This window comes from Chelonia mydas, chromosome 3 (genome assembly GCF_015237465.2).
Source record: "Chelonia mydas isolate rCheMyd1 chromosome 3, rCheMyd1.pri.v2, whole genome shotgun sequence".
In the NCBI taxonomy this organism is placed as follows: Eukaryota; Metazoa; Chordata; order Testudines; family Cheloniidae; genus Chelonia; species Chelonia mydas.
In genome coordinates, this window is record NC_057851.1 from 144,038,662 (window position 1) to 144,271,432 (window position 232,771).

General features: G+C 54.9%; 6 protein-coding genes and 1 long non-coding RNA gene across 31 annotated transcripts; 4 read left to right on the forward strand and 3 right to left on the reverse strand.

The window, feature by feature from the left end:
* The first annotated feature begins 1,123 nt into the window (after positions 1-1,123).
* CAPN11 (calpain 11) lies at positions 1,124-31,034 on the forward strand. 2 transcript variants are annotated; one of them, XM_027833835.3, is made up of 22 exons: positions 1,124-1,716; positions 11,534-11,825; positions 12,556-12,625; positions 16,579-16,697; positions 16,935-17,068; positions 17,268-17,436; positions 18,475-18,558; positions 18,642-18,727; positions 18,978-19,052; positions 19,991-20,151; positions 21,003-21,172; positions 21,407-21,418; positions 22,418-22,629; positions 23,161-23,200; positions 23,590-23,655; positions 24,505-24,562; positions 24,671-24,735; positions 25,865-25,933; positions 26,048-26,126; positions 26,705-26,821; positions 28,186-28,244; positions 28,847-31,034. In XM_027833835.3, exons 2-22 carry the CDS (start codon positions 11,580-11,582, stop codon positions 28,871-28,873), a joined length of 2,118 nt encoding a protein of 705 aa, XP_027689636.2. In that variant the 5' UTR covers positions 1,124-1,716; positions 11,534-11,579; the 3' UTR covers positions 28,874-31,034. The 2 variants fall into 2 exon arrangements, with proteins under 2 accessions (XP_027689636.2, XP_027689637.2); XM_027833836.3 differs by having other exon boundaries at positions 1,520-1,895.
* Positions 31,035-46,932: 15,898 nt separating this feature from the next.
* Positions 46,933-93,912, forward strand: LOC114022359 (spectrin beta chain, non-erythrocytic 5). Of its 7 annotated transcripts, XM_037895498.2 has the most exons (35): positions 46,941-47,089; positions 47,683-47,751; positions 49,301-50,698; positions 54,633-54,740; positions 60,231-60,392; positions 61,435-61,566; positions 61,807-61,998; positions 62,620-62,703; positions 63,868-63,986; positions 64,156-64,270; positions 65,197-65,283; positions 65,773-65,888; positions 66,853-67,000; positions 67,726-67,835; positions 68,231-68,321; positions 68,469-68,618; positions 68,990-69,127; positions 69,784-70,040; positions 70,459-70,582; positions 70,939-71,133; positions 72,068-72,223; positions 73,686-73,906; positions 74,874-75,051; positions 75,568-75,726; positions 76,445-76,837; positions 77,347-77,466; positions 79,679-81,541; positions 83,103-83,183; positions 84,162-84,248; positions 85,463-85,554; positions 85,925-86,010; positions 89,544-89,610; positions 90,089-90,261; positions 91,344-91,487; positions 93,220-93,912. In XM_037895498.2, exons 3-35 carry the CDS (start codon positions 50,279-50,281, stop codon positions 93,435-93,437), a joined length of 6,786 nt encoding a protein of 2,261 aa, XP_037751426.1. In that variant the 5' UTR covers positions 46,941-47,089; positions 47,683-47,751; positions 49,301-50,278; the 3' UTR covers positions 93,438-93,912. The 7 variants fall into 7 exon arrangements, with proteins under 7 accessions (XP_043399408.1, XP_037751426.1, XP_043399409.1 ...); XM_043543473.1 differs by lacking the exon at positions 77,347-77,466 and having other exon boundaries at positions 46,933-47,089; XM_043543474.1 differs by lacking the exons at positions 54,633-54,740; positions 77,347-77,466.
* A 2,676-nt stretch (positions 93,913-96,588) lies between these two features.
* SLC29A1 (solute carrier family 29 member 1 (Augustine blood group)) lies at positions 96,589-156,361 on the forward strand. Of its 13 annotated transcripts, none has more exons than XM_043543479.1 (14): positions 136,757-136,920; positions 137,211-137,309; positions 143,213-143,300; positions 145,867-145,948; positions 146,077-146,267; positions 146,540-146,679; positions 147,028-147,162; positions 147,611-147,708; positions 147,975-148,071; positions 148,357-148,448; positions 148,595-148,703; positions 149,164-149,249; positions 153,037-153,257; positions 155,128-156,361. In XM_043543479.1, the coding sequence occupies exons 3-14, from the start codon at positions 143,272-143,274 to the stop codon at positions 155,237-155,239; spliced, it is 1,392 nt and encodes a 463-aa protein (XP_043399414.1). In that variant the 5' UTR covers positions 136,757-136,920; positions 137,211-137,309; positions 143,213-143,271; the 3' UTR covers positions 155,240-156,361. The 13 variants fall into 13 exon arrangements, with proteins under 13 accessions (XP_043399419.1, XP_043399417.1, XP_043399418.1 ...); XM_043543478.1 differs by lacking the exon at positions 137,211-137,309 and adding an exon at positions 137,926-137,997; XM_043543484.1 differs by lacking the exons at positions 136,757-136,920; positions 137,211-137,309 and adding an exon at positions 96,589-96,843 and having other exon boundaries at positions 153,058-153,257.
* On the reverse strand, positions 135,705-138,147 carry LOC119565821. Its single transcript, XR_005224818.1, has 2 exons — positions 137,979-138,147; positions 135,705-135,844 (listed from the first exon to the last, which is right to left on the reverse strand). It is a non-coding gene; the product is annotated as an uncharacterized LOC119565821 (long non-coding RNA).
* An 8,058-nt stretch (positions 156,362-164,419) lies between the features above and the next one.
* On the forward strand, positions 164,420-173,818 carry HSP90AB1 (heat shock protein 90 alpha family class B member 1). Its single transcript, XM_037895508.2, has 12 exons — positions 164,420-164,588; positions 165,026-165,172; positions 165,964-166,170; positions 166,538-166,697; positions 167,267-167,400; positions 168,078-168,395; positions 169,081-169,246; positions 169,550-169,740; positions 170,142-170,289; positions 170,854-171,122; positions 171,726-172,059; positions 173,235-173,818. Exons 2-12 carry the CDS (start codon positions 165,026-165,028, stop codon positions 173,342-173,344), a joined length of 2,184 nt encoding a protein of 727 aa, XP_037751436.1. The 5' UTR covers positions 164,420-164,588; the 3' UTR covers positions 173,345-173,818.
* Positions 173,819-177,873: 4,055 nt separating this feature from the next.
* On the reverse strand, positions 177,874-188,208 carry SLC35B2 (solute carrier family 35 member B2). Of its 6 annotated transcripts, none has more exons than XM_037895509.2 (4): positions 188,060-188,208; positions 182,347-182,540; positions 181,615-181,775; positions 177,874-180,085 (listed from the first exon to the last, which is right to left on the reverse strand). In XM_037895509.2, the coding sequence occupies exons 1-4, from the start codon at positions 188,119-188,121 to the stop codon at positions 179,147-179,149; spliced, it is 1,356 nt and encodes a 451-aa protein (XP_037751437.1). In that variant the 5' UTR covers positions 188,122-188,208; the 3' UTR covers positions 177,874-179,146. The 6 variants fall into 6 exon arrangements, with proteins under 6 accessions (XP_037751437.1, XP_037751439.1, XP_043399421.1 ...); XM_037895511.2 differs by having other exon boundaries at positions 182,347-183,318; positions 188,060-188,168; XM_043543486.1 differs by lacking the exon at positions 188,060-188,208 and adding an exon at positions 187,645-187,958.
* Positions 188,209-191,519: 3,311 nt separating this feature from the next.
* On the reverse strand, positions 191,520-209,950 carry NFKBIE (NFKB inhibitor epsilon). The gene is made up of 6 exons (XM_007071673.4): positions 209,072-209,950; positions 196,181-196,283; positions 195,365-195,587; positions 195,047-195,135; positions 194,393-194,641; positions 191,520-194,026 (listed from the first exon to the last, which is right to left on the reverse strand). Exons 1-6 carry the CDS (start codon positions 209,413-209,415, stop codon positions 193,961-193,963), a joined length of 1,074 nt encoding a protein of 357 aa, XP_007071735.1. The 5' UTR covers positions 209,416-209,950; the 3' UTR covers positions 191,520-193,960.
* Positions 209,951-232,771: the final 22,821 nt, after the last annotated feature.

Consider the following 232,771-nt stretch of genomic DNA (forward strand, 5'->3'; position numbering starts at 1 on the left):
CCCTGTACGTAACAAGGTACAACCCCTTTAGGTAGCCAGGTGCCGCCTCTCTCCTTGTACATGTTGGTTTGAACAAAACAACTCTATCCATCATATTAGCCTTTTGCCCATCTTTGGGATGGGTCAGCCTGTTGCTTGTTATGTGTGTGGAATGTGCAAGTACCGGAGAGTTCTGATAGCTAGTGGTCCAGTACCTTTTAGATATAGATATATATATTTTTTGGCAACATCAGTCCTTTCCTTGCCAGCTTCTGTGAGCAGGGCCTGCCTCTTGCTCACAGCTTCACTTTGCTTTATGTTAGCAAAGTCTTGACCATTACTTTAGTTCAGGCCTTAGGCCTCATACCGGACCTCTGATATAAGGATTTATGTTTCAGGGCCTCATCTTACTACAAAGGCTATCAGGTATTTCATTCCAGTGCATTAACTCCTAGTCTGCCCTGCAGGGGATCTGGTCCCATTGAGGGGCATTAAGCGCTGTGAGTGGGCTGCTATCTGAGGTAGGGGATCCCCTGGCCCTGGAGACATGGGCAATGCCCTTCCCAGTGCTCCAAGGAGGGGATGCTGGCTGGATCACTGTCCTTCATGAAGCAGGTCCAGGGCAGTTCTCAGAAAAGTGCCTGGAGCTGCTGGAGTTGTCCTGTGAACAGCTGGGAAGGATCCGGTTGGCTCTTGGTGTTGGGGAAGCAAGGTCCAGCCCCGGGACGTCCCAGGCTGTGTGAGAGGAGTGGCCTGCCATTGGAGAATGAGCGAAACACACAGCCTGGCTGCAAGAGGCATAAGTGATGGTGGTGAGAGAGACCTCTTCATCGGGAAGGAAAGTTCCAATGGCCTGCACATGTGAGTGGGAGCCAGGAAGGCTAGGCTTATATTTCTGATGCTACTATGGATGTTTGTCACCTGCCTCAGTTTCCCCATCTGGAACATGGGAGGATGATCCTGAGCGCTCTAATGTGGGGAGGATATGAGGTTAATTAATGTCTATAAAGTGTGTGTGGTTGGCATGCAGGCTACAAAGGCTGGGCAGTGTTTTGTATGCCCTCTTCTGGATGGACTCAGAACTACTCAAGTGTGTGTCATAGACTCTGTACTATTAATGGAGGTTCTCCTTCACTCAGGGGTTAGATCCTCTGCTTTTGGATCCAGGAAGGTCGGAGCCTCTGCTTCAGCCCATGGTGGGAGCCAGGCTCGGAGTCTTCTGCTGACCCCAGGGCCAGCCCCTCTGGATCCATCACTGGTGCAGGCGCCTTGCTTTTGGAGTGAGGATCCCTTTGGCAGGCGTCTCGGAGAGCTGAAGCTTTTAGTGCAGCCTCCTCACCCCTTGTAACATGCCCTGACGCAGCTGAAGGGCGGTGCAGGATCTGCAGCCTGGCACACAGGGCTGGGCAAACACCAGTCAGGGGGGAAATCCTGAAGTGGGGCGGGGAAGGGGAGGCCTGGGCTTCTCCAGGGAGCAGCTCCAGGGCAGGGAGTCAGACAGCAGCTGCTGTGCCTTTAATTTCTCTGCCCATACCGCCCCCCCTCCTCACACTCAATCTAAGCTGCATGCTCCGCACATCCTGCCACCAGGCCAAACCCCACCTTTCCTCTGTGCAGAGCCAGCAGCCGAGCTAGCGCCTCTGCTGCAGCGAGCCGGGGCGAGGGAGGCTCCCAACACCCGCGCGGGGCCAGGGAAGGAGAAGAGAGGGCAGGGCCCCCCCGGGAGCAGCCCACACAGTAAGTCTCTCTGCTCTTCTCAGCCCCTCCGGCCACGCTGGGAGCCGATTAACAGCTCAGCTTCTAGAGGCTGCTAATTTCAGGGCCTGCCTGGGAGGGAGGGGCTGGTGGCAGGGACCCTCCCTGGCTTGGGCACTCGCTCCTCTTGGCTGTGGCAGCTGCTTCAGGGAAATGATCGGGTGAGTCAGGGCGGTGGCACCGGCCTATGGCACAGGTCTCTCCCCCTAGAGCTCTGAAGATGGGGAGGGGCTCGCAGGGTTCTGGCTAGAAGTCTGTGCTCCAGGCCTGGGGGTCCCCTCCCTCAGCACGAGTGGGGGGAAGGGGACCCCCCCCTTTTGCACCTGGGAGGGCAGCAGTGGCATTTTCTCTTTGCCCCCCACCCTGCGAGTGTCTATGGCATGTGCAAGGGGAAGCTGCTCTGGGCTGAAGCCAGCTGCTGTGTTGCACCCAGTGTCTGTGAGCCAGGCAGGGACTGCAGAGGATATGGGTGTTCAGCCTCAGACCTGCCTTGGGTCCTGGGCTGGGGGTGGCTTGTTAACCGGATTGTTGTTCCAGCTCTGGAGTTGCCCCCTCCCCCGCCCCCCAGCCTTCCCCAGTGCTGCTCAGCGATGCCCTGGGAGCGCCCGCCCTGTGCATTGCAGGGCTGCCCTGCTGAGAGTGCCAGCCTAGGGGAAATCCTAGGGAGCTCTTTCTTCCACCCCTCACCCACGCTTCCTAACTGGCAGTACTGCAGTTCCCCAATGCACCCTGTCTGGAGAGTAGCCTCTCGGTGGGGGCTGGACAGGCCGGCCTGGGGAGGATCCTGCCATTCTGAAGGGAGAGGTTGCTGAGAAATGAGCTCCCTGGCTCTGGCTGCAGATGTGTTGCAGCAGTGGGGGCCCTGTGAGTGCCTCGATAGAGAAGACTGCAGCCCACGGTCCCTGTGGAGCTTGGGGTCTACAGTTGATCGGGGTGGGGGCTATGTGAGAGCTGGGGGAGGCTATGCGTGAGGGAGGCTATTGCGGTCTGGCTGCTTCTTGGCTCCCATTCCCAGCTGTTTGCAGGAAATAGCTTTCCTGCTCCAAGGCTCTGTACTGGGCCCAGCACCCTTTGGAACAATCTCCCGCAGCTCAAGCACCTCTCAAGACAGCGTCTTTCCATTTGCTCAGCTGAGGTGTAAGACTGGCCCTGGCGGCTTTGTGGTTACAAAAGATCCCAGGGCGTGTTTCCATGGAACTGATGTGAACTCCCTTGGCCTGGCCAGATCCCAGCCTGGGTAACTGCACTGTGCCTTCCATTAGTCCTGTTGTTTCACGTGGGTGCCTGCCTTGAGCTCTTGTGCGTAGTGTTGCTGTCTGGTGTGTTCCACCCCAGAAGTGGCTGCACTTTGGTGCTGGGTGACCAAGTGTGTATTATATGTAGTTTGGGATTGGGGTGTGGCATTCCTTGGGCTGGTTGGAGAGAAAGTGCCATGCAAGCCTTGGTAACTCTTTTTATGTTTTGCTGGGTGTGGTGGCCAGGTGCGTCCAGGCCTGGTTTGAATTAGACACAGTTCCTGGGCTCTTCTGTGCTGTCTGAGCAGCCATCCCTGGGTGCTGGATTCCTCATGGAGTGAGGAGGGCTCGGCCACGCACAGCAGTAAATCCAGCCCTGGGGCTGCTTGTCCTGTTTCCTTTAACTTTCTAGTCCCTGGAGTTACCCCCTTCTCCACTGGATGTCATTACTGCAGAGACTTGGTGCCCTCCCAGCTCAGGCAGGGATGGTAAGCAGGGTGCTTGTTGTGTTGCAGCAGGTCCTTGATGCAAATCTCGCGGGTTGACATGGAGGCAGGCCTGTCCTAGATACTCACTACATGCTCTACTGCATCAAGGGCTACCCACCTCCAGCCAGCCGTGGGAGGCTGTTGCAGGAAATGAGGCCTGCATCCACTCCGCACCTGGTGGGCAGCACCCTCCAAGTCCAACGGCTTCAGTTCTGGCTGACCTGGTCAGCTCCGCAAGGAGCCTCCCTCAAATGCCTGGGGACCAGCAGTGGTGGGAACAGCTGGACTCTCAACTGTGTATATAGGGGCGCTCCTGTGATCACAGGCTGAAAACAAAGGGACCTGGACTTCCCCCCAGAACGGTCACCTGGGTTCTGTACGGAGCTGAACTCCTCCTGTGCACTTGAATAAGGGTCTGCCTGCTGGGTCACCCTGCTGTTGGGTGTCAGCATCACACTGGGGATCCCAGTGCACTGTTCTGCAAAGCTTTGAGTTCTGTTCCCACCTGGGGGGATTGGCACATCTGAAAGAGCTGTCCCCGGAGTGGTGGCTGGGATGGTGGCAACCTGACTGGTAGGAACTGTTGGTGATCCAAGGTCTAGCTGGAGGCCAGTCTCCCCTGGTGCAGGGAAACTGGAGAAGCCAAGTCCCAGCACAAAGGTGGAGGGGGAATTGGTGAGATAAACCCTACTGTGCAGCTGGAGAAACCCAATCGCCTGCCTGTGGGTGCAAGAGAGTCAGTGGCAGAGCTGGGATTTGAACCCAGGAGTCCAGTGCTCCTTCCCTGATCAATAATGGTTGCAGCCACCAGCTAGTAGGGCTCAGTCTGAGCATGACGTCGCTGGAGGCTGAGTGAAGACAGAACTGATCTACAGGAACGGATATGGGTTGGGGGGGGGGGGGCAAGTTGGGGCCCCTCCCTACTCCACGCCTTCCACCTGCAGTCACCCTGCGCTCCTGCTAGGGAAATGGGGCTGTGGCCTGGGGGCTTGCCCTGCTCTGCCCACCCAGTGCTCCAGCAAGCCCTTGTGCCCTGATCCCGCTCCCCAGCAGGAGCGCTGGGAGCACCCTTTTTTTCCAAGGCCCCTGGGCACAGGCCCCGTTGGCCCAATGGCTAATCCTCCACTCCTGGTGTAGGGTTTGTTTAGCTGCTGGAGGGAGGCCTTTGGGGACTGGAAGGGCCAGTTGGTTTGTGTCCGAAGGAACAGGGAAGGCATCTTCCAAACCAAACAAACAGGGCAGTTGTGCTTCCCCTCGAAAACCTCGCTGTGCTGCCAGCATACGCTGGAACAGCCGAGGTCGCCAGTTCTGAGGGGGGCAGAAGCTGTCCTAGCCATGCGTTGCTCCGGAGCTCCCGACTGCTCGGATGCTTGGCACCGTGCAGGGCTTGGGGAAGGGAGTGACACCAGGGGAGGACTCTGAAAGGGAGCTCAGGGACTCCCAGGGCGAGAGTCAGCCCTGGCGTCACTGACTTGTTACACTGAGGAGAAGGCACTGCATGGAGGGATGGGGAAACCTATTGCTATAGCTGGGCTGGGGAGCAAGCTTTGTGGCTGAAGCAGTATTTCAGGTAGCAGTGTGTTTCTGGGGGCCTATTTTCCAGGGGTCTGTGGAGCCAGAATTGCCCCGTGGCATCAAAAAGATGGATGCTGCTGGACGGGGCCTGCCAGGTACAGAGATGGCTTTGGGCACTCCCTGGACAACAGTTGGCTTGTGCCTTTCTGAAGCATCATCCAGAAATGTGCACCCTATATGCCCACCCAGGGGACCCATTGGCTCCATCAGCACAAGCCTGCAGGGAGACCTTTGTCTGCTCCTGCTCAGCTGGCATCCAGACTGGTTCCCTATGTGTCTGAAATGCTCTTCACTCCCTCTGCACTCAGGAGGACTCCAGCATCAACTTCTGGTTACCTCCTTTGTGAGCACAGCAGCCATCAGCGCCTTCCAAAATACACTGAATAACAAGGCTAATAATAACCTATGCTGTGCGCTATGGATGGTTGTGCCTTCTGGGCAAGGCTCAGCTTATCCACAGGGGGCTGCTGCAGAGCTGGGAGGAGCTATAAATGTTTGAAGAGGAAGCAGGGGTGCAGGAACTCTACAAAAGAGGCTGCTAGTTTTAGGCCCCTGGGGATGAAGAAAAGCATGTAAACGTTCCCAGAATGTCACTAGTGCAGGGAAGTCTGCCTGAGTCTGCAGACAGCCTGAAACCATCGCTCTGTGAGGGTGACTGCCCCCTGGGGGTGAGGGGGGGCTGTTCACTCAGCTGATGATGGAAATGTCAGCATTAACCACTTTACTGCTGATCACCACATGGTTGGAGAGGGAGGGTTGGTCTATAAAGCTCTATGCAGCGTGACTGGGAATGGCAGCTCATTTGGGGGTCACAAGTGGGTGGCACTTAAGAGATGACCCCCAATTATTTTTTCCCATCTGGTTCCTGGAGCCAATCAGCCAGAAGGGAGGATCAGAGAACTCCACCCACGGGGAGCTAAACCCCAGGAGCAGAGTGGGGCTTTTCACACAATGCTTAGCCTGGCACCATTGTTTTGCAGGGCAACAGTCAGTCGGGGTCTGAGTCACTTGGGCAAGCCGTTGCTGGCATGAGGATGTGCAGTAGGGAGGGGGCATGTAGTGCTGTCAGTGCAGTGGGTGAGGGGCTGGCGCTGCCGTTGGGGAATGCTCTTTCCCTGGAGTGGCACTGCCATGGCTAGAGCACGCTCACACCCATATCAGCGCTGCACAGGCCTGCCGGGGAGGTAGGAAAGGGCCCGGCACAGCATGAGGAGGCTCGAGGCAGGGGAAACCACAAGCCAGGAAACAAAGGCAGCACGGATGACTGTGCCTAGTGGTGTTCCTTGCCCTGCCCTGCCAGTCAGAGACAGGAGGAGCTAGCCCAGGGGCTTCCTGGATGGGAAGGTACTTGACTGGTACACCGAGATGGTGTCGCTGTGAGGTTCTTGGGCACACAGAGGTGCTAGTGCTGTGGACCCTGGGGTGGGGAGTTGGCACTGGGAACTGCGTGGGAGTGGCACCAGGTGCAAGGATGAAAAAGGGGATTCATATTGTGGCAAGGAGGGGCACGGGGTGGGGAGAGGAGCAGAATTGGTACTGCCTGGGGAAAGGGGTACTGGACATGCAGGCGGGAGTTCATAATGTTAGAGGAGCAGGCACCAGGGGCATGAAGGGTGGTTGGGGCTGCGGGGGGAGGGTATATTCTCTCCCTCCCCACCTCAATGAGCATTGGAACAGATACAGCCAGTGCCACCATAGGGCAGCTCTGTGGGGCAGGAGCCACATGCACCTTGTGTTCAATGCCCAGTCTCTTGCCCATCCCAAGGAAGCCAGCAGAAGTATAGCATGGGATCTGCCAAGAGCTGTCCCAGCCAATGCCATCCATTCCCTCCTGGTAACAGCAGGCACCCCCAGGATTGAGGGAGACCTCCTCGTGGCCCGGCTCCGTCCATGCTGTCTTGTGCTGGGGGTTGTGGAGTGTCTCTCAGCACTGGGCTGCTAGGTGCCTGGTCCCCTGCCATTCTGGGGGGCTCTGGCAGGGGTGGAATGGAGAGGATCGTGGCTGGCAGCAGGGAGGCTGTGGGGAAAGTGTTACGGGCCCCAGGGCAGGATTTCTGGCAGCAGAAAATGGAGCCTAGCTTGGCCGTTGCAGTGAGATGTCCTGGGGGTAGCTTGGGGTGACTGTCTGAGCTGGGGAAGAGTGGGGGTGGGAAGGGTCTGCTCCACCAGGGTCCCTCTGCTGCCGTGTGCAAGGAGACTTCTTGTGTGTTTCCAGCACTAGTCCTGCCGAGTGTCGCTCCCTGTGAGATGAGGACCAGCCAGCATTTCTGAGGGGGATTCCAACAGGTCCTCGGGGTGATGTTTTACCTGCGGCCTCCCCTTCCGCGGGCCCTAGTGCCAGTCCTCAGAGCGAGGCCTTGGGTGTGCCAGCCAGTGCCCACCGCCTCATGCTCAGTAGTGCTCCTATGTGTGCCATGGATCTTGCGCTGGCTGCAGTCCCAGCGCAGGCTCTGGAGCAGCAGCGAGGTGGGTCAGAGCTGACCTCGCTGGATGGGGTGGCGCAGCACACTGGGGCCTGGTGCTCAGGGGAGCCCAAACCCACAGGCCCCAGGTGCTGATTAAATCCTTCGGAGGCAGGGACTTTGCAGGCCTTTACCTGTTTTGTGGTGGGCTCCCCACCTCCACCCATCCGTCATTCACCCAAGAGGGCGATGGGTCGCAGTCCCAGCAAGGGAGGTTGGGGTTTGGCCCAGGTGATCCAGGCTTGGCTGGCTGTGGGGCCCACCCCCATATTTTGGGACGGGAAGCTGGTGACTGGTGGGGGGAGGGCCAGCCATGTCCCTGGCACTAGTGGGAGTTGGTTAGTTGCACACACCCCGACCAGGACAGAGCTGTGGTCCTGCTGGTCTGGCATCCAGTCTCCAGCAGGGACTGATGGCTGGGCACTCTGGAGTCCCCCTGCACCCGTATACCCCTCTCCCTCCTGAACACCATTGTGGATAGAAATGTGGTCTGTCAGGCTGGAAGCCATGGCCCAGTTCTACACAGAAGTGACAGTGTCTGCGCTATGGATTGGGGTGTGGGAATGGCCCCTGACTGTGGGAGGCCACCCCAGGGGTCCTTTCTGCACTGCCAACTGGCCCCGGCTTGGTCACTTGGTTTCTGAGTAGCACGCCTTAGTGGGAGGCAAAAAAAAACGAGAAGTTCTTGTGGCACCTTAGAGACTAACAAATTTATTTGGGCATAAGCTTTCGTGGGCTAGAACCCACTTCATCAGATGTATGAAGTAAAAGATACAGGAGCAGGTATAAATACATGAAAGGACGTGGGTTGCTTTGCCAAGTGTTAGGTCAGTCTAACGAGATAAATCAATTAAAAGCAAGATACCAAGGGCAGAGAAATAACTTTTGAAGTGGTAAGAGAGTGGGCCATTACAGACAGAATAACCGAGGAGTACTTGTGGCACCTTAGAGATGCCCAAATAAATTTGTTAGTCTCTAAAGTGCCACAAGTACTCCTCTGGTTTTTTTTGCTGATACAGACTAACATGGCTACCACTCTGAAACCTGTCACCATTACAGTTGACAAGAAGGTGTGAGTAACAGTAGGGAGGGGCTCTCCTGGAGCCAATGGTACTTTCCCAGCAGAGGCAATGCATGGGAGGGCATGCAGGGTCACATCCCCCCCCCCCCACCCCCAGATTGCTCGGTCACATGGTGTGGCCAGGCTCAGCCGGTGAGCTGCACAAGGCAGGGAGAGGCAGAGGCAGGAGGAATAGCTGGGAGCTGCAGGGAGGGGCCACTGCTTTCCAGGAAGGGGCGGGCATTGCTTTTTTGGGGGAAGGGGCTGCGTGGGGGGGCAGGACTCAAGCTGTTCTGGGGTTGTGCCACCCCCCCACCCCACCCCACCCCACCATCATCAGGCACGGGTCATCTCAGTTTCCCGGAATCATGCGTCCTGTCGGCTCTGAGCTTGGTTTGAGTCACACTGTCCTGCTGGAGGAGGGCTGCCCCGGATCCTCCCTCTTTTCCACCTTTCCAGACTCCTGTAACTCCTCCAGGAGTTTGAAGTCCAAGTCCCACTGCCCAGGGCTGAAGCATATAATTTAGCTTCACAAGGTCCCCTGTGGTGTGGGCCCTGGGCAATTGCCCTGCTTGCCACCCCTTAATGCCCACCCTGAACTTGCTACCTCCTTAAACCTGTCCTGCAACCCCCCTGGGGGTCGGTTAAGAGAGAACCACTGCTCCAGCCCACTGAGCATTGCTGGCTCTGGCCTGCAGCCTTGCAGAGATGTCACCGCTTGCTAATGGGCCCTCCAAATGTGCTGACTCAATGCACGCTCGGCCAAGGGCATCTCCAGAAGGAAGGGACTAGTGCAGGCAAAATCTACAGTGCTGCGGGGCCCATCCCTGGGAGGGGGAGCCTGAGGAGCAGCCACTTCCAAACCCCCCTCCCTTCCCCCCTGAGGAGTTCCCACCTTCCCACTGTGGCCAGTCTCTTTCCCCCCCACCTCATGGTTTGTCTCTGAGAACAATATCACCCACATCTTCCCCCCACCAACCTGCAGGGATAGCTAGAAGTGGGTCTAGGACAGTGGTTTTCAAACTTTTTTTCTGGCAACCCAGTTGAAGAAGATTGTTGATGCCTGCGACCCAGTGGAGCTGGGGCAGAGGGATTTGGGGTGTGGGAGGGGGCTCAGGGCTGGGGCAGAGGGTTGGCGTATGGGGGTGAGAGCTGTGGGATGGAGTCGGGAATGAGGGGTTCAGGGTGTGGGAGGGGGCTCTGGGCTGGGGCAGGAGGTTGGGGTGCAGGAGGGGGCTCTGGGTTTGGGGGACTCAGGGCTGGGATGCGGGAGGGGATGAGGGCTCTGGGCTGAGGGTGCAGGCTCTGGGGTGGGGCCGGGGATGAGGGGATTGGAGTGCAGGAAGGGGATCTGGGTTGGGGGGGCTCAGGGCTGAGGCAGGGGATTGGGGCGTGGGCCTACCTCCAGTGGCTCCCGGTCAGCGGTGCAGGCGGGGTGCAGAGGCAGGCTTCCCGCCAGTCCTGGCACCACGGACCATGCTGCACTCCGGAAGCAGCCAGCAGGTCTGGCTCCTAGGTGGAGGTGCAAGGGCTCCACCGCCCGCAGCTCCCCGGCCAATGGGAGTGTGGAGCTGGTGCTCGGGGTGGGGGCAGCACACAGAGCCCCATGGCCACTATGGGCTGGACCTGCTGCTGGCCGCTTCCGGGTAGGGACTACTAGTTTTACTACTAGTTTTTACTGCCCACCAGGGTCTCTGGGTGCTGAGCAAGGCAACCCAGTGCCTTGTATTCCACATCCCAGTACAGGGTGGCGACCCAAACTTTGAAAAACAGTGGTCTAGGAGAGTCCCAGCATCTCCAGTCCCAGCCTCCCCCAGCAGGAGCACTGGTGGTGGGGGAGCGCCCACGTATTCCAGTCCCAGCTTCCCCCAGCAGGAGGCACCGTAAGGAGAATGTTGGTTCTGGGGGCACCTCCCAGCCATTCCAGTCCCAGCCACCCCCAGGAGGCACTATGGGGAATGGGGCAGGAGTGTTGGGTCTGGCAGGGCTCCCATCTATTCCAATCGCAGCCTGCTCCCGCAGGAGGCGCTGTAAGCAGCAAGAACAGAGCGCTGGAGTGAAAAGTTCATCGCTCTGAAGTCCTGGTGGGCAGTGATGAACAGTGGGTGCATTGCCTTTGGTGTGAGGAATGGGGGCTGAGGCGGCCAGGATTCCTGCATGCTTGGCCCCTTTCCAGACAAGTCCAAAATCGCTGTTTGTAGTTCTGTGCGGAGTTTCAGCAGCGGAGCCGCTCCCCACCCCATCTGCTCCCAGCTGGGGTCCAGGGCAGCTCTGTTTGTTCGGCTTAACACTATTGTGGATAGAAATGTGGCCTGTCAGGCTGGACGCCACGGCCCAGTTCTACACAGAAGCGACAGTGTCTGTGCTATGGATTGGGGTGTGGGAATGGCCCCTGACTGTGGGAGGCCACCCCAGGGGTCCTTTCTGCACTGCCAACTGGCCTGCCGCGCTCGGTCACTTTGGTTTCTGGCCTCCCTCACAACAGTCTGTCAAAAGGAAGATGGTTACTGTGTGGGACGAACTTTCCATCCTGTTAAAGTAGTAGCTGGAAGTACTAGTCAGAGTCCAGCATACAGCTGTGCAAGCTTCTCCAAAAGGCTTCACTATTGCACCTCAAACCAGACCAGCCCTGGGCTCCCCACACACAGCTGCCAGTGTCCCTCACCCCTGACCTGCAGCCCCCCCCACCCTCCTGCTATCCCAGCCCTGGGCTCCCCACACACAGCTCTGCCGATGCCCCTCACCCCTGACCTGCAGCCCCCCTCCTATCCCATCCCTGGGTTCCCCACACACAGCTCTGCCCATGACCCTCACTCCCAACCTGTCTCTTCTCTGCCTAGCCCAGATTCCTCTTGCAAACTCTGTTCCCATGGGGGAGTCCTGTCCCCAGCCATCCCTGAATCTCCTCTTCCCCACCTCCCACTGCCCCACACACACTGCTGTGCCATGTCTCATCTCCTAGTGCCTTTTTCATCACAGGGGGAGGTGCTGAAGCTAGCGCTGCCTGTGCCTGGCCAGCTGCACCATGATGCCCTTCGGGGGAATTGCCTCCCGGCTGCAGAGAGACCGGCTGCGAGCGGAGGGGGTGGGTGAGCACAGCAATGCTGTCAAGTACCTGAACCAGGACTACGACACCCTGAAGCAGGAGTGCCTGGAGCGTGGCAGTCTCTTCGAGGACCCCCAGTTCCCAGCTGTCCCCTCCGCCCTCGGCTTCAAGGAGCTGGGGCCAAACTCTGGCAAGACCCAGGGGGTACGCTGGAAGCGCCCATCGGTAAGTGCCTGGCGCTCTCCTCTGTGGGGCCTACAACATCCATCTGGATCCACTCAGCCAGGAGGCCCTGGACTGTGAGAGCTGCTCTGCCATGGTGACCCAGGCTGTCGCCCTGTCCCTTACACACTGGATCACTTTGCCTGCCCTGAACCCTGGTCCACAATCTGCCAAGCACTCCAAATCCCTCTGCCTGCCCCAGGCCTCATCTCCTTCAGACACTCTTCTTCCCCACAGGTGCCCGGAGCCACGGGTGCCAAGGGAGTTCTGTCTGTTGCACCCCCCGAACTGGTTGCCTTCTGTAGTGAGTTCCTTTTCCCTCGGTTAGATCCGGGCGTTGAAATGTGGGGGTTGGTCTCTGTCTCACCCCTGCCCTTTCTGGATGGAATCGGACCTGTGCAGGTGTGTGAGCCCGTTGCCTTCAGTGACTGGGGGCCCTCAATGTAAGCCCTCATACCATTGCCACTAACGAGGTTTGGGGCCTTTGGCTCTGCAGCAGCAGGTCTCAAAATGTTTCCCCACTGATCCCTTTGGAGTGGTTACAGTCAAGGCCCTTACCCACTGCTGGTGGCAGCTGGCACCCCTCTCTCCTAAGGGTGCTGTCAGACACTGCCACTCGTGGTCACCCCTGCTCCCTGAACCAGAGCCCAGCTGATACCTGCTGTGTAGAGATCAGAATGCGGATCCTGCTGAGATCTGGCACCAGTATTTGAGTGTCTCTGCCCCTCTGCAGGATATCGTGGGGGACCCTCAGTTTATTGTTGGAGGCGCCACGAGGACGGACATCTGCCAGGGGGCTTTGGGTAAGTACTGTCCCTCCAATCCCTGCACAGCGGCACCTGGGGTTTGGTACAGAGTGAGGAGGAGGTGTTTGTTTGAGGAGTGTTTGAATGGATTGAAATTGTGGGGCCCTCTCAAGTGCAAAGAGAGGATCCTGGTGGCAGGGGCCAGGGTTTTGTAAGGGTCGATTTCCAGCATTCTCTCCAGGAGTTGGGGGGACCCCAGTGCCCCTGCTGAATCAATTCTGCTATTACTTCTGTTCTTCCCCCATAATCCCACCCAACCTTGAAGCTCTGGTTCCATTCTGGGATCTCCCTCCCATCTTGCCAGGATCTAAGAAGGACTTCCCTCCCGTTTAGCACTATGCAAAGGGCAAGGGCTCGCAACCCCTTCGCCACTACTGTGTGTGACTGACTGTTGGTTACAGTAGTCCGTGGACATCCCAGCCAGGAATCCAGGCTCCACTGTGCCAGGCACTGTGCGTACATGTCCGTAATAAGCCAGTTCCTGCTCCAAAGAGCGTTCAACCTTGGCAGGTGATGAGAGACAACAGTAAACGAACGTGGTACAGGGCAAAGTAACAGTGCTCTGACTGTGATCGGTGGTGGTGGCCGCTCGCTTGCATAGTGTTTTGTGGGCAGCATGGTGGAGGTGAATTGGAAGGACCATGCAGTGGCTCTGCTGATTTTCACAGGGAGTGCCTTCCAGGCAGGCGAGGGAGAAAGCACAAAGGTGACCAGTGGTCAGCAAAGGCTGGCAGAGGTAGATGTCTGGATAATATATTCGAGTTGTTAGGTAGGTGGGGCTGAGCTGTGATTAAAAAACAGTAGCTTGTGTTTGATGCCTTGGAGAAGGGGGCGGGGCAGTGGAGGGACCCAAGGAGGAAGGTGACACAGAGTGATCTTAGCTGGCAAGGTGATCTTAGCAGCAGCATTTTGAATAGGCTCAAGTGGAGCAAGATGGTATGGAATCATAGACACGTAGGGCTGGAAGGGACCCTGAGAGTTCATCTAGTCCAGCCCCCCACACTGAAGCAGGACCAAGGAAACCTAGACTGTCCCTGAGAGGTGTTAATCTGACCTGTTTTTAAAAACCTCCAGTGATTCCACAGCCTCCCGAGGTAATCTGTTCCAGCGCTGAGCTATCCTTACAATTCCAAAGCTTTCCTGATGGCTAACCCAAATCTCCCTGGCTGCAGATTAAGCCAATTACTTCTTGTTCTACCCTGAGAAAACATGGAGAACAATTGGTCACTGTCCTCTTTACAACAGCCCTTCACATATTTGAAGACTGTTATCAGGTTCCCCCTCAATCTTCTTTTCTCAAGATTAAACCCTCCCTCCCCCGTTTGTTTTTTTTTTACCTTTCCTCATAGATCATATTTGCTAAACTTCTTACGTTTGTTGCTCTCCTCTGGCCTCTCTCCAGTTTGTCCACATCTTTCCTAAAGTGTAGCACCCAGAATTGGATGCAGTACTCCAACTTGAAACTCACCGGTACCCGAGCAGGGCAGGACAGTTACCTCCTGTGTCTTCCATACAACACTCCTATAAATACACCCCAGACCTACAACACCCCTGTGAACTTGGACACTTCCAAGAATTTGTCAAGGAGCAGTGATGATGGGAGATGATGATGGTTTTGATAGTGTAGCCAGATTTTTTTTAAATGCTGCGTAGGAAGAAGTGGCAGGATTTAGATACGGTCTGAACACGTGGATCTCGAGAGCAGGGTCTCCTAAAATACTGTGTGCTGATGTGTGTTAAACAGCTGCTGTGTTCCACCCCCGAGGTGGCTGCATTTCAATGTCTGGGGAAGTGATTACTGTGTCTAGTTTGTTGCACCCCTTGGGGACTCTGGGAATGTCGAAGCTGCCATGGCACAGCAGCAGGACCTGCATGGGGAGCCACAGAGCCAGGCTGGGTACAGTCTCTGGAAAGAGAGAAGCAGGATCCCCAACTCCCTTACAGCAGCCAAAACTGGGCCCAAAATTGCAGTTAGTACATGAGTCTGTCCAGGAAAGAGCCATGGCCAGAGTAGAGGTGGGAGGCTGCAGGCCAGGATCAAGAGGCATAGGCAGAGCTGGGTGAATGGGCCAAGACTGGAATGGTGAGATGGGGAGGGCTGTGGGTCAGGAATGAGGGGCATTGGCGGAGCTGGGGGTGGGGCCCCAGGACTGGACAAGCAGGGGGAGTTGGTAGCCAGGATTGCGGGGCATTGGCCCAGCGGGGGTGAGGTTGGGCCACTCTGTGGTGTGCCCATGGCAGGCACTGCTGCCTCCACCCGGCTGGGATTCGTGAGTGGAGCGGGTGGCGGGTGTTCTGGGCCTGGCCACGCCCGGGCAGGAAGTTGCTAGGGAGCTGAGTCACAAGGGGAGGGCAGCCAGTGGCTTGAGGGTTGCTGTGGTGATGGTGTGTGAGTTGGTGCTGTGGCTATATTTAGAATTCCCAAAGGGATATCAAAACCAGGCCCTGCTCCTGAGTCCGGTCCAGGGCGTGCCCCCTGCCCCCAAGTCCAGTCCAGGGTCCCTGAGTCCAGGCCTGGTTCTTTTCCTGCTGGGAGCTTCCCTGTTCTGCCTCCTGGGCACTCCCTCTGCATCCCATTAATTGATCTTTAAATATTCACGGTAAATAGGCCTAATGGCCTGTGATATGATGTTAGATGGGGTGGGATCTGAGTTACTGCAGAAAATTCTTTCCTGGGTATCTGGCTGGTGAATCTTGCCCATGTGCTCAGGGTTCAGCTGATTGCCATATTTGGGGTTGGGAAGGAATTTTCCTCCAGGGCAGATTGGAAGAGGCCCTGGAGGTTTATCGCCTTCCCCTGTAGCATGGGGCACGGGTCACTTGCTGGAGGATTCTCTGCTCCTTGAAGTCTTTAAACCACGATTTGAGGGCTTTGGTAGCTTAGACATAGGTGAGAGATTTTTCGCAGGACTGGGTGGGTGAGATTCTGTGGCCTGCGTTGTGCAGGAGGTCGGACTAGATGATCATAATGGTCCCTTCGGACCTTAATATCTATGAATCCCCACCCCTGCTAGCCTGTGCCCACGCTCTGCTGCTCCCCCGCCCCTCCCAGCCTGTGCCATTTCCCTGTTGGATTTGCCAGTTGCCAGAAAAATAATTTAATCCGCCAGGTTTTTTCTTTTTTACATGGATACTATATACTAGATATAGATGCTATAAGTGGCTGTTGGGGGAGGGGGAGCTGCAGAGTTGCCTTGTGGTTGGGGGTTGGGCTTGCCTCGTGGGGGAGGGGATGCCAGTTTTTTGGCATTTTGGAGGTGGTAACCCTATCTGTCTCCCCTGGCGCCCAGTCGTCTCCGCCCTCAGCCGCTTGTCATTCACGGCCTGGTTCCTGCCCACAGCAGGGCCACCTGGCTTGTTCCCTTCTGACTGACAGGAGCAGCTGGGGGTGAGGCACAAGCTGGCTGGCCTCCCAGCAGTTCCTGCCCTCCCCCATTATTCCCAGATGCTCTGGGGAGGAGTGTGAACCCCTGGACACAGTGCCCAATGCTTGGCTTGGATCTTGGGGCAGCATGTGCATGGGGGCTTTGTGGGGCTGTGTTTCCATCCCCCTCAGTCAGTGCTACCTCACCAGGCCCTTGGTCCCTTCCTGCAGAGCACGTGGGAGGATGGCAGGTGCCGGGGGGGCACATCCTTCTGCCTCCACAGGGTTAACCAGGGGTGTTGTGGGGATGGAGCATCCCTGGGAGGAAGTTGCTGTAACTCCCCCTCACACACTGCCCTGTTAACTCCTTCAGTGGGTTCTGTGGGCCCAGGGGATGCAACTGGCACTTGTATCATAATGGGCAGCAGGCTGGAGGATCCCATGTGGCGCTGCCCAGGGCGGGAGGGGGGTGAGGTAGAAGTGGGGAGGGTTACAATCTCTGGTCTCAGTGACTCAGCAGGGAAGCTGTAGGGAGGGAGAGGCTGGGGGCAGGTCTGGTGGCTGATCCCAGCTCCCTGCTCTCCAGGTGACTGCTGGCTGTTGGCTGCCATTGGTTCCCTCACCCTCAACGAGGATCTCCTGCACCGCGTGGTGCCCCATGGGCAGAGCTTCCAGGAGGACTATGCTGGAATCTTCCACTTCCAGGTAAGGCCCAGGGCAGGGCAGTTCCCCACCCCACAACAGGTGCTGCAGAGCTCGTCGAGGTAGGTCCAGGCCTCGGAGTGGAATCCAAGCCTCCCCCATGGCCCTGGCCTAGGACCATCTACACTGAGTAACTCCTGGGCCCTGTCATGGCCCCTCTCTGCCCCAAGCTCCGCAGCTATCCCTGTCCACGGGAGCCTGGTCTTGCCCCGCTCACCCCAGGCTCTCCTTCCTCCCCAGATCTGGCAGTTCGGCGAGTGGGTGGACGTGGTGGTTGACGACCGGTTACCAACCAAGGACGGGGAGCTGGTGTTTGTGCACTCGGCAGAGTGCTCCGAGTTCTGGAGTGCCCTGCTGGAGAAGGCCTATGCCAAGTGAGTGTCACCCTGCTGGGCCTGGGGCCAGTGGGGTCCGAGAGGGCGAGGGGCTGAGCGGAGAGCACATCTCTGGGGATCTTGTCCTGGGGGTGTCTCCTCCAGTGGGCTTGCTCCTCTGATCTGGGGAGCAGCTGGTGAGTCCCACTGCTGTCTGCCCTGGCGTCCCGCTCATCCTCTGGCTCTGTCTGGTGTGCAGACTGAACGGCTCCTATGAGTCCCTGTCAGGGGGTAGCACCACGGAGGGCTTTGAGGACTTCACTGGCGGCGTGTCGGAAATGTACGACCTCAAGCGGCCACCCCGCAACCTACCCAGGATCATCCACAAGGCGCTTGATAGAGGATCCCTGCTTGGCTGCTCCATCGACGTAAGGGGTGCTCCTCTTTCGTGCCCTTCCCTAAGGGGTTGTAGGGAGCTTGGGGCCCCTTCTCCTTCCACCTCAGGCTCTGAGGCCAGATTGCTCCCTGCGTCCCCCTCCATGCCCAGCTGCCAAGGGGGTAGGTGTAAAATCCTCCTTAGCTGTGTCACAAGGCCCTTGATAGAGAGGGTAGCTCCCAACTGGTATCCTCCCACCATCTCAGCAGGGTTGGCCCTAGCTTGAGGAGTGCCCCACCCAGATCACCCCCATCTGAGGACAGCATAGCCCCCTGCTGAGCCCCAGAAGCAAGGGCTGGGGAGCAGAGCTGGTTCACAGTCTCTGTAGGTACCTCAGGCAGGGGATCTAGATGGGACCAGTCTTGCTGGCGGGGGAGGCTCGTGGGTGCAGAGAGATCATTCATGCCCCTCTGCCCCATTGGAGGGTTTTGGAGCAGGCATGTGCCCCCTTGTGGTGAAATTTTGAATCAGCACGCACTGATCTGCCATTTCCAAGCGGGTATGTGGGGGCCATAAAACCAAAATCCCCCAAACAACTGCGGGGGCAGGTCAATCCAAACCTTTGAGGAGAGGAGCCAGAGAGTGGGGGCTTCAGCATTAGCCCCCAGCCTGAAGGGTCCCAGGGAATGTACTGTGAAGTAGAGGGATTCTTTCCTCCTCCCCCAACCTCTGCTCTAGGTGTGTTTTTTACAGGCATCCACAAAGTGGGCAGTATCCATTCATCTCCCCCTGCCCCCCCAACCCCTCCCAATGTGTCGCATTGCAGCTATCCCTCCAGCAGAGCCCTTGTTGCAGCTGCTGCAGTGAGAGGGAGCAGGGGCTGGGTGGGTGGCTGTCACGGGGAGTTGAATAGATTGGCCCACATCACCAGCCCTGGTTGACGGTGCCCTGCCCCTCCCCGGGGCTGGAGCAGCTTGGGATGGGGGTTCTCTTCGGGAAGGCAGCATGTGTCAGTGTCTCCTTATCTAGAGGAGGAGGTGCTGGCTCTGGACAGCGGGAGATGCACCAATTCTTTGTCCTCTCCCCTCAGATCACAAGTGCCTTTGATATGGAAGCAGTGACCTTCAAGAAGCTGGTGAAGGGGCATGCCTACTCTGTCACAGGCTTCACTGAGGTGAGTGGCTGCCTGGGACCAACAGAAATTACATGGCTCAGCCAGTGGCATCAGTTTAACCTTTGACCTCTGAATTTTGCCAGGTGGAGTACCGGGGTCGCCAGGAACAGCTCATTCGCATCAGAAACCCCTGGGGTCAGGTGGAGTGGACCGGAGCCTGGTGCGACGGGTGAGTGAGAAACGGGTGCCATGCTGGTATTGTAGGGTCCTGCTGGGAGGAAAGTCTTGTAGTGTGCAGTCCAGGTGCTGTTTGCATGGCACTGCTAAGAGAGAGCTTGCAGTGCGTGATGCGCCTGCGGCAGATAAAGGTGCAGCTCCAGGGTGGGCTCTGAAGTGTCTGGCACTGGGGCGTGTCGGGGAGGGTGGCACAGTTCAGTATTAGTGTCCCCTGTCTAACCGCCTCTCTCCTGCCATCCCAGCTCTTCTGAGTGGGACAACGTGGACCCCTCCCAGAGGGAGGAGCTGCAGCTGAAAATGGAGGATGGTGAGTTCTGGTGAGTATCTGCAGAGACAGATGGTGCCACTCTCCAGCAGGCGGGGCAGCCTGCACCTGTTCCAGACGGGGGGTGGGGCCATAAGGTTCTGATCCTCGGGGAATCACATGCTTTGTCCTAATGGGCTGAATTCCTACCAAATCAGAGCCTACGAAAGTGTCTTCATCTCCCCAGTTAATAACTCTGCTCCTCTGCGGCCCTTCCACCCAGCCAGACGCTATGGAGCTGGCCAGCCCTCCAGGCATGCAAGCGGGGCCTGTCGTAGCACGTCCGCACGCCACGTCCTGTCGCCCCTGTCCCAACTGCAGGCTGTTGCCATGGTGGTCCTGCTGTGCCGCGCGCCATTGAGAGCGCCTGCTTCTTGGCCCAGAGTTAGGGCAAGGGAGTCCGGTGGGGTTTGTTGCCCCGAAGATGGAAGTAGAGCTGGAGGATTGGCAGAGGGCTTCACGGCGCGTAGCTCTGCTAAGGGACCCTATGCTCAGGGCGGGACACAGCCAGGCTGATGATACGAAGGACCCCAGCTGGGCTGCATGGGGCTTGGGCCAGCAGGAGGGACACCTATTCCAGGCTGCTGCCAATGAACCCAGATGAGCCCCCCTCTGCACTCAGCCTTGTTGAGGTGGTGATAGCAAATAGGGCTGGGACAGGAATGTGAGGGAATAACCTTTGCTGGCCCCAAGCATTGCTGGCTCAGACAGTAGTGGGGGGTGGGCTGGATGGGACCGCCTGAGTGTGACGCCTGTAACTCTCCCTTGTCTGAGAGCTCCTGAGCAGTGGGGCACAGGGAGGGGGTTAGAGCCAGGAAAGCGAGGGCCCCGTGGATGGGAAACTGGGAGCCCCCCATGCCACCCCAGCACCGCTGAAGAAACCCCCTGGTGGAGAGACTTGAGCTGGGTGGAGTCTCAGTCTTTTGTCTGCCTCCCCTCCCCCATGTTCAGGATGGCTTTCAAGGACTTCATGAGGGAATTCTCCAGGTTAGAGATCTGTAATCTGACCCCTGATGCCCTGGACAAGGACGGCCTGAGCAAGTGGCACACGACCCTGTTCGAGGGTTCCTGGCGCCGAGGCAGCACAGCAGGGGGCTGCAGGAACCACGCAGGTACCACCCACCACCAGCCTGTTCCTTAAGGGTATGTCTACACTGCAGTGTAAGCCTAGGGTTCAAGTTCAGACTCAGGCCTAATCCCCTTTCCGTCCACACACAAATCGCACAAACCCAGGGCTCGAACCCAAGACCCCAGAGGGGTGGGGGATCCAAGCCTGAGTCAATCCAGGACCCAGGGTTCAAGCCCTGTTGCTCTGCAGTGTAGACGCAGCCCCACTGGACTCATGCTCTGGGAGTCTGCCAAAAGTATCCCACGGGCCAAATTCCATTGTCCTCTGGACAGCCAGGTTTAGTGGGCAGTCAGGTTTTCCCACACTGCACCACGAACAAAGGGCTAAAGCAGCCACGTTTTTGGAAGGGCACTAGGAAGTCTGGGGTATAGATAGCTGGACTTGTGCCCACCTAATGGAGACCCAGGTTGGGGCCCAGGGTTCAACAGTTTGGGGTTACAAATGAGTGTAGACGCTCAAGCCCTAGGTTCACAAACTCAAGTTCTACTAACCCTGGGCTTACATTGCAGGGTAGACATACCCTAAGACTCCAGTTTTCATGTGTGTGTGATCAGGGAGCACAGTGATGCTCTGGAAGTGGTCTGCCATGGGGTGGGGGTTGTGGGGCCTGTCCCTGCTCTGGCAGGGGGCAGCCCCTGGGCAAGGAACAAACTGTGTAGCCCAGCGAATCTGAGCCCTGCGATAAGGAGGGAGTGGCTGGTGATCAGAGACACGGGGGGGTATGCAGGAGCCTACCCCTTGTGTAGTGTTCGCTGTGGGGAAGTGGGTGCAATGGGGGAGGAGGCTGTGGGGCCTGCTCACCCAATGCATTATCCCGCCTCCTCTTTCCTGCAGCCACGTTCTGGATTAACCCCCAGTTCAAGATCAAGCTCCTGGAGGAGGACGATGACCCCGAGGACGATGAGGTGGCCTGCAGTTTCCTGGTGGCCTTGATGCAGAAGCACCGGCGGAAGGAGCGGAAGGTGGGGGGAGACATGCACACGATCGGCTTTGCGGTCTACGAGGTAAGCCCCTGCATGTTGCTCAGCACTCCCTAGGGGTGGGGAGTCCCCCATCCCAACCCACATGTGGGCAGCACTGCTGAGCCCCAGAGAGAGCCAGTGAAGGGATCCCACAAGCCCTGTTAGTGGGGTGACTTTCCTCACTCGCCCCCCATTCAGCACTGAGCGCAAGAGGCAGCAGGCAGGGGCTCCGCTCCCCACAAACAGATCCTGATCTCTCTCTCCTCCTTTCCACAGGTCCCAGAGGAGGTATGTCCTGAGCTGCCAAACCCCACCGCTGGAGTGTGAGAGAAGAGGAGTGCTAGGGCTGGCAGGAAGGGGTTAATTCAGAGCCTGGGCTCCTGAGGTCCATCAGCCCTGGGGATTTCCCACCTCAGCCTTTCATCAGTTCCATCAGCCTGCTAGGGTGACCCCTGGCCAAGCCTTCCCTAGGCTGGCAGTAGAAAGCATGCCAACATGTGCTTAGCAAGGGAATACCAGGAGGAGCTGGCTGATGCTCGGCCTGGGCTCGGCACGCTCAGGTTTGAGCAGGAAGATCCCCACCGCCTGGAGTAGCTCCGGAGCCACATGAGGCTCCTCAGAAGTTAATATGCGGCTCCTGGTATAGGCACCGACTCCGGGGCTGGAGCTACAGGCACCAACTTTCCAATGTGCCGGCGGGTGCTCACAGCTCAGCCCCTGGCTCTGCCACAGGCCATGCCCCAACTCCACCCCTTCCCACCCCCTCTTCTGAGCATGCCCTGTCCTCACTCCTCCCCCTCCCCTCCCAGAGCCTCCTGCAGGCCACAAAACAGCTGATTGGGAGGTGCAGGGAGGGAGGGGGAGGCGCTGATTGGCAGGGCTGCTGGTGGGTAGGAGCTGCTGGGGGATTGCTGATGTACTACTGTGGCTCTTTGGTAAATTCTGGCTCCTTCTCAGGCTCAGGTTGGCCACCCCTGCCCTGGAGTAATCGCTCACTGCAGTGTGTGCGTGCGCGCGCACATGGGGCAGGGGCTATCTCCTTGCCTCCAGAAGCTGCTGCATTGGTCAGTGGTGAGAGACCAGATACTGGATTAGCTGGGCCGGGCTAGTCTAACAACTTCCTGGAGATGGTCTGTCCGGGGTGGGTAGGTTTGATGGGTACCCTCCACCCGAGAGCCATGAGTCCGCAGCTGTGCTGATAATCTAATGTGTCTGGTGCCTCGTGCCCTGGGCAAGTCCTCCCTGCCCATGGCAGGGCTGTTACCCATGGGTGTGTCTGGTCCCCAGGCCCGGGGCTGCCAGAACGTGCACCTGAAGAAGGAGTTCTTCCTGCGGAACCAGTCCCGGGCACGCTCAGAGACCTTCATCAACCTCCGGGAGGTTAGCAACAAAATCCGGCTGCCCCCGGGCGAGTACCTCATTGTGCCCTCCACCTTCGAGCCGCACAAGGAGTCCGACTTTGTCCTGCGCGTCTTCACTGAAAAGCAGTCAGACACAGAGTGAGTCCATATGTGAGATAAGCGGCCGGGTCTCAGCTCAGGCTGTGGGGACACGATAGCCCAGCTCATGCCTGGCATGGCTCGGGTGGTCCCTGGGCAGATCTGGCTGAGTGGGAGGCTTCTCCAGAACATACTGACATAGGGGTGGGGGAAGGCAGTCCCCCCCAGGTTTGGGCATTGGGATCGGAGCCCCACACAATTGCAGGGGAGAGGCCTGACTCTTCCCTGCCCATCACTCCATGTCTGTGTTGCCACGTGTCTCAGTGCTTTGTATCCCCTGGGTGTCTGTTTCCCCCCAGATCAGGGGTAGGACAGGGTCCCCAGGGCATGTTCCTTGGGCCCTTCTCTCCAGGGGTCTCAGAACTAGGGTTTCTCTCCCCAAACCTCCTGGCCCGTCTGATCTAGCCACGCTAGGGGGTACGCCATGCTCACTGCCCCCACAGCTCTCCACGCCTATCAGGACTCCGCTCCGCTCCCCTCCCAGCTGGCATGCTGCCCCCTCCATCACTGTGTCTCCCTTTGTGTCCCCAGGGAGCTAGATGAGGAGATCACCGCGGATCTGCCGGATGAGGTAAGAGGCCACCAAACCCAAGCTAGTGACACCATCCCTGCTCAGCCTGCTGAGCCTATGGGGGTGCAGGGCAGCACAGTGGTGCATGGGGGGAAAGAGTTCCAGCTGGGGGCTGGCTGCATTCATGTGCCCAGTGCTAGTTTGAAATGGCCCCTCGGCCAGAGGACCAACTAGGCTGAGGGGCGCAGAAGGGGGCGCGATTGAGGGAGGAGGGCAGGTGACAGTAGAGAACGGGTGGGGAGCTGAAGGGCAGCTGGAGGAGGGGTGCAGAGAGCTCCCCCTGCTGGTCCTTTTCAGTAGGAGCCTAGGTGCGATGGCAGCTCAGCTTTAGTGGGAGGGGAAACTCCAGAGCTTGTTTAATAACCTGCCCCTGGTTTGCGTCGCCCCAGGAAGAGATCTCGGAGGACGACGTGGACAGCTCTTTCAGGAACATGTTCCAGCAGCTTGCAGGAGAGGTGGGTGCTGCCGCTCTGGGCTCTGTTCATGCCCCCACACCCCTCCGGTGCCCTTTGCGCCAGCAGCAGGCTGGGAGCGTTCTGTGAATCAGAAATTGGGGGGTGGCCGTTGTTGTCTATCCTCGTCAGGATCAGGCCCTGTGGTGCTGGGCGCTGAGCGCGCACGGCTGAGACGCTCCCTGTCCTGAACAGCCCCCAGGCTCCGCAGCAGGGGTGTGGACGTCAATCTCAGGGGTGTAAGAGGCGCGACCCTCACTGCAGCAAGGCTGGGACGCTCTGTACCCAGGTGGGGGCCCCATCACTCAGTGGCTCAGTCCCTCCTCCCCTCTGGGTGTCAGGCGCAACCCGGCTCCATAAGGACTGGGCCTGAGCGTTTATGCCCCACTTTATTAGAGGGCAAGAGCCTGCCCCCATACCCACTGCAGCTTCCCATGGAGGCCCCACAAGCTGCGGGTAGGGAAGTCCTGCTTACCAATGCTCCTAAGTCTTTTTTCCTGCTCCCACTTCGTACCTCCTGCTGCCTCAGTGGAGCTGTGGCGGGGGTCTTGGCCGCAAGACTGGCTTATAACCTATAACCTGGTTTCCTTGGCCAGCAGTGAGGTGCTGCAAACCAGCAGGTCTTCTTCACTGACAGCATAGAGCAGACACGGGCCATCACGCAGCACTTGGGGGGAGGGAGAAAATCCCTGCTTGGGGGTGATGTGACGGGGTCAGAGAGGGGCCCAGGCGCTGCCTGAACCACGCCTGGCACCAGGGAAACCCACCACCCTGGTGTGTGAGCGAGTCTGGGGCAGGTGCCCAGCTGAGTGGAGTGAATGGGTCACCGCTAATCCTCTGCCCTCCCACCAGGACATGGAAATCAGCGTCTTCGAGCTCAAGACTATTCTGAACAGAGTCATCACCAGACGTAAGTGCTGCCCCCGGTCTCTCCCCCATCCCGGACGCTCTCGCTCACTCGCTCCCCTGCTCTGTGACTCATTCTCCCAATAACAGCGTCTCCTTCCCCCACACCCAGACAAAGACCTGAAGACGGACGGGTTCAGTATGGAGTCCTGCCGCAACATGGTCAACCTGATGGACGTATCCCGCTGCGTGCTGCGGGGAGGGAGAGCCTCTCCTATGGGGACCCACCCTTCTGGCAGAGACCCCTTTTCCCGAGGTGGGGGTGGCGGGTGGGTTTGGTAGTTTCAATAGAGGTCCAGCCCAGCATGGCTCCCCAGATGTCTACTCTGTACCCCTCGCCCATGCTCATTTCTTGGGGGGAAGTTAGATCCCGGCTGCAGCAGCACCGTGGGCCCTTGCTCCAATGCCTCTGACCCCCGTTGGCCAGGGTGCAGGCTGGAGCAGCAGGCTTTCTGGAACAAGCTTTCACTTCCTCTCCATGCCCGCTGCCCAGGGAGCTGTGCCTGCTTCAGCCCAGAGCCTGGCCACACTCTTAGTTTCTCTTCTGCCTCCCCATTTGCGAGAGGAAGCATCCCGCCGCTCAGTTCCCTCTATTAGTATATCTCACACACCAGGCTTGGGACCCTTTGCTGCCCAGCAGTGACTTGCTCCATCTCTGGGCTAGGGGCAGACTTCAGGGAGATCCCTGTCCCCAAGGGGTACTGAGTGAGGGTATACCAGGTTCTCACCCAGGCGCCTTCAGTGGAGCAGAGCATTCCCCCCTCCCCTTGTTCTGTCTGACTGCTGGGGTTGGAGGTGGGAATCGACAGCCACTGGTCTGTGCTCCCGGCTCACACTGAGAGTCGCTAGGGCAGTGCCAGGGAGTCATGGTCACTGGGGAGCAAGAAGTAAACACCACCACAGCCCCGCATCCACTGCACCCCAAGATGGATGGGAGCACATGCCAGCCCAGCTCTTAAAGCCACTCTGATCCCAGAGCGCTTCACAAATTGTGTGTACACAGTGTCACAGAAACACAGCCACCTCTGGGGTGGGGCACAACAGCTGTTTAACTGCTGCACAGCATAGCAGCGTGAGGGGATCCTGTGCCCAGTTCATGCAGCAGGGGAGAGAGAGGGGCCAAATGGAACTGAGCAGGTTAGAATTTGGCCTGGCTAAAAGCCCTGTTCTTGCCAAAAGTTTCCTGGGATCTTGAATGAACACAAGTGGCCAGGGCTTCTGCCCTTCCCAACCTCTTCCTGCCCCTCCCTGCACTCAGGGTTACAGACCCTTGGCTGGTCACTTTCTCCTTGACTCTGCTCCCCAGAAAGATGGCAGCGCCCGCCTTGGCCTTGTGGAATTCCAGATCCTGTGGAACAAGATCCGAAGCTGGCTGGTAAGGGGGTGACTTGTGGAGCGCTGGAGCGAGACACACTCCTCCGTGCTGGGGTATGGGGTGGGGGGAAGGAAGTGCCAGCCTGGTCTTCACTTCCCCATTGTGTCATTGCAGACAATCTTCCGCAACCATGACTTGGACTCGTCAGGCACCATGAGCTCCTATGAGATGCGCATGGCTCTGGAATCAGCTGGTAAATCAGGAGGGGATGGGGGAAGGGCCCTGGGCAGGGGTAGGCGGATATGTTGATCTTGGACCCTGGATGAAAGTCCCTTGCAGCTGGATCAAGCCCGATACCCCCCTGGTGCCATCAGCTCAGAGTCCGCCAGCCATGGCATTAGGGTCACACCTGAGATCTGTTCTGGCTTCCCTGTACCCAGTGCCCGGAGTCTGCTGACTGCTCTGCACTGGGGGTACTGTCCGTAATCGTGCGGTCACAGCAATGCTAGTCTGAGTGCCTTGAGACCAGATGAGTCTGGGATCCAGGCAGGGCGGGCCCAACCTCCAGCCACTCCATTGTGGGGCTGGCTTCCTGGCAGAAGGGAATCCAGGGGATCAAGTGGGCTAAGTGTCCCGGCTACAGATTGTGGGAGAGAGCTGTAAACAGAGGGCTAGTGTCCCCCAGCCCATTGGCCTCTTATTCCAGGATGGGCTGGATTCTGTTTCCAACTCCCAGCTGTTGCTGAAACCCAAAGGGTATGGGGCCCTCTTTTTATAGCCCATCCCACGCTCCCCGGGGGACTAACGGCTTCCCCCATCTCTGCCCTCCAGGCTTCAAGCTGAATAACAAGCTGCACCAGGTTGTGGTAGCACGCTATGCCGATGCAGACGTGGGCGTGGACTTCGATAACTTCGTCTGCTGCCTGGTCAAGCTGGAGGCCATGTTCAGTAAGTGTCATCTGTCGAGCACAGCTGCACCCAGCACTCGCCAGGCAGGAGGTGCAGAGGAAATCCTGCCTGCGACCGAAACTGGTAGATCAGGGAAGCCAAGTGGCTTTGCCTGGGCTGTGGGTGGGTTAACATCCCTGTTCACACTGGAGCCTGGAGGAAAACCTTGATTTTAAGCTTCATCTGAAAGAAAGCATTTCCCCTAGTGGGGCTGATGGAGTCAGAGCGCCCCCTGCTGAGTCACTGACATCACCCCCAGCAGCAGAGCCCCGCTGAGGATGCTACTAGGCATTAGGACTGACTTGCTGTCACGGATCCGCAGGACTGATGCTACACCACCAACTTTGGAACAGTCTCTAGGAGGAGCCCCTTCAATGTGCCCAGCCCCCCAGGGGTCTCACTCTTCCTCCCCAGGGAAGCCATGGGGCCTCACTGCCTCCTTAGACTGGACCTCTGGGTCTTCAGCACTCCTGCTTCACCCAGTGATCTCTGATCAGCAAGTCCAGCGGTGATAGACTCCTGGCATAGACTTGTACACTTGTCAGGGTTGAGTGCGCCCCACCAAGCATTTGCATTGACACACAGACAGCATGGTCAAAACAGTTTATTAGTCCACAGGAGCACAGCAGAGGAAGTCCTGGGGGTAGCCTAGAGAGCTGAGGGTTAAAGCATAGTCCATTCTGGTTAGCCCAGCCAAGCTGGAGTGAACCCCTTTGTTCAAGCTCTGTCCAGGTGAGAGCTCTGACTCCTTCCAGCAGCCAACTCTTATCCTCCCATCTCTCCAGTCCTGCTCTGGGCGGGGGGGTGGGGGGAACACACTTCCTCCCTCCCTCTGCGTGGTTGGCTGATAGATGTCAATGTCCCAGTGAGTGGATTTGCCATTGTCTTAGATGCTCCATTGACCTGGGAACTAATCCCCGTCACTTAAGCACTACAGCTATGCCAATGCAGCATTTTAAGTGTAGACCTGCTCTTAGCCTGCTCTGAGAGTCCTTTTTGCACCCACTGGGTTACAATGCAACATAAAGGGGAAACTGAGGCATAAACAGGACTCATAAAAATATTCCCACTTTGTCACAAAGTGCACCCTGGGTTTTCAGGGAGGTCTCCCATCCAATTCCTGATTCAGCCTGACCCTGCTTAGCTTGCAGAGCTGGGCTGGGCTGGTATCAAGTATGGGCTGGCTGTCAGTATTGAGGTGCAGCTGTGACATACTGAAATTGCCCATAATCAGTGGCTCCCACACCATACCACATGACTGCACAGCTGCTAACCCGGGGCTGGGCATTCAGGGGAGGATTCGTGGCTGAGAAGCTTGTGGCAGCTGCCCCCTGAGCAGCTCTCGCTCCTTCTGCCCCCTGCAGGATTCTTCCGCAGCATGGACGCCGAAGGCACCGGCACAGCAGTGATGAACCTGACCGAGGTGAGAGCGAGCCCTGGGCAGCCAGAGGGCAAAGGGAGCTCTCCGGTGGAGCTGGGGAAGCTGGGTGGATCCTGGGGCGTAAGGGGGATCTGGAGAAGGGGGAGCCCTCCGGACTGCTGGGGTAGTGGAGGGAACGAGAGTCCTCACCCAAAAAATGGAGGGGAGGGGAATGGCAGACCCCTCCCGTCCACATCCTCCCTCAGCCAGCTCTCTGCAGCTGCGCTGGCTGCTGGGCAGCATTCCCAGCTCAGTGAAATCCCCAAGAGGAACAGATCCTGCCTAGGGCCTGGTTTCCTCACCACCCCCATCCTCTGTATCTAGGGATGTGCCCAGCCCTGGTGACCATCTGATCCCCTGAAACAGAACAACCAAGGCTTTAACTCTGACTGAGTTGTGGACCAAGCTAGTGGGCTGGGGGAGGATAGTTACTGTAGCCCCTGCCCCTCCAACCCTAGCCCCAGTGTTCGTTCACTGTCCCCCTACTGGTGGCTCAGTCCAGGTGGAAGCCCAGGCTTTGGACCCCCCTCTGTTGCAGTCTGGGGGGGCAGCGGTTTGTGGCTCCCTTTCCCCTCCAGCCCGTTCACTCTTTCCTCTCCCCACAGTGGTTGCTGCTGACGATGTGTGGCTAGGAGCAGAGACAGACCATGCCGGCTGAAACACCCCGATGGGCTGGGACACCCCATAGTGCCTCCCCCTCGGATTTACAGACACATAACGTCCCGTCATCACCCCTGCTCCTTGCCTCTCTATCCCTCTCCCTCACCATCCCACACTGAGCCCATGGCCCTCACCCCACCTCCCAGCAGGACGCACTCCAGCGTCATGTTGCCCCTTTTCAACCCAAGCAGCTAGTCAAAGTTTGGGGCCCTGTGGGTGTTCCAGCTGGGAGTAGAAATTGGTGATAGGCTGATCTCTCTTTGATGTAGTTTTGTTTATTTACAAAGAACGTACAAAGTCCTGTGTCTGTGAAGGCAGAGTGAATTGAATAGCAGGAACCAGTTTCTTTGGTTCACAGCACCAAGATTTATCTTTTCACCTGCACCCCAACCCAAAAACCTCTCCCCCGGTTTCTTCCGGGGTCAGCCACCGTGCTTTTCCTTCTGCCTGTCTCTCTCATTCAGAGTCTGCCACACAGTTTGTGTTATTCCCCCTACACACACGTGCACACCTGCTGACCATACCCAGTTGTACCATCTGCCCACTAGGTGCTAGTTTCTGGGCAGATTATTAGGTTTTGTTTCAGGTGTGACCCCTGAGCTGTCTCTTATGATGGACTTAATTGAGGGACTTATTCATACATCAGTTAGAAGTTTTAACTCAACCCATAACAAGTTCACTGTTTCAATTTGTAACAGTCCCAGTGGCCAAGCCTCTCTAGCTCATTCCTGATTGTGGGCATGGCTTGTACTCTGCAATAGGAGGAGGTGGGAGAGGACATAATGGGGTATGCTGCATGTTGAGTCATTGCACATGGTCTTCAGACCAGCAACTCTAGCTGCATGTAGCGAGGCGCCAGTAAGGGATGGAACTTGACTGCAAGGTGCAGAGTACCTGGCCCCCATGGGGAGGGCGTGGGATCTGTGTCACTTCCTGGGGGGCTGCTCTGGCCCACACTGGCATTGGTGCCAGTTTGACTTTGTGAGTGAATCCCCCCAGGTCTCAGCACTGGCAATCGCAACCCTGCGTCTTTGCTAGGGGCTGGGCTGAGCGGCAGCCAGCATGGGGGTTGCCTCTGGTTAAAACCAAGAAGGGGCACTTGAGAGGAGGGGAGAGATCTAGTGGTTCAGAACCAGGCAGTAGGACTCCTGGGTCCTGTTCCTGGCTCTGGGAGTGGAGTTTGATTTAGGGGTTGGAGGAAGGAGCTGGGAGTCAGGACTCCTGGCAGCCGAGCTGTTCTAAGCACTTACATGCTTATCACCATTGTGCCTGAGCACCTTCTAAACATGGCCATGACCAAAGTATAAAGCCCCCTCGTGGGTCAGGACTCCTGGGTCCTAGCCCACCTGTCACTGACTCGTGTGGCCTTGGGCTAGTCTCTTCAGCTGGTCTGAGCCTTAGACCATGTCTACACTAGAGAGCTTCCGGCAGCACTGCTGTAAGATCTCTCGTGTAGCCGCTCTATGCCGACAGGAGAGAGCTCTCCCGTCCGCATAATAAAACCACCCCCGCGAGCGCCAGTAGCTATGGCAGCAGGAGAAGCTGTCCTGCCAACATAGCGCTGTGCACACCGGCACTTCTGCTGGTGTAACGTATGTCGTGTAGGAGTGTGTGGGTGTTTCTTCACACCCCTGAATGACGTACGTTCCACCGACAAAAGTGGAAGTGTAGACAAGCCCTCGCTCTTCAACCCAGGGTTGCTGAGTGCAAGAAGTTTGTGGTGAATGTCACTCTTCTGCCCCCTGCTGTTGTTTAAGGGGGCAGCATGCCCTATATCTGCCCTAGAGAGAAGTTTAGGGTTTTCTCTCCCCTGTACCACCCCCCGCGCGTCTTGACAGGAACAGGGCTGTGATTCCCTCCCCCAGGGGTGAGTTCCTTTCTTGCCCCCTTACTTCATGTCCCCTGTGCTGCTACTGCAGTGGGGTGGCCCTAGCCGGGGCTCTGTCCAAAGCCCCTGCCCTGAGGCAGGGGTGTGGGCAGCAGCACGAGCGCTTGGCCCTCCACCCCACCCCTTGCCTATGCATCTCTGCAGGATATGGCTGTGGAAATAACCACTTCTGCTCGGCTGGCAGAGCTGCCTCCCCAGCCCCTGCTCACCACGTAGCCTGGATAATAAATAGAGATCTGTACAAACGCAGCCTCTGCAGTGTGTGACTGGGGGCATAAAACTCTCGCAGGGGCACGGATCTACAGCCAGGCCCTGTGCACAGCCTGGGCTGCTGGGTCGAGTAGGGGAGTAGCCCCCATCTGCACTGGAGCAGAGCAAAGAGTCTGTCCCTCCCCAACAGTGTCTGGGGATAGAACATGGGCATTAGCCCTGGGACAGTAGGGGGGTGGCACTGCTCCCTCCCTGCCCATTGTGCCACAGCATCGTGGGTGCTGTCAGAAAGCGCCCCCGACCCATCTCTGCTGAACTGCAGTGGAGGCTGAACTAGGGTTTGGGGCAGGGGACTGGGCCAGTGGTGCAGTGTTCTGAGTGGGCCCAGCTGCCGCAGGGATGAGACACGCAGCTGTGTCAAGGAGAGGCTGAATGGAGCCTGAGTTGCAAGGAGATCCTGCTTTCCAGGTTGCGTGGGAAGGTACAGCTACCGCCTCTTGGGCACACGCAGAGGGGCAGTGCTGTCTGTGGGAGTAACAGGAGGGAGCTGGGGCCTAAGGGGCCATTAGCCTTCTTTCCCCTGGCCCCAAACTGGGGGGGGCAGTCTTGTTCCCCCAGGAAGCTCTGTGGACCAAGGCAGGGCTGGGCTGGAAGGAATCCGCAAGCCCTGGCCACAGCTGCTGAGGGGAAACCCAGCATCTGCCCTAGAGGGCTCTATTGGTAGGGACTAGGGCCACAGATGGCATTTCTGGGGGTGAAGTAACTCTACTGGGTTTCAGCTTTGTGCCCTGCTGTCCCCTGTGTGTGAGGGTGAGATGGGGTGAGGCTGCAGGCCTGCTGTCGCATTAGAAGGGTAGTTAGCTAGGTCCCTGCCCTGAAGCACTGTCTGCCCTATGCCCTGGGTATAATTTCCTGTGGTATTTCTGCCAGGCACTCACTAGGGGGAAGTACAGCTCCTCTCCACAGCCCGCCTGGCAAAGTCCTCAAGTGCCAGCGGGCCGTGCTCCAGCCGAATGGTGCTGCTGGCTCCACGCCTGGAAGGAGCCCGTGTTGTAGTCAGCAGAGGGGCTCTGGGTTTGGGAGACCGGGAAGCATCTGGCGAGTCAGGCTGGCTGGGCAGCACCACCCTCCTGTGCTGGGAGCCCAGCCCAGCCGCCATCCGGTGCAGTCATTTCTCACCTACGGGAGTCACTGGAGGGGAAACGCAGCAGCTCTTGAGCGAGTGCCCTGGGGAGCCTGCTGAGTCGCTGCAGCATTTCTTCGGGGGGTTGGGAACCAAACCAAGCTTCCTACCCGGATAAGCCCACTGGGCCAACAGCCCATGAATTGAAAGCCAGGCTCCATGCATGTTTCCATTTAGATGTCTGGGTCAACGTCCCACCACGTCCTGGATGCCATTCACCTCCAGGGAGCCAGCCTGCTGTGTGGCTGAAGTGACCGTCAGTGTCTGGGTAACACGTGTTGGATTGTCCACCCCACAGAGACCTCAAGCAGGAATAACCGAGAGGGCTGCAGGCCAGGGGTGAGGGATGTTGGCAGAACTGTGGGCGGGGGGGGGGGAGGTCCCAGGCTGGAATAGCAGGGGGCTGCAGAGCTGGCTAAGGGAACATAAAGCAGGATTCACCATTTCCCCTGAAGCAGCTGGCGCCCTGGACTAGGAAGAGGCTGGGCTGCGGGCCATTTCTGCATACTCTGTGTGTGTCAGTGTGGCGGTCACTGTTTATTCCTGAGAGACAAGGTAGGTGAGGTCATATCTTTTAGTGGAACAACGTCTGTTGGTGGAAGAGACAAGCGTGTCTCTCTCAGCACCAGAAGTTGTTCCACTAAAAGCTATGACCTCACCCACCTTGTCTCGCTCCTATCCCGGGCCCAATACAGCTACAACAACTGTTTATTCCTGGCATTTGTCAGCACAAAAAAAGTCCGTGCTTGCCACGTGCAAGTCTGAGCCCGGGGTGGGGGGGGCACATCCCTGGAGAGCTAATGTGGGCCAGGGTTGGCAATAGCCCCCTATTAAATAGACATTGCACAGCTTCTCTGGGTTCAAACAGCCTGGCCACCTGAAAAAGCCCTCATATAGCCCAGGGCTACCAGGCACATCACAGAGCACCCATATGTTTTGTGACAAGGGGCTGTTCCTTCAGCTTCTCTTGGCATTTCCATCCATTGTGCTTACGTGGGGGGGCAGGGGGGGAGGGGAATGCTCAGACAGCATAGGGTTAAACATGCAGAGGGAGGGAATGGAGTGGAGACAGGCCTGCAGCTCTGGGGCTCTGGCCCTGGAAAGGAGACCACACAAGGCACGGCACTTGACCCTAGGTAGGGATTTTGGGAGGCCAGAGAATGCTGCTACTTCCTTTGAGATGGCGCAGGTCACAGCTGGATGCAAAGAGCTTCCAGGCAATCCTCACAAAGGAAGGAGATGGGGAGGAGGTCCTTAGCCTGTATTGCTCAAAGCAGAGTCCGTGCTTGGCTTCTGCTGGTGGAATGGCTGCTCGTACCCAGATAGGGAGTCCTGGCCCAGCCCTCCTTGGAGCAACCCTCACTGAGTGTGAGTGAGGTTAGCGCTTGGGAAAGGAGCTAAGAGCACTTGCAGGGGCTGCTGTCCCTTGGGCTCCCCACTCCCGATATTCAAGCAGGGGCTGCTGTCCCTTGGGCTCCCCACTCCTGATATTCAAGTTGTGCCGGAATAGTGCACACAGCTTGGTGGGGTCTGTTCACTGAGCGAGCTGCAAGCTCTTGTGTGCTGTGCTGGGAGGCACAGCCTGAGAAAAGTGTGTCCTGGCCACAGCTTCCTCCATCCCCCGCTCCTCTGCTCCCCGCCCCCCCCCCCCCACTCCCCCCCAGCTTTCCTCACCGCTTGGAGCTAAGCACCTCCAGGAAGGTTCCCTTTGCCTGAAGGGCAGCTGCCTGACTGGCTGAGCTCCCTGTGCGTGTGTGTGTCACCGGAGTCCCTGGGCAATGCTCTGGAACTGCTCCCCATGAAGCCAGTCAGGACTCTGGTGAAGTCTCCTCTCTGTGAGCAGACTGTCTGCAGGGCAAGAAGCTCACACGGCTTCCACCTTCCTGGGTCTGACCTTGGAGCATTCAGCATCCTCTGCTCTCCGTGCGCTTCCCACAGCGAGTCTGTCTTGGCGGGGTCCTGGGGAAGCCAGAGGGTCCTGCACCCCAACTCCGCAGTCAGATGTGACTTTCAGCCAGCCAGTAAAACAGAAGGTTTATTAGATGACAGGAACATGGTCTAAAACAGAGCTTGTAGGTACAGAGAACAGGACCCCTCAGCCGGGTCCAATTTGGGGGGCAGTGAGCCAGACAACCATGTCTGCACTTCACTCCTCATCCCCAGCCAGCTCCCAACTGACTCATCCTCCAGCCTCTCCTCCTCTGGGCTTTCCCCTTTCCCAGGCCAGGAGGTCACCTGATCCCTTTGTTCTCCAACCCTTTAGCTCTCACCTTGCAGAGGGGAAGGGCCAGGCCATCAGTTGCCAGGAAACAGGGTGTCGGCCATTCTCTATGTCCAGACCCCTGCACACACCTGCCCTCTAGGGCTCTGCAATGATCATACACCCTTACCCCACCACCTAGATACTTAAGAACTGCATAGGGGAAACTGAGGCACCCCCACACTATTCAGAGGAAACATTAAGAACAGTCCCACTTCGTCACATCATGTAAGGGGCGGCACTGGCCTAGAACCCCCCAACCCCCCTGTGCAGCTCATTGTCTCCGCACGCTGGCCATGCTGTCTCTGTACAAGGCTCAAAGGGGCCTCTCAGCTGGGCCCCATTGGCAAGCGGGGGGGGGGGGGATGGGACAGTGGGGGCTGGGAGTTGAGCAACAGTGACCAGCTGACAAGCAGAAGAAAATCAGAAGCAGAAATGGCTTTTATTGCTCTCCCAGCTGTGGGGACTCATCACTGACACAAAGGGCCCAATTGTGGGGCACCCTCTGCCATTGGGCTGACAGGTGCCCCAGGCTTAGCGTCATTGACCAGGCCTTCTGGGCAGCAACTGGTGGATCATTCCCATGTAGCAGCTAGCCAGGCTGGTGCGGGGGGTGAGGGGGCAGCCAGCTGACGTCTCACTACCTCAGAGGATGCTGCTTACCCAGGGACCTCATGTTCCAAGGGGGGCAACAGGGAGGCCCAGCTGGGCCCTGCACCCCACCCCATAGCAATTCCAGTGCATAGGGGCCAGGGTGTTAGCCACCCCTTGATGGATTCAACCCACAGGCTCCCTTAGCTATCACTACCACAGAGCCACCACTGCCAGCTAGAGGTGGCATTCACACTCCTGCCTCCCCCTGCACCTTGGGGACTGCCATGTGCAGGTGTAGGGCAGACAATTTGTGCCCAGCCTGCTCTGAGATCAGCCAGCAAGGGGCACTGTGGGGCAGCTGGGAGGTCAGAGCTGCTCAGCGGGCAAGGAGAGCGAGGTGTGGCAGGAGGTGATTGGAGCCACTGAGCGGACAGAGTGCAATGGGGTGTCTGGAGCTGCTCAGCAGGCAGGGAGCACTGCAGCAGTAGGGGGCAGTGAGAGCTGCGTAGCAGGCATGGGGTGGCCTAGGGCAGTCAGTGGGCAGGGAGCACTGGGGGGGGTCAGTGTGGCCCTGCAGGAAGGTTGGTAGAGGTCAGAGCCACTCAGTGGGCAGGAAGCTGGGAACTGTGACCAATGGGAGCTGCAGAGGCAGCGCTTGCGGGGGCTGCACTGACAGGTGCAGGCAGCACATGAAGCCCCCTGCCCCTCCCCAGGGCCACAGGGACATTCCAGCCGCTTCTGGGAGCGGCGCAGGGCCAGGGCAGGCAGGGAGCCTGCCTTAGCCCTGACCCCGTCGGGAGCCCCCTCCCGCACCCAAACTCCCTCCCAGAGCCTGCAACCTTCACCCCCTCCTGCATCCCAATCCCCTGCCCCAGGCTCAGCCCGCAGTCCCCTCCCACACTCTGAACCCCTCGGCCCCAGCCTCCAGCCCAGAGCCCACACCCCCTCCCAAACCCCAGCCCCCTGCCCCAGCCTGGTGAAAGTCAGTGAGGGTGGGGGACAGCGAGCAACAGAAGGAACCGGGGGGTGGATTGAGTGGGGCGGGACCTCAGAGAAGGGGTGGGGCAGGGGCGGGGCCTTGGGGAAAGGGTGTGGTGGGGCAAAGGTGTTTGGATTTGTGTGATGAGACAGTTGGCAACCTTAATTACTGCCATTACTAATCCTTCATCCTGCCATGAGTGCAGGGGGCTGGACTAGAGGACCTTGTGACGTCCCTTCCAGAACTATGATGCTATGATTTGGAAATGGCAGAAAAGGGGAGCTTACCTTCTGTGGCCTGAGGAAGGGGGTGCTCCCAGAGGCCAGGATTCCCCCAGATTGCAGGGGGGTGTTCCCATGGGCTGGGATTCCCCAGTCTACCCTGGGGAAGCTGTACTCACCAACAGTCTGCATTGGGATCAGATGGCAAAGGGGGACTCCACCCTCAGGTCAGGAGTCCTCTGGGGAGGGGGCTGTTTCTTAGCCATTCCTTCCTATGGTCCCCACTTCCCAGCCCCTTTGCCCCTCTGTCGGCTACCAGTGCCTCTCCTTGAGTGACTCCCTCCCTGGGCCCAGCTTGGCCCAGAGCCTAGCTCAGCTTTGGGCCCATCACTGGCAGCCGAGGCCTTCCCAGTCCTGTGAGCATTAGGCCTGCACAGTCGCTGCGCCACTTCCTCCAACGGGGCCCTGGGCCAGGAGCTGCCTGAGGATCTCTTCTCTTGGAGCCAGCAGCTTCAGAATCTGCCCTGCCCTTAGGGACTGGCCTCCCCATCAGGTCCCTAGCATTTGTTTTCAGTGCCAGCTGCTCCTGTCTGTCCTGCCCCCCTCCCCTTTGCCAGCCCATCGGGTGCCTCTGAGTGAGGGGAAGGCGTGGGGGATTCGCAATCCATGCCCACCTGGCCCTACCAGCTGCTGCTGCCCGTAGCAGGCAGGCTCTCTGGCCCGCTCTCCCCATCAGATGTGGGTTTCGCTCTCCTCCCAGGCCCGCGGCTGCAGGAATTCCAGACCCACTGGCACAAAGGGGCCTTTGTTGGGGGGAAGCACCCTGGATGCTGGCTGCTGCTTCTCAGAGCTCAGCCGCTGCTCCTGGCAATCATCTCACGACAGTCAGCCTGGGGAGAACTGCCTGGGGGGCGGGGGGGGGCGACAGACTGGAGCCTGGGGGCCTCTGTATACCCAGAGCAGGCACAGCCTGGGCAGCAGCAGGACTCAAGCGTCGCTGCCACGCTGCAAATGTGCCTCAGCCCTGCCCTGGAGGGGAAGATGGGGGTTCAGTGTCTATGGTCCAGCCGGTCCTTGGCCTCTCTGCAGGGGCTGCCCATGAATGATAAGAATGGGGGGGTTTGGCATGGGGATCCCTGGTCACCAAATATCCATCACGTGCTACCAGCCTGGCGGGGGCCTTGGGCCTGGTGCTCTATATGGGAACTACTCAGTGTCCCAACCCCCTGAGCCTTCTGGTCCCCTCTCCACCCCCCTCCTGTTCCCAGAGCCTCGCCAGCCTGTGCCAGGGGATAGACCCATCGCTGGGACAGCAGCTCAATGAAAATACAAGAGCAGCCCCCCTTCCCCCCCCACAGTCCCTTGGGAAACACCAGCAGCTCCTGGGGGGCCGCCACATCCCTGGCACAGCTCAGAACGGCACTGCTTGTCTTCTGTGGGCTAGGGGGCAGCAATGGGCCCAGGCCCCCCCCTGTGCGGAAGGGGAAGTCAATGGAGGGGCTGGCTGGGGGGATAGTCTGAGTACAGCATTTTGGGGGGACGTCTGGAGGGAGGGATGTGATCCAGATGACAGGAGAAGAGGAGTTTGGCTGCAGCACTGGGGATGGACAGGAGGCAGGGTTTCTGGGAGGCAGCAGAGGAGGCTGCAGGCTGCAGGGATGGAGAGAAGAGCTCTGCTTTGGTGACCGCGTCTGGAACGCAGGATGGCGGGCAGCTGTTGGACCCTGCCCACACCAAACAGCTGCCATCTCGGTACCAGCAAAGCGGGGGGAACGGGCGGGGCCTGGCTCCCTCCAAGCCTCCCGACACACTCCATTATCCAAACTATAGTCAGAAAACCCCCTCTCCGAGAATGACTATCCCACATTCTTCCTGCTCAGGGGGCTGTGGACTCAGTTGTCACTGTCCCGCCTTTCCCCTCCCCTCCCAGCACAGCGCTGCTAAGGCCTGCCAGCAGCTGCTGCCCAGGAGAATGCCCCCTATCAGCTCTCAAGAAAGGCTTGGATCTCAAAGAGCACACTCCCTCTCCTCCCAAAGCCAGGACACAGAACCCCAGAGCCGGTCTGGGGAACCCTGCCAAGCTTCCCTGCTCGGGGACTGGCAGCATGGAGCTGAGCGAGCCCTGTGCCAGTCTCCAGCAGAGGTTGGGCTGGCTGGTGGAAATTCATCCTGCTGGATGTCTCCCCCGCACACCAAGGAGAACTCTGCTCGGGCCAGTCAACTGCCCGCAGGAACTGAGGACTGGAGCAGGCCCTTGCTCACCCCATGTCACAAATCCCAGAATTTCCCACTTGCCACGCTCCCAGCATCTCACCTGCCGAGGTGCAGGGAGCAGAGCTGTATAGAGTCTTGCTACATGATTTCTGACACGCAAGGGCTGGGGCCACTGAAGAGCCAGCAGGTTCCCACTCCCCTGTACGCACGCTACCCTGGCCTTCCTTCCCCACCTCAAGCCAGCCTCCCCCAGCTCCGTATGGTCAGTGACACCACCTGCCATCCGCTTTGTGTCTAATCTCCTGAAGTGCCTCCTGTCGGGGACTGATGCAGATCATTCATCTTGTCGCTTTGTTGTTCCCTCCATAATGGCTTCTCCCTCCTGCTCTCTGTGTCTATCACCACTGTTTCTGCAAAGGCAATGGTATCGGGGGGCAAAGGTCAATGCTTTGGACTAGCCAGCCTCCTCCTCACCTTCCTTGCCTGATCCCTGAGTCCAGCTCCTGCTTTGTCTGTACAGATTGTACTCACTCTATTTGCATGAATCTAGCCTGCTAGGTACAGTCCCAGCCGGAGAGGTTTCTTTGCGGGTTAGTGGCAGTCTAGTATCTGGAGTCAATGAGAGCAGCTGAAGCTACAATCTGTTCCCTTCCAATGTGCTGAATTCTGCAGCACTGGCCCTTTAAATGTGCCTTCTTAGGGGCCGCAGGCCAGGAACCTTCTCCCTGTCTCTAGGAGGGGGCCGTGGAGCATTTCTCACTGACAGTGAGATGCTGGCAGGCTCTGTCCCTTGGGCCTGCTGTTTCTGCACATGGCTTGTGGGCTGTGACCTCACCCTTATCCGGCAGGAAGAGGGGTTGGGCCGCGGGCAGTCCAGTTCTCTTAGGGTTTGGGATTCTTTCCTGTGTTTGGGGTTACAGCTGTCTTGCCCCAGCCACCCTCACTCCCAAAGGAAGCTGCTCCCAGCAGGGGACATAGGAACGGGCACTTTGCTCTGAGGACAGCCATCTGCTCTGATGGACAAAGGGATGTTCTCTCCAGATCTGTCAATGTGTCACTGCACAGGCATTCCCATCAGATCGGCCACAACATGTGCTGTTATATGGAGTGAGATGCTCAGACTTCCATCTCTCGCTGGATCACTGCAGATTCACACCAGGGCCCTCCCTGACCTGTCCTAGCACCTTCCATCTGAGGCTCTCAAGGCACTTTGAAAACATGAGTGAATTCTTCCTCCCACTCTCCTGGAGGCCGGGAAGTATCGTTCTCCCTATGGTACAGATGGGGAAACCGAGGCACAGAGAGGCCAGTGACTTGCTCAAGGTCAGACAGTGAGTCAGTGACAAAGCTGGGAACAGAACCCAGGACAGGAGTCCTAACCTGTAGCCCCTCTGCTCTAACCAGTAGATACCACTTCTCTACCAAAATGGGAACCCTGGAGTCCTGATTCCTACTCCTCTGCTCCATCCTCTAGCTCACGGATGGGCAACCTATGGCACGCATGCCAAAAGCGGCACACGAGCTGATTTTCAGTGGCACTCACACTACCTGGGTCCTGGCCACCGGTCCAGGGGGCTCTGCATTTTAATTTAATTTCAAATGAAGCTTCTTAAACATTTTAAAAACCTTATTTACTTTACATACAACAATAATTTAGTTATGTATTACAGACTTATAAAAAGAGACCTTCTAAAAATGTTAAAATGTATTACTGGCATGCAAAACCTTAAATTAGAGTGAATCAATGAAGACTCGGCACACCACTTCTGAAAGGTTGCCGACCCCTGCTCTAGCTCATGCTCCCTTCTTCATCACATTCGTATGCACTTGGGTGAATTTACCGCTCTGAATAGGAAAGGTCTGAACACCAGCCACGCCAAACCCTGAGAAACAGCAAGAGCCCCAGGCCCTAAATACACCTCAAAGTGCGTGTGTAGGGAGCTGCAGGACACCTGACAGCTACACTCCTGCTACTCAGAATCCTCCACACATGACACTCCAACTGGCTGCAGGGGGGACAACTGTGCTGGGACCCATGGAGGATCCTGAGCTCAGGAGGGGAATTAACTGCAGGGGCAGCTGGTGGAACTCCAGCCTGCTTTCATGCCAAAGCCCCTGGTTCTGAAGAAGGAGGGGGGAAAATACAGGCAGTGGCTGGTGCAGAAAGAGCATTGGCCCTCTGACAAGGATCCCTGCCTTTCACGTAGCCTATGGCCTCTGCACTCCAGCATAGGTAGGGTCAATGTAACCCTGGGCAGGGATAGATCCACGGAGTGGCAGTGTGCACAGCACATCCCAGTAGGAGGCACTCACAACACCTAAGGCAGTGCCAAACCCTCCCCCAGCAGGGGCAACCTGGGGCAGCCTGTGCTTTTTGGTCTGTGCACAGAGAAGGGGTCATCCTTAGGCTGCACAGCCCTATTCTCCGGAGGTGAGGAAGGGGAGATGTCATCAAGCCGTGCAACTGGTTGGACGGAGGGAGAAGATGAGGGAGCAATATAGATGTACGGAGTCAAATGGCAGGCCCATTAGGGCGGGGGTGTAGTCTAAGGGTTAGAGCAGGACGCTGGGAGTCAGGACTCCATTCCCAGCATGGCTGAGAAAAAGCAGGAGACCAGTAGGCAAGGGAGTTGTGTTCTGGTCCCAGCTCTGTCAATGGCTCACTGTGTGACCTTGAGCAATGCCCTTCCTCGTTGTTTTCCCTCTTGTAAAAGGAGGGTAATGATCCTGACCTCCCTGATAGGGGAAGGGGGCTTGGAGGGTGGCTTGGCAAATGTTTGACTGCTCTGGATCCTTGGAGCAAAGCAGCTATAATCAGGCAAAGCGTTATTGGCATTATTACTAGTCCCAGCAGCTCGGCAAACAAACCCTGCCCCACTTCATCTGATCTCTGGTATTTGGCAAGCCCCTTTCACAGGGGTCTCTGAGCAACCTGGGCCTTCCACTGGAGCAAGGTACAAGCAAGTTATTTCTGCTGGTCCCTGCCCTTGTTACCTTTCGGGCTTGACACTCATAGCCTGACAATAAACAGGTTTCTACAAATTGTATTTGCAAAAGACCCTTTGTTCCACAGGGCCTCTCCCCGCTCTGTGTATATCTCTATAGGTTGGGTAACCTGCATACACAATACAACTAGGAATGTACTGAAATATTTTTGCTCTTGGCTGGAGTCTCTCATTCTCCCATCATGACGTGGAAACCCTCAGCACAGCCATGCAGGGTGTTAGTTCACTCCTGCTCAGGCAGGGCTTGCAGTGTGCTTTGGCACAGGGAGGTGCAGGCTCTCTGGCAATCTGGCTGCTTCCATCCACGCAACACCTTGCATGGATTGGCATCGACAATCTTTTGCTCCTTCTGTAAGCAGCCCACCTTGGCCTGACGCTAATTGATGAAGCTGCAAAAGTCCTCTGTGTGATAGGGGAATATTCTTACTCACATTGTACTGATGGGGAAACTGAGGCACAGAGGGGCAGTGACTTGTTCAAGGTCAGCACTGTAAGTCAGTAATAGAACCCAGGAGCCCTGACTCCCAGGCAAGTGCTGTAACCACTGCCTTTCCCATACAAGGTAAAAATCTCCCAGCTGGGAGAGTATAAACCCTAAATGGCTTCATCTGCTGCATGTTCTGGGCTGAAGGTTGCTCCCACTACACTCATGCAACCCTGCTGACACCAGCGGGGAGGAGAGGTGGCGGTGGGCAAACACTAGCATTGGGGTGTACCACATGGCATGCCGGAGGGCAGCTGTGCGCCTTTGTATGTCAGAGTGTGCGCTCTGTGTGTGTGAGAGAGAGAGAGAGAGTGAGCAAGTTCATTCCAGGCCTAGGACACAGGAAGCCTGGCAGGCCCAGGACGTCTAGTGGGCAAGTTCCAGGAGGGTTACATCACTGCTGACCCTTGCAGCTCTCATGCCTGTGACAGAGCTGTTGAATGACTGTTTCTGCTTTAGGAGCAGAATGTCTCCGTGCTGGGGCTGGGCCAGCCCCTTCATCCCAGTGTTCATCTCTAGCTCCCCGTGAGAAAGCTGCAGGGCTGGGAAAGGTCATGGCAGCTGAGCTCACTGCAGTGGCTTTCCGCTGGGATCGTCTGGGCAATGGATGGGCTGTGTCAGGATGGGGCCGGAAAGAAAGGCGAGGCTTGCTTTTGGTCTCAGCGCCCCTGGCCCCCTGCAGCGTTTTGAAATTAGCTGACAAGCTCCAATCTTTATACTGCCCATTCCCACCCGCTTCGTGACTCCCCAGTCCAGTGCGTTCCCAGGCTCTGAGTATGTTAGCCCCACCCTGAGCACCTGGGCAGGCACCATGTGGCTCAGGACAGAGAGGCAGATGGAGCCAGGGCATTCTTTCAGTGGAGGCAAGTGGGGGTGGGCTTGTCTGGGAGAAGGAGGCAATCTCGGTACTCTTGGCTAAATGGGGCTGTCCCCCAGGAGGAGTTGGGGAGAGGGCAGGGCTCAGCTGAGGGGATGAAGGTAAACACAATCCTAGGTACAATGGGCAGAGGGACAGAGGAACAAGTGCTGGGAGTAAATAAGGCCCTAGTGAGACTCTACCTGGAATGCTGTGGGAGGGCTGGGTCCACCCCACCAAGGAGGATTACTCTGGAGAAGGGGCAGAGGAGGGCACCAAAGCTGATGCTGGCCCTGAGGGGTTTGGCGGAAAGGTTGGGGGGCAGCGGTTTGGGATTCTGCCTGGAGAGGAGATGATTCTTCAGGGAGATTTGAGGTTTGCACAGTTCTCAAAGGGATCGAGTGAGTCAGTTGAGAGAAACCATCCCCCAGGGGAGGGGATGTGACCTGAACCTGTCCAGTCACCGCCTCAAAGGGGAATGAGCAGACTGGGCCAGTTAGCAGGGTAGGCAGTTGGAACAAGGTGTATGAAAGAGCGTGAGGCAGCTTGATCTGCATCCTGGACAGGCGGGACTGAATGGGGCAATGGAAGGTGGGATTCTGGTAAATGTGAAGAGTGGGACTGAACAGGCGCTAGTTAGGGGCTAGAACGGGGGGATCTAGTGCCAGAGAGAATGCCACTGAGACACAGGGCTCTTTTTGCCAGGCTCTATGGCTGCTGCTTTATTGTTCTCATCACCCCATGTGCAAATCTGTATGTATGTGTCAGTATGAAAGCTCAGTGACTATGGGGCTAGGACTTCTCAGAGCTTCTCCCTCAGTCCCTATACGGGTGTTTAGCTAGAACCTGACCCTTAGATTCACAGATTCCAAGCAGGGGTGCTGGAGCAATTTTTATAGTGGGGGTGCTGAGAGCCATTGAACCAAACTGTAAACCCTGTATATGATGGAAACCACTGTATATGATGGAAGACAGGGGGTGCAGCAGCACCCCTAGTACCAGCACCTATGATTCCAAGGCCAGAAGGGACCATTGTGATCATCTGGCCTGACCTCCGCTTTAACACATAGAACTACCCCCAAAATAATTCCCAGAGCTGATCTTTAAGAGAAACATCCAATCTTGATTTAAAAATTGCCAGTGACGGAGAATCCATCCAATGGCTAATTACGCTCAGTGTCAAAAATTTACATCTTATTTCCAGTCTGAATTTGTCTAGCTTCAGGGTCCAGCCGTTGGATTGCATTATACTTTCTCTGCTAGATTGAAGAGCCCAGTATTAACTATTTATTCCACATGTAGATGCTTATAGATTGTGATCGAGTCACTCCTTAACCTTCTTTTTGCTATGCTAAATGGAGTAAGCTTGTGGAGGCTATACTATATGGCATGTTTTGTAATCCTTTCATCATTCTCATGACTCTTCTCTGAACCCTCTCCAATTTATCAACATCCTTCTTGAACTGTAGGCATGAGAACTGGATGCAATATTCAAGCAGTGGTTGCACAAGTGCCAAATACAGAGGTAAAATAACCTCTCTACATCTATTCAAGATTCCTGTTTATGCATCCCAGGATTGCATTAGCTCTTTGGCACCAGCATCACATTGGGAGCGCCTGTGTAGCTAATTATCCACCATGATCCCCCAATCTTTTTCAGAGTCACTGGATAGAGCAGAGAGTCCTCCATCCTGTAAGTATGACCTACATTCTTTGTTCCCAGATGTATACATTTACATTTAACCATATTAAAATGCATATTGTTTGCTTGCGCTCAGTTTACCAAGTGATCTTGATCATTCTGTATCAGTGACCTGTCCTTTGCACTAATTACCACTGCCCCAATTTTTGTGTCATCTGCAAACATTATCAGTGATGATTTTATGTTTTCTTCCAGGTTATCGATAAAGACGTTAAATAGCATAGGACCAAGAACTGATCCCTGCAGGACTTGACTGGAAAGAGACTTGCTTGATGACGATTCCCTGTTTACAGTTACATTTGATGACCCGCCAGTTTTTAATCTATTTAATATGTGCCATGCTAATTTTATATCATGATAGTTTTTTAATTAACACTCCATGCGGCACCAAGTCAAACACTTTACCCAAGTCTACGTCTATTATGTCAGCACTATTACCTTTATGAACCAAACTTTTAATCTCAGCAAAAAAAGATATCAACTTAGTGTGACAGGATATATTTTTCATAAACGCTTGTTGATTTGCTTTAATTACATTACCCTCATTAAGTTTGTTATTAATAGAGTCCCATATCAGCCACTCCATTATCTTGCTTGGGGTCAATGTAAGGCTGACAGATCAATAATTACTCAGGTCATCCCTGTGTACCCTTTTTAAAAATTGGCACATTAGCTTTCTTCCAGTCTTCTAGAACTTCCCCAGTGCTCCACGACTTATTGAAAATCATCGTTAACAGTCCAGCAAGCTCCTCGGTCAGTTCTTTGAAAATCTCGGATGCAAGTTATCCAGCTGATTTCAAAATGTATAACTTTAATAGCTTCTGTTTAACATCCTCCAGAGATACAAGTGGAATGGAAAGAGTGTTGTCATCACCATATGATGAAAATACATCACCTGTTTTTCCCCAATCATAGAACAGAAATATTTATTGAATACCTGTGCCTTTTCTGCATTATTTTTGATCTTTCTACCATTTCCATCTAGCAATGGACCCATAACATTGCCAGGATTCTTTTTGTTCCTAATATATTTAAAAAACGTCTTCTTGTTGTCCTTAAGTCTGCTGGCCATAGAGTTCTCCTTGTATCCCTTGGCTTCCCTTATCAATTTTATACAATTCCTAACTTCTGATTTATATTCATTATATTGTGGCTTTTGGGGCATCTAGTAAAGTGTTCTTAAATGATTCCCAATTATTATTCATGTTTTGGAGACAGCAAGAAAGAAAACACCTCATGTTTCCACATAGCAATTTGAGTGAGTGCAATAGTGTTCCTAACTGACACTAGAATGTAAGTGGCATCAATACCCAAAAGTAGCACTCCCCACTACGATCTACATGGCACCAATACCCATTGCTAGCATCCAAGTGGATGGAAATTGCTCAGGATCGCAGGTCCTGTGGCACTTTTTGCATGAATGGGCAAGTCTGCAGAGGAACTACATTTGCAACACAGGTTCTGATCCTCAGCTTGGTCCTAACTCCCCTGGTTGATAGCAACATGGAGACTGAGGACCTTGAAATGCTTAAAAAGGACCCAGTCTGGTCAGTGCTTAGAACAGGGTTGTTGGGCTGTAGCTCTCTTGGGCCAGAGTGAAAGGCTGGCTTTTTGAGGGGTAGGGTAATAACAAAGGGAGAATAGGAGAGCACAGAGCAAGGCCCCTTTCCTCCCAAAGTATAAATTTCTCCCCTATTGGACAGCCAGCGGGAACCAAAATAAAGTAGGTAGCACTGGCTAAGGTTCCCAGCGTCTTCATGCAGGACACCCTTACGGTACAGCAGCGCTCACAAACAGCTGCCAGGTGGCCTTAGAAACTATAGTTACTGCACCCCGAAAGGCCAGCCTCATAGCCTCTGGAGCCCCCAGTGACACTAGATTACGGCGCCTCTTATGGGCTGTGGTCAACTTGCTCCTAACACCTCTACAGATTTCTTCTGCTGCTGAGTCCTCCATTCCCTCTGAGAGTTATGGAGCAGTCCTGAATGCCACTGGCTATGTGCCCCCATTCCCCATGCCCACTTTCTCCTAGGCTGAAGCACAAGTGCCTGTGTTGTTTGGATGTATTACTCTCCACAGGGGAAGCAGTATACAGTGAGGAGCAGGGTGTGGGTGACAGGGCAGCAGTTGCTGTGGGGGATTGGCTGTATTTTTAACTCAGCCGCCTGTTTGGGGTTTCAATGGGGCCTTGTACTGAAACAGAACCCTGCGCTGCTGCTGCTGCCAAATTGTGTTATTGTGCAGGACAGATGTTGTTATTGCAATCCCTTCCCTCAGCCCCCAGCGCTAACCGCCTTGCATGTGCCGGGAGACAGCACAACCATCCCCGACAGATGGGGTCACAGGGTCGAGCACTATCACTTACACTGAGCATGTGCCTTCCCCCCCTCCCCGCCCCGAAGGGAGAGTTTAAAGGGGCAGCTGGTGAGGAGGGGAATTTTTGTTGTTTCTCATTGCTGGGGACATTATTTCTGTTTGTGCTGGAGACAGGTCAGGTTGTCAGGGGGAGCTGAGGCGGTGAAGACTCCTCTTTGGGGAAAGATCCAGGGTCGTTCCCTCAGCAATCCCGGAGAAGGAAGGATCCCAACAACTGTAAGAGCCACATGGGTTATATGGGTCCTCTCTTAGGGCTGATTTCCATTTGGAATCTCAGTGCTGGGGCCCCAGAGCTCAGGGGTGCATCCCAAGACAGGGTTGATCCATAGGGGCACCTTTCTCCCTCAGGAGAGCATTTGGCACCCTTGTTCCAAGGGACACTCAGAAGCTGAGGGCTAGGACTGTTTGTTTGGGGGGCGGGGTCACGTTTCCCTGCTACAATAACCTCGCCCTGGTCAAACCATGAAGAGGTGCTGTTTGGAGCTGGGCTTTTTAATTGCTCTGAGAAGGGGGATGTGTGCAAGCAGACAGTGAGTGCCAGAGAGGGGGAGGACAAAGATGCGGACAGGAGACAGTCAAGATCAAGACTGCTGGCAATGAGCTATTAAAGAAGCCATTGCTTTGTATAAAATTCAACCCTTGGACTGAATCCTTCTCTGGGTTACTCCACAGGCTGCGATAGGGCTACTCAAGATAGCAAAGTGTTTGCCGGAGCAGGCCCCAAATCTGCCCATAGGGCACAGACCATGCCTCCTTGTCTGCATAAAAGGAGGATTATTTTACCATGAGTATTTTTCTTGTCTTCCTAGATTTTTCCCAGGTACAGGCCATCTCGAGAGTGAGAGCTGCCCAAGGGGAAAACTGTTGCTGAGCTTGAGGTAAGAAGGCTGAGTGTAATATACACAGTCCAAGGCAGAGCTACGGTTAGCTGAGCTCCTCTTGCTGGTGGTGTAGGGTTGGATCCTCCAGCTTCTCTTGGGCAGGCACTACCATGTATCTCGATTCATAAATATAGAGGGTGCTTTACTAGGCTGGCATGTTCCCTGCTATGCATAACAGATAGTGAGACTTGCCCTAGGCTGTGCACCTCCAATATGCAGCTTTCAGTCACAGGTGACCACTTTTAAAGGCAGCCTCAGGGGCTGGGATACTGGCCAAGGACTAAGGAGACATAGGTTCAGTTCCCACAGACTTCCTGTGTGATCTTCAACCTCAGTCTCTCTGTCCCCCATTTATAATGTGGGGATGATAGCTCTGCCTCACAGGGTGTTGTGAGGATCAATACACTACAGATTGTGAAGTGCTCAAATGCTATGGTGATGGAGGCCACAGAAATATGTCAGATGGATGGACAAAGATCCATTCCTACTAGGTAGCTTTTCCTAGTCCCCTGGGACAGATTTCCCTGCGCATTGTATTAGAAAATCTATGGTCACCTCCGCCACTATGCTGCATGCTGGTGCCATGGGGAATTTCAGTGGGGCAGCAAGAATAGACCTCCCCTCCTCTTGCTGTGAGAGCCCAGGCACCTACCATTGGACCTAAAGATGTCCCTGAGCAGCTGGCAGTATGGGGCCTATGACTCACAGCGGAACAGTTCCCAGTCCACCCCCTAGCTCTGGCTCACGCTGGCACTCAGGAGTTCGCTACCCTATTATATAACCCAGGCACCCGACCAGCCCATCCCCTGTGATCCTTGCTGACACCTGCGCCCCTGCAGGGGTGAGGCTGAGCCCGGCTGGGGTGCTGCCGCGGCCAAGGAGCCAGGCCCAGACGGCGGGAGGGCGGCGGGCAGTTCGCGGGGGCAAGGCGCCGGGCTGGGGCAAGGGGCCAGCAGAGGCGGTGGTCCCGGGCCTGCAGAGCGCACGGGAGCCCGAGGGCTGGCCCGGCGGCGCCCCCCCCGCAGTGTTCCCCGTTGCCATGGCGCCCGGAGAAGTTTCCTTGCCGAGGCGGCTCCGCCGCCCATCCCGGTGGAATTCAATTGCATCATCGCCTCCGGCGCTCGGTTGCCTGGGCAACGCCGGGCACATTCGGAGATGATGTGTGCCCCCACCCCCGCCCCGGGCCGCGCGCTGCGCCAGGGGGCAGCAGAGAGCCGCGGGGCAGGGCGGCGCGCGGGCCGCAGCTGGGATCCCGGCCCCCGCCGCGCGGCGGGCTGCTGTGCCGGGCAGCGCCCCGGGCCCCCGCCACAGTTCTGGGGAGCGGGGCTGGAAGTGAGCTCGGGAGCCGCATGACCTCATGCTCAGGAATTGCCTGCCGGACGGGCTGGGCCCGCGCGGGGGAGAGGGAGCCGGGCCGGGGGAGGGGGACGGATGCCGCGGGCAGGGCTGGAGAGGCGTGAGCCCCGCGGGCCTGGATCCCCGCAGCGGGCGGGCGGGATGCACCGCCCGCCCGGGCTGCTGACCCCACTGTGCGTCTGCCCCGCAGAGCCCGGCCCGGCGCCCTGAGCGCAGCATGCCCGCCCCGCTGCTCCTGCTGCCGCTGCTGCGCACCCTCCTCGCCCGCCTGCTGCTCCTGGCTCGCAAGCGCCTCCTGCCGCTGCTCCGGCGCCTGGCGGCCCGCCTGGGCTCTCGGGAGTCCCGCGAGGCGGTGCTCACCTGCCTGCTCTGCATCCTCAACCTGCGCAAGAAGGCGGACGACTGAGACTTCGAGCCTCCCCCGGCGCTGGGGGGACAGCGCCGTGCACCCAGCCAGGGAGGGGGAGCGCAGCCTGCCAGCAGAGGAGAGCACTCTGCGTCTGTTCTGTCCAGTCCAGGGGAGGACACGGAGCCCACCGAGGGGGGAGGAGAGACCCCAGCAGCCAGCCTGGGAGTGGGGGAAGGTCTCTCAACACCCTGTGGGAACCAGGCCAGCACCCTGGGAGCAGACTCATCACTCCCTATCTCAGCTGTGCAGAGCTGCCCCGTTTCCAGCCTTTTCCTGGGAGGATCATTTTCGTCATCTTGGTCTGAAGATGGGATCCGTTCCCCCCCTCACCTCCCTTCTACTCTCCTGCTCTCCTGCTCCTGTTTTCTGAAAGCCCCTCTGGAAGGGGATCCTTCCCTTTGCCCCCCTCCCCCCCAGGGGGCGTGCTATGGTTATTTTGTGACTTTTGCCCTTCGGAACGGTTGGAAGCCCCACATTCTGGGCCATTTCAAAGGAGGCTGGACAGAGGCCTGGGGAGTGATCTGGCCCAGGGCCCTGGGGGACGGACTAGACGGCACCAACTGGGGCTTCTCCATCTCTGTTTCTGGAGGCGGAGTTCAGCTGAAATCCTGTGTCGTTTCCTTGCCTCGAGGTTTGCAGGCTGCTGGCTGGATCCTTCTCTGCCTCGCCTCTCCTTTGGTAGCAGCGGGTGGGGAGTTCGGGGTTGTGATATTCCCCACAATCTCCTGGGGGCTCCACAAGGCCGATGTTTGGGGGAGGATGTCCGGCAGCACAGCGAGGAAGATCCAGCCCTTCACCATCAGCACCAAGCTCTCCCTGCCCAAGTGCACAGTGGACTTCCCTGGGGACTCCTGCCCTGACACCATGGCTGGCCTGGATAACCATGCCCTGCGCCAGAACCTCAATGAGTGTGTCCCCCTGTACTTGGCTCGGGCCCAGTCCAGCCCTGTGCCCGCTGGAGGCGGGTTCCAGAGCACCAGCCCAACTGAGGAGGGCATCACCGACGAGGACCAGCTCAACCGCAACTCACTAGCCCGCTCCATTAAGAAGATCACACTATCTAACTGGCACGGGGAGCCTGGCCCAGGCAAGGAAGGGGTGCCTGGGGTCCCGGTCCAGACCAGCTGTGAGAGGAATCACAACAACAACAACAGCAGACCAGGGAAGGCTCAGTTCAAGGTAAGGACTCTTTGTATCCTGGCCCCAGGACTCTGCATAGACACGGTCCTTTGCTGTGCTCTGTTGCTCTACATTCTGCCCCTCTGTTACAGCAGGGCTAGATCTGCCCCCCCACCCCACCCCCAATCCTCAGCTATGGGAGTCTCCATGTCTGCTGCTCTCTTTCCTTCCCAGTGAGAGGAGATAGCACAGGCAATGTATGGAGGGAGACAAACATGGGTCTCTTTCAGGGAAGGACGTCCCTTCTTGTAAAGGGCCGCTGGGAGCTCGGTTGCTTCTCTGTTTCTTTGAAGACCAGCAGGAGAACCAACCACATGAGCCCATAGAGGCAATATTACCCCCACCCCCAGGGAGAAGAAACCTGTAGTGAGGGTGAGGGGGAGTTTGGAGACAAGAAGATGAGCATGCCTTTGGGGATACATCTGAATTCAAGCGCTCTTGAGGGCTCCTCTCTGATTCACTGTGGTAACCCCCACACCTCTCCCTTGGGGACCTCACAGCAATTTTAGGGTGGGGGGGCAGTATCATTATCCCCCTTTTACAGATGGGGAAGCTGAGGCTCAGAGGGGAAGGTCTCTTCCAGGGACCACACATTATGTCAGAGTCAGGAACAGAACCCAGGAGTCCTGACAGCCAGTCACCTGTGCTCTAGCCACTCGAACACACGCCTCTTCTAATTGCTTGATGCCTGAGCTCAGAAGACCCCCTTGGTGGCCTAAGGCTGGTATCGGGAGAAAGCAGCTGAGATCTCAAACAGAAACTCCCCATGATTTAACCCCAAAACAGCTGCTTTCACAGTAGGGCAAGACAGGGAAGAGAGCAGAGTATGTCATTGCCAAACCTCTGAGCTTCAGTGCTGGTAAAGGCCAGAGAGCCTCACACAAGTCTCTGGTATGCTCAGCACACAGGCAGATCATTGCTAGGCAGCTTGACTGAGGAGTCCCCGGCTTGGGCAATGAAAGGGGGATTCTCATAGATCCTTTGCCTTAGCTTTTTTGGGTGGGGAGGGGACATGTAATAATTGCTTTTTCCCCCATGTTGTTTGGGACTCGGGAGATTGAGTGAGTGGGTCAGCCCCAACAGAAGGGGGCTGGAAGGGAGGGGAGGCCTGCAGAATAGGGCTTTGTAAGAGAGGGAAGGACAGAGGGCTGATAGGGAGTCGGGACATGTTAGAAGGAGTACAGTATGCTGGAGTGGAAGCTGGGTTAGAAGAGAAGGAACTATGATATCCAGACAGGGTGAGAGTGGGGTGGAAGAGAGAGAGAACAACATTAGTACACACTCATTCTTGGCCTACAGCCCCCCCTGCTATCCCAGCCCTGGGCTCCCCATACACAGCTCTGTCCATGCCCCTTACTGCAGTCCTGACCTGCAGCCCCTCCTCCCTGCTATTCCAGTCCTGGGCTCCCCACACACAGCTCTGCTGATGCCCCTCACTCCTGTCCTGCAGCCCCCCACTATTCCCATCCTGGACTTCCGACACACAATGCCCTTTGATCCTGAATTGTAGCCCCCCGGCCCCTCCCTCCCTATCCTCGCTGTTCCAGCCCTCATGAGTGCAAACTGGTATGCCAAATTAACATTGTGGTTTGTGATGCAGAGAAGCATCTTCTGGAGAGTAAACAGAGGCCACTAAGCTCATTTCACTTGTGAGTGAAATCAGGATTGATGTCCAGGTTCTCAGTGGTGACCCACGAACACATTACCTCACTGCACTATCTCATTAGACCCCAAGGAAGAGTCCTTTAAGATCACCCTGAATTCTCAGCCAAGAACATCTGTGTGCGTGCACACACATGTCTCCCTGGCATTGAGCCCTATGGGGGTCTGTGCTGGTTCCTCCTCTGGGTGGCTCTGGGCAGTGAAAGTCCCAGCCAGCCAGGGGCACCAGCCTCTCATTTGCAGCCTCCAGTCCCCAAAGCAAGGCGAGGCCTAGCTTAGTTCTTCATTTCACGTGCACTCTGGAGCTGTCTGCTGTAGGGGCTGGGAAAGGGCGCAGCAGTTTGGCAGGAAGGATGAGGTCATCTCATGCTGACAGCCCTGTTTTCCTGAAGCTGGTGGATTGCGAGGCACAGTGTGTATAAAGTGCCTGTGTCACCTGCAGGCTTATCTCCCATCGCTGAGCGCTGGGTGGGGAAGGGCCGAACAGGCCACAATGGGCGTGGGGACAGGACTGCCCATGAGTGGTTCCCAGGATACTGTGCCTGGCACAGCAGCAGCCGCTCAGTGTCTCTAACCACCTGCCATTCCCCAAACAGGATAGACGCTAATGTACATATGTGTCCGTCGCCTCTGGCGGGGTTCAGACCTGTGGGCGCTGGCTGGGGAGGGAGAGCCCTGCTCCCTGTGAGATCTGCTCATCCCACAGCTGCCAGGATGGTTCAGCTCAGTTAGACTCTTCTGCTGTCTCTGATCATCCATTGCCGCCTCATGTCCCCTTTCCTGCTCAGGGTGGGCTGCCTCCTCCAGCGAAGATGAGGCAGATAGTGCTGTCGCAGGGCTGCGTGGGCCTGCCAGAGGCAGCACAGGGTGTGCATGTAGCATAGGTGCCAGGGAAATGGTAGTGCCAGGGCTTCCCAGGGTGTGTCAGCCACAGAGATTCCTGGGACGTCTGCAAATCTGCGGGTAGCTGCGTGATATCTGCAGACATCCGAATCTGCGCACGCAGATTTCCGTGGACCATGTTTGCGGATCGGATGCAGATACAGATTTTGTGTCTGCACAGGTCTCTCTAGATAGCCATCTTGAGAGGGCCAAGCTAGTGCGACTGCAGCAGTGGCTCTAAAGGCTGGGGAGGGGGTGGGTTCAGAGCCCGAGTGGGAATGTCTACACAGCTGTTTTTAGCTCTGTGAGCCTGAGTCTCTAGACTCGCTGCTACGGGATTTGTTTTGAAGCATAGACATACCCATGGGGTCCAGACCTGCATGCCTCACTCCCAGGAGGAGCCTCATTGAAGCCTACACCTGTGAGGGAAGGTGGTGAGCAAGACTTGGCCTAGAATGGCTTTCGCAGGGAAAGGTATTGTCTATTGGTTAGAGCAGGTGTGACCAGGAATCCTGGGTTCTATTCCCAGCTCTGCCACAGATTTGTTGTGTACCCTTGGGCAAGTCTTTTATCTTCCCTGTGTGTAAAATGGGGCTAATGGTATTGACCCACCTCTCAGGGGGCTGTGTGCAGCGGAGCTAATGTTTGCAGAGTGCTTTGAGCCCCTCGGGTGGCAGGAGGTCAGGATGTGGGCAGTGTTACAGTGCTGTGATTCCCGAAGGGACGATATGAAAGATAGGGAGTGATTAGCACATACCCCAAGGACTCTCTGTGCACAGTAAGCGAGCCCCTGTTACTGGCTTCTCTTCCAGCTGTTGTCCCCTGTACTATAAGAGCAGAAGTGACTCTGGATGTTAAAGATGACCTGCCTCTCTGCCAGCACAGATGGGAGCTTTGCAAGCATCCAGTATCCTAGGAGTCCTGGGTATAATTCCCAGCCTGCTCTGAAACACAGTCCACACACTGTGCAGAGTCCAACCAATCCCACACCCCTCTTTCTGGCTCTATTAACAGTAACAAGGTAACAACATACAGATCAGATCAGACTTTCTCCTCAAGCGTGACTGCTCCTAGGGTTTCTTCTCTGGGCCAGCTCAGCCCACACCCCAGATCTTCTCTCCCCAAACAGGTGGGGTGCTGAGCCACCTGCCTCAGAGAGGCAGCCAAACCCACTTAATCCTCTCCTAGCAGGATCAACAGCCACTAACAGGAGGGTGGTGGGGGTTCAGGCAAACACAGGCAGTATGTCACTATGACCTTCAGGGGTCTACACCTGAAAGCCCCTATCTAAGGAGCCCAGGCTTTGGCTGCTCGGTGAAGGGGTCTCCAGACCTCTCTTGGTGAGTGGGTGAGACTCAGCCCTTACAGACTGCTTCTTCTCCACCTCTAGGTCTTTCTCAGAAAGGAAGTGGATGTGGAGGAAGAAAAGCAGGAGGCCAGGAGCCTCCATGCTGGTGATTTCTGCTCTCCGGTGGACAAAGGTCCCCCCTTCCATATGGTACGTCCCTGGTTCTCTTGATTTATAAGGGTCTGTGTGGGTCTTGTACTGGGGTGGGATATTCTGGGTTGGTTTGGTGCTGTGTGAATGTGGTCTGCAGGGGACATTTCCTGAGCACAAGGGTAGCAGGGAAAAGTGAGATCCCTCCTCCCAGGCCTGCAGTTGTGATGAAAAGCCAGTGGAGCAGGGGCTAATGGAGACTCTCATTTAGGGGCCTCATGGCAAACCTGGCCCAGTGGGGCAACATGCTACTTGCCAGCTCAGTAGTTTGAGGCTGAGTTTTGTGCATGGGCCAATCCCTATAACTGAGCGAGCTTGTCATGTCTGTAAAGCAGGCCCAGCGGGCTCAACTGTGAGCTGCCTCCATCCAGGGCAGGGCAGGGCAGGGGGGTGCATCAGATCCTGCTCTGAAAAGTGCATGACTGGTGCAGACACATCCTGGGCTTCCAGCCATTTGAATGGCCTAGTGTGGGGAGGGCTGCAGCAGCAAGGGAACAGGCTGAGCGTTTAAACAGGAAGGTGAGGGGGGCTGGAGAGACCAGGGATGGATACCTGAAGGGAAGCAGCGTCCCACCCCTCCCTCCTCAGGCTTTCATTTCTCATCAGCCTCCCTGTGCCCTGCTTCTGGTCTCCTGGGGAAGCAGTAACAGTGTTAGCAGAGTCTGTGCTGCCTGTAGACCTGTCGCTGAGCGTCCGTGCGCACAAGTGTTGCGGCTGCTTATTTAAGCAAGGCTGCATGAAGGTACCATGGGCCTGTGCGTCAGAATCTCTCTTTCCAGGGTTTTTTAAAAACTATTTCTCTAGCCCTTGGGGTTGTGCAGAAAAGCTGGAAAAATGTGGCCCACGTGTAACGAGCGCAGTGCCATCTGCCAAGAGCCTGAAACGAGTGCTCTGAGGGGGGTACACTGCCCCACCTGTATCCGGTAACTCCGCTGCTCCAGGTGGTCCCCACTGTCTGATACCATCCCAGCAGAGGACTCTGTGTGTTGGGGAGACCCTCATTGCTAGGGTGGTGTTGCAAATCCCCCCTCCCTTGAGTCCTCTGCTACAGAACCTTGCATAATTAAAAGCTAACAACAACGGCATGTTTTCTCAAGACTGAACATTTGTTCCCTGTCCTTGTGACTCCTGTGCCCTGAAGACAGGGAGCAGTGATCCCACCAGCCCAGCCTATGGCTCTGGTACAAGTGACCCAAGTGGGGTTAGGGCAAGGTGCAGAGCCGTGCATGCCCATGGCAAGGTGACCCCCATAGGGGGTGTGTCTAGGGCCCTGGATTGCCTTAGTCCAACCCTGATGTAAGGGCAGGTTTGGTAAGAGGGCTGGGTGAGGGTCGCAGGTTTGCTGAAGGAGGCAGTGAGCAGAGTGCCTGCTGGCTTGGTTTGGGGTTGTATGCAGGAGGGGTTTGTCAACACAATTCGGATCAAGCCTAGTTGTCCAGCTGTTTTATTCTTTCCCCTGGGTCCTGTTGCTGGAGCTCTGAGCTTGAGTCTCCTGTGGACAGTGCAGCTGTCATACCACCCCTGCCTTCTCTCGCCAAAGTGCTGGGGTGAGGGCCAGGATGTCTGGTCCCCCATTCAAACAGAATTCCAGCCCCCAGAGGCTGTTGGAGGCTTCCTGGGAGCAGATTGGGGCACCCCACAATCAGGCACAGAGAGGTACAGGAAAGCCCCTTGGCGCTAGCCATAGAGCAATAAAGTCCTGGGCTCAATAAGGACCTGGGACATGGAAGTGTGGCCAGAGTTCTTCAGCCAGTGTCCCCCACAGGCTGCGTGGCTGTTGCTGTGCTCTAGGGAGAGGCTGCTGCTGTAACCTGGCTGCGTCCTGGTTTGGCCTTGACCCCTTGGCAGCAGGAGTATGTCCTTCACATGAACCAGTCTCCAGATTTTTCTTGCCTTCTGCAGCAGGGCTGTTCCGGGGGCCTGGCTCAGCAAGCAGTCACGCTGGGGGTGGGGGAAATCATCCTGTAAGAATACAGCTCTGTTGACAAGAGATGACCCAACTCACCACCCACAGCGTGGCCTTTGTCCACCTCTCCCCACTCCGTGCCAAGTGCTGTGCCTTGATCTGCCCCCTCCCAGCCTGATCCACCAGGCCCTACGTTCCCTCCTCAGGGTGTGCACAGAACCCTCACTATTAAAACCATGGCACATCACACTCTACTGACCGGCCACTGCCGGATCCCTGTCCTTGTGCCTCCTGTGCCCGGACTGCAAGCTCTGTGGGGCATGCCCATAGCTGGTGCAATGCCAGCCTTCTCTGTCTGCTCCGTCTCCCAGGAGAGGCTGGCACTGAGCTCCCTCCATGCAGCAGGACATGAGAGCCTCACAACCCCGGCCCTCCGTAGAGGTTTCTGCAGCTGGACCTCGGGCTGAGCTTGGAGAAAGGCCAGTTCCGTCGCTGGCTGACCTTAGCCGTCGCCCCCGTCGGAGCTGGATCCCGGACAAAACATTCCATCAGCGCGGACCACGAAAGCGAAACCCCAGAGGAAATGCAGAGCTTCTCCCCCTTGATGAGTTACTTCAAATAAGAGTCTCCAGATGCCCCGGAGTTGCTGTGGGCTGAGCTTCTGGTGAACGAAGAAGTGCCAAGTGGGGAGGGAGGGAGACAGGCAGGAGAATCGCCCTTCTGTTTCAGTTGTTCTCTTGCTTCGGAGCTCTGCTCTTCACTAAAGGGCACTGGATGTTCAGGCGAGGAAAACCCTGTCCCCAGGGTCCTTGGAGTCTGGTGGGGGCAGGCATGGGTGTGGGATCAGGGCACTGTAGCTCCTTCCCCAAGAGGACAGAGCTCCAGAACCATTTCTCTATTGGGTGAATTTTATTCCTTTTAGCAGGAGGCAGCTGAAAGTGAGAGAACCAGGCAATACTCAGAGAGATGGCACTAAGCAAACTTCCTCCTGATGCAGGTCTGCTCATGCCTTTCATTGCTGGCCCTCCCCTCCACTATTCCTGTCCTGGGCTTCCCTCACACAGCTCTGCCAACGCCCCTCTCGCCTGACCTGCAGACCCCTGCTATTTCCAGTCCTTGATCAGAAAGCACAAAATCTGTCACATTGCAAAGTAGTTTAAACATGTGGAGAGAGATCCTTTGGGGGCAGGGGTGATCTCCACTCCTGCCGTGCCCATGCTAGAGGGCAGTGCGCTCACAGGCTGCTCCACTCCATTTTCTGGCTGAGTGCAATTGACACAGTGCTGATGGCTCCCTGTGCTCTGTGGGAGGAGTAAAGGGAAACTTCCAAGATAACTCAGTGTGCTTTGATGTTGTGCTTGAGGGCTAGGGGTTGGGGCCAGGCTTGAGAAGGAGGAAGAGGCAGCTGGGGGGGCGGGAAGGCGAGATGCAGAAAGAGTGCAACAAATGTCTGAGCTCCTCACAAAAATATGCAGTTTCACTAAAATCAGCTACTTACCAGAGGGCTGAAGAGCAGCACACATTGTCTCTGTCTCTGAATAGGAAGGAGGGTGATGCTGGGCATTACAGCCCGCCTATTGCCATCGCATGTGATAAACGAATTGAAATGATGATTAAAAGTAGGAATTATAAACCACATATCTAATCATGGGGACTAACCAGCGTGGCTGCTGCCGAGGAGAATCCGATCTATCAGAACTCTTTGAACACGTCAATAAAACAGTGGATAAAGGCAAAGTGGTTGACATAATTTATTTGGACTTCCAAAAAGCCTTGGATTAAGTCCCGCACAAGAGGCTATTAAGAAAACTATGGAGCCATGGGGTGAGAGGTAAAATATCATCATAGATCGCAGACTGGCAGAGACAGAAAACAGAGAGTCAGAATAACTGGTTGATTTTCAACATGGCAAAGGTTAGCAGTGAGGTGAGCCAAGGCTCCAGACTGAGACCAGTGCTGTTTGACAGATGTATTCATCTGGAAAAGGGAGTGAGTCCTGAAGTGGGAACATTTGCAGCTAGCACAAAAGTATTTAAGGTAGTCAAGTCCAGAGAAGACTGTGAGGAACTTCAGAGGGATCTAACCACGCTAGGTAAATGGGCAACATGATAGTGGGTGAGAGTGAGTGATGACAAATACAAAGTAATGCACGTTGGAAGGAATAGTTTGAACGACTCAAACATCTTACAGGGCATAGGTGCTGGAAGTAGGAGTGCGGGGGGTGCTGCTGCACCCCCTGGCTTGAAATGGTTTCCATCATATACAGGGTTTACAGTTTGGTTTGATAGCTGTCAGCCCCCCCCACTATAAAAATTGTTCTAGAACCCCTGTTACGGGGTTCTAAATTAACTGTGTCAGATCAGGAAAAAGACCTGAGCATCACTGAGGACAGCTCAATAAAGACCTCTGCTCAGTAGGGAGCTGTTGTCCAAAAAGGGAACCAATGTTCAGATGCATGAGGAATGGGATGGAGAATGATACAGAAAATATAAAAATGTCATTGTACAAATATGTATTATGCCCGTTCTGCTCATCCATCTCACAAAGAAACAAGCTGAAATAAAGAGGACTCAGAGATGGGCCATAAGATTGATTAGAGACCTGGAAACACTTCAGAGTGAAGAGAGATTGAAAAGATTGGCATTGTTTATTTCAGAGAGGAGATAAATAAGATGGGATGTGATCAAAGGATACACGCTAATGAAATGTAGAGAAAGTAGATCAGGCCATTATGTTCATAACACTAGAATAGGGAGCATCCAGTGAATTTGAAAGGTGATATGTTTGAAACTAACCAAAGTAAACACCTCTTCATGCAGTGCACAATTGGGCTGTGGAACCCATTGCCACTAGATGCCACTGAAGTCCAAAGCCAAGAACTTAGCAGGATTCAACAAAGATTGGAGATTTATCTGGAGAATGAGAACGTCCAGAGATACGACGATAAGGATTTTTAAGAGAGAGAAATTTCTGGAAGGGTTGTGAACTCTTCTGCTTCTAGACATAAGCCAACCTCTAACTAATAGGTCTTTTCACGGGAGCAGGTTCTCTTACAAGTCCCTACTGTAGGGTTTCTTTCACTTTCCTCTGCAGCATGGGCTACTGGCAACTGTCAGAGACCCTATCTGGATGTAGCTCTGGGCTGATCCAGTAAAGCAATTCCTGTGTAACATAAGGGAGAGGAAATGTACTGAACCAAGAGGAAGCAAATGGAGATGGTTGCATTTTACATTGTCTGTTTATTTAGATTGCAAACTTTTTGCAGCATGGATTGTCCCGAGGACTAGCCGAGTGCAGAGACCCATGTGTGTTTGTGGTGCCACAACAAATTCTGTGAACGACAAGTGATTTCCGTCTCAGAAAAACACAGGACTAGAAACTCAGCTGGTGTAACTCATTGAAGTCAGTGAGCCAGATCCTCAGCTGGAGTGTCTTGGCACAGTGCTATTGAAGCCAATGGATAGTATTTAATGTTTGTGGGAACAAACCAGGCTGCCATCTCCTTTCATGCGTGTGTTTGGGTTGGCTCAGGTGTCCACCCCCAGGTGAGCGTACTAAGTCTTTCCTCTCTTTAACTCCCTTAGGTTTCAGGATGCCATGCAGCAGCCCCCTGGAAGGAAAGTGTCAAGAACAAGGAGCCAAGTGGAGTGGCTGGGCTGAAAACTGGCATCCGAAGCAGTGCAGGGAAAGCAAACCTCCCTAACCAGAGCCCTCTCATAGTCCAGTTCAACCGAGAGATAATGCAGGTAGAGTCCGGGGTACCTTGTTCTGGGGATCCCTGGAGGAAGGTCTGGGAGCAGGGAGCTCAGTGGATGTCTGGTTAATGGAGCAATTGCCCAGGATGCTAACCACCACGATGTGCCTCTCTACTGGGGGTAGTGGGGTTGGTCCCTGGGGGGGAGCAGTGATGGTAGGAGAGAGCTCCTTCCTTCCAGCTCCAGTGGAGGAATGAAGCGGGGATGTGTCCATGGCCGGAAGCCTTTCATCTGAGCAGCAGGAGTGTGGGGGGAGTGAACGCTCAGCTCGGAGCGAAGCCGTTGTTGTGGCATAACGTCATATTTGGCTGCCTTTCTCCAGGCGGTCTGCCCCAGGGAGCGTGGGTCAGCCTGCACAGGGGCCCAGTTTCCTCCCCCCTCAGCAGCAGAGGCAGCACAGGAAAAGGGGTCACAAAGAAGGGGTGTCGCTGTCTGCTCTGCAGGGGGGTGGGGGGCAGCAGGGGAGAGAGAATGAAAGGAGAACAGACTCCTCGCATGGCGGGTAGAGAGGTTGCCTGTGAGGCCTGCCCGCCCGGCTCTGTCCTCTCCACTCAGCCTGCAAAGGGCCTGGGCTGCCAGGCGTGGGGGACGCGGCTCAGCCAGACTGCAGGGCTCTCCAGAGGCAGCCAGAAATTCTGGGCTTTAGCATTTCAGTCTCCTTCTCCCAGGGGCTGTGCCCAGAGCCCCATTCCAGGGGACTCACAAGTGCAGTTAGTCTGTTCTCGTTCTGACAAATCAGGAGCTCCTGTGCCAGGTCAGCCCAATGGACCCATCTCCCCAGTATCTCCACCTCCACCACCTCAGACCAATGGGACATCTAGCCCAGTATCCCCCGCTGCCTGCTACCCCAGCTCACACCAATGGGCCCATCTCCCTGCCATGCTGGGTCGTCCGACCAATGGCCCCATGTATCCCTGTCTGGGTTGGGCCCATTTACCAGCTGTCATGCCAACTCCTGGAAGAAGTTGCTCGGTGCTGTCCCCAGGCCTGTTTCAGTGGCATGCCCAGATCAGAGCTCCTCCCTGTGTTCCAGGCCGAGAGCTGGGTGCGAGGGAAGATGCGGGATCTGAAGGATGGTTGCAATATTCAGGACTGGGAACGGGTGGCACAGACCCTGCAAAGAGACATGAAGGATTTTGAGAACACGCTGATCAAACTGAACCAGGTATGGTGGGGGCTCCAGGACAGACCCACTCCCATTCCAGCCTCCTCCCCAGCAACCCCCTGGCATCCAGCCTGAATCCTGCTAGGACTGACCCGATTGGGTCTGTGCTGTCCTCTCCAGCACCCAGGCAGTGCCTAGCTATCCCTGTGTCTTTGTCCCCCTCCATGCCCAGTCAGCACCCCAGCAAGCCAGTGGATTCAAGGCTTAGGTTCTCTGAGCTGCTTCCCTTCCTCTCCCCAGATGGGTGAGCAGCTCATGAGCCGGCCCAGCCCCAGTGGGGAGACCGTCAGGAGGCAGCTGCTGGCCCTGAAGGAGCAGTGGCAGCTGCTGAAGCAGACAGCCGGGAATCAGAGCAAAGCGCTGGGTGGGCTGCGGAACCTGCAGGAGTTCAACAGGAGAGCAGAGCGGCTGGAGGCTTGGATCAGGCAGAAGGTATGGGGAGTGGGAGAGCAGGCTGGATGGGACCTCATCAGCCTTCTCCCGACTGCCTGGTGATGCATTAGGAATGTGCCTCACTCCCTGCAATGTCCAAGGGGCCCTGCCCCTGCAGCGGGGTCTCTGAGCCTTGCCACTGACTCTGCCAAAGGTTTGGCCCTTGAGCAGAGACCTGCCACTTGGAAAGGGCAGGGCAGCAGCCTGGGGCCAGGGGGGCACTGTAGGACTGGGGGAGGTGGGGCCAGGGCCCTAACAGGGAAATGCCACTTGATTAAAAATGGTATCTTCATACTCTCAACCTATAGGCAAATTGCATTTGCCATGGCAACCAGGACCTAGCTGTCTGTGTAACGTAGAGGGGAGCTGAGATCACCCATGGACAGGGTGATGGTGCTCCAGGGCATTTCTCCCAGTTACAGAAGGGGAAACTGAGGCGGGGAGGGGAATGGACTTGCCCAAGTTCACACAGTGAGCTGGGTGTGGAACCCAGGAGTGCTGACTCCCAGTTGCTCTGCCCTTGCCCTAGACCTCCTGCTTCAGGTTCAGTCTGGGGCAGTTTCTCTGTAGATCTCTTGACTTCCTCTGTCCCCTCTATGTCCTAACCCCCATCTGTCCCAGGAAGAGAAGCCTGTGCTGACTGCCCTCCTGCAAGAGAGCATGGACAAGATCCAGCTCACCCGCCGCATCCTGGACTTAAAACAGGTGAGTGTCTCTCCCCTTGCCTGGCTCGGGCTTGGTCCCTGTCACCCCACCCCCAGGGGATGTTTTGTGTTTCTCAGCTGTAGCTCGGCCCCCAGGGGATACCTCAGACTTCCCAGCCAGCGGTCCATCTCAGCTCCTCACTGGCTTGGTGTTATAGCCAGAGCAATGACTGATTGATCCGGGGTGAACCGGGAACATCTCAGTAACACCCAGCTATCCTTTGGGGAGGCCTCTGCATGTTCACACTGTTGAGCCTAGCGCCCCCTGGTGCCACAAGCATCAGAATGCTCTTCGAAGCCATGCCTCTCAGCCACAGAGTCCGTTGTGCTGGGGGCCCCAGACCCAGCTGGGCAGTGGCTCCTGCCCAAGTCTCTCAGCAGCCAGTGCTGGAGCATCTGAAATGGAGCTCATAGACTTTAAGGCCTGAAGGGACCATCATGATCACCTAGTCTGAGCTCCTGCACCCTACAGGCCACAGAACCATTCCCACCCGCTCCTATAACAGACTCATAACCTCTGCGTGAGTTACTGAAGCCCTCAAATCATGGTTTAAAGACTTCAAGTTACAGAGAACCCACCATTTACAGTAGTTTAAACCTGCAAGTGACCCATGCCCCCTGCTGCAGAGGAAGGCAAAAAAAAATCCCAGGGTCTCTGCCAATCTGACCCAGAGGAAAATTCCTTCCTGACCCCAAAATGGTGATCAGTTAAACCCTGAGCATGTGAATAAGACCCCCAGCCAGACACCTGGGAAAGAATTCTCTGTAGTAACTCAGAGCCCTCCCCAGCTAGTGTCCCATCACCAGCAATTGGAGATATTTGCTGCTAGCAGTCACAGATCAGCTACACGCCATTGTAGGCAGTCCCATCATACCATCCCCGCCATAAACTTATCAAGCTCAGCCTTGAAGCCAGTTAGGTTTTTTTCCCCCACTGCTCCCCTCGGAAGGCGGTTCCAGAACTTCACTCCTCTGATGGGTAGAAACCTTTGCCTAATTTCAACCCTAAACTTGTTGATGGCCAGTTTATATCTATTTGTTCTTGTGTCCACATTGGCGCTTAACTGGAGCTGGAGCCAGGAGCTGATTTCTCCCTTGGGGATTGGCTCGTTGTGCTGGGCCAGGGGAGTTGGTGGGATTTCTCTTTTTCTCTGTCTGAGCGCAGGAGGAGCAGCAATTCCAGGGCCTGCATGAAGAGATGAACAGCCTGGGCCAGAAACTGGAGAAGCATGGCAAGAGTGAGAGCAGGAGCATCTCCGCACGGCGCAAGCACCTCAATAAAATGTGAGTGGGGAGGAGTCACAGCTGCCTGGGGGCTGCAGAGCCAGGCAGGCTGGGCACAGGGAGGTCTTGGCCTGTGAGTCACGTGACTGTGGGAATGGCTGAGGAGGCTGGGGGAGTCTGTACTGGGCAGCAAGATCTGCAATAACCTCCTCCTGCTTTCTCCGCCCAGGTGGCTGCGGCTCCAGGGGACCCTGAAGGAACAGCATGAGACCCTGCAGCTGGCCCTCGAGGCAGCTGCCTTCCTCCAGCAAGCGGACACGCTCCTCAGAGCCATCCACGCCAAGGTACCGCTGAGGGCTCAGAGCGGGATCAGCTCCGGCCCCATCGATGGTTTGAGGGGCACGGGATGCAAGGATGGGAAGGTCTCATGCCGGGCTATAGGGACCTCCCAAAGCAAGGGCAGTTTGGAGAAGAGCCCACTCTTCTCTCAGCCCCTGACACCTGGGCTAGCACAGGGCTGGGGAGGGTGTGGAAGGAGTATTCTCCCCACCAGGGGGCCAGGGAGAAAGCCCCTTGCTTTGCTCTACAGCTCCCCCCCCCCCCCCCCCCACCTCCCGCCACGATTGGCTTGATGAGCTGTTTCTGCTCCTCCGTGGCCACCAGCTTGGCAGCAGCAGTACAGAATATCAAGGGAGTTAAGTAGGGAGAGGGGGACCCCCAATGCTGCGTGGAGGAAAAGAGCTTGGCTCTCCTGTCCAGTCAGAGTATGAGCTACCCCACTGCCTGTGCCCCATCCCTACCAGGCACTTGGAACTGAGCTGAAGTGAGGACTCTCCCCAGCCCCAGGTTGTGAGCAGAGCCCAGCGTGAGAAGGAGGCCATGGGGGGGCCTGATGGGGGAGTATCACACTCTGCCTCTTCTTCCCTGGGGCCTGTCTTTACTCCCAGGAAATGATGGACATTCCCTAGCATCTCTGGGAAGGTGACGTTCTGGGGACTCCCTGCTCTAGGGCTGAGTTACCAGCTCCCCTGCCTGCTCTGGAGTGGCCGCCCCCCTCAGCCGGACCCTGAGTTACATCATTGCTGGTGCTGCCAGGGCTGATGGCCCCTGTCACTGGGGAGCAGGATTGGAGGAGGGGATTCCTGTGTGACATGGGGTGGGGGATAGGATCATTCAGAGGGGATCCAAATGGCACAGAGGCACTGCAGAGAGCAGGGCCCTGTCCCCACCTTCCCCTAAGGCGTACAATGGGTGCTGCTGCTTCTTGCAGTGGAGGAACCTCTGTGGTGTGGGGAAGCAGGGGGACCCTGAGCCCGGCCGGGACCGAGACGTCAGGGATATTGCCAGCCAGGTCATGGTAAGTGTCGGCATTGTGCTGTCCCAAACTCACCTGAAATGTCTCACCTGAGAGGTAAGGTATACTGCGTGTTCCCTGACGGGACATCTCCCCCCATCACCCGGCTCGGACACGGACATTACAGCCCCTAGCAGGGTGTGGCATGGACAGAATGGCCTGGAGTCAAACCTTCATCTGGCCGAACTGCCAGCATCAAGGGGTTTGGCATATGTCATGCCCTGAATCCTTTGTAACAGGGGTGGCTGCATCCAGAGCTGTCTTCAGCTAACCAGACTAGCATCTCAGAGGGGCTGGATCTTGGGCAGGGTTTGGTGTGTGGAGAGGAGGGATCAGTGGGAGGGCTTGTTAGAAGGGAGCTGGGGCCCTGTGTCCTGCTGCTCACCTGCCCCTGGAGCATTTCCCAGTAGCCTCTGTGCTCAGCTCTGGTCTCTGGAGGGTCACCCTCAGCCAGCCCCATTACCTCACTTCGTGCCCCTGTCGCTCCTCCAGATGTTGGATGTGACCGTGTCCCAGCTCATCAGCCTCCATCCCAGCCTGGCAGCACGAGTCCTGCACAAACACCGAGATGTCAAGGAGAGCTGGGCCCAGCTTCAGCAGGTGCTGAGGTACAGCAGAGCCTCGTAGCAACCCACCCACTAGCATCCCCCCTAAACACAGAGCAAGCCCAGGGCTGAATTTAGCAAAGCGTGTGCATTCACAGGGGTCACTTGTTGCCCACTCCTGCCTCAAGACCTGGTGAGCAGAAGGGCGTGTGACTTAAAGCATGAGGGAGCCAGAACTCCTGGGTTCTATATCCAGCTCTGCACTTGTCTCATTGTGTGGCCCTGGAAGGCAGGTCCCTGCCCTGCTCTGTGCCTCAGTGTTCTCTTCTGTACACTGGGGAGAATGCTCCAGGGGAGGCTCTGAGGGCAGATGGAGTGACCTATGAGATGCACCAGAGTAACCTCTGCCCTTTGAGCTATTATTTGATTGACTTAGAGAGTGGGCTGCTTGAGTATCTCAGCCAATCACAAGAGAGCATAGCTAGAAACAGGCAGGGTGGCTTTGGGTTTACACACATGCTGGTTCCTGAGTGGCTGAAGTTGCTCTTCCCCGAGTTACAGAATCTGAATCCATGGTCATCGCTGATCCCCACAAGCTTGGTGGCGTGGGAAAGGCGTTGGCTTGGCCCATTCTATGGATATGTTCAAATCTGAGCTGCCTGCCATTGGCAGCTGGGGTTTCAGCTCTGGGAAACAAGAGCTGGACTTTCCAAAGAGCTCAGCTCCCATTACACAGGTAGGGTCAGGCCGTTGGGAGCTACTGGGTGTACAGTGCTTTTGAAAATCTGGCCCCACTTCTCCATCATCTGCTGGATTCCCCTGTATTGGGGCTCCCCACACCTGCCTGGAGCAGGGTCCCTGGGACAGAACCCACGTCAGCTATTGGCTGCCATGAGCCAGACTCTGCTCCTGAGTCAACCCCAGAGGACTCACGGGGCCAGAACAGCTTAGGGCTCTCTTCCCCATTCTCTCTCCTCTTGCCTCTCACTCCCCACCCCTCGCCCTGTGTGTGCTCCCCATCTCCCAGGAATGAGAAGTCACCGTTGCTGGCCCTGGTGAGCAGTTTGCCTATGAGAGAAACCAATGCCCTGAGCCCTGAGCAGACAGAAGCCGGCAGCGGGGGAGTTGCAGGGAGGGAAGCCGGAGACAAGCGGAGGAGGGTCCCGTTACGTATGGTGAGTATAGTAGCTGGGGCCCTGCCCTTCTCCCCAGCCCTCCCCTTCCCTGCAACAAGAGCAGCCAAACCAGAGCCACTTCCCTTAGACACCCAGCAAAGGCACATGGGGAAAGAGCTTGAGCCCGTGAACCCTAAGTGACAGCTGTGTGACCCCTCTTGTGACACCCTCGCTAACCCTTGGGACCCCCCTCTATGAACTCTGAGTGATAAGCATGTGATCACGTAAACCCTGGAACCTGTGTGCAGTGCCCCAGGTGACCTGTGTGTGGCTCTGAACACTGGCCTGTGGAATGGTCTGGGAGTGCTGTATGTGCCCCACCTCTGCACACACCTGCCCCTTCATGCATCCCACACACCGGCTCAGATCCCCTCCTCCCAATACACCTTTGCCCAGGCCAACCTAGCACATGTTCCTGTGTGTCCCTCTGGGCTCTGACCTGCGTCCGTCTGTGATGTCGCCCTGGCACCTGGAATTCTGGACGGGCGGCACAGCAGCACCCGCCCCACCCACAGCCCCAGGGACCTGTCACCAGGCTTTGCTTTGGACTCTGTGCTGCTGCCAGGATGGCCCTGCTCCCAGGAGTGCTCTGTATGTGGCAGCAGAGGAGCAGGTGTTAGGCCTGGTGCGGGGGGAGGCTGAGCTGGCTCTATTGGTCCCCATTCCTCTGCCTGGTGCTAGATGAGGGAGGAATGGGACCCTGGGAGGCTCCTGTTGTGTCCTAGGTGCAGAAGGACTTTGCAGGGAATGTGACGGAGCGTGTGAGAGGCGAGGAGGGAAGCCCGAGCTCGCCAGGAGAGCAGGCCACTCCTGGCTGCCACAGCAACAGTAATAGGTACTGACTCGGCAGGCTGCTCCCAAGAATGGGGTCCAGGGTTCGGGTATAGGCCAGGTATTCCTTAGGAGGGGGGAGAGGGGAGGGGAGGGGACCCAGAGCATTTGCTGGGCTAGGCCTGTTCCTTAGCTGTAAGAATCCATCCCCAGCTCCAGAACCTAGTCCCCAGAAGGGGCATAGCAGGCAGGGAAGGACATGGGCACCTGGGGTTTCCCTGGTACAGGCAACTGCCTCATGCCCTGAACCTGTGCGGCCCCCATGGCATGGATACCAGCCCCTGCCCTGCAGCTGTATCTCATATCTGTGATATGAGGCTGCCCTGGTCCTTTGGCAGAGCCTGCAGGGGTCCCTGTGGTAGGAGAGAAATTGTCCATGACTCTGCCTCTCTCTCGCAGGAGGAGGAAACCCCCAGGACAGTCGGATGCTGTGCGGGGCCCACCCCAGCAGGAGGCCAAGCTGCAGGACTTCTGTCAGGCTGCTAACGCGGTAACGTCTCAAATGAGCCAAGGCGCGTCCCAGCCCCTGTCCCTGGGTCCCAGCGTTGGGTGTTCCCCCATGTGCCTCCCCCTCTCCTCGCAGCCCCCCACCCCTCGGCTGGCAGTAACGCGCTGTCTCTCCCCCGGTGTGCGGCAGGCTGTGTCCTGGCTGAGGGAGAACGTGGGGCTCAGCGTCCGGCTGAGCCAGGTGGAGGACGCAGAGAGCCTGGAGGCTGCACAGAGCCAGCAGGCCGCGCTGGAGCAGGAGATCCTGGGCAACAGCTCCAGCATCGAGGCCCTGCGCCTGGTGAGCACCAGCTGTGGGGTGCATGCTGTGTGGGACGGGGAGTCTCCCTCTACAACTCGCTGCTGGGGACGCAGAGGGGGCGCCATGCTGATGGCATCTCCGGCGGCAGGTGTTTTGTGCAACTGGGGAATAACACTGGGTTCCCCTGCCAGGCACCTGGGGCGCCAGGAGGAGTTTCCTCTCCGCTGCCTTCTGGGGAGGGATGGTAGTGGGCAGTGAGATCCATGCCCCCTTGGTGGCAAGGGTCAGGGGGGCTGGGAAGGGCAGATCCCTGTCCTCAGCATGTGCCTCATTCTCAGGCCCCTCTAAGGGATTGTGGAGTGGGATGCCCAGGTGGGCATCACCTGACAATGCGTGTCTGTGTCCCACAGGAAGGGCAGACGCTGCTGTGTGGCAGCCATGGAGGGAGACCTCAGGTGGAAGGCGTCCTCCAGGAGCTGGAGGGGCTGTGGGAGGAGCTGCAGAGGAGGCACCGGGAGAACGGTGCGGCGCTGAAGGAGATTGATAAGGTGCGTGGTGCCATCTGTCTCTGCCAGGCATGAGCCCATATCAGACAGAGGGGTGTGAGCAGGGCGGGAAGGGGGTGCACACGGGACACAGGGGCAGCCCCAGTGCAGGCACTGGTGGGACAAGGGTCGCTGTGCCCGTTCTCTGGGCTGTGCTGGTGCAGGGGCCATCTTGAGCCTCGGCTGCAGCCCCCTGCAAGGGAGTCTCCCGGGGAGTGTCAGCAGGGTGCGGGGTGATGGCCCTGGCTGCCTGGCCTTCCCCAAAGATCAGCTAGCCCAGTGTCATGCACACCACCTGGGAGGGACAGGTGCCCTGTGTGGAGCCAGCTCAGGAAGCCTCTGCTCCTCCAGCTGGATCTGGCACTGCAGTGGCCTCAGTGCTGGCACAGCCAGGACTGCCCCTGCTGTGTCTGAGATGCCTCTAGGTGGGCAACCGGGTGCTGTTTGTGCTGCAGGATGGAGAGCCCTGCGATGGGCCATGGAAACGTGCTGCCCTGGGTGGGATAGCACAGTGCTGGGTCACACCGAACTGGTCGTCCCTGCGACACGATGCCACGGCGCCCTCAGGGGCTTTCATTCCTGCCCACCCTGAGGCTGGGACAGAGGAGGATCTGGCCTGGGAGGTCCTGTCTGTCCCACTCTCCAATCTCTTCCTGCAGGTTCTGCGGTTGGTGGGAGAGCTGGATGGCGCTGAGCACTGGCTGCAGGGGGTGGTGGGCTCGCTGTCGGAGCCCGCCACCATGAGGAGCCCAGAGGAGCTCCGCAGGAACCTCCAGGAGATCAGCTGCTTGGAGAACCAGGTCCTGTTGTGGGGCATCAAGCTCCAAGCCCTGCGGGAGGAGATGGGAAGAGAGCCCTCTGCAGAGCGCGTGATGGCTGGGAAGATTCAGAGCAAGGTGGAGATGGTGGAGGAGAAGTGAGTCCTGGGGAAACAGGACTGGGAACTGGACTACGGGGAGCACAGGCTGCTGGAGTGGGAGGTAGTGTCGGGATGTGAGGAAGAGATGAGGTTGGAGGAGTGTGAGGGGATTCCCCACCTCTGGGGAGGATGTGGCATCAGAGAGGTGAGAGGGGATCCTCTGAGGGCAGCTTGAGGAATGGGAGGGGACAGTGGTTTCAGAGGGGTGGGAGACCTCCAATGGGACAACCTTGGGGGATGGAAGGGGGTGGCTGTGTCAGTGGGGTGGGAGCCCCCTGGGGGGCAGCATTGGGGAATGGCAGCACTGAAGGGTCGGGAGGGGATTTCCCTGCAGTGGTTGGCATCAGGAGTAGGAGCCCCCTGTGGCGCTGCCTCTCCGTGTGCTCCTGCCCCACTGCTGCGTTTGCTGTGCCAGGTTGGGGTGCATGCGGGCGGCCCTGCAGCGGCGGGCGGAGGACCTGCGCGATTCCCTGGTGCTGTCTGAGTTCCTGCAGAATGTGCAACAGGAGGAGGTGCTGAGCCAGAGGAACAGCACGCTGGTGAGGAGTGAGTGGGGATGGGCCTGGACTCGGGCCCCCACTGGGAATCCCATCCCTGCTGGGTCGGTCTGGGTCGGGGGGCCCTACTGCTGACCAAGTGAGGTCAGGGGTTGGGTGGGGGATAACTGGAACCCCTCGCTTTCCTGCGTCACCCCCAGCAGCTGCCAGTGTTTGCTCTGAGGTGGGGGAGGCACAATGGCCACTGACCTCAATCCTGGGGAATGGCTGAGTTCAGCAACCCTGAGTGCATGGTGAGGAGGCTCCACGGGACCCCTCGCAGGCCAGGTGGTGCCAGAATCACCCCACGTGTCCCAGTCTCTCTCTAAAGCTCCAGCATCCCTGTGTGTTTGCTTTAGCCAGGGACCAGCAGGCTGGGCTCCCAGGAGCCTGTGCACCTCCCCTTGGCCCAGGCTGGGCAGCAGCTGAGCCGTGAGGACATGAGCAGCCCCCTGGGTGAGTTGCAGGAGGCTGTGGAGATGCTGAACGATGTGGTGAAGGAGCGGGAGCGAGTCATGGAGGCAGCAGCTGAAACTGAGAGTCTAGAGCGCCTGGTAAGGGACCTGGCGTGAGGAGCCTTTGACGGAGAAGGAGGGGGGTAACACACCACTAGTGGCCATGCGGAGCACGGCTGGCTCAGTCAGAGGTGAGGGCAGAACAGTAGAGTCTGACTGAAGGGGGCTCCTATGCATAGTGCCAGCCTGAGAGAGTAGGGTCTAGTACAGGGGTGGCCAACCTGTGGCTCCGGAGCCACATGCGGCTCTTCAGAAGTTAATATGCGGCTCCTTGCATAGGTACCGACTCCAGGGCTGGAGCTACAGGCACCAACTTTCCAGTGTGCTGGGGGGTGCTCACTGCTCAACCCCCTGCTCTGCCCCAAGCCCTGCCCCCGCTCCACCCCTTCTCCCAAGCCTGCCATGCCCTCGCTCTCCCCCCCTCCGCACCAGAGCCTCCGGCACACCAGGTAACAGCTGATTGCGGCGGGTGGGAAGCGTGGGGAGGAAGTGGGAGGCACTGATTGGTGGGGCTGACGGTGGGCAGGAGGCGCTGCAGGTTGGAGTCGGGGGAGCTGCTGGGGGGCTGCTGAGGTATTACTGTGGCTCTTTGGCAATGTACATTGGTAAATTCTGGCTCCTTCTCAGCCTCAGGCTGGCCGCCCCTGGTCTAGTGATTAGAGCAGGGGGCTCGGAGCCAGGACTCCTGGGTTCTATTCCTGACCCTGGAAGGGGAGTGTGTCCTGGAGGTTAGAGCAGGGGACTGGGAGACAGGACTCCTGGGTCCTATACCTGTCCCTAGGAGTGGAGTCTGTCCTAGTGGTTAGAGCAGGGGGTTGGGAGCTAAGGCTGAGGCAGCTGATGCTAGTGCTGCGCAGTTATCCCTATTCTTCTTTTGCGCCCCGCAGCTAGCTAGCACCCGTGTGAGGCCAAGGAGCATCTCTGAAGGGAGCTCAGCTCACACTGGGGTTCACCTCACTTTTCTCTCTCCCAGCTCGCCAGAGTCTTTCCACGCATGGAGGCCGTTCGATGCAGAGCGGAGGCTCTGGCCCGTGATATCGCCCAGGTGGAGAGTGGCTTTGCCACAGTGAAGAGTGAGCTGGACCTGCAGGGGCTGCAGGGGCTGCTGAGCCAGCAGCAGGAGATGGAGGTGAGTCCCAGAGACTGTGCCGCTCTGACTTGCCATGGTAAGTGGAGTCACCGATGGCCTCTACTGGCTTCCTGGGAGCCTTGCAGTGCCCTGGCATGTTGCCAGGCATGTTGGAGCAAGGGGTTACCAAGGGTGTCAGGAGTAGAGACGAGGTCACCTCAGGGAGACTCTAGCCCTCAGGCCCAAGAGCCATAAGCCCTGGCCTTTTATGGAGGGCTCACTGGAATTTTCCAGCTAACTCTAGGCCTCTCCTGTCAACTCCCCCTGTGGCCAGGCAGGGAGAGGGGAAGGGATTGCGTCAGCCCCTGTGTGCCAAGGTCTGGCTGCCAACAACTCACACATCTTTCCATTCTGCATCCCCATGGAGGGAACCAGCTCCATGCAGAGCAGAGCGGAACTGTCTGCTGGGAAACCTGGATCCCTCTTCACCCTGCTGCTCCCCCATCCCCTGCTCCCCCACCCCCTGCTCCCCACAAATCACAGCTCCCCTTGTGCACCCGCAGCCTGCTCCCCCATCCCCTGCTCCCCCACCCTCTGCACCCCACAGCCTGCTCCCTCATCTCCTGCTCCCCCACAGAGCACAGCTCCCCTTGTGCCCCGACAGCCTGCACCCCCATCCCCGGCACCCCCATCCCCTGCACCGCACAGAGCACAGCTCCTCTTGTGCCACCACAGCCTGCTCCCCTGCCCCCCACAAAGCACAGCTCCCCTGGTCTCCCACAACCTGCTCCCCAACCCCCTGCACCCCACAGAGCACAGCTCCTCTGGTCTCCCACAACCTGCTCCCCCACCCCCTGCACCTCACAGAGCACAGCTCCCCTGGTCTCCCACAACCTGCTCTCCCACCCCCTGCACCCCACAGAGCACAGCTCCCCTGGTCTCCCACAACCTGCTCCCCTACCCCCTGCACCTCACAGAGCACAGCTCCCCCAGCTTCCCCATCCCCTGCTCCCCTACGCCCTGCTTCCCCATCCTCTGCTACCCCACGCCTTGCACCCTGCAGAGCACAGCTCCCCACAGAGCATATCTCCCCCTGCACTCCCATCCCCTGTCGCACAGGAGAGATGATAAAGTAGAGGCTGCTCCCATGGTCAGGGGCTCAGTGCTCTGAGCTGTATGCAGGAGGATCAGGTGTGGGTCCGAACTCTCTACATTGCATTTCCTGCGATGCTGAAGGGATTCAGCCTGGTGGCCTAGTGGCTAATGTCTGCCCCTGTCATGCAGGGGGCCTGGGTTTGGGTCCCATCTCTAGGTGCCAGTGCCTGAGGGAGTCAGCCCAGTGCTTTGCCCTGCCATGTTGATTCCCAACCCTAATCTTTTTCCCCAAGTGGGAGGGGAAGGAAACAACTTGGCAAGCCAAGTAGGCAGGGTTGCCTCGGTCCCCTCCTGTCTTCAGGCAGAGAGACAGAAACAAGAGGGTCTCTTTTACGTGTCCAGAGTCCTTTTGTCTTATGTCCCCTAGTTCAACATGTCCGAGGCGCTGGAGGGGGACGTGGAGGAGCTGGAAAAGGCAGTCATCCACTTGGAAAAGCTCTGCCCAGCTCGGACGCATGACATGGGCCCAGAGATCCAGGGGACGCTGCAGGCCTGGGAGGAGCTGCAAAAGCTGGTGCTGGAGAACAAGGGCCATGTGCAGCAGGCCGGTCGGCTGCAGCAGTTCTTTGGAGATTACTTAGCCATGATGTAAGTGGCTGCAGCCTGAATGGCGTCTTCCCTTCCAACTGCCTTTGTGATCCAGCCAGCCCTGCCTGTAAAGTTGGGATCCAGAGAGGACAGCCTGAGGGCTGGTGCTCAGCTTGGGGTTCACAAGTGTCTGGCCAGGTGTTGCTCTGTGGGGAGCAGACTGGGGAGGTGCAAGGGGAGCTGAAATAGCTCCCTGGGGAAAGTCAGGTGTCCAGAGAAACCCAGGATGTTTGCCACTCTTCTGTCACTCCCCAGGCTTCCCCATCGTCTCCTGGCCCTTGCCTTGCCCTTCCTCCCATATTTTCCCTCAGCCTCCAGCCCTCACATTCTCCCTCTCTCTGCCCCCATGCCTTCCTGGGCTCGCCGCAGAGCCTGATGGTGGCCATCGTCCCCAAAGGCAGCCCGGCTGTAGTCCCGGTGAGAACTATGGGTGACGTCTGTGCTTGGGAAGCCGGAGCGCCACCAGCACAGCTGTAGGGAAATGGCAGCGGGCAGCCTGCGGTTTCAGTCGCACTGAGAGCAGTGGGAGGCGATGGCAGAAATTCGCAGGAAAGCTGCAGGAGTCCATGGGAAGCGTTAACAACACACCAAGCACCACAACAGTCGCAGTCGCATCCTGTCAGGTGGCAGCTCTGTTCATGCCTCAGCGGGGGGTGGGGGAACTCCCTGCTGCAGAGACTGAGTTAGAGCACGGCCATTTCCTCTGCCTTCCTTGCCGGCCAAACCCATGGAGCAGGGGGCCAGTCACTGAAGGGACGTTCTCTGGATAGTTTGACCTAGCGGAGAATCAAACCCTGGCATGGAAGATCCGGCTCAGCCTGCAGCCTGGAGGGAGTTCCTCACCTGTGCCCTCCTAGGAAGGGGTGGGGAGAGGGGAGGAGAGCACTGGCTACGGTTCGGTTCGGCAGCTGTATTCCCTCCAGTCGTCCCAGTGGCTCCTTATGGCCCTGTCCCCTTGTCTTCGCAGCTCCTGGACAGAGGACACAAGGGCTCAGATCTTTTCGGAGAGTGTGAGTGCTCATGGGCTCCCAGAGACTCAGTGGGAGGAGCTAGAGAGGAAAATTGAGGGCAAGTTCAAGGAGTTTGCGGAGCTGGCATCCACCGGGCAGACGCTGGTGTCCGAGGAGCACTACCTGAGTGAGACGGTAAGCAGGAGGTGGACTGGGGGATGCTTCGTGAGCTCCCCATTGAAAACCCTTGGGGCTCAGCCTCTGGCCTGGTACAGGGCAGATGGAACCTGCTGGGTCATCAGAGAGGTGAGTCCTCAGCACAGTGCCCAGCCAAACCATTCGCTTATGGGAGCCCAGTGAGACAGACTTACCAAGAAGCCATTTAGTGCTCAGGGGGAGCCAGCTTCAACCACCCGCCCTGCAAGGCGCAGTCAGACCACCCCGCTGGCAGGGGTGGTTACCCATGTGATGGATACTGAGCACAGACTTGCTGGGGCTCAGCTTCTTTTCCAGACCTGACCCCAAAGGGCCCATTATGAAGTTGCTCCTGAAGAAAGCACCACTCCCCAGTCCCCAACGAAGGGTTCTCAGCGTCCTACGCTCCCCATTGGCTTCTCTGTCCCCGATCCCAGGCTGAAGTTGTGTCTGGGGAGTAGAGGAGGGGAGCTGAAGTTCTCACAGGAGCCCTTGGCATCTTTGTTCTCCCCATAGATAAAGGAACGCCTGGAGGAGCTGCAGAGCATGCTGGGATGGGTGCTGGTGCGCTGGCGAGCACAGAAACACCACTGGGATTCTGGGAACAAGAGTGCTGGCAAAAAGGGCCAAGACGGTCCCGTGGACTCTGTGCTGAGTGTGTCCCCCAGCTGCCAGGTGAGTCCGTAGCTGCTGTGGGACAGTCTGCGAGCAGGGATGGGTCAGGCCGCTGTTTGCTCAGCCCAGCTGAGGTGCCTCTCTTGGCACAATGAAAGGCCTCTGCACAAGGCCAGCATGGGACAGGAGCAGATACACAGGCATTGTGTCCACCAGGGCAAAGATCAGGGAGACTCACATAAACCATGGTGGCTGTTTCCGTCTGGAGAATCTCGGGGAAGCCGTACACCACAGGCCGGCTAGCGGTTAAAGCAGAGGACCAGCAGTCAGGGCTCTTGGGTTCTAGCCCTGGAGCTGCTACTCACTCTGCAGCAGGGACTCCCAGCCCTGCTCTGTGCCTCAGTTTCCCCACCTGCAACACAGGGGTAATGCTCCTGATCCACCTCCCAGAGTGGGGGTGGCAGCTGTGAAGCTGAATTAATTCATGCCTGTAAAGCACTTGGAGATCTGTGCGTCCAGACTGCCTTTGGCATCCAGTGCTGTCATGTACAGAGTGTGAGAGTCCTAGGGCTCCTGCGGGGGAGACCACCAAATCCCACTGCACACCCATAGTACAGAGAGGTGCAGGAGGGGGCACAGCAGAGTGGAATGGGGGGCAGAGGAACCAGGTGTAGGGCAGTGGGGTATGGTGGCACCGGGGAGGGAAAGGAGGTGCACAGGACAGGGGGCAGGCCATCCCCACAACCCCACCTCTTCATTGTCTTCTATTACTTCCCAGGACCCATGCGCCCAAGCAGCTGTGCCCGGAGCAGATGGCATCCTGGGCCCTAACACTTCTAAAGGGCCTCAGCCCACATTGTGCTCCCTCACCCCACCACAGCTCCAGAGGCAAGAGAGGGAAGTGGCCTCTCCTTCCGCCCCATCTATCCCAGATGCCCTTCGAGGGCTGGAGCAAAGCTGGGAAGATCCTGGTGACTCCACCCCATTGGAGGTGGAAATCCCCAAGGAGACTTTAGTTCTGGATCCCTCAGAGACCCCAGTGCTGCTGGTGCCGCAGCCTGGGCCCAGCAGCCTGGGCGGGACAGTCAACTTGATCCTGAGTATTGGCAAGAAGGGGGAGAAGAAGCTGCAGCTGGCTGGAGCGATGCAGGGGGAAGAGTCCCTGCACAGGGTAGGTGATGTCACACAGGGGAGACACATGGCTTTGTCAGGGCTGCTAGCTTGTGCTGTGCACAGGAGGCTTGGTGCGAGGGGAGACGGGAGAGACCATGTTTCTCGATAGAGCTGCCTAGGGGAGCTGTGCCATAGACCAGAGCTTGTCCAACTGCAGGTGAATTCAGGGCTGTGGCTTTGTAGGGCATGGACTTGGAAGGGCATGGCAGAGCGGGGGTGTTTCCAGGTGAACCCAGACCCCTGGGGCTGAGGCTGAGCAGCGGAGAGCTCAGGAGATTCTCGGATGAATCAAGAGCGAAGCAGGTGGACCCTCTTGACTAGGGAGCCCCAGCCCCGGTGTCCCTGCCACTCGGGTTGGCAGATACAGCACAAGCTCCCTTGGATTTCAAGCAGGGGGCTGGCCTTTAGCACTGTGGCCCCCCTTCTCCCCTCCTCCTCCTCGCTGTAACAGGCCACCCGCTCTCCTCCCTCAATTTTCTTTTTGTGTCTCTCTTTCCCCACACTCAGCTCCCTGGCACTAAACCCTCAGGCTGTAAAACCTTTTGGAAGCGTTGCCAGGGGCTTTTAGGAAACACTTTGGGTAGTTTAAAGCGAAAGAAAAAGCCGTCTCGCCAGCCCATGGAAGAGGTAACGTCCCAGGGGCTGCATGCCGGGCACAGTGGCTGCATGGCGTGAGCTTGCCCTATACTAACACACCGTCCCGTCCCCGCAAGTCCCTCTGTGTCCTCTCTCTGACACTGCTCCGGGTCCCTGCTGGCTCCCGGCCGAGAGGCCAGGCTAAGGCTTATCCCCCTGCTAGAAAGGCTACAGCAGTGGAGGGGGTGAACAGGGAGGGCACCATGCCATCCTGATAACCCCGCCATGAGAAATGGCCTCTCAAGGGCTGCCTGGTGTCACAGTACTCCACAGAATGAGGTCAGTGCACCAGCTGGCCCAGGGGGGCTAGGGAATGGGCTACTGGGCCTCTCACCTTTCGGACACCAGTTGCTGTCTGGCCCCTATTGGTAAGTGGTTTCCATCTGCTGGCTGTTGGGAGGTGAAATGAGTCAGAAGGTCTCAGTCCAATCACCAGGGGGCAGCTCTCCAAACCCACAATCCAGCTGGTGGTGACAAGTCCTGTTGCCAGCCTGAGCAGAGAGGCCAAGGCCCATGTGCCAGGGAGTCCTGGGGCAGACTGGTGGCGGGAGGGTGTGTTGCATGAGCCAGGCCTGTCCTGGGGATACTTAGAGGGCTTCGGGGCTGTGAGGCAGGCACTTTTACCGGTGCTGCTTTCACCCAGAATTGTGTTTGTTTAATGCTCCCTATCTTGTGTATTTCTATCCTGAGGGGGTTTCCCGGGAGCTCTTGAAATCAGCAAAAACCCAGCACAGAGAAGCTGAGCAGATCCCAGTGTGCACCATCGCTGGACAGTCACAGGCTTAGGGCAGGTGCTTAGATGTGAGGCAGGCTTAGGACTCAGTGGTACGTGAGCTGGGCCGGCGCTCAGAAGCAGAGCTGTGACCTGACCAGGGCCCCTACAGGAATAGTTCATTCACTTGAACAGGACAGAGGAATAGGGAGCCAGCCAGAAGACTCAGGGATAGCAGGCAGGATCCAGCCTTGAATTCAGGGAAGTGCTGATCCATTCCCCCCGCCACAGGAGGGCGGAGGTCTTTGCCAGCATCCTCGCCCAGCCTCAGGCTGCACAGACCTGCTAAAGAATCTGCCTGTTCCAGTGGGAAAGGCCAGGAAGATCTGTGAGCATGGAAGAGGGGGAGGTGTCTTAGAGCAGGGCTGCCCAACTTACGGCCCGCGGGCTGTACACTGGCCCACCCGAACGTTTCATAAGGCCCATGGCTGGTTTGAACACAATATATTAATGGCCGATTCATTAGCGTTTTGTCATCATGTGTACATCATTTAGTTTACATGTGTGTGTAAATAGACGATACTGTACATAGAAACGTACGAAACAAGCTGAACTTAAAATATAAATCAATACATGTGACTTTAAATTTTATTAAAATACCTAGAATGTGTTTGGCCCACAGCAGGTTGTGCGTAGATTTCTGTGGCCCTCCTGTGTAATAAGTTTGAGCAGCACTGGCTTGGAGAAAGAAACAGGCACCTTTGCTGAGTGGTGCGGAACGCAGGGACAGAGCAAGTCCCGAGTGCTCAGAGTCCTCCCACTTGGCACAAACAGGAGGGAGCGAAATCCCAGCATCAGGGCACCAGCAGTGACTGAGTCTCCTTTGCTAGATGGGCTCCAGCCGGCAAAGGGTACAGGGAGGGGATCGGTGCTATCTGAACGATTTAGCCAGCCTCTGCTATACTGGGGCAGCCAGAGGGCCTGTGGGGTTTTGCAACTGCTAGCCTCTGTAATATGAAGGGGCAGCCTACTGCACTACATCTCCCAGCATGCCAAGCCACTGAGTGCCCTGCAAGCATTGCATGCTGGGATCTGTAGTCCCAGGCACATCACAGGTGTTGGGGGCACAATTAGGAGCAGCCCAACTGGTGAGCTGGCCAGTGCAGCCCCCATTCAGGCAGCACTGGGTTAGCCCCGCACTAAAAAAGGACTGTGGGAGCTGGTCCCCAGCAATGAAGCCAAGTGACTGTAACATCCTGGAATGCATCTTGGGTTGCCTGACCCCGCTGGCCACTGTGTGACGAGAATGAGGCTTACTGTGATGTGTGACTGACAGCTGGGCAGGAGGAGCCATGTGCCAGTGCATGCCATTAAGGACCCAGCCCGTGAGCGGGTCCAGGGCCATGCCCACCCAGGCAGGTTTGGGCACTAGTGACTTGGAGCAGTTGGACGGGTGAGTCTCACGTCTCTCCCCACCCTTGTGTTTCCCAGGTGAGCACCTACTTGCATGTGAAGGAGAAAGAGGGGGATCGAGACGCCACCTGCAGGAGCTCGACCATGCCACGGCTAGCCAAGCGAGCGCCCACCATAGCACATGTTTCCCTGGTCCCAAGCCCTGGGCCTGAGGTCTCCTTCCACACCCTGCCTAAGATCAGCTCCAGCTCCCGCCTCAGCAGCCTGAAGAGAAAGGGTCAGGCAAAGGCAGAGGATGCTCAGCTGCTCACATTGCAGGGCATCGTGGGAGCAGGTCCCAGCAGGCCACAGCCTTTGCTTGAGGAGAAGCACAATCCCAGCAACACTTGGCCTCCCAAGTGCAGCAGCGGGAAGAAGTTGGCAGGGAGACCTCTGAACCCCAGGCTTGGGCAGCTGCTGGACCTTGTGAAGAACCCGCTGGGGACGGCCATTGAGGCAGAATGTGGCATTGTCAGCGTGGCATCTAGTGGCCCCAAAGCTGAATTCCTGAGCCAAGCCTGGGGGCCCAGTAGTTCCCAGCTGGCGGTGGCGAAGAGTGCTTGCCGGCACCTTTCCCTGGGGTCCGTATTGAGCTTGGAGCTGCCCAAGGACCTTGGTCTCCTTGGTAACGTCCAGGACACCATTAAAGTAGCACAGAAGGAGGTGCCAGGAGGGGAGGAGGTGAGGCAGGATGGTGGGGCAATTCCATGGGACACCGGTGAGGGAGAGAGGGAGGCGAATGGGGCCAGCCTGCAGAAGGAGACACTGAACCAGCCACTGGCCATATGCCAAAGGCCCAGAGGGCCAAGGGATGCTTTCAGGAAGGCTCCTAAGAGCGAGGGAGGCACCTGGTTCGAAGAGGTGAGTTTCAACCCGAGCTACCGCAGGCCAAAGGTGCAGGGCATTGGTGCCACCCCCTGTGGGGAGGAGCAGTGGACTCCCAGGAGCCAGGGCAGTGGCAGTGATGATTTCCTGGACTTCAGACTGAACCGGCTCTCCCGCATCAGCGTGCTGCATGAGCAGATTGGGCGCGAGTGGGACAAGCTGGCGGCCACACTGGGCACGTCCAGCAGCACGAAGGCCGAGAAGCCAGCAGGCTGCAAACCCAGACTCGAAGAAGCATCTAAGGTGGAGCTCAGGCCTTCTCCCACTAAGCACACGAGTAGTGCCGGAGGGGACCCCAGCACAGCCAAACCAGAGCATCCTGCAGTGAATTGCAAGCTAAAGGAAGATCCCCCAGAGCATCGGCTAGAGCCTGCCCCCTTCCAGGAGGCCTTGGAGGAAAGCCTGATGGCACACTCTGGAAGGTGTGCAAACCTACCGACCCTGCTGTCTGTGTCTGAATGCCAGCTCGGTGCCCAGCCACGTGGCCTCGTGTTGGCAGGGTTAGACTGCCAGGGCCTGGCTCCAGATAGAAGGGCGGCCGGATCAGGGCTGTCCAAAGGGGCAAAGCTCCCAGGCTCAGCCGAGGTTTGCCACCCCGACCACGAGCTGTTTGAAGAGGAGGAGGAGGAGCTCCAGGCCATCTGGAGGAACGTGGAGGGACGCAACAAGCAGAGCCCCTGTGGGGACACTGATGCCCACCCCATGTCGGGGAACAAGGCAGACAAGGCACAGAGCCCAGAGGTTTCCCGTGGGAGACTGATCTTAACATCAGCGAATAATGTGCTGGTAGCCAAGTTCACCCTTCCCAACTCCACCCAGCTCCTTCAGAGCCCAGACGGGGAAAGAGAAACCAGTGATGGGCATGGTAGTGAGGGCAGCCCACGCAGGTTCTGGGCATCCTTCCCCTGTCAAGACGAGCCCTGTGGGGCAAAGGAGGCTGCATCCATGAGATCAGTGGAGGGCAGCTGCCCCCAGAACCAGCAGAAGCATCAGGAAGAGGACAGAGACGTTGGCAAGGTTAGTGGGCTCTGTGTACTGTTTCTTAGGGGCTGGGGGAGACCTGCCAGAAGCTGTACTGTCCCCTTCGCACACTCTCAGGCACTGCAGTGATCGGTCCACATAACTAGATATTCCCTACTTTACACCAGGCCTCTGAGCCACGGTTCCCCTGGCTAACCTGCTCCTGCACTGGCCACAAAGGGTCACTCATGAGCAGCACGTGGGGCTTAGCTGGCTGTCCGAACACCATCTCCAACCTGTGCCAAGGCTCAAACCCAAACGTCACCCACAGCAATCAGCAGGGTCAAACCCAAGCGTTTCAGCACCAAAATCACCTCCTCCTGCCACTTGAGTTGAAGCAGTAATTCTGCTAGCTGGGAGTCAGGAGCAGGCTAAGCTAGGTGCAGAGACTGGCCACTAGAGGGAGATGTGATCCCATGCTCTAACCCAATGGCTCTCAACCTTTCCAGACTACTGGACCCCTTTTCAGGAGTCTGATTTGTTTTGCGTACCCCCAAGTTTCATCTCACTTAAAAACTACTTGCTTACAGAATCAGACATAAAAATACAAAAGTGCCCCAGCACATGATTACTTAAACATGGCTTACTTTCTCATTTTTACCGTATCATCATAAAATAAATCGATTGGAATATAAATATTGTATTTATATTTCAGTGTATAGTATATGGAACAGTATAAACAAGTCATTGTATGAAATTTTAGTTTGTGCTGACTTCGCTGGTGCTTTTTATGTAGCCTGTTGTAAAACTAGGCAAATATCTAGATGAGTACCCCTGGTTGAGAACCACTGCTCTAAACAGAAGATCACAGATGGATTGGGCATGTGCAATGCACGTCTGCTCTGCACATGTGCTTACTGCAGGCGTGTGCACAGTGTGAGGATATGGCGAGGCAGATACTTGCTGGAACCTACTGCCTTTGAGCCTGTATGCAAGGGCGCAGTCTTGCCCTGTAATGACTCGATGCACCAGAAGGATGAAAGGTCTGTGAGTGCCAGCCATGGGAGTTCTCCTGTAGCAAGTGAACGAGGACTGTGTTTCGGAACTGAAGGGCTGGGTTCTAGTCCTGGTGATTTCTGAAGCAAGGTGGATTTATAACCCTGTCAGGACAGATTGTGTATGCACGGTGCTTACTGCGAATCCAGGCCAATGTGAGGAAGATGGTCTCTGTGCTGTGGTTCCCTGCTCTGCAGTTCACTGCTGTCTTCTGGTCCCAGAGGCCATGGATGGGGCTGGGAAGAACCATGTAGCTAATGGGTCAGGGATACAGGATCCCAAGAAGGTCTCATTGCACAGTACAGCACCCCTGAATCTGCGCAGCATTGAGCCTTCCCACTAGGTCTGGAAGGGCAGCATATGTCTCCATCAGGACACACATGGCCTCATTATAATCCCTCTGACAGAGACTTTGACCCCAAATGACCCATTTACCATTGCAGGCTTCAAGTTATGGTCCTGGCTGGCTGTGGGACCCCCTGGATTGCTGGCTGCTGGGGACTGCACTCCCAACAGCCCAGTGGTGCTGGGGCTGCTTTGCTCATTGCCTGTCTCCTTGCAGACACCCCCCAGTAAAATGGAGTTTCAGATGATGGAAGGGACTCTGGAAAGGAAACACGTGTTGCAGACAGGAGGCAGAAAGGTACAGTAGAAGCTGCACAGCCTTCTCTGTGGGCCCTGGGCTGCATTTTCCTTCTTTAACTTTATCAGTCTCTAATCACACACACAGTATGTTAGATACACTGCCAGAAGCGGGGCCTGTTAAGCTCCTAAGTGCATAGCTAGACACGCAAGTCAGTGGCCTGGTTCTCAAAGGTGCTGTCACCCAGCAACGTCCATTGTCTTCACTGTGAGGTGTGGGGTGCACGGCACGTCTGGCTGTGCACGTAGGTACCTAATGGGAGGCCCCCATTGTTGAAAATCTTGGCTCCTGTTTTGAAGGTAAAATGGATAAAACCCCCAAAGGGGAAATTCTGCCCATCTAAACAGCTCCTTGAGCGTTTCTCCAGCTGTTCCCAAGTCATGGAGCTGGTGATTTGATCTCCCAAGCTGTCCAGAGCACTTCTCGCCAGTCGTATTTACCGTCTTTCTAAGCAGGGGAAGCCGGTGCTTAATCAGGACTGCAGTTCTGTAACACTTTGGTGCATGGCTTTGAGTGTAGGATCTAAGCAGTTACTGAGCTGTTATTAAACATTCCCTAAACGCTGGAAGTTGACCCTGGTCAGCATCCGCAGCATGGAGCTAGTGATATTCCTCAGGATACCAGTCATTTATAGTAGCTTCTAAGATTGTACGACCCCCGTCAGGCCCTGCCAAGCAATGGTATCACGTTGGAGTCAATCTGCAACATGCCCGGTGACATGCCACAAACAGAGAGGAATTAGTGCTTGGACATCGAGGGCCAGATCTTCAGTTCCTGTAAATGGGTGCAGCTCCGTTGAAGTCAATGGGCTGGATCCTCAGCTGGTGTAAATCAGCGCAGTTCCATTGAAGTCAGCAAAGCTCCACATTGATTTACGTCAGCTGCCTGGCACTCTCCCCGGAGCAAGGGTAGAGATGCAGTGCTGATTGGGCTAGGCCTTGCCCGCTTCACCTTTGGCCTCTGCTTCTGATCTGTTAGGCAACCTGTCGCACCTGGAACCTCTTCCATGCGGTGCTGATGAGGCAGACACTGTGCTTCTACCAGGACAGGAAGGACACTCTCAAGGTACGGTGTGCAGTTGGGCCTCTCCGAGGGAGAGGCGGGGCGGGGATGTGAGGCTGACAGTGAGGATAGAGCAGTGTCCACTGGTGAGAGCAGGAAGAATGGCGGCCAGGACTCCTGGGTTCTGTTCTTGGCTCTAGGTGGGGGAAGGGAAATGCCAGTGGGAGTGGCAGTGGTTGAAGAAGGGGTTCGCCACTTATTTACTGCGTGACCTTGAGCAAGTTCCTTCTTTATGCCTCAGTTTCCCCCTCAGATTGCAGACCAGCACTGGAATAGCTGACAGTGGTAGTACAGTTTCATTAATGAATGCATGCAAGTGCTTTGAGGAGCAAATCATTATCAGTGGCAGGGGGCTGCAGATCACAGGGCTGCGACAGCTGGGGGAATGAACCCCCCACCTCCCAGCCCCCACATGCGGCTGAGGTTTAGGGTGGTGGGGCTGGCAAGGTGAGCAGGGGGAGCAAGGATCTCTAGGAAGATGGCTGGAGCTGAGAGGAGAACCATGGTCTCTTGCTCTCCAGCCTGTCTCTTAGTGTCTGGGCCTTTGGCTAGGGGGAGCCCTGTTGTGTTTGAAGGGGCAGGACAAGTCCCCCACCCATGCAGGCATCCCCACTACCTCAGGATCCTCTGCTGCTGCCAGCCTCTTTCAGGCCATTAGGGGGTTGGTGCTTGGGGTGCTCCTCCTAAGTGCTGGGTCTCTGTGAGCCGGGGAGGTGGCCTTGGTTTCCCAGTCTTCTGGGTGATACTGGCACTGCATCCAGGGGGAGGGGATACAAGCACAAAGCATTCCCTTAGCTGATTATGCCGGAGACCCACTGAATGGCACACACAGGGGTTTACGCACCTTTCACACCTACTTGGCGCTGCCAGCTGCCCCCATCCCCTGTCTCCAGCTCTCTGCCCCTCACAGTGTCATGCACCTACAGGGCACAGCTGCCCCCCTTGATGCCCACAGTCTCTTGACCATAGAACGTTGCTGCTCACCAGCCTTGCCTTTCATGAACACACCCCTATACACCCCTATTCTGCTGGCTGGGAACAGCTTTGTCCTGGTTGTTACCCCTTGTGGCAGATCCTAGGTGTGGTGGGGACCATGGAGCAGAATGGACACTAGTTAGTTGTGAGTCACAGGCATGAGGGAATCCTGCTAGCACAGGGAAAAGACGCTCCAAGCCTCAGAGGCCTCACTGTCTTCTTTGCTGTCCCTTGTGCTGCAGAGCTCCGTGGTGGCCCTGCCCCTGAACCTCTCGGGAGCACAGTGCACCCGGGAAACAGAGTACACCAAAAAGACCAACTGCTTCAGGCTACAGTGAGTAACCCCAACCAGTCAATTCCATAGAGCTTCAGGAAGGGTGAGCGGTCCCATAAGTACAGTGCCTCCTGCTGGCCTCCTCATAGTGCTGTGATGAATGCCCTTAATTGACTACATGCATAGCCAGCTAATGATAAGCAGTCAGCTCCGATGAAATGCCAGCCCCTGAGCATTGGGGACCAGGCCCTAATCACTGAGGCATGGTTCCTTTGCCCTGGGGCCTGTAGCCCAGGGGGAGTGAATATGGGGTTCTAGTGTAATTCCATCCTCTATCCCTTTGGCTCCTAGGCTGGTGGGGTTGGGGAGGGGTGGGGTAGGAATTTGCACCTCATGTCATCGTTTTGCTGACTTGCTCTTTTCCTCCCAGGCTGCGGGACGGCTCTGAGTACCTCTTGAAAGCTCCATCCCAGCTGCTCATGAACCAGTGGGTCTCCAAACTGCAGCAGAATTCAGGTGAGGAACACTCCAGCCACTGGCAGAGCAGGATGCAATGCAGGGTGGAGCAGTGAGGGGGACTGGCAGAGCTGTGTGTGGAGAGCCCAGGGCTGGGATAGCAGGGGGGCTGCAGGTCAGGGGTGTGGGACACTGGCAGAGCTGTGTGAGGGGAGCCCAGGGCTGGGATAGCAGGGGGGCTTCAGGTTGGGAGTGAGGGGCACTGGCAGAGCTGAGTGTGGGGAGCCCAGGGCTGGGATAGCAGGGGGGCTTCAGGTTGGGAGTGAGGGGCACTGGCAGAGCTGCGTGTGGGGAGCCCAGGGCTGGGATAGCAGGGGGATGGGATGGCGTTGGATGAACTGTGCAGGAAGCTTCATTCTGTGCTTTCATTGCTTTGCTCTCACCACAAGCGATAGTCCTTCCTGAACTTTCTGGTGCAGGAGGAGTCAGAGGTCTACATTTCTCCCCTTCTCCTAAGTTTCAGGGCAAGGCTTGATTTGTGACCTCACATGCTCCAGTGTAAATCAGGAGTGACTCCACTGATGGCAGCTGAGTCCCCCTACATAAAACTGGTGAGATCCCATGAGGTTGAGGCGCTCCTATGGGCATGACCATTAAACAAGGTCTGTGCTCAGGCAGGTGGCTCAGGCACTGTGACGAAATCCCAGCCAGGTGTGAGAGAGAATCATTGAGACTCCAGGGCATGAGGCTAAGAAGAGCCAGACCCTGCCATGGGCCAGCATGAGTCCCTGGACCTGTCCCATACTGCTCTGCTCTACAGGGCACCTGGGGATTTGAAGCACATTTCCTCCCCCTGTTGCTGGAGATTTCCAAGTGAGAGCATGATTCCCCGAAGGCCCAAACTCACCTTAGAATAAATTTCGGGGGGTAGCTGAGGGTGAGAGCAGGAGGGGATGTCACGGAATCCCCGGGCGATGCTCTGGAGCTGCTCCCTACGAAGCCTGACAGGACTCTGGTGAAATCTCCTCTCTGTGAGCAGACTGTCTTCAGGGCAAGAAGCTCACACGGCTTCCACCTTCCTGGGTCTGACCTCAGAGTATTCAGCATCCTCTGCCCCTCCGTGCGCTTCCCACAGCGAGTCTGGGCAGGCGGGGCTTCTGAGGAAGCCAGAGGGTCCTGCACCCCAACTCCGCAGTAGGACGTGACTCTCAGCCAGCCAGTAAAACAGAAGGTTTATTAGATGACAGGAACATGGTCTAAAACAGAGTTTGTAGGTACAGAGAACAGGACCCCTCAGCTGGGTCCATTTTGGGGGGCAGTGAGCCAGACAACCAAGTCTGCACTTCACTCATCTTCCCCAGCTAGCCCTCAACTGACTCATCCTCCAGCCCCTCCTCCTCTGGGCTTTGTCCCTTTCCCAGGCCAGGAGGTCACCTGATTCCTTTGTTCTCCAACCCTTTAGCTCTCACCTTGCAGGGGGGAAGGGCCACGCCATCAGTTGCGAGGAAACAGGGTGTTGGTCATTCTCTGTGTCCAGACCCCTGCACACACCTGCCCTCTAGGGCTCTGTAACGATCATACACCCTTATCCCACCACCTAGATACTTAAGAACTGCATAGGGGAAACTGAGGCACCCCCACAATATTCAGAGAAAACATTAACAGTCCCACTTCGTTACAGGGGAACTTCCCAGATTCCTTGGAGCCATAGGCTCCAACTTCAGGTGCTGCTCTCTATGCAGTGAGAGTCCCATGCAGGTTACTGTATCTGAATCTCTCAGACCAGGCCTTAGAGCCTACACTCCCTTCTGCTCTGCAGGGACACTCAGAATTCCTGGACACACTGGATTTTGCCCATGTGCTCGCCAAATTTTCTCTTTGCTGCCTCTCCCTGTGGTGGAGTGGTTTGTGTGCCTGGTTCTGCCCTTCACCTGAGAGGTGGCTGCATTTCCACGGTGCTGAGTGTCTGGAGTTTGGGCATCTTGCTGGGCTCCTGGGGAGGAGAGGAGTTATGTAAACAGCCAAACATTATTGTCCTGGTGCCTGAGCTGTGGAGAAGGGTTTGGGCTGGTTAGTTTGCGGACACTGAGCCAGGACCCGCTTCCCTAGTTCATTTTCATTCTAGTGCCCCTTCATGTTGTGAACATGGACAGAAAAATAGCATCAAAATGCCCCCATGTGCAGCAGGGAAGGGCTCTGTGTGGGAATGTGCTGTAAGGGTGTGTGATTTCTAAAGCACACCGAAGTGTTGTGCATGAATTGCTCTGTGTAGACTCTGCTGGTGTACAGCAAAGGTTTCCGAGTGGGCTTTAATGTAGTACTGTTTCAAACAACACTGTGTTAAAGCACACCAGCAGCGTCTACGTGAACCAATTAATGTGCAAGATGTCAGCGTGCTTTCGAAATCATAACCCCATAGAGTGGATTACTCCCCCTTGTAGACAAGCCCTTTGTACATGCAGCTGGGTTGCTCCTCACACCCAGATCTGTCAGACCCACCACACACCGATTACTGTCCCTCTGTGAGAAAACATGCTTGGGGTCTGTAGCCTATGTTATGTACAAATTAGACTTTGGCTTAAAGTTAGCCGAAGTGTAGAGGAGTCTGGGAAATGGAGGTTGTTAGTGTGAGGAAGTTAGAGATAAGTTGGAGACAGTAAGAATATTGCAGTTAGCAAGGACATAAAGCTGGGTTATGGTGCCATTATGTTTTGGTTATAACTGCTTCAAGCAGGGTTTTTAATGAATAATTGAGAATTGTGAATGTTTTTTTTTCCCAATTCTGTCTGTATTGATCGTATGGGAAGGATGTTGGGTCAGATGTTCATTTAAATAATGTGTAATGTAAAGAACCAATAAGGGGGAGGAGGAAATATAATTATGGTAAGGGGCAGTTTAATATTAGGTAGTATGATAACAGATGATAAAAGGAGTTGTTTTGTTAATTTGGGAGGAGCTCCAATTAACGTCCAAAGGGTCCTGTTAGGTTCCAGGATTATCAGTTTGGACGTCACTCTGTCGTCAGTGGTCCATTCACTCGTTGATACACTATTTCATCTTTGTGTGCAAGTAGAATTGTGGTACTGTGTAAATAGTAATCACATCCCTGTTTGCTTAGCGACGCATTTTGCTTTTGAATAAAGTTTAGTTTCATCGTTCTAAGTGTCTCCTAGTGGTCCTCTACTAAATACGTTTTCTGTAACCGACCTAAAGGCTCAAAAACTAAGTTGGGTTTTATTGTACCCTTATCTTTAATAACTCTATATTAACTGGAAACATTTCAATATAAGGTGACAGCTTGCAGACAGGCACTGCCCTCACCCATCCCAGGTGCCAGGCCGTCTGGGGCTGCCCAAGGCAGCCTCCGTAACCCATTCCCCTAGATGGGAACCTCTGCTGTTGACCTGACACTGAGCACAGAAAGGCAAACCCTGAGCCATGCCGAGCACCCGTGACTCTCAGCACCTCTCTGGCCTTGGCCCCAGGTGGTTCAGCCCAGTATGGCGTGAGATAGGCCCTACCATCTGTGGATTTCAGGTCTCTCATTGCTGGCTCTTTTCCACATTATCAATAGATATTTTCTTTGCCCACAGGTTTCCCTGAAGTGGATTATTTCCAGGCAGTCACGCAGCCTGCTGAAGGGACCAGTTCTGCTATGGGGTGAGTGCTGGGAAGCCCCGTCCAATTCGTGAGCAGATGGTGGCTAACGCTTGGCATTCAGAGCCACTCATTCCAGGGCTCTGCAGCGTAGCAGAAGGGGACTGTGCTGACCCAATGAATTAGCTGCACTGACCAGGCCAAATCTCCTTCCATTACCTACCCATGTTTCTAACCTCTCCATGTCCGTTTGGGTATTGCCCCATCTTCACTGGGGTTTGCAGCTCTTCCCAGTTTAGTATCACCTCCCAACCCCATTAGCATGCTGTGTTACCCAGCTTCCTGGGCCTTGAAGAAGCTTCAGGTGAGCCAGGCTGAGGCCTGCATTAGATGCCTCCCCTACTCAGAGCTCCCGGGTAGGGGTCCTGCCCACGCTGGTTTGAATTGTCTGTGGGTCAGATTGCCTGAGGTGAGCAGGCCCTCTCTGCAGGTGAGACCAGCTCTGTAAATCTGTCTCTCTGCCACTCCCTTTCGTACACAGACCCAGCAAGATCTCTGGGCCCGGAAGCTCCAGCTCTTCCCACCTCCTGGGACATCATCAGCCTCTTACAGCCAAGAACCAAGAGATCACATTGCTGCCCAGGTCCAGTGCCAGGCTGCAGCTGCCTTATGGGACACAGGAGGACCCACTGGATTCAGCAGCCTCACAAGCAGGTGGGTGGGTGTGGTGACTTCCCAGCACCCCAGCCTGTTGGGGCCTCTCCTTAGGTGCCCAGCTCAGTGTCCCTTGCTCCCTGTAGCAGAGCAGTGCTCCTCACGCTACTCCGCTCACGTCTGGTTAGGTGGCTCCATAATAACCCCGCCCGAGCTGCAGGTTCCAGCATCGTGTCCTGAATCCTTCCGCCAGCAGGGCCTTCCTGCACGGTCTCAGGGCTGGTACGAAGCGCATACGAGTGACATCAGCCCTTGTGTGGTGGGAAGGAACCAAGCTGAGTGGGAGACACTAATGCCCTTGGAATCCTCCCTCCAGCTGGAGAGGCACCATGGACTCACCCACGCTGGAGTTTGGGCAGGGCACCTGGGTTAACCTCCCCGCACCTCACCCCCATCTCACCTCCTGTGCAGAGTGCCCTGGCCAAGCCACCTCATCTGTGCTGTGGGCACTGAGGACAGAGGAGAGAGCGCCCCCTGCTGAGTTACACACAACACCTCCCTGCAGCACAGCCCCCTTCAGAGCATTGGGCTCAGTACTGATCCTCTCCCTGCAGCACAGCACCCCCTATCTTTGTGCTGGGTCACTGCTACTCAAGAGGAGAGAGCGCCCCCTACTGAGTCCCCTCCCTCCCTCCTTGCAACACCCTGATTTTAATGTGGGTCTCTCCGCCAAGTGCCAGGCCTCACCCTGTCTGTTGAGCTGGTGATTTTGTGATGAGGACGCTTGTCCCACCAGTGGCTGGAGCGAAACCCACCAGCTCCCCTTGCGCAATCCAGCCATGGAATGAGGCTGGGTCACTACCGATTTCCAGAGGCGAAAGGTCCCATCTTCTGCTCCCATCACCACCCTGGGTCTGGTAGGCTAATCCTCCCCTGCAGGCTGTACAAGTGTCCCCAGGCTCTTTGGGGCTGGCGCAGTGGCATCCTGTTGTCACCTTGCATTTTACCAGGCTGCACCAGGGTAACCACAGCACCACTGTAACATGCTGAGTTTGAGCTAGAGCAATCTGCGCTTAGAAGCCCTTCTCTGTCTGTCTGACATATATAAGCTCCTTTCCTTGTGTTTCCCCTTTCTGCATTAGGAGATAATCACAGAGCCGTCAGCCACACGACAGGGCAGAGGCAGTGGTTGCCTGCTGGGTCTCCAAAGACCCAGGATAACAGCTACCAGGAGGAGGAGGATGCGCTGGTGACACACAAGAGGAGGTCCCACTCGTTCACCTCAGGTATGCAGCACAGGGAGACTGGGTTAGTGGCAGGAGCAGGGGACTGGGAGCCCATGGGCTGAAGCTCTGTTCCTGGCTCTGGCCCTTTGTCCAGAGAGGAAACTGCACCTCAGTCTCCCCCTCTGTAACCCTGACCCCCGCTCCCAGTGGAGCTGTGCTTGTAAAGAACTTGGAGATCCTGGCATAAATGGTGGTAGAGAATCCTGATTGATGGGCCTTAGCAGGCTTCTGGCTTCTTATTGGCTGGCTGTGGCAGGCTGCTACATATAAGTGGTTTGCTAGTCAGAGGTGGTGGGAAGGGGGCTGAGATCCAAGTCTCTTTGTGTTCCCATCACAGAGCCGATCTGCAAGGGTTGGGGTTGTGAGTCATGCTTGGTTGAACCCACTCGGGGATGAGGATGGGGATGGAGAGTGTATCAGTTATATGCAGGTTTTAGAAGAGCCATTCAAGCTTTAAAGAGGATGAGCCTCCCAGGTTGGCCTCTGCCTGGGCTTGTGGGACTAAGCCAGGGGCAGGCAAACTTTTTGGCCTGAGGGCCACATCTGGTTTCCTAAATTGTATGGAGGGCTGGTTAGGGGAGGCTGTGCCTCCTCAAACAGCCAGGCGTGGCCCAGCTCCCCCCACCGCCCCCGCTTCTCACACCCTGACAGTCCCCCCGGGACTCCTGCCCCATCCACCCCTCCCTGTCCCCTGCCTGCCCCCGGAACTCCTGCCCCTGACTGCCCCCCGCCACCCCATCCAAGCCCCCCTCTCCTTCCTGACTGCCACCCAGGACCCATGCCCCCATTCAACCCCCCTGTTCCCCGCCCTCTGACCGCCCCGCCCCCATCCACACCCCTGCCCCCTGACCACCCCCCCGAACTCCCCTGCCCTCTATCCAACCCCCCCTGCTCCTTGCCCCCTTACCGCGCTGCCTGGAGCACCAGAGGCTGGCGGCGCTACAGCCGTGCCGCCCAGAGCACCAGGACAGGCAGCCACCCCACCGTGCAGCACAGAGCCCCGGGTTAGGCCGTGGCTCTGCAGCTGTGCTGCCCGGCAAGAGCTCGCAGGCCCACTGCCCCGGGGCTGCGCAGTGAGCTGAGGCTGCAGGGGAGGGGGAACAGCAGGGGACGGGCTGGGGACTAGCCTCCCGGGCCAGGAGCTCAGGGGCCAGGCAGGAGGGTCCCGTGGGCCGGATGTGGCCCGCAGGCCATAGTTTGCCCACCTCTGGACTAAGCACAGCTTCCCTGGCTTTCAGCTGAACCGCAGACTTTCCCACCCATCCCTGAGGTGTCCTTTCCCCAGGAAGTTCAGGCTTTCCTTTTCAAGGTCTGAATTTCATTGCCAAAGGCCACCATGTGATGGCACCAACACCCTTCTCCTCACAGCGACACATCTGCAATAGAGATGGGTCTCTTCTCTGGGTACCTGGGGAGGTTACTCCCAAAATAAAGTGGATAGGAAGTCCCTGTATTTGTATCCCATTCCCCAATGCCCCTTATCCAGACAGTCCCCCATATGTGGGACCAGATTGGAGCTGGGGCCCTGCTAGTCAAAGCTCTCGTACTTCCTGAGAGGGAATTGGGTTATGACACCCCCCGCCCGGCAAGCCAGACCATCCCTCTGACCAGGGGCCATACAGGAGCTGGGGCCTGGTGGGGAAAGGCCCCATATCCCAGGGCCCCTGATAGTTCAGTGGTGGTGGTGTTTCCATGGGAAGCTGCAGCCTGCCCAATGCTCCATCTCTTTCAGCCACTTACCAGAAGATCACGCCGGTGTCGGTGCCCAAGGAGCCCCTGGAGGCTGGGAATAGCTACTCCATCACGCTGTACATTGGGGAGCAGGCGGTGGCCATGCCCAGGGCTCGCTGTCACTCCTTTGTGGCCAGGCCGGGGAGCCCACGGGAAGGCGCCCTCTCTCGCCACAAGAACAAATCCGTCTTTAAGAAGTTCTTTGGGAAGAAAGAATGAGCCGATTGGATGGGGGGGATGCAGGTTGCAAGAAGGCTTGAGACTGCCGTTGCTTCCTCCACGCAAGCCTGTTAGCTCCCACTCGTGTGCCATCCTAGCAGGACCTCTCCGCCCAGCACCTGTCCACAGGGCTCCCTCTCTCCCCAGGGCTGATGGGAGTACTGCGGGGGAGAGAGACTGCTGCGCTGGGCCATGCCAGCCCAGGGGCTGCCCCTCACCCACCCACCCACCCCTAAAGGAAGCAGATGCCAGGGGCCAGGCTGCTCTGGCAGACAAGGAGCAGAAGGGGAGTGCATTGCTGTATCTATCAGAGCCCTCTCGCTGAGCTTGCAGGGCCTGGTCTCTGTGCCAGCGGAGCTGATGGAGCCCTGTGGCGGGGAGGGGTGGCGGGCAGCTGGTTCCCCAGACACCCCGGGGCACATGCTGTCCAGGGCGGGGAAAAGGGATTATTGTTATTAAAACCAAACAAACCAAACTATCTTGCTGTTTCTTCCTCCCCTTTCTAGCAGGGCCAGTGTTAGGAGGAGGCTCACTTGGGCTGTGGTTCTCCTGAGTCCCATGCCAGGGGGCCTTCCTCAGATCCTCCAGGTGTGCTCTAGGAACCAGTGCTTGCTAGGGGGAGCTGTGCTGGGTTCAAAGGAGAAGGGGGCTAGTCTGCGCTGCTCTGGGTTGGCGAGGGGCTCCTTGGAATGCCAAAATTACAGGGGGAGCTGGGAGTCTCTCTGGGAAGCCTTGCTCCGAAGCGTTCCTTGTCCGTGGTAGCTCATAGCCCAGCCCCGAGCTGCCCAGCTGACCCCAACTAGAGCAGGGTCTACAGGAAACCTCACTTCCCTCCCCGGGGACACAGCCTGGGGGTGATTCCACACCACTGAGTGCTAAGCTGGTGAGCTTTCCTCTGCCTGCCCCTGCCACCCCCTCCCCAAGGAGACCTGCCTGGAGAAGGAGCTCTGGGTCAGGCCAGCCCGGACATCCCTCCCAGCGGAGCTCAGTCCAGAAGTAGCGCCTGTTTTTCACCCACTGCTCAGGTGGGATTTACACAGGGCCATGCGCCAGTTCACATGGTTGGTGTAAGGGGCAGGTCCATTACTCTGTCCACTGAGACCCCAGATGCTTTGCAGCAACTGCACTGGGCTGCACTTGCCTCTGGTTGCTCCTAACAAACCACAAGGGCTGGGCATAAGGGGAGCCAGTGGGCTCCCTGGGTTGCCATTCAGAGTGGGAGGGTATCAGGCACTGGATGGAGTAGGGGACTGTGCTCAACCCCAGGGGAAAGGTGAGCCATATCACACCAGCCGGGCTGTCTCCCCAACCACCCCCACACACATGTGCCTCTCTTCCCTGCTGGATTTGAGATGCTAGGATTGGGTTTAAAAGGCAGGGATGCTCTAGGATCACAGGGAAGGCCGTGGGTACCAAGCAAGTGTGTCGAGTTCAGGGTAAGGGGCTGCTCCTGCCAGCTTCACAGCTGCCATCCTTCCCTTTGCCCACGTCTCTGCAGCACCCTGGCCATTAGCTAGCCCCTTTCTTACTGCAGGGCTGGGCTCTACTGGTGCATGGTACTACAGCAAGTCCCGGCAGGATGCGGGGGCGGGGCCTGTCAGACTGGAGCATCTGCGTTTTTTCCCATTTCCAAAAGGAACTTCTAAACGAATTGCAACTTCTAATGTGTGAGCCGGCATGGCCCCTGGGGCTGACCTCAGGGCCCCTGGGCCGAGCAAATAAGGTAAGGGTGGGGTCCCCTGGCACCAGAATGCGGTTAGCGAGTTCCATTCTAATCTTTGCTCAGTCCCAGCTGATATCTGTGGAGTGAAATGGGCAGGTCTTGGTCCACTTCCCAGGGCCATAGCACAAAATCACAGGCAGAACTGACACTGATTGGCTACCTTGTTGGGAGCCACGGCCGTGAGGTCAGGGGCCGCCGGGGCCATGGAGGCTGAGCTCCCCTCTCCCCCAGGGGAAGGTCTGTGGCACACTGGCTGGCATGTGAGGGGATGCTGATCCTGCTGCTGGCCAGGCTGTACCTGTCTGTGCACACAGTGGGAGTCAGTCTTCAGAGCTTTCAGCCTGGCACCTATACAGGGATGTTCCCAATATCTTCCCCCTTTCCAGCCCAGGAAAGATTCTTCCTCTTAGCTTCCCTGCCCCGCTCCTATTGCCTCCACCTCCTGGGTGCTGGGCCAACTCAATCACCTGCTTTCACTCTCGCCAAACATGGTGACAGGTTTCAGAGTGGTGGTGGTTTTAGTCTTTATCAGCAAAAAAATCAGGGAATACTTTTGGCACCTTAGAGACTAACACATTTATTTGGGCATAAGCTTTCGTGGGCTAAAACCCACTTCATCGGATGCATGCAGTGGAAAATACAGTAGGAAGATATATATACACAGAGAACATGAAAAAAGCTTATGCCCAAATAAATTGTTAGTCTCTAAGGTGCCACATGTACTCCTTTTTTTTTTACTCTCGCCAAAGTAAACACAGCATCCATGCTTCCTTGATGGGAGCAGGCGAGAGAGCAGGAGCCTCGTGCTCTCGGGACTGGGGAGGGGGCAAGCCCTGGCAGGGGCTGGAAGAAGCTGGCTGTGATGATGGGCTCAGGGACCTGGCCACCCCCTACTCAAAGAGCAGCTGGTCAGCAATGGCCCAGCGTCATTCCATGGCTGCTCAGGGCTTGTGTGAGGGGGGCTGGTGGGTCTCAGTCCAGTCGTTGATGGGACAAGCGTCCTCATTGCCAAATCGCCAGCATAACAGACAGGGTCAGGCCTTGTACTGGGATGAGAGCCAGCAGGAAAAGCCAGGGTGCTGAAGAGAGAGGTATGGGTGACAGTAGGAGTGCTGTCCAGTCACAGCCAGTACTGACTCCAATGCCTCAGCCTGTGAAGGGGTGCAGTGCTGCAGGCAGCAGTGTAGGTGTCTCAGTAGGGGGCGCTCTCCCCTCCAGCTCTGCACTCAAGCCCATGCGCCTGCCTGGTACTGTGTTGCTTGAGGGGTCCTCTTTGGGAAGAACCCTAAACTCAAGGCCCTGCCCGTTTGCAGCCCATGAAACTCCACAGCCCCCTTCTTTATGGGTTCTGGCGTTTAGCCCTGGACTCCTAGGCAGGTCACATTCTACTGACAAACCTCCCCTGCGGTTTCTGTGGGGTGAAGCTGCTTCCTTTCGCAAACTGCTGCTGCAGGCAGCGTCCACTGGCTGAACCAGTGGGGGCTGTGCTGAGCCAGTCCCAGCCGGCGGCATGGCTCTTAAATCTGCACCTGCTGTGCAGTCTGTGGAAGGGTTTGGATCAGCTTTGGGGTTAAGAAGCGCTTCGTTCCTGTGGGTGCTAGACATGCACTGGGACTACTCGGCCAAGAGCGGCAGAGAAGAGGAGATGGCAGTGTAAAGCCCAGAGACAGCTGAATCCTTGAGGTAACGGGCTGGAGAGCGTGTGGGACCCAGATGCACAAGGCCGTGGGGTGAGGAATGAGGGTGATAGGGGAGCCCTGACCCTGCAGGGCTGGAGCACTGGAATGTGGGGGGATGGGGGGTACTGGGAGCCCAGCTCTGGGAACGCAGATTGTGCTTTCATAACGGTAATTTGGCTGTTCTGGTGAGGGGTGATCCTGGAGACAGAGGCACCAGCTCAGGGACCCTGCTGTAAGCTCCACAGGGCTGGCCTGTCCCCCCTGGGTCTGCACCTTCCCCCACTGAGCCAGGATCTGGAGCTGAGCAAAGCTCTGAACCCTCCTGCCCCAATGTCTGTAGAAAGGCTAATATGCTGGGCTGGCCTACACCACATGAGGAAGTGAAAGGGCCCCTGGGGAGGAGGCAGAAGCAGAACCGGTTACATGGAGCTGCTGTTCTGGTCCCTGTCCCAGGGTGTCCCCTGTCTCTCAGGGCAAACTACTGCCCCACAGGGATGCCCACTACTGCCCCCTGCTCTGGGATAGGGAGCCTCCGTCTGTCACCCACAGGGCTGGCTTGCTGTGCCCCAGGAAGCTCTCAGAAGCAGCACCTCAGTCGGTTCCTGCCAGGAGGGAGATCCTGCAGAGGGAGGTTCACAGCATTGCCTGGAGAAGGATCTGACTCCAGCCCTAGGCACCCTGGCCTTGGGAACCAAGGAAATGGTGGCAAATGTGGAAGGGATCTGAGCGGCTGGGGTGTCCCCTCATGGTCAGGGAGCATTGGTGTGTGGGATGCCTTAGTCCTCTTCTCCGGGATGACGGGCTGCAGAGGGAGAGAACTAGGGGCAGACACTCTTGCTGAGGACTCAAGGCTGGGTTCAGTCAGGTAGCTATCAAGACTGGGGGAAGGGCCAGACAAAGGGGGAAACAGTTCTCAGGCCCCTCACCCCTCTAACACACCGAGGGCCAGAACCACTGTTCTGCTGCGGATCAGGAGCAAGGAGCACTGGCGGAGCTGTGTGCGGGGAGCCCAGGGCTGGGATAGCTGGGGGCTGCAGGTCAGGAGCGAGGAGCACTAGCAGAGCTGTGTGTGGGAAGCTCAGGGCTGGGATAGCGAGGGGGCTGCAGGTCAGAGGTGAGGGGCAGTGGCCTGTTTGGAGGGTGCCCCAGCACCCCCTCGCACTCAGCCTTTGGGAGTAGGCGAGCACTAGGACCCGGGGAGCGCTCCGCAGCCCGGGAAGCCGCGAGCCAGGGACCGCTAAGCTCACCCGAGAGTTGTCAGCGAGAGGCGGCGGGAGAAGGAACGAGCCACCGCTGCGGACCCGGGAGACATGTAAGCACCGGCCGCCACTGTGCCCCGGGGCTGGCGCCGCCCGGCTCTCGCGCCGGGCGGAGTGCCAGGCGCCGGGGGAGGGGGAGGGGGAGCTACAGGTTGCAGACCGGTTTCAGAATAACAGCCGTGTTAGTCTGTATTCGCAAAAAGAAAAGGAGGACTTGTGGCACCTTAGAGACTAACACATTTGTTTGAGCATAAGCTTTCGTGAGCTACAGCTCACTTCATAGGATGCATTCCACAGTATGCATCCGATGAAGTGAGCTGTAGCTCGCCAAAGCTTATGCTCAAATAAATTGGTTAGTCTCTAAGGTGCCACAAGTCCTCCTTTTCAGGTTGCAGGTTCAAGAGCGGAGTTCCCCGCTCGCCCGCCGGGGCTTGCCGCGGCTTCCCGCCTCCCTGCTGCGGGGACAGGTCGCCGGCTCTGCCCACGTGTCGGAAGTTGCCCTGTGTAGCCCTGCGCGCGCCGACTGTGCTCCCAGCCCCTCGCGCCGCATTCCGAGTCGCTCCCTGGGCTGGGGCTGCTCCGGGCCAGCCGGGCTTGGCGGCTCCGCTAGGTTCCCTGCCCGGCCTCCTGCCCTGTCAGTCACCACCGCTCCCTCTGCTCTGCCCACCCCCGCCCCCCAGAGTCCTGTGTAGCCCCAAGCGGTTCATTCCCAATCACCACCCTGCCCCCCCACGCGTGGCTTATCTACACACCGGGTGTATCCTATTATAACTGTTGGTTTAGAAACATATCGTCGGAGCTGTGCAGCCCCCTCGCCAGGACACGGTTCCACCCTGTCAAGGGCCTGATGACAGACAGAGGAACAATACTGCGATAAGCACCTTTATGCGGCTATAACTGCATCCATACTAAGGCATTGCACTGATTTAGCTATGCCCCTATAGCAGTACAAAATCTGTTTGTGGACCAGCCTTCAGACTGCACCATCCCTGCTGCCCTGCCACCTTATGCGGCTCTGCCCTCGCCTGCATCTCGAGTCTCATTCTTTATGTCCTTGCCCCTTCTCCTCTCTCTCCCACCTTTGTGCATGATCCCAGCTATGCATGGACTGACCTCCCCGTGCCAGCCCCCCTTCAGATCCTACCTAAGGGCTCGCTTTTCCTTTGACGTCCCACACGTGCTCAGATTCAAGCTTATACATCAACATCTTTGTAACTGCTCGGGAGGGGTGCCCCTCCACCACTGGACTTTCTCTGTTGCTCTGAACTCCTGGGCAGGGTCGGGCTTAGGCAGCAAATCCTGAGCCTGTAGCTAGGCTCAGCTCTGAATGGCTGAGTCTGGCCCTCTGCAGGGTGCCCGTGTGTGTGTCAGGGGCAGGAAGAAGGTGCAGGTACTGCCTGTGCGCACCATGCTCTGGGCTCTCAAGGTCACAGCTTTAGTCTGCAATCCCGTTAAAGGACCGCACAGCTTGCTGGCAGCTCATGCAGCAGCTGTCCCTTCAGTGCGGTGTCCAGTTCCATTACAGTCCCCTCACCCTCCCATCCTACTGCCCAGAGCTGCCTCCAGGCCAGGAGGGAGCAGCATGTCCACAGTCTGTGATAGGTTGCATTCAGGGATGGGGTGGTGCCAGGAGTTAGGCATTCTTCTGGGGAAAGAGAGGCAGCCAAGCAAGGTGTGAGGCAGTCTGAGAAGCTGGAGCAGGGAGCTAACTGGGAGGGAGAGAGGGTGAGCTGGGCATTTGTCCAGCAGTGAAGAGTTTGCCTTCAGGAGTACAAGAATGTGTTTTGTCAGTGTGGTTAGAGCAGAGGCTGGGGACCAGGACTCCTGGGTTCTGTTCCAGACTTGCTGTGTGACTGTGGGTAAGTCACTACCTATGCCTGTGCCTCAGTTTCCCCCTCTGCAAAATGAGATTCCTGGGGCCCTCCAGCAGGGTGGATTGTGAGGCTGAATTCATTGTTTGTAAAGCTTGCTGAGACCCTCATCCAGAAGGTACTGTAGGAAGCAATGCATTATTATTGCCACATCCCCTTTGTAGTGTGTGCTCTGTTGTGCTGCACAGATATTCAGGAGAACTGATCCCTGCTGTAACAAGTGGGCGTAACAAACAGGAGGGAGGGAGAGAGAGGGGAGGTAGTGATCAAAGCAAGCAGGTCTGTAGCCTAGCACTGCACACAGGTGGATGGCAGCAAACCTCACCCAAGTGACTGACAGGAACAAAATGCAGGGCCAGGATTTACTGTAGTGCTAATAAAAAAAAAAAAAAAGGAGTACTTGTGGCACCTTAGAGGCTAACAAATTTATTAGAGCATAAGCTTTTGTGAACTACAACTCACTTCATCGGATGCATGTTATGCTTATGCTCAAATAAATTTGTTAGTCTCTAAGGTGCCACAAGTACTCCTTTTCTTTTTATGGATACAGACTAACATGGCTGCTACTCTGAAACCTGTAGTGCTAATATTAATGCTGGGGCACCAGCCCTCTGCATTGTGAAGCAATTCGTCTTCCAGGGCAGCTGTCAGCATGGGTTGTTGGAGGGACCCTGAGCTGCTTCCCAGCCGCAATGGATTGTGAGGGTGGGGCTCTCAGTGTGGAATAAACCAGGGTTCTAGGGACATTGTTCGGTATCAAACAGCAAGTAACCCCCTTCTGCTGGCTCAGTTCCAGTGCAAGCCCATCCAACCCCTGCCAGTGGGCACAGTCCTTGTCCTTCTACCCAGTCAAATACAAATCCTGCCAAGGGACTGCTCTGGAACCAGAACAGTGAGCTGTCTTCCCCAGTGAGGATGCCAGTGTTCTGGGCACAGGAGTATGCCTTGAGCCCCGTCTGAAGCCACCTCTCCAAGGAACAGGATGGGCCTGATGCTCAACACTCAGCCACATGCATCCTTGTGTGATGCTTTAAACTTCTCCTGGTTTCCCAGACACGCAGCCCAGAGGGGCAGTCTGTTGCTCAGTGGGTTGCTGTGTGCTGCTCAAGTGATGCTGCCCTGGGGACAACCTCTGCATTACAATCAGCTGAGAACTGAAGGAGTGAGTCAGCCATCTCAGGATGGCTGCTGGAGCCCCAGTCCTTTCTCTGGGGCTGTCTATCTCAGATGGCTCCGCAGGCTGGTTCTGTGAGTGCAGTAGAGAGAGGCAAGGGGCGGAGAGTCACTTTTCAGACTAGAACTACATGTTAGGTGGCTCACCCAAGGTGACGCAGCCTGGGAATAGAACCCAGGAGTCCTGCCTGAGTCCCAGTAATGTGCTCTAACCACTACAGTTTAAGACACTTTCTTCCAGGCCTGGCAATAGAACCCAAGTGTCCTGACTCCCAATCCTGGGCTTTCACTACAGGCCCAGCTTTCCTGTTGGGGAGCAACCGTTAAGAAAGCTCCCTGCCACCTCCCCGGTGGAATGCAGGCCCCATGCAGCTGGACTTCAAAACTTATACCAGTTGCCTGCATCTTGAAACTGCCTCCTGCCAAGGGAGATAGAGCCCGATCTGCTACTCCTAAACCTCACCAGCTACACCCACAACCCCCGAATTCCCCACTTGCACCATTTCCAGTACTGCCCCCTTTCCCCGATACTCCGCTCCACTGCGCGAGTGAGTGGAACAGCAAAGCAAAGTGGGCAAGACCTCTGGAGCACTTCACTTGCTGTGAGTAGTTTTGTGCTGCGGAGATCTTGTCCAGTTCATTTTGCTTCTCTGCTCGCCCAAGGTGTGAAGCAGAGGCCAAAAGGGGCAGCTTCCTTCGCTGATGCTGCTCGCCATCTCCCTCCATCCCCTGATATCATGGGTGATTAGCACTGTGCTCATTCACACTCCCGTTTAACTTTCTTGTCCTCTTACCTACGTACATCAAGCCACAGGGGAATTTAAGTCTATAAACCAACTAATCCACTTCCCGTGTGCCTCATGTGCTACCCTGATCCCTGTCAGGGAACAGTGCAGGACAACTCCTGCTCTCTGCATGGCATATGGGGTTGCAAGCTTTCCCTCCCTAGCTTTCTTAAAGGGGAAATCCATTGCCTGTTGTTGTGGCTGAAGGTGAGCTGTACATGGAGCCCTGTATCGCTTGATTTCCCACATCCCGAAGGAGCCTTTGGCTGAGCCATCCGGGTGTATTGCTGGGTTAGCAGGGAGGCTGCTCCCTCCTGCTGTCTGAGTGGATCAGAGTTGGAGTTGACTTAAAACAGCAGGGAAAGGTCTGATGTTGGAGCAAATCCTTGGCCACCTGCGATTTCACGGTTGTCTCTGCTGTGCCCATTGTGCCCACAATCTGCTGTGCCCATTGTGGCCTCTCAGAACTTCACAGCAGCAATGGGGATAGCATTCAGATCCTCATGCTCCACCGACACAGGCCCAGCCACAGGAGCTGAGGGAGAGTTGCCATAGCAGTACAGGGCTTATGGCACCCAGCTCAGTTGTTCGGATTCCAACCAGCAGAGGGCAGTGGTTTGCTAGCTAACTCATCACTGCGTTCTAAAAGCTCTTGCCTACCTGCCAGTCTTCTTACAGTCCATCTGCCTCTCTGTGCTTTGCCTCAGTTCTCAGGCAGCCCAGACCAGGTAGTCAGTCACACCTGAATAATTGCCCATCCTCTCTGACTTTGCCATAGGGACAAGGGGTAGGGCTCCATGGCTGAAATAGGGAATTGAAACCAATACCTGGAGCTCCAAAAGCACAAGAACAAAGGGAGTAACTCTATTAGCTGGCACTAAATAGCAGGCTGTTATAATCCCTCAATCTGGCCTCTGAGGTCAGCAACACGATCACGCACACCAAACCAGCATCTTATACAGACGCCTGAAATCGCAACACCAGCTAAAGTCCCACAGCAGGGACCAGGCTGTCCTGGTGCCCCCTGTTCAATACTGGTGGGCCAGCTCAAAAGGAAGCTGAATGACCCTGCAGGAGCATCCTAGGCCCTAATCCCGAGGATGATAGATCAAAACTGTTGCACACAAGGCCTGTCTCAGACACTCAGGAGACCAACAGACCTTTTCTTCCTCTAGTTTCGGTGCCAGTGTAAGTGTTCAGATATTGGGCCATAAATGCCTCCTCTTTGCTCAGCAATGGCTGGGATGAGTCAGGTTAGTGCTGCCACCCAGGATCCTCACGGAAGGGAGCTTGATTTCCCCGGTTAGTTCACTTTTAACACTGTGTCACCCATCAGGTGCTTTAGCCCAGAAGTGGCTGCTCCCAAGAGAGCCCAGTGGGGCTCAGAGAGGTCATGTGGCAGTTCATAAGAAGTATCTACCCACTCACCAGGAGGAGCTGGGCTGTGCCTGGTCCTGCTGCTGTCAGCTGGCTTGTTTGCTGCTGTGGTGAATTTGGTGGTTGTGAAATATGCAGGATTTCCTGGTCTGGAGCTGCAGACCTCTGTGGACAGAGATACACACACATACCCCCACTCCTCTGGACAATGTGCTCTGGCCCTATTCTGAAGGACCCCCTCCACTATGGGGGTCCCAGGCAGGGCATGGGCCGAGTGAAAGGGACAGCGCAGCCCAGTGGCACTAGCTGGGGCATTTCTCTCTGACTGGGCGGAGCTGTCACCATTTGCTAGGTGGTTGCTGTGAGACTGGGCCTTCCTGAGTCATGAGCACATTTCATGATCTGCAAAGTTTCATGAGGTGAAATTAATAGGCATCAGGTTTAAAACAAACAAAACGAAGTATTTCTTCACACAATGCACAGCCTGCGGGACTTGTTGCTAAGGGATGTTGTGAAGGCCAAAACTATAACTGGGTTCAAAAGAATTGGATAAGCTCATAGAGGCTAGGTCCATCAATGGATGGACCTATTAGCCAGGATGGTCAGGGGCGCAACCCCATTCTCTGGGTGTCCTTAGCCTCTAAATGCTAGGACTGGACAACAGGGGATGGATCACTTGAAATTGCCCTGTTCTGTTCATTCCCTCTGAAGCATCTGGCACCAGCCACTGTCACAGACAGGAAGGATACTGGACTAGACGGACCATTGGTCTGACCCAGAATGGACATTCTTATGTTCTTTAAGTCAGCAAGCCAGGGACTGGCAACTAGGGAGTGAATGAGTGAAATGCTAGGGAGAGAGAATCCTGCCCCCTCCCTATGGGCCTCTTGCTGGCCCCTCCGCACAGTCCAGAAAGCCACCTGTGATAGTCTTTAGCACAGAGCTGTTCTTTATCTGAGGGACTGAGATAAGGCTGTTCCCAACCCGGGATGGCAGGAGCTGCTAGCAGGGCCTTAAGACTGTGTCTCCTCGGTGCTGCAGCCTTTGCTGTGAACTGTGCCCAGCACACAACACTCCAGGAGTTTACTCTCTCCTCCAGCAAGCCCTGTGGGATCACTCCACCAGGGCCCAGTACTCCCCGCACTGATGGGATAGGGAGCCATCTTCCTTTGTCCCGTGTACGAGGCCATGCACTCTCCTGGGGCGTGGAGGGGGAGGATTGTTCCTCTGACAGACCTTTCTGTCCAGGGCTTGGCAGGCTTTCATAACGACCTGCAGAGCCAGGCTGCAGTGTCTTCAGACCAGCTTCGTGGCCATGTCTAACTTTGTGAGTAGATCCATTAAAGTCAATGTGCTTAAAGTTAGGCATGGCCTTAAGCCACTCCCTGATTCCGGGCCTGTGGTTTGTTGTATTGATTTTAAGGGCAACAAGAGATAAAAGTGTTGATTAGCCTTTGAACTGTTTGAACGTTAACTCTCAAATAAAAAACAAGTTCCTTAAACAAGCGCAAGAAAAAAGCTTTCAGCCTGATCTGCTTCTTCTGTCTTGGGGGCTGGGAAAAATAAAATAAAATAAAACAAAACAAAATAAGCTAAAATGTGGTGGGGAGACAAGATGTTTGGGTCTTTTTAAGTCTCTTTTTAAAAAAACCCAAAAGGAAAAAAGCGGGTGGCATAGTTTATCTCTCACTATTTTATCCACCAATTCGGCCTCATATTCGCTGCACTAATTTTAGTCTGTTGATTTCAGGAGTCATGTCTTTTTGTTGTTTATTTAATTTATTTTTAACAGTCCTTAAATCATATTAGTCAGCTTTTTTCTGTTTAGACTAATTGAGTTTGTCTGTCTGGTTTTCTTGCATTAGTTCATAACACTTAGCATTAAAAACTACTTGACCTATTTTCTGTAGTTAATTCCCAAGCAAGCAAACAGAGTTACATGTCGTTGTAACATCTTATAAACTTTTACATACTTTTTATATTTAATATATAAATAAATAAATAAATAAAGTAAATTTTTAAGCCCAATAATTATAACAGTTCTAATCTCTTCCCACTCAGCTGGTGCAGGCAAGTCCCTTTTGCAGTGCTTTGCTGGACTGCAGCATGGTTGAGTGCCAGCTAGCTCAGCCCAGTGCAGAGATCGTTGGTGGGAGGGGATAGCAACAAAAAGATACAGTGAGGACGTTTGCCTGCCATGTGTTACTGCATTCCCAACCTGGGTAGATTGCCAGTTGCTGTTTAAATAGCTTATTTGTATCCGGCTAGGAGGAGATAGGACACGTTCTTTGCTTGTCCCTGGGGACTTTGCTACTTTGATTCATGCCTTTGCCACCTCAGGATTGGATTGTTGCATCACACTGCATCTTAAATCCTGGCAGAAGCTCGTGTTGCCCACTCAGTGGTGTATCTTGCCGGGAACATGTGCCAGTAGTGTTCCAGGATGCATGCTGTGGATGTCTAGATGGAGTTTAAGACCAGGAAAGCCCCAGATGGCCCAGGAACTGCCTATTTGAAAGACTGCATCTTCCCCATGCCATATTGCTGCAATTGAGGTAGTGGCGCTGCTCAGTATGAAACAGAGGGCAGGGGGCAGGGTATTTTCTGTATGGGCCTCTTGGCTTTGGAACTCTCTTCCCCCCTCCCAGGTCCAAAATAGGCCAGGTCTGCTGACCTCAGGCTACACTGCAAGGGTCTTCTTTGGAGGGGGACTTTTGAAGGAGGAGGAAATTGCTCAGAGTGCTATATGGGGAGGGCTGGGTGCTTTCCCTCATTTCTCCTTTGCGATAAGATTTGATCAGTTACTATTGGATGTTGCAGATTAATTCCTCCCTGTTTGTGATATGGTGTCATGGCACTGTACATATTGGCCTCTATGCAGTGTTCTTGCTTGGGAGCATGCTAACATGACTGAGATGATGGTAAAAATGTCAGGAGCTGCTAAGGCTGGGGAGCGCTCCAGCCATTTGGGGAATGTTTAACAACAGCTCAGCAACTGCTTAGATCTAAAAAGAAAACATTTTCTGAAGTATCACGTGTAAAATCTGCCTTCCCAAAACATGGATTAAGCATCAGTTTCCTCTGTTTGCTTAGACAGAAGATAAATACTGGAGAAAGAACGAGGAGGACTTGTGGCACCTTAGAGACTAACAAATTTATTTGAGCATAAGCTTTCGTGGGCTAAAGCCCATTTCATCAGATGCATGCAGTGGAAAATACAGTAGGAAGTATATATATATATATAATATATATATATATATACACAGAGAACATGAAATACCAACTCTAACAAGAGTTGCAATACCAACTCTAACAAGAGTAATCGATTAAGGTGGGCTATTATCAGCAGGAGAAAAAAAAACTTTTGTAGTGATAATCAGGATGGCCCATTTCAAACAGTTGACAAGAAGGTGTGAGAAATAGTAGGGGGAAAATTAGCACGGGGAAATAGTTTTTAGTTTGTGCAGTGACTCATCCACTCCCAGTCTTTATTCAAGCCTAATTTAATGGTGTCCAGTTTGCAAATTCCAGTTCTGCAGTTTCTCGCTGGAGTCTGTTTTTGAAGTTTTTTTGTTGAATAATTGCGACTTTTAGGTCTGTAATTGAGTGTCCAGGGAGGTTGAAGTGTTCTCCGACTGGTTTTTGAATGTTATAATTCTTGACATCTGATTTGTGTCGATTTATTCTTTTGCACAGAGACTGTCCAGTTTGGCCAATGTACATGGCAGAGGGGCACATGATGGCATATATCACATTGGTAGATGTGCAGGTGAAGGAGCCTCTGATAGTGTGGCTGATGTGATTAGGTCCTATGATGGTGTCCCCTGAATAGATATGTGGACAGAGTTGGCAATGGGCTTTGTTGCAAGGATAGGTTCCTGGGTTAGTGTTTTTGTTGTGTGGTGTGTGGTTGCTGGTAAGTATTTGCTTCAGGTTCGCGGGCTGTCTGTAAGCGAGGACTGGCCTGTCTCCCAAGATCTGTGAGAATGAGGGATCATCCTTCAGGATAGGTTGTAGAACCTTGATGATGCACTGGAGAGGTTTTAGTTGGGGGCTGAAGGTGACAGATAGTGGCATTCTGTTACTTTCTTTGTTGGGCCTGTCCTGTAGTAGGTGACTTCTGGGTACTCTTCTGGCTCTGTCAATCTGTTTCTTCACTTCAGCAGGTGGGTATTGTAGTTGTAAGAACACTTGATAGAGTTCTTGTAGGTGTTTGTCTCTGTCTGAGAGGTTGGAGCAAATGGGGTTGTATTGTAGAGCTTGGCTGTAGACAATGGATCGTGTGGTATGGTCTGGATCAAAGCTGGAGGCATGTAGGTAAATATAGCGGTCAGTAGGTTTCCGGTATAAGGTGGTGTTTATGTGACCATCGTTTATTAGCGCTGTAGTGTCCAGGAAGTGGATCTCTTGTGTGGACTGGTCCAGGCTGAGGTTGATAGTGGGATGGAAATTGTTGAAATCATGGTGGAATTCCCCAAGGGCTTCTTTTCCATGGGTCCAGATGATGAAGATGTCATCAGTGTAGTGCAAGTAGAGTAGGGGCATTAGGGGACAAGAGCTGAGGAGGCATCGTTCTAAGTCAGCCATAAAAATGTTGGCATACTGTGGGGCCATGCGGGTACTCATAGAAGTGCCACTGACGTGAAGGTATATATTGTCCCCAAATGTGAAATAGTTGGGGGTGAGGACAAAGTCCAGCCACCAGGTTTGCTGTGACATCATCGGGGATGCTGTTCCTGACGGCTTGTAGTCCATCTTTGTGTGGAATGTTGGTGTAGAGGGCTTGTACATCCATAGTGGCCAGGATGGTGTTTTCTGGAAGATCACCAATGGATTGTACTTTCCTCAGGAAGTCATTAGTGTCTCGAAGATAGCTAGGAGTGCTGGTAGCGTAGGGTCTGAGGAGAGAGTCTGCATAGCCAGACAATCCTGCTGTCAGGGATACTCAGGAGATCACTTAACCTTTTGGAGCTCTTGTTTCAAGCTGTGTGCAGACTCAGGCAGGCGACTGGGGCTGCATTGAAAGATTTTGTGCATAACCATGGCAGTTAGAGACTGTATCTCTTTAAAATGAAGAGTAAGAGGCTGGAGCTTGAGTCTGTGGGGAGGGATAGCTCCATAGCTGCAGCATCTACAGGTAGTGTGGGTACAGCTTTCTCTGTTGCTGGGGCAGGTAGAGCTGTGTGCATTAGCAGCAAAGGGGAGAAGGTGTGGGAACACTGCTTACTACTGCAGGCCTTTTTGAATCCACTGTGTGTGTGATGCTGGAGAGGACCAGGTATCCCTGGCAGGGAAGCATGTTAGCCAGACCAAGCACCTGCAGGGCTGGTAGCTGGGATGTCAGTGTCAGTAGCTCCAAACCCCTGCCCATCCCCAAACACAGGTGGCTCAGTGACATGATTGGATGGGAAGCCCAGAACTCAGGTATGCTGTCAGTGTTACAGCCTGGCATTCCTGGTGGCAAAGCTGGGTCTGGGATGAGTTAAGGTCATGCCAGCCCTGAACCCAGACACTGATTTTGTTCTAGTGCTGCCAAGGAACGGGACATCTGATTGCAGCCGGGGAGGGTCGTCTCCCAGTCCCTTTCTCATTCTTTGGCTGTCAGGGCTGGCATTCAGCAGCTGGGACAAGCAGGTGATGAAAACACAGTGGTATAGTGCGTCCTGCCAGGGGCAGTCTCGGTTCCTCTGGCACCCTGCTACCCTGGGGCCATGTGCCGGCTTGGCAGGCCCTGGAGTGCAAGATGCAGGGAGGAGCTACACAGGAGTGTGGCGTTGGATTTTGAAGGAGCAGCGCTCAGTGGGAATGGCTCATACCGATTTTTAAAGCGCTGTAAGTGTGCCCAGAAGCTGAGGTGATGGGCACATTCTTAGAAATCTGTAAGAAGCCCCCATTTCTGGGGAGCTCATAGGCAGGGAGACAGTACTGCCATGCCAGCTACAGCGGCACCACCTGCACATGGGTGCTGGAGGGCGCAGACGGCACAGCTGCAGGTGCCATAAAATAGGGTTGTACATGCCGTCCTGTGGGTCAATGGGAGCGGGCATGGAGTCCTGAGCTGGGGAGAGCTGCCTTGGCGGGCAGGAATGGAGGTGCGGGGAGCTGTCCTGCAAGGGGAGCTACCATGCAGACTCAGAGTGAGGGGGCCTCTGTGACAGCTCCCTCCCCCTGCGGAGGACTTGATCCTTCCCAGCTGTCCATCTCTCCCTCATTGTATTTGATGAGCCTGGCTGGCCTCCAGCAGCCACTCTCAGCAGAGAGCTCTGCTCCTTCTCAGCGCTCTGGCTCCAGCAGCCAAGGAGCTGGCGTTCACGTGCAGGTTGCACTCGCTGAGCTGGTCTGTCAAGTCCGTGCTCTGCCAGTGCCCCGGGCTGGGGGCAGTGATGTGACCACTGGAATTCACTTGGGGCCTGACAGGCAAGGCGAAAAGGGCTTCCCTGTGACTGAGGGGGCAGGACCTGGGTAATGGGGTAAGAGTGAGGGATGGGAGGTGGGCAGCCTCCAGCAGTTCGTTCCCTCCACACCTACCCCAGAGCAGCAGGAAGCTGGAAAACCCCATGGGCCCCATGTGAACAGGGGTCACTCCTGGAACCGCTCTACGAACACAAGCCCACGTTATACGTAAGGAGTTCGCTGGGGTCTCACTCGGTCCCTCCCAGGTGATGTATATGGGATCTCCTTCCCCCTGCACCCTGCTATGAGCGTGTAATGCCTGAGGAGTCAGCCATGTGGGCACTGGGCACACTCTGCTCTCAGCACCACAGCAGCAGAGCTGTCCAGCCTCCCCCACTTGGTGAAGTGGAGCCATTAGGTGGTTAATTATTACAGTAGGAGGGAGTGAAGGTGTGGCCTGCACTGGAGGGGACAGGAGCTGGGAAGAAGGAAACGTTAGAAGTGGAGGAGTGGTAAAGGGAGTGAAGGGTGCTGGGGGGGACTAAAGAAGGAGGTGTTAGGGGTAGGGGATTGCAGGGAAGAGAGGGGCTGGGGAGGGAGGTACAGGAGAGGCTGCTGGCATAGGGGAGGGAAGGGGAGCTGGGGAGGGAGCTACAGGAGAGGCTGCTGGCATGGGGAAGGGAAGTGGGGAAGGGGGAATGAAGAAGGAGCTACAGGAGAGGCTGCTGGCGTGGGGGAGGGAAAGGGGGTTGGGGATGGAGGTACAGGAGAGGCTGCTGGCGTGGGGGAGGGAAAGGGGGTTGGGGAGGGAGCTACAGGAGAGGCTGCTGGTGTGGGGGAGGGAAGTGGGGAATGGGGGCTGAGGAGGGAGCTACAGCAGAGGCTGCTGGCGTGGGGGAGGGAAAGGGGGTTGGGGAGGGAGGTACAGGAGAGGCTGCTGGCGTGGGGGAGGGAGGTACAGGAGAGGCTGCTGGCATGGGGAAGGGAAGTGGGGAAAGGGGACTGGGGAGGGAGCTACAGGAGAGGCTGCTGGCATGGGAGAGGGAGGTGGGAAAAGATCACTTACAAAGCTGGCCTGTCCAGGAGATGGCACCATAGACAGCATTCTTGGCAGAGGGGCAGTTGCTCCCCCATGGGCCTGTGAACTGGGTGGAGTGGAAAGCCCCCTACAGGCTGTGAGGCGGGGAACCCCTGGCCATCAGCCTGTGCCCTGCTTCCTGAGAGAGCGAGTGGCCTTCCCCTCACATACATACAAGGGTGTCCTTCGGTCTAAATGAGTGTGGGAGGAGGGGTCTGGCCAGGAGCAAGGACCGTGTGACCCCAACAGTATCAGCATTTAGGGGCCCTGCCCCCCAAAGCCTTTAACTCCCCTTCCTTCCCAGCTGTGCCAGACTGCCCTGGTGATTATACAGTGACCAGCAGCTCCCTGGAGCTGCAGTTTGGATTTAGCCTCATGTCATGCTAGTCCCACAGACCCAGCTCCCTCCACCAGTCCACGGGGCACTAGACACCCCTGAGCCTGGCCCTGCTGTGGGGAGGCAGGTGGGCTGAGCTGCCCAAGGGGGTCCCTCACAGGGCTGCTGCCTGACTCACAGACAGTGTGGGTTTGTTTGTGCCCGCTGAGCCGGAAAGGCAGAGCCCACACCCCTGCTGCCCCTCCCAGGACAGCAGAGATGGCTAGAGTCCCACAAGGCCTCACCCAGAGGAGAGTGTCGGTGCCAGAGGGAAGGGACTAGGAGCTCAGGCCAGCGTGGCAAGCACGGGGTTGATATAGGTTAGTCTGTCTGAGCGCCCCATCACTGGGCTTACTGCCTGGGGTGGCCTTCTGGGCACAACAGGCACTGTGACCCATTGCGTCTCCGTATGCATCATCAGAGGCTTAGAGGCACAAGCAGGCTGCCTTGTCTATGCTCCTGGGGGGCACAGAAAGTGCTATCAGCCCCCAGAGGGTATCTGGGACGCGGTGAGCAGCCCTAAACACATGCGGGAGGGAGGGAGTCAAAACAGTTGCTCTTCTTTTAGGAAGGGAATCATACGTACAGGTGCGTTCTGTCATTCCCCAGCAGAGGGCAGTCATCACATGCATTGGCATTGCCACTGAGCCCTGTGAAAATAGTTATTAGTTCTGACCCCTTCTACTGGAGCCAGGGCTGGGTCTAGGCCCCCACAATACAGCATGGACCTGACCCTGCATGGCTCTTAGCTAGGAGCTGTGCAGTGATGGGGGAGCCAGTGATAAAAGTATGAAAGGGAAACATGCAGGCTGTGTTTAGAGGACCTTCCCGGCACTTAGCTGTGAATTACCTCCCCAGAGAAGGAGGCCCTAGGCTGGACAGAGCCCTGGGCGATGTGCTATAGGGCCTAATCCTGCCTTGCCCTCCTTGGGAGGGATTAGGTGGAATCTACTAAGGCATCTCCCATCTCTGACTTCTCTGCTGATTTGAAGCCTCACTTTTATCCACAGCCTGCTCTAGGCAGCTGCTTCTAGCAAAAGCTTATTGGAGAGACAGTCAGGGTGGAACTGGGCTGGCTTATGGCAGCTGGGCAGCCAGAATTCTCACCTGCTATCAGCAGCTTGTGCTGCAGCTTCTCAGCATTCAGCTAAAATAAATCTGTAGCCCTTTGGATTATGAAGGAAAAACTTCAAATCATGACACAAATGTCAGCAATGCCTAAGTCTGCAGAGAGCCTGGTACAGGTGCTCTAGGACAGGTGAACTGCCCCCATTCTTCTCTGTGAGGTGTTAATTATGATCAAGGTGAGGAGAGTGTAAATGTCAGCCTTGTTAACTATTTCACTTCAGGTTGAATCATGCAAGAAAGGAGAGGGAAGATCACACTGAAGATTTGCACAGTCCACTGTGAGTGGTGATGCCAGTGAGTGGAACTCAAGCTGTGGGCAGAGCTTGGGAGAGGACTGTGACGTACTTTTCCCTGGAAACAAACCAGCCCACAAAAAGAAACCAAGTTAGTTTTCCAGCTGTCCTGCCACCTCTCCCTCACTTTCTGTTCAAACACACAAGGGCCAACCTCTGCTTTGAGCTGTCATCCTCTGTCAAGGGGATATTCAGTCAGCCAGCCAGCTCCCCCTGGCTCTTTCACACGAAACCTCTAAGCTTTCAGGTAATAGATGTGATGGTGGATCTGCCATGCCCATAGATCTCTGACCCAGCCTGGTAAAGTGGGGAGGTAAAAATAAAATAATGCATCACCCCTGCTCTGCACCCCATCCCCAGAACCTAAGGACACACCAGGCGGCTGCTGTTGTTTCTTCAGTTGGTGTTTTTTAATAGAGACACTCATATTGTTTATTTTTGTCTACAAATGAATCATCAGCAGATGTTAAAGTCACATTTTTAACCTAACTGCTAGGCCCCAGCTTGTGGGTTTATTTCCCATTGTCAGTAACCGGCTGGCAATTGAAATAGTTCCAGCGCCACTTGGGACAGCTGATTAAAACACACATGGCCCTTCCCCTTTTTGATAAGAACAGCAGTGAAAAGGCAGTCATTTCCTGAATCTGTAGGGAGATGCAGAGTGGGATTCTGCTCCAGATGCGCCCTTTCATCATGGCTGTGCCCTCAGCCCCACTCCTTGCCACCCGCCACCCCTCTCTGTTTTTAATAAACTCTCTGTCGGTTTCTCAGCAGCTCCTGATTCTCAGCACTATTCATAGCTGGTGATTTAAGGGGCTGTTTCCAGCTTTGAGATGGGAAACATCAGTTACAGCACTCAACCCATTTCCCCCAGAGCCAGGGCAAGGCTAGCATGTTCCAGTTTCAGGATCAGGGCAGGGGCCACTGCTGCAAACTAGTGTGTGATCCACTACGAGGCTCCAAAGCTGTGCAGGGCTTCAAGGAGGCAGCTGCCCTACACTGGATGTGGTAAGTGAGCGCTCTGGCCCATCCAGCAGCTGTGTCCCCGCTACTGTCCTCCCTACTGCAGCATGGCCTGCACTGCAGTGCACAACTGATGGTGTTAAGACCAGGTGTGCTTGGGAGACTAGATTCTGGGTCTCATGACTGGTAGTGAGGGATTAGCTCAGCAAGCTGGCCCCAGGTGTGCTAAGAGGGCCTGCGGGCCAGCGAGGGTTTCCCCAGTCCCAAGGATGCAGACCATGGCAGAGTGACTTGCATGGCTAGTTTTATGGCCTTGTTTTTGTGTTAATGAGACACTAATGACGCAAGTCCTGTGCTTCTGCCTTTGCTCCTATAGGGCCCTTTGCAGCAGGGTGACCTCTTGGCATCCTGGCCATAGCTACCAGGCCCTGGGAGCTTAGAACAGGAAATCCACTTGGAGAAAACCCTGAATGGATTTGGTGACAACAGGTGCTAGGTTGATCTCTGCAGACAGGTGGCCTCTACGCACAGAGCCAGGGACTTGCCCAGGCCAGTGTAGTGATCCTCAGCCCTGCTGTGCAGGGACCCTCTCTAGACAGGAGCTCCATCTTAGTGGTTCCTTGGCCTCTGCTGAGACTGCCAGCAAGTGGGCCAATAAGTGCCAAAAGTGATGGTGGTTTTTGTGTCATGGACACATGTCCCCCAGGAACTGGGCTGAGAATCCACCAACTCACTTAGTTCACACGTGGGCCCTCGAACATCTGCCAGAAGAGGACAACTCAGTCACTGCTGACCAGAGCTGTAACTGGAATCAGCAGTAGCCTAGAGGATAAAGCCTCCTTGCCCCCAGACTCCTATGCTCTCCAGTACCTTCTAAACTGAGCTCTGTTTTGGAACAAAATGATGGAGGGGTGACCCCAGGACCTCTTGTTGCCAACTGGCAAAGGGCATGGGAACGCATAAGAGTTACAGGCTTGTGATTCCTCATTTGTAGGTGTCTATATATTCCTGTCTCTGCTGCTCTTGTCTATACAGGGAAGGGGTGCTAGGCAGCTACAGACTGTGTTACAACAGCAATACTAGATTTTGCCTGTGCATTAGGGAGCAAACAGTACTTCACTAGCAAGCAAAGTCTAGTAGCTAAAGCCGTTTGGAAGTCCAGATGCTTTTCCAGGCTCAGTAAGGGAATATTGTCATGTTATTAGAGCGGGAGACTGATACTTTAGAACTCCTGGGCTCTGTTTCCAGTTCTGCCACTGACTCATTTGTGTGAGATTGGGCAAGACGTTTTAATCTCTCTGCACTTCAGTTTCTCCATCTGTAACCCCAGGATAGTGCTCGTACTCTACATGTTGTGGAGGGGTTGTGAGGGTTAGTTAATGAATGATTGTAAAATATTTCAGATCTCCAGACAAAAGGTTCTGTATGGGTGCAAAGTGTAAAGGATTCTAAACAGACTGAGATCATACAAATATTGACCAGCTCCAGGGCCCTAGAAATCAAATATTGGCCAAGGGGAAAAAATAGACCCTGAGATTATCTGGTGTATTGCCCAATGCCTAGGGCAAATCCCATTTTCTGCTACTGCCCTCAAAGACAGGTGTTTGTTTTTTTCCCTTTGGGTTTTGTTACTTAAGTAGAAGACACTGAATGGCTGAAAACAAATGAAGCTTTCGTTAAACATTTTGCAGGAAATGGGATGTGTAAAAGGAGATCATGTAGCACATTTTTTATGGATTTTAAAAAAATAACTGAAGGGGAAGGATACAAATGTTCCATTTGTGAGGAGTTTTCTGTCCATCACTCCACACTTTGGAAAGTTTCAGAAGCTCCAGTGGGCTGCATCGTGGCTCTGGTGCAAGCGGGGTTGGCTTGTAGCTGTGCCACCCTAGAAACAGTGCAGGGGGAGGTCTTAGAGAGGAACAGCGTCCTCTTTGCTTCCCCCTTGCTCCAGAATTGTTGCTGGCCTGTAGCAGAAGCAAATTGTGATGACACCATGAGGGTTCAGCTGTGTTAATGAGAACATTACAGGGGCTGGAGCCAATACACTGCCCTGCCCCATCCATCAGGTCAGGAAGGAGTAGTGGGCACACAGCCCCCAGTTATGCCTATGTATCTTCCCTAGGGAGGCTATGCAGGGATATAAGGGGGGCTCTTACTTCCCCTTAGACTCCAAGGTGGCAATTGTAATCCAGGACACAGTTTAGCTCAGTGTGCGGTAGCTATAATTTGTAAAGTTCTCAGTGCTGATTTCTGCACAAAGCCCTGGTTTTCTCCAGGATTGAGCAAAGGTATCTTAGGTTACTGTGGGTGTTTGTTCCTGCCAAATAGCTTAGACGCAGTGCTGTGATGGCGCGTGAATCTTTCTTTCTTTTTTTTTTTTTTTTGGTCAGTGACTGAGATATTATTGGAAAGATATTTGGCAAGACTGTAGCTGCTCAAGTGGGGGCTCCTAGCTGCATGTGGATTAGGTGGAGTCACAGGATACAGGGTGAGTCATCTGCCTTGTAATGAAAACCCTTCCACATGAACTGCAAGTCACTAATTACACTTCAGATCCAGGGCTACTCAACAGAATTAGCGTCACCTTCTTCAAACGCACTCCTGTCTCGCGCTGTGATGTGAGTTACACAACAAAGGCAGAGATGTTCGTAAATATCATTGAGTGGATGCTGCCCTGAAATTACTTTCAATTCACCTAATTGAGCGAAGCCTGCTTCAGTTTTGCCTTTGGCAGTTGCCAGAAGTTGTTGTTTGCTAGGTGGAGTTTAAAGAAGTAGCCCAACCATTTGGATTTTCATTCTTGGGTAAGTTCTCATAACAACACTGACTTGCCTACCTGCCTTGCAGTGCTGTTGTAGCTGTGTCGAGTCCAGGATATCAGAGAGACAAGTTGGGTGAGGTAATATCTTTTATTGGACCAACTTCTGTTGGTGAGAGAGACAAGCTTTTGAGCCACACAGAGCTCTACTTCAGGTGTAAGCTCGAAAGCTTGTCTCTCTCTCCAACAGAAGTTAGTCCAGTGGAAGATATTACCTCACCCAAGGCCCTGCTCCTGCAATTGGATCCACAGGGGCCAAGGGTTTGCCTGAACAGATCCAGTTGCAGGATCAGGGCATCTGTGTGCATACAGTACTTTGAAGATAAAAACTGCTATGTCCTTCTGTCGTTTCCTACATTCTGCTGGGCTTGTGTCTTCTGGTGGCCACTGATGGCTGCTGTGTGATTTGGCACTAATGGATTTTAAGCTTAGAGACTCTACTGAAGGGAAATTTATTCCTGTGCTTGGAAGCTTCGGTGTCTCTTGCAAAGGTCTGTGAATGAATTAGATGATGTCTGTCGAGTACTTTGAAGCTTGAAAGCACTAAATACTATGTTGATTGTGAACCCTTTGGGGAACACAGTGGGATATAAACGTCCGGTCCTGAAGTAGAAACTTCCTATGACATCCTCCCAGATGGAGGTGTTGTCTCCCTTCCCCTTGCATTCTGACTGTGCACATCCCTGAGAGCACTCGCTTCCTGAAATTACAGGGGCACAAATAACAGCTTTGTGGATGACTTGCTCAGAGTATTTGTGGAATCTACAGCAGATTGTTACCTTGGATTTTTGCTTCAGTTTACAGTTCTGAGCCCTGAGTGCAGAGGTCTCAAGAGGACATGCGTGGCCTGAACTTCAGAGGGGCTGAGCACCCATAGACTTCAGTGAGACCTACTGGTGCGTCTCAGACCCATTGCGCTTGAAACAGAAGGCATATTAAGTTAGAGATCATTAACTCTTAGGTTTGCTGAAGCGCAGGGGCAAGTCTCTGTCTGATCTTGTTTGTTTCTGGTGGCCTCTGAGTCTTATTTTAGGTTCTGTCTATCTTTACTCCTACAGTAAGATTTTTCCCTGACAGAGTTCCCATCACTCAAGACATGTCAATCTAGAGGGGAGAAAGCTCTGAGAAGTAGGCTATAGGACAGGCTCCATACACTTCTGGCAAGATGGGCCTGAATTCTGCAGCATGACCCCTTGATTCTGCAACATTCTGATGTAGCAGATGGGAGATTCGTTAAGAGCTTCATTTACATGACAAAAGAAGGCTTTGAATGACTTTGATTTGAAATGAATCATACCCTCAGATCAGCAGCTCCTGTGTTGTTTATGTTGATATTCAGTTTATTTTATGCTGTCCCCACCTAGTTTCAGTTTGCCACACAGTTTTATACTGAAATATACAACTGCAGCAATGGAGTAGTCAAGGGGTAGCTGTGGAGGTGGTTTGATACTGTGGGATAAGGACGTTAGGTGGATGCATCTGCTAAAATTATAGCAGTAAACTAGATAACAATGTTGATCTCTAATTTTGTCATCTCTAGGTCTCAGAGTCAGTGCCTCACTGAGGTGAATGGGGTGGTTCATCCCTCTCCAAGCTATTGTTTCCGGCTGTTTGCAGACTCAGGCGTCACTGCTTTGGTTACATTTGGATCATATTTTCAAGGCTTTTTTGCAACTGTAATGGCTACAAACATATTTTCTTTTCTTTTCCTTTTTTAAATTAAAGTGCAGTGCTGGAGCATGATTCTTCAGCCAGGGTTGGATTCTGGAACATATTCCACAGCTGCAGAAGTCTGACTACAGAGAGTAATCTTGCCCTGGGATATGGAGAGGCTGGGATCTACTGGAGGTTTTTCCATCTTTAATTTCTATCACCATCTGAAGCTGACGAAAAGTCAGATGGGTTTTTTGTGTGTGTCTTAATAACATAAGATGGCTGCAATAGGAGGGATTTTGGGTAAGCAGTTTCCGTTTCCTGCCATTGCTGTTGGTTCTGGGTTCTTGCGACCACTGTTCCCTTTAAGCTGTGTGCATGTGCGCACGCACACAGATCCTAAACCCCCCCCCACACACAGCGAAACACCACGCACACAAACATTTGCACAGAAGCACAAAAATTTGCACAGAAGAAATTTTTTTGCGCACATGGCCTGTCAAAAATTAGAGGGAACGTTGCTTGTGACCTCATTGTCTACTTGAGTTACACTTAGGAAGGGGTGCTGTGTACTGAGAGCATATGATTACATTTGTGTGCTAGTTTCCAGGGCACAAGCAGAGGTTGCTTTTAGTACAACGGTGTGTTTGGAGCCAATCTAATCAGTTTAATCACTGTATGTCAGCTGGAAATATGACTGATTGTGTTTGCTCTGATCAATGGTTGGCTTGGACTGGTTTGTGGTGAGACAAAGTAACTGATTTATCTAATGCGTCCCCTATAAGATTTGATTTTTTTTAAAAAAAATCTAGATCTCACAGTTGCGAAGGTGACCCCAGTGGCAGGCCATCTTAGGGCTTGTCTACACTACCTGCTGGATCAGCAGTATAGACGCGATAAATCAATCGCTGAGCACCCTCCAGTTGACTCCGGTACTCCACCAGAATGAGAAGTGCAAGCGGAGTCGATGGGAAAGCGTCAGCTGTCGACTTACCGCAGTGAAGACACTGCCGTAAGTAGATCTAAGTACGTCGACTTCAGCTACGCTATTCACGTAGCTGAAGTTGCGTATCTTAGATCGACCCCGCGTGGTAGTGTAGACAAGCCCTAAGTCTGCAGACAGGTGACTTGAAACAGACTTATAGATTAGATTGGCTCCTAGCTCTTTAGGAGTAATGACTGCCCTATGGATATGGGGTTAACCCTAATGATGATTGAATACAAGTATCTCTCTCTTGTGCATCCTGTAGGGTCAACCCCTACAATGGCAAAGAAAGAGGTGGACAAATTGGAAAGAGTCCAGCGGAGAGGGGGAAAAAAAATTGGTCAAAGGTTTGGAAAACCTGACTTATGTGGAAAGTTAAAAAACTTGGTCATGTTTAGTCTTGATAAAAGAAGATTGAGGGGGGACCTGGTAACAGTCTTCAGATATGTTAAGGGCTGTTATAAAGAGGACAGGTGCTCTTGTTCTCCTTGACCTACCTGAAGGTAGGACAAGAAGTGCTTGACTTAATCTGCAGCAAGGGAGATTTAGGCTAGATAATAGGAAAAAACTTTCTAACTATAAGGGTAGTTAAACTCTGTATTAGGTTTCCAAGTGAGGCTGTGGAATCCCCATTACTGGAGGTTTTTTAATAACAGGTTAGACAAACACCTGTCGGGGAGGGTCTGGGTATACTTGGTCCTGCCTCAACACAGGGGGTGGACTGGATGATCTCTTGAGGTCCCTTCCCCTACACGTCTATGATTCTATAATGCATTTAGATTAGGTACTAAGTGGTATTCCTAATGGGGATGGCTAACTCAGTTTAGGAATATACCTTTTTTTCTAGTTTAGACATACCCTACGGGGCAAGCCTCAGCAGAACGGCCTTGCCTAGACTAGGTTTATGATGTGATGTTCACTTGCTGAAGTCTGACCTACACATATTTGGGTGGGGGCTGTGTTTTGTTTTACTAATATAGTTACACTGGTGCAACCCCTCCTGTGGATGTAGTTATGTTGGTGTAAAGGTGCCTTTTACCAGTATAGCTTATTCCCATAAGGAAGGGGAATACCTATCCTGGTCTAAAGCACATTTGTACACATATAACTATGTCACACTAGGAGGTTGCACTGCACTGACTGTACCAGTATGGGTGAAGTTAAGTAAAGCTTTAGTCTCTCCGCCCTCCAACGTGTGCTAACGTCACACCTTCGCTCCTAGTCTAGAGAAGGTCTGAGACAGAGTCAGCATAAGTGTTCCGGTGCTTTGGGAAATGTATTGCAACATGCACCCAGCCTGGGGACAGCCAACGTGGGACGTCAGCCAGAAGCGGAACTGGTCTGATGAGGTAGGCAGAGACTCGCACCGGGGAGGTTGTGTGTAGAGGGTTGAGCTCCATCAGTCCCTGCCACTTGGTTTTGAAGAACGGTGTTCTGAAGCAGAGGAAGGATGGTTTATTGGTTCAAACACTGGCTTGGGAGCCAGGAATCCTCTGCCCCTGACTCACCGTGTGACTTTACGCAAGTCATTGTCCCTCCTGTGTGCTATAGTTTCCCCATCTGCAAGCTGAGGAGCAGGATCCTAAACCACGCAGTGGGCCTGAAAAGCTGAATTCATTGATGTCTGTAAAGTACTTTGGGATCCTCACATGGAAGGGGCCAAAAATGGGCAGAGCAATCATTATCGAGTGATGCTAGAGCAGCTGTTCAGAGTAGCAGGGATTCTGAGAAGTAGGCCAGTTAGAAACAGTTCTGCTCCTAGTCCTGTGCATTCCTCTCCCTGACTGGTGCGTGCTGGGGACTACAATGAGAAAATAAGCTCTTTGCCCCTTTGGAGGCTTCTTGCTCCTCCGCATGGGGCTGCAGTGGAGGTGGCAGTGCTGTGACCCTCAGGATCCTGAGCTCAGCTGGGGAATAAGCCCAGGAGTAGCAGATGAGGGGGCAAAGAGCCTGTTTTCGTGCCAAATCCCCTGTGCAGCACACAATGAATGGAGAGGAGGAAGCCAGCTTGACTCCCAGCAGAATTTCTAGGAGGCGCCGGTGGCTCACGAGTTTCTGGAATGATAAATAAACCCTGGCATCTCCTGGCTCCTGCTGCCTGTTTAATAGGCACCCAGGACAGAGTGGGGTTTATTGAAGAGGAGAAGGGCTCTCTGCCAAGGGCTGTGGTGCCTGGCAGACAACTCAAGAGCCTTGTTAAGATTCATCCCCAGCCCCTAGCTTTGGAAATATCCATGACCCACTTTGGGCCCTGGGCTGGTTCCTGAGTGGAGGAGGCTGCACCTGGTGCCCTGCAGAGGGGAAGAGCAAGGAATGCTTTAGTGGGTGGGCATCAGAGAACAAGCGAGGGGGTGGTGCCCGCCAGAGTGGAAGGACTGCCGGTTGGGAGGAGGAGCAAGGGGCTTGAACAGCTAGGGAGGGTGCGGGTGCCAGCCAGGAAGCAGAGAGGGGATGGGTTGGAGAGGGACAGAGGAAGGTGCCAGTCTGGGGCAGAGGGAGGGTATCTGGGGAAGGAGAGGGTGGAGGGGAAGGTGCTGCGGGGGCAGTGAGGGCACCGGCCTGGGGCCGAGGGAAGAGGGAGGGCTGAGCCTGGGGGAGGAGAGGAAGGAGGGTATGGGCGGAGCCGGACCAGCTCGCTGGCTACATGTGGCTCCCTCCACCACCGAGGCAATCAGCAGCCGCAGCAGCGCGGGAGCGGACTGAGAGCCCGTCGGAGCGTGGCCAGGCGGAGCCGTCCCGGAGCAGGTAGGTGAGGCTGGGCCACCGACCCCCTTCCTGCACCGCCGCCGCACTGGGACAGGCGGGACATCAGCCGCTGGCGGCGGGGGGGCGGACTGCGCGCTCCGGGGAAGCAGAGTCCCCTCCCCGCTCATCCCCTAGTAGGAGAGGAAGGGCCCCGATCCCGGTGGGGGGAGGGGGTCTGACCCGCTTGCCTGGCTCGTGGGTGGGGGAGGCCGAGCTGCTCCTTGCCCAGCACATAGGTCCCCGGCACTAGCCACCGAGCAGCGGGTGTTGCGGGTCGGTGCCCCCTCCCCTCTCCTTCCCACAACCCGCTCCCCCGTCTCTCTCCTGCCAGCCACGTGTAAATCTACTTCCTGCTGCTGTACGCAGATGCCTCGGGCACGGCCCATGCCACCGGCGCGGGGCACAGCCTGCCCCATTGCTGATCGTCACCCCAGGAGTTTGGGGAGTAACAGAAGCAGGCACTTTTCCGGGTGTGGGTGTGTGTCCCAGTTCACCAACAGTGTCATCGCCTGAACGTCTCGGGCACAGGAATCTGGCAGCACCCAGTGGACTGGGCGTGGGCAGGGAGGTGCCAGTTGTCCATTCCTTGGAGTAGGGCAGGAAAGTGGAATGTGTTAGGAGCGTGTTTTTCCCCAAAGCCAGGCAATGGTCATTAATCCTTGCGGCACTGCTCCCTGTCCGAGGTGGGGCTGAATGTCCCTGTAATGGTTACTGCTGGGGCAGCGGGTGGGAGATGGTGGTGGTGTCCCAACTGTACCATGCAGCCTGGCCCAGGTGCTGGACTTTACCGTGTACCGCCTTGGCACTGGGCAGGGGTGGATGTCTTCAGTGCCCACGATGGGAGCGACTGTTTGGGGCTGCTCATGTTGTTGCTCTTAGGTCAGTGGTACCCACCACTGTGTGGGGGGCGCTTTACAAACATGCGGGATTAAGGCAAGATCCCAGCCCCGAGGAATATACAGTCTGCCGTGGGCAGATCCAGCCCAATAAGGGTGTAGGCAGTGCTGGAGAGGGGAGCAGTGCTGGAAGGGGAGGTGGAAGAAGGAAGCTCTGAAGGAGGTTTGGTGTGTGGGACTAGGGAAGCTGCTGTGTTCTGATGGCTGTGGGGAGCTAGAGCGCTCTCTTTGTAACCCCTTTGTGTCACACGGATTCAGTTTGGAAGGCTCTTGTGTAAGAGGATCTGGAGGGTGGTCTGGGGTAGCTTCCTGTATCTGGCCCTGCTGCCTCGTCTCCTGCACTCCCCCTGGTTAGTGGCTGTAGGGGATGGCCAAGGTAGAAATTGCTCTGAATGGGCTGACCAGACACCCCGGAAATTTTAGTGAGCATCTCTTTCTTTTCCTGAGTGTGACAACTGTATTAATAGTGAGTCTGATAGGAGCAGGACCAGAGACCGCCACACACTGGACCCTGCACCCACCGCTCCTTAGTAGACTTTATAGAAGCCAGATAGGGGCATCCCAACCTTGCTGGGCACTAGTGCCAGTTCAGCTGACTAAGATCTCAGTTGTACCAGCCATTGCCCACTCTCTGAGTGGGGCACCTTCAAGCTATGACTTGGGGGTGATGGTGACCAGGCTCTGGGGTCAGCCCTGAGACTCATTATTGAGGTCCTGGGTAAATGAGCATCGACCCCCAATCCCACACCTGGCAGGTTCCCTTGGGTTAGAGGCATGCAAGTCATCCAAATGTTACAGCTGGGATAGGCTTCCCTTTTCATCCTGAGCAGCAAGCTGCCTCCCTAGGCCTGTCCCTTAAGCTGTCTGCTCCAGCTAGCTCCCTTATTGTCCAGGGTCTGTGCCAAAACATGAAATCCCCAGGCCCTCTTGTGAAGTCCCAAAACATGTAATCCTCTTGTCTCTGTGGCAGCAGCCAGCTCCTGCCCTAAATAGCTTTGAGTTTCTCAGGGCTTGTCTTCACTCAGTTAACTTGAGTCCTGTCCACACACCCACAACCCTGACTGGAGTGTGGCCCTTCAGGGGTATAAGTTAAAGCTTGAGTGAGCAAAACTCACCAGTCGCTAACGTGACTACTCTGCAATGCGGATGCAAGCTAGCTCCACCCAGGTGCTGCTAGTCCTCCAGTGCCTTCCCACAATTCACTGGGAAAGAATTCAAAGAGCAGCTTAGCTTATTGCAGCACAAGGAGCCATGGGAAACAGCTCCAGCAATCATAGGGCTAGTCTGCACTACAAAGTTAGGTCGACCTAGCTAAGTCACTCAGGGGTGTGAAAAATTCACTCCCCTACGAGACGTATTGAAGTTGACCTAAGCCCTCATGTAGACACTGCTAAGTCGACGGAAGAATTCTTCTGTACATCTAGCTACCGCCTCTCAGAGGGGTGGATTTACTGCAGTGATGGAAGATCGCTTCCCGTCACTGCAGTAGCGTCTACACTACAGCGGTCTGACTGCAGTTGTGCTGTTGTAGGGTTTCTAATGTAGATGTACCCTTAGTGCTACACACGAGTGAGTGCAGAGCCAGTGAAGACACAGCAGCTGGCATGTTATGTCATAGTGTGGCTGCTGTCACTCAAGCTAGGCCAACTCGAGAGGAGTAACTTGAGCATAGATCACTCGAGTTAGTTCTGCAGGGAAGACAAACCTTCAGAAATGGGAGGGTGAGGAGCTGGGTGAGAAGGAATCTGCTTCAACCCACAAAGCAGGGCTGGGATCCCAGGCACAGGAAGTGAGGAGCTTGGGTCTTGCAGGGTGTCCCTGGACCTCCTCCCCTTACCAAGCTACTTAGTGAGAGGAAGAATCCTACCATGAGGAATTAATGCTAGTACCTCATTATCTCCTGGGTGGAGGATGTTAATCAATTTGCTAGCCCTGGCGGGTCAGTATTATTGTTCAGTCACTTGAGGACTTGGCCTAGCCTGACCTTCCTCCTCACTGTGACTGCCTGGAAGCCAGAGCACACGGAGCAGGGCCTCCTACATGCAGTCCAGAGTCTTCCACCTTCTGCACTTAGCCCCACATCCTAGGTTGTCCAAGGAGGAGGAAGCTACTGGCTGTGACAGAAAGGGGAGCCTTTGGGGCTATGGACCCTGGGCTGCCAAGGAGTTGGGGCTTTCAGATTCCCATCAGCCACCCAAAGAGCCAGGAGCCAGATGGGCAAGGGATCAGCAAACCAGAACCCTGCCTGCTTTCTGTGGCACCCTCAGTGAAATGGAACCATCACCCCAAAAAGCTTAGATTTAGACAAATAAGCATTCTGTGACAGAAAGCCAGTCCCATGGATAATTTCTGATCAGCTCTAGTTGGGAGTGAAGTTCACAAGGTGAGGAAACTGGGATGTGCAGAGGGAAGAGAGGAGAACACAAAGGCAGGGAAGAGGGAGAGAAACAAAGGAGGGTGGGGCAAAGAAAGAGAAATGAATCCGAAATAGTCATGGCTCTAAAGGAGAACGTGTTCTCCCACTGAGTGATGCTGTGCAAACAACTGATCATCACACAGCTTGCTTAGTACATAAGGGCATGTGCTCCCCTTGATCTTTGTGCAACCCATCCCTGGGAGAGCACTGTCATAACCTCATACACCAGCCCAGAATTAAAATGGAGTTCAGCCTTCTCCGCAGTGAGTTAACACCTTTGCCATAGACCTTGCAGGCCGGCTCAGAACCTGAACTGCGCCACCTTGTCTGGCTTCTCCAGCCGCTTGCACTGCTCCAGCTGGAGGTGTGCACCAATGCCACACCCTGTTTAACAACAACAGGCAGAGCCCAGCTGTTTCCATCTACCCTGGAAGCCAGATAACACAGTGATGCTGCGGGGCGGTCTAGTCCAGGGGTCGGCAACCTTTCAGAAGTGGTGTGCCGAGTCTTCATTGATTCACTCTAATTTAAGGTTTCGCGTGCCAGTAATACATATTAATATTTTTAAAAGGTCTCTTTCTATAAGTCTATAATATATAACTAAACTATTGTTGTATATAAAGTAAATAAGGTTTTTAAAATGTTTAATGACAGGTTTGAGAGTAACAGCCGTGTTAGTCTGTATTCGCAAAAAGAAAAGGAGTACTTGTGGCACCTTAGAGACTAACCAATTTATTTGAGCATAAGCTTTCGTGAGCTACAGCTCACTTCATCAGATGCATGCAGTGGAAAGTATAGAAGATCTTTTTATACACACAAAGCATGAAAAAATGGGTGTTTACCACTACAAAAGGTTTTCTCTCCCCCCCACCCCACTCTCCTGCTGGTAATAGCTTATCTAAAGTGATCACTCTCCTTACAATGTGTATGATAATCAAGGTGGGCCATTTCCACCACAAATCCAGGGTTTAACAAGAACGTCGGGGGGGGGGGGGTAGGAAAAAACAAGGGGAAATAGGTTACTTGCATAATGACTTAGCCACTCCCAGTCTCTATTCAAGCCTAAGTTAATTGTATCCAATTTGCAAATGAATTCCAATTCATCAGTCTCTCGCTGGAGTCTGGTTTTGAAGTTTTTTTGTTGTAATATCGCAACTTTCATGTCTGTAATCGCGTGACCAGAGAGATTGAAGTGTTCTCCGACTGGTTTATGAATGTTATAATTCTTGACATCTGATTTGTGTCCATTTATTCTTTTACGTAGAGACTGTCCAGTTTGACCAATGTACATGGCAGAGGGGCATTGCTCGCACATGATGGCATATATCACATTGGTGGATGTGCAGGTGAAGGAGCCTCTGATTGTGTGGCTGATGTTATTAGGCCCTGTGATGGTGTCTCCTGAATAGATATGTGGGCACAGTTGGCAACGGGCTTTGTTGCAAGGATAGGTTCCTGGGTTAGTGGTTCTGTTGTGTGGTATGTGGTTGCTGGTGAGTATTTGCTTCAGGTTGGGGGGCTGTCTGTAGGCAAGGACTGGCCTGTCTCCCAAGATTTGTGAGAGTGTTGGGTCATCCTTCAGGATAGGTTGTAGATCCTTAATAATGCGTTGGAGGGGTTTTAGTTGGGGGCTGAAGGTGACGGCTAGTGGCGTTCTGTTATTTTCTTTGTTAGGCCTGTCCTGTAGTAGGTGACTTCTGGGAACTCTTCTGGCTCTATCAGTCTGTTTCTTCACTTCCGCAGGTGGGTATTGTAGTTGTAAGAATGCTTGATAGAGATCTTGTAGGTGTTTGTCTCTGTCTGAGGGGTTGGAGCAAATGCGGTTCCATTTCCAGCACAAATCCAGGTTTTCTCCCCCCACCTCTCCCCCACCCCGCCACAAACGCACTCTCCTGGATTTGTGCTGGAAATGGCCCAACTTGATTATCATACACATTGTAAGGAGAGTGATCACTTTAGATAAGCTATTACCAGCAGGAGAGTGGGGTGGGGGGAGAGAAAACCTTTTGTAGTGGTAAACACCCATTTTTTCATGCTTTGTGTGTATAAAAAGATCTTCTATACTTTCCACAGTATGCATCCGATGAAGTGAGCTGTAGCTCACGAAAGCTTATGCTCAAATAAATTGGTTAGTCTCTAAGGTGCCACAAGTACTCCTTTTCTTTTTAAAATGTTTAAGCTTCATTTAAAATTAAATTAAAATGCAGAACCCCCCGGACCGGTGGCCAGGACCCAGGCAGTGTGAGTGTCACGCATGCCATAGGTTGCCTACCCCTGGTCTAGTCCCTACCATTGGATGGAACAGAAACTTTCTGTTCCACAGGCCTGTCTTCCAAAACAGCTCACCCTGAGATCCCCATCCAGAGGAGATGGAGATTCACCCAGGGGCCTCTGGATTTGCTGCAGCATGTGTCTATCTCCCCACACCAGCCTGTGGTAGAGATTCCCTAGGGAAGCAACGGACACTCCATCCTGTGAGACACTTATAACTCTTCTCCAGGGGGATTTTTCCATGTCTAGACCGTAGAAACACATCCTGGCCCCCTCTCCCTGGTCTGTGGTGAGCTGGGAGCACAGGAGAGCTGCCAGTTCTGGTTTTCAACCAGCCGCGTCTGGTTCTGGCACCAGGTTGAAGGAAATGCCTTTGTCTCTTCCTAGAATGTCTTACATCAGAATCCAGTTGTGGTGGACGCCATTTCTGGTGAAGTGAGCTGCTGCGGTACTCCCATGGTATTGGTCTGTGAATTACGCAGGAATTTTATTCTTTTTGGACAGCCTAGTGCTATAGGATCTCCCATCCCCTATTTGGTGTGCCTGCAAGAAGTCTGCAGCTCTCTCTCACAGTCGCAACCCCATCAGCTCTCTGAAGGCGGAGGAGGACTCATGGGCATGACTCTGTATGGGGCAGGCTTTCTCAAAGTATGGAACTCCATATCCTAGTGTATGTTAGGGCATGCCATGCTGCCGAGGGGCCTGACTGTTTGTGCTTATTAAAGATCTCAAGGCACTTCTGGCAAGAAGAGGAGCATTATTAACCTTGCTGTTTTGCCCAGACTGAAATTCAGGCAATTCAGCTTGGTCTCTCGAAAATGTCCCTTCCAGTGCTGGTTGTAAATGGGACTCTCCTTCATTGCCTGTTGTGCTGTGTGTTCTTAAACACCGCCGATCCCCCTGTCCCCAGTGGTGGCAGGAAAGGAGGTGGTTGCTGGGTGCACCGCTGGTAAAGCTTGTTGGGAATGGATGCTGCTGTTACCCCAGCTGGGTAGAGGGGGCGGTGCCTCTCTGAAGCCTGCTCAGGGTGGTGGCTAGTTGGGCTGGTGTCTCTTCCTGGGCAGAGGGAGGGGAGGTTGCAGGCACAGATTGCTCCTCCCTGCTCTTTCACCAGGCTCTATATCAGGGCTTGCTCAGCCTCAGCTCATGCAGACTCTCCGCTGAGAGCCCTGCTCTCTGGCCAACCTTCCCTCTCCTCTCTGTGGTAGAAGCTGGGTCTGAAGGGCAGAGAGAGATTTCTCCTTTTAGAGTTGTGAGCCCAGAGAGGGGCTCTGTCTGGGGAGTGAGGGGATGGCCAGCCCCAGTGCTAGGGCCTCACCATCAATTCCATTTGATGGGTCCCTCTGATGCTGATGTAGCTGCAGCCTGGTGCAGAATGTAGCTTCTGCCAGTAGCTGCTGACACCAGCCAAGCCTTCAACTCCCTGTGTTGGGTACATCCTCCAGGAACTGACTTCCAAATAACTGGAGTACTCTAAGACAGTGAGAGAGCAGCCTGGTCTGGGGGGCAGAGCACAGGAAGTGGATCCAGGAACTGCTGATTCTTTAGCCTGGCTCTGGCACCTTCTCCCTTTGTGGCTCTAGTACAGTCTTTGTTTCTCCTTTTCTCCGACAAAGTACAATCCAGACCTTTCGACTGAGGCATCTCCTCATCCCAGCCCTGTCTAGACAGACACTGGCCAACCGCCGTGTGAGCCAGTTTCCTTTCTAGGCTGGAGTCAAGGCCCCCCCGGGGTCTTTGCAGAAAGGGTAGTCCACCCTAATATGACTTTGGTGCATGCTGGAGGGGGATCAGTTCTTGGTGCTCTTCCAGGACCAGCCAACTGAAAAGCGTGATGATCTCATTGGTGTGGCTGGCCCCTTCTTCTCTGTTCTTCCCGGCACCCGCTGTCACACCAGTAGGGCAGCCATGATGCAGTAGGCAGCAGGATTCCGCACTGGCTTTTGGAGCAGTCATGATCTTTGGGCAAAGGCCAGACCTGCAGTGCGGAGCGAGCTGAGCCATTTCTGATTCTCCCAGTGCTTGGGGGGATACTGGGCCCCATCCCTTCCTGTCAGTTACTCTCCGCTGTAAACCCTATGTCTGGGGCTGAAAGGAACTTTCAACAGAGATAAACTCCAGCCCTACTACATCACTTTGCTGTCTAAACAAAGACAATAACCTCCCGGTGGCTCGCACAGGCGCATGTGCCAGAAAGCTATTAATGAGGCAGGGTTCTGCCAATGGGCCCTTTATCAGTCATCCCAGCCCACAAACATTCCAACACGTGTAGACAGTAAAGACTCTGGGACAGGCTCTAGTGAGACTCTGAGCCGTCTCTAGGTGGGTCAGCCTGCACCCAGGGAGGGGCTGGCCTGCTCAGGCCCCCTCCTCAGAACGGAGGGGCTCATGGCCTTGCAGCGGTGCCTCTGGCTAGTAGCGCCTCCCTCCTGTGGGCGATGTTGATGGAGACAGAGTCCCCACCTTAAAGAGCTTTTTAGCAAATAGTGCCATGGTGTTCAGCTGTTCTCACTGAGCTGTGGGTGTCCCTGCTGAGACAAGGGCCAGGGCCTGACTTCAGAAGAGCCGAGCGCCCGCAGCTCCAGTTAAGGTACATGGGAGCTGTGGGTGCACAGCACCCCGGACGATCCATCCCCAGCTGTCCCAGGTTGGGAACCCAGAACTTAGGGACATGTGCTGCCCCAGCTGGTCCTTGACTGACAGCCAGTAGTGGGGGGCTGCATGAGGGTATCTAGTTGCAGGGGGACAGGTTACCCGCTCTGCCCTGGCCAAGCAACAGGCATCTCATCATTTGTATTGCAGAGCTATCCACAGCCCCACTCAAGGTCAGGGCCTCATTGTGCTAAACACAGGGACACACCCTCCCGCCTCTGGACTGCTCACAGTGACCCTGCTGGTCCTTGTGCTTGTCCCATCTTGCCCTGTGTGCCTAGGGGTGGGGGGAGACCTCCTGGGAGTTGCTCGTGGGTGTGATTGTGTTGAAGGGGTGGAGCTAGCATTCCAGCCAGCCCCCTTGCTGTGGGCAGTGCCCATGGCATTGGTACTTGGCTGCATTGCACGTGAGCTCTCTGCCATGGGGTTTGAAGATCAGCATCTCCTGGGGCTACCCGATCCTTGGGGGGGGGCAGGGCTCTGCCCCATCATTGTGAGTTGCCTGCAGCATGGGAGGATGTGGCCTGCAAGGCCAGGGATCCCCCTCAGCCGGTGGGGGAATGTGGGGGCCATTTTGGGGAGGGCATGTTAGTGGGAAAGCCTCTCCAACCTAATTCCAGCTATGTGGCTGGGGTGAGGAGACCTGGCCACAGCATCACTCCCACTCTCCATTTGCTCCTTGGAGCCATGCCTGTGCCAGGGACACCCCTGCTCCAGCCATGTGACAGACACCTCTCTGGTTGTGGAGAATGGGGAGCGAATGGCCCCTTAGCATCAGCCTGTTACCCCAAGGTCCAGTGCAGAGAAACTCCTGTTTAGCCTGTAGCAGAGTTTGGGGATGTAACTCAGGGTGCAAAGTGGAGAGCTGACGAGAGAGGGTTAGTGCACTGGCCTTCCATCTCTGCAGAGCTGGGTTCACATTCTGACTCAGGTCACAAATGAGATGAGTTTGCAGACCTCAGCCTATCCTTCCCCCATCCACCCACCCTTCTCACTAGCCCAACTGATATAATCAATAGTCTGTCTGGAGAGTGTGAGTGAAAGTAGGAGGGTGGGAGAGAGCAGCTCCGATTTGAGGGGCAGCAGCAGAGCTAGAGGGCCACCCCATGTAGCACCTGCCCATCCCTTCCCTGGCACTGAAGTCTCATGCCCCTGCCCACCTGATGAGGCTGAGCTAGCAACCAACACCAGGGTAGCCTCTTTCAAATGCAGCTGACCTCCAGGGCATGAAGCCTGGGACGCAGGGCACCTGAGTTCTACCTCCACTGACCTTCAGAGCCCTTGAGCAAGTCACATCACCTCCCTGCATCCGTTTCCCAGCTGTAAAAGGGAGAGAATACTTTGACCCCCTTTGGAAAGTGCTAGCAGATCTGCTGCTGGAGAGCGTTAGGGATTGGTACTAAAGCTGCACCACTTCAGCAGCCCTGAGCAGGGCCAAGCATTTCCCCAGGCCCACGGTTCAGCCCCAAAGTCTCTCCTGCCTCTGCCTCTCTCCCTGCCCCACTTCCCATGATGGGAATAACACAGGCATGTCCCTTTCCCTCTCAGAGCACTGGCTCTGGCCCTGCTCTGCCTCTGTCTGGTAGAGAGGGAGGGGCCAGTTGCTCTGGGGGCTGGGACCCAAAATAGTTACTGCATTTCTGTCATGCCCATACTAAGAACTGGCCATGACTGATGGAGAGGGCAGAAAATCCCAGCCTCGTTGCCACCGGACATCCCGCTGGGAACAGCAGGCAGCTGGTTGAGCTGAGCGGCAAGCCTAGCTCCTAGTGAGGCTAACAATCCTAAGGAAGAGCCCCACAGCCCCCCCCCCCCCCCCCATAAATCTTTGCAACTTGGGGAAATGGTAATGGTCAGCCCACGGAACATTTTGTTCGGTTTTGGCTGCATTTCCCTCTCCACCTCTAAATTGGAACCAGCTGCAAGTCTCATTTGGGCTCCCCAGCCCAGCGGCCTCCTAAAAATAGCTAAGCAGGAGCAGCTGAATAGTAGAAATAGCTGAGTGGAAGCTACACCTTCACCAAGCAGCGGGAGAGGAGCTGCATAAGCGCAGCAGCCCCAAGCTCTGCGAGCGGCCCCTTGCCCTCAGGGTCAGGGCAACCCTCACTCTGTATTTCCCCAGGGAGTCGGGCTCTAACCTGCTGTGGGCAGCTAAGGCTTGGGGGTGAATTACAGGGCTAAACCAGCAACAGGCCAGAGTTGGGGAGCACAGAGGGTGAGCACCAGGGAGAGGCTGCTGGCTGCCCTAGGCTTCTGAACGCTTTCTTAAGAGCCACAGAATGGCAGCTACTAGCCCAAGACCAGCTCAGGGCAGCTCTTAGCAGCTTAACCCCCTCGGGGGGGGGGGGGGGGAATGCAATTCCCAGCCTACAGCCAGCTCAGCACAGCTTTACCCAGCTGTTCCAACACCACCGGGCTGCTCCTGGCACTGTGTAGTTCCACCTGGAGACGGTGGTCAGGGAGGAGTGGGCCCAGTAAACATGGCCACTCTAACGGAGAGGGAACAAAAACATAAACACAGCCACCTTTGGAGGAGTATGTCTCAGTGTTGGGCAAGTGATTCCTGTAGCTATGAAAGGAGCCAGAGAAATGTGACTTATTCGCAAGGGAGGGGGAAGATCCCTTGCCAGGGCGTGTTTGGCTCTGAGAGCTCCCGGGCACTTCCCCTGTGGGGAATATCAGCACCTTTAACATTGGGGGGCCCCCCTTCTGAAATCCCCAGAGCAATCACTGTCCCCCGAGCTGCAGTACCGGCCACACAAACACAGAGGAGATGGGCCACCTGAGGAAAGCTAGCATTTAGTTGTTGTCATGTTGGAACCAGCCACCCTTGCCCTTTGAAGACAAACAAGGCCCAGGCTGCTCTGAGCATCAGCAGAGGCTGGGGCCTAACCCACTGACTAGTAGCTGTGCAGAACAGGCCCAGTACCCAAGGAGCAGGAGGTTATAATCTCCCCAGGCACCCTCTCGGTTGCTCTGCCAATTCACGCTAGCTTCCCATCTGCCCCTAGTTTCTTTCTCTTATTTGACTCCGTCCTGACCCTAGACCCTGGTGCCAAGAGTGAAGCAACAAGGTTGGAATCCACCCCCCTCATTCCCACTCCCTTCCAGCACCCCCAGGGACCTCCCGCCTCCTATGCACACTGCCCCACAAAGGGGACTTTGCTCCTCTCTCCTGTTGCTGCACAGACTGGTGAACTGGGGGATAGTGAGCAACTGCAGGACTCTTTGCAGGGGGATGTGAAAATGGGGGTTTCAATGCTAGTTTCAAACACACAGGCCGCAAAGAGTTAGGCCCTGGGGCAGGGATCGGTGCGGAGAGCAAGGACTGTTTGTGCGTTCAGGTATCCTTGGGACCTGGGGAAAAAGGGAGAAGATCTGTGAAGGGGTGAAGATCAGGGTGCATTAGGGAAGCAGGAATCAGTGTGGGATCCTCCACTGCCACCGCTATGCTGGATGAAGGCTTTCCCAGCACTACCACTGAACAAGAGCTTTTCCAACTACCCCATTCAGCACTTACAGTAGAACCTCCGAGTTACCAACGCTTGGGGTGGAGTTTGTTTGTAACTCTGAACAAAATGTTCTGGTTGTTCTTTCAAATGTGTACAACTGAACACTGACTTCATACAGCTTTGAAACTTTACCATGCAGAAGAAAAATGCTGCTTTTAGCGGTCTTAATTTAAATGAAACAAGCACAGTTTCCTTGCCTTGTCAAGTCTTTCTTTTCTTAACTTTATTTTTTTTAGTAGTTTATGTTGAATGTAGTACTGTGCTGTACAGTATTTGTGTGTGTGTATGGCGGGGGGGGGAGGGTTGGTCACTGCTGCTGCCTGATTGCGTACTTCCAGGTCCAAATAAGGTGCGTGGCTGAGCGGTCAGTTCATAACTCTGATGTTTGTAACTCTGAGGTTCTGCTGTACCACCTTTCCCTTTTCCCAACGATGGCCGGTATCAGAAGGCAGCCTGTCTGCAGCACCTCAGGTGGCAAGCCATGGTATGACATGTGTGGCCTGCCCTTAGTGTCCCCCTCTCCGGTAACCCAAGAGCTCCAATGCAGGCTCTCTTGCTACAATAATGCCCTTCTTTGGGGTGAGTTTATTACCAAAAGTCCCAAACTATAGTCCTTTATCACCCCAGTGCAAGCTGTCCTGAAAATCACACACCCTCTTGGCCATGGGCATAATACATACCACATTCTGGCATCACCCGCCACACCCAGACTCTGTCACTCCTCCTGTCCCTCTGCTGGGACAGCCAGCCCAGCCCTTCCTCCTGGGGTGCAATCCCTGTTCTTCCCAGCAGGAACTCCCCAGCCTCTCTGCTGGCAGCATCCTTGCCAGGGAAGCATCCCTCCCTCTCCCCAGCCCTCTCACAGTTCCTCTGGTACCAGCTTTCAAGCCCTGGAGGTGGCAATGCGTAGGCCCCTCCTTTGCTCCTCTGCCTTCCACCCTCCTTTGTCCCCATCTCCAGCTAGAGCCAACAGGCAGCTCCCGCTGCTGCTGCTTCTCCTCCTGCCTCCAGTTCTGGCTCTTGGCTGGGGGATGTCAGCCAGCAACCTTCTCTTGCTGCTCTCCCGCCTTCAGCCCTCTCCCAGGTTCCAAACATACAGGCGCTGGTAGTGCTAACTTGCCTCTTTTCTTGTTCCTCTAGTCAGTGCTGCCAGGCAGCCCTGAGTCACCAGATATTTCTCTCGGGGGGTCTCTTCTGGATCTTTGGTAGCACCCAATGCTGCCCCACCCTTTGAATTGGAGTGAGCTGATGAGGCTCAGGATGCACTGGCTCTGCTCTGCCCTAAAGGGGCAGTGTCAGCCTGTGACAGCTCAGCAGGAGGAGGTTGGTGAGGACTCTGGAGAATGCCAAGTAAGGCCTGGGACTGACTGCTGCCTAGCATGGTGCTGGCTTGGAAGTGGGACCATGGGACACGGGGCTAAACACTGAAGCATTGGGTACAGTTTTGGATGCTGGGTGGGCACTGGATATTTAATAGACCAATATTAACTCTATGGCAGAGCCTCCTTCTGTAAACCCCCAATGACCTGACTTGCATCTCCTAGGATACTTCAGTGGCATCTGCTTCTCTGAGCAAGGCCAACCTCCTTCCCTCCCTTCCTGGGTATTTTACGGTCAGCTGCTCTTGGCTCTTCCTTGTTATTGCTGTGGTAACCACTTTTAATTTCTCCGAAGCCTGCTTTGACCTACCAGGGTCCTAGTTCTGGTGAACTTAGGATTTGGGTAGGAATGGATCTTTGTGACACGGAGGCCAATTGGTGCCAATGGGCAAAGGGCTCGCTGTTCTTTACAAACAACTCCTGTCTCAGACCTGACAAACTCAGTCCACCTCATACACCATTTTCTGGGTGTTTATCCATGAAGGGTAGCATATGATGTCTCTACTGAGTGCTTGTAACTTATAACCATTGTGTGTATGGGTAATGTTTAAGGAATAATGTAACTATATTGAAAGCTGTACCTTATGGTCTTGGAGTAAAAATGAGTCCATAGGGCACAGGAAAGCATTAAGTCATCTTGGTGGTGGCCCATTCAAGTGGAAGGGAACATTTCTTCCCTCCCCCCCCGCCCCGGCTAACTGATTATGTCACATGTTGCTCAATTTTCTACGATTGCAGCAACTGAGAACAGTGAATAGAAAACCATCAAAGACAAACTATAAACATTGAAACCACTTGGAGGTAAAAAGGAAGGATACAACAGATGGGGTCACCCTGTCTGTGAATGAAAACAAAATTCTAATTCATTCTATCACAGCATGGAGAATGATCCTCTGCATCCCTTCACCGAGAAGACGTCTTGTTGAGCGAGCATGTTTCATAAAAGATTGGATCCTGGTTCGTCTGAAGTCAGCCAACTCTGCAACAGACTGAACTTTAGGGGAAAACCTACTGTACTAGCTAGGAAGGCTGGTGGTATCAGGGAGCTAATACCTAGCTACCACAGGCAAGCTCTCTTGCTCTGGAGGCAGCAGGTGCCAAGTTCTGGGTACCCGGAGAACCATCACAGTAAGTTCTAGGGGAGAAAACTGGCCCAGTCAGCAAATCAGTTCAAATGTGTATAGATCTTTCCTTCAGCAGGCTAGCAGTTTGCACACCCCAGCCCTTAGACTCCCTGACTGAGTCTGGGGCAGAGCAGAGACAGCCTGTGTGTGGCTAACTCTGTGGAGATAGATAGCCAGAGTTCTGCTCTGGCCCTGGGGCACAGGTCCCTCCCTCCAACCTGTCTGTATCTGTACTGCGTTACACTCAAGTGGGAATGCACACAGATTTACTGCCTGTATAGAAACAGTGCCCACCCCCACCCCCTATTCACTGGCTTCACCTCTGTTAAACACTCTCCTTCACACACACACAATGTTTCTCTGGTTGCTCCAGTGCAGCCACTGTTTGGGTGGAGCGTGGCAGCCTTTTATCAGTGCACAGTGACATGGCACAATTTTTTAAGCCACGAAGCAAGGCAGGAATTCAGTATCTGTTTGAAACGGCAAGGAGAGTGAGGGTGGCTGAATGGACTTGCTCAAGTTGAGATGAGGCCATGGCACAGGATGTAACACCCTGCATCACCAGAAGTGCTTGGGAATCTCTAGTGGGCATAAGTAACCAGGATCCCTATGTGACATCTCATCGGAGAGACAGGCCCTGTCCCACGTGCTTGGTATCCACACTGAGAGTAGCTTATCTCCGCTCCTCTGACATAGCAGGTTGTCAGGGGAGAGTTCTTTGTGTTTTCTCAGAAAGAGGCCCGGGTCAGTTCTTGTATCTGCTTTTCCCCTCCCACATCCAGAGTGCTGGCTTCAGCTTGTGGGACTGCTCAGATACCAGCCGCAGGGCCTTTAGGGCACCTCCCTGAGCTGCTGCTCCATGGAGTCTCTGCCCAGTGCAGCCTGAAGGGTCTGGAGCGACCTGACTGACGGAGACCCACCTGCCCTCTTGGTAAATCTCTCTTGGTTGTCCACTGGGGCAAGGGGGATCCACACCCCAAACCAGCCAGTTGTTCCCAGCTGCGGGATTTAAGGGTCTGCAGCTGGGTTTAGACAACAGGTCGGTTTCCATTCTGTCACATGTTGCGGAAGCAGGGGGGTTGGGAGATTGCTGCAGCTGAAGGGAGCCAGGAGCATGGGGGCTGAGTCCTCCTCCTGTTGTGAGAACTCGGCATTGTTTGCGCTGTTATTTAAGCGGCTGTGTTTGTGGGAGTTTCTCTAATGATCTACTTTATATGCTAGTCTCTTAGGAACTGTTCCAAAATATGCGTAATTCTGGGGGAGCTAGGAGCATGCCCAAGGCACAGAGAGCATGAAGGAGCTATCGAGAGCACCTGGCTGGTAGGATGGGGGCATTTGGTAAGGGGTTGTAGGCAGGGATCCTAGAAGTTCAATCTGCAGGGAAACTTTACCCCAAACTCAATGGGCCAGCTCTCTCTCTTTTTCACGGAAAACTCTTTAGTCTGGTGTAAACACCCAGAGTCTGATTGTGCTGTGAGTTACAGCAGGGTACATGTGAAGTCACTCCAGGCAGTAGTACTGGCTTTACACTGTACAACTCTGATCAGACTCTGAGCCCGAGGGCCACTTCTAGCAGAACTGTGTGGAATGGTCGGGAAGCAGGTGGGAGTGAATGCTCTGGGAAAGCTGTGTGACTGGCACGGATCTGGCATTGGATGGGGGGGTTTGAAAGGAGTTTGTCTTATGCACTAAGCGGGGAGTGTGTAGTGGGAGAAGTAACTAACAGGTGGGTGTAAGATAAAGCAGCTCTTCAGTTTACTCTGTGCCCACCTATTAGCTGCTGCAACCAACCGAGCCCCTCAGCATATGTGTTACACTCTTTCTCCGCACTCACCTGGTGCCAGATCAGGGTCATTAGCACAACTTTACTCCAGGCCCACTTGCAGCTGTTTGTGATCGTTTACACCCCATCGGTAACTAACCACTGTTATTGCAGCCCTGGATTCTCCCTGGAAGGTCTGTTTCTCCTCTCATGCCAGTGTAACTCACCCCATGAGGTCCATGCTGGGTGAGTCAAACTGGGTCGGAGATGCCTGGGGAGCTGGCTATATTTGGCTCCTCAAGTAGCGTGGAGTGTGCTGACCGGGTACGTTAGCTCAGGTCCCGCACAGTGTCAGGAGCTGTGCTCATTAGCTTTGGAAGTGGCTGGTACAGTGGTCTGTAGCCTGTAACTCAAGGCATATCCCAGCCCTGAAACACTGCTGTGCCACTCCCCCCAGACTTCTGGGCAGCTGTGATAAGAAGGAGCCGGGTGCTAGGAAAGATAAAACACCTTGGTTTTATATTTCTCCAGAGAGTTCCCACTGGCTGCAGAGTTCCCACCTGAGGCTCTGCAGATGGGGTGGCTGAGAGGGGCTGGGCTCGGGTCACCCTTTCACTCCCAGAGTGCTGGGATTATGACTCCTCTTCAGGGCTGGCTGATTTCACACTCCCTGCCAAAGAGATGGGGGAGTGAAAATGGAGCAGGACAGGACAGGGTCATGGTTGTGGACAATGCTAGGAGCTGCTGCAGGGTCCCTGACCTGGAGGAAGGGGGTGAGTGTCTGCAATGAGAGTCTTAGGGCTGTCAGCAGCTTTGCCGGGATGAGAGAGCAGGCATTACTGCCCCCATTAGAGACACCCGAGCAGGATGGGGGAGCCTGATGTCCAACTGCCTCTGAAGAGCTTAGTCTCTCTCTCTCTCTCTCTCATTGGCCCCAGCATACAGAGCCCCTGTAAAAATGGAGCAGAGACTCTAGGCACTGGCCCTTCAGAGACTGCCATGATCCTGCTGCCTCTTCCCAGGGAGGGGCAGAGCCTCCGGTTTGGAAGCCTGTGGGAAGTGGCTGTGGGGTTCCCAGGTTTCTGGGCTCAGGCGAGCAATGAAAGAGGATGTCTGAAAACAGGACCCAGGAAGGAAGAGAGAGGATGACTGGAAACTGTGGCTGTTTCCTCATCAGCTCTTTGAAGGTGACTGTTGAATCAAAGGGTTTGTCGTCATTCTGGGAACAGTATGAGACACACCATCCCCTGGATGCACACGTGCACAAATACAGCTCTCTGTGCACACAGCCTCTGCCTGGGATGTAGAAATACAAGAGGCTAACTGTAAAAACCTGCGTTTACCAGGAACCTGACCCTCACCAGGCCAGACAGCTCCAAATTAGTGGATCCACAGCCTCATTAGTCATAGAGTTGAAGGCCAAACTGGGACCACCAGTTCATAATAGTCTGACCTCCTGTATATCTCAGACCAACAGCACCTCCCAGCACCCTCACACGAAACCCAGCGACCTCAATGAGACCACAGTATTACAGCCCTCAGGAGACTAGACTGTCATGTGCCACAGGCAGAGGATAGGAGGGACCAAGTTCCCCTGCAATGACAGGGAAATGATTAAGTGTGATATACCCAGATAATCCTGCAAGTGACCCGCATGCTGCAGAAGAAGGCAAAAAAACCCAAACCCCAAGGGTTTCCCCGAATCTGACCTGGGGGGGAAATTCCTTCCTAACCCTACATATGGCGATGACCATGAGCATGTGGGGCAAGTAGCTGAGAGAGAGTGCTTGGTGCCATCTCAGAGCTCCAACCCTCCCCGTGCAACGAACCATCTCTGACCATGGCCATCCCTGATGCTTCAGAGGAAGGAGATTTAAAAAAAAAAAAAAAAAAAAAACCTCCCAGAATACGTTGGCAGGGAGGGGGGAATCCCTTCCCGACCCCTGCAGGGTGGCCGGCTGGAACCCTGAAACAAGACCTTTTAGGAACATAAGGCAAACTGGAAGGGAGCCCCAAGGCTGCTGAGCCCTGACCTTTCGATCACAAGCAACCCCGTCATACAATCGCACGCATACATTTGTCCAGCTCACTCTTAAAACTAGATCATGGTTTGCCCCTACAACTCCTATTCGGAGTTCCAGATCCTCATCTGTCTGAGGGTTAGAAACCTTCTAATTGCCATCCTAAATGTGTCCATAGTCAGTTGATGCCCATATGTTGTTGTGCCCAATTGCCCTTTAGTTTAAATAGCAGCCAGGTTAGGATCCATATGGGAGCCAGGTGGGAGTGTGAAATCTCAGATATACCATAGTGCAGCATCAGCGAGATTTTTGCGTTCAATGTACAACTGCCAAATATACACTCTATCCGTATCAAAAGCGTCCATGGGCACTCCCCTAAGGGCAGCGTGAACTCAGATGGGAGTCCCTTCAAGTCAGCCCCTGCACTGGGACATCTGAAAGACTTTTGACTCTCTGAAGAATATCTATAGATAAGGGCAGGAAAGGCATCTGGACCTGTCCTGTCCTGATCGTTTTATGGGAACAATGTCCTTGACAGCCATTTTTGGCGCGTACCAGGGGTGAAAGTACTGACCATGGAAAGCTCATGCCATCCCATGTGGCCTGAAGCCCTGAAGGGCCGCGCAGTTTGTCAGAGGTAGCCCTGCAGCCGATTCACAAGAGGGAGCAGCAGCCTGGCTTATTACAAGGGCTCCCACATCCCTCCCCTGCAGGGAGATTTCATTTCTAAGCTCTGCAGAACTGTCACAAAGCTGTTATGCCATGACCTTGAAAAAAGTATTTCCTCTCCCTGATGTGCGGAGGATTTCACGATCCATGAAGGCTGATGTATCCTCTGAGAGGAAGAGTGCAGGCCCAGCAGCTGTCTCGCAGGCTTTCTTAGCCCAGCTGAGCTGGGCATTATCGCAGGATTGCTTGTGAAGGCTGGGCTACGTACGCTGGTTGGTTGTAGGGCACTGTTATTGGGTTGCCCAAGGCGGCACAGGCTGGGTCACTCACACTGATTTGCTTGTATTGAGCTGGCTGCATTACAAGTATTTGGGAGTAATGAGTGCTGGTCTGTGAGTGCTTGCAATAAGCCAGCACTCTGGAAAGAAATGGAGGCACTTAGCAAAATGAGAGCATGGGGTTAAGCAGCTATGGCACCTTCCCTTAGGAAGGCCGCTCGCCTTTCCCAGAGTGCCATGGGCTCACAGTCAGTAGGGAAACAGGAGTGAATGGCCCCTTCAGGGCAGAGAGAGGGGCCTGGGAGAGGAGTGTGTGGGGACCCACCAGCTCAGAGCAGCAGAACTAAACCAGGTGTGACAGGGCCCTGTGACAGATGGGCTTTCAGAGGCTGCTGCAAGCGGGCCCACTGCAGCTGCACTGCTGGCAGGGAGAGCCGTCCCCACGCCGGCAAACTCCCCAGCTCCTGGGCCTTGCTGCCCTGCTCCATCGTTCCTCTGGGATCCTGAAGCTGGCAGCCTGTAGTACTGCTCACACGCTATCCCCTCCGCGAAATCCTCCATTTCCTCACTTCCCTTCCCTTGGCTCTGTGTGATGTGACCTGACGCCAGCTGACACCAACTCATCTGCTCCAACGCAGCCCCCATGACCAGGAGGGGCTTGGCACTCACCCCCGGGGAGGCAAAACACAGTTCCACTGCCTTCAGACACGCCTTCCCGTTCAATGGGCATGGGGCTGCCAGAGCCTCCGTTGGCTCTGTCAGCCCCAGGTGTGTGCATGGGCTCGGCCTCTCCAGCAGCCCTTCTATGATGCAGGTGTGGTGGGGGAGCAGGGGTGTGTCTCACAGTCAGGGCGTTTATCAGGCGGCATATTGGGATCCAGGTTCTGATCAGCCCCACTGGAACTCTCCCAACAGGAGGGATCCAGTTGCCCTGGGCCCCTTGTGCAGTGGCAGGATGAATCTGGCTGGGGAGCAGGATATGCAGCAGGAACGCTTGCAGCTTTCTGCATGCTGACCTACGGGCAACTGGATGTCACGCTTCACGGTGTCAGCTGGCTAGGGAGAGGGTTGCACACCTGGCCAGGTGCATGATGAGGATTTTTTTTAAACGTTCCTTGTGCCATTAAGTACTGGGACCAGCAGCCAGTGCAGCAGGGGACGTAAGGGGGCATCAGATTAGATGGGCCCATTGATCTGATCCAGCTCAGCAAGGACAGAGGATGCTGGGCATATGGGCCCACTAGTCTCTTCTGGTGCAGCACCTTCCACCTTCATAGTTGTCTTCCCAAGTTCCTTCCCGCACTCGCGTGTCCCCTGAGCTGAACTCCTCGCCTTGAGTAGGCTTTCTCCCACCAGATGCAGTGGCTTTCCCGTTTGCTCTCCATTATTTCTGGGCTCCCTTAGACTGATGCTGGAGCCTTGAGGAGCAGTCCCAGCTGTGGCTGGGCGCTGGCTCTCTGAGGGGTAGCCATGGTAGGGGGAAGTGGGTGAGATGTACTAGGTAACTATGCTGTGCCCCATAAGCGACAAAAGGGATCACACTTCTGCCCTGTCCAGGGGGTCATGTGATCTGCAGAGGGGAGTGAGCTAGACGGGGGCCCCCAGAGTATGCCCACTGCGTGTGAAGAGGAAGTGCCCAATGTAGTAACAGTTGAAACTGGCAAGGGCCAGGCTAGGGCTGCTCCTGCTGATGGGGCAGCAAATCCTGCAGTCTCTGTGGGAGGAGGAGATTGGCCTATGCTCAGACCCTCCAGCTGGCCCTTGATCCATCCTCAGGGCTGAAGAGCCGTTGGTGTATAGGGATAAAGCAGGGCCGGGTCTCTGCAGAAAGCAGACATGGCTGGAGCAGGTGCCTAAAGGTTCGTTGTCACTTGGTACCAAAGAGGGGTTGGGAGGGGCCTCAGCCCTTGTGGAGGATTTGCTCCAGTGTACATGGCAGAGAAAAGGGGGTGGGAGATATGCACCAGCTTAAAGGAACCTAGAGCATGCCAGAGCCAGGCATTCCCCTTGTCTGGAGATGGGGTATTTGCCCCTACTGGAGTCACTGCTGGGCTGGCGACTCCACATAGCCTAGAATGGAGGAGCCAGGCCTCCTGGGTGGGACCTGCTGGGTATGTAACTGAAGGGGAACAGATATGCCTGGCTGATGCAGAGGGGACTGAGGAGCTGAGAAAAATGCCAGCTCAACTCACCCAGGGGAGAAAGGGGCAGTGTCAGGGCAGGGCTTCCCTGCAGGAGGAAGGGGCTTCAGGCCTCCGACCCCACTGCCCTGCATCCCAGCCTGTCCTGAGCAAGTCGTTTCGAAGCGCTCCAAGCAGCAGCTCTGCAAAGGGGAGGCAGATCTGTGCGGGTACTGTTCCCTTTCAGAGCGTTGCTGATCCCAGCCCTTTGGGAGCTCACCCAGGATGACCCCAGCACTAAAACCAGCATTGCGCCTCTTGCTCCCAGGATTCCAGCTCCCCACTAAGCTCTCTGTTTGGTTTGGATTTGCAGGACGCCAGCAGCACAGTGAGAGTACCACTACCAAACCTCGCTGACCGCCACCAGGCACCATGATGACGAGCAGCGGTCCCTCAGACAGGTATGGCCAGGCCTTAGTATGCGTGCACACACGTCCCCTGGAAACATCGCCTCCCGCGCTGGTCCCCTGACCAGCCCCTCCTGACAGAACCACAGCTGCAGCAATGTTTCCGGGACCCCCTCCCTGCAGCCTGGCAGGCTCACCAAGTGACAGGACTGCCAGAAGAGCCCAAGGACCCTGGGATGAGCCCACAGGGGCCATGATCTTGACAAATACAGTGTCCCTGAAACTTGGAGGTGGGGTGGTGGGGAGCTATTGCTGTCCCCAGACCCAGAAACCCTACTGCCCTGCCTTCTGCCGTGGCCCTGGAGCAGAGGGCTGGGGGAGCAGCAGCCAGTGCTGTGCTATTTGTAGTTCTACGGTGGAGCCCAGTCTGTAGCTCATGACGTGACTAAAGCAACAGGATCAGGTCTGTGGCGCTCTCCTCCCTTGGCAGCTCTCCTCTTGTCAGTTTCCCCATAACTCATGGGCTGCAAACATTCCGCACTGCGAGGAGAAGACAAATACTAAGAGACTTGGCCCCCTCCCACATCTGCTAGCTGCCAGCACATATCTGGCCGCCACGGGCCTGTGAGCAGCCAACACCCTCGCTTGCTCCCTCCCTTTCATAACAGCTTGGAAATCCCCTTTGGGTCACAGGGCAGCTGAACCCTTGCACTCTTGCTTAATGTCAGTGGGAGGCGGGGCTGCTCCCAGCACTTGCAGGGCTCCACACAACCTGTCCTGGGCCAAGCAGTCACCCTTCTCCCCACTGCCCCTCCCGCAGAGAGCTGCCCCTCTCCTACAAGTGGGATCCATTCTCCTGCCTTAGCATCAATGCCATATAGAGTGTCAGATATAGCTCCCCCCCGGTTACACCTTGTTGGGGGCACCCAGTCTCTTCTCTTTGGGAAGGCATACACAGCGGGTAAGGAAGTGGGAGCCCCTGGTGTTCGCAGCTAACAACCCACCTGGCCTTATTTCTCCGAACTCCAACACATCCAACTTCCCATTAGGGGGTTCTGGGTCCAACAGGCGGGTGCTGTACTAAGCAGCACTATGATTAGAGCTGCCACTAAGGGGCAGCCAGGACTCCGCGTGCCCATTTGACTGCATCAAGGCCTAGGTGGGCAAAAGCAGCTCTAGGCTTTGAGTGTCCCATGTTGGACATGTAGGGCCTGATTCTCAGAGGGGCTGAGCACTCGCTGGTCCAGGTGAAGCCAGTGGGAGCTGCGGGGTGTTCAGCACCTCTGTAAAAACAGGCACAACGGCACAGTGCCCCACTGAATGGAGAACCCTCTGACAAAGACTTGGGTGTCCTGGCAGCTAATCAGCTGACCATGAGCTCTCAGTGCTCCATTGTGGTCAAAAGGGCGAAAGTGATCCTGGGCTGTATAAACAGGGGAATCGCAAGTAGGAGTGGAGAGGTTATTTTACGGTTGTATTTGGCACTGGGGTGACTGCTGCTGGCACACTCTGTGTCCAGTTCTGGTGCCCACACATGGTTCAAGAAGAAGTTTGATAAATTGGGGAGAGGTTCAGAGAAGAACCACAAGAATGATTAAAAAGTTAGAAAACAGGCCTTATAGTGATAGACTCAAGGTGCTCAATCTATTTAGCTTAACAAAGAGAAGGTTCGGGGTCACTTGATTCCAGTCTATAAGTATCTATATGGGGAACAAATACTTGTTAGTCGGCTCTTCGTTCTAGCAGAGAAAGGTACAACACGATCCAATGGCTGGAAGTCAAAGCAAGGCAAATTCAGACTGGAAATAAGACCGAGTTTTACCAGGGAGGGTAATTAACCACTGGAACAATTTACCAAGGATCATGGTGGATTCTCCAACAATGGCAGTGTTTAAACCAAGACTGGATGTTTTTCTAAAGGATATGCTCAGGGAATTATTCTGGGGCCGTTCTCCGGCCTGTATTATACGGGGCGTCAGACTAGATGGTCACAATGGTCCTTCTGTCCTGAGAATCTCTGAATCTGGGAACTGGCCGGTGACATTAGTGCTTGTAAGAGTGCTGCAGAATTCGGCAGGGGTGCCCCAAAGGCTAGTGTCTGTCTGTGTTGTGTTGTGTGAGGGAGCTTGAGCAGCACCAGCCTGCACTGTCCTGAGGAATGTAATTAATGTCTGCTTAAGGAAGCCTAGGGTTGGAACAGCCAGGGGCTGCAGGTCAGGAGCGATAGAGATGGGAAGAGCTGTGTGTGGGGAGCCCAACGCTGGGATAGCAGAGGGGCTGCAGGTCAGGGGCAAGGGGTGTTGACAGAGCTGTGTGTGGGGAGCCCAGGGCTGGGATAGCAGGGGGGCTGCAGGTCAGGGGTGAGGGGCATTGGCAGAGCTGTGGGAGTGGCAGGTAGCCCAGGCCCCTGCCTTCTCCAAGAAAATCTCTCCTCTGCCCTCCCTTTATGAACACTGAACCTGAGCTAATTCATGATTCGGTGCCTCCTTCCCCTCTCCCCTCTTTTGGGCCAGGGATGGTCAGGAGATGGGGGCAATATCCACACATCCTCCTACCGCCTGACCTGTCCCAGCAGCAGCCTGCTCAGAGACCCCTCTGACTCTGCCCATCTCTCGCACAGGTATAAAGCTGTCTGGCTGATACTCTTCACACTTGGCCTGGGGACGCTGCTGCCATGGAATTTCTTCATGACAGCCACCAGGGTAAGGAGTGTGTGGTGCGTGTGGTCCATGCTCGTGTTGGTCTGGGAGCTGGTATGCGCCAGGAGGGACGTGCATGTGGCATGGGTGTGTCGGAGACAGGCGCATTCATTTCGCTCTCTCCCTTTCAGTATTTCACCAACCGCCTTGGGGAACCCCAGAACATTTCCTCCCTGGAGCCCCTCGCTGGGCTGAACAGCACGGACAAGGGCCAGGAGCCTCCCCCCACCCACCTGCAGGCCAGGTTCAACAATTTCATGACGCTCTGTTCCATGCTACCCCTGCTCATCTTCACCTGCCTCAACTCCTTCCTCCACCAGAGGTAAGTCTGGGCCCCTGCCCTGGCCCGGTCCCTCATCTCCATCCCCTCTGGCCAAGCAGAGAACTCAGCCTCCCTCCGGGTCCCCTCCATCCTCCCAGAGCCCAGCTGGACCAATCCCCAATCGACACTGGCACGAGACCCACCAAACACCTGGCTTTTGTGACCCAATTTCCCTTTAAGGCAGGCCTGCCGAGGTGGGTGCCTCTCGCAGCCCCCCATGGCCCTGTTGGCAGGGGCTCTTCTCACTGTGGGGCTCTCTTGCCGCCCTGCAGGGTCCCCCAGAGAGTCCGTATCCTGGGCAGCCTGGTTGCCATCCTGCTGGTCTTCATGATGACAGCTGCCTTGGTAAAGATCCCCCTGGAGCCCCTCCCCTTCTTCGTCATCACCATGGTCAAGATCATCCTCATCAATTGTGAGTGGGGGCCTTGGGCAATCCTTGATGCTATTGGGGTCGGGGAAGCTGGCCCCAGAGGGGTGGAAAGAGGCACTGGCCGCATTCAACCACTCCCTTCGCTGTTACCCCAGGCAGTGCCAACCCACTCTGCTGCTACAGGGTCTCGCATCTGGGTCTGATCTCCTGGCACTGAAATGCATGGCTACTCCTCCCGCAGCAGGAGGCGCCATAGGGAGCCGGGCAGGGGCACTGGCCGCGATGTAGTGCAGATCCCCTGTTTGTCTCACAGCAAGGGTGGGAGAACGGCACTGTTATGTGTCACCCCTATTTGCCGATCCTCATTATTACCTGTCTTTGTCCTTGCAGCCTTTGGTGCCATCCTCCAGGGCAGCCTCTTTGGATTGGCAGGGCTGCTGCCTGTCAGCTACACAGCCCCTATCATGAGCGGGCAGGGCATGGCAGGGACCTTCGCAGCTCTGGCCATGATCTGCGCTATCGCCAGTGAGTAACTCCCATGAAGCCCTGTCTACAGCCCTCCAGTCGCCCACCTTTCAGTGGGATCTGCTGCAAAACACAGCCTGTGCCCAGGAGCTGCAGGAGGGCCTGATCGGTGCAGAGGGTGTGCAGATTGTCCGTCCCCTCGACACCCCCCCTACACACACACAGTTCAGAGCCAGCTGCCAGGGCACCTCTAGGAAAGGGCACACTTGGGGGTCACTCTGGGAGGGGCACTAAAATCCAATTATTGGGTAGGTGATCACTGTAGGGGGCAGCTTGGGGGGTCTCCACAGGCTTCTGCAAACATCCTGTCCTAGGAGAGGGGTGTCCTTCTGGCAGAGCTGGAGCAGGGGGGAGAGGCAGGGCATGTCTCTTCCCCTATTGTTGCCTTCCCCAGCAACCCCCTCTGCCCTTCCCTCACCTCCGGCCTCTCTCCTCTCCGTGCTCCCAGGCGGCTCATTGCTGGAAGACAGCGCATTTGGCTACTTCATCACAGCCTGCGTGGTGATCCTGCTGGCCATCGGTTCCTACATCCTGCTGCCCCGCCTGGTAAGGACTTGCCCTTCTCAGGGAGGTGGAGGGTGGGGACCTACCCCAGCAGGGGACCACCCATCCGGCAGAGGAGAGTGGGGGTGCTGTGCTCCAGAGGAGCCATAGTGCAAGGGGAAGCCAGCCTCATTCCCGTGCCTGCAGGCTTCCCCCGTGACACTCCAGTCCTGGCCGCAGACAGCCCCCATCCCTGGGGGCAGAGAGTTTCTCCTCCCGCCCCTCTCCCCCCCACACACACACAAACTTTCTGGGTGGTCTCTCTGCAGGACTTCTTCCGTTACCACCTGATGAAGGACAAGACCGAGTATCGGGTCCATGAGGGGCATCCTGAGCTGGAGACTAGGATCGACCTGATCAAGAAAGGTGGGGCATGCCGGGGGAGTAGCCTGGACCAGGGGAGAGGGGAATATTGACAGGTAGGCTGGAGGGAGAGCTGGGGACTGGAGCTGGACCTGGGGAGGCTTCTGGTTCTGGGGAAGCCTGCAGCCCCTCTGCATGTGGTCCACCCCAGAATCCCAGGGGATGGGGAAGCGGCAGGCATGATCAGTGCTGACTCTGGGACTGGGCTCAAGCGTGGAGCTACTGGCTGCACCTGGGGTCACCCACCACCTTAGGGCCTCCCCTCACCCTTCCTGTCTCTCCCTACAGGCGAGCCCAATGGGGTGGAACAGAGGTACCCAAACAACACAGCCCCCCAAGTTTCCAGCCAGAAGCCCTCCGTCTTCAGCATCTTTAAGAAGGTATGTGAGTCGGTGATACCCCCTACCCCTCATACCTGGTTTATGGGTCCCTGGGCCACATCTCTCACCCGGAGTGGGAGACTCCCAGAGCTGGTCTGTCCCTACATATTTGGGTAACGGGTCCTGGCTCTGTTTTCGCCCCTCAGATCTGGGTCATGGCTCTGTCCATCTGCTTCATCTTTACTGTCACCATTGGGGTCTTCCCGGCAGTCACCGCCGAGGTGAAGTCCACGATCGCAGGAAGCAGCAAGTGGGGTGAGTGACAGCAGGCTTCCCTTCGTTCATTGCTGGGGAGACTAGGGACAGGGCGGGCTAGAAGGGAGTGGAGCCCCAGGGGCAGAGCTGAAAGAAAGTGGGGCTCGGGTGGGGAAGGAGCTACGGGGAGAGGCCCCAGTGACATCTGATGGCAACCTGAGAGCTGGATAGGCCTGCTGTGTCCTCTGACACACTGAGCGCCAGGTTTCCCTCCTAGGCTTGGGCAGGATCTGTGGGCAATGGTGTGGGCTGGGCCCAGACCCTGTCCTGGCTGCTGAGCTGCAGGGAGAGGCATGTTGGAGGGAGAGGGAGGGTGCGAGCCTGTACCCCTGGGAGGGGCTGTGTTGTTGGGTAGGGCCTGATCCCCCTGTCCCCTTGCACGGTGGGGAGCACCTCATGCAGAAGACAGGACACCCCACCCCTTCCTATCACCTGTCACTGACCCTTCCTCTCTCTCCAGAGATGTACTTCATCCCTGTCTCCTGTTTCCTGATGTTTAATATCTTCGACTGGCTGGGACGGAGCCTCACAGCTGTCTGCTTGTGGGTAAGTGTGGGGCAGAGCGGAGGGGGCACAGGCCTGGCAGCTGGGCCCTGACCCTTTAGGAGCACAGTCAGCCAATCAGAGTTCACCTCTCAGGGCTGCCCTGTGTCCTGACAGCCCAGCTGCCCATGCAGGACACAAGGAAGTGGGCGCTGGCAAGTTAGCACAAGGGGCTCTGCACTGAATTCTGATCCTGGCTCTGGGAGCTGAGCAAGGACTGTTGGGTTAGAGCAGGGTGCTGGGAGTCAGGACTCCTAGTTTCTGTCCCTGGCTCTGATTGCCTCATTGCATGCCCGTGTGTGAGTCATTTCCCTGCGCCCTACCTCAATTTCTCCACCTGTACAGTAGGGATCCTGCTGCTGACCCCTACCTCCCAGTGGGCTGGGGCTCAAGTACAATTGTGTGTACATGCTAGGAAAGGGCAAGGGGTGACTATCATGGAGCTGTAGGGAGCCCGTCCCCCTGGAATCCTGTCCTGCCTCTTTTGGCTGGAGAAGCTAAAGGCACTGTGAATTCGGGGTGTTTTCCCAGCTGAGTCTGACACGTTTGCTTAAGGGTCTATAATTAACTCCCCAGGAAGTGTATGTAACAGGCACTCCAGAGAGAACTAGCAAGCAAGGGGATGGTGCCCTGAGGGACACCAGCAGCTGCGGGCAGCAAAGTACAGCAGGGAGAGAAGTGGTGAGCCCAGAGAAAAGCAAGATGCAGGATGCCAAGGGCATAGAAGGGACCCATAGGTGGTACTGGTAGGAAGCCATCAGCTGCCTTGTGAAGAGTGCAGAGGGCAGTAGCTACTTGGGAGAAAGGAGCCCAGGGAGCAGAAACAGATGGGCTGCTCTGGGAATGTGTGTGACCGGGAAGGAGGTGTGGGGATGGCAGCTGGCAAATATCTCTAGTTGCTGGACATGGGACGCTAGCTGGGGCTCTGAGTTACTACAGAGAATTCTTTCCCAAGTGTCTGGCTGGTGGGTCCCACCTACATGCTCAGGGTCTAACTAATCATCATCATTTGGGGTCGGGAAGGAATTTTCCCCCAGGTCAGATTGGCAGAGACCATGGCGGGGTTTCTCCTTTCTCTGCAGCATGGGTCACTTGTGGGTTTGATCTATGGTAGGTTCTCTGTAACTTGAAATCTTTAAATGAGGATGTCAGTAACTCAGCCAGCAGTTAGGGGTCTGTCACAGGAGTGGGTGGGTGAGGTTCTGTGGCTGGCGACGTGCAGGAGGTCAGACTGGATGATCATGATGGTCCTTTCTGGCCTTAAAGTCTATGAGTCTGGGAGCTAGCGCTGAGGGAAGAGCAGCTCACCGCCGGGGACAGGATGGCGCTGAGAAAACTCCGGCTGGGAAGGAGGGCGTGGGCCCAAGTGAAGTCAGAGAGATGGGTAGGCTGGAGGTCCTGGAAGGGAGCTGGTGTTGGGGAGGTCCGAGAGGGGATGTGGCGAATGGGCGTGGGGGCGGGATCCTGTGAGGTTCTGGTTAGACGTTCCCATGCTGCTGTTTTCCCGGCAGTGTGGCTTGGAGGCAATCATCTTCTCAATTGCAGCCTCCTTGTAAACAAACCCAGGCTGCAGCTACACAAACAGCTGGCCAGGGCGGAGGAGGAGCAGCAGGGGGCTGCACTGCTCGCAGGCGGTCTAGGGCTGGGCTCACAAAGGGCACCAAATGGGCTACAGTCCCCTCCATGGCAGCAGTGCCCAATGCTGCCCCTTCCCTGGCCCCCCTCTGTTTCTTTCTCTTGCCCCCTCAGGCCTGCCCCATATGGTGCCATTGATGCTCTGGAGTTCTATGGTGTTTGCTGTGGGGTCTGGCCCTGTCCCAATAACAGGGCTCGGAGGCCCTTCGTGTGGGCCTCCGAGACTGTGTCGGCTGGTCTGAGCCCTGTACCCACTCTGCCCTGGAATTGCCACCTGCCGTCCTCCAGGCACAGCCAGCAGCAGGGAACTGAGAATGCAGGAGCGAGGCTAAACACCGCCCCCTGTAGCTAGCATTCAGGGTGCTACCATGTCCAGGGAGTGGGAGGTGTTTTGGAAACCGATCTGCATGAGTGTGTGTCATGGGCCCTGTACAGTTAACAGGGCTGCTGGGGGACTCTTTCTCTCCCACATTCCAGGTGGCCTAGAGTGGGCCAGGTTGTGGGTCCAGAGTTTTGCTCTGCAGTGACTATCCCTTGCGCCTGCTGCTGTGGGTGGGGAGGGGGCTGGGGCGTCTCTGGCTCTTCCTACCTCTTCTGCGCTCCATACAACACTTCCCCCATTACCGTTCAGGATGTTTGTTTGAATAAACTCTTGACAGCATGAGACAACGGGGAGCCTGTCCGGTCTGAGGCAGCTGGCCTGGCCGAGCTAGGACCCCCTGCTGCCAGGAGCCGCCTCTCCAAAACTCCCTCCCAGCAGTGGGGTCACGGTGTCTGGCTGCCCTCGCCCTTGGCCCTGAGCTGCCTCGCCAGGCCACATCCCTGCTGGCAGGAGGACCCAGCCGGAGATGGTTCCAAAACAGCTTTATGGAGATGGGGATGTGACTGCCTGTGGTTTGGCCTGGCTGATCTGCCGGAGGCCCTCCTTTCCCGGGGCGGGGCCACTCAGTCAACAGGATGCTGGTTTTGGCTGTACCCACAAACACTGGGACTGGCCCGCCCCTATCCCGCAGCAAACTCTTTGGGCTTTCCTGGCACGGCGGTGGGGCAGTCGTGGGCACAATGTGCCCTGCAGGGTCTCAAGCTGAGGGGACAACAAAGGCTCATGTCAGATGTAGGCAGCCAATCCTGGCTCCGGGACAGTAGCATCCATCCATGGTGGCCCCATTGCAACCGCTCTGGAGAGGCCCAGGTGGAACCGAGAGGAGAGGCTGGGATGTCCCAGCGGCGTCGGGTCCAGTGGACACGTTTTCACACCCAGCTGGAGAAAGACAAAGATGGGGGCTCCCACTCTGCGCACTCGACTCTAAGCAAAGCTGGACCTGCCGAAGGGAAGGGACCGAACAGGGCAGGTTCCAGCCAGAACCGAAGTGCTCCCTGGGGAGGGCTCACACCTGCAGACACAGCAGGCAGGAGAAGGGAGACTGACCAGAAACTCGCCAAGCCAGGGCCAAGGGTCAGAGAGCGTGGGGCAGGGGAGCTCAGGGAGCTGGTGAAAGCCGGCCAGGAATACGGGCATTTCCCATGAACGGCCGTCCCCTCGGGAGAGGGCGGGGGACTGCGTGCGTGCAGGGCTTTCACAGCTGCCATCAGCCTGTTGTTTTCCGTCAGTTCGTTACTGGCTCTGCAGAACCCTGGCTCAGCATTCTGGCTCCTGCTGCCACCCAGCGCTCCAGCAGCACGAGTCAGCGGGCTGGAAAAGCCCCAGCCCAGTCCCAGGGAATGGACCTGAAGGGGTTGCAGGAGCCAGGGACTGCGTCCCAGGGACCTGCCTGCTGACCCCGCTGTTCTCCCTGGGGCCTAAGCCAGCAGCTGCAGTGCAGGAGCTCAGCAAGTCCAGTCCTCCCCAGCCACATTCGCATCAGATGGGGGCGCAGGATGTGCAAAGGGCACTGCAGGGCAGAGAGAGGGAGCCTGCGTCCCTCAGCAGCACCCCCTTCAGGCGGGTAGGCAGAGCACTGAGCTGCCTCAGTTAGAAGGGGGGGCCTAGAGTTGAGTGGGACAATGGGAAGCTCCTTCAACAGCCTCCTTCCTATGCCTTACCTGTATGGATCCCCCTCTGCCCTCACCTCTTGCCGTCGGATGCACCTTAGTGCCCTGCAGGGATGCACCTGCCCAGTTCTCCAGTGTCCTGTGGCACACTACCCACTCATAGGTCTGTGTCTCTCTCTCCCAGCCTGGGAAAGACAGCCGGCTCCTGCCCTTCATGGTGGCTGCCCGTATGGTCTTCATCCCCCTCTTCATGCTATGCAACGTGCAGCCCCGCAGCCACATGCCCGTTTTCTTCCACCACGACGCCTGGTACATCAGCTTCATCATCCTCTTCTCCATCTCCAACGGCTACCTGGCCAGCCTCTGCATGTGCTTTGGGCCCAAGTGAGTGTGACCGTGGCGGGGGGAGGGGAGCCAAGCAACCTCTTACCACACACCAGCCCATGCTGCTGCACTGGGCACTGGCTGATGGCAATTTTGCCCCAGGGACCCAGCCTGGGCACAGCCCTTATCCAGGCCCTGCCTATCTAACGGGTGCTTTTCCAGTTGCCTTGGTGCAGTGGGTTAGGAGCACTCTCCCCATGTTACAGAGGGAGAAATGGGTGGTGGGGGGAGGATTTGCCCCAGGCCACCCAGGTGTCCTGGCTCCCAATCCTGTGCTTCAGCCACGAGTCTTCTCCTTCCTCCCCAGCCAGGAGCTGAGCTCAGACTTGTGCCTCCTAAGAGAGGAGTGAAAGCGACAGGGGCCAGGGCCGATCGCCGGGGGGGAGACCTGCCCCCAGAGCTAGGCAGCCAAAGGCGACTGGCCCTGCAGAGCGTTCGGCCAGGGACACAGCCTCGGCCCCAGCGCAGGGAGCTGGGGTCGACCGGGCCCTGCAGTCTGTCAAGGCGAGGGGTATGCTGGCACCGGGAGCTGCAGGATGGCGCTTTGCCTGACACTTAGCAGCTGTGGTCTTTTTACGAGCCCATAACTCAGAGCTGGGCGCTCGTCCCAGCGGGACGTGGGGATGGGGTTACTGCTGCGGAGAAGCCCCGCCGGGAAGCAGTCAGCACCCTCCCTGCCCTTTGCTGCAACTACCTCCTCGGCCCCCTTCCCTTCCAGAAGTAGGTGCCCTTCCTGCCCCCCTTTCCCTCTCCCCATCACCAGTGTGTGTGATTATCAAGTGGCAGCCATGCCAGCGCTTCTCCCTGCTCCTGGCCGGCCTGGTTCCTAACCCCACCCCCTGCTCCACATACAGCGCCAGCTTGACCCCTGGCTCAGCTTCAGTCCTGTGTGGCTGTGTGTGACACCCCGTCCCAGCCCCTGCGTTCCTCACACAGCCTGAAAAGAGCATGTTTCTGGTTTGGGCATCACCCTTAGCGCAGACTTCTGCTCTGCCTGCCATGTTCCAGCAGAGGCAGCACGAGAGCGCCACCGCCGGGTGTGTCGGACCTACACACACTCCGCCAGTGCTTTTCCAGTGCATAACAGCTGGGCAGGTCAATGAACTTGCTCACCAAGTGCATTCCCAGTGGCGTGAAGGGAGCCTCCTGCCCTCCAACATCGGGGGCCCGTTGCAGGCTGCTCCCCCTCACATGCCATCCTGTCCCCTCCTTCCCTACAGTGTCAGTACCACAACCTTGGGGGCCCTTGGAAACTGGACTAAACTGTTCTCTGTCAGGCACTTGAGGCTTCTCTCTGGCGGTAGAACAATTGGTCTCTAAAGCGGCCCTGGCCACAGGGCGGGGAGAAGACCCTGTGTGTGCCCCAGGATCCCCCCAGCCCCTTGCTCTGACTCACAAGCAGGGGCTGAAGCACAGATCTGGGAGTCAGGAGACCTGGGTTCTCAGCCCGACTCTGCCACAAGGGGTGGAGTGTCCAGCAGAAATATTTTAACTCCTCTGTGCCACACAGATGGGGAGACAAGAGCTGGAAGAGCAGGAGGGGCGGGGCAGGAGCGAGGGCGCCAGCTGCGAGCGAGGGTGGGGGCAGCCCGCCTGCTCTAGTTCCCACATGTTCTGCTGAAGTGTGCATTGAGAAGCCCCATTAGGTCCCTCCCAGCCCTTCTGTTGGGGTGGCGCAGAATTATCCCCCAAAGACAACTCCTAGTTCATTCCAGGTTCTCGTTCCCTTTCCCTTCAGCCCTGAGAATGGAGTGGGAGATGTTGGGGAGCTGCAGGGCACTGATTCCTACAGGAGGGCTTAGGACAGGAGCCACCAAGGGTGGGGGCTGGTGCATAGTGCTGCTGGGCTGACGCTTCTCTCCTCCCCCAGGAAGGTGCTCGCCCACGAAGCCGAGACAGCCGGAGCCATCATGGCCTTTTTCCTCTCACTGGGCCTGGCGCTGGGAGCCGTGTTCTCCTTCCTCTTCCGGACGGTGATCTAGCGGGGCGGCAGCATGGACACTGAGGCCATGCTTGGTTCAGCTTCTCATCTCCCGGCCAGCACGTAGAGGCTACGGTGCTACGGGGAACGTCTCCTGTGTACTGCTATGAACTCTCACTGCTTTAACAGACCTGATGCCCTCTGACCTGCGGAGCAACCTCCACCTGCCCTGAGGATGGCTTGGGGCTCCCATGGCTGGGCCACTTTGCCCTACCCCCAGCTTGTGTGATGGCTCCAGGACCTGTGTGCCCACCGTACTTTGTGTGACCCCTGGATCCCTTGCACACACAGATCTCCCTCTGCCCAGTGTTGTGTGACTCCCTCCACACACACAGATGCCAGGATCCTGCCTCAAATTCATATCACACCCGCCAAGTCTGGGGTCCTTGGCTCAAAAGAAAAGAGAGTGCCTGGGGCACTGCCCCCTTGGGGGCTGCTTGTGACTAGCTCTCCCCATCCTGCCCTCCTCTCAAGGGGTCCCTGGAGCGTTCACCCTTGTCCAGTTTCTCTCCCCCTCACCTAGCAAGGGAAACGCCGCATGCCTGGCTGAGTGAAAGGGAGTCCTGCAGACTGCACTCCCTCCCACTCCGCCCTATATACATGTGTGCCCCCCCATCTCTATGGCTGCTGAGCCTCTCAGACATTCATGGCTTTATTCCTCCCCCTCCCTCCTGGGAGCTAGGGAAGGGTCATGACCCCATACTCCAGATGGGGAACTGGGGCAGGGCTGCAGATAGAGCCCAGGTGTCATGAGTGCCAGTCAGATGCCTTAATTACTGCACTGCCTTCCTCTCCTCCTGCCCTGGCCTTTCTCCTGCTCCTGCCCTCCTTCCAGGTGACACTGACCCCAGCTGCTTGCACTGCTCCAGACTTTGATCTGCCCCCTGCGGCAGTCCCCGCCTTCCCCAGCAGGAGGCACTGGCAGAGTGGAGCAGGGATGCTGGCTGGGGGTGGGGTGCAGAGAGTGAGAAGGCCAGTGCAGGACAGCACTGCCACGAGCCACCCCATGCTCCGTGAGGCCTTGCCTGGCGGGGTGCCCCTTGGCGCAAGTGGGGGCCCGGCCCGTTTGTCTCTGTAAATGTAGCTGTACAGTTGTCTTTTTCTATACAAAGAGTGAACATGCCTCCTCGTGTGTCTGCCACTGACTCCCACGCCGCCACTGGGGGAGGGGAGCGCGAGCACCACGCAGGCCTCAGCCCCAGCAGAGCCAGGCCCCCAGGGCTGAAGGGACCGGTGTGGAGACATCTTGGTGTCTCCGTCATCAGCCCCTGCTCAGCTCACTCCCACTCTGGCTTCCCATTTCAGGGGGGGGCTCCATGGGCAGTGAGGGGGCAGGGGGTCCCAACCATAACCCCAGCGCTTGGACACATGGCCAGTGCTTTGAGTGCTGAGAGCAGGCTGGGGGTGTGGGGGTCCAGGGCTGTACGGGCAGGCTGTGGGAGCAGAGGTCTGGGCTGGCACCGGCAGACTGCGGGTGCTGGAGTCTCATGCCCTGAGGGGGGTTGGGGGTGCGGGTGCTAAGCTATTCTGAGAATCAAATCCATTCTGCAAAACTTGCCCTGGCAGGTGCATTGGCTGAGCTGTTGTGCCCCCTAGTGACCACAATAGTGAACTGCAGCATTCTGTCCTGTCTCAGCTTCCCAGCCCCTTTGCCTCTCTTGGAAGCAGTTTCCCCAGAAACATTCTCCTGCTCCTAGGGACAGCGCTGGTTCCTCTGAACACCAGGACTACCTGCCCATACACCTGCCAGCTTCACCCCAGCATAGTCCACTGATGCCCTCCATCTACCACCTGTAACCCATGTCCAGGATAGTTGCATCCCTGGCACCAAACCTAGCTGTGCAAAACCCCCAGGGTTTGCTCTTTGATTCTCCCCTGGAGTACGTGTACATAGTCATTGAAGGTGTGATTGCAGCTCGCAGAGGCATACTCGTGAGCTAGGACAGCCAAACATAGCAGAGAAGACACAGCCACACAGGTGCAGGCTCTGAATGGGAATATATCCCAGGATCTTGGGCAGGCTGTGCTGAAATCCATGCTGCTGCAGCTACGGGCTCTTGTTAGCCACGCTAAATTCAGACTGGCTGGGGCACATCCTGAGCTGCATATCCCAGTGTGCATCTGGCTCAGCACAGAACTCATGCCCATGGCCTCCGGAAAGTCAAGCAGAATCATGAACTCATTGGCCAGGTTTGTAACAACAGCCACGTTGTCCAGTCATTCTTCCCATGGCCCTGAGCCCTAGAAGAGCTGCTGTCTCCCTAAGGTCAGAAAACAAGGGCCCTGTGTGTGAGAGGAGCCAGGACTGGGGGGACACACACCAGACAGCCAACCTCAGGGACCAGACGTTCCCCTGTGTTTCCCTTCCAGCCCTGGCATCTCATTCCTACCTCTCCCCACCAACCTGTCCCAGGGTTACCAACACTGTAACCATGCATTCAGTCTGGAGATGGGACAGCTGAGCTGGCAGAGGAACCTCCCACGGGGCAGGATGTGCCCAGGGTGGAGATGGCAGTGTTGTTCTGGCATCTCAGCAGGGTTCAGATCATTTCCACTCTCTGTGAGGAGGAGGAGGCCAGAGGACACATGCTCCTTCCCTAGGCCTCAGGGAGTGTCCATCCCAGACTAAAGAGGTCACTTCCAGCCTAGGGCTCCCCCTAGACATGCTCATGGAGGGGGGCAGCTGGGGAGACCCCCAGCGGTGCGGGACTCTGGCCTCCTCATAGGTATTTGCTATCTGATTCCAAAGGGTTTGGTCCAAATGTAGCTGACTGGCGCGCCAGTACCCCGCTACCTGTTGCCTGTTCGGGAAGCAGGGTCTCTCCAGAGCAGCACCTGCCCAGCTGCAGACCGGAAACATGCAGGAAAAGCAGGAGGAGGTCATTGGGAGAGACTGGAAGTATGGTGCACGGGGTCTCCCCAGCTAAGCCCTGTTCTCAGCTCTCCTTTGGGTTTCTGGAAAAACTATCATCACCGCAATGGGGACATTTGCCTCAATCCAGGGGTGAAGCTCTCCAGTTCATCACAGATCTGCAGGGTGCCCTCATCCCTAATGGGAAGCACTTCCTTCCCTCCCTAGAAGTCTTGGTCCCAACTTTCCCTGAGCTGCCCCAGATGGGATGGTGTTGGAATTGCTCCCAAGGGTCACAGCTCCAATACTGGTGGCAACAGAGATTCTCCTTGTTGCTGGACTTTACGGAGCAGAAGGCTCCAAGTCCTGTCCCTACTGCCCAGCGAGGTGTTTGAGGGGTGCCACAGAGCAATCCCTGCCCAGTCATGGGGGCCATGAGTTTGTTAAAGTAGAGGCTGAATTGTGACTGAAGTGGCTCCCCCCTGATGTGGCCCAGCCAGTGTGGATGGGACCCAAACTGGGTCACAGCATCAATCCCTGCCTGGGTTGATTATGATTACACCCGCCCCATCCTCAGAGGCCAGGCCCCACCAGGAAGGAATGTGCTCCAGTCACAGTGGAGACGCCTTTACTCAATTCACACTGTGAAGAGGGGCTGAGAGGCCCAGAGATCCCCAGGGCAACTACCTGGGCGCCGGGTTTGCAGTCCCTCCCTGTTGCAGGGCCGTTGGTTGTTTCCACTGGTCCATGTATGCTGGGTCCCTGCTGGCAACACAGCAATGCAAATACCTGTCATACTGGAGATTGGGCACTAGGTGGTGCCATGGGGAGGGGTCCAGAACTGCAGGCAATTCCATCCAATGAGACTTAATTGACATGACAAACTATTCAGGTGTTGCCAAAGGGCAGGTAGCTCCTGGGTCTGAGGGAGATCCCTGCACTGCCAGCCAGGGGGGAGGAAGTTATGACCCAAAGACAACCCCTCCCACCCCATTTTGAGGCCCAAACTGGTTCACCAAGGAGGACAGCAGTTACTGGCTCCGGCAGCTGACAGACATCACCCTCCTCTTCTTCCCCTCCTTTCTTTTGTTTGTTTTGGAAACAGGAGCTTAACATGAATGTTTGCAAACAAACCAAAGGCGGGAGCAACGGAGGGAAAGAGACAGGCAAGTGTGGAAATAAAGTGAGGTCTGGATAAATTGAGTGATGCCTAGTGGTTACGGCAGGGGTGACTGGGAGTCAGGACTCCTGGGTTCTATTCCAATCGTTTGTCCTTATCTAGCAATTTCTCTTGGCTTTTTTCACCGATAAACCAAGGTCATTAAATCAGGGCAGCTCCACTCTTAAACCAATTTAAGCCCACTCCAGGGGGTTGCACCAAGATGGAGGTAATTAAATCAGTGCACAAACTGTGCAGCTCAGGCCTTTCAGTGCTTTACAAAGAGGAGCATTTTACAGATGGGGACTCTGAGGTCTGGGGGTGGGGAGAAGGTGCCCCCAGGTCACACAGCAGAGCCAGGAGTCCTGTCCCTTGGCTCTAATCACTAGACCATACTGTCCTCCCTTCTGAGATGTGGGCCTGCGGGGCTCCCTGCAGCAGGGAGCTGATCTCATTCTGAGTCTGTAAAGTGTCAGCCTATTTGGATGTGGGGTAAATCTGGGGGGCCTTTCCCCCACCCCATCTTGAGCACCCCCCTCTGTGCAGCCATCCCCTCCCCCGAGCTCACAGGAGGTTGGGGGGCTCAATAGGTGCCAAGAGGGTAGCCACAGCTCCCTCCCCTGTGGACATCTAGCTGCAGGGCAGCTTTGGAGGCTTGGGGGTAACTGGGAAGGGGAGTGGGCAACAAGGGGGGGGACCCTCCCCCGCTAAGCTCCCCCTGCGCCAGGGCTCCCCCTTGTGGTGCTGCAGTGGCAGGCCCTGGGCTGCTGCGGCCACCGCGGATTCCCCAGGGAGAGGGGGCGGGGGGGGCTGCAGGGGGAGGGGGAGGCCTAGCATGGAAACTACTGGAAGAAAGTTGCAGCACAGCCGGGCCGAGCCACCGGTGTCCCTCCGCCGCCTCTCACAGCAGCTCAGGAAATAGTCCCGCCCTCTCCTCCACTCAGGCACGCGGAGCGGCTGCTCCCCCCCCGCCGGGTGGCACGCCCCGGGGTGACTGTGCAAATCCCAGCCTGCAGCACGCCGCGCGCGCCCCCTCCCCCGGGTTCCACGTGCGCCGCTGCTCGCTGGGCGGCGGGGGGGGGGGGCGAGGCGCCCCCAGGGGCTCGCGCGGGGACCGGCTTCCGCGTGTCCTGCGCAGCCGGCTGCGGCCTCCCTCCCCGGCCGGGGCGCGGCAGCCGCCGGAAGGGAGTTTATGGGGAAGCTGCCCCCGCCCGAGGGGGCTGGGCGGCCCCTATCCGGATCGGGGACCTCGGCCCCGGCTGCCGGCTCCAGGCGGCCCCCCCCGCGGGCGGGCGCGCGCGCCTCTGGGGAGCAGCCCCAGGGGGAGGCCCCGGGCTGGGCAGATCCAGGTAGTGGCCTTCACCGCCTGCGCCTGCTCATTTCCTCTTGAATTAAGTCGGAAACCGGTGTGGGCCCCACACTGCGAGCTGCAGTAGGGGCGGGGGCTGGGAGTCCCAGGGAGCCTCTGTCCCCGCCCGTAAGTCAGCAGGAAGGCCAGGAGGTAGCAGAGGTGGCGCTGTGCTGCAAAGCAGCTTGCCACCGGCATGGGACAGGAATCACAAATGGCCGGGGGGCGTCCAGCTCCGAGCACCTAGCCCCAACGGTCTATTTAGGCCAAGCATATTGCACAGCCCCATCCTGGTGGGTGTATTTACCCCTGACCAACACCTCAGGGTTCTGTGCTTTGTTTACCCCTCAGCAGCCCCTAAATACTTTATCATGCTAACGAAGGGCCTAACTCTCCATCACTCTCCTCATTTACACTCCGGCACTCTCAGAATGAGTGTAAAATGCTCCCATTCTAGCCTGGTGGTGGTTTTATACCTGCTTTTCCCTTGGCCCACATGATTTTGAATTTAACTAGTAATCTTGTTTTAGGAGAACCAGAACTGGAACATCATGGCAGCTGAGAGTCAGGAGTGAGGGGTATCGGCAGAATTGGGAGTAGGGAGGCCCAGGCTGGGGTAGCAGGGAGCGGGGGGCTGCAGGCCAGGGGTGAGGGGTACTGGCAGAGCTGGGGGGAGCCCAGGGCTGGAACAGCAGAGGCTATTCTACAAACTATTGAATTAAGCAGAGAGCATCAGAAAATCATTGTTCACCAACGAGAAAAAGTTAATCCTGTCAAGTCCAAACACTGGCTCCAGAACCAAAAGTATGTTTAAAATAAAATTAACACACAAGCTAACTGCAGATGCTTGTGGGATTTCTGAGGCTTTGACAGGTGCTCCTGTTTTACAAACTAACCCTCAAATGTTGGTCTTTCTGTAATCCGCTCCTACTGAGTGAAGCTAGGGGCTTGCCTATGTTAGCAAACTTGTCCCAGGGCTCCACTGAAACTCCGTTTTTATACCAATTTAACTAGGGGTATGTCTACACTTTGAACTGGGGGTGTAATTTCCAGCGCAGGGGGCCGTACGTGCGCTAGCTTTGATGAAGCTAGCAGGCTAAAAACAGAACTGCTGTCATGGCATGGGCAGTGGGGTGGGTTAGCCCCCTGAGTTAAGTACCAAGAGTCCTGGACAGGATTGTACTTGGGGCAGCTACCCTGTCCCACCCTCTGTGCCACCGGGGCTGTGCTTCTATTGTTAGAGCATTAGACTGGTCAAAGCTACCACACGAACGTCTATCTGAGCTGACACCTCCAGAAGAAAATCCAGTGTAGTTAAATTGCTGTCAGGTTTCAGAGTGGTCGCCGCGTTAGTCTGCGTCAGTAAAAACAACGAGGAGTCCTTGTGGCACCAAGGAGACTAACACATTTATTTGGGCACGCTCGGGGGTCACGTAATTAGTTTAATAATCATTGCTGTAACCCTCTAGTATTAAACCATTATAAAAATGAATACCGTTGTGAAGATACTATTTATTCCAATATAAACGATTTACTGGTATAAAGATCTTTCTGCTGATTTAGTTAAATTGGTGTAAAAATAGAGAGTAGATCAGCCCACAGGTCAACTAAAAATGATTTAGTCACTACAATAGAAACCCCTAATGTAGATGCATTTAAACCAGTTTTTTTTGACATGGTAAATTACCAGATTATAGTGAACCAGGGCTCAGCTATCCTTGAAACGCTACAGCGGGGTTCTCCCATCGGTATGGAAAACCCATGTCCCCAAGAGGCGGTAGCTAGGGTGATGGAAGAATTCTGGCCCTGTCTACACTGGGGGTTAGGTTGGCTTAACTAAGTCGCTCAGGGAGATGGATTTTTCACCCTCCTAAGCAACATACCTGGTGCAACCTAACGTTTTAGTGTAGACCAGGCCCCAGTTTGAGCATGAATTACAGTGGTTTAAATGCATCTACATGAGAGATTTGCCCTGGTGTAGCTACATTGATGTAGTTACTTATATCGGTGCAAAAGCCCATGCGTAGATGGTCCCCAAGGCAGCGTCTAGGAACTGAGGTGCTGAGAGCAATAGGCATTTCCCAGGGCTTCCCCCATTTGAAATCTGCCCCCCACCTCGCGCCAGCCCTTGCTGGATAATTGAACTGCTTCTCACCAGGGGAGCAAGAAGATAATACCCACCTGCTTTCCACACATAACTGTGAGCTTGCACACCTGACCATAAGGCCCTTCAGTGAAGCAGCCAAGGGCATTTGCACTCCAAGAAGGCTTGTTATGCTGCTTCTACTGTTATAACTGTGTCCACGCTAGCAGGGTTGCACTGATTTAACTCTGTTGGTTTCTAAGCCAATACGATTACCGCAAGGCAAAAACTGTGCAGAGGCCTATGTACTACCCCTCAACACAAGCAGGGAGTGTACCAGCTCCCACCCCAAAACATGATGGGGCAATTTTGATCCGTGGTGTAACTCTGTGCCTTTCTCTACCCCATGGAACTCACCACGTAGTGAAACTCGTCCTGAGAGCTGCAAAGGGCAGGGGAGGGAGAGAACATGGGACATTCTTCTAGTGGGGTCCATCCAAGCTCTTTTGGGACAAGTGCTCCAGGATTTCACATGTGCCAGGTGGGAGTCCATGGAGCAAGCTCAGTAGGCGCCTCCAAAGCTTCATAGATTTTAAGGCCAGAAAGGACCACTGTGGTCATCTCCTCTGACCTCCTTTGTAACACAGGCATTAGAACCTCACCTACTGATTCCTCCAGCAAGTCCCTCACTTCTGGTTGAGCTAGAATATACCTTCTAAACAGACAGACAGACAGACAGACAGTCTGCCTGTAAAAACTGCAGGTGATGGAGAATCCTCCACATTCCTAGGTAAGTTTTTTCCTCCCAATGGTTAATTATCCTCACTGTTCAAAATTTGCACCTCATTGCTAGTCTGAATTTGACTTCATTGAGCTTCAGCTCCAACCACTGGATCTTGTTATGACTTTTCCTGCGAGATTCAAGAGGCAGCTACTATCAGGAATCTCTTCCCCATGTAGGTACTTGAATGTAGACCGTGAGCAAGTTGTCTCATTTTCAGGCATGCTTTCAAGACCTTGAATCATTCTTGTCGCTTTCTGCTGAACGCTTTCCAATTTGTAAACATCCTTCTCCATTTACAATTACTCTTTGCAATCCGTTAATTAATCATTTTTAAATCCATTTAATATGGGTCACTTTGGTTTTTGACAAGTACTGGGGTGACAGTGCTACATTTTTTTAATCAAAATGTCATGTGGGACTGAGGCCTTGTCTACACCCTGGTCATTCAGTTTACCCTTCTTAAATGTTGGCAGTCAACTTTTTTCTAGTCTTCTTGAAAATTACAGATCATGGAGGTTGGGACCATGGTCGGAAGCAGAAGAGGGGACGCAGCGGTATGAGAAGAGATGGGGGAAGCCAGGGAAACACAAAGGGATGGTACTTGGAGTGGAGTTGCTGATGTGTTAAGGGGTTCCTAGGGTTTTGAGTTACAAGGGAATTGGCCCCCCAGAACCGAGGGGAGCAGGGGGGTGGGGTGCCAGGAAGAATCCCTTGAGAGATTTGAGGCATTAGGGGGATAGGGCACAGGAATTCCTGGATAGTGGGGTGAGTGGGAAATTGGGTGTCAGGAGTTGGACTACCAGGCAGACTTACAAGTACTGGAGTGACAGGGTAGGGGATATAAGGAGCTTCCCGGGTATTGGGGTGAGAGGGGGAACCGAGGAATATGTGTCTGGCGGGAAAAGGGCTGCTGCAGGGAGACAAAATACCAGAACCCATAGAAATCCCCGGTCTTGCAGAGCCAGCCCGGCCCTTTTAAGGCGGAGGGAGACGGGGGCCGGGCCGGGCTCAGCCCCTATATAGGGCGGGCGGAGGCGGCCCCGGTTTCTCTCTCTCCCGGCCGCGCCGCAGTCCCCGCACCAGGGTCCGAGCCCGCTTCTGCCCGATCTCCCGCCACCCATCGCGGTAAGGGCGGCCGGGGGCCTGGCCCGGCGCGGGCGGGCGAGCCGGCGGGGCTCGGCCCCGGGCGGGGCGGGGGGCGCCGCGCCCCGGGCGGGGGGCGCCGGGGTGGGAGCGGGGGGCGCACGTGGCTCCGCTGGGCGCTGCCATGTTGAGCGGGGCCCCTCGGGGCGGGGGCCCGGCGGGTTCGGCTGCGGGAGCGCCCGGCCCCCGCCTGTAGGGCTGGAGGCCCCGCCGGGCCTGGCTGGGCCGTGGACGCCGCCCGGCCCCGCCGGCCTGGGGTGGGGAGCGGGGCCCGGTCGCCCAACAGGCGGCGGCCCCACCTCTCCTGTGCCGCCCCGGCGGGTGCCCAGCCCGCGGTGGGGAGCAGGCCCCCGGGAGGCGGGCGCGGGCGGGGTGGGGGGCGCCAGGCAGGTGCTCTGAGCCCGGGGCTTGTTTTGCAGATGCCTGAAGGAGTGCAGCATGGGGAGGAGGAAGTGGAGACCTTCGCCTTCCAGGCAGAGATCGCCCAGCTCATGTCCCTGATCATCAACACCTTCTACTCCAACAAGGAGATCTTCCTGCGGGAGATCATCTCCAACGCCTCCGATGTGAGCCTGCGGGGCGAGGGGGGGGGCGCCCCCAGCGGGAGTGCGGGGCTCTGCAGTGCTGCCGCTGGGTACAGCGGGCACTGCCCGCCCCTGTTACTAGGGCAACCATTGATTTTCCCCTACCTGCTGAGGCCCTTAAAGGAGACTGGCTAGTGATGAAAGGGCCTTGTAAGGTGCCTCGGCCCTGCCCTAGAGGACCCGTCCCTAAGGGGGGGTCTGTCTCCCTGCCTTTGTCCTAAGATGACCAACGAGGGGGCTGGTTAATGCCAGATGGGCTGGTGGTCACCTGCCCTTAGGAAAGGGTTGGAGAGCTTCAAATAATCTCCCTCTTCTCCCCTCCCACCCCCACCCTCTCGCTGGAGTAGTAATTCAGTATGCCCGTAGGTCCTGGCATGAGCAGAACGCGGTGGTGCAGCCCTGCCGGGAGTGGCCCCTATCCCCTAGTTTCATTTCTGCTGTTCTTCAAGGAGCTGGCATGGAGTTGGCATTTGGTGTCTCCTGTTTGTTTCTAGGCATTCTCTCTTCCTGTACATGTGGTGGGTGAATGAGCCTGTCTCTCTGCCCTGCATGCTGCTCTGATGGGGTAGCCGTGGTGCCTCTCTCAAGAACGGTCTCTTGTTTTGCCCTCTGGAGGGGTTTGAGTGAAGCCAGAGCTTTTGTGGCAGATCTGTGTCTTGGTGATACTATCTCGAGAGTCCATGGGCCTTCCTACCCAGAGCAGGGAGAGTACAGGATCCATGGAGCAGGTGAATGGTGGGTGGGCCTTGCTAATGGTCTCTGTCTTCCCCCAGGCCCTGGACAAGATCCGTTATGAGAGCCTGACAGATCCCTCAAAGCTGGACAGTGGCAAGGAGCTAAAAATTGACATCATCCCTAACCCCCGGGACCGCACCCTTACCTTGGTGGACACAGGTATCGGCATGACAAAGGCTGACCTCATCAACAACCTGGGCACCATTGCCAAATCTGGTACCAAAGCCTTCATGGAAGCCCTGCAGGTGAGTGGCCTTCAGCCTGGGCTCTAGAGCGCTTGGACCCCTTGTGGGCCTGGCCAGCTACTGGGCTCATGTCCTCTGTAGAGCCTTGCAACTTCAACACTCAGTATTTGGCTAAGAGATGACCCCTTTCTGGGCCTGTGTTCTCCCAGGGAGCAGCCCGCAGTGCTTTTGGCTTGTCCATGTGTTCCCCTGGTCCCTCCTGCACAGAGAGGAGGTGACGGTGCCCTGCCCTATCCTTGTCTGTATTTGTGGCTTTATCTCTGTGTGTTGGCCCAGCTCCCTGCTATTGGGACACACCTGGTTGCGTCTCAGACATTACCTGTCTCTGGTGTCTTGCTTTTCTCACCCATTCTCCTTCCCCTTGCAGGCGGGTGCTGATATCTCCATGATCGGGCAGTTTGGCGTGGGCTTCTACTCTGCCTACCTGGTGGCCGAGAAGGTCGTGGTCATTTCCAAGCACAATGATGACGAGCAGTATGCCTGGGAGTCATCAGCTGGGGGCTCCTTCACTGTCAAAGCCGATCATGGTGCGGACTGTGGTAATGGGGTCTGCAGGGAATTAGCCACTTCCCTCCCCTCTGTATGCCAAGGGATCCCAGAGAGAGGGATCTGTGTGAAGTTAGTCACCCCCCTCCCACCCTGTCTGCTGTGGGGCCCCCAAAGGGGTTTGAGGTGGCTGGTGACAAGATGGTATGGCTGGATAAGGTGTTGTAGTCTGTAGCTGCCACCTGGTGGGATAGCTTGAATCAGTGGGGGAGAGGGTCCAGGCTCATGGGGTCATGTGTGAAGCCTAAGTGACCAGTCAGCTTGGGTTAGGTCCCAGGTCTAATCTGTGGAGAAAGCTGGGGGAGAAAGCGCCCCTCAGTGCTAACCAAATCCATGGTCTAAGCCTGGTGCAGGGCCAGTGGGTAGCTGTGGATCTTCCCTCCCTGCTTATGGATGGGGTGTCTGACCTTGGTTCCTATTAGAAACACTGTGATGATCCTCCCTTTAGTTTAGCTGTGGGCGGCACCTGGCATTGACACGATATCTGCAGAGTGACCTCTGTCCAGTACCTGTAGCCAGTAATGCCACTGCCTCTCTCCTGATGTCATAGGTGAGCCCATTGGGCGTGGCACCAAGGTGATCCTGTACTTGAAGGAGGATCAGACAGAGTACCTTGAGGAGCGGCGGGTCAAGGAGGTGGTGAAGAAGCACTCCCAGTTCATCGGCTACCCCATCACCCTTTATGTACGTATGTGAGAGATGGTGGGACCCATGGGAAGGCCAGATGGAGCATGGGGGGAAGCCCAAGCTGAGAATGGGGAGAGGATGGTACATTCCACCTTGAGTCTTCCCAAGCTGCACACAGGTGTGCGTGTAAGAGACCGTGATGGGCTTTACCAGGGTCTGGAGGCAAGGGCTGTGCATTCATCCTGCTGCTGCAGGAGTTGGCCAGCAGAATGGTACAAGGGTAGGAATTAGTTCACTGCTGCTAGGGGGTGGGGAATCACCGAAAGGGTGTACTGCGTAGTCAGACTCGCATTCCTAAATCTGTGCTGGCACCTTGGGCCATTGCCTAAACTGCCAGGCGAGGGACCGAGGCTGGACCCCAGCACTCTGTCTTCACCTACATTGTTGTCTATTGCAGGAGCAATGGGGGATCTCACCAGCTGGTAGTAGCCATAGATTCTTTATCCTCTTTGTTGGCCCAGCCACTGGAAAGCACATGTGAGAAATTTGAACCAGTGCTTTACCTGCAGTGCACCACTGCAATGTTTAGCCTTTGCATGGAACCCACCAGACTGAAACTCCCATCTCTCTTGGGGCAACTGTGGTTCTGTCGCTGCCCTTTATCTCTTGTGCATAGGAGGCCCTGAGTAAGGTAGGTGCCTTGGCCATGACCCTCTTTGCTCCTCTCCCTACAGCTGGAGAAGGAGCGGGAAAAGGAAATCAGTGACGATGAGGCAGAGGAAGAGAAGGGGGAGAAGGAGGATGAGGACACAGCCCCCAAGGATGAGGAGAAGCCCAAGATCGAGGACGTGGGCTCAGATGAGGAGGAAGAAGAGGGTGGTAAGGGCAAGAAGAAGAAGACCAAGAAGATCAAGGAGAAATACATCGACCAGGAAGAGCTGAACAAGACCAAGCCCATCTGGACCCGCAATCCTGATGACATCACCCAGGAAGAGTATGGAGAGTTCTACAAGAGCCTCACCAATGACTGGGAGGACCACCTGGCTGTCAAGGTTAGTGTAGAGGCTGGGCTGGGCACACTGGTAGAGGCCAAGGTTTCCTTTACCTCAAAGCAAGATGGATTAGTGCACAGGTCCACATTTCTTCATCACAGGGGTGGGCTCTAGTATAGGAAGCTGGGGGCCCCAAAATGCTCCTTTGGACCCAGTGAGAAGTGACTGAACCGCAGCTGGTTCCCCTATCAGGGGAAGCAAATAGCTGGGCTGAGCCCGTTTGACTTGTCATTGCTGGTCCTGGGCATGGAGCCTCCCACCTGGTTGTGGTGCATGTTTGCTGGCCCTTTGATCAGGGTGACCCTCACTCCCAATCACCTGCTTCATCCCTGCATGCAGGGTTCTCCTGAGGCCCTGGCTGCCACTCTCTGGCATGAGCGAATGGGGATAGGAGCTGCTGCTTTGGGGGCCTTAGATCCTGCCCAGCATTTGCTGGAGGCGGAGATGTTGGCACAGTGGGGAAGAAGGGGAGTGCAGAGTCAGGGTGCTGGGAGACTTGCTGTCCCACCTGTCTGTCTGATGCATTGTGCAGTTTGCTCTAAGGTAGCCATTCAGTCCCCCTACCCAAGGCCCTTTGGGTGCTCCTGCAGCCGGGTCAAAGGGAAGGGCTGTCCCCAGGGGAGGGTTAGAGGAATGAAGTCCTGGGAGCTCTGTTCATCTGACCCCCATGTCTCCCAACCTGCAGCATTTCTCTGTGGAGGGGCAGCTGGAGTTCCGAGCTCTGCTCTTCATCCCGCGTCGTGCCCCCTTTGACCTCTTTGAGAACAAGAAGAAGAAGAACAACATCAAGCTGTATGTGAGGCGTGTCTTCATTATGGACAGCTGTGACGAGCTCATCCCAGAGTACCTGAGTAAGAGCCCTCTGTGTAGCACCCCACCCTTGTGCAGAGCTCCCTCTCTAAACAGCTCCCCGGCTTCTAGTATCCTCCCAGCTATGTTAGTTGCTTCCTCCCCATTGCACCGCCCCAGTACATCATTCAGCCTTGCGGCACTGCTGGGAGGGATGCAGAGGTTCAGGTCTCCTGACGCAGCCCTGGAGCTTGAGCTTCCTGCTTGGCACTTCTGTTCTCGTGCATGGGGGATGGGTGTATGGAGTTCTTAGCCTGACTGTTCTAATCCCCCTCCCTGGTCCTTGGCTTCTTTCCTTGCCTCAGATTTCATCCGGGGTGTGGTGGACTCTGAGGACCTGCCTTTGAACATCTCCCGGGAGATGCTGCAGCAGAGCAAGATCCTCAAGGTTATCCGCAAGAACATTGTCAAGAAGTGCCTGGAGCTCTTCTCGGAGCTGACAGAGGACAAGGAAAGCTACAAGAAATTCTATGAAGCCTTCTCTAAGAACCTCAAGGTGAGTGACAGCCAGCCAGCCCAGCACCTGGGGGCAAAGGGCACGCTGCTCTGCCTCAACATGCTCCACAGGCAGGCACTTGAGGATCCAGAACTAGTCTATGATCTGTTCCAAGATAGTGACTTCTCTGGGTTGGGCTCAAGGCTCAAACCTGCTCTTCCTGGCAGGGCTCTGGAGCGGAGGGGCCAAACAATCTGTCGTCTTAGCAACCAAGAAGGGCGGGTGTGCCCTAGGGTGCTTGAATGGAAATGCCTCCCTAACTGCATCTGCCCCCAACCTCAGCCCTTGGGTGTGGGTGGGGTATTTGCAGGGAGGGGCTAATTTCCCAGCTCTTGAGGGCAGGAGAGTGTTAGTGAGCCACTTCCTGGAGCCTGCATATAAATCACGTCCTCTGCCCCCAGCTCGGGATCCACGAGGACTCAACCAATCGGAAGCGCCTGTCGGAGCTGCTGCGCTACCACACGTCGCAGTCTGGCGACGAGGTGGCCTCCCTCTCTGAGTACGTGTCCCGCATGAAGGAGACTCAGAAAAGCATCTACTACATCACAGGTGAGGGCTGCCGGCCGGGGGGGGCCAAACCTCCCTCCTCCCCCATCACCCAGGCATGTTTCCTGACTCCGCCCCCAGGCAGAGACTGTCCCTCAGAATGGGGATCTTCTCAGCCTGCTAGATTTGGTGTAGCTAATGCAACACCAAGAGGGTTAGATTCCTGTGCGGGCCCCTCCTGTCACTCAAGAATGGACTCTTCTGCCGAGTTACTGCCTGGCTCCTCTGGTCGCTGGTGTGACATGGGGAGTTCCCCCGGCAGGTGGGCTTGTATGGAAAGGGGGAGCCTCCTCCCCAGAAACTCTACTTCCTTGTTAATCAGGTGCTTTGGGATCATTGGCTGGGAGGTGGGTATGCAAGTTTTGTGGTCTCATTTCTCTAAGGGAATGGCCAGGCCCTATCCCTGGCTCTGTGGGGCCAGCAGACCCTTGTAATAGGTCTTCAACATCAGCCTTGCAAGGGCCATGTCTCAGCCGAAGTCTAGTCAGTCCCTGCCAGGGGACTGCTGGAGACCCCAGAGTGTAGCCAGCTCCGAGCCCTGGTGACCTCTTGTTTCCCCCAGCACAGGTGAGAGCAAGGAGCAGGTGGCTAACTCCGCCTTTGTGGAGCGTGTGCGGAAGCGCGGCTTCGAGGTGGTGTACATGACGGAGCCCATTGACGAATACTGCGTGCAACAGCTCAAGGAGTTTGATGGCAAGAGCCTGGTGTCAGTCACCAAGGAGGGGCTGGAGCTGCCCGAGGATGAGGACGAGAAGAAGAAGATGGAGGAAAGCAAAGCGAAGTTTGAGAACCTCTGCAAGCTCATGAAGGAGATCCTGGATAAGAAGGTTGAGAAGGTAACTGGGGGTGTGGTGAGGATCCCAGCCCAGGGCCAAGTCCTGGCTCAGTGGAGAAGGAGAGTGGGGCCCCACTGAATGCAGACAAGGATTGGACCCTGGCTCAGTGCATGGCCTCTGGCCTCCCTTGTCTCCAGCAGAGGATCAGCTGAAGGAGACTACAGGTCCCAGCATGCACTGCAGCATCTTGCTCTAAGCTTCTGGGCTGCAGGTGAGGGGCACTGACCCAAAACTTTGATTGTAGGGGTAGTGCTTTGGGAATGTGTACTGGGTACCAAGGGGTTGGCTGAGCTGCTGGAGTTCTTCCAGGCTGTGTTCCTGAAGCTGGCTTAGAGATCCCTATTTGCTTCGGGGCTGTCTGTCCTCAGGATGTGGTGGTGATGTGGCCAAGCCAGAGGGAAGATGCTGTGCTGTGGAGAGCATCTGTGCCCTTCCCTGCAGCCAGGTCTCCACTGCCTGTGGCTCCTAGGCCATTTGTGGGTGTCTCCAGCTGAGCATGACGTAAGGGCTGGAGTCCCTGCATCTGCTGTGACCAGACCCAGTCAGAGGCACTAGACCCTGCTGTTTTTTGTCTGGCCTGTTAACCCTGGGGTGCCTCTGCAGGTGACCATCTCGAATCGGCTCGTCTCATCGCCGTGCTGCATCGTCACCAGCACCTATGGCTGGACGGCCAATATGGAGCGTATCATGAAGGCCCAAGCGCTGCGGGACAACTCCACAATGGGCTACATGATGGCCAAGAAGCACCTGGAGATCAACCCTGACCACCCCATCGTGGAGACCCTGCGCCAGAAGGCCGAGGCTGATAAGAACGACAAAGCTGTCAAGGACCTGGTGGTGCTGCTCTTTGAGACAGCCCTGCTCTCCTCTGGCTTCTCCCTGGAAGATCCCCAGACCCACTCCAACCGCATCTACAGGATGATCAAGCTTGGCTTGGGTAAGTGCCCCAGGTGACTGGGAACCACAAAGATTTGGCATTTGATGGTAGACACTGGGGAAGGAGCTTTTTCCAGCTCTTCAATGTCTGGGATCCAGAGACCTGTTCATGGTGGCTTATCTTGAAAGCTAGAAGTCAGGGGTATGTTAGCCAGTTGAGCTTGTCTTTGGCTTCAGCACAGAGCAGGCCTCCTTGGTGGTAACTCTTATTCTGCTCCAAGGACACTCATGCTGGCCACTAGAAGGAGCTCTGACCCCTCAGTCCTGGCTTATCCTTTCCTCAGTTTATGGAAGGAGTGGTCCCAAGGCGAGCTTTCCTGACCTGGCTCACACAAGAAGTGCAGTGGAGGGAACTGCCAGCGGGAGGCACTGTTTTTGGCATGAAGCATATCCTAGTCTTAAGTCATGACAGGAGGGTGTAAAATGTGCAAGCTAGAGTGGCATGCAACCTAATCAGCATGGTAGGGCCTGTGCATTAGCCAGCGTGTGGAAGGCCAGTGGGAGGTGTTGGCAGCATGTGAGTGAAAAACTGGTTTGAAAATGAGCTTTTTTTTTTCAAGTGGAAAACTGACTCTTCAGCGAGAAACTGAAAACCCAAAACGTTCCATGGTAACTTCTGATTCAGCAATGCTGCCACCAGGGCCTCTTGGAGTTTGTAGTTTGTATGTCATGCCTCCATTTGTCTCTGTGGGACTCACTACATCTCCCACAATGCACCACTCTCCCATTAGCTGCTCTGGTGCATCATGGGGAATGTAATCCCTTGGCCAGTTTGGCCCATGGAGGAGAATGGGAGCAGGAGGCACCGCGGCAGCATCTCTGAACTGAAAGGTGGTTTTCAGGCCGTGGCTTATTGACAGGCAGTGTGCGTTTTCCAGGGAAAGCAGACACGCTTTGGCATGCACGAAAGAGCATTGATGGAAAGCTGGTTTTCTGCTGCAACTCGATGGGCTGGAAATGTTTTGCCCAGTCCTCCAGGAGAGGGCCCTGGCCTAGCTGCACTCTTAGCTTACTGCCCTTTTGCTGAGAAGTAGGGGCCTGTTCCTCCACTCAGAACATGTTGCTCTTGTGGCTGCCCCATCCTCTCTGGAGGTCCCCTTGCTCTGCAGTGCTGTGTGTGTGATCCTGGGGGTGGCCCTCAAAGTAACCAGCCTGCATATCTCCCTCCCTCCCCAGGTATCGATGAGGATGAGGTGATTGCAGAGGAGCCCAGCGTTGCTGTCCCTGACGAGATCCCCCCACTAGAGGGAGAGGAAGATGCATCCCGCATGGAGGAGGTGGACTAAAGGGGGCCATTCCCTCTCCAATCTTAGCTCCCTGCATCATCTCTGCTTGGAAGGGGCAGGGCCTGGCCTCTACAACTGCTACTGACTCCTCGGCTCCCCTAGTGTTGTGTTTCCCCACTGGTTTCCCCCTGTCAGTAGGGGGTAGGGTTGCAGGGTCCCAGCCCTGTCTGGTCCATCTGTCTTTCTGCTTGTGTTGAACCAGCTGCTTGGGGCAGCAGGTTGTGCTGATGGGTTCTGATTTTTCCCCCATGGGGGGGTCTTGTGCTGCTCCTGGGCACCAAGCACCCACCCTGCCCCAGCTGGGGTGAGCACTGAGCTTGAGGGTCCCTGCCCCCTCCCCCCCAAGCACAGCAGGGAGCCCAATACCCAACCCCCTGGCTGCTGCCTGCATCCTAGGGTAGGATGTTGTATTTTGTCGGCCGTTTGGTTTTTTGTTCTACTGAAATTAAAGTATCAAATAGAGAATGCGGTTTACACAGAGCGGCTGCCTTGTCTGTGCCAGCTCTACACAGTGTGGGGAGACTGGGCCCCAGTATTTCCAACTGGGGTGGTGCCCAGGAGAGGTCTGGGTTGTGCTGGGAGTCCCTGCAGCACCCAAAGGGAGTGATGGCAGGTGTGGGGGGGAGTCTGGGGCCATTGCAGCACCAGTTGTGGAGAGCAGTGCTCTGTGGAGGCTGAGTGCTGCATTCAAAACCCTGCTGTGCTCGGCCCTGCTTTCTCTCGGAGAACTGCTCAGACCAGTTGCAGTCCCAAGCGCTTGTAGCCCTTGCCCTTGGGGTCAGTTTAATGAAAGGCCCTGGAGCAGGAGCTGAGGCTGGGGCTTGTGATGCTGTTGCACCTGCTTGGCACATGTGTATCTGGCTGCTAGGGTAGCACTTGCTAAACTTCAGGCTGTGTACCAAGTGCTGGGAACTGGGTGTGTCTCTTCAAAGGGAAGGCAGGGTTTGAGGCTGCAGCTCCTAGCCACTTCCTTAGTCCTGCTCTGTTGCTTACCCTCCTGCTCCCACATGGAGGGCACCTACCTCACTTTGACGGTGGCTTCCTGAGGAGCTGGGTTAGCTCACCTCTGCCTTTTTCGGCAGGGGGCAGCTGCACATGTGCAAATGCTGTGGAAGGCTAAGGCAGAGTCAAGGCCAGCAGGAGTCCTGCCTCTGCTGCGATTTGTGTAAGTCTTGTCTCAACAACAGAACTAATCTACACTGCCCCAAAGTCTCTGGGCAGCAACCTGTGTCCTCAGCCTGCTCTCCCCAGGAGCTTTCTTAAGATCCCATTCCAGTTTGCACAACCAGCAATGCCCTTAGAGCTAGAATTCAGGGGCTTTCTTCCTGGGCTGACCTGGATCCTCCAAGGTGGAGGTTGAGTATCTACTGGTTAAGCTAGCAGCTGCTTTCCTTGCCTGGGCAGTCTAAAATCTACACAATGGAAGAGTTGCTTCTGTGTTCTCCTGGGCTACCTTCTTGGCTCTGATGATCTTAGTCCTGGAACACATGTGGAGGAAGTGCCAGCTCTGAGTTGACTTGCTGCCTTCAGCAGGAGGCCTAATGGAGCCAGTGTGGGACGAGTTCACCCTTCCCCCTAGGCCATGTGGCAGGCTGGAGAGCTGCTCCTGGGTCGGGAGTGTCCCTGTGCTTCTCTCCAAGGGGGTGGAAGAGGTGTAGGACTCCAACCTTGCCACTAAGTGGCACCCTCTTCCTGTCACAGCCAAGGCCCAGTGCTGGAGCCAGCACACTCCTGGGTGAAGTAGTTCCTGTAGGTTGTCTTCTGGGGGTTCTCTCCCTGTAAACCCTGTTGTTGCTTGCTCGGCTGCCCCTTCCTCCTTGTGGGGCAGACTGAGAGCTGGGATCCACAGATGGACCTTCAGGACTGAGCCAGCTTGGGGGAGGGTGCTAGTAGCTGCTGGACCTTTCTTAGGCTCTGGCCCTCAGGGCTACTGGTGGTCAGAGAGCAGCTGTGATGGGCTAACGGATCTAAGGTTTCCCTGGTGTGCTGAGTGGGGTGGAGTCTGGGGAAGAGTCCAGCCCTACCCTCAACAGGAGGGGTAGGAGTTTTAGCAGTAGGGGACTGGGAGTAAAAGCCTGGCTAGGGGCTGGTGGTTACCTACCCTCCACTTTCTGTGGTTGTTTGCTCTCTATATCCTACCATCTAGCAGGCCCTACATCCTGCAACTCCAGCACCTGTCTCTGCTCAGCAGGAGCCTCCCACCATTTGCTTCTGGGCTGTAGGTATAGTAGGGCTATAGGCAGCTGTCTCCTGCTTGCTCCCTCTAGTGCAGAAGTGGGGGAGCAGTGACTGGCTCACAGGTGGAAGAACTCTGTCAGGTCTGGAAGCTATATGGAGTCTGGGTGCATGGCTGGGGTTGGCCACAGCTGCCTGCAGGTTTCTGAGGGCTTAGCGGGAGCTTTGCAAGGTTTTGTCAGAGGAAGAGGTAGCACCACCAGCCACCTCCATGGTCCTCAGTGCCCAGTACACTTATACCTACCCCAGCTGCAGCCCCCAGCTTCAGCCCCCAGCAACTCTGTCCACAAGGCTTGGCAGGGGGGCACCTGAGCCAAGTGCTTAGTTGGTTACTTGCCAGAAGCCACAGCCTGTGTGATACTCGCACAAAATGGAGCAAGCTCCATCTTCAACACAAAGGAGCAGAGCCTACAGCTCCCAGCATGCAACAGGGCCTGTGCCCCAGAGTATAGCCCTGGGGCTTGTGGGCTGCATTGCATGCTGGGAGTTGTAGTCCTCCACTTTTATAGTGGAGCACACTCAGATGTTCAGGGAGCTTTTGCTGAACAGCAGTCCTGCCCCAACAGTTGGGGGGGGGGGGCAGGCCTATGTTCTTCAAACACAAAATATTTTCACATGCAAAAAAAGGATCCATTCCAAAAACAAATGTCACTTCCCCCTCTCAACGAAACATCAACTTGTAACTCCCCCCTTTTTTCCAGGGGCAAAGTGGAGGGGGTGAAAAGGGTGAGTCAAGGTGGGCAAACTGGGGGAAAATCACCCCTGTGCCTAATTCCTCCCTTCTTCTACAGTACCTCACCAACCCAGCCTGCCACTGCCCTGCAGTTTCCCCATGCCTAGGAAGGGGCACTGAGCTGGGGACAGGGATTGGTAGCCTGAAGCCACACTAAAGTGGCCCCCACCAAGAGGTGTCATGTCTAAAGTGGCTGCTCTCACCCAGGCAGGCTATTACCACCAGCTGCAGGGGCCATGCTCTAGTTTGCACGACTGCACTATGGCAGAGATGGCTGAGAGGGAGAAGGCAGTTGTACCTTAAGGAACAGGGGCATTCTCACACTGGATTCCTGTCTCTGACAATGGGCAGTGCCAGATGTTTCAGTGGAAAAGGTAAAGAAACCAGAAAGGACAACGTGCCCACAGGCAGTGGCTGGCATATGCTCTGAAGCAGGGGGGGTTATCACCTTTCTATTTTTAACCACCAGTCTGAATGGGGCAGTTCTTGTTATCTGTACAAATGCCTGCTGCTTTTCTGAATTCTGCTATGCTCTTCACCACTGCAGAATATTGTGGCAGTGAGTTTCACTACCTGAGTGTCTCCTTTTATCCAGTTTGAATTTGGCACCTTTCAGTGTCATATTGGTATTTTGACAAAGGCTGAAGAGCAATGCCCAACCTACCTTCTATAGACTACTCACGTCCTCGCTTTTCATCTCTCCAATAAAACAGCCCTGTGTTTTTCAGTCTCTCCTGCCGTGGAAGTCTCGCCCAGTCTCTGAGTATTCTTGTCACCCAGCTCTGACCGCCAGCCTCTCTGGCTGCTTAATCCTTTCTGAGAGCAGGCAACCACAAGTGAACACAGTCATCTGAGCACTTTATGGAACAGTGTTAGCCTAGCAGAGAGGCTCTTCCCTGGCTCTTCTTCAAACAGCTTCCCATTCTGCTGGCTCCTGACTAACTGCTCCCCACACCTTCCTCCTCTAGGGTGGAGGGTCTGAAGCTGGGGTTTGGCACAGAACACAGCTCCATGAAGGCTTTACTCCCTTACAGACTGTTACAACAATGGAGACTCTGGGTGGCAGGCGCTCAGCAGGGCTTCGAGTGGCCCCTACCCAGCTGTAAAAGGCAGAGCTAGAAGAGGCCAGGGCTGACCAGAGCATACTGCCCAAGAACAAGACATTCATGCAGCCAGACTCAGGGCACAGAGAGCTAACAGCTGCCCTCCCATCCCCCAGAATCCCTGCACCAGCCACACAAACAGGGACAGCAAGCAGCGGCTCAGGTTGGAACACAGTGCAAGCCCAAAGCCCCGAACCAGGCTCTGCCTACAACGGAGGGAGGATGGCCTTATGGGTAAGGCCCTAGACTAGTCTAGGTTCAGTACCAAGGTCCACCCCACCATTCATGGGTGACCTGAGGCTAATAATGCTACCCGGCCTCCCCAGGGGGAGGTGGTGAGACAGTCTGTGCCTGCCTCTCAGCCACAACAGCATCCAAGTCCCCAGCCAGAGTGCGCCCAGGAGCGGTGCCCTCCCGCCCCGTGCGTTCAGACCCCAACATTCCACCCCGGGACACCGTTTGCAGCAGCTTTTTAATTTAATAAAATAAAAAGAGACCAAGTTGCATTTTAAAAGTACCCAAACCATTCCCCTAGCAGATGGGGGCCCGGTCTGTTTAGAGACAAAACAGTTACTGCGTCAAACCCGGGTTCCCGAGGTGTAGCCAGGGCAAGTGGCTCCCTGCACCCAGGATTGAGAGCAGCCCCGTGCAGGGAAAAGGAACCTGGCTGGGCTTTGTCCTGTCTCTGGGACTGCTGCATATCATATAGCCCTCGCCAGGCTGCTGAGTGGGCTGGTGCTGGCACCTCCTGCTTGCAGGAAAAGGAGAAACAAGGAGGGATATTTCAGGACGGGGATCTTTGTGCTTTTCTAAACGGTAGGAGCCAATTCCAAATTCTCAAAGCCAGAGAGCAGAAAGCGCCCTCAAGGGATCCTGGGCGTTCTAGTTCAAACTCATGACAAGAGTAAACGTAAACGAGAAAGGAAAAGCAGCACAAAATGCAAACAGAATGGAGCCTGCGTGCATCACAGCGTAAAGGCCGGGCCAGGAGACAGAAATGGAGAAGGCTCCCAGCAGGAACAGCGTAGTGCACTGACCTGCCACAAATCCAGACTGTTATACAGCAGCTCTTTTACCAGCCCTGGAATGGGATGTGGCTAGGGAGGCCCCACGCTCCTGCCCCATTCCCTACAGCGCCTCCTGTTGGAAAGGCTGGGACTGACGTAGCTGGGAGCTCCCCCCGCATCCAGCCAGCACTCCTGCCTCACTCCCTACACCACCTGCTGCTGGGGCAGGCTGAGACTGGAGCTTCCCTCCCAATCATACATATTTGTAAAGAAAAATGATAGTGTTTTCTTGCCGTTCCCTGGTATCGGCTCCGTAGTGAGGAAAGAAATGGGGAGCGAAGCTGGAGACAAGAAAGTGCCAGGGAATAAAGCTCCCTTGTTCATAAATAATCTTAAAGAGAAGCCCCAAGTACCAGATGGAGCTAGGGCAGGAGTTAACCCCCCTGCACTCCTGGGAACTAGACCTGCCCCCTGCTCCCTTCCTGGGGCCATCTCAGGGAATTGAAATACTCAGACCTATTAAGGCAACAGGAGAAAGGTGCGCTGGAGGCCCGGAAAGCACCTCGCTTCCTCCAAGCCCACTCCAGCTCCTTGTCCAGGAAAAGCAGTTTGCAAAGGGAGTCATTGTTTCTCCCCCACTCCTCAGTAGGTTCATGAAGAGAAGAGAAATAAAGCAAGTGCCCTGCAGTGGGAGAGGAGAGGAGGGCAGTCTGTGCCATGGCCCCTAAACCTTCTGCACTGGGACCTCGCTGGCGGGCAGCTTCTTGCTACGCTTCTTCATGCGGCTGCGGGCATAGACACGCAGGAAGAGAGCCATAAAGACCACAGCCACACCCAGCCCACCCACCACGGTGATGGCGTGCCCGTAGATGAGGCAGGAGAGCAGAATGGCAAAAGCTTGGCGCAGCGTCATGATGATGGTGAAGACGGCCGCCCCGAACTGATTGATGGTGTAGAAGATGAAGAGCTGGCCAAAGGCGGAGCAGATGGACAGCAGCACGGCGTGGACCGCGAACTCGGAGTGGCGGGCCATGAAGCGGGCTGATTCCAGCAGGGCGCCCTGCTCCAGCAGCGAGCCCATCGTGAAGAGGCAGGAGAAGACATTCACCCCAAACATCATCTGCACCGGGGACATCTTGTAGGTGAAGAGGGCGTCCTGCCAGTTGGAGGTGAAGCTGTCGAAGACTATGTAGCCAGCCAGGAGGACCACGCCTGAGAAGGTGGTGACGGTGGAGAGGTGCTTGTCGGGGGCGCTGGAGAGCAGGAACATGCTGACCCCCACCGAGATAAGCACCGCCGTTAGGTACTCCCAGTACTCGTAGCTCTTGCGTGACACCAGCTTGCCCATCAGCATGACTGGGATCACCTTGGAGGCCTTGGCCAGCACCTGGGTAGGGAAGCTGATGTACTTGAGTGCCTCGTATTGGCACCAGCTGCTGAGGATATTGGAGAGTGAGGCAAAAGAATACTTGTACATGGGGGCGCCGTGGCGCGGCTGCTTGGTCAGGGCACAATACAGGCCTGCTACGGTGAAGGCCAGGATCCGGTTCATGAAGACCAGGAACTGGGAGTCTTTGAACTTCTCGCCAGGATTGGTCTCAGTGGCCCCATACGTCCGGGTCATGACACGCTCCTGGAGGACACCCCACGTCAGGTAGGAAGCCTGCAAGGCACAAAGAGCAGAGGGTGAGTGAGGAGTAGGGATGGCAGCCTGCAGCCACCACATGCAGGGAGGAACAGGCCTGTCTGAGCATCTCTCCATTTGCAGCCAGCAGGGACCAGGCCCCCCCACTGCATACCCAATGCACCCAGCAAGGAGATGGTGCCTGCCGCCACCATCACGTCAGCAGTGAACCAGCCTGCCCGGCTACTTCATCCTCACTCCCACTGCCCCCACCAGAGAGCCAGGGGAGAAGTCAGCCTGGCTCCTGCCCAGCTGTGTGCAGAGGGATCAATGGGCAGCATTTCATTACGCACAGATCTGGAGAGCGCTCTCCACCCAAGGGCAGCTCCCCCTACAGTTAAGGCTATAAATACCCAATGAAAAACCTGTTCTGGCTCTGGAGTGCACAGCCACAAACTCAAACAACCCAGGAAGTGACAAAGCAAGCATCCCAGCTGTCGCATTAACTCTGCCCTTGTACACTTTATGGGATACACTTCACAAGATAAACAGTTCTGTATGAAGCTGCCCGTTTAACCAGAAAAACAGGAATAGACAACACGGCCAAGACGTGCCCAAGATCCTGATCCTTCACGCTGCAGTTCCTGCTCTTTAACTCTGCAGCCTCGGTGGTGTATTAACACAGGTTTTTGCATTTACCTTCCTAGGTCATTTCTTAAATAAAAACCAATTCTAACTGCAAGCCCAGCAGAGGAAACTGCCCTCCATGACGGCTATCATCTGTCCATCGATGTACTTACATGGCCCTGCTGCCACGGTATCGGAGCTCCTCACAGACATAATGGAGTTATTCTCCTACCTCCCACTGTACCGCTAGGAAACTGACATACAGAGAGAGAAAGTGACTTGCCCTGAATCACACAGCGAGTCTGTGACAGAACCAGGAACTGAACATTGATCTCCTGAGTCCCCATCCAGTGCCTTCACCACAAGGCAGTTCCTCCTCTCATTGTTCAGGTGGCATTTCGGGCATTTTTCCCATAGCTGTGACTCAAAGAAGCAGGATCACAGTTTCCTATTCACCTCAGCTGAACTCAAACACCAGATTTTTTTCAGTTTCCTAATAAAATCTACCTGTGGGCAGAACCTGAGCTTAGGACATTCCAGCCCCAGAGGTGAGAACACGGGTTAAACTGTGTAGTGCTCTGATGCATGAAGCACAGTGCGGGGGGCCAAACAGCATTCAAAAACCACTTCTAAATGGCAGCAGCTCACCCATCCAGGTATGCGGAGAGCAGATAGACAATAACTTCCAACCCACCCGACACTGGCTGAATGGTTCTCCAAGACACCCAAAGGGCCACACTGGCAACCAGGCTGGAGCACACAAAAAAGGAGTGCCCCACAGAGACTCCGTGTCCCAGCATGCAATGCTGCCACGCAAAACTCCATGAGAACACTGGATGCTGGGACTCAGTCTCTTGAGGCCACCAACTGGCAACCTGTGCCAGGTCATAGCTCCATCTCCGCCCCACGGCAGGATGGCCATGAACACGTTGGGGCTCTACCTGGAGGCCAGCAGCACAGAAGAGCAGCTTGAGGACCTGCTGGGCCGTTGAGGACTCCATGGTATCATTCCGGGCTGCCAGGGAGACATCATCTGGGTGTGTGGACTTGGCCTCGCTGCCAAAGACGCATGACTTGATGATGGGGAAGCAAATGCCACGGCCTGGAAGGTTGAGAGAACCAGGGAGGTCACGTTAACTCAGGAGGAAGGCTTTCTTCCCTCCCACCCCCCTCTGCCAGTGCTAACCCACCCACCAACCTGTCTGGGCTGTGGCAAGGTAGAGCCTGGGGCCTTCTGTGGGCTGCATCTATAAAGCATCTTCAATTGGCTTGCTCACACACTCCCAATCCTCCTTTGCCAACAGGGCCCTTCCCAGCTGAGAACAGACAGTAGGCAGGTGCCCAGAGCCGAGAGCTCACCCATTTGCAGATCTGAGGGGCTCTGCATATTACCCACAGTGCTCTATGTTGGTTGCCGCTAACAGATTCCAGAATATCTAACAGGAAACAGCCACAGTTGAGATAAAACCATGCAGATGAGCTAGATGAGTTTAGCCATCTCCGGGTAGCCCCTAGCTGGCACTGAAGCAGCGAGAGAGCTCTGCAGGGGGCTCAGGGCTGGAACAACAGAGAGGTAGAGGAGCTGGGGTTTGGAACTGAGGTGCACTGGCGGAGGTCTGAAGCGAGCCCAGGGGGACAGAGGTTGGAATTGAGGTGCATTGGCCGCCTCTTACCTGTCTCCAGGTAATTCTTTCTCTTGAAGTACTGGATGAGCAGAAACCCCGGTACCATGATGCTCGCATAGCCCGCAGCATTGAGGAAGAAACGGAAGAGCCAGAAGTCCCCCCACGAGTCCTGTAGGGCGGCTGGTACGACGTCACTGGCAGCCATGGTGGGGACAGCAGTCAGCACGACAGCCAGGCACAATCTGCCAAGAGATGGCAATCTGGGCGGGGAGCTGCAGGGGGGGCCACTGGCCCAGCCAAAAACACCAGGGATGTGCCACAGCACATGCGGCCTGTGGCAGATTTCCCCACCCCCCACAGCTCAGGAGCCATTCAGCACACCAACGAACACAGAGATCAGCACTTTCCTATGGCTTTGCGAGGATTCCTACCACCTTCCAAGTCACCACGTCAGCAGCAAGCTGGGAGTGTAAGATCCCCTTCCCCTGCTTTGGGAGTTACCCAGGTGCACCTTCAACACGGGACACTGTGATCAAAGTTCACCCCAAATGGAACATTGGTGTAAGTCACCAGGGAACACAGGAAACTTCTCAGTTTAAATGTGTCCTGGCTAAATTCCATTCAGCCCCCCCAGTTTCAGCTGGGCACAAGAGTCTTCCTCCCGTCTCATCCGGTGTTGCTGTGAGACTGCCAAACAGTTGTTGCGTCCACCACCAGGGCGACGTTTTGGGGCGGGTGAAGCAATTCCAGTGTGCAGGGCGCTTGGAGGTCAAGGGCACAAGAGAAAGGAATGTTGTTTGCTCAGGTTTTAGGAGCCAGGGTGTTTGCACCTCTGAACATTCAGGCTCTCGGAGTATCTGGGATGGTGCTAGTGACATGGCTTTAGACACACACTAGCTCCAAATACTTTTCCTCTTTGGGGCTCTCACTGGCAGGTGTTTCATCTTCAGCCAATCTTTTATTGGGGGGGAGAGGGGGAAGCCAGGAAATGGAAGCAGCAGCTCCTGTTTCAGCACCTTCCTGTAAAGCAAACAACAGCTGTGGCTCAGGGGAGGGCCCAGCTTGGAGTTCCCCCTCACACATCCTGCTGCAGCAGGTGGAGGTGGGACTGGGAGGGGGAGGAACTTCTGGGGCTCTCAGGGGAAAAGGGGAGAGTGGTGACCGGACACACACAGCTTAGAACGTGCAAGGCCATTCCCTAGAGCTGAAATCACCAAGGCTCATCCTCAACGCCAGAAAGAGCGTCTGGGCATCTGAGCTCAGGAACTTTCCCATAGGCATCTGGGGTGGAGATTTTAACACCACCCTCCTTGGGAGTATCCAGCATTCACACAACACTGGCTTAGCCACTAATCTGCCACCATTAACACAGTAGGGGTCCACAGGAACCAACTGGGGTTCTCCCCCCAACAGGATAGGCCCAGTATTGCCCTCACCTCTAACTAATATCCTGGGACAGCGTCACATTACAAGAACAGGAACGAGGCCTGCATGGAAGGTGGGGATCTGGGTCAGCGGATGCTGGGGTCGCTGCATCCCCAAAACGATGACTTTATATATACACATCTGCCCACGGCAATTAGACTGGGTCAGAGCCGCCTACTAAGTGAGATCAGGGCACTGGAGGGTCAGGACTCCTGGGTTCTATTCCTGGCAATTGCTGACTCAATCTATGGCCTTGGGCAAGTCCCTGCCCTGGCTCACGCCTCAGTTTCCCTGGTTGTAAAACAGGGATGATGATACTCTCTTCCCTCAGGGGCTGAAAGCCTGAATTAATGTCTCAACTGCTGCAAGGTCCTCTCATGGAAGGGGCCAGAGAAGGGTAAAGTGTTCATTATAACAGAAGTGCATTGACGGGTTCCCTAGGGAGCCTCCTTAGAGGACACTGCAGTATCAGGGCTATGGGGATCATGGATATAAATTTAACCCTTAGCAGCCTAGAGGAAAGACAGGAAAGAAAGTTGCCTTTGACATCCCACCACCTACAACCCCTCCCTTCCCTCTAGGGGAAAGACCTGTGTGGCATTTCCCTTCCCCAAACAGCCTTGGGAAAAACAATGAGGAGTCCTTGTGGCACCTTAGAGACTTAACAAATTTATTTGGGCTAGAACCCACTTCCCAAACTCTAAGGACCTTGTCAAGATAGACACCACAATTTGCACAGAAAATTCCCTTCCTCATGTGACTAACAACACAGAAACTCTCAACCCAGAGAGAAGTTCAAACCACTGCTCCTCTCTGGGGCTGCCTGGTTCACATGCATTAGCACAAGCTGCAACAGTTGGGTGCTGACAGCAGGGGGACAGTTTGATAACCCTGGTTTCCCTAAGGAAGAGGGCCCTGAGAACATTTCTGTGCAGGCTGGGTTCTCGCTAGTGACATTGAGGGCATCACTGACTTAGCACCATCCCACAGAAATCCCACCTCTGCTCCCCTCATTAGCATCTCCTGCAGCAAGGGACACACACACACGGGGTTCTTGTAATTTAACCCCTGGGCCCAACCGTAGACATGGGGTGAAAGTACATACACACACCCACCTGATTTGTCTGAATTGTCCTCATTCAAAATTAAATCCTCATTGATCACAGTGGCCCTGGTACCGTGGGCACTGGAGCGGGGCCAACAGGAGAAGTGCCCCCTGCTTCATTGAGGTCAGATTAAAACTAGATTGAACTGCGGGATTGGGGTCAGGGCTAGCAGACATGGTGTGCCCCTCCCACCTGATACTTGGACCAGCAGCTGTGCTGAGGACAGCAGGAGGGGTCAGCTGGGGCGAGAGCTAAGGTCAGCCTTCACCACTGGTAATCCCTAGGACTGGGGAGATTTCAGAGAGGGCGAGTGATAAATGGTTTGGTTGTTGGGTGGTGTCTGCTGATGCCTTCCTGGCCCATCCAGGCCCCCGTGGGAGGAGTAACAGCTCTGGTATCCCAGGCCCACAGCCAAGGGGAGGGTGCAGCCGGACAATGGCTCGCTCTATCCCTGCAGCTAGCAGGCCCCACCAGACAATTCCACACACCAGGTCCCTCCCCTCTCCAACAGGGTGGCTAGTGTTACAGGTAGCACCACACAGCCGCAGCTCCGCAGCACTCACCAGGCATGAAAGGAGCTTTCATAGGCTCAGGCCCACAGAGCAGCCAGGAAATTGGGCGGACAAACTCAGCTACTGTTCCCCTTCGCAGAGACGGGGCAGCTTTCTGACGCACAATCCCAGAGCCAGGGCGGGACAGAGCCCCTGACCCTCCCCTCCCGATGGAGTTTCTAACTTAGCCTTTCAGGCACCTCAGTACTTGGGCCCTGGACTAGGAGTAAAACCCACCTAACCTAGCTCAGCTCTAAGACCACAGGGAAGGGGAGAGAGGAACCCTTAGAACATCACAAATCCCCTTGCCCCATAGGCTCCTCACACAGGTCTGCTGCTCCTTAGTCACAACCTGCAGCCCCCACCCTGCTGTTCCAGCCCCGGGGTTCCCCCCACCCCCAGCTCAGCCAATGCCCCATAATCCTGACCCACAGTCTCCTACTATCCCCATGCTGGGCTCCTCACATGCAGCTCCACCCATGCTCCTCACTCCTGACCACCCCATGCCTGACACAGCTGCTGGTGCCTATTTAGAGAGGCCAAACCAGATGTGAGTGCCATTTGCAGTGACTTTTCTTCAATTCCTTGTGGAGTGGGAGATCACATGACCGGTTACGTTCATCCGCCCAGTGGGACCCAGTGGGAGTTCCCATCCCACCCAACGGACGAGCCATAGCCCTGGATTCCTACAGCTGACTGGCCTTGGCAGTGCCTGATCTGCCAGCAGCATGGAGCCTGGAGTGAGGGGGCGCATGGGCTGCAACAAGTCTCTCCCTCAGCAGCCTTCAGGGCCATGGTGAGCTTGGCAGACCTTATCTAGCTCCCTGTGCAGAGTATTACCAGCAGGACACTCTTGTGGTGGTGGAACAGAGGGTGTCAACATCACTCAGTCAACAAGGGAAGGGCCTGGCTCCAGGAGACCTTGGGCTTCTCTGGCCTGTGAGGGGGCACTCTGATCTGGGGGGACCATTTCTTGCTTCAAAGGTTTTAAGGGGGTTTTAGGCTTCCCCCCCAGAACTAACAAGTGGTGCCAAGTTACCAGCATTCTGCCTTTTTTGACTTGTCTAGTAGGGCCAGATTTTCCAAGAGAGCTCAGTGCTCTATAGAAAATCAGGCCATGAGCATCACAGTGGGAACGGAGTGCTACGGAAAATATGCTCCTGACTCTGGTGCCTCAGTGGGAACTGAGCACTTGACAATCTGGCCCCGAATGAGCATGCTGAGCTCTTTTGAAAAGAGCTGCCCCTCTGCAGTGATCAGGCCTGGGACAGTCCTAGCCAGGCCATGGGGACTCTGGGGAACACCTTAGGAGAAGGGAAAAGCTTGGAAACTAAGGACTGTGACCGGCGGCTGAGCCCAGGGAAATCTAGTTCCAGCCAGTCCTGATCTAGGTGTCACATACCACCAGGGGAGCCCTTCTCAGGGGGATCCCCTGAATTACTCCTTCCTCCAGCAGAGGGGTTCTCAACCTTTTCCTTTCTGAGGCCCCTCCAACATGCTATACAAACTCCATGTCCCACCTGTGCCACAACAACTGTTTTTCTGCATATAAAAGCCAAGACCAGCATTATGGGGTGGCAAGCAGGGTGACTGCCCAGGGCCCCGTGCCACCGGGGACACTGTGAAGCTAAGCTGCTCAGGCTTTGGCTTTAGCCCCGGGTGGTAGGGCTTGGGGCCCTGGGCTGCAGTCCTGTGCAGCGGGGCTTTGGCTTTCTGTCGTGGGTCCTAGTGAGTCTAAGACCAGCCCTACCTGGCAGACTCCCTGAAACCAGCTGGTGGCCTCCCAAGGGGGCCCAGACCCCTCATTGAGAATCACTGCTCCAGCATACTGGAGACATTGGTCAATTTGCCCAGTGAGACCCAGACCCCGCAGACACCGAGCACCCCTAGAAAGCATGGAACCTACCCCCCACACACACACACAGGCAACTTCCAGTGAAAAACCTCTTCACTGGCTCAATCCCACCAGCCTCTGGGGGCTCTACCCCAAAGCCAGAGTCCTCCTTAGGGACTGCTGCTAATAAAGGCCTCATCCTGGACACACATGGCCACAAGGACCCTGCAGGCCAGAGGCAGATGCCCTGTGCTGTTCCCACCACGCCACAAAGGGAGATGTCACCACAAGCAAGGCATGGCTGCCCACTTCCCCAATTCAGGCTTGGGCCAAGACGTGGCTCAGGGAAAGGGCCCGCAGGGGCTAATCTAGTCGCCGGTTACTCTAGGCAAGTGCCAGCCCTGCCTCGGGCAGCTGCCCAACCACCCACCTGTGGCCGGGGCGCGAAGCAGCGCTCGGGGCCCGCTCCCGCCCCAGGGGCTGCTGCACGGGGACACGCTGGGAGGGTGACAGCCAGGCGGAGCGCCCCGCTCCAGCACGGACTCGGGTCTGCCCAGCCCCCTGGAGCCGCCCAGCCCTGCAGCAGGGGCCAGCCCGGGCCCGGATCGGGACCTCACCGGGGGGCCTGCCCCCGACCCCGGGCTGAGCCCCGCTGCAGGAAGCGGCTGCCCCACAGCCCTCCCCAAACCGGCTCCGCTCCGTGGCCAGCGGGGCTCCAGCCGGGGCCGGCCGCTCCCCACACAGGGGCCCCCAGAGCCGCTGCCCCCCGCCCCGGCGGGGCCCGGGCGCGGAGCCGGCGCTGCGGCCGGCGGGATCCAAGCTCCCCCCGGAGCCCCCGCCCCCACCTGCGGCCCAGGCTGCCGGCCGGGCCGGTGCGCGCGGCTCCGCGGCCGCCCCGCGCGCCCATGAGCTCCCCGCGGCGGCTGCGTCCAGTCCGGCGTGCGGCGGCGGCGGCGGCAGAGACAGGGACCGCGCCGCTCGGCCCAGAGCGCAGCCGCGCCGCTCCCCACAGCGCCGCCCGGCGGCCGGGAGGGGCCCCGAGGGCAGGAGCCTGGGGGGAGTGACCCAGCCCGTGCCTCGGCCAGCGAAGGGGAAACGGCTCGGGGGGCAGAGCAGGGCAGCAGGGGGCTGTGGGTGAGGGTCGAGGGGCAGAGTGGGGGCAGCAGGGGGCTGTGGGTGGGGGTCGAGGGGCAGAGTGGGGGCAGCAGGGGGCTGTGGGTGGGGGTCGAGGGGCATCAGCGGGGGGGGCAGCAGGGGGCTGTGGGTGAGGGTTGAGGGGCAGAGTGGGGGCAGCAGGGGGCTGTGGGTGGGGGTCGAGGGGCATCAGCGGGGGGGGGCAGTGAGGGCCAGCAGGGAGCTGTGGGTGAGGGTTGAGGGGCAGAGTGGGGCAGCAGGGGGCTATGGGTGGGGGTCAAGGGGCATCAGTGGGGGGGCAGAGTGGGGTAGCAGGTAGGGATCGGGGGGAGGGAAGAGTGGGGCAGCAGGGGGCTGTGGGAGGGGGGTTCAAGGGCCTGATCAGTGCTGGGGGGGGACAAAGTGAGGTAGCAGGGTACTGAGTAGAAGCAGGTTTAATTTTATTGGGGCCCAGGACACAGAACATTTGGGTCCCCCATATCCAGGGCCCCCAGGCACAGACCACGTGGGCCCCTGTGTTAATCCATCACTGCATAACTGCAACTCGCACAGCTGCTGGTGTCTCCCTCTGGGTGCAGGCTTCAGGAGCAGGAACAGCCTCCTGCTGCCTCCCAGCACCGGGAGCGGCTCCTTCACGCCACTAGCACAAGCTGCTTGGGGCTTGGCAGCGCCGACAAGCTCATGAATCAGAAGCAGCTGCAGTCAGGCCAGAAGATTGCCAGTCACCCCCATTCACTAGCTTTAGTGGCCTTGCAGCCAGAGCGAGCCCCTCAGGGGCAGAGACTGCCTCCAGCCCCCCCGGGCCCTCGAGGCAGCACTGAGGCATGCAGGGAACATGGAGATAAAGTTCAGTCCAGCGCCTCCTGCACCAGCCCTGCACTGGGATTCAAGCTCCAGTGCTCACCATGTCTCGAGGAGGCGGCAAGCCTGGGGTCTCTTACAGTGGGGGCTCATGCCTGGGGCAGGGAGCGGCTTTCAGTTCAGTCACACACCTTTCACCAGAGAGCTGGGCTGCAGGCAATGGCTGCCCCAGAAGGCACATGGAACCCCGCCCTGGGAACAGCATAGCCTGCGCCCAACCTTGGCCCAGCATCCTGGGGCAGCGGCCCAGGGCCAACAGAGCTCAACTGGGGTAAGGTCACACGCTGAAGTGGATTTGCCTTAGAGGCACTCGGATCCCTCCCCCCATGTGCCTGTGGCTCCCTCCACAGCCCCTGGGGCTGCTCCCTGAAGGACAGTCCCAGTCTGTTAAGCAACAAAGCAGGGCTTCCAGGAGGTTGTAACCGATCACTTGCTCCCTCCTCCTCCCGGGACAGAGAGTCCCATCTCCACACATTGCTGTAGCCAGTGCAGCTTGGTATCAGCTACTCAGCAAGCCCTGCCCCATGGGAAAGCGGGGAGATCAATCTCTATGTGCCACTCAGTTCCTGGCCTCACTGCTGACAAACTGGGAGCCAATCAGTGCCCCTGGGGATGGGAACCTCAGGGAATAGGACCCTCCCTGCCCTTCCCAAACAAATTTCAATTAGGCCACCAAAGCAGCACCAGATCCCACTCTGGTTTCAAACCCATGGCCTAGAGATGAAATGCTCCACAGAAGAAAAAGCCTTTGCCATTTCCTAGCCCAGTCACAGGATTTCAGGGTGCTTTACCCACTCCACTTCAGGAGGGGGAGGGCGTCAATCGGTCTCCCCATTGTATAGAATAGGATGCTGAGGCACCGAGGAGGAATTTACTCACCTAGGAACATCATAAAGTAGTTGCAGAGATAACTGAGGGATAGAGGCCTGAAGCCCTGGCTGCCAGTCTCCTCCCATAGGCACCAGAATGGGCATTCTGGGTCAGACCAATGGTCCATCTAGCCCAGTATCCTGTCTTCCAGTGGTGGCTGGTGCCAGATGCTTCAAAGGGAAGGAACAGAAGGCAACTATCAAGCGATCCATCCAGTCAACCAGTCCCAGCTTCTGGCAGTCAGAGGCCTGGGGACACCCAGAGCATGGGGTTGTGTCCATGACCACCTTAGCTAACAGCTAGTGATGGACCTAGCCTCCCATGAATTTATCAAATTCTTTTTTAAACCCTGTTACAGTGTTGGCTTTCGCAACATGCCCTCAACAAGTTCCACAGGGTGACTGTGCGTTGTGAGAAGTACGGTCCTTTTGTTTTAAACATGGTGCCTGTTCATTTCATTGGGTAAATAACACTTATTCATTTTCTCCACACCATTCATGATGTTATAGACCTTTATCATAACCCCCTTAGGTGTCTCTTTTCCAAGCTGAAAAGTCCTAGTCTTTTTAATCTCTCCTCCTAGGGAAGCTGTTCCATACCCTTAACTATTTTGTTGCCCTTCTCTGTACCTTTTCCATTTCTAATATATCTTTTTTGAGAGGGGGCAACCAGAACCACACACCGTATTCAAGATGTGGGCATACCATGGAGTTATACAGGCATTGTGGTATTTTCTAATTTATCTATCCCTTTCCTAATGGTTCCTAACATTGTTAACTTTTTTTGATGGCCACTGCACATTGAGCAGATGTTGTCTGACAGCTATCCACAGTGACTCTACCATCTCTTTCTTGAGTAGTAACAGCTAATTTAGACCCCATCATTTTATATGTATAGTTGAGATTACGTTTTCCAATGTGCATTTCTTCGCATTAGCAACACTGAATTTCATCTGCCATTTTGTTGCCCAGTCACCCAGTTTTGTGAGACACCAGTGCACACTCCCCTCCCGGAGTTGAGAATAGAGCCCAAAAGCGTTGACTGCCAGGCCTCTGCTCTCACCACTTCGGTCCTCTGAGCCACACAAGGTCCTGCAGAAAGCTGTTTGGAATGATCCAAGTGCAACTCGGCCAACGAAGGCCCAGTTTGTTTGTTTGCCTTTGCGACAAGGACCGAGTGGGCAGCGCTCCAGACTGGCACCCAGAATTCTCCAGGCCCTGTCCTAGCACACTGGTGGTCAGCCTCCACCAACAGGCTCAGGGCACATGTACTTCCAGAACCACAGCTCCAGCACGGGCAGCAGGATGGTGCAATGACTTCACCCCAGCTCCCAGAGCGCCTCCTTTGGGGGCTGAGTAGTGGCAGCCCCCCTGGGCTGGCTGCTTCCTCTCCACAGAGCCATGAGAGAGGGGAAGACGAGTGGTATCAATACCGAGATCATTTTCTACAGGATTGATCCCTTTATTCTTTAAATAACATTTGAATGCCCCCTCCCTAACCACCGGCAACAGCTCAGGCCATAAGTGCTTCCCTAGCATGACACCAGAGCTCCCCCATCACCAGAGCATCCAGCAAACCACACCTTGCCAGGGGCTCAGGACTCAGACCTAGCCACGCAAGGAGCTCTGGCGAAACACCAACGTAGAGGAGGTGCTGCAATACCATCAACAGCCACAAGGGGGCAGCACAGAACAGATTATTACATTTTTCCTGAGACGTTATTTTAAAAAGGGAAACCAGAGTATTTTAAAAGGCTCTTACATCCCACCCCCTACACTGTTCTAGTCCTGGGCCTCTCCTGGGCAGACCCCGCCAATCACATCAAAATGAAGATGGAGCTAGTTTGAGCTGCTCCAGAGCCATTGCCACTAGATTTTGGCTGAGGCCTTTAAACTCAACTCATTTGTGACCACAGCAGGGTGTAAGTGCTAAAATACCCGGGATGGGGGGGAAGAAGAGGGAGAGAGATAAAGACAGCCAATGATTTGAGCTGCCCAGAGGAGCCACAGAGGCTGCGGCGAGGCTCACAAAGTGTTTGCTAAGAAGTTTTGCAGCTTTTCCTGGCAAAACTATTGCAGCTGCCCTTCCAAGAATTCAGGAAAAGGGAACAGGCTCTCCAGAGCATCCCGGGCGATTGCGCCATCCAGGACTTGCCCCCCAGACAATAAACAGCCATTCCAAAGCAGCGAGCTGAGAATGTCACCAGCTTACATGGGGTCACAGGCACCATGGCTCCCCCACTGGCTCCCAAATGCTACACTATCTACACCAGGGGTGGCCAACCTGAACCTGAGAAGGAGCCAGAATTTACTAATGTACATTGCCAAAGAGCCAAAGTAATACATCAGCAGCCCCCCAGCAGCTCCCCCCGCCCCGCTCACCCACTGGCAGCCCCACCGATCAGTGCCACCCCTTCCTCTCCTGATCAGCTGTTTTGTGGCTGCAGAAGGCTCTGGGGGGTGAGGGGGAGGAGTGAGGACAAGGCAGGCTCAGGGGAGGGGGCGGAAAGGGGTGGAGTGGGGGCAGGGCCTGTGGCAGAGCCAGGGGTTGAGCAGTGAGCACCCCCCGGCACACTGGCAAGTTGGCGCCTGTAGCTCCAGCCCCCGAGTCGGTGCCTAAACAAGGAGCTGCATATTAACTTCTGAAGAGCCGCATGTGGCTCCGGAGCCAGAGGTTGGCCACCCCTGATCTACACACCTGCCACAGGGAAGCAGCCATGCTGGGGGTGGGGACACACATGGCAGCCTGAAGAGGGGAAGTGGCTAATCATCAGGGAAAGAACCCTGGGCCCCTCTCCAGCCTCTTCCATTGGAGAATCTCCAGGTCCTTTACTGATGTCAATGGATTAAGCTCCTCACACACAAGCGTGTGTGCACTGCTCTGCAGGGTGGGTCGGTGTTGTTAAACCCTTTCAGAGGGGGAAACTGAGGCACAAGGAAGGGAAAGGCACTTTGTCCAGGGTGATGCAGCCACTCAGTAGCGGAGCTGGGGATAAAACACCAGGTCTCCCAGCCCCTCCCTCCTCCGAGCCCAGCTACGACTGCAGCTGGGAGTGCAAGTTGTCTGGATGGAACTGCCCAAGCAGGGAGCAGCATTAGCTAAGCTGGGCTCACATAGGGAGACAGACAGGGAATCTCAGGGAGCAAGGTATGGGATTTCTTTGGGAAGAGGCAGAGGGGCCCCTGCACTGGGTTCTGCGCCCCTCTCCAGAAGGAGACCTGTACCTCCCATCCAGCTCCCCCCACAGGAGGAGGGCTCCCTCCTGTTCATCTTCATGTCCAGTCTGGCCCAGCTCCCTCCTGGTTGGGGAGGGGCTGGCGGGGTACAGGGCAATTCTGCTCATGGGGGTGCTGAAGCCTTCAAGCGGCAAGAAGTCAGAGTGGGCAGCCCCCAGTGGTCACTGAGGGAATCATGAGGTCCTGATCTTGAGTGTAGAGAAGAAGGGTTTATGAGAGTCTGCGTCTCCTGGGGAAGGGCAGTGGGAGCCCCTGCAACTGCTCCAGCAGTGTCTGGAGGTGTGGAGGAGAAGCACTCCCTACTGTACAGTCTGGGACCAGGAAACACCCCCTCCCAGCTGCTCCTCCATGCAGTCTGAGACCAGAGCCCCCTGCTGGTCGCTCCCATTGCAGGCAGGGGAAAGAGCAGCAGCAGCCCCGACGCATCATCCGAGGGTCCCATGCAGCGCATGCAACTTCCTCCAACTTCCACCTGCTCAGGGAAGGGTGTTTGGGTGGAGAGCTGGGGGCCACGGAGCCCGCTACAAGGGGAAAGATTTCCTGAGCCGGCTCCACTCCTGCCAGCTGTAGTGCCATGGCTGGGTGAGTGGGGTCCCATCGGGCGTAGGGAGCCAGGGCCGGCCCCCTCAGTCAGAGTCTGGTCACTCAGTCGGAGAACACCACCAGCTTCCCCGAGATCTTCAGGTCATCGAAAGGCAGGAGGGCGAGGAGCTGCCAAGGCAACGGGCATGGAGAGGTCAGGGTTAGTGCCAGAAAGGCTAGAGGAGAGCAGGTTCCCTGGGGACTGAATGCATCTGGAGCCAGGGCCAACACAGCCCAGCCATCCCACGCACCCCAGGGGAAATGCACCACTAATGGTGGGTTAGTGCTGATGAGAGTACACAGCGCACTGCCATGCCCCTCTAAGCAGGGTGGGGACAGACAGGGCAACTGCACACTCCCCCCGAGAGCCCTACGGCGCATCCTGCTGGACTGGAGCAGCCACCGTCTCCAGCATTCCTGTCCCAGGGCCACGGCCTCCTCCCTGGACACCCCACCACATGTTCCCCCCACAGGGGAGCACACGGACAGACTCACGTCATCATTGCCGTCGGCCAGGTCCTGGGCAGTCTCATCTTCCATGTTCCTCAGCAGAGTGTCAGCCCCTGAGTGGTACAGTATGGCTGCCATGGCAGCATCCTTCCTGCCCACGGCCAGGTGTAGTGGGGTGCAGCCGTTGTACATCAGGGCATCCACGTGGGCCCCCTTGCTGAGCAGGTACTGAACTGCCTCACGGTCACGGCTCTCCACTGCCAGGTGCAGGGGCGTCTTTCCACTTGTACCGTCCTGGAAACAGCAGTGCCCAGTGTGTTAGAATGGGCCCGGCTTTGTCCCGCCCCTGCAGCTGCCAGCATAGGGCCCAGGGCGAGGGGATGGAACCCCAATGGGGTGCACAGACTGTATCACAATGGGCACCTGCCACCAGCCTGAAGGGCACCTGCTGGCCCTGCCCTCTGCCTGCCACCAGGCAGATCTGGAGAGGCTTCGGCATGGAATTGGGAACGTCCATTTGGGAGTCTGGTGCCCTTCAGGGCCCATGCCCCATCTAACCTGCATCCGCCTGGGGAACCAGCTTCCAGAAACCGAGAGGCTAGAGAGACTCCTCAGGACACTGATCTGGGGAAGGTGCACAGAGCAATACAGCTGGCAGTGCCAAGGCCAGCTGCCCTCACCCACCAGCCCGTGTACTACCTGGACGTTAATGTCAGCTCCACTCCGCAGCAGCAGTCCCATCAGCTGCAGGTTCCCCTTCAAGGTGCTGATGTGCAGACAGGCTAAGCCTGGGGAGGAGAGAGACCCAGAGGCAGCTATTATTGTACTGTATTCCTGTAGCGCCAAGGAGCCCCAGTCGCGGACCAGAACCCCATTATCTAGTGCCTAGCACAAACACTGCACAGAGAGACGGTCTCTGCCTAGGGCATCTCAGCGTGGAGCCCAGCACCCATCACACGCCTACCCTGCAGCTACGGAGCTGGGCACCGCCTTTAACACCCCTGCCTTGCTTCTCACCTTGCCAGTTCTGGAGCTGCAGGTCCTGCAGGCTCCTTCGAGGCTCTGTGCTCGCCCCTATCTCCTGCAGCAGCTGCTTGGCGCACTCCAGGTTCTGCTGCTCGCAGGCCACGTGCAGAGGGGTGTTGCCATTGCGGTCCTGCATGTCCAGGCTGACCCCATTGTGGATCAGCGCCCTCACCACGTCAGGCTGCTCAAGGTACACGGCCAGGTGAAGTGGGGTCTGTGGGCAGCAAGACAGTGAGGGGTCACGGGTGGCATTGGGAGGGCACAGGGTCCCCTCAGGTTGGGGCAATTGGCAAGGGATGACAGCAGTGGGCCACCCCAGGCAGGGCCCATGGAAGTAGTACAAGCTACCAACCCCCACAGCCTCCCCTGGGTGAGGGAAGTGGGAACACCGCAGTCCTCACTCCAGGGGGGGGTTGGGAGGAGATCCAGGCAGCTCCACCCCCAGGGGTGCTCATGTTGGCTTGGGGCCTCTGATAACTATGGGGCTGCATACAGTGCCGGCCTGAGTGTCTGCATTTTCAGGGTCCTATCTGGGTACCCCACACACCAGCCAAAGGCAGCTGTCTGCATAACTTGATTCAACTAAGGCACCCCAAATACCTACAGCGTTGACCTGAGGGGTGAGAGCATCACAGACCCCCAGGGGGCCAAGGCACTAGCCTTGGGGGCATGAGGAACAAGGCCAGGGCCTGGGGGAAATGGGGGTGTGGGGAATGGCTAATCTGGACAGGTCCACCTGCTAGGCCATTCCTGAGGGCTGACGGCGGATCACCCGAATTGGAGCACCCTCCTCCCCCAAGTACATACCTGGAACAAGTCGTTCTGGATCTCCAGCACCTCCGTGGGCAGGTGGGTGATGCAGAAGAATGCCAGTGCTGGGAAGCTATGGATGATTGCCAGGTGCAGCAGCCTGCCGAGGAGGAGATGGGTCAGTGGTGCGGTTCCCACATGGCGCCAGCCTGTCACTCCCACACCACTACCCCACAGAGACACAAATGCTTCCATGCCCCCAGCCCTGGAGCTGGGAGAGGAACCTCTCAATGCCCATGCCACGTCAGCCTGGCACAGACATACCCACCCAACCAGGGGAGCGGATCCCCAAGGTGCCCAATTCCTGGTGTCGGGCAGAAGGGAACGGAGCCGTTCTCTGCCAACATGGGCCACTTAGAGAAACAGATTCAGTGACTGTGGGTTCACCGGCCTCCACCCACTCTCCAAACAGGTTCTCCCGAGCACAGGCAGGGTGGGCAGAGCTGCCTTGCACAGGCTAGGCCCAGGTCCAGCTAGGGGTGGTTCTATGCCCCATTTGCAGAGGTGTTACCAGGTGACCCCAACTCACTCATTTCTACCCCCTAGCATTCCCCACCTGAGCTCAGGACAGTCACCCCCACTCCAGCCAGCCCGAGCGTCCCATGTGGACAGTCTCGACGGGCACGCAGATTGGGGCCCACAGAGAGGCAGCCTGAGACAGATCATGGGCAGAAGGGACCCCATTCATCCTAGGAGTCCAAAGAGCCTCACAGATAATAGAGGTCCCCCCACCCCTTGCCAGCTCAGCAGCCAACAGAGTGGTGGCTAAGGAGGCCAGAGCGAATGCCAAATCCTATTAGCAACGTGAGGGGATCCTTACGCCCCTGCAGAGCCCATGAGAGCTTGGCCCTCCAGCTCCTGTCTGAGACCCAGACCCAGCAACCCAGACAGACTCTCAGAGGCAGGAAGGGTAGAGTCGTTCCTGCTAGGACACAAACCCTAGGGAGCCTGGAATACATCCCCCGGACCCAGGGAGATGCGGCAGCAAGGGAACCACGACCTAGTGCTGGCCAGCAGCTCCTAGGGGAATTCCACTCCCTCCCCCTCCCTGCAGCCACAGCACTTCTGCTTTCCTGACTCAAGGGCAGGCAGCAGAGGCGTGGGATACAGCGTGGGAGGGATCCAGGAGATTAGTTGAAGACCACCTGCCATTCTCTGGAGTCCCCTCATCCACCGAGCCAGAGTGGGTTGCCCCAGTTCAGACTGGTCTGGGAATGAACTGGGCCAGGGTCCGCAGGAGAAGAGAAAAACCGGAACTGGATTACCAGACCCCTCCCCCCCACCCCATGGGACCACCAGTGCTGGGTTAGGGGGCATGGCTGACCAGATGGAAATATATCTACCAAGACTAAGCACCCGCCACTGTCTGCTGGAGCTGGCAGCCCCACCTGGGCCCAACTCTCAGCCCCCACAGAAATCTGCACAGAAGACTGGAGCCCAAGGCCCCAGACACCAAGAGACACGTGTGAGAGTCCACGAGCCGCACTCGTGCGAGTTTCACACCAGTCCTTGTCGCACCCCGAGCAGTCAGAACAAGAGTGAGAAATCTGAAGGGAATTTCCAGCCCCGCACAGAATGTCTGTCATTACTTTAGCGCCAAAAGCCACCCCCAAGCAGAGCTATGAACCTCCTCCTGAGCTCCCTCTCTAGCCAGACCTGTCCCCCATCTCCCCAGTGCCTGAGCATCTCCAAGGCATCTAAAGATAGAAACAGTAACGCCACTCTGGCTTCAAGGACCCACTCCCAGGCTGCGGGACAGAGAGCTGGGTTAGCATGTACTGCGCGGGAGGGGGTGAAAATGAGGGGGTGGTTGCATGTGTGCTACAGGCTAAGCCAGAGGCAAGTTTTGCATTTTGTTCTGATCACAGTGAGGTCTCTGATCTCCTGTGAGAGTCTGTTCCAGCCTCAGGCCACCTCCTGCGAGAACTCTGGCTCCCACATGGTGCGGGACGCCCAGTGGTGAAGGGAAAGCTGATTGCCAGGGAGCTACGCCCAACCTCAGGGAAGGCTCTGAACACCACCACAGCGTCCTTGAACTGGACTCGGCATTCACTGCAGAGCAGAGCACCAGGCTGATGCAATGATGGGGATGGTGGCTTTGTTAGGGACATACTGCTCTCAGGGCAGGTGGCGTCATAGTGCGTTGCAGTAACGGTGCCGGGAGGCCAGGAACAGGCGAGGAAGCATGGCCAGCTTGGGGTCTCACTGGAAAGGACACAATCTTCTGGCAGGCTGCAGATGGGAGTGAGGGGGGAGCTACTGGGGCACTAACAACACTGAGGAGTCCCGAAGCCACAGGGGGAACTTTTAGAGGAGGTGCGCCTGGGCTCAGCTTTCACCAGCTGCTCCCTGTCCAGGTGTCACCACGGGCCAGGCCTGGAGAAGCTGCTGTTCACAAGTAAGATAAGGAGTGCTGCTCATTTACTGGGGGCACCTCAACCCCTCTGGTCTCGGCAGCTCCCCAAGGTGACTACTGCAGCGTAAAGGCTGGAGTGCTGGGGGGCCCCCAGGGGAGGGCATGAAAGGTGGAGGGTCAGGTGTCCTGGATGGCACACTGGGCCTGGTGGCCGACGTGACTGGTAGTCTCTAGAAGGGGGATGGAGAGAGGGACTAGTTCGGTCTGGAGGAGTTCTACATGGGGCGACTTTGGTGCCTTCTTCTGGGCAATGCTGGAAGCTTATCCCGACCTCATTGCTGAGCAGGGACAGCAGCTCAGGTCTGTCAGCAGCTAGGATCCAGGGGACCCCAAGCTGGTCCCCTTCAGGCAGAAGGAGCAGCAGGAAGAGCCAAACCAAGCCTCTGTGCCTTACTGCATTGTCCCGGGGAAGCCCCAGGTCACATGGGCATGGGGAATTCCCCAGCTGCACTGGAGGGAGTGGCCACCCACAGTTTGAGCAACAAATGGGGGTGGGGGAGGGGGCCCCCTGCACAGCTAAAGCTCCCAGCGTAGGGGGAAGAGCAACTGACAGCTGTGCGTATGGGGCATTCAGCAAGGAAAATACCTACTGGAACCAGCCTCTGGTTGTCGGGGGGGAGAAAGAGAGAAGCAAGGTTTCCACTGGAGGGTCCTGGGGGAAGGGGGGCTGTGGGGGCTGCTGGTCAGGACAGAGGGGCATTGGTAGAGCTGTGTGTAGCTCAGCGGGCATGGCAGTGAAAGCATCTGGGCCCCATTTACCTAGCAATTGCACCATTACCAACACCAGGGAAAAGACACTGGGAGACTACCAGACAACCTCAGCATAGACAAGGTCCTTGGTGGCTCCTGCAGCTGGGCCTCCCTCCCCATTTACCAGGGACAGCCCCTGTTTCTATAAGCCAGCTCCCACTGCGTCCCTCCCAGTCCCCCTACCAGCAGGGCTATAGGCGTGGCCTTGCTTCTCAGCCCCTATGCATTAGATAAGAAGTCTCAGCAGATGGGACTTTCCAGGGCAATTCTGACTGAACTTTAAACTTCTGCTGCTTTCACTTTTCGGAGCCAAACAGCTCCCAGGGGACTGAGGCCAGGCCCGGCATGAAAGTACATGGAGCCCTCTGTAATTCCTACCAAGCCAGTCCCCACCCCCAGGAATCCCCCACCCCCCAACACGCGCACCACATCATACCCAGAACTGGTAGTCGGGGAAAGGTGGGCCAGTCACACGCTTAAGGCTGAAAACCCAAGTCTGTCAATCCGCCCCCAGCTCTCAGTAGAACGGTTTTGGTTTAAGGCGACTGCGCTGCATGACCCTGGCCGAGTGAGGGGACTCACCTTCCCTGCCCGTAAAACAGAGGGAATATGACTGCCCCACCTTTAAAGCCCTGTAGAGCTCTTTGAGGACCGGCATGTAAAGGCACTAGGGACTAGCAACCCACTGCATGTCTTGCTGAATCAGTGCCTGGGACTTTCACCGGGAAGTTGGTGCCATCTAGGCCACGCCTTGTTGGGAGTATTTCCCCTCCCCCTGCACTCTGTCTCCCACCAGTCTCATTTCCGCATTTGTTCCCCCTGTATCATGTGGCAGTCCTTCACTTCCTGAAACAGGCATAGAGATCCCAACTGTCTCAAGTTCTCCGCGTGCAGAACCAGAGCTGAGGGATGAGCCAGCGGCATGAGAAGTTGGTGCCTCGGCCCCATTACAGAGCAGGGCGTCATGATGATGCAAGCGAGGGATCAGGAATATCTTGTGCCAAAGCGGGAACCCCCTGACCCTGCAAAGCATGAGGCACAGAGGCCTCAGCCTTCTTTACTCTTTCCTAGGCCTCAATATTGCCAATGATGACCATACAGCTCCAAGAATACCACTGGCCTGGCCAGCTGCCTCGCCCCACAGCAAAGAGGACAACACCCAAACTCATACCTGAGGAAGAACTCTATGTAGCTGGAAAGCCTGTCTCTCTACCTAACAGAAGTTGGTCCAATAAAAGATATTTCCTCACCCACCTTGTCTCTCTAATACCTTGGGACGGACATGACTACCACTACAATTATTAACATAAAAAAGGCTTTGTTGCCAAGCAGTTGAGGTTGCCACACACACACACACACACACACACACTTAACACAAAACCCCAAAATCAAGGAAATGGACAGGCAAGCCACCAAGCAAAATATACCCTCTACTCCTTCACCTGCAAGCATATGCCTTCCCATTGCCACAGCTACCATACACCACCGACCACACACCACACCCTTAACTCAGCCCCTCTTTCACCCCTCACAACTGCTAGCGTTCAGGGGAACTAAGCTGGTGGGACAACTGATGTAGTAGGCTGTTGCGTTGGGAGAGGGGAGCTTGGGAAAGGGGTGCGTGCAGAAGGACAGTTAAGGGGGGTGATGGAACTGCAAAGGGCGATGGTAGTGTGGCCCTGTGGATAGGTCATTTGATTGGCATTCAGACCTGCCACCAGTATGCTGGGTGATCTCGGGCAAGGGGACCCTTCCCTTCCTCAGCCTCCATTTCCTCTCACACCATCTGTCTCCCTGGTCTATTGAAATAGCCAGCTCTGTGTTTGTCCTGGGGCCCTGTTGTGTTAGGCACAATCTCAGCTGGGGCCTCTAGGTTCTATTGTAGCAGAAATAATAATATTGTAATGAACTAGTCAGACAGGCAAAGAGAGAACGCAGATGCAAACATACATTCACCACCACCACCTTCTGCATGGAATCCAGAGCCCTCACCTGTGGGTCATAGCATCTGTACTGCTCCCCCATGGGGATTTGAACCCATGAGCAGCTAATGGAGATTATTTTTAGTTTAACTGAGACAGACCCAGTTGGAGCAGGAGGGTCAGAGTTCTATTCTTGAGAATGTCCCAGTGGGCTCACCACGCAGCACAGCCACAGCTGTGACATCTTGGATGGTCCTGGATTAATTACAACTTTACACAGAGCTTTGGATGGTTCTACACCCTGCTCCAAGCAGCTCATGTACTTGAAAGAGGGGGAAAGCAGAGGAGAGGATGACTCGAGAACTATGGCTTCTACGCTTGGGGGTTAATCCCAATCACATGGCAAGAGAAGCTTTAGCATCACCACAGATTCATTGAGGTTAGAGTAAGGGACTAGGATCCTGGGCTCTATTCCCACTTCTGCCACTGACTTGCTATCAGACCTTGGGGAAACACTTAGGCTTTGTGCCTCAGTCTCTCCCCTTCAAGAAATGGGGTTGGTAATACAGATCCTGATCTGGGAGGGGCTGGGAATCTTAATTGATTCCCATTCGTAAAGGGCTTTGAGATCCCTAGTTAGGCAGTATTGCCCTACAGTCCCATCCACCCACTCAGCCTACAAGTATCCAGAACAAGGGATCAAACATCGGACATGATTTGTTCTATATAACTGCCATCCCCACCCCTGCTTCCTGCCCACATGTTAAAGAGAAAATTCACACTCTTCTCCCTGCTATCTCCCAGGAGAGGCATGGGAAATCATGCAAATATCCGTGTTTGCAGTAAACACTTGATCATTCATGGGAGGAAAGGAGGAAATAGAGCCAGCAGCAGGACTATTTGGAAAACAGAGAGCACACATTCCTGAGGAGAGCAGCACAGGAATTCCAGTTATCCTGTTTTCCCTTTTAACATTCCCTGCTAACCCCTTCCTCAGAAAACAAACTGACCAGCAGGAACCTTTACCACACAACTGGGCCAATGCATCTCACACCTGACCTACAGCATCTCTGCTATTGCAGTCCTGGGCTCCCCACCCACAGCTCTGATGGCCCACCTCACTTCTGACCCACAGCCTCCGCCCTCCCCACTATTCCAGCCCTGGGCTCCCCACACACATTTCTGCCAATGTCCTCCAATCATTAACCTGCAGTTTCAACAGCAGGAGGTGGTTTGGGGTGAGAGAAGACAAGCCTGGGATAAAGGTGACTGGAAAGTTCCCTGCTAGAGACAGGGGCCAGGCATGAAAAATCCACTCACCCAGGCAAGTGGGAATTTCTCCTGGGCGAGTGCTTCAATCGCTGCACAGTCTGAGCTACCATTAAAAAAAAACCACATCTCCAGCTTTTACGGCTGTGACATGTGACCTATGTGTGACCAATGCAATGACATCTGCAGAGAGACAGCACCAATGCTGATGCTGGTGTTGGGGGAAGGGGCATTGCCACCCTGGCTGGCACCTGGAGGCCAAACCACCACGGCATAAGGCTCTTTGTGTATGAGTGGGTCCTGTAGGAAAGGCCACGCACTCCAGAGTCCTCTGCTCACTGTTTTCAGGCAGGCAACAATCTGATTCAGGAGAAGAAGAAACTCAGCCCCCATCTCTCATGCCATCCCGACAGACGGCTCTGTTTCTGGAGCCAGCATAAATTGATTTAGTGAGGCAGGCGAGGCTACCAAGAACTCATCTATTGTGTGTGTAGTGGGAGGTGGAAGCAATTGTTTTCTGGAGGGGTGGCCTGGCACAGATTGACTGATTTGATGGTGGTGGTGCAGAGTTTAGCCGGCAGGAGACTGGCATCTTCAGGCTCCAAAGTAGTTGGGGTACCCAACCACTAGGAGACTAGGCAGGAAGAGCTGTGGCTCAGGGCACGGATGTATTTCAGACTGGCTCATAGGCGTAGTTCAGGGCTTATTTTTCCAGGCCTGGGGCTGTGTGAGCACATACCCCAAGCCACCCTTCCCGGCAGTCTTTTGGCCTGCCGTTGGGAAGAGCATCTCCAACTTGGTACATTCCAGGAAGGACGAAAATGGAAGCAGGAGGCCTCTTTATGGCCTTCTTATGGGGAATAGGATCTCTCCCTTCTATCATCCCAAACCCCACACAGGGACAGACTTTTTAAGGCCATTGCAATCAATGGAAGGGGGGAGCACCCCAGAATAATGGAGGAGAAAAGGAGTGAAAAATGCATGTACAAGCACCACAGGCTCAGACTGGGCTAACCTTCCTCATACTGAATGGTACCCTACTTTGTGGGCAGCCCCACTGAAATCAACAGGATGACTCAAGCGTGAGATACTACCCAACATAAGGGTGGCATACTCTGGCCCAGGGAAGCCCCTTTAGATCCCATCCGGGATTGTTCCCTGTTGCAGATTTACTAACATTTTGTTTGGTTTTCAGCCTAGTTAAGCCTAGAGCTGGGCGTGTGCCTTCTAAACAAGAGCAGCTGGCCTCTTGGATATGCTACACGTGCAGCCCAGAACACATGAGGCAGCAGCGGAACGTGCAGGCTAGTGATTCCCTAGGTGAATGAGTTAGCTGGACATGTGGTCGGCCTCATATAAAAAGACACTGGCACCTCTGGCTCGAAACGAGAGAAAGTTACATTTACAAAGCCAAACCCCACCTGAAGGAGGTGTTCTGTCCGACCAGCCGAAGAGTTAGCGGTTAGAATCATAGATGGTAGAGGTGGAAAGCCTGTTTGACCATCCAGTCCCACAGGAGCCAGGGAAGGATTGGTTTCTAATATTCACTTACTACAGTTTGATCTTGAGCTACTGGGGCTTCTAAACCTTCCCTTGTGAGCCAATCTCAGCCTAATATGTCTCAGTGCCTGGAAGCTTTTCGGAGATTCAGTTTAAATCTCTATTTGCTTAATTCCATCCCATCCCCTCCTGGGCAGCAAATTCACACGTCTTCCCCCAGTCATCCCTTTGCCAGGCTTTTTTAATCTTTCCCCATAACTCAGCCTGCCTGACCCCTCTTTTACTTGCCCTTCTTTGAACTCCATCTAGCTTGCCCAGGGTTCTCCCAGCGCCAGTGATTCTTTTCCCTCTTTTGCACATACAGTGGTGTGAAACTGAATGGCATAATCAGCACTATGAACACCCTCCTGGAGGGGATGAGTGAGCGATAGTGTGTAGGAGCAGTGACTTTGAATGTGCACAATCTCAGCCTTGCTGCTGCAAGACAGCACAATAGGTCAGGTGCTGGCAGCTGGTCTCTTGACTTCAGTTACTGTGGGGAGCTGCTGACCTTGCCTGCATCTCTTGAGACACTCAGTGGGGGGCCTAGGGCACAGTGATTACTGAATAGTTGCAAGCAGGCCAGAGCAAAGCAAGAAAAATGCTCATCAGCGTTAGCCACCACAGCCTCCAGTTACCACCACACAGAGAGAAGACTAAAACTGCATCTCCTCGGGGACCAGGACCTGGATTAACTCATGAACTCACCCTGATCCCTGATTATCAGCCCTCAGTCCCCAAGTCACCAGCACGTGATTTCCCATCAGCAGGCACGACACTAACTGCACTGCGGGGGAGGAAGTGAGGCTTCCCCTCCTCCTCTGAGACACCACAGACAGACCTTGGCGCTACCAAAATAGCTCTGGCCCCATTTCCATATGAAGGAACCACTGAGACTGTTTCCCAGGCAGCGGGCTAAGCTGGGGACCCCCAAGCTTTGCCCAAGTGAGGGGGCTGCAGATGCCAAACCCCTACTTTGAAGACAGTGGCTGCCATATGCCCTCGCATATGGAGGTGAACCCTGTGAGCACTAGGGCCCCTATCATGCAATGGGGCCTGGTTACTCAGGGCAAGATGGAGCATTGCATGCTGGCATATGTAGTCTACTCATCCAAACACAGTTGGAGATTTCCAGTAAACCCATCAGTGTCGGAGATATAGGCCTCAGCCTGGTGGAACTTCAGGGGCCATGCTTTGGCTGCCCTGGAGTATTAGCCCAAGAAGGTGACAGCAGGAAGAGGAAATACCTTTGACTTGGAACACATGGGGGAAACCGAGGCATAACCTCCATGCCAGCAGTCAGCATCACTTTATCAGTGGTGGTGGTGGTGGCGGTGTGGGGGTTGCCCAGAGCAGGAATGTGAATGAAAATTCTATCCCATCCCCCCTCAAAAGCAACAATGGGCAGCTTGCTCCACCCCCCTGCTGCAGCTCCCTGGCGAGGGCAAGAGGCAGGGAGTTTCTCCAAGTCACTCCCTAAAAAGAGGATGAGTTCATTAGGAGTCCAGGACACAAATCTAGCATTACTCTCTGGCCTGCCCAGAGCCAGCCAGACCTTTCCCAGGCTGGAAAACCCCTCTCCAACTTCCACAGAGAGTCATTCCCCTGGGATCCAATTTAGCAGAGACAAACTGTCAGTTCAAGAGGAGAAGCTGGACATTACCAGGCAGAGGATAATGCTGGCATGCCTGGGAGCAGCCCACCATTGGAGCATGTCTCCTGCCATGTCAAACAACCCCCAGCTAGAGCTCAGCCAAAGTATCTCTGTCCTGGCTGGTAGCCCCTTGCTATTCCAGAGGTTAGACTCGATCTCACCCACCCAGTTCTGCCAACACATCTCAACCCTGACCCACAATCCTCCTTGGCATTCCTCATTCCTGACTGCACTACTTCCTGCTAGTCCAGTCTTTGAATACTCCCACCCCACAACTTTGCTGATCCCGCACTCCTGACCTGCAGCATTCCTACTATTCCAGCTCTGCCAATATAACTCAGTCGTGACCTGCAGCCCCCCTGCTATTCTAGTCCTGGCATCTCCAAACCAGAAACTGCCAATTACGCAGTAGATTGTGTAACTCAATCAAATATCCACCAAGGATGAGGCAGAGGCCTAACTCTTTTCACTTGTGATCAGACCCATTTCTCCAGGGCAGGTGGGCTAATACATTAACCCCTCCTGCACCACCAGAGCTCCTTCTTGTTTTCAGAGCAGAGCTGGTTCAGTTCTGCAGGCACAGTTTTGACTCAGCTGCCCCAATCTACATCAATTACACCCACTCCTTTGAAGCAGGTTTCCATGGGAGGCTCCTGATGGGATTTCAAGTGGCTGGTAACAAGCTCATCTCTGTCTCCACTGATGAACTTTCATCACAAGTGTCAGACTGAGGACAGAGCTCCCAATGACACAGAATCTCAGGCAAGCCCATAGGAAACTGCATCACAGGTTGGGGAGCCAAGAAAGGCACTGGGCACCCACAGCACATTCTACCCCCACCAGATCATGGATGGTTTGCCCACTCAGGATCAGGGACTGAATCAACCCAGACAGCTGACGAAACAGGAACGACTAGCTCTAAGCCCAGGACTTCTGTGTTCATAATTAGAATGGTTACAAGGAAGTGCTATTGCTCAATGAACCTTCTGAGAAATAATCAGCTTGAGGTTCTAATGCTAGCCCAGGCTCTGCTTCACAGGATGAATTCAAGTAAGGCACATGATGGGACAATTGCAATTCTCCTCTTGCTGCTCCTGGGCAATCTACAATCAGAAACAGAAGAGGCCTATTGGGTCATCTTTTCTGCCTCCCTAGAATAACTCTGGGCCCTCTCTGGCCCCTTTCATTCATTCATTAAGCCTTGTAAGTATTATTAGCCTAATTTTACAGACAGAAAAACTGAGAACGCAAGGGAGGTGCTGAGCACTTGTACCCCCACTGAGTTCCACTGGAATTGTGAGTGCTCAGCACTTCTGCATGCTATTCCTAACCCACCTGGGCCTAGATATTTTCAGGAGTCCAGCCTCACTGCTCTAAGCACTACAACACACTCCCTCCCAGAGTTAGGGTCCAGGGATATAACCCAGGAGTTCGGACTCAGTCCCACTTCTCTAAGTACTAACTCACGAAGGCCCGGCCATAAGTAGCAGACGTTTTTCCCCCTCACTCTTTGAAGATTTCCTGTTTTAAATTGCACCTTAAAGGGGAGAGAGAGCATGCAAGCACTAGCGCAGCTGCAGCCATTTGCAGAGCCCTGGAAAGCTGCCTCCTGTGGGGAGGGAGTGAAAAGTGCCACCGGGAGTTAATTGCTTCTCCAGTTAGTGGAAGGCTTATGATGGGGTCTGATCATGCCAGTGTGACATGCAACAGGTTTAGGCACCTTACAAGATGGAACCAGATAAATCAGTAGAAGACTCTCCAACGGACTCCATCTCCTAGACACAGTGGGGAAGGGAAAACAATGATCCCCTGGCACACACCAAAGTCACAGCACTTAGGGCTTGTCTAGAGGAGGAAATCTTTCATCGACCTAGCACTGTCTACACCCAGGATTAGATCAAACTAACTACGGTGCTCAGGGCGCGAAATTTTTCACAGCCCTGCGTGACACCTCAATCTGATTTGTAAGTGTAAACTAGGCCTTAGAGAGGCTAATAGCACCTAAAGCTGTAACAGAGGAGTAGAAGGGATGCAGGATTAGGCCACTGCCTCTTTAGACACACAAAAATCCCTTACTAACTGAATCAGCTTCAGCCACAGAACCTGCAAAGGCATTTTAGGTCCAGGAATATGAGCCACATGTTATGCTAGGTTTTAGAGTAGCAGCCGTGTTAGTCTGTATTCGCAAAAAGAAAAGGAGTACTAGTGGCACCTTAGAGACTAACCAATTTATTTGAGCATAAGCTTTCGTGAGCTACAGCTCACTTCATCGGATGCATCGGAATGCATCCGATGAAGTGAGCTGTAGCGCACGAAAGCTTATGCTCAAATAAATTGGTTACTCTCTAAGGTGCCACTAGTACTCCTTTTCTTTTTACATGTTATGCTGTAGCCAGTTTACCCCTGTACCCCCCAACATGGCTCTATCCAGCAGCACAGAGGGAACTAAAGTGTTTTGTAATCAGGTCTTCTCCAACATAGCGGATTTAGTCAGGTGGCTACAACCTAAAGCAGCCTATGCAGGTGAGTCATCTCCCTTGCTGTCAGAGCTTTGTGCTTTGGAGTTTTCACAGGTGAAAAGAGAAGATTTTTGTCCAGGGAACCTGCCTCCCATTTTCCTGGCAGCCACAAAACAAGAAGAAACTCAGCTTCTCACTGGCACATCACATGTATTTCTGTATCATTCTGACCACACGTCCCATCCAGACCCCTAACTCCGTCCACGTGTCCCACTGCTCAGACCTGAAAAGTAAATGGATCTGCACAATTTCTTTTTCTCTCTGCTAGTTCCATTTGATCTCGCCCAATCTTAGATTAATTGTTAAATACCCAGCCCATTTCATTGTGGCTGAGCACCTACATGTGACTCCGAAGAAGAAAAAAGTATGGCTCTGGGAGATGGGACATGGATTCTTCTACTGACAGTCCCTCCAGTTACAATCTGACTCCGAAGTTTTGGTGGGCACTGGCTATCTCTAAAGACATGCAGCTTCTTATCTTTGTGGTGTCAGACTCAACCAGTCTCAGGTGACGGGGAAGGCTGGGTAGGGAATGGGACACAGAACCACTCACCTCTGAGGCACTGGTGTCAATGTGACTGCAGAACAGCAGTGGCTGGAAGTCATTTGCATTTAATGGCTGTTTGGTGGCCCTGTGTGAGATGAGCTGCTCAGTTCCCCAGGGACAAGTGTCCACATCACAGCCACCACAAGCAGGACTAACTGGCTCCCTTGCCTTTAGAAGCCAAGGACGGACGGGGCCACAGAAACTAGGCTCCCCTCCCTGTGGTGTCCCTCCCGGGCCCGGGGGAGAGCAGCACTAGCCACAAGGTCACTCACGTGTCGCCATCCTCCGAGATGTAGATGAGCCCCTCCAGGGTTTCTGCTTCCTCCTTGGGGAGCTGCCCCAGCTCGGCCAGGTGCTCGGTTAGGGAGGACGAGCCATAGGTAGAGTCGATCCTCTCCTCCACTTCCACAGCGTCTGTTCCCTCTTTGCCCAGGGGGCCGGCGTCCTTCTCCCGCAGCGTGTCCCCGAGGCCCCGGGGGTGCTCCCCATCCCCCAGCGAGCCGGGCAGGGAGCGGATGGAGTGGATCGAGGAGTGGATCGAGAAGTTGCCCGAGTCACATTGCCCTTCTTCCAGCTCCGAGCTCTCCTTCCTCTCCGAGCCCCGCGGCCCAGACATGGTGCGAGGGCAGCGGGCGCGCAGTGCGGCCGCTCAGCCCCCAAGAACCCGGCAGGCCGGCGGAGGAGGCAAAGGGAGGGCGGGGGGGTCTGGATCTCAGACAGGAACCGGGGGAGAAGCCGAGCTGGGGCAGGGGCCACAAACGGGGAGCCGGGCTGGGGCAGCAGGGGGTGCAAAGGGGGGGAATCTGCAGCAGGGGAGGAGGGCCCAGGAAGGGGGCGCTTAGAGGCCTGGCCGGGGCAGGGTCCTTGGCCGGAAGGCAAGCGGGGGCCGCGGCGGCCTCATGCCCGGCGAGCGGCCTGGAGCGGAGCCGGAGCCGGAGCGGAATGGAGAGCCTACCCGGGCCGAGCGCAAACCTAGCTCAGCCTGAGACCCGAGCCCCGCCTCCTCGAACGCGGAAGGCGCTTCCGTCCGCAGCCATTGTCAGCCTGCGCCACGCCTCGCTGGCATCGGCTGCGGCCGGGATTCCCCCGCCACCGGCACGCCCCCTTGCAGCCTGTCACGCCCCCGCAGCTCCTGGCGCCAGCCCCGGCGCTGGGCACCGCCCCCAGAGCCAGCGGGATCTCCCCCCTTCCAGCTCCCCGCGCTGCGAGGAGCCAAGCTGCTAATATCCTTCCCCCCCCTCCCGCTCGCAGGGCTGGTTCCATGCGAAGATTCACGTGGGGAGGAGGCGTCCTTTGTGAATCTGGGCCAGTGTCTGTCCCTGGCTTGGGACATGGCTGGCTCCAGGGGCAGCACAGCTTAGCACCCAGCCCCTTCAGGGGAAGGGCAAAACAAACACTTAGAAAGCTTCGGCTTGCGTCCTTCCCCCGCCCCGCTGCCTAGTTTGCGTGTGTGCGGCTATGGGTGAGAGAAAATCCGTGTGAGTGTGAAAGAGATGGTCTGTGTGAGCCCCAGATGTTTGCCCGGCCAATTCCCAGCTGTGGCTTGTGTTTGTTCAGGTGGTCTGGGCCTGCCTCCTCCCTCTGGTGATGATTTCGGGCTGCGGTAGAAGTGAGCAGGGAGCTGGCTAGGCTAGGCTGTGTGGGTGACAAGGCTGGTGTACGCTAGTGTGTGCCGGAAATTAGACTGAATGTGCCTCTTACCAATGACAGTGGTAGGAACGAACAAGATTTGCTTTACAGACGTGCACGTTTTAACCAATTTAGTCCTATGGGACCTATGCCGCCTATGTAATGGGATGCGGCAGCCAACATTACACATAGGTGGTGCCTATAATCTCCGTCTAGCTGTATAGAATTATCCTAGTTTACAGGTACAGAGGCTAAAGCACAGAGAGGTGAAGTGGTTAACCCAAAGTCGCACGTTAGTGACAGCACTGGAAATAGAACTGGGAGTCCTGGCTCCCAGACCTGTGCCTGTCTAGACCAGAGCTATAACCACTGTATAACACTCTCTCTCAATGCTGCACATCATCTTAGGTACAGAGGAGATCTCCAAGGTCCAAACTAGGGCATCCCCCTCACCAGGGCCGCCCAGAGGATTCAGGAGGCCTGCGGTCTTCGGCGGCGGGGGTTCTTCCACTTCGGGTCTTCGGGGCACTTTGCCGAAGACATGGAGCGGGAGGACCCCCGCCGCCGAATTGCTGCCAAAAACTCTTGTGGGGGCCCCTGAAAACTCTCATGGGGCCCCTGCAGGGCCCGGTGCCTGGGACAAATTGCCCCACTTGCTCCCCCCTCTGGGTGGCCCTGCCCTTCACAACAGCCATTACAGGATTATTCCCTACTATGGATTTGCCCAGACTTTGTCCAGTTACATTTTCAGGGCTTCAAACAATGGGGCTTCCACCCCTTTCCTTGGAAGAGAGTTGGAGGTTCAGCCTGTTTTGCTTTTCTCAGTTGCATCCACAACTCCTAGATCTTCTGTGTTGGAGATCACAATGCGTCTCTTTCCCTCTTGTGGGTTTACACCTCTCTGGTGCCCATAGGCAGTTAATTCCAAAAGGAAGGCATGTGTCCTACCACAGAAGGGGGGAAAGCTGAAGACACAGGAAATTCAATAGGGAGATCTCTATGCCAGTCTAATTTACCTGGGAAGCACTTGGACCCAGATCCTAAAAGATATTTAGGCTCCTAACTTTCATCAATCAATGGAAGCCAATGGAAATTAGGAGCCTAAATACTTTTGAGGATCTGGTTCCTAGATACCATGGTGAGGGGTGCTAGGGAAAGCCTAGATCAGATTGCTCACAAAGCTCAAGCAACTTCCCCCTGCAGTGCTGCAGCTGTTGCTTTGGACTGATGGGAGCCTGCGTGACAGTAGCTCACACCTGCCATTCATGCATTTACTCCCAGACCCCACGTGTATTAACTACTGTAGAAACAGTGCCCACAGAGGTGGTGGAGGGAGAAGGGGAGGGCGGAGGGCAAGTGCAGGAAGTCACTGGAGCTGTCAATAATTTAAGGTCACAAGTTTTCCCCTAGCTCATGTGATCAATTCCACTCTCTGGATCACTGTCTCTGACCTTTAGATCAGGGGTTCTTGCAACAAATTTTTGGGTGGCCTCAGAGTGCGACCACCAACGCGTGCTGGTGGCCGCTCTGACAATTTTTCCTAAAAGACTTAATTAACTTTAGGAAAAACAAATAATTATGCTCAAAAACACGTCCAAATCATTGTAATTTATTTATGGAGGGTTTCGTTGTTGTTTTTTGCCAACTCAATAATTTAAAATAATGTATAGTTGTCTATTCATTACTGGGCCTAAACAGAACAGCAAAACAAATAAGGTGCTTTGCATGTTTTGCTTTTTTTGGTTGCATTTTTTTTTTTTTTTTTTTAGACTTGCTAGCTAGTAAATCTGCTGTGAAAAGTGACCTTTTGTATATTTGTTATTTCACTTTTCACAGCAGACTTGCTAGCTAGCTGGGAGGCTGTGAAAAAAGGGATATTAACAATACCATTTTTCACAGCAGACTTACTCAGCCCTGGCAAGCTTGGATGGGGAAGTGGGTAGGGAGCCAAGGGGTGATAGGGGGATAGATGGGAGGCAGCGGGAGTCAGGGGAGATGAAGGAAGTGAGCCCAGAGCAAGAGCCTGGGGCCCTGGTACACAGATGGGGACTGGAGGAGGCAGTGAGGGCCAGGGGCGATGTGCGAGGGGTGAGCCCGGAGCCCTGCGACTGGGGGATGGAGCCTGCTGCCGCACGGCCAGAGCCTATCACCCACCACCCCAGGGCTTAAGCCTGAAGCCCGAGCCCCACCGTCTCCAGGAAAGTGGGGAGCTCACGCTGGCCGCCTGCTCCTACAGTGTTTGTGGCTCCAGAAGGGGACAGAGACCAGCCCCTGCTGGTGGCCCTGGGGGAGGGTTACTCCCCGGCCCCCTCCCCATCATCACCCAGGAGGCTGTGGCCGCAAGGAAAGCCCCTGGTGACCGCATGCAGCCATGGTGGCCACATTTGAAAAATGCTGCTTTAGATTGTTCTGTTCCTTTACACCATGGTTCTGCTTGGATGTATCTGCAGCTGACATTTCTCTCCCTTTGGATGCAAAAGTAGACAAATCTTGATGTTCCAGCTCTGGGACACAGCCTTGCTGAGCTCTTGACTAGAGCCTGGATCTTCACCCTGAAGGAGGAGCAGCCTGTGCAGGCTTCTCTCACCATCATGTCCAGCACACCCTGCAGCATAGCAGTGGCTGAGCCAATGGGTTTCAGGAATGGCCAGATGGCAGAGGAAGAATAGGAAACTCTGCGGTCCTAAGAGCATGCTGTGTCGTCCCATGGTCTGAGGTAGTAACTGGGAATTCCTACCTTCCTCTTCCGCAGCCAGCAGTGCATGCCCATGCCTTTCAGGGGATTCTCATCACTGATGTCTGGCACATGTTTGCCTTCCAGAGGATGGCTTCCAATCACTGAGCACAAGGGGAGCTTCCCAAGAGGCTCTTGGGGAATCTGATCCATGAGTCAATAAGACAGGCCAGTAAATGCACAAGGGTGACCTCCTTTTCCCTCCTCCCCCTGAATTTATACTCTAATAGACATTGCCCATTGGCTCTGGTCACCTCCCCAAGTGCCCTTGCTTTTTGCATTCCACCTGTACCCTGCTCTAGCCCCATTGTGGTGGATGTCACTGTGTTGCTGGAACCTACTGTCCTGGGTTAGAGACTGATCCCTCCCCTTCACCCTGCCCAGAGGTGCAGCAATGAGCACTGACTTCTGTCTAAGGACCCAGATGTGTGCATGTGATATTCATTATGGGAAGCAAACTCATAGCTCTCAGGCCATGTCTTACAAAGCACGTCAGCCAGCCCAGTCCTGGACTGATTTATTAGTGACTTTAGCACTGGTGAGAGAGGCTGGATAGACAGCCCCTGAAGAGTGATGGCTTCTGGAAGGACCTCTTCTAGTGTGTGTGGAGAGTTAGATCTCTATGACCTATCTGCTGCTTGGCTTTTATGCCAGTTAGAGACAAAGTTAATAGTGGGTTTTGCTATGTAGACACTTTCCCATCAGAAACTGAGATCCATGAACTCATTGCACACATGGGCCATCAAACAGCCACTGGAGGATAACATTCCTCCACTGCTAACCAGTGACCTTAGAGCCTTCCTATGACCAATCCACTGAGCCAGTCAGCATTTGCCTTTGGCTGTCAGTGTGGTTGATCTGCTGCTGCAGCTCTGTTTCTAGTTGATTGTTGTGCCAAATATAACTCCCTCATCCCACCCCCGTTCTGCAGAACAAGGTGAGACTGATGGGCAGCCAAACCCACACAGTCTGGTCAATATCAGCCACATAAGTGTGACTGGCTGTCTCAGGGGCCTTTCATTCTGCAGGAGGTCATTGGTTTGTGTCCAAGCTGACAGTGACATGAGGTGTGAAGTGAGGCTGGAGGGATGCCTCAGCCCAGCTTCAGGTAAGGTATCCACATCATAGAGTCCACCACCATAACTAGTTGTTGCCCCTCTTGGGGGACTCACAGCAAGGTCAAGAATTGAACAGGCCATAGAGACAGAAATACCCTCCCATTCTCCAGGTCATGGGTGAACTCAGCATATCACACCCCACACTGCCCCTGCTGATCCAGCACCTTCTGCCGGTGCTACCTTCACTGCATACAACGGAACAGCTCCGTGATAGGACGTCTACCCCAGGCAATGCCTGGCTCAGTAAAAAGGGCCAATTAACCCTGTGACTGGGTTGATGAAGCCCAACTGCGGGAGGAGCTAGGATAGGCATAAAGAGAGGAAGTTGGTGGTAAGAGAAAGCTGCAGGGAGGAACTCTACAGTGACTCCTTAGGGATGCGGGAGTTGGCAACAGACAAGGGAGAGTAGGCCCTGAGATCCTGCCTTGGGATACAGACTCTGGCAAAAACCTGAGAGTGGTGAGACAGCTATAGGGAGCAGAGGAAGCTCCACTGGTAACCCAAGGGTGAGCTAGAAGAGAGGATGGAAAGGTAGGAATTTGCCCAGGGAAGGGTGTGGACACTGGGCATAGGGTCTGTGGCCTGGAATCTGGAGTAGAGGATGGGCCCAGGTTCCCTTACCCGCCACTGGGGAAGTGGCACAGACTGGGCAGTGGAGCAAAGGCCGCCTAAGTCAGTTTATCCAGTAGGATTTTAATACTACCTCGAGGGGAAAACTATAGTGATGTAGCCAGAGGGTGAAGCCACCAAGAGGGATTAACTTAACTCCAGAGAGAGAGAGAGACCCTAGGAGAGAAACCACAGGAGTGGGTAGGCATCAAACTGCTCCTGAGCTAATTCCTGGCTGAGTCACAAGGCAGCTCTGTAACGTTGAGTCATGAGCCCCACGACAAGCCCCACAACCTCACATCAAGTTATTAGTATTTACCACAGTGAACCCTGTCAGGATCAAGGATCCATTGGGCTGGGTGCCGTACAAACACAGACTGCCGCAGAGAGCTTACACTCTAGGATTGAGCCAGTACCCTTTAGCTCTTCAAGCTGATGCTCTCCCAACTCAGCTAATTCTCTGCTTTTAGCGCTGCGGCTGCCAGACCTCTCTGGGCTGGGAAAGGAAGACCAGCGCTTGTTTGGAATTGGTTTCCTCTGCAGCCATAAAGGAATCTCCCATCTTGGCTGGTACAATGCTGGGATTTCCCATGAACAGGGCTAGGCCCCAAGACCAGACAGTGAAGGCTCTGAGTGTGGAATGCTGCTCTGCACCATCCTGCTCACCCTGCTAGGCAACAGGGATCATGGCCCCAGGGAAGGGCTGGCCAGGAGGGAGGAAATCCTGCTGGGACTTGTGGGGGTGGGAGCTGAGAGCAGACCAGAACGTGCATGACCCAGTCTCCCGGAGGGTCTCAGCCGCAATTTGTGTTGCTGCTGCAGCAGGATTCTTCCAGCCAAGAGACTGAACAGTGAACCCCCTGCTGGTGCCTTCTGTTCTGGCTGTTGGGATTTGCTGGGATTCAAAGGCTTTGGAAGGGTGTGATGTTTTGGGAACTCAGACCAGTAAGGGGTTCAATCTGTCACTGCCTGCCCTGTAACTCTAGGGGCCTTTCTGCTGTGCAGCTATGGTTCAGATCCCTGACACCAGTAGCCAGCTCACAAGCAACAAGGTCTTCTGCTGTTTTCACCAGCTTAGTTATTCTTTGCAGTTACTCTTTTGATTTGTGACTTTGTCCTCAGCCACAACTATTTCAGATTTGGGGACAATATATACCTTCAAGTCAACAGCACGGCTATGGGTACCCACATGGCCCCACACTATGCCAACATTTTTATGGCTGACTTAGAACAACGCTTCCTCAGCTCTCATCACCTAGCGCCCCTACTCTACTTGCGTGACATTGATGACATCTTCGTCATCTGGACCCATGGGAAGGAGGCCCTTGAGGAATTCCACCATGATTTCAACTATTTCCACCCCACCATCAACCTCAGCCTGAACCAGTCCACACAAGAAATCCACTTCCTAGACACTACAGTGCAAATAAGCGATGGTCACATAAACACTACCCTATACCGGAAACCTACTGACCGCTATTCTTACCTACATGCCTCCAGCTTCCATCCAGACCACACCACATGATCTATTGTCTACAGCCAAGCTGTAAGATACAACCACATTTGCTCCAATCCCTCAGACAGAGACAAACACCTACAGGATCTCTATCAAGCATTCTTAAAACTACAATACCCACCTGGGGAAGTGAAGAAACAGATTGGCAGAGCCAGACGGGTACCCAGAAGTCACCTACTATAGGACAGGCCCAACAAAGAAAGTAACAGAATGCTACTAGCCATCACCTACAGCCCCCAATTAAAACCTCTCCAGCGCAACATCAAGGATCTACAACCTATCCTGAAGGACGATCCCCCACTCTCACAAACCTTGGGACACAGGCCAGTCCTCGCTTACAGACAGCCCCGCAACCTGAAGCAAATACTCATCAGCAACTACACACCACACAACAGAAACACTAACCCAGGAACCAATCCCTGTAACAAACCACATTGCCAACTCTGTCTGCATATCTATTCAAGGGACACTATCATAGGACCTAACCACATCAGCCATATCTTCAGGGGCTCGTTCACCTGCACATCTACCAATGTGATATATGCCATCATGTGCCAGCAATGCCCCTCTGCCATGTACATTGGACAAACTGGACAGTCTCTACGCAACCGAATAAATGGACACAAATCAGACATCAAGAATTGTAACATTCAAAAACCAGTAGGAGAACACTTCAACCTCCCTGGACACGCAACAACAGACTTAAAAGTGGCAATTCTTCAACAAAAAAACTTCAAAAACAGACTTCAATGAGAAACTGCACAACTGGAATTAATTTGCAAACTTGACACCATCAAATTAGGCCTGAATAAAGACTGGGAGTGGCTGGGTCACTACAAAAAATAATTTTCCCTCTGTTGATACTCACACCTCCTTGTCAACTGTTAAAAATGGGCCACATCCACCCTAATTGAATTGGCCTCCTTAGCACTGACCCCCCACTCAGTAAGGCAACTCCCATCTTTTCATGTACTGTGTATTTGTACCTGCCTACTTTATTTTCCACTCCATGCAGCTGATGAAGTGAGCTGTAGCCCATGAAAGCTTATGCCCAAATTAATGTGTTAGTCCTTAAGGTGCCACAAGGACTCCTCATTGTTTTTGCTGATACAGACTAACACAGCTACTCCTCTGAAATGTTGGCAGGGTGACACCAACATCCCTTCCAGTCCTGGGTCTTCCCACATCCTTCCCGAGTTCTTTATTACCAGACACTTGGACTGTTCCCCTCTAGTTCATCATCCGGGCAGGCACAAAACCAGCTCCCCTAGTTATCAGCTTGCTTTGGTGCTCACACTCCACGCAGTCTGCACACTGAGACCTGCCTGGGATAAAAATAAACCAAAAGTTTAATAGAAAAACCACAGATTCAAAGGTGGAATAGTGAGGGAGACGGTACAAGTTACACAGAAAATAAATATGAAGACACAACCTCAGGCTTTACACTTCTATGTTAGATAAAATCCCTTTCCTAATGAAAGTTACCTATTACCTTAAAACTATTCCCCAGAGTATCGAGCAGCTATAGGAGGGATCCAGTGTTCACAGACAACCTCCTTCCTCAAGACTGTCCCCCAAGTTTTGGATGATCTTCAGTTCAAACCCTTTCCATTTTAAAAGGATCTGCAGTTTTTTTCCCCTTTCAGTCCCTATAGATATTAAATGTGGGGAAAACTCCCTCCCTTTCTTATTTTTTGAAGACTGGGTCCCCCCCACCCCTCCAGTTTCAAGCTGTTCCTATTTGCTTTGATGGTTCCTCATTCATTGTGCTTTCCTGGGCTGGCCAGTGGCTTGGTGCTTGAAGCCAGTCTCATCTGGTTGGGGAGGTAACCCCTCCTTGCTTGACTGCTTCACTGCCCTCTTGTGAGGTGATGCTGAACTCACATGACAGATACAATGACAGTTTTCTACATATATATAGATACACATACATTCATAACCATAACCTGTATACACATCTCCTGACTACTAAGTTCAGTGCATTACAAGCTTCCATAAAAAATATTACTTGAGAAACTCATATAGCAAAATAACATAGTATACAGACAGTTGGTTTAACTCCTTATTTTGGGGAGTTTACGCCATCTGTTCTCTCCTTGTGGTGTCTGGTCCCCCATTGTCACAGAGGGAGTATAGTTTGTTACATCAGGGGCTGGGAAGGTTTTGCCACTGACTTATGACCTTGGGCAAATTCCTTCCCTTTTATTTGCCTCAGTTTCCCCTGCTGTAACAGTGGGCTAATGCTCACTTCCCTGTTCACTTCCCAAGGGGGCTGTGAGGGTCATGTAATTAATGGGTGTGAAATGTTTTGAGAGCCTTGAATGGAGGTCTCTAAAAAGAGTGAAAGGGGGGAAAGTGACAAAGTCACTTCGTGAGTCAGATAGAACCCAGGAATTCTGGCTCCTAGTCCCCTGTTCTAATTATTACAGTCCAGCACCAGGAGCACTGTCAAGATCAACAATCATATATTTAGAGGATGTCCTTTGTGTGTTTTTCTATTATCTCTTAAGCATATGCAGATGGAAAGAGCTTTAACCATGAACTTTGCTCACCCCCTCCAGATGTTTAATTGCTTTTTGCCCTTCACTAAGCTATCTAGGTGGGGGTCAGTTTCACTTTCTCTTCCTAGCCAGCTGGATTTTCAAGTTCCCAGGCTATAGTGTATTTGGGTCTCCAGCATTTCAGCAGAAAGCTTCAATCCAGATCAAGCAACATTTTTTTAAAAAATCAGGGAAATATTTCTATTCTTATTTGTTTTTGTAGATTTAAAACAGGGATTCTCAAATGGGGTGGGGGGTCAGGACCCCTCAGGGGGTCGCGAGGTTATTACATGGGGGTTGCGAGCTGTCAGCTTCCACCCCAAACCCCACTTTGCCTCCAGCATTTATAATGGTGTTAAATATATTTAAAAGTGTTTTTAATTTATAAGGGGGGGGGTGTCGCACTCAGAGGCTTGCTGTGTGAAAGGGGTCACCAGTACAAAAGTTTGAGAACCACTGATTTAAACAAGTTTCAGAGTGGCAGCCGTGTTAGTCTGTATCCACAAAAAGAAAAGGAGTACTTGAGTCACCTCAGAGACTAACAAATTTATTTGTTATTCATCCAATGAAGTGAGCTGTAGCTCACAAAAGCTTATGCTCAAATAAATTTGTTAGTCTCCAAGGTGCCACAAGTCCTCCTTGATTTAAACAAGAAGTTCTGGGCCATGAAATACTTCCAGCTTCCTTTACAAATTACACTGCTAGTGTTTCCATTACAATCAACAGAGCAATCACGGAAAATTCTCCTTTGCTGCCCCTAGGCGTCAGTATCAATCCACATTGCTGCTATCTAGCCTGTAATGCAGATACACAGCGCTGCTGGTCACTGGGGAATGGAAACTTCACGAATGAGTCCGTTATGCCAGAAATGTGCTAGAAACTTAGATTATCCTCCCAACTCAGGGAGGAGATTTCACAACCCAGCTGACTGCTCAGCACCAGCACTAGGAGTAGATCCAGTTCCTATCAAAGGGGCCCCAGAAAACCAAAGGCTACCTAACCCTTCTCTCCTCCTGCTCCCTAGTGTGGATCACAAATCTCTGCCCCTGCCCTGCAGATTCAAACTTTGTGCCCACAGAGGTGCCATCCAGCCCAGAGTCTGCATTCATGGATCCTGCCTCTATCCACCCCACTCAGCATTCCATAAACTCCGTTTTTATGATTATACATTGATTCTATGGTAAAACGTTAAGTAGCATGGGGGACTAGCTGGCTCCAGGGACTGGAAATGGACTATGGAGGCTTTCAGCACTGGGTCAGCACTGGGAATGAGCATCTGTTGGGTGAGATGACTTTGCTGGATCTCAGCCCAGTTCCCAGAGGACGGGCATCCACATCACAACAGGCACTATCACCACTGGTACTAAGTGGCCCACTGTCTCTCAATAGGTGAGCTATGGATTGGAGAAGCCAGAGGGACTGAAGTCTGCTTTCATGGCGGGGCAGAGGGTGAGGTGTAGTGGTGATGGTAATGGGCAAGGGAGTTTACACCCAGACTGTAGTTGATCTGTAGACAAGTAGGGGCCTTCAATCAACAGATCATCCTGTACCTTTAACCTGCACTAGATTGACCTAACGGGAGACTTGGACTGTGGAAGAGGAAAAGGAGTGACTGATGGCACCTCCTGTGAGATCCGTACAGCATCTCCTGGTTCAGGGATGGCAGCCACCGCCTCTTGGCTAGTCTGATCCAAACTAAAGCCAGAGGAGAAGGATGGCCATCCTGCTCTGTAGGGGAATACACGCACTTTGGGCTATTGGCAACGGCTGGGGTCCCAGGAGAAATGCACTGCTCCCCAAAGGTGAATCAGGGGTGCAAATTGCTTGGAGTGAGCAAAATCACAGGGCTGGCTCAAACCCAGTCTCGGGAGGGTGCTGAGAAAACTTTCTGGGGGCTGCTGAGCATAAGACTTGCTCTGCCTTCGTCCATGTTGGTAGTTGCCTGATCTATTGTCTCAGCCTCAGGATGGAATCCTCCCCCATGCTCATGGCCAGCACACAGCCTACATACCCCTTGGTCCCACTCAAGCACAGAACGGTTATGCTCTCTCGGAGTGGGGCCTCCCTTCTCTCCTGTCTCCATCTACACAGCTGGAAGCACAAGGCAACCCTAATGGGGAGACTCTATCTGAGGAATTGGTGGAAAAGGCCCCTAACATTCAGTCAGACAGAGGAAGGGACCCCTCACGAGGGATGGACTGAGTGCTTCTGATACCATTAGAATTGCCCCAAACTTCTCCCTAAACTCCCGCTCAAGCTCAGACCTTAGGGTAGCTGCCTCTGTTCTGCCAGGCTCTGGCTGGGATCTGAGGCCCAAGGTACCATAGGAGAGGCTGTTCTATGGGGTTTTTAGCTGGACTAGAAACACGATGTCCCAGATCTCACCAGAAACCAGCTCTATGGTCTGAATTCCACACCACAGAGGTAGAGATAAGCCCCTGTAATAAGGTAGAAATATAGGTACATAAGGACAGATTTCCTAAAAACTCTCAACACCCACACTATGGGCCAGATTTCCAAAGGAGCTCAGCAGACTGGGTGCTAAATGAGCTCTTGTGAAAAGTTGGCCAAGAATCCTGACAGAATCCTGGTGGTAGCTCTAATGATCTGCTACTTAGTACAGGAAATACCTATTGGCTTCCATTACTCAGAATCCTTCCCAGGAGACTGGGAATTGTGACGAAGTGGGACTGTTCTTAATATTTCGTCTGAATACTGTAGGGTGCCTCAGTTTTCCCTATGCATTTCTTAAGTCTCTAGGTGGTGGGATAAGGCAGGGGGTGTAATTGTTGCAGAGCAAAGGGCCAGTGTACGTAAATGGCCAACACTCTGTCTCCTGGCAACTGATGGCCTGGGCCCTTCTCCCCTGCAAGGTGAGAGCTAAAGGGTTGGAGAACAAAGGAATCAGGTGACCTCCTGGCCTGGGAAAGGGACAAAGCCCAGAGGAGGAGAGGCTGGAGGGTGAGTCAGTTGGGGGCTAGCTGGGGATGAGGAGTGAAGTGGGATAGCTCAGTGGTTTGAGCATTGGCCTGCTAAACCCAGGGTTGTGAGCTCAATCCTTGAGGGGGCCATTTAGGGATCTGGGGCAAAAATTGGGGATTGGTCCTGCTTTAAGCAGGGGGTTGGACTAGATGACCTCCTGAGATCCCTTCCAACCCTGGTATTCTATGATTCAGACGTGGTTGTCTGGCTCACTAGCCCCCAAAATGGACCTGGCTGAGGGGTCCTGTTCTCTGTACCTACAAACTCTGTTTTAGACCGTGTTCCTGTCATCTAATAAACCTCTGTTTTACTGGCTGGCTAAGAGTCACGTCTGACTGCGAAGTTGTGGTGCAGGACCCTCTGGCTTCCCCAGGACCCCTCCAGGGCAGACTCGCTGTGGGAAGTGCATGGAGGGGCAGAGGATGCTGAATACTCTGAGGTCAGACCCAGGAAGGTGGAAGCTGTGTGAGCTTCTTGCCCTGCAGACAGTCTGCTCACAGAGAGGAGACTTCACCAGCGTCCTGACTGGTTTCATAGGGAGCAATTCCAGAGCATCGCCCAGAGACTCCATGACAGGGATGTCTGCATTTGAGGAGAGGAAAATGAAGAAGGTGCGTTGTTATGAGCAAAGCTCACAGTCCTGACAAAAGAGGCAATCCCAAATGTTCCCAATATATCACAGAGGGTGAAGGAGCTTATCCGAACCACATTAGTCCCTCATCATTGTTCTTTTTAGAGGGTCACTATCTGGGCAGAATCATCTCCAAATGCAGGGTTTGTAAGAAATAGGCTCTCATTAAATCCTTAACCCACTAATAAAAAAAAAAATAATCCAATGGACATGGTGGGCTTGGTTCTCCCCTCACATCAGTGTGACTCCATTGACTTCGACAGGTTTATCCCCAATTTACATCAGTATAAGTGAAAGGAGAATTGGGCTCAGTGCTTTTTAAAAAACCAAACCTTTCCCTGCTATAGCTGCCTCCCAAACACTGCAGTGTGGGATAGTGCATGAGAGCCTGAAACTAACTAGAAACCAAAGGGAAACTGACCAGTCTGTTTTCACTGTCCAGGAGGAGACAAATGCAGAGGAAGGACAAACATCAGGAAAGGGGGAAAGGAAATGGAATGTTTAAGACTTTTTTCAACTATAGGCCCTAATCCTGGAAGAGGATCCAGGCAAGCACAGCCCTGCACCTGTGGGACTCCCTAATGGTGTTCCCCGGGGGCCCACCCATGCTGATCCTGATCATAGAATCATAGAATATCAGGGTTGGAAGGGACCTCAGAAGGTCATCTAATCCAACCCCCTGCTCGAAGCAGGACCAAGTCCCAGTTAAATCATCCCAGCCAGGGCTTTGTCAAGCCTGACCTTAAAAACCTCTAAGGAAGGAGATTCTACCACCTCCCTAGGTAACGCATTCCAGTGTTTCACCACCCTCTTAGTGAAAAAGTTTTTCCTAATATCCAATCTAAACCTCCCCCACTGCAACTTGAGACCATTACTCCTCGTTCTGTCATCTGCTACCATTGAGAACAGTCTAGAGCCATCCTCTTTGGAACCCCCCTTCAGGTAGTTGAAAGCAGCTATCAAATCCCCCCTCATTCTTCTCTTCTGTAGACTAAACAATCCCAGCTCCCTCAGCCTCTCCTCATAAGTCATGTGTTCTAGACCCCTAATCATTTTTGTTGCCCTTCGCTGGACTCTCTCCAATTTATCCACATCCTTCTTGTAGTGTGGGGCCCAAAACTGGACACAGTACTCCAGATGAGGCCTCACCAGTGTCGAATAGAGGGGAACGATCACGTCCCTCGATCTGCTCGCTGTGCCCCTACTTATACATCCCAAAATGCCATTGGCCTTTTTGGCAACAAGGGCACACTGCTGACTCATATCCAGCTTGTCGTCCACTGTCACCCGTAGGTCCTTTTCCGCAGAACTGCTGCCTAGCCATTCGGTCCCTAGTCTGTAGCGGTGCATTGGATTCTTCCGTCCTAAGTGCAGGACCCTGCACTTATCCTTATTGAACCTCATCAGATTTCTTTTGGCCCAATCCTCCAATTTGTCTAGGTCCTTCTGTATCCTATCCCTCCCCTCCAGCGTATCTACCACTCCTCCCAGTTTAGTATCATCCGCAAATTTGCTGAGAGTGCAATCCACACCATCCTCCAGATCATTTATGAAGATATTGAACAAAACCGGCCCCAGGACCAACCCCTGGGGCACTCCACTTGACACCGGCTGCCAACTAGACATGGAGCCATTGATCACTACCCGTTGAGCCCGACAATCTAGCCAGTTTTCTACCCACCTTACAGTGCATTCATCCAGCCCATACTTCCTTAACTTGCTGACAAGAATACTGTGGGAGACCGTGTCAAAAGCTTTGCTAAAGTCAAGAAACAATACATCCACTGCTTTCCCTTCATCCACAGAACCAGTAATCTCATCATAAAAGGCGATTAGATTAGTCAGGCATGACCTTCCCTTGGTGAATCCATGCTGGCTGTTCCTGATCACTTTCCTCTCATGCAAGTGCTTCAGGATTGATTCTTTGAGGACCTGCTTCATGATTTTTCCAGGGACTGAGGTGAGGCTGACTGGCCTGTAGTTCCCAGGATCCTCCTTCTTCCCTTTTTTAAAGATTGGCACTACATTAGCCTTTTTCCAGTCATCTGGGACTTCCCCCGTTCGCCATGAGTTTTCAAAGATAATGGCCAATGACTCTGCAATCACAGCCGCCAATTCCTTCAGCACTCTCGGATGCAACTCGTCCGGCCCCATGGACTTGTGCACGTCCAGCTTTTCTAAATAGTCCCTAACCACCTCTTTCTCCACAGAGGGCTGGCCATCTCTTCCCCATTTTGTGATGCCTAGCGCAGCAGTCTGGGAGCTGACCTTGTTCGTGAAGACAGAGGCAAAAAAAGCATTGAGTACATTAGCTTTTTCCACATCCTCTGTCACTAGGTTGCCTCCCTCATTCATTAAGGGGCCCACACTTTCCTTGGCTTTCTTCTTGTTGCCAACATACCTGAAGAAACCCTTCTTGTTACTCTTGACATCTCTTGCTAGCTGCAGCTCCAGGTGCGATTTGGCCCTCCTGATATCATTCCTACATGCCCGAGCAATATTTTTATACTCTTCCCTGGTCATATGTCCAACCTTCCACTTCTTGTAAGCTTCTTTTTTATGTTTAAGATCCGCTAGGATTTCATCGTTAAGCCAAGCTGGTCACCTGCCATATTTACTATTCTTTCGACTCATCGGGATGGTTTGTCCCTGTAACCTCAACAGGGATTCCTTGAAATACAGCCAGCTCTCCTGGACTCCTTTCCCCTTCATGTTAGTCCCCCAGGGGATCCTACCCATCCGTTCCCTGAGGGAGTCGAAGTCTGCTTTCCTGAAGTCCAGGGTCCGTATCCTGCTGCTTACCTTTCTAATCATGGGATCAGGGTCTTAATGACCTCCGTTGTTATTCACGTTATAGGAGAACCGATTTTTTTAAAACCTGGCCATGTCCTTTTAACTAGAAGAGTTTCTTCTTGCCTGTGGAACAGAGGTAAGTGCAAGGTCCAGCAGGGGGAGCTCCAAACTGGCAGAACTAAGAGGGAGACTTGGCAGGGATCAGTGACCCACAGTCACCATTGGAGAGTAGAAGACAGAATAAGGCTTGTCATGGCCCAGCCACAGATGCATACATTCTGGTAGGAAAGAGCTCTTTGCCCTGTACGCACCACTTGGGATTGGGAGTCATCTCCCCAGAGGTGCCAGTTAGAAGGAGGATTGGTCCATCTTTGGCCTTGATTCCTTGGCTTCTTGCTACTCCTTGCTTACGCACATAGGAGGATGGAGCACCCAGATCCTCACCAGCCCAGGACCTTTCAGATTCACCCCCTGAGTGAGTTTGGTGCTTGCAAAAGTGAGGGACTGATACCAGCATGAGCACACAGTGCTGGCAGGAGATGTACAAGATCCCCACACGCAGCTCTCACGATGCCCCTCACTCCAGACCCCCTGCTATTCCAGCCCTTTGTTTCTTCTGAGCTTAGGGGCTGGCATTTGTAGTGACCTCTTTCCAGCCCTAATATAAGGATAGATATCAATTCAGTTCAGGGACAAGCTAGACAAATGTCCAGTTAGTTGTATGGGGTTGACCGTGGTAAGCCTGTGAGCTGTTAGTGTAAATTAGGGTCTAGACTCTCCTCTCAGTTCCGGCAGTGTAAATTGGGAGTAACCTGGATGGAATCCATAGAGGAGTCACACTGGTGTAAGTGAGAGGGGAATAAGTCCCTGGCTGTTTCCAGAAGTCCAAACAGACTCAGGCTGAGCTGAGCACTTGCACAACTAATAACAGTGCCAGGCCTTCTCCCCTGCAAAATCTGTCTCCTTACTGCCCACTAAACCTCACAGACACTGGCTATGATGTGAGCATAACTGGATCCACAGCCAGCCCCACCCCCTGGCATGGATTCATCTTCTGTCCTTGGATTTAATGTCCAAGGAGCTCAACACTGGGGGTTAGAGAAGGGTTAATCAACATAGGGAAAGTGGGAAGAGCTGGATCTGGGCTGCAGGGTCTAGCAGGTGGGAGTGAGCAAGTGGTTCTCCTGTTGAAATATTCAGCTGATGAGTGGGGGAGTGGAGCTGTGCAAAGGGCAGGTGGCTCTACCCAGGGAAGAGGGGACTGGGTCCATCGCTCCATGAATAAGTGATGAGCGTTGCTCAGGTAACCAGCTGCTTCTGGTGCTGATCACATGTAATGTGTCTTCTGCACTCAGTGGTCATTTCCAGCGGGTGCAACGGCGCAGTGGCAGTAGTAATGCGGGCAGATGGAAGGAGGCCAGGCACTGTGGTGGGCTCTATCCCCATTCCCACAACTGGCTTGTCTCTTTTACCTGCCTGGCCAGCTTTTTCCTTTGGGAGAACTAGATCAGTGAGGGACGACTCACCATGGCTCCTGCTGGCCCAGCCACAATAGGTGACTCCAGCTCAGTATAGCTCCTACCAGATTAGCCACAGAGAGGCAAGTCCCAGTGAAGACTTTTTCCAACCAGCCTCCCATAGGGGAGACAATTTGCATTCAATTCTGGCTCAGCTTGTCTCCTACTGGCTCAGGCAGGAAGAAGTGACTCCCAGTTTGAGAGCAGCTCAGCTCCTATCTGGAGGCCAAACCCCCTGTGATGCATGGTCCTTTCTGCTTCCCTGATTAATTCCCATCAGGGGATGCTGGGCCCAGCAGCACTGCCAGGGGACGAGGAGGAGGTATTTGGCTCAGATACTGGGCATGTGTGGGAGGTGCTGTAACCACATTACTTATGATGGAAGTTTCTTATTAACAGTCAAAAGGCAATGTGAAGCAGCCAATGCCTGTGACTCACACCTGTGACTCTGGGGAGCTATGTGAAGGTACCAGAAGGCCATGTGAGGCATGGACTGCTGCAGAGAGGGAACTGACAACTGTAACCTGAGCCAGAGACAGCAGTGGAGCCAGGGAAATGAATACAATGATGATAACTTGAGGTCTACTGGAGAGCGAGCAGACAGTCCCCATGGCACCATATTGGAAAGAGAAGGATCAGAGTATAGGAATCAAAGAGTTTCCAACTGTCAGAATTTCCTATATGCTACATGTGCCCTACAGCATGAGCCAAGGAACTGGCTGTGTGACAAAAGCCGCGAATGCCCGGATGGATTGGGTACAGCAACTGCTGTGCAAATGGCTTCAGCGCAGTAAATACAGCCAGTGGGCAATGGCAAAGGGGGACCCTTTAAACTGGGTACTGTAGAACAATGCAGTGCCATTGCACTGAAAATAAAGGATATTTTCAATAAGAAACTGTAGGTTCAGGACACAAAATACCAACACAAGGGCAGGGAACTCTGATACCCTGATTTAAAACACAGCTTCACACAATATTTACCACTTGGGTACAAACTAAAAACCTGCCTAGCCATGAAGTGACATAAAAAGCTCTTTGCTATAAATACTGCAGCTGTGGGCACAGAGGCTCTGATTCTTCCCTGGACTGGCACCTTATGGAGTCTTTTACACCACTGAAAAGTCAGTGTAAAGCACTACTATTCTGATCTGAGAGCATTTTACATCCACTCTCTGCGGGTGTAAGTGATTCCATGAGGTGTCAACCTTGGGGAACCAGGCACAGGGCGTCTGGAAGGAGACAACCACACAGATACATCAATAAGAGACCACCTTCATCCCAGCTGCCATGTCTTCTTAAAAACTCTCCCACCTGACCACCTGATGCTAGAAAAAGTTGCACCTGCTACCAACCTGGTACCCCAGAATAGCACCCTGCCTCCATCTCTAAATCCTGCAGAAAGGCAATTACCGTTTGTTAATGGATATTAAGGCAAAGATGCCACTGCTTTTTGTCTCCTGGATGTGATGCCCTCAAGAGCGGCTGTATGGTCTAGCGGTTAGGGCAGGGACTGGTCATTAGGACTCCTGGGTTCTCTCCTTGGCTCTGCTACTGACTCAGAGTGCAGACTTGGACAAGTCGCTACCTGTCTCTGTGCCTCAGTCTCGCATGTGTAATTATCCATGGGAAGTTTCAGAGTAGCAGCCGTGTTAGTCTGTATCAGCAAAAAGAATGAGGAGTCCTTGTGGCACCTTAGAGACCAGCAAATGTATTTGGGCATAAGCTTTCGTGGGCTAAAACCCACTTCATCAGATACATGCAGTGGAAAATACAGTCGGAAGATATATATATATATACAGAGAACCACAGCCACTAACATGGGACTATGTGAAAGTCCAGGACTCCTCATAACCAATAGCAAAGTGCAGACTGTATGGGATTCCTGAATGCTGGGGCCTGTATGATGCAAGGAATTACCAGCTGAGCCAACAATTATAACATTCATAAACCAGTCGGAGAACACTTCGATCTCTCTGGTCACGCGATTACAGACATGAAAGTTGCGATATTACAACAAAAAAACTTCAAATCCAGACTCCAGCGAGAGACTGTTGAATTGGAATTCATTTGCAAATTGAATACAATTAACTTAGGCTTGAATAGAGACTGGGAGTGGCTAAGTCATTATGCAAGGTAACCTATTTCCCCTTGTTTTTTCCAACCCCCCCCCACCCCCGACGTTCTTGTTAAACCCTGGATTTGTGCTGGAAATGGCCCACCTTGATTATCATACACATTGTAAGGAAAGTGGTCACTTTAGATAAGCTATTACCAACAGGAGAGTGGGTTTGTGTGGGGGGGCGGGGGTGAGAAAACCTGGATTTGTGCTGGAAATGGCCCAACTTGATTATCATACACATTGTAAGGAGAGTGATCACTTTAGATAAGCTATTACCAGCAGGAGAGTGGGGTGGGAGGAGGTATTTTTTCATGCTTTGTGTGTATAAAAAGATCTTCTACGCTTTCCACAGTATGCATCCGATGAAGTGAGCTGTAGCTCACAAAAGCTTATGCTCAAATAAATTGGTTAGTCTCTAAGGTGCCACAAGTACTCCTTTTCTTTTTGGAAATTATTTGCAACTATGCAAATTAGCCAATTGAAATTTGCATACACAACCACACGTAGAACTGCAGAAAACTTGGCAGCTATGCCCTTCGTGGCTGTCTGCACCGCTCTGCCCTGGGCTGTGTGCAGGTGACTTCTCCTCAGAGGAAGAGGATCTGTCTCTTTGTTCTGAAGGCTGTGGGATCCCAAGTCTGCCTATGGGGGAGGAAGGAATCAGCTGGGCAGCAGGCAATGAGATTCACAACAGGCTCGCCTGCTTGCTGCTGTTCCCATGGAAACACTAGGAAAGAAGAGAGGAAATCCAGCCCCAGCCCTCTTTGCAGATGAACTTCCCCACCCTTACCCCACCAGCTGCCACACCTGTTTCCATGAGAGCCAGCAGGTCCCTCTGAGGCATTTCCCTGGTTGAGGCTCACAAGCTCTGTGAACTGCTGTTTCTCCAGCAGCCCCCAAGGGTGGGAAGAGCTGGTGCAGAGAAGAACCAACCTAAACTAACCTTACACTCAAGGCCAAGCCTCAGAGCTCAGAGGAAATCTATTTAATTTCCAAAGGGATCTGCACTTTCTGCTTTTGCCCCTGCCTGGATGGACCCAAGAGGTGCTGGAAATCTGCTCCCTTAAGGCCTTCAGCAGAGCTGGGCCCAAGATATAAAATCCAGACCTGAATTGGAGTTCAAAGAAACAGGTGTACAGGGGGTCTGAATTTCAAATCCAGGGGGTTTATTTCGGTCCCATCTCTAGAGGTTTGGTTGCTAGTCTGAAAGGACCCTCTTATCCTTCACTATGTCCAGTAGGGCTGCAGTATGCAGCTGAATGGCAGTCAAATCTGGGATGACTAGCTGTTCAGATCTGCTGGAGAACATTAATGGCTGCTGGGGTACTGTCCAAGCCAACCTTGCTTAGCTTGTGAGCTTTAAGGACTGCAGCAAAAGATGGGGTTTGGCATCCTGGAAAGAGAATCCTCTTTGTTAGACATAGACATAGACAAGACCCAGGCTGAGCTTCCCCCAGATTCCAGACTAGACCACCTTGAGGTGCAGAAAAGTTTGGCCTTTTTTTAAAGCAAACTGCTCCTACTCCTCTGAGCTCCATGATTTGAGCCTGAGGAGGAAGTCTTGAAATCTAGCTGGTTCCTAGGCCCGGTGACCAGACAGCAAGAATGAAAAATCGGGACGGGGGTGGGGGGATAATAGGTGCCTATATAAGACAAAGCCCCAAATATCAGGACTGTCTCTATGAAATTGGGACATCTGGTGACCCTACTAGTTCCTGTGGTGACAGAGTTCTGGTTACAATCAGCCAGTAACCAGAGACCTCCGGGAACAAATGGATCTCAACGGATCTGCAGGACAAAGAGGTTGGGAGCAGCTTTGGGGTTGGGGGAAGAGTCCTAACTTTCTGATGCTGTTCTGAACTGAACTCCAGAGAGACAGGGAGAACAAGTGACAGGAAGAGAGTGACACAAAGAGAGAGAGACAGAGACATGGAGAGCGATATTCAGAGAGAATGAATGTGATGGTGAACTGGGTGTTTGTGTTCATTCTCCTGAGCTGGGCAGAAAGAAGAACCCACTGGGGGATTGAGGGAGCCTGCTTCCCTGTAATAGGTTGGCTTAGTGTACATGTAGGGCCCATCATTTTTGGTTTTTATTTTATTTAATCTTTCCCAGGAATTTGTTGGTGTTTATTACAACAACAAGAACAGGTGAAAAATCGGTGGAAAAATATATTAATTTTTCTGGGCAAATATCAGGGTTTATTCTGGTGGACGGAAGGACAGGGGAAAAAGTATTCAGTAGATTAATGCTTCATTAATGGAATTCAATGTGGTTTGCTTCAGAACTAAAACAGAACTCAAAACACAATGCCACCTCTGAGTTTAAGAAAACAATATATCTTTAATCCCCAAATAAAATGTTTCATTTGAATAAACAGTTTACTGTTGTAGACTTAGAACTACTAGCCTATAAATATTTACATGTAATAATTGTGCCGCATCATTTGCAGCACAAATTTCATCCTTTTCTCCTTTTTGTATTTTTAAAACTTTTGAATACTTCCTTGTGTTCTGAAACCTATTCTGATATAGATTTTCATTTTCTTCCCATTTTAGTGTGTCAAGTCTTTAACCCGTTATCTGCTAACAGCTTGAAATGTGTATGTGGTGGGCGTGATATTCATCAATATGTTCAGATGCGCAGGCACTTCAGAGCTTGCATGCGTGCCTGTTTGTTTATTGTGTGTATCTTCAATCTAGACTAATACACAGCCTTACTTCAACAGGCAGCTTTGCATATCCACCCAGACAAATATATTACCGTAATACATATATCCCGTGCAATGTACTGTATTTTCCTAATAAAACAAGGGGTTTTTTATGTATATTTGGATGATGAAAAAGGAGGGTGAAAATCAGAAAATAAACAAATAATACTTTTTGTAAAACCTGGGATTTTTTTTATAATAATCGGTTTAACCTTATGTACATGATACCATGGCATCAGTGAGTTATCAGTACCTACATAGATGGATCATGTCTCCTCTGAGTGGCTCAAACCCATGAGGATACATGCCCACAACTTACACTCGATAAAGAGTTTCCCCCTTAATTCACGTATATGGGACTTGTGCTTTGGGCATTGAAGGCCCCGGGGTTTGCTCCCTGCCATGGAGTGTATTTTCATGTGGCTCAGATTCATTAAACCCCTAATGGTGTCCCCTCAAAACAGCTGCCTATCTCAGGCATTCTCACACCTATTGAAAGTCACAACCATTCAGTGCTAAAAAAAGGCTCCAGAGTGCCAGGCCTAAGCCTAAAAATCTATAGCCACAGAACAGGTAGCACAGCAGGTTAAATTTCCTTCACAGCCTCACCCACCAATGTATCTCAGCCCTGCCTCAGGGCGGGGCCGGCTCTAGGTTTCTTGCTGCCCCAAGCTCAGAGAGGGCAACTGCCCAAGCAAAAAAAAAGAATGGCCTGAACGCCACCCCTGGAACTGTGCCGCCCCAAGCACCTGCTTGCTTTGCTGGTGCCAGGAGCCGGTCCTGCCTGGGGGAACCAATCTCCAAGGAGGAGGGGATCTCAGTCACTCTGGCCTCTTAGGAGGCTGCTAGCAACGATCCAGTTCCCTGGATTTGTGAGCTGAACACCTGCCCGTGAGGAAGGGGGCTGAGACCCACCACGCTCATTTCACTGCCTGGCGATGGGATGGGAAAGACTGTCTGGTCCCGCCCAACCTGGGGCGGGGGGGCACAGATTTTCCTTTCAGCCACCCGAAGTCCTCCCCCACCCTGAAGTGCACCTGCCCTCCCGGCAGAGCCTTCCCCAGCCCTGCTTCT

Excerpts from the sequence above, each read along its gene's own strand:
- CAPN11 (XM_027833835.3), top strand. The coding sequence starts at position 11,580 with ATGATGCCCTTCGGGGGAATTGCCTCCCGGCTGCAGAGAGACCGGCTG. Across the intron at positions 12,626-16,578 it reads CATCTGCCAGGGGGCTTTGG|GTGACTGCTGGCTGTTGGCT; the intron begins GTAAGTACTGTC and ends CCTGCTCTCCAG. Across the intron at positions 26,822-28,185 it reads CAAGCTGGAGGCCATGTTCA|GATTCTTCCGCAGCATGGAC; the intron begins GTAAGTGTCATC and ends TGCCCCCTGCAG.
- LOC114022359 (XM_037895498.2), top strand. The coding sequence starts at position 50,279 with ATGTCCGGCAGCACAGCGAGGAAGATCCAGCCCTTCACCATCAGCACC. Across the intron at positions 61,999-62,619 it reads AGGCTTGGATCAGGCAGAAG|GAAGAGAAGCCTGTGCTGAC; the intron begins GTATGGGGAGTG and ends CATCTGTCCCAG. Across the intron at positions 76,838-77,346 it reads GGGAAGAGTCCCTGCACAGG|CTCCCTGGCACTAAACCCTC; the intron begins GTAGGTGATGTC and ends CCCCACACTCAG.
- SLC29A1 (XM_043543477.1), top strand. The coding sequence starts at position 143,272 with ATGATGACGAGCAGCGGTCCCTCAGACAG. Across the intron at positions 145,949-146,076 it reads TCTTCATGACAGCCACCAGG|TATTTCACCAACCGCCTTGG; the intron begins GTAAGGAGTGTG and ends TCTCCCTTTCAG. Across the intron at positions 148,704-149,163 it reads CGCAGGAAGCAGCAAGTGGG|AGATGTACTTCATCCCTGTC; the intron begins GTGAGTGACAGC and ends CTCTCTCTCCAG.
- HSP90AB1 (XM_037895508.2), top strand. The coding sequence starts at position 165,026 with ATGCCTGAAGGAGTGCAGCATGGGGAGGAGGAAGTGGAGACCTTCGCC. Across the intron at positions 168,396-169,080 it reads AGGACCACCTGGCTGTCAAG|CATTTCTCTGTGGAGGGGCA; the intron begins GTTAGTGTAGAG and ends CCCAACCTGCAG. Across the intron at positions 172,060-173,234 it reads GATGATCAAGCTTGGCTTGG|GTATCGATGAGGATGAGGTG; the intron begins GTAAGTGCCCCA and ends CTCCCTCCCCAG.
- SLC35B2 (XM_037895509.2), bottom strand. The coding sequence starts at position 188,121 with ATGGGCGCGCGGGGCGGCCGCGGAGCCGCGCGCACCGGCCCGGCCGGC. Across the intron at positions 182,541-188,059 it reads GCCGGCAGCCTGGGCCGCAG|ATTGTGCCTGGCTGTCGTGC; the intron begins GTGGGGGCGGGG and ends ATCTCTTGGCAG. Across the intron at positions 180,086-181,614 it reads TCTGTGCTGCTGGCCTCCAG|GCTTCCTACCTGACGTGGGG; the intron begins GTAGAGCCCCAA and ends TGTGCCTTGCAG.
- NFKBIE (XM_007071673.4), bottom strand. The coding sequence starts at position 209,415 with ATGTCTGGGCCGCGGGGCTCGGAGAGGAAGGAGAGCTCGGAGCTGGAA. Across the intron at positions 195,136-195,364 it reads GCAGCTCCAGAACTGGCAAG|GCTTAGCCTGTCTGCACATC; the intron begins GTGAGAAGCAAG and ends TCTCCTCCCCAG. Across the intron at positions 194,027-194,392 it reads TGGCCGACGGCAATGATGAC|CTCCTCGCCCTCCTGCCTTT; the intron begins GTGAGTCTGTCC and ends TTGCCTTGGCAG.